Source organism: Syngnathus scovelli, chromosome 20 (genome assembly GCF_024217435.2).
Source record: "Syngnathus scovelli strain Florida chromosome 20, RoL_Ssco_1.2, whole genome shotgun sequence".
NCBI classification, from domain to species: domain Eukaryota; kingdom Metazoa; phylum Chordata; class Actinopteri; order Syngnathiformes; family Syngnathidae; genus Syngnathus; species Syngnathus scovelli.
Genome location: NC_090866.1, coordinates 3,991,136 through 4,278,200, shown reverse-complemented (window position 1 = coordinate 4,278,200; position 287,065 = coordinate 3,991,136). Strand labels below are relative to the sequence as shown.

Genomic DNA, 287,065 nt, shown 5'->3' with positions numbered 1-287,065 from the left:
GAGGAACAGTTGAAAGTTGGAACGAGTTGAATCGGTTAAAAAATGTAGAAGTTAGAGCAAATCTTGAATCCTAATAGAGAATGAATGGGAATTAAAAGAAAAAAAAATTGCACCAAAAGTTTCTGAAATTTGGAACAAAAGGAAAGAAACGGCTTCAGGAGGTTCACTTTTGGGGTTAAAATGTTGAAATGGGTTTAATCGGGCAAAATTTGCAAAAGTTAGCGCAAATGTAGGTATTTAGGGCACTTAATGTTGAAATATGGTCATTTCCGGTTTGATTTGGGTCACTTCCGGTTTGATTAGAGGCACTTCCGGTCCAGCTGAGGTCACTTCCGGTTTATTTGGGGTCACTTCCGGTTGAAAAAGGTCACTTCCGGTTGAAAAAGGTCACTTCCGGTTTGATTTGGGGTCACTTCCGGTTTACCTGAGGTCTTTTCCGGTTCATTTGGGGTCACTTCCGGTTTGATTTGGGTCACTTCCGGTCTATTTAGGTCACTTCCGGTTTGATTTGGGTCACTTCCGGTTTGATTAGAGGCACTTCCGGTCTAGCTGAGGTCACTTCCGGTTTATTTGGGGTCACTTCCGGTTTAAAAAGGTCACTTCCGGTTGAAAAAGGTCACTTCCGGTTTGATTTGGGGTCACTTCCGGTTTGATTTGGGGTCACTTCCGGTTTACCTGAGGTCACTTCCGGTTCATTTGGGGTCAATTCCGGTTTGATTTGGGGCACTTCCAGTTCATTCCGGGTTCATTGGGGCACTTCAGGGTCAATCCAAGATGGCCGCCACTCTGGAAGTGGGGGTCAAGGGTTGAATTGTGGAAGTGGGGGTGAAGGGGGTGAATATGGTAAGCATAAGGTGAACAAAGTGAATAAAGTTGGAATGGGTTGAATCGGTTGAAAAATGTAGAAATTAGAAGGGAAAAACTAAATTTTGGGAAAATTTGGTGTGAATTTCAAAATTGAAAATTTGGAAATTTTGCTAAGTGGGAAGGTGTGGAATAGGTAGGCAAAAGATGAACAGTTGAAAGTTGGAACGAGTTGAATCGGTGGAAAAATGTAGAAACTAGAAGTGAAAAACTAAATTTTGTGAAATTTTGCAAAATTTTGTGCAAATTTTAAAAGTGAAAACGTGAAATTTTTGAATTTGGCAAGTTTGGGAATGTCCCCAATGTGATTTGAATGTGTTGAAATAAGTGAATTTCAAACTGGAACAACAAAAATGTGAAATGTTGAATCTGCCATTAAGAATGAATGGGGAAAAAAATGCCACAAAATCGTGAATTTTGTGAAAACGGAAAATTTTTCGAACAAAAAAAATGTAAGCAGCCGTGTCATGAATATTTGGAATAAGTGAAAAGTGGAACGGAGTGAATCGGTTGAAGTATGTGGAAGGAGTTAAGCGTCAAAAAAGTGAGCGGAATAAGTAGAATAATAATAATAACTAGAATTTGCAATTCCTGAAGAAATTGCGTGTGAAGGTGAAGAGGTTGAATAAATACTTGGGGAATGTTGCAGAATGATGTTGAAAAGAGTTGAATCGGTTGAAAAATGTAGAAATTACAAGGGAAAAAGGAAATTTGGGAAAATTGGGTGTGAGTTACAAAATTGAAAATTTGGAATTTTGGGTAAGTGGGAAGTTGTGGAATAGGTAGGAAAATGATGAACAGTTGAAAGGTCGAATGGGTTGAATAAGTTGAAAAATGTAGAAATTAGATTAGAAAAACAAAATTGTAGAGAATTTTTGGTAAGTGGGTAGTTGTGGAATAGGAAGGCAAAAGAAGAACAGTTCAAAGTTGGAACAAGTTGAATTGGTTAAGAAATGTAGAAGTTAGAGCAAATCTTGAATCCTAATAGAGAATGAATGGGAATTAAAAGAAAAAAAATTGCACCAAAATTTTTTGAAATTTGGAACAAAAGGAAAAAAACAGCTTTAGGAGGTTCACTTTTGGGGTTAAAATGTTGAAATGGGTTTAATCGGGCAAAATTTGCAAAAGTTAGCGCAAATGTAGGTATTTAGGGCACTTAATGTTGAAATATGGTCACTTCTGGTTTGATTTGGGTCACTTCCGGTCTATTTGGGTCACTTCCGGTTTGATTAGAGGCACTTCCGGTCTAGCTGAGGTCACTTCCGGTTTATTTGGGGTCACTTCCGGTTTAAAAAGGTCACTTCCGGTTTGATTTGGGGTCACTTCCGGTTTGATTTGGGGTCACTTCCGGTTTACCTGAGGTCACTTCCGGTTCATTTGGGGTCAATTCCGGTTTGATTTGGGGCACTTCCAGTTCATTCCGGGTTCATTGGGGCACTTCAGGGTCAATCCAAGATGGCCGCCACTCTGGAAGTGGGGGTCAAGGGTTGAATTGTGGAAGTGGGGGTGAAGGGGGTGAATATGGTAAGCATAAGGTGAACAAAGTGAATAAAGTTGGAATGGGTTGAATCGGTTGAAAAATGTAGAAATTAGAAGGAAAAAACTAAATTTTGGGAAAATTTGGTGTGAATTTCAAAATTGAAAATTTGGAAATTTTGCTAAGTGGGAAGGTGTGGAATAGGTAGGCAAAAGGTGAACAGTTGAAAGTTGGAACGAGTTGAATCGGTGGAAAAATGTAGAAACTAGAAGTGAAAAACTAAATTTTGTGAAATTTTGCAAAATTTTGTGCAAATTTTAAAAGTGAAAACGTGAAATTTTTTAATTTGGCAAGTTTGGGAATGTCCCCAATGTGATTTGAATGTGTTGAAATAAGTGAATTTCAAACTGGAACAACAAAAATGTGAAATGTTGAATCTGCCATTAAGAATGAATGGGGAAAAAAATGCCACAAAATCGTGAATTTTGTGAAAACGGAAAATTTTTCGAACAAAAAAAATGTAAGCAGCCGTGTCATGAATATTTGGAATAAGTGAAAAGTGGAACGGAGTGAATCGGTTGAAGTATGTGGAAGGAGTTAAGCGTCAAAAAAGTGAGCGGAATAAGTAGAATAATAATAATAATAACTAGAATTTGCAATTCCTGAAGAAATTGCGTGTGAAGGTGAAGAGGTTGAATAAATACTTGGGGAATGTTGCAGAATGATGTTGAAAAGAGTTGAATCGGTTGAAAAATGTAGAAATTACAAGGGAAAAAGGAAATTTGGGAAAATTGGGTGTGAGTTACAAAATTGAAAATTTGGAATTTTGGGTAAGTGGGAAGTTGTGGAATAGGTAGGAAAATGATGAACAGTTGAAAGGTCGAATGGGTTGAATAAGTTGAAAAATGTAGAAATTAGATTAGAAAAACAAAATTGTAGAGAATTTTTGGTAAGTGGGTAGTTGTGGAATAGGAAGGCAAAAGAAGAACAGTTCAAAGTTGGAACAAGTTGAATCGGTTAAAAAATGTAGAAGTTAGAGCAAATCTTGAATCCTAATAGAGAATGAATGGGAATTAAAAGAAAAAAAATTGCACCAAAATTTTTTGAAATTTGGGACAAAAGGAAAAAAACAGCTTTAGGAGGTTCACTTTTGGGGTTAAAATGTTGAAATGGGTTTAATCGGGCAAAATTTGCAAAAGTTAGCGCAAATGTAGGTATTTAGGGCACTTAATGTTGAAATATGGTCACTTCCGGTTTGATTTGGGTCACTTCCGGTCTATTTGGGTCACTTCCGGTTTGATTAGAGGCACTTCCGGTCTAGCTGAGGTCACTTCCGGTTTATTTGGGGTCACTTCCGGTTTAAAAAGGTCACTTCCGGTTTGATTTGGGGTCACTTCCGGTTTGATTTGGGGTCACTTCCGGTTTACCTGAGGTCACTTCCGGTTCATTTGGGGTCAATTCCGGTTTGATTTGGGGCACTTCCAGTTCATTCCGGGTTCATTGGGGCACTTCAGGGTCAATTCAAGATGGCCGCCACTCTGGAAGTGGGGGTCAAGGGTTGAATTGTGGAAGTGGGGGTGAAGGGGGTGAATATGGTAAGCATAAGGTGAACAAAGTGAATAAAGTTGGAATGGGTTGAATCGGTTGAAAAATGTAGAAATTAGAAGGGAAAAACTAAATTTTGGGAAAATTTGGTGTGAATTTCAAAATTGAAAATTTGGAAATTTTGCTAAGTGGGAAGGTGTGGAATAGGTAGGCAAAAGATGAACAGTTGAAAGTTGGAACGAGTTGAATCGGTGGAAAAATGTGGAAACTAGAAGTGAAAAACTAAATTTTGTGAAATTTTGCAAAATTTTGTGCAAATTTTAAAAGTGAAAACGTGAAATTTTTGAATTTGGCAAGTTTGGGAATGTCCCCAATGTGATTTGAATGTGTTGAAATAAGTGAATTTCAAACTGGAACAACAAAAATGTGAAATGTCGAATCTGCCATTAAGAATGAATGGGGAAAAAAATGCCACAAAATCGTGAATTTTGTGAAAACGGAAAATTTTTCGAACAAAAAAAATGTAAGCAGCCGTGTCATGAATATTTGGAATAAGTGAAAAGTGGAACGGAGTGAATCGGTTTAAGTATGTGGAAGGAGTTAAGCGTCAAAAAAGTGAGCGGAATAAGTAGAATAATAATAATAACTAGAATTTGCAATTCCTGAAGAAATTGCGTGTGAAGGTGAAGAGGTTGAATAAATACTTGGGGAATGCTGCAGAATGATGTTGAAAAGAGTTGAATCGGTTGAAAAATGTAGAAATTACAAGGGAAAAGGAAATTTGGGAAAATTGGGTGTGAATTTCAAAACTGAAAATTTGGAATTTTGGGTAAGTGGGAAGTTGTGGAATAGGTAGGAAAATGATGAACAGTTGAAAGGTGGAATGGGTTGAATAAGTTGAATGGGTTGAATAAGTTGAAAAAAGTAGAAATTAGAGTAGAAAACCAAAATTGAACAGTTGAAAGTTGGAACGAGTTGAATCGGTTAAAAAATGTAGAAGTTAGAGCAAATCTTGAATCCTAATAAAGAATGAATGGGAATTAAAAGAAAAAAAAATTGCGCCAAAATCTTTTGAAATTTGGAACAAAAAGAAAAAAACGGCTTCAGGAGGTTCACTTTTGGGGTTAAAATGTAGAAACGGGTTTAATCGGTCAAAATTTGCAAAAGTTAGCGCAAATGTAGGTATTTTGGGCACTTAATGTTGAAATATGGTCACTTCCGGTTTGATTTGGGTCACTTCCGGTCTATTTGGGTCACTTCCGGTTTGATTAGAGGCACTTCCGGTCCAGCTGAGGTCACTTCCGGTTTATTTGGGGTCACTTCCGGTTTAAAAAGGTCACTTCCGGTTTGATTTGGGGTCACTTCCGGTTTACCTGAGGTCACTTCTGGTTCATTTGGGGTCAATTCCGGTTTGATTTGGGGCACTTCCAGTTCATTCCGGGTTCATTGGGGCACTTCAGGGTCAATCCAAGATGGCCGCCACTCTGGAAGTGGGGGTCAAGGGTTGAATTGTGGAAGTGGGGGTGAAGGAGGTGAATATGGTAAGCATAAGGTGAACAAAGTGAATAAAGTTGGAATGGGTTGAATCGGTTGAAAAATGTAGAAATTAGAAGGGAAAAACTAAATTTTGGGAAAATTTGGTGTGAATTTCAAAATTGAAAATTTGGAAATTTTGCTAAGTGGGAAGGTGTGGAATAGGTAGGCAAAAGATGAACAGTTGAAAGTTGGAACGAGTTGAATCGGTGGAAAAATGTAGAAACTAGAAGTGAAAAACTAAATTTTGTGAAATTTTGCAAAATTTTGTGCAAATTTTAAAAGTGAAAACGTGAAATTTTTGAATTTGGCAAGTTTGGGAATGTCCCCAATGTGATTTGAATGTGTTGAAATAAGTGAATTTCAAACTGGAATAACAAAAATGTGAAATGTTGAATCTGCCATTAAGAATGAATGGGGAAAAAAATGCCACAAAATCGTGAATTTTGTGAAAACGGAAAATTTTTCGAACAAAAAAAATGTAAGCAGCCGTGTCATGAATATTTGGAATAAGTGAAAAGTGGAACGGAGTGAATCGGTTGAAGTATGTGGAAGGAGTTAAGCGTCAAAAAAGTGAGCGGAATAAGTAGAATAATAATAATAATAATAATAATAACTAGAATTTGCAATTCCTGAAGAAATTGCGTGTGAAGGTGAAGAGGTTGAATAAATACTTGGGGAATGTTGCAGAATGATGTTGAAAAGAGTTGAATCGGTTGAAAAATGTAGAAATTACAAGGGAAAAAGGAAATTTGGGAAAATTGGGTGTGAATTTCAAAATTGAAAATTTGGAATTTTGGGTAAGTGGGAAGTTGTGGAATAGGTAGGAAAATGATGAACAGTTGAAAGGTGGAATGGGTTGAATAAGTTGAAAATGTAGAAATTAGAGTAGAAAAACAAAATTGTAGAGAATTTTTGGTAAGTGGGAAGTTGTGGAATAGGAAGGCAAAAGAGGAACAGTTGAAAGTTGGAACGAGTTGAATCGGTTAAAAAATGTAGAAGTTAGAGCAAATCTTGAATCCTAATAGAGAATGAATGGGAATTAAAAGAAAAAAAAATTGCACCAAAAGTTTCTGAAATTTGGAACAAAAGGAAAGAAACGGCTTCAGGAGGTTCACTTTTGGGGTTAAAATGTTGAAATGGGTTTAATCGGGCAAAATTTGCAAAAGTTAGCGCAAATGTAGGTAATTAGGGCACTTAATGTTGAAATATGGTCATTTCCGGTTTGATTTGGGTCACTTCCGGTTTGATTAGAGGCACTTCCGGTCTAGCTCAGGTCACTTCCGGTTTATTTGGGGTCACTTCCGGTTTAAAAAGGTCACTTCCGGTTGAAAAAGGTCACTTCCGGTTTGATTTGGGGTCACTTCCGGTTTGATTTGGGGTCACTTCCGGTTTACCTGAGGTCACTTCCGGTTCATTTGGGGTCAATTCCGGTTTGATTTGGGGCACTTCCAGTTCATTCCGGGTTCATTGGGGCACTTCAGGGTCAATCCAAGATGGCCGCCACTCTGGAAGTGGGGGTCAAGGGTTGAATTGTGGAAGTGGGGGTGAAGGGGGTGAATATGGTAAGCATAAGGTGAACAAAGTGAATAAAGTTGGAATGGGTTGAATCGGTTGAAAAATGTAGAAATTAGAAGGGAAAAAACTAAATTTTGGGAAAATTTGGTGTGAATTTCAAAATTGAAAATTTGGAAATTTTGCTAAGTGGGAAGGTGTGGAATAGGTAGGCAAAAGATGAACAGTTGAAAGTTGGAACGAGTTGAATCGGTGGAAAAATGTAGAAACTAGAAGTGAAAAACTAAATTTTGTGAAATTTTGCAAAATTTTGTGCAAATTTTAAAAGTGAAAACGTGAAATTTTTGAATTTGGCAAGTTTGGGAATGTCCCCAATGTGATTTGAATGTGTTGAAATAAGTGAATTTCAAACTGGAACAACAAAAATGTGAAATGTTGAATCTGCCATTAAGAATGAATGGGGAAGAATTTGCCGGAATTTTGTGAATTTTGCGAAAACGGAAAATTTTTTGAACGAAAAAAATGTAAGCACCCGTGTCATGAATATTTGGAATCAGTGAAAAGTGGAATGGAGTGAATCGGTTGAAGTATGTGGAAGTAGTTAACGGACAAAAAAGTGAGCGGAATAAGTAGAATAATAATAATAACTAGAATTTGCAATTCCTGAAGAAATTGCGTGTGAAGGTGAAGAGGTTGAATAAATACTTGGGGAATGCTGCAGAATGATGTTGAAAAGAGTTGAATCGGTTGAAAAATGTAGAAATTACAAGGGAAAAGGAAATTTGGGAAAATTGGGTGTGAATTTCAAAACTGAAATTTTGGAATTTTGGGTAAGTGGGAAGTTGTGGAATAGGTAGGAAAATGATGAACAGTTGAAAGGTGGAATGGGTTGAATAAGTTGAATGGGTTGAATAAGTTGAAAAAAGTAGAAATTAGAGTAGAAAACCAAAATTGAACAGTTGAAAGTTGGAACGAGTTGAATCGGTTAAAAAATGTAGAAGTTAGAGCAAATCTTGAATCCTAATAAAGAATGAATGGGAATTAAAAGAAAAAAAAATTGCGCCAAAATCTTTTGAAATTTGGAACAAAAGGAAAAAAACGGCTTCAGGAGGTTCACTTTTGGGGTTAAAATGTAGAAACGGGTTTAATCGGTCAAAATTTGCAAAAGTTAGCGCAAATGTAGGTATTTTGGGCACTTAATGTTGAAATATGGTCACTTCCGGTTTGATTTGGGTCACTTCCGGTCTATTTGGGTCACTTCCGGTTTGATTAGAGGCACTTCCGGTCCAGCTGAGGTCACTTCCGGTTTATTTGGGGTCACTTCCGGTTTTAAAAGGTCACTTCCGGTTTGATTTGGGGTCACTTCCGGTTTGATTTGGGGTCACTTCCGGTTTACCTGAGGTCACTTCCGGTTCATTTGGGGTCAATTCCGGTTTGATTTGGGGCACTTCCAGTTCATTCCGGGTTCATTGGGGCACTTCAGGGTCAATCCAAGATGGCCGCCACTCTGGAAGTGGGGGTCAAGGGTTGAATTGTGGAAGTGGGGGTGAAGGGGGTGAATATGGTAAGCATAAGGTGAACAAAGTGAATAAAGTTGGAATGGGTTGAATCGGTTGAAAAATGTAGAAATTAGAAGGGAAAAACTAAATTTTGGGAAAATTTGGTGTGAATTTCAAAATTGAAAATTTGGAAATTTTGCTAAGTGGGAAGGTGTGGAATAGGTAGGCAAAAGATGAACAGTTGAAAGTTGGAACGAGTTGAATCGGTGGAAAAATGTAGAAACTAGAAGTGAAAACCTAAATTTTGTGAAATTTTGCAAAATTTTGTGCAAATTTTAAAAGTGAAAACGTGAAATTTTTGAATTTGGCAAGTTTGGGAATGTCCCCAATGTGATTTGAATGTGTTGAAATAAGTGAATTTCAAACTGGAACAACAAAAATGTGAAATGTTGAATCTGCCATTAAGAATGAATGGGGAAAAAAATGCCACAAAATCGTGAATTTTGTGAAAACGGAAAATTTTTCGAACAAAAAAAATGTAAGCAGCCGTGTCATGAATATTTGGAATAAGTGAAAAGTGGAACGGAGTGAATCGGTTGAAGTATGTGGAAGGAGTTAAGCGTCAAAAAAGTGAGCGGAATAAGTAGAATAATAATAATAACTAGAATTTGCAATTCCTGAAGAAATTGCGTGTGAAGGTGAAGAGGTTGAATAAATACTTGGGGAATGTTGCAGAATGATGTTGAAAAGAGTTGAATCGGTTGAAAAATGTAGAAATTACAAGGGAAAAAGGAAATTTGGGAAAATTGGGTGTGAGTTACAAAATTGAAAATTTGGAATTTTGGGTAAGTGGGAAGTTGTGGAATAGGTAGGAAAATGATGAACAGTTGAAAGGTAGAATGGGTTGAATAAGTTGAAAAATGTAGAAATTAGATTAGAAAAACAAAATTGTAGAGAATTTTTGGTAAGTGGGTAGTTGTGGAATAGGAAGGCAAAAGAAGAACAGTTCAAAGTTGGAACAAGTTGAATCGGTTAAAAAATGTAGAAGTTAGAGCAAATCTTGAATCCTAATAGAGAATGAATGGGAATTAAAAGAAAAAAAATTGCACCAAAATTTTTTGAAATTTGGAACAAAAGGAAAAAAACAGCTTTAGGAGGTTCACTTTTGGGGTTAAAATGTCGAAATGGGTTTAATCGGGCAAAATTTGCAAAAGTTAGCGCAAATGTAGGTATTTAGGGCACTTAATGTTGAAATATGGTCACTTCCGGTTTGATTTGGGTCACTTCCGGTCTATTTGGGTCACTTCCGGTTTGATTAGAGGCACTTCCGGTCTACCTGAGGTCACTTCCGGTTTATTTGGGGTCACTTCCGGTTTAAAAAGGTCACTTCCGGTTTGATTTGGGGTCACTTCCGGTTTGATTTGGGGTCATTTCCGGTTTACCTGAGGTCACTTCCGGTTCATTTGGGGTCAATTCCGGTTTGATTTGGGGCACTTCCAGTTCATTCCGGGTTCATTGGGGCACTTCAGGGTCAATCCAAGATGGCCGCCACTCTGGAAGTGGGGGTCAAGGGTTGAATTGTGGAAGTGGGGGTGAAGGGGGTGAATATGGTAAGCATAAGGTGAACAAAGTGAATAAAGTTGGAATGGGTTGAATCGGTTGAAAAATGTAGAAATTAGAAGGGAAAAACTAAATTTTGGGAAAATTTGGTGTGAATTTCAAAATTGAAAATTTGGAAATTTTGCTAAGTGGGAAGGTGTGGAATAGGTAGGCAAAAGATGAACAGTTGAAAGTTGGAACGAGTTGAATCGGTGGAAAAATGTAGAAACTAGAAGTGAAAAACTAAATTTTGTGAAATTTTGCAAAATTTTGTGCAAATTTTAAAAGTGAAAACGTGAAATTTTTGAATTTGGCAAGTTTGGGAATGTCCCCAATGTGATTTGAATGTGTTGAAATAAGTGAATTTCAAACTGGAACAACAAAAATGTGAAATGTTGAATCTGCCATTAAGAATGAATGGGGAAAAAAATGCCACAAAATCGTGAATTTTGTGAAAACGGAAAATTTTTCGAACAAAAAAAATGTAAGCAGCCGTGTCATGAATATTTGGAATAAGTGAAAAGTGGAACGGAGTGAATCGGTTGAAGTATGTGGAAGGAGTTAAGCGTCAAAAAAGTGAGCGGAATAAGTAGAATAATAATAATAATAATAATAATAATAAAGGACAGCAATAACAATAGTGTGAAGGTCTTCACCTTCACACTAATAAAGGACAGCAATAACAATAGTGTGAAGGTCTTCACCTTCACACTAATAATAATAAAGGACAGCAATAACAATAGTGTGAAGGTCTTCACCTTCACACTAATAATAATAATAAAGGACAGCAATAACAATAGTGTGAAGGTCTTCACCTTCACACTAACTAGAATTTGCAATTCCTGAAGAAATTGCGTGTGAAGGTGAAGAGGTTGAATAAATACTTGGGGAATGTTGCAGAATGATGTTGAAAAGGGTTGAATCGGTTGAAAAATGTAGAAATTACAAGGGAAAAAGGAAATTTGGGAAAATTGGGTGTGAGTTACAAAATTGAAAATTTGGAATTTTGGGTAAGTGGGAAGTTGTGGAATAGGTAGGAAAATGATGAACAGTTGAAAGGTCGAATGGGTTGAATAAGTTGAAAAATGTAGAAATTAGATTAGAAAAACAAAATTGTAGAGAATTTTTGGTAAGTGGGTAGTTGTGGAATAGGAAGGCAAAAGAAGAACAGTTCAAAGTTGGAACAAGTTGAATCGGTTAAAAAATGTAGAAGTTAGAGCAAATCTTGAATCCTAATAGAGAATGAATGGGAATTAAAAGAAAAAAAATTGCACCAAAATTTTTTGAAATTTGGAACAAAAGGAAAAAAAACAGCTTTAGGAGGTTCACTTTTGGGGTTAAAATGTTGAAATGGGTTTAATCGGGCAAAATTTGCAAAAGTTAGCGCAAATGTAGGTATTTAGGGCACTTAATGTTGAAATATGGTCACTTCCGGTTTGATTTGGGTCACTTCCGGTCTATTTGGGTCACTTCCGGTTTGATTAGAGGCACTTCCGGTCTAGCTGAGGTCACTTCCGGTTTATTTGGGGTCACTTTCGGTTTTAAAAGGTCACTTCCGGTTTGATTTGGGGTCACTTCCGGTTTGATTTGGGGTAACTTCCGGTTTACCTGAGGTCACTTCCGGTTCATTTGGGGTCAATTCCGGTTTGATTTGGGGCACTTCCGGTTCATTCCGAGTTCATTGGGGCACTTCAGGGTCAATCCAAGATGGCCGCCACTCTGGAAGTGGGGGTCAAGGGTTGAATTGTGGAAGTGGGGGTGAAGGGGGTGAATATGGTAAGCATAAGGTGAACAAAGTGAATAAAGTTGGAATTGGTTGAATCGGTTGAAAATGTGAAATTAGAAGGGAAAAACTAAATTTTTGGAAAATTTGGTGTCAATTTCAAAATTGAAAATTTGGAAATTTTGCTAAGTGGGAAGGTGTGGAATAGGTAGGCAAAAGATGAACAGTTGAAAGTTGGAACGAGTTGAATCGGCGGAAAAATGTAGAAATTAGAAGTGAAAAACTGAATTTAGCGAAATTTTGCAAAATTTTGTGCAAATTTTAAAAGTGAAAACGTGAAATTTTTGAATTTGGCAAGTTTGGGAATGTCCCCAATGTGATTTGAATGTGTTGAAATAAGTGAATTTCAAACTGGAACAACAAAAATGTGAAATGTTGAATCTGCCATTAAGAATGAATGGGGAAAAAATTGCCATAAAATCGTGAATTTTGTGAAAACGGAAAATTTTTTGAACGAAAAAAATGTAAGCACCTATGTCATGAATATTTGGAATAAGTGAAAAGTGGAACGGAGTCAATCGGTTGAAGTATGTGGAAGTAGTTAACGGACAAAAAAGTGAGCGGAATAAGTAGAATAATAATAATAACTAGAATTTGCAATTCCTGAAGAAATTGCGTGTGAAGGTGAAGAGGTTGAATAAATACTTGGGGAATGTTGCAGAATGATGTTGAAAAGAGTTGAATCGGTTGAAAAATGTAGAAATTACAAGGGGAAAAGGAAATTTGGGAAAATTGGGTGTGAATTTCAAAATTGAAAATTTGGAATTTTGGGTAAGTGGGAAGTTGTGAAATAGGTAGGAAAATGATGAACAGTTGAAAGGTGGAATGGGTTGAATAAGTTGAAAATGTAGAAATTAGAGTAGAAAAACAAAATTGTAGAGAATTTTTGGTAAGTGGGAAGTTGTGGAATAGGAAGGCAAAAGAGGAACAGTTGAAAGTTGGAACGAGTTGAATCAGTTAAAAAATGTAGAAGTTAGAGCAAATCTTGAATCCTAATAGAGAATGAATGGGAATTAAAAGAAAAAAAAATTGCACCAAAAGTTTCTGAAATTTGGAACAAAAGGAAAAAAACGGCTTCAGGAGGTTCACTTTTGGGGTTAAAATGTTGAAATGGGTTTAATCGGGCAAAATTTGCAAAAGTTAGCGCAAATGTAGGTATTTAGGGCACTTAATGTTGAAATATGGTCACTTCCGGTTTGATTTGGGTCACTTCCGGTTTGATTAGAGGCACTTCCGGTCTAGCTGAGGTCACTTCCGGTTTATTTGGGGTCACTTCCGGTTGAAAAAGGTCACTTCCGGTTGAAAAAGGTCACTTCCGGTTTGATTTGGGGTCACTTCCGGTTTACCTGAGGTCACTTCCGGTTTATTTGGGGTCACTTCCGGTTTGATTTGGGTCACTTCCGGTCTATTTAGGTCACTTCCGGTTTGATTAGAGGCACTTCCGGTCTATTTAGGTCACTTCCGGTTTGATTAGAGGCACTTCCGGTCTAGCTGAGGTCACTTCCGGTTTATTTGTGGTCACTTCCGGTTGAAAAAGGTCACTTCCGGTTTGATTTGGGGTCACTTCCGGTTTGATTTGGGGTCACTTCCGGTTTACCTGAGGTCACTTCCGGTTCATTTGGGGTCAATTCCGGTTTGATTTGGGGCACTTCCAGTTCATTCCGCGTACATTGGGGCACTTCAGGGTCAATCCAAGATGGCCGCCACTCTGGAAGTGGGGGTCAAGGGTTGAATTGTGGAAGTGGGGGTGAAGGGGGTGAATATGGTAAGCATAAGGTGAACAAAGTGAATAAAGTTGGAATGGGTTGAATCGGTTGAAAAATATAGAAATTAGAAGGGAAAAACTAAATTTTTGGAAAATTTGGTGTGAATTTCAAAATTGAAAATTTGGAAATTTTGCTAAGTGGGAAGGTGTGGAATAGGTAGGCAAAAGATGAACAGTTGAAAGTTGGAACGAGCAGAATCGGTGGAAAAATGTAGAAATTAGAAGTGAAAAACTAAATTTAGTGAAATTTTGCAAAATTTTGTGCAAATTTTAAAAGTGAAAACGTGAAATTTTTTAATTTGGCAAGTTTGGGAATGTCCCCAATGTGATTTGAATGTGTTGAAATAAGTGAATTTCAAACTGGAACAACACAAATGGGAAATGTTGAATCTGCCATTAAGAATGAATGGGGAAGAATTTGCCGGAATTTTGTGAATTTTGCGAAAACGGAAAATTTTTTGAACGAAAAAAATGTAAGCACCCGTGTCATGAATATTTGGAATCAGTGAAAAGTGGAATGGAGTGAATCGGTTGAAGTATGTGGAAGTAGTTAACGGACAAAAAAGTGAGCGGAATAAGTAGAATAATAATAATAACTAGAATTTGCAATTCCTGAAGAAATTGCGTGTGAAGGTGAAGAGGTTGAATAACTACTTGGGGAATGTTGCAGAATGATGTTAAAAAGAGTTGAATCGGTTGAAAAATGTAGGAAGGCAAAAGAGGAACAGTTGAAAGTTGGAACGAGTTGAATCGGTTAAAAAATGTAGAAGTTAGAGCAAATCTTGAATCCTAATAGAGAATGAATGGGAATTCAAAGAAAAAAAAATTGCACCAAAAGTTTCAGAAATTTGGAACAAAAGGAAAAAAACGGCTTCAGGAGGTTCACTTTTGGGGTTAAAATGTTGAAATGGGTTTAATCGGGCAAAATTTGCAAAAGTTAGCGCAAATGTAGGTATTTAGGGCACTTAATGTTGAAATATGGTCATTTCCGGTTTGATTTGGGTCACTTCCGGTTTGATTAGAGGCACTTCCGGTCTAGCTGAGGTCACTTCCGGTTTATTTGGGGTCACTTCCGGTTTAAAAAGGTCACTTCCGGTTGAAAAGGGTCACTTCCGGTTTGATTTGGGGTCACTTCCGGTTTTATTTGGGGTCACTTCCGGTTTACCTGAGGTCACTTCCGGTTCATTTGGGGTCAATCCCGGTTTGATTTGGGGCACTTCCAGTTCATTCCGCGTACATTGGGGCACTTCAGGGTCAATCCAAGATGGCCGCCACTCTGGAAGTGGGGGTCAAGGGTTGAATTGTGGAAGTGGGGGTGAAGGGGGTGAATATGGTAAACATAAGGTGAACAAAGTGAATAAAGTTGGAATGGGTTGAATCGGTCGAAAAATATAGAAATTAGAAGGGAAAAACTAAATTTTTGGAAAATTTGGTGTGAATTTCAAAATTGAAAATTTTGAAATTTTGCTAAGTGGGAAGGTGTGGAATAGGTAAGCAAAAGATGAACAGTTGAAAGTTGGAACGAGTTGAATCGGTGGAAAAATGTAGAAATTAGAAGTGAAAAACTAAATTTAGTGAAATTTTGCAAAATTTTATGCAAATTTTAAAAGTGAAAACGTGAAATTTTTGAATTTGGCAAGTTTGGGAATGTCCCCAATGTGATTTGAATGTGTTGAAATAAGTGAATTTCAAACTGGAACAACAAAAATGTGAAATGTTGAATCTGCCATTAAGAATGAATGGGGAAGAATTTGCCGGAATTTTGTGAATTTTGCGAAAACGGAAAATTTTTTGAACGAAAAAAATGTGAGCACCCGTGTCATGAATATTTGGAATCAGTGAAAAGTGGAATGGAGTGAATCGGTTGAAGTATGTGGAAGTAGTTAACGGACAAAAAAGTGAGCGGAATAAGTAGAATAATAATAATAATAATAATAAAGGACAGCAATAACAATAGTGTGAAGGTCTTCACCTTCACACTAATAATAAAGGACAGCAATAACAATAGTGTGAAGGTCTTCACCTTCACACTAATAAAGGACAGCAATAACAATAGTGTGAAGGTCTTCACCTTCACACTAACTAGAATTTGCAATTCCTGAAGAAATTGCGTGTGAAGGTGAAGAGGTTGAATAAATACTTGGGGAATGTTGCAGAATGATGTTGAAAAGAGTTGAATCGGTTGAAAAATTTAGAAATTACAAGGGAAAAAGGAAATCTGGGAAAATTCGGTGTGAATTTCAAAATTGAAAATTTGGAATTTTGGGTAAGTGGGAAGTTGTGGAATAGGTAGGAAAATGATGAACAGTTGAAAGGTGGAATGGGTTGAATAAGTTGAAAATGTAGAAATTAGAGTAGAAAAACAAAATTGTAGAGAATTTTTGGTAAGTGGGAAGTTGTGGAATAGGAAGGCAAAAGAGGAACAGTTGAAAGTTGGAACGAGTTGAATCGGTTAAAAAATGTAGAAGTTAGAGCAAATCTTGAATCCTAATAGAGAATGAATGGGAATTAAAAGAAAAAAAAATTGCACCAAAAGTTTCTGAAATTTGGAACAAAAGGAAAAAAACGGCTTCAGGAGGTTCACTTTTGGGGTTAAAATGTTGAAATGGGTTTAATCGGGCAAATTTTGCAAAGGTTAGCGCAAATGCAGGTATTTAGGGCACTTAATGTTGAAATATGGTCATTTCCGGTTTGATTTGGGTCACTTCCGGTTTGATTAGAGGCACTTCCGGTCTAGCTGAGGTCACTTCCGGTTTATTTGGGTCACTTCCGGTTGAAAAAGGTCACTTCCGGTTGAAAAAGGTCACTTCCGGTTTGATTTGGGGTCACTTCCGGTTTGATTTGGGGTCACTTCCGGTTTACCTGAGGTCACTTCCGGTTCATTTGGGGTCACTTCCGGTTTGATTTGGGTCTCTTCCGGTCTATTTAGGTCACTTCCGGTTTGATTAGAGGCACTTCCGGTCTATTTAGGTCACTTCCGGTTTGATTAGAGGCACTTCCGGTCTAGCTGAGGTCACTTCCGGTTTATTTGGGGTCACTTCTGGTTTAAAAAGGTCACTTCCGGTTTGATTTGGGGTCACTTCCGGTTTGATTTGGGGTCACTTCCGGTTTACCTGAGGTCACTTCCGGTTCATTTGGGGTCAATTCCGGTTTGATTTGGGGCACTTCCAGTTCATTCCGGGTTCATTGGGGCACTTCAGGGTCAATCCAAGATGGCCGCCACTCTGGAAGTGGGGGTCAAGGGTTGAATTGTGGAAGTGGGGGTGAAGGGGGTGAATATGGTAAGCATAAGGTGAACAAAGTGAATAAAGTTGGAATGGGTTGAATCGGTTGAAAAATGTAGAAATTAGAAGGGAAAAACTAAATTTTGGGAAAATTTGGTGTGAATTTCAAAATTGAAAATTTGGAAATTTTGCTAAGTGGGAAGGTGTGGAATAGGTAGGCAAAAGATGAACAGTTGAAAGTTGGAACGAGTTGAATCGGTGGAAAAATGTAGAAACTAGAAGTGAAAAACTAAATTTTGTGAAATTTTGCAAAATTTTGTGCAAATTTTAAAAGTGAAAACGTGAAATTTTTGAATTTGGCAAGTTTGGGAATGTCCCCAATGTGATTTGAATGTGTTGAAATAAGTGAATTTCAAACTGGAACAACAAAAATGTGAAATGTTGAATCTGCCATTAAGAATGAATGGGGAAAAAAATGCCACAAAATCGTGAATTTTGTGAAAACGGAAAATTTTTCGAACAAAAAAAATGTAAGCAGCCGTGTCATGAATATTTGGAATAAGTGAAAAGTGGAACGGAGTGAATCGGTTGAAGTATGTGGAAGGAGTTAAGCGTCAAAAAAGTGAGCGGAATAAGTAGAATAATAATAATAATAACTAGAATTTGCAATTCCTGAAGAAATTGCGTGTGAAGGTGAAGAGGTTGAATAAATACTTGGGGAATGTTGCAGAATGATGTTGAAAAGAGTTGAATCGGTTGAAAAATGTAGAAATTACAAGGGAAAAAGGAAATTTGGGAAAATTGGGTGTGAGTTACAAAATTGAAAATTTGGAATTTTGGGTAAGTGGGAAGTTGTGGAATAGGTAGGAAAATGATGAACAGTTGAAAGGTCGAATGGGTTGAATAAGTTGAAAAATGTAGAAATTAGATTAGAAAAACAAAATTGTAGAGAATTTTTGGTAAGTGGGTAGTTGTGGAATAGGAAGGCAAAAGAAGAACAGTTCAAAGTTGGAACAAGTTGAATCGGTTAAAAAATGTAGAAGTTAGAGCAAATCTTGAATCCTAATAGAGAATGAATGGGAATTAAAAGAAAAAAAATTGCACCAAAATTTTTTGAAATTTGGAACAAAAGGAAAAAAAACAGCTTTAGGAGGTTCACTTTTGGGGTTAAAATGTTGAAATGGGTTTAATCGGGCAAAATTTGCAAAAGTTAGCGCAAATGTAGGTATTTAGGGCACTTAATGTTGAAATATGGTCACTTCCGGTTTGATTTGGGTCACTTCCGGTCTATTTGGGTCACTTCCGGTTTGATTAGAGGCACTTCCGGTCTAGCTGAGGTCACTTCCGGTTTATTTGGGGTCACTTCCGGTTTAAAAAGGTCACTTCCGGTTTGATTTGGGGTCACTTCCGGTTTGATTTGGGGTCACTTCCGGTTTACATGAGGTCACTTCCGGTTCATTTGGGGTCAATTCCGGTTTGATTTGGGGCACTTCCAGTTCATTCCGGGTTCATTGGGGCACTTCAGGGTCAATCCAAGATGGCCGCCACTCTGGAAGTGGGGGTCAAGGGTTGAATTGTGGAAGTGGGGGTGAAGGGGGTGAATATGGTAAGCATAAGGTGAACAAAGTGAATAAAGTTGGAATGGGTTGAATCGGTTGAAAAATGTAGAAATTAGAAGGGAAAAACTAAATTTTGGGAAAATTTGGTGTGAATTTCAAAATTGAAAATTTGGAAATTTTGCTAAGTGGGAAGGTGTGGAATAGGTAGGCAAAAGATGAACAGTTGAAAGTTGGAACGAGTTGAATCGGTGGAAAAATGTAGAAACTAGAAGTGAAAAACTAAATTTTGTGATTTTTTGCAAAATTTTGTGCAAATTTTAAAAGTGAAAACGTGAAATTTTTGAATTTGGCAAGTTTGGGAATGTCCCCAATGTGATTTGAATGTGTTGAAATAAGTGAATTTCAAACTGGAACAACAAAAATGTGAAATGTTGAATCTGCCATTAAGAATGAATGGGGAAAAAAATGCCACAAAATCGTGAATTTTGTGAAAACGGAAAATTTTTCGAACAAAAAAAATGTAAGCAGCCGTGTCATGAATATTTGGAATAAGTGAAAAGTGGAACGGAGTGAATCGGTTGAAGTATGTGGAAGGAGTTAAGCGTCAAAAAAGTGAGCGGAATAAGTAGAATAATAATAATAATAACTAGAAAATGCAATTTCTGGAGAAATTGCGTGTGAAGGCGAAGACTTTGAATCACTTCTTGGGGAATGATGTTGAAATGAGTTGAATTTCTTGAGAAATGTGGAAAATAGAAGTGTAATACTAAATTTTGGAGAATGTGGTTGAATTTCAAATTTGAATTTTGGAATTTTTGGTAAGTAGGAGGTTGTGGAATAGGTAGGCAAAAGATGAACAGTTGAAAGTTGGAACGGGTTGAAACGGTTAAAAAATGTAGAAGTTAGAGCAAATCTTGAATCCCCATAGAGAATGACTGGGAATTAAAAGAAAAAGCAATTGCGCCAAAATATTTTGAAATTTGGAACAAAAGGACAAAAAACGGCTTAAGGAGGTTCCCTTTTCCCTTTAAAATGTTGAAACGGGTTTAATCGGACAAAAAATGCAAAAGTTAGCGACTAATGTAGCTATTTAGGGCAGTTAATGTTGAAATAAGGTCACTTCCGGGGTGATTTGGGTCACTTCCGGTCTATTTGGGTCACTTCCGGTTTGAGTAGAGGCACTTCCGGTCTAGCCGAGGTCACTTCCGGTTTATTTGGGGTCACTTCCGGTTTAAAAAGGTCACTTCCGGTTTGATTTGGGGTCACTTCCGTTTTGATTTGGGGTCACTTCCGGTTTACCTAAGGTCACTTCCTGTTTACCTAAGGTCACTTCCGGTTCGATTTGGGGCACTTCCGGTTCATTCTAGGGTCATTGGGAGCACTTCAGGGTCAATCCAAGATGGCCGCCACTCTGGAAGTGGGGGTCAAGGGTTGAATTGTGGAAGTGGGGGTGAAGGGGGTGAATATGGTAAGCATAAGGTGAACAAAGTGAATAAAGTTGGAATGGGTTGAATCGGTTGAAAAATGTAGAAATTAGAAGGGAAAAACTAAATTTTGGGAAAATTTGGTGTGAATTTCAAAATTGAAAATTTGGAAATTTTGCTAAGTGGGAAGGTGTGGAATAGGTAGGCAAAAGATGAACAGTTGAAAGTTGGAACGAGTTGAATCGGTGGAAAAATGTAGAAACTAGAAGTGAAAAACTAAATTTTGTGAAATTTTGTGAAATTTTGTGCAAATTTTAAAAGTGAAAACGTGAAATTTTTGAATTTGGCAAGTTTGGGAATGTCCCCAATGTGATTTGAATGTGTTGAAATAAGTGAATTTCAAACTGGAACAACAAAAATGTGAAATGTTGAATCTGCCATTAAGAATGAATGGGGAAAAAAATGCCACAAAATCGTGAATTTTGTGAAAACGGAAAATTTTTCGAACAAAAAAAATGTAAGCAGCCGTGTCATGAATATTTGGAATAAGTGAAAAGTGGAACGGAGTGAATCGGTTGAAGTATGTGGAAGGAGTTAAGCGTCAAAAAAGTGAGCGGAATAAGTAGAATAATAATAATAATAACTAGAATTTGCAATTCCTGAAGAAATTGCGTGTGAAGGTGAAGAGGTTGAATAAATACTTGGGGAATGTTGCAGAATGATGTTGAAAAGAGTTGAATCGGTTGAAAAATGTAGAAATTACAAGGGAAAAAGGAAATTTGGGAAAATTGGGTGTGAATTTCAAAATTGAAAATTTGGAATTTTGGGTAAGTGGGAAGTTGTGGAATAGGTAGGAAAATGATGAACAGTTGAAAGGTGGAATGGTTGAATAAGTTGAAAATGTAGAAATTAGAGTAGAAAAACAAAATTGTAGAGAATTTTTGGTAAGTGGGAAGTTGTGGAATAGGAAGGCAAAAGAGGAACAGTTGAAAGTTGGAACGAGTTGAATCGGTTAAAAAATGTAGAAGTTAGAGCAAATCTTGAATCCTAATAGAGAATGAATGGGAATTAAAAGAAAAAAAAATTGCACCAAAAGTTTCTGAAATTTGGAACAAAAGGAAAGAAACGGCTTCAGGAGGTTCACTTTTGGGGTTAAAATGTTGAAATGGGTTTAATCGGGCAAAATTTGCAAAAGTTAGCGCAAATGTAGGTATTTAGGGCACTTAATGTTGAAATATGGTCACTTCCGGTTTGATTTGGGTCACTTCCGGTCTATTTGGGTCACTTCCGGTTTGATTTGGGTCACTTCCGGTCTAGCTGAGGTCACTTCCGGTTTATTTGGGGTCACTTCCGGTTTAAAAAGGTCACTTCCGGTTTGATTTGGGGTCACTTCCGGTTTGATTTGGGGTCACTTCCGGTTTACCTGAGGTCACTTCCGGTTCATTTGGGGTCAATTCCGGTTTGATTTGGGGCACTTCCAGTTCATTCCGGGTTCATTGGGGCACTTCAGGGTCAATCCAAGATGGCCGCCACTCTGGAAGTGGGGGTCAAGGGTTGAATTGTGGAAGTGGGGGTGAAGGGGGTGAATATGGTAAGCATAAGGTGAACAAAGTGAATAAAGTTGGAATGGGTTGAATCGGTTGAAAAATGTAGAAATTAGAAGGGAAAAACTAAATTTTGGGAAAATTTGGTGTGAATTTCAAAATTGAAAATTTGGAAATTTTGCTAAGTGGGAAGGTGTGGAATAGGTAGGCAAAAGATGAACAGTTGAAAGTTGGAACGAGTTGAATCGGTGGAAAAATGTAGAAACTAGAAGTGAAAAACTAAATTTTGTGAAATTTTGCAAAATTTTGTGCAAATTTTAAAAGTGAAAACGTGAAATTTTTGAATTTGGCAAGTTTGGGAATGTCCCCAATGTGATTTGAATGTGTTGAAATAAGTGAATTTCAAACTGGAACAACAAAAATGTGAAATGTTGAATCTGCCATTAAGAATGAATGGGGAAAAAAATGCCACAAAATCGTGAATTTTGTGAAAACGGAAAATTTTTCGAACAAAAAAAATGTAAGCAGCCGTGTCATGAATATTTGGAATAAGTGAAAAGTGGAACGGAGTGAATCGGTTGAAGTATGTGGAAGGAGTTAGGCGTCAAAAAAGTGAGCGGAATAAGTAGAATAATAATAATAATAACTAGAATTTGCAATTCCTGAAGAAATTGCGTGTGAAGGTGAAGAGGTTGAATAAATACTTGGGGAATGTTGCAGAATGATGTTGAAAAGAGTTGAATCGGTTGAAAAATTTAGAAATTACAAGGGAAAAAGGAAATTTGGGAAAATTGGGTGTGAATTTCAAAATTGAAAATTTGGAATTTTGGGTAAGTGGGAAGTTGTGGAATAGGTAGGAAAATGATAAACAGTGGAATGGGTTGAATAAGTTGAAAATGTAGAAATTAGAGTAGAAAAACAAAATTGTAGAGAATTTTTGGTAAGTGGGAAGTTGTGGAATAGGAAGGCAAAAGAGGAACAGTTGAAAGTTGGAACGAGTTGAATCGGTTAAAAAATGTAGAAGTTAGAGCAAATTTTGAATCCTAATAGAGAATGAATGGGAATTAAAAGAAAAAAAAATTGCACCAAAAGTTTCTGAAATTTGGAACAAAAGGAAAAAAACGGCTTCAGGAGGTTCACTTTTGGGGTTAAAATGTTGAAATGGGTTTAATCGGGCAAAATTTGCAAAAGTTAGCGCAAATGTAGGTATTTAGGGCACTTAATGTTGAAATATGGTCACTTCCGGTTTGATTTGGGTCACTTCCGGTTTGATTAGAGGCACTTCCGGTCTAGCTGAGGTCACTTCCGGTTTATTTGGGGTCACTTCCGGTTTAAAAAGGTCACTTCCGGTTTGATTTTGGGTCACTTCCGGTTTGATTTGGGGTCACTTCCGGTTTACCTGAGGTCACTTCCGGTTCATTTGGGGTCAATTCCGGTTTGATTTGGGGCACTTCCAGTTCATTCCGGGTTCATTGGGGCACTTCAGGGTCAATCCAAGATGGCCGCCACTCTGGAAGTGGGGGTCAAGGGTTGAATTGTGGAAGTGGGGGTGAAGGGGGTGAATATGGTAAGCATAAGGTGAACAAAGTGAATAAAGTTGGAATGGGTTGAATCGGTTGAAAAATGTAGAAATTAGAAGGGAAAAACTAAATTTTGGGAAAATTTGGTGTGAATTTCAAAATTGAAAATTTGGAAATTTTGCTAAGTGGGAAGGTGTGGAATAGGTAGGCAAAAGATGAACAGTTGAAAGTTGGAACGAGTTGAATCGGTGGAAAAATGTAGAAACTAGAAGTGAAAAACTAAATTTTGTGAAATTTTGCAAAATTTTGTGCAAATTTTAAAAGTGAAAACGTGAAATTTTTCAATTTGGCAAGTTTGGGAATGTCCCCAATGTGATTTGAATGTGTTGAAATAAGTGAATTTCAAACTGGAACAACAAAAATGTGAAATGTTGAATCTGCCATTAAGAATGAATGGGGAAAAAAATGCCACAAAATCGTGAATTTTGTGAAAACGGAAAATTTTTCGAACAAAAAAAATGTAAGCAGCCGTGTCATGAATATTTGGAATAAGTGAAAAGTGGAACGGAGTGAATCGGTTGAAGTATGTGGAAGGAGTTAAGCGTCAAAAAAGTGAGCGGAATAAGTAGAATAATAATAATAATAATAATAAAGGACAGCAATAACAATAGTGTGAAGGTCTTCACCTTCACACTAATAATAATAATAAAGGACAGCAATAACAATAGTGTGAAGGTCTTCACCTTCACACTAATAATAATAATAATAAAGGACAGCAATAACAATAGTGTGAAGGTCTTCACCTTCACACTAACTAGAATTTGCAATTCCTGAAGAAATTGCGTGTGAAGGTGAAGAGGTTGAATAAATACTTGGGGAATGTTGCAGAATGATGTTGAAAAGAGTTGAATCGGTTGAAAAATGTAGAAATTACAAGGGAAAAAGGAAATTTGGGAAAATTGGGTGTGAGTTACAAAATTGAAAATTTGGAATTTTGGGTAAGTGGGAAGTTGTGGAATAGGTAGGAAAATGATGAACAGTTGAAAGGTCGAATGGGTTGAATAAGTTGAAAAATGTAGAAATTAGATTAGAAAAACAAAATTGTAGAGAATTTTTGGTAAGTGGGTAGTTGTGGAATAGGAAGGCAAAAGAATTACAGTTCAAAGTTGGAACAAGTTGAATCGGTTAAAAAATGTAGAAGTTAGAGCAAATCTTGAATCCTAATAGAGAATGAATGGGAATTAAAAGAAAAAAAATTGCATCAAAATTTTTTGAAATTTGGAACAAAAGGAAAAAAACAGCTTTAGGAGGTTCACTTTTGGGGTTAAAATGTTGAAATGGGTTTAATCGGGCAAAATTTGCAAAAGTTAGCGCAAATGTAGGTATTTAGGGCACTTAATGTTGAAATATGGTCACTTCCGGTTTGATTTGGGTCACTTCCGGTCTATTTGGGTCACTTCCGGTTTGATTAGAGGCACTTCCGGTCTAGCTCAGGTCACTTCCGGTTTATTTGGGGTCACTTCCGGTTTAAAAAGGTCACTTCCGGTTTGATTTGGGGTCACTTCCGGTTTGATTTGGGGTCACTTCCGGTTTACCTGAGGTCACTTCCGGTTCATTTGGGGTCAATTCCGGTTTGATTTGGGGCACTTCCAGTTCATTCCGGGTTCATTGGGGCACTTCAGGGTCAATCCAAGATGGCCGCCACTCTGGAAGTGGGGGTCAAGGGTTGAATTGTGGAAGTGGGGGTGAAGGGGGTGAATATGGTAAGCATAAGGTGAACAAAGTGAATAAAGTTGGAATGGGTTGAATCGGTTGAAAAATGTAGAAATTAGAAGGGAAAAACTAAATTTTGGGAAAATTTGGTGTGAATTTCAAAATTGAAAATTTGCAAATTTTGCTAAGTGGGAAGGTGTGGAATAGGTAGGCAAAAGATGAACAGTTGAAAGTTGGAACGAGTTGAATCGGTGGAAAAATGTAGAAACTAGAAGTGAAAAACTAAATTTTGTGAAATTTTGCAAAATTTTGTGCAAATTTTAAAAGTGAAAACGTGAAATTTTTGAATTTGGCAAGTTTGGGAATGTCCCCAATGTGATTTGAATGTGTTGAAATAAGTGAATTTCAAACTGGAACAACAAAAATGTGAAATGTTGAATCTGCCATTAAGAATGAATGGGGAAAAAAATGCCACAAAATCGTGAATTTTGTGAAAACGGAAAATTTTTCGAACAAAAAAAATGTAAGCAGCCGTGTCATGAATATTTGGAATAAGTGAAAAGTGGAACGGAGTGAATCGGTTGAAGTATGTGGAAGGAGTTAAGCGTCAAAAAAGTGAGCGGAATAAGTAGAATAATAATAATAAAGGACAGCAATAACAATAGTGTGAAGGTCTTCACCTTCACACTAACTAGAATTTGCAATTCCTGAAGAAATTGCGTGTGAAGGTGAAGAGGTTGAATAAATACTTGGGGAATGCTGCAGAATGATGTTGAAAAGAGTTGAATCGGTTGAAAAATGTAGAAATTACAAGGGAAAAGGAAATTTGGGAAAATTGGGTGTGAATTTCAAAACTGAAAATTTGGAATTTTGGGTAAGTGGGAAGTTGTGGAATAGGTAGGAAAATGATGAACAGTTGAAAGGTGGAATGGGTTGAATAAGTTGAATGGGTTGAATAAGTTGAAAAAAGTAGAAATTAGAGTAGAAAACCAAAATTGAACAGTTGAAAGTTGGAACGAGTTGAATCGGTTAAAAAATGTAGAAGTTAGAGCAAATCTTGAATCCTAATAAAGAATGAATGGGAATTAAAAGAAAAAAAAATTGCGCCAAAATCTTTTGAAATTTGGAACAAAAGGAAAAAACGGCTTCAGGAGGTTCACTTTTGGGGTTAAAATGTAGAAACGGGTTTAATCGGTCAAAATTTGCAAAAGTTAGCGCAAATGTAGGTATTTTGGGCACTTAATGTTGAAATATGGTCACTTCCGGTTTGATTTGGGTCACTTCCGGTCTATTTGAGTCACTTCCGGTTTGAATAGAGGCACTTCCGGTCTAGCTGAGGTCACTTCCGGTTTATTTGTGGTCACTTCCGGTTTAAAAAGGTCACTTCCGGTTTAAAAAGGTCACTTCCGGTTTGATTTGGGGTCACTTCCGGTTTACCTGAGGTCACTTCCGGTTCATTTGGGGTCACTTCCGGTTTGATTTGGGTCACTTCCGGTCTATTTAGGTCACTTCCGGTTTGATTAGATGCACTTCCGGTCTATTTAGGTCACTTCCGGTTTGATTAGAGGCACTTCCGGTCTAGCTGAGGTCACTTCCGGTTTATTTGGGGTCACTTCCGGTTGAAAAAGGTCACTTCCGGTTTGATTTGGGGTCACTTCCGGTTTGATTTGGGGTCACTTCCGGTTTACCTGAGGTCACTTCCGGTTCATTTGGGGTCAATTCCGGTTTGATTTGGGGCACTTCCAGTTCATTCCGGGTTCATTGGGGCACTTCAGGGTCAATCCAAGATGGCCGCCACTCTGGAAGTGGGGGTCAAGGGTTGAATTGTGGAAGTGGGGGTGAAGGGGGTGAATATGGTAAGCATAAGGTGAACAAAGTGAATAAAGTTGGAATGGGTTGAATCGGTTGAAAAATGTAGAAATTAGAAGGGAAAAACGAAATTTTGGGAAAATTTGGTGTGAATTTCAAAATTGAAAATTTGGAAATTTTGCTAAGTGGGAAGGTGTGGAATAGGTAGGCAAAAGATGAACAGTTGAAAGTTGGAACGAGTTGAATCGGTGGAAAAATGTAGAAACTAGAAGTGAAAAACTAAATTTTGTGAAATTTTGCAAAATTTTGTGCAAATTTTAAAAGTGAAAACGTGAAATTTTTGAATTTGGCAAGTTTGGGAATGTCCCCAATGTGATTTGAATGTGTTGAAATAAGTGAATTTCAAACTGGAACAACAAAAATGTGAAATGTTGAATCTGCCATTAAGAATGAATGGGGAAAAAAATGCCACAAAATCGTGAATTTTGTGAAAACGGAAAATTTTTCGAACAAAAAAAATGTAAGCAGCCGTGTCATGAATATTTGGAATAAGTGAAAAGTGGAACGGAGTGAATCGGTTGAAGTATGTGGAAGGAGTTAAGCGTCAAAAAAGTGAGCGGAATAAGTAGAATAATAATAATAACTAGAATTTGCAATTCCTGAAGAAATTGCGTGTGAAGGTGAAGAGGTTGAATAAATACTTGGGGAATGTTGCAGAATGATGTTGAAAAGAGTTGAATCGGTTGAAAAATGTAGAAATTACAAGGGAAAAAGGAAATTTGGGAAAATTGGGTGTGAGTAACAAAATTGAAAATTTGGAATTTTGGGTAAGTGGGAAGTTGTGGAATAGGTAGGAAAATGATGAACAGTTGAAAGGTCGAATGGGTTGAATAAGTTGAAAAATGTAGAAATTAGATTAGAAAAACAAAATTGTAGAGAATTTTTGGTAAGTGGGTAGTTGTGGAATAGGAAGGCAAAAGAAGAACAGTTCAAAGTTGGAAACAGTTGAATCGGTTAAAAAATGTAGAAGTTAGAGCAAATCTTGAATCCTAATAGAGAATGAATGGGAATTAAAAGAAAAAAAATTGCACCAAAATTTTTTGAAATTTGGAACAAAAGGAAAAAACAGCTTTAGGAGGTTCACTTTTGGGGTTAAAATGTTGAAATGGGTTTAATCGGGCAAAATTTGCAAAAGTTAGCGCAAATGTAGGTATTTAGGGCACTTAATGTTGAAATATGGTCACTTCCGGTTTGATTTGGGTCACTTCCGGTCTATTTGGGTCACTTCCGGTTTGATTAGAGGCACTTCCGGTCTAGCTGAGGTCACTTCCGGTTTATTTTGGGTCACTTCCGGTTGAAAAAGGTCACTTACGGTTTGATTTGGGGTCACTTCCGGTTTGATTTGGGGTCACTTCCGGTTTACCTGAGGTCACTTCCGGTTCATTTGGGGTCAATTCCGGTTTGATTTGGGGCACTTCCAGTTCATTCCGGGTTCATTGGGGCACTTCAGGGTCAATCCAAGATGGCCGCCACTCTGGAAGTGGGGGTCAAGGGTTGAATTGTGGAAGTGGGGGTGAAGGGGGTGAATATGGTAAGCATAAGGTGAACAAAGTGAATAAAGTTGGAATGGGTTGAATCGGTTGAAAAATGTAGAAATTAGAAGGGAAAAACTAAATTTTGGGAAAATTTGGTGTGAATTTCAAAATTGAAAATTTGGAAATTTTGCTAAGTGGGAAGGTGTGGAATAGGTAGGCAAAAGATGAACAGTTGAAAGTTGGAACGAGTTGAATCGGTGGAAAAATGTAGAAACTAGAAGTGAAAAACTAAATTTTGTGAAATTTTGCAAAATTTTGTGCAAATTTTAAAAGTGAAAACGTGAAATTTTTGAATTTGGCAAGTTTGGGAATGTCCCCAATGTGATTTGAATGTGTTGAAATAAGTGAATTTCAAACTGGAACAACAAAAATGTGAAATGTTGAATCTGCCATTAAGAATGAATGGGGAAAAAAATGCCACAAAATCGTGAATTTTGTGAAAACGGAAAATTTTTCGAACAAAAAAAATGTAAGCAGCCGTGTCATGAATATTTGGAATAAGTGAAAAGTGGAACGGAGTGAATCGGTTGAAGTATGTGGAAGGAGTTAAGCGTCAAAAAAGTGAGCGGAATAAGTAGAATAATAATAATAATAATAATAATAATAAAGGACAGCAATAACAATAGTGTGAAGGTCTTCACCTTCACACTAATAATAATAAAGGACAGCAATAACAATAGTGTGAAGGTCTTCACCTTCACACTAATAACTAGAATTTGCAATTCCTGAAGAAATTGCGTGTGAAGGTGAAGAGGTTGAATAAATACTTGGGGAATGTTGCAGAATGATGTTGAAAAGGGTTGAATCGGTTGAAAAATGTAGAAATTACAAGGGAAAAAGGAAATTTGGGAAAATTGGGTGAGAGTTACAAAATTGAAAATTTGGAATTTTGGGTAAGTGGGAAGTTGTGGAATAGGTAGGAAAATGATGAACAGTTGAAAGGTCGAATGGGTTGAATAAGTTGAAAAATGTAGAAATTAGATTAGAAAAACAAAATTGTAGAGAATTTTTGGTAAGTGGGTAGTTGTGGAATAGGAAGGCAAAAGAAGAACAGTTCAAAGTTGGAACAAGTTGAATCGGTTAAAAAATGTAGAAGTTAGAGCAAATCTTGAATCCTAATAGAGAATGAATGGGAATTAAAAGAAAAAAAATTGCACCAAAATTTTTTGAAATTTGGAACAAAAGGAAAAAAAACAGCTTTAGGAGGTTCACTTTTGGGGTTAAAATGTTGAAATGGGTTTAATCGGGCAAAATTTGCAAAAGTTAGCGCAAATGTAGGTATTTAGGGCATTTAATGTTGAAATATGGTCACTTCCGGTTTGATTTGGGTCACTTCCGGTCTATTTGGGTCACTTCCGGTTTGATTAGAGGCACTTCCGGTCTAGCTGAGGTCACTTCCGGTTTATTTGGGGTCACTTTCGGTTTTAAAAGGTCACTTCCGGTTTGATTTGGGGTCACTTCCGGTTTGATTTGGGGTAACTTCCGGTTTACCTGAGGTCACTTCCGGTTCATTTGGGGTCAATTCCGGTTTGATTTGGGGCACTTCCGGTTCATTCCGAGTTCATTGGGGCACTTCAGGGTCAATCCAAGATGGCCGCCACTCTGGAAGTGGGGGTCAAGGGTTGAATTGTGGAAGTGGGGGTGAAGGGGGTGAATATGGTAAGCATAAGGTGAACAAAGTGAATAAAGTTGGAATTGGTTGAATCGGTTGAAAAATGTAGAAATTAGAAGGGAAAAACTAAATTTTTGGAAAATTTGGTGTCAATTTCAAAATTGAAAATTTGGAAATTTTGCTAAGTGGGAAGGTGTGGAATAGGTAGGCAAAAGATGAACAGTTGAAAGTTGGAACGAGTTAAATCGGCGGAAAAATGTAGAAATTAGAAGTGAAAAACTGAATTTAGCGAGATTTTGCAAAATTTTGTGCAAATTTTAAAAGTGAAAACGTGAAATTTTTGAATTTGGCAAGTTTGGGAATGTCCCCAATGTGATTTGAATGTGTTGAAATAAGTGAATTTCAAACTGGAACAACAAAAATGTGAAATGTTGAATCTGCCATTAAGAATGAATGGGGAAAAAATTGCCATAAAATCGTGAATTTTGTGAAAACGGAAAATTTTTTGAACGAAAAAAATGTAAGCACCTATGTCATGAATATTTGGAATAAGTGAAAAGTGGAACGGAGTCAATCGGTTGAAGTATGTGGAAGTAGTTAACGGACAAAAAAGTGAGCGGAATAAGTAGAATAATAATAACTAGAATTTGCAATTCCTGAAGAAATTGCGTGTGAAGGTGAAGAGGTTGAATAAATACTTGGGGAATGTTGCAGAATGATGTTGAAAAGAGTTGAATCGGTTGAAAAATGTAGAAATTACAAGGGAAAAAGGAAATTTGGGAAAATTGGGTGTGAATTTCAAAATTGAAAATTTGGAATTTTGGGTAAGTGGGAAGTTGTGGAATAGGTAGGAAAATGATGAACAGTTGAAAGGTGGAATGGGTTGAATAAGTTGAAAATGTAGAAATTAGAGTAGAAAAACAAAATTGTAGAGAATTTTTGGTAAGTGGGAAGTTGTGGAATAGGAAGGCAAAAGAGGAACAGTTGAAAGTTGGAACGAGTTGAATCGGTTAAAAAATGTAGAAGTTAGAGCAAATCTTGAATCCTAATAGAGAATGAATGGGAATTAAAAGAAAAAAAATTGCACCAAAAGTTTCTGAAATTTGGAACAAAAGGAAAGAAACGGCTTCAGGAGGTTCACTTTTGGGGTTAAAATGTTGAAATGGGTTTAATCGGGCAAAATTTGCAAAAGTTAGCGCAAATGTAGGTATTTAGGGCACTTAATGTTGAAATATGGTCACTTCCGGTTTGATTTGGGTCACTTCCGGTCTATTTGGGTCACTTCCGGTTTGATTAGAGGCACTTCCGGTCTAGCTGAGGTCACTTCCGGTTTATTTGGGGTCACTTCCGGTTGAAAAAGGTCACTTCCGGTTTGATTTGGGGTCACTTCCGGTTTGATTTGGGGTAACTTCCGGTTTACCTGAGGTCACTTCCGGTTCATTTGGGGTCAATTCCGGTTTGATTTGGGGCACTTCCGGTTCATTCCGAGTTCATTGGGGCACTTCAGGGTCAATCCAAGATGGCCGCCACTCTGGAAGTGGGGGTCAAGGGTTGAATTGTGGAAGTGGGGGTGAAGGGGGTGAATATGGTAAGCATAAGGTGAACAAAGTGAATAAAGTTGGAATTGGTTGAATCGGTTGAAAAATGTAGAAATTAGAAGGGAAAAACTAAATTTTTGGAAAATTTGGTGTCAATTTCAAAATTGAAAATTTGGAAATTTTGCTAAGTGGGAAGGTGTGGAATAGGTAGGCAAAAGATGAACAGTTGAAAGTTGGAACGAGTTAAATCGGCGGAAAAATGTAGAAATTAGAAGTGAAAAACTGAATTTAGCGAGATTTTGCAAAATTTTGTGCAAATTTTAAAAGTGAAAACGTGAAATTTTTGAATTTGGCAAGTTTGGGAATGTCCCCAATGTGATTTGAATGTGTTGAAATAAGTGAATTTCAAACTGGAACAACAAAAATGTGAAATGTTGAATCTGCCATTAAGAATGAATGGGGAAAAAATTGCCATAAAATCGTGAATTTTGTGAAAACGGAAAATTTTTTGAACGAAAAAAATGTAAGCACCTATGTCATGAATATTTGGAATAAGTGAAAAGTGGAACGGAGTCAATCGGTTGAAGTATGTGGAAGTAGTTAACGGACAAAAAAGTGAGCGGAATAAGTAGAATAATAATAACTAGAATTTGCAATTCCTGAAGAAATTGCGTGTGAAGGTGAAGAGGTTGAATAAATACTTGGGGAATGTTGCAGAATGATGTTGAAAAGAGTTGAATCGGTTGAAAAATGTAGAAATTACAAGGGAAAAAGGAAATTTGGGAAAATTGGGTGTGAATTTCAAAATTGAAAATTTGGAATTTTGGGTAAGTGGGAAGTTGTGGAATAGGTAGGAAAATGATGAACAGTTGAAAGGTGGAATGGGTTGAATAAGTTGAAAATGTAGAAATTAGAGTAGAAAAACAAAATTGTAGAGAATTTTTGGTAAGTGGGAAGTTGTGGAATAGGAAGGCAAAAGAGGAACAGTTGAAAGTTGGAACGAGTTGAATCGGTTAAAAAATGTAGAAGTTAGAGCAAATCTTGAATCCTAATAGAGAATGAATGGGAATTAAAAGAAAAAAAATTGCACCAAAAGTTTCTGAAATTTGGAACAAAAGGAAAGAAACGGCTTCAGGAGGTTCACTTTTGGGGTTAAAATGTTGAAATGGGTTTAATCGGGCAAAATTTGCAAAAGTTAGCGCAAATGTAGGTATTTAGGGCACTTAATGTTGAAATATGGTCACTTCCGGTTTGATTTGGGTCACTTCCGGTCTATTTGGGTCACTTCCGGTTTGATTAGAGGCACTTCCGGTCTAGCTGAGGTCACTTCCGGTTTATTTGGGGTCACTTCCGGTTGAAAAAGGTCACTTCCGGTTTGATTTGGGGTCACTTCCGGTTTGATTTGGGGTCACTTCCGGTTTACCTGAGGTCACTTCCGGTTCATTTGGGGTCAATCCCGGTTTGATTTGGGGCACTTCCAGTTCATTCCGCGTACATTGGGGCACTTCAGGGTCAATCCTAGATGGCCGCCACTCTGGAATTCGGGGTCAAGGGTTGAATTGTGGAAGTGGGGGTGAAGGGGGTGAATATGGTAAGCATAAGGTGAACAAAGTGAATAAAGTTGGAATGGGTTGAATCGGTTGAAAAATGTAGAAATTAGAAGGGAAAAACTAAATTTTGGGAAAATTTGGTGTGAATTTCAAAATTGAAAATTTGGAAATTTTGCTAAGTGGGAAGGTGTGGAATAGGTAGGCAAAAGATGAACAGTTGAAAGTTGGAACGAGTTGAATCGGTGGAAAAATGTAGAAAATAGAAGTGAAAAACTAAATTTTGTGAAATTTTGCAAAATTTTGTGCAAATTTTAAAAGTGAAAACGTGAAATTTTTGAATTTGGCAAGTTTGGGAATGTCCCCAATGTGATTTGAATGTGTTGAAATAAGTGAATTTCAAACTGGAACAACAAAAATGTGAAATGTTGAATCTGCCATTAAGAATGAATGGGGAAGAATTTGCCGGAATTTTGTGAATTTTGCGAAAACGGAAAATTTTTTGAACGAAAAAAATGTAAGCACCCGTGTCATGAATATTTGGAATCAGTGAAAAGTGGAATGGAGTGAATCGGTTGAAGTATGTGGAAGTAGTTAACGGACAAAAAAGTGAGCGGAATAAGTAGAATAATAATAATAATAATAATAATAAAGGACAGCAATAACAATAGTGTGAAGGTCTTCACCTTCACACTAATAACTAGAATTTGCAATTCCTGAAGAAATTGCGTGTGAAGGTGAAGAGGTTGAATAAATACTTGGGGAATGTTGCAGAATGATGTTGAAAAGGGTTGAATCGGTTGAAAAATGTAGAAATTACAAGGGAAAAAGGAAATTTGGGAAAATTGGGTGTGAGTTACAAAATTGAAAATTTGGAATTTTGGGTAAGTGGGAAGTTGTGGAATAGGTAGGAAAATGATGAACAGTTGAAAGGTCGAATGGGTTGAATAAGTTGAAAAATGTAGAAATTAGATTAGAAAAACAAAATTGTAGAGAATTTTTGGTAAGTGGGTAGTTGTGGAATAGGAAGGCAAAAGAAGAACAGTTCAAAGTTGGAACAAGTTGAATCGGTTAAAAAATGTAGAAGTTAGAGCAAATCTTGAATCCTAATAGAGAATGAATGGGAATTAAAAGAAAAAAAATTGCACCAAAATTTTTTGAAATTTGGAACAAAAGGAAAAAAAACAGCTTTAGGAGGTTCACTTTTGGGGTTAAAATGTTGAAATGGGTTTAATCGGGCAAAATTTGCAAAAGTTAGCGCAAATGTAGGTATTTAGGGCACTTAATGTTGAAATATGGTCACTTCCGGTTTGATTTGGGTCACTTCCGGTCTATTTGGGTCACTTCCGGTTTGATTAGAGGCACTTCCGGTCTAGCTGAGGTCACTTCCGGTTTATTTGGGGTCACTTTCGGTTTTAAAAGGTCACTTCCGGTTTGATTTGGGGTCACTTCCGGTTTGATTTGGGGTCACTTCCGGTTTACCTGAGGTCACTTCCGGTTCATTTGGGGTCAATTCCGGTTTGATTTGGGGCACTTCCAGTTCATTCCGGGTTCATTGGGGCACTTCAGGGTCAATCCAAGATGGCCGCCACTCTGGAAGTGGGGGTCAAGGGTTGAATTGTGGAAGTGGGGGTGAAGGGGGTGAATATGGTAAGCATAAGGTGAACAAAGTGAATAAAGTTGGAATTGGTTGAATCGGTTGAAAAATGTAGAAATTAGAAGGGAAAAACTAAATTTTTGGAAAATTTGGTGTCAATTTCAAAATTGAAAATTTGGAAATTTTGCTAAGTGGGAAGGTGTGGAATAGGTAGGCAAAAGATGAACAGTTGAAAGTTGGAACGAGTTGAATCGGCGGAAAAATGTAGAAATTAGAAGTGAAAAACTGAATTTAGCGAAATTTTGCAAAATTTTGTGCAAATTTTAAAAGTGAAAACGTGAAATTTTTGAATTTGGCAAGTTTGGGAATGTCCCCAATGTGATTTGAATGTGTTGAAATAAGTGAATTTCAAACTGGAACAACAAAAATGTGAAATGTTGAATCTGCCATTAAGAATGAATGGGGAAAAAATTGCCATAAAATCGTGAATTTTGTGAAAACGGAAAATTTTTTGAACGAAAAAAATGTAAGCACCTATGTCATGAATATTTGGAATAAGTGAAAAGTGGAACGGAGTCAATCGGTTGAAGTATGTGGAAGTAGTTAACGGACAAAAAAGTGAGCGGAATAAGTAGAATAATAATAATAACTAGAATTTGCAATTCCTGAAGAAATTGCGTGTGAAGGTGAAGAGGTTGAATAAATACTTGGGGAATGTTGCAGAATGATGTTGAAAAGAGTTGAATCGGTTGAAAAATGTAGAAATTACAAGGGGAAAAGGAAATTTGGGAAAATTGGGTGTGAATTTCAAAATTGAAAATTTGGAATTTTGGGTAAGTGGGAAGTTGTGAAATAGGTAGGAAAATGATGAACAGTTGAAAGGTGGAATGGGTTGAATAAGTTGAAAATGTAGAAATTAGAGTAGAAAAACAAAATTGTAGAGAATTTTTGGTAAGTGGGAAGTTGTGGAATAGGAAGGCAAAAGAGGAACAGTTGAAAGTTGGAACGAGTTGAATCAGTTAAAAAATGTAGAAGTTAGAGCAAATCTTTAATCCTAATAGAGAATGAATGGGAATTAAAAGAAAAAAAAATTGCACCAAAAGTTTCTGAAATTTGGAACAAAAGGAAAAAAACGGCTTCAGGAGGTTCACTTTTGGGGTTAAAATGTTGAAATGGGTTTAATCGGGCAAAATTTGCAAAAGTTAGCGCAAATGTAGGTATTTAGGGCACTTAATGTTGAAATATGGTCACTTCCGGTTTGATTTGGGTCACTTCCGGTTTGATTAGAGGCACTTCCGGTCTAGCTGAGGTCACTTCCGGTTTATTTGGGGTCACTTCCGGTTGAAAAAGGTCACTTCCGGTTGAAAAAGGTCACTTCCGGTTTGATTTGGGGTCACTTCCGGTTTACCTGAGGTCACTTCCGGTTTATTTGGGGTCACTTCCGGTTTGATTTGGGTCACTTCCGGTCTATTTAGGTCACTTCCGGTTTGATTAGAGGCACTTCCGGTCTATTTAGGTCACTTCCGGTTTGATTAGAGGCACTTCCGGTCTAGCTGAGGTCACTTCCGGTTTATTTGTGGTCACTTCCGGTTGAAAAAGGTCACTTCCGGTTTGATTTGGGGTCACTTCCGGTTTGATTTGGGGTCACTTCCGGTTTACCTGAGGTCACTTCCGGTTCATTTGGGGTCAATTCCGGTTTGATTTGGGGCACTTCCAGTTCATTCCGCGTACATTGGGGCACTTCAGGGTCAATCCAAGATGGCCGCCACTCTGGAAGTGGGGGTCAAGGGTTGAATTGTGGAAGTGGGGGTGAAGGGGGTGAATATGGTAAGCATAAGGTGAACAAAGTGAATAAAGTTGGAATGGGTTGAATCGGTTGAAAAATGTAGAAATTAGAAGGGAAAAACTAAATTTTGGGAAAATTTGGTGTGAATTTCAAAATTGAAAATTTGGAAATTTTGCTAAGTGGGAAGGTGTGGAATAGGTAGGCAAAAGATGAACAGTTGAAAGTTGGAACGAGTTGAATCGGTGGAAAAATGTAGAAACTAGAAGTGAAAAACTAAATTTTGTGAAATTTTGCAAAATTTTGTGCAAATTTTAAAAGTGAAAACGTGAAATTTTTGAATTTGGCAAGTTTGGGAATGTCCCCAATGTGATTTGAATGTGTTGAAATAAGTGAATTTCAAACTGGAACAACAAAAATGTGAAATGTTGAATCTGCCATTAAGAATGAATGGGGAAAAAAATGCCACAAAATCGTGAATTTTGTGAAAACGGAAAATTTTTCGAACAAAAAAAATGTAAGCAGCCGTGTCATGAATATTTGGAATAAGTGAAAAGTGGAACGGAGTGAATCGGTTGAAGTATGTGGAAGGAGTTAAGCGTCAAAAAAGTGAGCGGAATAAGTAGAATAATAATAATAATAACTAGAATTTGCAATTCCTGAAGAAATTGCGTGTGAAGGTGAAGAAGTTGAATAAATACTTGGGGAATGTTGCAAAATGATGTTGAAAAGAGTTGAATCGGTTGAAAAATGTAGAAATTACAAGGGAAAAAGGAAATTTGGGAAAATTCGGTGTGAATTTCAAAATTGAAAATTTGGAATTTTGGGTAAGTGGGAAGTTGTGGAATAGGTAGGAAAATGATGAACAGTTGAAAGGTGGAATGGGTTGAATAAGTTGAATGGGTTGAATAAGTTGAAAAAAGTAGAAATTAGAGTAGAAAACCAAAATTGAACAGTTGAAAGTTGGAACGAGTTGAATCGGTTAAAAAATGTAGAAGTTAGAGCAAATCTTGAATCCTAATAAAGAATGAATGGGAATTAAAAGAAAAAAAAATTGCGCCAAAATCTTTTGAAATTTGGAACAAAAGGAAAAAAACGGCTTCAGGAGGTTCACTTTTGGGGTTAAAATGTAGAAACGGGTTTAATCGTTCAAAATTTGCAAAAGTTAGCGCAAATGTAGGTATTTTGGGCACTTAATGTTGAAATATGGTCACTTCCGGTTTGATTTGGGTCACTTCCGGTCTATTTGAGTCACTTCCGGTTTGAATAGAGGCACTTCCGGTCTAGCTGAGGTCACTTCCGGTTTATTTGTGGTCACTTCCGGTTTAAAAAGGTCACTTCCGGTTTAAAAAGGTCACTTCCGGTTTGATTTGGGGTCACTTCCGGTTTACCTGAGGTCACTTCCGGTTCATTTGGGGTCACTTCCGGTTTGATTTGGGTCACTTCCGGTCTATTTAGGTCACTTCCGGTTTGATTAGAGGCACTTCCGGTCTATTTAGGTCACTTCCGGTTTGATTAGAGGCACTTCCGGTCTAGCTGAGGTCACTTCCGGTTTATTTGGGGTCACTTCCGGTTTAAAAAGGTCACTTCCGGTTTGATTTGGGGTCACTTCCGGTTTGATTTGGGGTCACTTCCGGTTTACCTGAGGTCACTTCCGGTTCATTTGGGGTCAATTCCGGTTTGATTTGGGGCACTTCCAGTTCATTCCGGGTTCATTGGGGCACTTCAGGGTCAATCCAAGATGGCCGCCACTCTGGAAGTGGGGGTCAAGGGTTGAATTGTGGAAGTGGGGGTGAAGGGGGTGAATATGGTAAGCATAAGGTGAACAAAGTGAATAAAGTTGGAATGGGTTGAATCGGTTGAAAAATGTAGAAATTAGAAGGGAAAAACTAAATTTTGGGAAAATTTGGTGTGAATTTCAAAATTGAAAATTTGGAAATTTTGCTAAGTGGGAAGGTGTGGAATAGGTAGGCAAAAGATGAACAGTTGAAAGTTGGAACGAGTTGAATCGGTGGAAAAATGTAGAAAATAGAAGTGAAAAACTAAATTTTGTGAAATTTTGCAAAATTTTGTGCAAATTTTAAAAGTGAAAACGTGAAATTTTTGAATTTGGCAAGTTTGGGAATGTCCCCAATGTGATTTGAATGTGTTGAAATAAGTGAATTTCAAACTGGAACAACAAAAATGTGAAATGTTGAATCTGCCATTAAGAATGAATGGGGAAAAAAATGCCACAAAATCGTGAATTTTGTGAAAACGGAAAATTTTTCGAACAAAAAAAATGTAAGCAGCCGTGTCATGAATATTTGGAATAAGTGAAAAGTGGAACGGAGTGAATCGGTTGAAGTATGTGGAAGGAGTTAAGCGTCAAAAAAGTGAGCGGAATAAGTAGAATAATAATAATAATAATAATAATAATAAAGGACAGCAATAACAATAGTGTGAAGGTCTTCACCTTCACACTAACTAGAATTTGCAATTCCTGAAGAAATTGCGTGTGAAGGTGAAGAGGTTGAATAAATACTTGGGGAATGCTGCAGAATGATGTTGAAAAGAGTTGAATCGGTTGAAAAATGTAGAAATTACAAGGGAAAAGGAAATTTGGGAAAATTGGGTGTGAATTTCAAAACTGAAATTTTGGAATTTTGGGTAAGTGGGAAGTTGTGGAATAGGTAGGAAAATGATGAACAGTTGAAAGGTGGAATGGGTTGAATAAGTTGAATGGGTTGAATAAGTTGAAAAAAGTAGAAATTAGAGTAGAAAACCAAAATTGAACAGTTGAAAGTTGGAACGAGTTGAATCGGTTAAAAAATGTAGAAGTTAGAGCAAATCTTGAATCCTAATAAAGAATGAATGGGAATTAAAAGAAAAAAAAATTGCGCCAAAATCTTTTGAAATTTGGAACAAAAGGAAAAAAAACGGCTTCAGGAGGTTCACTTTTGGGGTTAAAATGTAGAAACGGGTTTAATCGGTCAAAATTTGCAAAAGTTAGCGCAAATGTAGGTATTTTGGGCACTTAATGTTGAAATATGGTCACTTCCGGTTTGATTTGGGTCACTTCCGGTCTATTTGGGTCACTTCCGGTTTGATTAGAGGCACTTCCGGTCCAGCTGAGGTCACTTCCGGTTTATTAGGGGTCACTTCCGGTTTAAAAAGGTCACTTCCGGTTTGATTTGGGGTCACTTCCGGTTTGATTTGGGGTCACTTCCGGTTTACCTGAGGTCACTTCCGGTTCATTTGGGGTCAATTCCGGTTTGATTTGGGGCACTTCCAGTTCATTCCGGGTTCATTGGGGCACTTCAGGGTCAATCCAAGATGGCCGCCACTCTGGAAGTGGGGGTCAAGGGTTGAATTGTGGAAGTGGGGGTGAAGGGGGTGAATATGGTAAGCATAAGGTGAACAAAGTGAATAAAGTTGGAATGGGTTGAATCGGTTGAAAAATGTAGAAATTAGAAGGGAAAAACTAAATTTTGGGAAAATTTGGTGTGAATTTCAAAATTGAAAATTTGGAAATTTTGCTAAGTGGGAAGGTGTGGAATAGGTAGGCAAAAGATGAACAGTTGAAAGTTGGAACGAGTTGAATCGGTGGAAAAATGTAGAAACTAGAAGTGAAAAACTAAATTTTGTGAAATTTTGTGAAATTTTGTGCAAATTTTAAAAGTGAAAACGTGAAATTTTTGAATTTGGCAAGTTTGGGAATGTCCCCAATGTGATTTGAATGTGTTGAAATAAGTGAATTTCAAACTGGAACAACAAAAATGTGAAATGTTGAATCTGCCATTAAGAATGAATGGGGAAAAAAATGCCACAAAATCGTGAATTTTGTGAAAACGGAAAATTTTTCGAACAAAAAAAATGTAAGCAGCCGTGTCATGAATATTTGGAATAAGTGAAAAGTGGAACGGAGTGAATCGGTTGAAGTATGTGGAAGGAGTTAAGCGTCAAAAAAGTGAGCGGAATAAGTAGAATAATAATAATAATAACTAGAATTTGCAATTCCTGAAGAAATTGCGTGTGAAGGTGAAGAGGTTGAATAAATACTTGGGGAATGTTGCAGAATGATGTTGAAAAGAGTTGAATCGGTTGAAAAATGTAGAAATTACAAGGGAAAAAGGAAATTTGGGAAAATTGGGTGTGAATTTCAAAATTGAAAATTTGGAATTTTGGGTAAGTGGGAAGTTGTGGAATAGGTAGGAAAATGATGAACAGTTGAAAGGTGGAATGGTTGAATAAGTTGAAAATGTAGAAATTAGAGTAGAAAAACAAAATTGTAGAGAATTTTTGGTAAGTGGGAAGTTGTGGAATAGGAAGGCAAAAGAGGAACAGTTGAAAGTTGGAACGAGTTGAATCGGTTAAAAAATGTAGAAGTTAGAGCAAATCTTGAATCCTAATAGAGAATGAATGGGAATTAAAAGAAAAAAAAATTGCACCAAAAGTTTCTGAAATTTGGAACAAAAGGAAAGAAACGGCTTCAGGAGGTTCACTTTTGGGGTTAAAATGTTGAAATGGGTTTAATCGGGCAAAATTTGCAAAAGTTAGCGCAAATGTAGGTATTTAGGGCACTTAATGTTGAAATATGGTCACTTCCGGTTTGATTTGGGTCACTTCCGGTCTATTTGGGTCACTTCCGGTTTGATTTGGGTCACTTCCGGTCTAGCTGAGGTCACTTCCGGTTTATTTGGGGTCACTTCCGGTTTAAAAAGGTCACTTCCGGTTTGATTTGGGGTCACTTCCGGTTTGATTTGGGGTCACTTCCGGTTTACCTGAGGTCACTTCCGGTTCATTTGGGGTCAATTCCGGTTTGATTTGGGGCACTTCCAGTTCATTCCGGGTTCATTGGGGCACTTCAGGGTCAATCCAAGATGGCCGCCACTCTGGAAGTGGGGGTCAAGGGTTGAATTGTGGAAGTGGGGGTGAAGGGGGTGAATATGGTAAGCATAAGGTGAACAAAGTGAATAAAGTTGGAATGGGTTGAATCGGTTGAAAAATGTAGAAATTAGAAGGGAAAAACTAAATTTTGGGAAAATTTGGTGTGAATTTCAAAATTGAAAATTTGGAAATTTTGCTAAGTGGGAAGGTGTGGAATAGGTAGGCAAAAGATGAACAGTTGAAAGTTGGAACGAGTTGAATCGGTGGAAAAATGTAGAAACTAGAAGTGAAAAACTAAATTTTGTGAAATTTTGCAAAATTTTGTGCAAATTTTAAAAGTGAAAACGTGAAATTTTTGAATTTGGCAAGTTTGGGAATGTCCCCAATGTGATTTGAATGTGTTGAAATAAGTGAATTTCAAACTGGAACAACAAAAATGTGAAATGTTGAATCTGCCATTAAGAATGAATGGGGAAAAAAATGCCACAAAATCGTGAATTTTGTGAAAACGGAAAATTTTTCGAACAAAAAAAATGTAAGCAGCCGTGTCATGAATATTTGGAATAAGTGAAAAGTGGAACGGAGTGAATCGGTTGAAGTATGTGGAAGGAGTTAGGCGTCAAAAAAGTGAGCGGAATAAGTAGAATAATAATAATAATAACTAGAATTTGCAATTCCTGAAGAAATTGCGTGTGAAGGTGAAGAGGTTGAATAAATACTTGGGGAATGTTGCAGAATGATGTTGAAAAGAGTTGAATCGGTTGAAAAATTTAGAAATTACAAGGGAAAAAGGAAATTTGGGAAAATTGGGTGTGAATTTCAAAATTGAAAATTTGGAATTTTGGGTAAGTGGGAAGTTGTGGAATAGGTAGGAAAATGATAAACAGTGGAATGGGTTGAATAAGTTGAAAATGTAGAAATTAGAGTAGAAAAACAAAATTGTAGAGAATTTTTGGTAAGTGGGAAGTTGTGGAATAGGAAGGCAAAAGAGGAACAGTTGAAAGTTGGAACGAGTTGAATCGGTTAAAAAATGTAGAAGTTAGAGCAAATTTTGAATCCTAATAGAGAATGAATGGGAATTAAAAGAAAAAAAAATTGCACCAAAAGTTTCTGAAATTTGGAACAAAAGGAAAAAAACGGCTTCAGGAGGTTCACTTTTGGGGTTAAAATGTTGAAATGGGTTTAATCGGGCAAAATTTGCAAAAGTTAGCGCAAATGTAGGTATTTAGGGCACTTAATGTTGAAATATGGTCACTTCCGGTTTGATTTGGGTCACTTCCGGTTTGATTAGAGGCACTTCCGGTCTAGCTGAGGTCACTTCCGGTTTATTTGGGGTCACTTCCGGTTTAAAAAGGTCACTTCCGGTTTGATTTTGGGTCACTTCCGGTTTGATTTGGGGTCACTTCCGGTTTACCTGAGGTCACTTCCGGTTCATTTGGGGTCAATTCCGGTTTGATTTGGGGCACTTCCAGTTCATTCCGGGTTCATTGGGGCACTTCAGGGTCAATCCAAGATGGCCGCCACTCTGGAAGTGGGGGTCAAGGGTTGAATTGTGGAAGTGGGGGTGAAGGGGGTGAATATGGTAAGCATAAGGTGAACAAAGTGAATAAAGTTGGAATGGGTTGAATCGGTTGAAAAATGTAGAAATTAGAAGGGAAAAACTAAATTTTGGGAAAATTTGGTGTGAATTTCAAAATTGAAAATTTGGAAATTTTGCTAAGTGGGAAGGTGTGGAATAGGTAGGCAAAAGATGAACAGTTGAAAGTTGGAACGAGTTGAATCGGTGGAAAAATGTAGAAACTAGAAGTGAAAAACTAAATTTTGTGAAATTTTGCAAAATTTTGTGCAAATTTTAAAAGTGAAAACGTGAAATTTTTCAATTTGGCAAGTTTGGGAATGTCCCCAATGTGATTTGAATGTGTTGAAATAAGTGAATTTCAAACTGGAACAACAAAAATGTGAAATGTTGAATCTGCCATTAAGAATGAATGGGGAAAAAAATGCCACAAAATCGTGAATTTTGTGAAAACGGAAAATTTTTCGAACAAAAAAAATGTAAGCAGCCGTGTCATGAATATTTGGAATAAGTGAAAAGTGGAACGGAGTGAATCGGTTGAAGTATGTGGAAGGAGTTAAGCGTCAAAAAAGTGAGCGGAATAAGTAGAATAATAATAATAATAATAATAAAGGACAGCAATAACAATAGTGTGAAGGTCTTCACCTTCACACTAATAATAATAATAAAGGACAGCAATAACAATAGTGTGAAGGTCTTCACCTTCACACTAATAATAATAATAATAAAGGACAGCAATAACAATAGTGTGAAGGTCTTCACCTTCACACTAACTAGAATTTGCAATTCCTGAAGAAATTGCGTGTGAAGGTGAAGAGGTTGAATAAATACTTGGGGAATGTTGCAGAATGATGTTGAAAAGAGTTGAATCGGTTGAAAAATGTAGAAATTACAAGGGAAAAAGGAAATTTGGGAAAATTGGGTGTGAGTTACAAAATTGAAAATTTGGAATTTTGGGTAAGTGGGAAGTTGTGGAATAGGTAGGAAAATGATGAACAGTTGAAAGGTCGAATGGGTTGAATAAGTTGAAAAATGTAGAAATTAGATTAGAAAAACAAAATTGTAGAGAATTTTTGGTAAGTGGGTAGTTGTGGAATAGGAAGGCAAAAGAATTACAGTTCAAAGTTGGAACAAGTTGAATCGGTTAAAAAATGTAGAAGTTAGAGCAAATCTTGAATCCTAATAGAGAATGAATGGGAATTAAAAGAAAAAAAATTGCATCAAAATTTTTTGAAATTTGGAACAAAAGGAAAAAAACAGCTTTAGGAGGTTCACTTTTGGGGTTAAAATGTTGAAATGGGTTTAATCGGGCAAAATTTGCAAAAGTTAGCGCAAATGTAGGTATTTAGGGCACTTAATGTTGAAATATGGTCACTTCCGGTTTGATTTGGGTCACTTCCGGTCTATTTGGGTCACTTCCGGTTTGATTAGAGGCACTTCCGGTCTAGCTCAGGTCACTTCCGGTTTATTTGGGGTCACTTCCGGTTTAAAAAGGTCACTTCCGGTTTGATTTGGGGTCACTTCCGGTTTGATTTGGGGTCACTTCCGGTTTACCTGAGGTCACTTCCGGTTCATTTGGGGTCAATTCCGGTTTGATTTGGGGCACTTCCAGTTCATTCCGGGTTCATTGGGGCACTTCAGGGTCAATCCAAGATGGCCGCCACTCTGGAAGTGGGGGTCAAGGGTTGAATTGTGGAAGTGGGGGTGAAGGGGGTGAATATGGTAAGCATAAGGTGAACAAAGTGAATAAAGTTGGAATGGGTTGAATCGGTTGAAAAATGTAGAAATTAGAAGGGAAAAACTAAATTTTGGGAAAATTTGGTGTGAATTTCAAAATTGAAAATTTGCAAATTTTGCTAAGTGGGAAGGTGTGGAATAGGTAGGCAAAAGATGAACAGTTGAAAGTTGGAACGAGTTGAATCGGTGGAAAAATGTAGAAACTAGAAGTGAAAAACTAAATTTTGTGAAATTTTGCAAAATTTTGTGCAAATTTTAAAAGTGAAAACGTGAAATTTTTGAATTTGGCAAGTTTGGGAATGTCCCCAATGTGATTTGAATGTGTTGAAATAAGTGAATTTCAAACTGGAACAACAAAAATGTGAAATGTTGAATCTGCCATTAAGAATGAATGGGGAAAAAAATGCCACAAAATCGTGAATTTTGTGAAAACGGAAAATTTTTCGAACAAAAAAAATGTAAGCAGCCGTGTCATGAATATTTGGAATAAGTGAAAAGTGGAACGGAGTGAATCGGTTGAAGTATGTGGAAGGAGTTAAGCGTCAAAAAAGTGAGCGGAATAAGTAGAATAATAATAATAAAGGACAGCAATAACAATAGTGTGAAGGTCTTCACCTTCACACTAACTAGAATTTGCAATTCCTGAAGAAATTGCGTGTGAAGGTGAAGAGGTTGAATAAATACTTGGGGAATGCTGCAGAATGATGTTGAAAAGAGTTGAATCGGTTGAAAAATGTAGAAATTACAAGGGAAAAGGAAATTTGGGAAAATTGGGTGTGAATTTCAAAACTGAAAATTTGGAATTTTGGGTAAGTGGGAAGTTGTGGAATAGGTAGGAAAATGATGAACAGTTGAAAGGTGGAATGGGTTGAATAAGTTGAATGGGTTGAATAAGTTGAAAAAAGTAGAAATTAGAGTAGAAAACCAAAATTGAACAGTTGAAAGTTGGAACGAGTTGAATCGGTTAAAAAATGTAGAAGTTAGAGCAAATCTTGAATCCTAATAAAGAATGAATGGGAATTAAAAGAAAAAAAAATTGCGCCAAAATCTTTTGAAATTTGGAACAAAAGGAAAAAACGGCTTCAGGAGGTTCACTTTTGGGGTTAAAATGTAGAAACGGGTTTAATCGGTCAAAATTTGCAAAAGTTAGCGCAAATGTAGGTATTTTGGGCACTTAATGTTGAAATATGGTCACTTCCGGTTTGATTTGGGTCACTTCCGGTCTATTTGAGTCACTTCCGGTTTGAATAGAGGCACTTCCGGTCTAGCTGAGGTCACTTCCGGTTTATTTGTGGTCACTTCCGGTTTAAAAAGGTCACTTCCGGTTTAAAAAGGTCACTTCCGGTTTGATTTGGGGTCACTTCCGGTTTACCTGAGGTCACTTCCGGTTCATTTGGGGTCACTTCCGGTTTGATTTGGGTCACTTCCGGTCTATTTAGGTCACTTCCGGTTTGATTAGATGCACTTCCGGTCTATTTAGGTCACTTCCGGTTTGATTAGAGGCACTTCCGGTCTAGCTGAGGTCACTTCCGGTTTATTTGGGGTCACTTCCGGTTGAAAAAGGTCACTTCCGGTTTGATTTGGGGTCACTTCCGGTTTGATTTGGGGTCACTTCCGGTTTACCTGAGGTCACTTCCGGTTCATTTGGGGTCAATTCCGGTTTGATTTGGGGCACTTCCAGTTCATTCCGGGTTCATTGGGGCACTTCAGGGTCAATCCAAGATGGCCGCCACTCTGGAAGTGGGGGTCAAGGGTTGAATTGTGGAAGTGGGGGTGAAGGGGGTGAATATGGTAAGCATAAGGTGAACAAAGTGAATAAAGTTGGAATGGGTTGAATCGGTTGAAAAATGTAGAAATTAGAAGGGAAAAACGAAATTTTGGGAAAATTTGGTGTGAATTTCAAAATTGAAAATTTGGAAATTTTGCTAAGTGGGAAGGTGTGGAATAGGTAGGCAAAAGATGAACAGTTGAAAGTTGGAACGAGTTGAATCGGTGGAAAAATGTAGAAACTAGAAGTGAAAAACTAAATTTTGTGAAATTTTGCAAAATTTTGTGCAAATTTTAAAAGTGAAAACGTGAAATTTTTGAATTTGGCAAGTTTGGGAATGTCCCCAATGTGATTTGAATGTGTTGAAATAAGTGAATTTCAAACTGGAACAACAAAAATGTGAAATGTTGAATCTGCCATTAAGAATGAATGGGGAAAAAAATGCCACAAAATCGTGAATTTTGTGAAAACGGAAAATTTTTCGAACAAAAAAAATGTAAGCAGCCGTGTCATGAATATTTGGAATAAGTGAAAAGTGGAACGGAGTGAATCGGTTGAAGTATGTGGAAGGAGTTAAGCGTCAAAAAAGTGAGCGGAATAAGTAGAATAATAATAATAACTAGAATTTGCAATTCCTGAAGAAATTGCGTGTGAAGGTGAAGAGGTTGAATAAATACTTGGGGAATGTTGCAGAATGATGTTGAAAAGAGTTGAATCGGTTGAAAAATGTAGAAATTACAAGGGAAAAAGGAAATTTGGGAAAATTGGGTGTGAGTAACAAAATTGAAAATTTGGAATTTTGGGTAAGTGGGAAGTTGTGGAATAGGTAGGAAAATGATGAACAGTTGAAAGGTCGAATGGGTTGAATAAGTTGAAAAATGTAGAAATTAGATTAGAAAAACAAAATTGTAGAGAATTTTTGGTAAGTGGGTAGTTGTGGAATAGGAAGGCAAAAGAAGAACAGTTCAAAGTTGGAAACAGTTGAATCGGTTAAAAAATGTAGAAGTTAGAGCAAATCTTGAATCCTAATAGAGAATGAATGGGAATTAAAAGAAAAAAAATTGCACCAAAATTTTTTGAAATTTGGAACAAAAGGAAAAAACAGCTTTAGGAGGTTCACTTTTGGGGTTAAAATGTTGAAATGGGTTTAATCGGGCAAAATTTGCAAAAGTTAGCGCAAATGTAGGTATTTAGGGCACTTAATGTTGAAATATGGTCACTTCCGGTTTGATTTGGGTCACTTCCGGTCTATTTGGGTCACTTCCGGTTTGATTAGAGGCACTTCCGGTCTAGCTGAGGTCACTTCCGGTTTATTTTGGGTCACTTCCGGTTGAAAAAGGTCACTTACGGTTTGATTTGGGGTCACTTCCGGTTTGATTTGGGGTCACTTCCGGTTTACCTGAGGTCACTTCCGGTTCATTTGGGGTCAATTCCGGTTTGATTTGGGGCACTTCCAGTTCATTCCGGGTTCATTGGGGCACTTCAGGGTCAATCCAAGATGGCCGCCACTCTGGAAGTGGGGGTCAAGGGTTGAATTGTGGAAGTGGGGGTGAAGGGGGTGAATATGGTAAGCATAAGGTGAACAAAGTGAATAAAGTTGGAATGGGTTGAATCGGTTGAAAAATGTAGAAATTAGAAGGGAAAAACTAAATTTTGGGAAAATTTGGTGTGAATTTCAAAATTGAAAATTTGGAAATTTTGCTAAGTGGGAAGGTGTGGAATAGGTAGGCAAAAGATGAACAGTTGAAAGTTGGAACGAGTTGAATCGGTGGAAAAATGTAGAAACTAGAAGTGAAAAACTAAATTTTGTGAAATTTTGCAAAATTTTGTGCAAATTTTAAAAGTGAAAACGTGAAATTTTTGAATTTGGCAAGTTTGGGAATGTCCCCAATGTGATTTGAATGTGTTGAAATAAGTGAATTTCAAACTGGAACAACAAAAATGTGAAATGTTGAATCTGCCATTAAGAATGAATGGGGAAAAAAATGCCACAAAATCGTGAATTTTGTGAAAACGGAAAATTTTTCGAACAAAAAAAATGTAAGCAGCCGTGTCATGAATATTTGGAATAAGTGAAAAGTGGAACGGAGTGAATCGGTTGAAGTATGTGGAAGGAGTTAAGCGTCAAAAAAGTGAGCGGAATAAGTAGAATAATAATAATAATAATAATAATAATAAAGGACAGCAATAACAATAGTGTGAAGGTCTTCACCTTCACACTAATAATAATAAAGGACAGCAATAACAATAGTGTGAAGGTCTTCACCTTCACACTAATAACTAGAATTTGCAATTCCTGAAGAAATTGCGTGTGAAGGTGAAGAGGTTGAATAAATACTTGGGGAATGTTGCAGAATGATGTTGAAAAGGGTTGAATCGGTTGAAAAATGTAGAAATTACAAGGGAAAAAGGAAATTTGGGAAAATTGGGTGAGAGTTACAAAATTGAAAATTTGGAATTTTGGGTAAGTGGGAAGTTGTGGAATAGGTAGGAAAATGATGAACAGTTGAAAGGTCGAATGGGTTGAATAAGTTGAAAAATGTAGAAATTAGATTAGAAAAACAAAATTGTAGAGAATTTTTGGTAAGTGGGTAGTTGTGGAATAGGAAGGCAAAAGAAGAACAGTTCAAAGTTGGAACAAGTTGAATCGGTTAAAAAATGTAGAAGTTAGAGCAAATCTTGAATCCTAATAGAGAATGAATGGGAATTAAAAGAAAAAAAATTGCACCAAAATTTTTTGAAATTTGGAACAAAAGGAAAAAAAACAGCTTTAGGAGGTTCACTTTTGGGGTTAAAATGTTGAAATGGGTTTAATCGGGCAAAATTTGCAAAAGTTAGCGCAAATGTAGGTATTTAGGGCATTTAATGTTGAAATATGGTCACTTCCGGTTTGATTTGGGTCACTTCCGGTCTATTTGGGTCACTTCCGGTTTGATTAGAGGCACTTCCGGTCTAGCTGAGGTCACTTCCGGTTTATTTGGGGTCACTTTCGGTTTTAAAAGGTCACTTCCGGTTTGATTTGGGGTCACTTCCGGTTTGATTTGGGGTAACTTCCGGTTTACCTGAGGTCACTTCCGGTTCATTTGGGGTCAATTCCGGTTTGATTTGGGGCACTTCCGGTTCATTCCGAGTTCATTGGGGCACTTCAGGGTCAATCCAAGATGGCCGCCACTCTGGAAGTGGGGGTCAAGGGTTGAATTGTGGAAGTGGGGGTGAAGGGGGTGAATATGGTAAGCATAAGGTGAACAAAGTGAATAAAGTTGGAATTGGTTGAATCGGTTGAAAAATGTAGAAATTAGAAGGGAAAAACTAAATTTTTGGAAAATTTGGTGTCAATTTCAAAATTGAAAATTTGGAAATTTTGCTAAGTGGGAAGGTGTGGAATAGGTAGGCAAAAGATGAACAGTTGAAAGTTGGAACGAGTTAAATCGGCGGAAAAATGTAGAAATTAGAAGTGAAAAACTGAATTTAGCGAGATTTTGCAAAATTTTGTGCAAATTTTAAAAGTGAAAACGTGAAATTTTTGAATTTGGCAAGTTTGGGAATGTCCCCAATGTGATTTGAATGTGTTGAAATAAGTGAATTTCAAACTGGAACAACAAAAATGTGAAATGTTGAATCTGCCATTAAGAATGAATGGGGAAAAAATTGCCATAAAATCGTGAATTTTGTGAAAACGGAAAATTTTTTGAACGAAAAAAATGTAAGCACCTATGTCATGAATATTTGGAATAAGTGAAAAGTGGAACGGAGTCAATCGGTTGAAGTATGTGGAAGTAGTTAACGGACAAAAAAGTGAGCGGAATAAGTAGAATAATAATAACTAGAATTTGCAATTCCTGAAGAAATTGCGTGTGAAGGTGAAGAGGTTGAATAAATACTTGGGGAATGTTGCAGAATGATGTTGAAAAGAGTTGAATCGGTTGAAAAATGTAGAAATTACAAGGGAAAAAGGAAATTTGGGAAAATTGGGTGTGAATTTCAAAATTGAAAATTTGGAATTTTGGGTAAGTGGGAAGTTGTGGAATAGGTAGGAAAATGATGAACAGTTGAAAGGTGGAATGGGTTGAATAAGTTGAAAATGTAGAAATTAGAGTAGAAAAACAAAATTGTAGAGAATTTTTGGTAAGTGGGAAGTTGTGGAATAGGAAGGCAAAAGAGGAACAGTTGAAAGTTGGAACGAGTTGAATCGGTTAAAAAATGTAGAAGTTAGAGCAAATCTTGAATCCTAATAGAGAATGAATGGGAATTAAAAGAAAAAAAATTGCACCAAAAGTTTCTGAAATTTGGAACAAAAGGAAAGAAACGGCTTCAGGAGGTTCACTTTTGGGGTTAAAATGTTGAAATGGGTTTAATCGGGCAAAATTTGCAAAAGTTAGCGCAAATGTAGGTATTTAGGGCACTTAATGTTGAAATATGGTCACTTCCGGTTTGATTTGGGTCACTTCCGGTCTATTTGGGTCACTTCCGGTTTGATTAGAGGCACTTCCGGTCTAGCTGAGGTCACTTCCGGTTTATTTGGGGTCACTTCCGGTTGAAAAAGGTCACTTCCGGTTTGATTTGGGGTCACTTCCGGTTTGATTTGGGGTAACTTCCGGTTTACCTGAGGTCACTTCCGGTTCATTTGGGGTCAATTCCGGTTTGATTTGGGGCACTTCCGGTTCATTCCGAGTTCATTGGGGCACTTCAGGGTCAATCCAAGATGGCCGCCACTCTGGAAGTGGGGGTCAAGGGTTGAATTGTGGAAGTGGGGGTGAAGGGGGTGAATATGGTAAGCATAAGGTGAACAAAGTGAATAAAGTTGGAATTGGTTGAATCGGTTGAAAAATGTAGAAATTAGAAGGGAAAAACTAAATTTTTGGAAAATTTGGTGTCAATTTCAAAATTGAAAATTTGGAAATTTTGCTAAGTGGGAAGGTGTGGAATAGGTAGGCAAAAGATGAACAGTTGAAAGTTGGAACGAGTTAAATCGGCGGAAAAATGTAGAAATTAGAAGTGAAAAACTGAATTTAGCGAGATTTTGCAAAATTTTGTGCAAATTTTAAAAGTGAAAACGTGAAATTTTTGAATTTGGCAAGTTTGGGAATGTCCCCAATGTGATTTGAATGTGTTGAAATAAGTGAATTTCAAACTGGAACAACAAAAATGTGAAATGTTGAATCTGCCATTAAGAATGAATGGGGAAAAAATTGCCATAAAATCGTGAATTTTGTGAAAACGGAAAATTTTTTGAACGAAAAAAATGTAAGCACCTATGTCATGAATATTTGGAATAAGTGAAAAGTGGAACGGAGTCAATCGGTTGAAGTATGTGGAAGTAGTTAACGGACAAAAAAGTGAGCGGAATAAGTAGAATAATAATAACTAGAATTTGCAATTCCTGAAGAAATTGCGTGTGAAGGTGAAGAGGTTGAATAAATACTTGGGGAATGTTGCAGAATGATGTTGAAAAGAGTTGAATCGGTTGAAAAATGTAGAAATTACAAGGGAAAAAGGAAATTTGGGAAAATTGGGTGTGAATTTCAAAATTGAAAATTTGGAATTTTGGGTAAGTGGGAAGTTGTGGAATAGGTAGGAAAATGATGAACAGTTGAAAGGTGGAATGGGTTGAATAAGTTGAAAATGTAGAAATTAGAGTAGAAAAACAAAATTGTAGAGAATTTTTGGTAAGTGGGAAGTTGTGGAATAGGAAGGCAAAAGAGGAACAGTTGAAAGTTGGAACGAGTTGAATCGGTTAAAAAATGTAGAAGTTAGAGCAAATCTTGAATCCTAATAGAGAATGAATGGGAATTAAAAGAAAAAAAATTGCACCAAAAGTTTCTGAAATTTGGAACAAAAGGAAAGAAACGGCTTCAGGAGGTTCACTTTTGGGGTTAAAATGTTGAAATGGGTTTAATCGGGCAAAATTTGCAAAAGTTAGCGCAAATGTAGGTATTTAGGGCACTTAATGTTGAAATATGGTCACTTCCGGTTTGATTTGGGTCACTTCCGGTCTATTTGGGTCACTTCCGGTTTGATTAGAGGCACTTCCGGTCTAGCTGAGGTCACTTCCGGTTTATTTGGGGTCACTTCCGGTTGAAAAAGGTCACTTCCGGTTTGATTTGGGGTCACTTCCGGTTTGATTTGGGGTCACTTCCGGTTTACCTGAGGTCACTTCCGGTTCATTTGGGGTCAATCCCGGTTTGATTTGGGGCACTTCCAGTTCATTCCGCGTACATTGGGGCACTTCAGGGTCAATCCTAGATGGCCGCCACTCTGGAATTCGGGGTCAAGGGTTGAATTGTGGAAGTGGGGGTGAAGGGGGTGAATATGGTAAGCATAAGGTGAACAAAGTGAATAAAGTTGGAATGGGTTGAATCGGTTGAAAAATGTAGAAATTAGAAGGGAAAAACTAAATTTTGGGAAAATTTGGTGTGAATTTCAAAATTGAAAATTTGGAAATTTTGCTAAGTGGGAAGGTGTGGAATAGGTAGGCAAAAGATGAACAGTTGAAAGTTGGAACGAGTTGAATCGGTGGAAAAATGTAGAAAATAGAAGTGAAAAACTAAATTTTGTGAAATTTTGCAAAATTTTGTGCAAATTTTAAAAGTGAAAACGTGAAATTTTTGAATTTGGCAAGTTTGGGAATGTCCCCAATGTGATTTGAATGTGTTGAAATAAGTGAATTTCAAACTGGAACAACAAAAATGTGAAATGTTGAATCTGCCATTAAGAATGAATGGGGAAGAATTTGCCGGAATTTTGTGAATTTTGCGAAAACGGAAAATTTTTTGAACGAAAAAAATGTAAGCACCCGTGTCATGAATATTTGGAATCAGTGAAAAGTGGAATGGAGTGAATCGGTTGAAGTATGTGGAAGTAGTTAACGGACAAAAAAGTGAGCGGAATAAGTAGAATAATAATAATAATAATAATAATAAAGGACAGCAATAACAATAGTGTGAAGGTCTTCACCTTCACACTAATAACTAGAATTTGCAATTCCTGAAGAAATTGCGTGTGAAGGTGAAGAGGTTGAATAAATACTTGGGGAATGTTGCAGAATGATGTTGAAAAGGGTTGAATCGGTTGAAAAATGTAGAAATTACAAGGGAAAAAGGAAATTTGGGAAAATTGGGTGTGAGTTACAAAATTGAAAATTTGGAATTTTGGGTAAGTGGGAAGTTGTGGAATAGGTAGGAAAATGATGAACAGTTGAAAGGTCGAATGGGTTGAATAAGTTGAAAAATGTAGAAATTAGATTAGAAAAACAAAATTGTAGAGAATTTTTGGTAAGTGGGTAGTTGTGGAATAGGAAGGCAAAAGAAGAACAGTTCAAAGTTGGAACAAGTTGAATCGGTTAAAAAATGTAGAAGTTAGAGCAAATCTTGAATCCTAATAGAGAATGAATGGGAATTAAAAGAAAAAAAATTGCACCAAAATTTTTTGAAATTTGGAACAAAAGGAAAAAAAACAGCTTTAGGAGGTTCACTTTTGGGGTTAAAATGTTGAAATGGGTTTAATCGGGCAAAATTTGCAAAAGTTAGCGCAAATGTAGGTATTTAGGGCACTTAATGTTGAAATATGGTCACTTCCGGTTTGATTTGGGTCACTTCCGGTCTATTTGGGTCACTTCCGGTTTGATTAGAGGCACTTCCGGTCTAGCTGAGGTCACTTCCGGTTTATTTGGGGTCACTTTCGGTTTTAAAAGGTCACTTCCGGTTTGATTTGGGGTCACTTCCGGTTTGATTTGGGGTCACTTCCGGTTTACCTGAGGTCACTTCCGGTTCATTTGGGGTCAATTCCGGTTTGATTTGGGGCACTTCCAGTTCATTCCGGGTTCATTGGGGCACTTCAGGGTCAATCCAAGATGGCCGCCACTCTGGAAGTGGGGGTCAAGGGTTGAATTGTGGAAGTGGGGGTGAAGGGGGTGAATATGGTAAGCATAAGGTGAACAAAGTGAATAAAGTTGGAATTGGTTGAATCGGTTGAAAAATGTAGAAATTAGAAGGGAAAAACTAAATTTTTGGAAAATTTGGTGTCAATTTCAAAATTGAAAATTTGGAAATTTTGCTAAGTGGGAAGGTGTGGAATAGGTAGGCAAAAGATGAACAGTTGAAAGTTGGAACGAGTTGAATCGGCGGAAAAATGTAGAAATTAGAAGTGAAAAACTGAATTTAGCGAAATTTTGCAAAATTTTGTGCAAATTTTAAAAGTGAAAACGTGAAATTTTTGAATTTGGCAAGTTTGGGAATGTCCCCAATGTGATTTGAATGTGTTGAAATAAGTGAATTTCAAACTGGAACAACAAAAATGTGAAATGTTGAATCTGCCATTAAGAATGAATGGGGAAAAAATTGCCATAAAATCGTGAATTTTGTGAAAACGGAAAATTTTTTGAACGAAAAAAATGTAAGCACCTATGTCATGAATATTTGGAATAAGTGAAAAGTGGAACGGAGTCAATCGGTTGAAGTATGTGGAAGTAGTTAACGGACAAAAAAGTGAGCGGAATAAGTAGAATAATAATAATAACTAGAATTTGCAATTCCTGAAGAAATTGCGTGTGAAGGTGAAGAGGTTGAATAAATACTTGGGGAATGTTGCAGAATGATGTTGAAAAGAGTTGAATCGGTTGAAAAATGTAGAAATTACAAGGGGAAAAGGAAATTTGGGAAAATTGGGTGTGAATTTCAAAATTGAAAATTTGGAATTTTGGGTAAGTGGGAAGTTGTGAAATAGGTAGGAAAATGATGAACAGTTGAAAGGTGGAATGGGTTGAATAAGTTGAAAATGTAGAAATTAGAGTAGAAAAACAAAATTGTAGAGAATTTTTGGTAAGTGGGAAGTTGTGGAATAGGAAGGCAAAAGAGGAACAGTTGAAAGTTGGAACGAGTTGAATCAGTTAAAAAATGTAGAAGTTAGAGCAAATCTTTAATCCTAATAGAGAATGAATGGGAATTAAAAGAAAAAAAAATTGCACCAAAAGTTTCTGAAATTTGGAACAAAAGGAAAAAAACGGCTTCAGGAGGTTCACTTTTGGGGTTAAAATGTTGAAATGGGTTTAATCGGGCAAAATTTGCAAAAGTTAGCGCAAATGTAGGTATTTAGGGCACTTAATGTTGAAATATGGTCACTTCCGGTTTGATTTGGGTCACTTCCGGTTTGATTAGAGGCACTTCCGGTCTAGCTGAGGTCACTTCCGGTTTATTTGGGGTCACTTCCGGTTGAAAAAGGTCACTTCCGGTTGAAAAAGGTCACTTCCGGTTTGATTTGGGGTCACTTCCGGTTTACCTGAGGTCACTTCCGGTTTATTTGGGGTCACTTCCGGTTTGATTTGGGTCACTTCCGGTCTATTTAGGTCACTTCCGGTTTGATTAGAGGCACTTCCGGTCTATTTAGGTCACTTCCGGTTTGATTAGAGGCACTTCCGGTCTAGCTGAGGTCACTTCCGGTTTATTTGTGGTCACTTCCGGTTGAAAAAGGTCACTTCCGGTTTGATTTGGGGTCACTTCCGGTTTGATTTGGGGTCACTTCCGGTTTACCTGAGGTCACTTCCGGTTCATTTGGGGTCAATTCCGGTTTGATTTGGGGCACTTCCAGTTCATTCCGCGTACATTGGGGCACTTCAGGGTCAATCCAAGATGGCCGCCACTCTGGAAGTGGGGGTCAAGGGTTGAATTGTGGAAGTGGGGGTGAAGGGGGTGAATATGGTAAGCATAAGGTGAACAAAGTGAATAAAGTTGGAATGGGTTGAATCGGTTGAAAAATGTAGAAATTAGAAGGGAAAAACTAAATTTTGGGAAAATTTGGTGTGAATTTCAAAATTGAAAATTTGGAAATTTTGCTAAGTGGGAAGGTGTGGAATAGGTAGGCAAAAGATGAACAGTTGAAAGTTGGAACGAGTTGAATCGGTGGAAAAATGTAGAAACTAGAAGTGAAAAACTAAATTTTGTGAAATTTTGCAAAATTTTGTGCAAATTTTAAAAGTGAAAACGTGAAATTTTTGAATTTGGCAAGTTTGGGAATGTCCCCAATGTGATTTGAATGTGTTGAAATAAGTGAATTTCAAACTGGAACAACAAAAATGTGAAATGTTGAATCTGCCATTAAGAATGAATGGGGAAAAAAATGCCACAAAATCGTGAATTTTGTGAAAACGGAAAATTTTTCGAACAAAAAAAATGTAAGCAGCCGTGTCATGAATATTTGGAATAAGTGAAAAGTGGAACGGAGTGAATCGGTTGAAGTATGTGGAAGGAGTTAAGCGTCAAAAAAGTGAGCGGAATAAGTAGAATAATAATAATAATAACTAGAATTTGCAATTCCTGAAGAAATTGCGTGTGAAGGTGAAGAGGTTGAATAAATACTTGGGGAATGCTGCAGAATGATGTTGAAAAGAGTTGAATCGGTTGAAAAATGTAGAAATTACAAGGGAAAAGGAAATTTGGGAAAATTGGGTGTGAATTTCAAAACTGAAATTTTGGAATTTTGGGTAAGTGGGAAGTTGTGGAATAGGTAGGAAAATGATGAACAGTTGAAAGGTGGAATGGGTTGAATAAGTTGAATGGGTTGAATAAGTTGAAAAAAGTAGAAATTAGAGTAGAAAACCAAAATTGAACAGTTGAAAGTTGGAACGAGTTGAATCGGTTAAAAAATGTAGAAGTTAGAGCAAATCTTGAATCCTAATAAAGAATGAATGGGAATTAAAAGAAAAAAAAATTGCGCCAAAATCTTTTGAAATTTGGAACAAAAGGAAAAAAAACGGCTTCAGGAGGTTCACTTTTGGGGTTAAAATGTAGAAACGGGTTTAATCGGTCAAAATTTGCAAAAGTTAGCGCAAATGTAGGTATTTTGGGCACTTAATGTTGAAATATGGTCACTTCCGGTTTGATTTGGGTCACTTCCGGTCTATTTGGGTCACTTCCGGTTTGATTAGAGGCACTTCCGGTCCAGCTGAGGTCACTTCCGGTTTATTAGGGGTCACTTCCGGTTTAAAAAGGTCACTTCCGGTTTGATTTGGGGTCACTTCCGGTTTGATTTGGGGTCACTTCCGGTTTACCTGAGGTCACTTCCGGTTCATTTGGGGTCAATTCCGGTTTGATTTGGGGCACTTCCAGTTCATTCCGGGTTCATTGGGGCACTTCAGGGTCAATCCAAGATGGCCGCCACTCTGGAAGTGGGGGTCAAGGGTTGAATTGTGGAAGTGGGGGTGAAGGGGGTGAATATGGTAAGCATAAGGTGAACAAAGTGAATAAAGTTGGAATGGGTTGAATCGGTTGAAAAATGTAGAAATTAGAAGGGAAAAACTAAATTTTGGGAAAATTTGGTGTGAATTTCAAAATTGAAAATTTGGAAATTTTGCTAAGTGGGAAGGTGTGGAATAGGTAGGCAAAAGATGAACAGTTGAAAGTTGGAACGAGTTGAATCGGTGGAAAAATGTAGAAACTAGAAGTGAAAAACTAAATTTTGTGAAATTTTGCAAAATTTTGTGCAAATTTTAAAAGTGAAAACGTGAAATTTTTGAATTTGGCAAGTTTGGGAATGTCCCCAATGTGATTTGAATGTGTTGAAATAAGTGAATTTCAAACTGGAACAACAAAAATGTGAAATGTTGAATCTGCCATTAAGAATGAATGGGGAAAAAAATGCCACAAAATCGTGAATTTTGTGAAAACGGAAAATTTTTCGAACAAAAAAATGTAAGCAGCCGTGTCATGAATATTTGGAATAAGTGAAAAGTGGAACGGAGTGAATCGGTTGAAGTATGTGGAAGGAGTTAAGCGTCAAAAAAGTGAGCGGAATAAGTAGAATAATAATAATAACTAGAATTTGCAATTCCTGAAGAAATTGCGTGTGAAGGTGAAGAGGTTGAATAAATACTTGGGGAATGTTGCAGAATGATGTTGAAAAGAGTTGAATCGGTTGAAAAATGTAGAAATTACAAGGGAAAAAGGAAATTTGGGAAAATTGGGTGTGAATTTCAAAATTGAAAATTTGGAATTTTGGGTAAGTGGGAAGTTGTGGAATAGGTAGGAAAATGATGAACAGTTGAAAGGTGGAATGGGTTGAATAAGTTGAAAATGTAGAAATTAGAGTAGAAAAACAAAATTGTAGAGAATTTTTGGTAAGTGGGAAGTTGTGGAATAGGAAGGCAAAAGAGGAACAGTTGAAAGTTGGAACGAGTTGAATCGGTTAAAAAATGTAGAAGTTAGAGCAAATCTTGAATCCTAATAGAGAATGAATGGGAAATAAAAGAAAAAAAAATTGCACCAAAAGTTTCTGAAATTTGGAACAAAAGGAAAGAAACGGCTTCAGGAGGTTCACTTTTGGGGTTAAAATGTTGAAATGGGTTTAATCGGGCAAAATTTGCAAAAGTCAGCGCAAATGTAGGTATTTAGGGCACTTAATGTTGAAATATGGTCACTTCCGGTTTGATTTGGGTCACTTCCGGTCTATTTGGGTCACTTCCGGTTTGATTAGAGGCACTTCCGGTCTAGCTGAGGTCACTTCCGGTTTATTTGGGGTCACTTCCGGTTTAAAAAGGTCACTTCCGGTTTGATTTGGGGTCACTTCCGGTTTGATTTGGGGTCACTTCCGGTTTACCTGAGGTCACTTCCGGTTCATTAGGGGTCAATTCCGGTTTGATTTGGGGCACTTCCAGTTCATTCCGGGTTCATTGGGGCACTTCAGGGTCAATCCAAGATGGCCGCCACTCTGGAAGTGGGGGTCAAGGGTTGAATTGTGGAAGTGGGGGTGAAGGGGGTGAATATGGTAAGCATAAGGTGAACAAAGTGAATAAAGTTGGAATGGGTTGAATCGGTTGAAAAATGTAGAAATTAGAAGGGAAAAACTAAATTTTGGGAAAATTTGGTGTGAATTTCAAAATTGAAAATTTGGAAATTTTGCTAAGTGGGAAGGTGTGGAATAGGTAGGCAAAAGATGAACAGTTGAAAGTTGGAACGAGTTGAATCGGTGGAAAAATGTAGAAACTAGAAGTGAAAAACTAAATTTTGTGAAATTTTGCAAAATTTTGTGCAAATTTTAAAAGTGAAAACGTGAAATTTTTGAATTTGGCAAGTTTGGGAATGTCCCCAATGTGATTTGAATGTGTTGAAATAAGTGAATTTCAAACTGGAACAACAAAAATGTGAAATGTTGAATCTGCCATTAAGAATGAATGGGGAAAAAAATGCCACAAAATCGTGAATTTTGTGAAAACGGAAAATTTTTCGAACAAAAAAAATGTAAGCAGCCGTGTCATGAATATTTGGAATAAGTGAAAAGTGGAACGGAGTGAATCGGTTGAAGTATGTGGAAGGAGTTAAGCGTCAAAAAAGTGAGCGGAATAAGTAGAATAATAATAATAATAATAACTAGAATTTGCAATTCCTGAAGAAATTGCGTGTGAAGGTGAAGAGGTTGAATAAATACTTGGGGAATGTTGCAGAATGATGTTGAAAAGAGTTGAATCGGTTGAAAAATGTAGAAATTACAAGGGAAAAAGGAAATTTGGGAAAATTGGGTGTGAATTTCAAAATTGAAAATTTGGAATTTTGGGTAAGTGGGAAGTTGTGGAATAGGTAGGAAAATGATGAACAGTTGAAAGGTGGAATGGGTTGAATAAGTTGAAAATGTAGAAATTAGAGTAGAAAAACAAAATTGTAGAGAATTTTTGGTAAGTGGGAAGTTGTGGAATAGGAAGGCAAAAGAGGAACAGTTGAAAGTTGGAACGAGTTGAATCGGTTAAAAAATGTAGAAGTTAGAGCAAATCTTGAATCCTAATAGAGAATGAATGGGAATTAAAAGAAAAAAAAATTGCACCAAAAGTTTCTGAAATTTGGAACAAAAGGAAAGAAACGGCTTCAGGAGGTTCACTTTTGGGGTTAAAATGTTGAAATGGGTTTAATCGGGCAAAATTTGCAAAAGTTAGCGCAAATGTAGGAATTTAGGGCACTTAATGTTGAAATATGGTCATTTCCGGTTTGATTTGGGTCACTTCCGGTTTGATTAGAGGCACTTCCGGTCTAGCTCAGGTCACTTCCGGTTTATTTGGGGTCACTTCCGGTTTAAAAAGGTCACTTCCGGTTGAAAAAGGTCACTTCCAGTTTGATTTGGGGTCACTTCCGGTTTGATTTGGGGTCACTTCCGGTTTACCTGAGGTCACTTCCGGTTCATTTGGGGTCAATTCCGGTTTGATCTGGGGCACTTCCAGTTCATTCCGGGTTCATTGGGGCACTTCAGGGTCAATCCAAGATGGCCGCCACTCTGGAAGTGGGGGTCAAGGGTTGAATTGTGGAAGTGGGGGTGAAGGGGGTGAATATGGTAAGCATAAGGTGAACAAAGTGAATAAAGTTGGAATGGGTTGAATCGGTTGAAAAATGTAGAAATTAGAAGGGAAAAAACTAAATTTTGGGAAAATTTGGTGTGAATTTCAAAATTGAAAATTTGGAAATTTTGCTAAGTGGGAAGGTGTGGAATAGGTAGGCAAAAGATGAACAGTTGAAAGTTGGAACGAGTTGAATCGGTGGAAAAATGTAGGAACTAGAAGTGAAAAACTAAATTTTGTGAAATTTTGCAAAATTTTGTGCAAATTTTAAAAGTGAAAACGTGAAATTTTTGAATTTGGCAAGTTTGGGAATGTCCCCAATGTGATTTGAATGTGTTGAAATAAGTGAATTTCAAACTGGAACAACAAAAATGTGAAATGTTGAATCTGCCATTAAGAATGAATGGGGAAAAAAATGCCACAAAATCGTGAATTTTGTGAAAACGGAAAATTTTTCGAACAAAAAAAATGTAAGCAGCCGTGTCATGAATATTTGGAATAAGTGAAAAGTGGAACGGAGTGAATCGGTTGAAGTATGTGGAAGGAGTTAAGCGTCAAAAAAGTGAGCGGAATAAGTAGAATAATAATAATAATAATAATAATAATAATAATAAAGGACAGCAATAACAATAGTGTGAAGGTCTTCACCTTCACACTAATAATAATAATAATAATAAAGGACAGCAATAACAATAGTGTGAAGGTCTTCACCTTCACACTAATAATAATAAAGGACAGCAATAACAATAGTGTGAAGGTCTTCACCTTCACACTAATAATAATAAAGGACAGCAATAACAATAGTGTGAAGGTCTTCACCTTCACACTAATAATAATAATAATAAAGGACAGCAATAACAATAGTGTGAAGGTCTTCACCTTCACACTAATAATAAAGGACAGCAATAACAATAGTGTGAAGGTCTTCACCTTCACACTAATAAAGGACAGCAATAACAATAGTGTGAAGGTCTTCACCTTCACACTAATAATAAAGGACAGCAATAACAATAGTGTGAAGGTCTTCACCTTCACACTAATAATAATAATAATAATAATAAAGGACAGCAATAACAATAGTGTGAAGGTCTTCACCTTCACACTAATAATAATAATAATAAAGGACAGCAATAACAATAGTGTGAAGGTCTTCACCTTCACACTAATAATAAAGGACAGCAATAACAATAGTGTGAAGGTCTTCACCTTCACACTAATAATAATAAAGGACAGCAATAACAATAGTGTGAAGGTCTTCACCTTCACACTAATAAAGGACAGCAATAACAATAGTGTGAAGGTCTTCACCTTCACACTAATAATAAAGGACAGCAATAACAATAGTGTGAAGGTCTTCACCTTCACACTAATAAAGGACAGCAATAACAATAGTGTGAAGGTCTTCACCTTCACACTAATAAAGGACAGCAATAACAATAGTGTGAAGGTCTTCACCTTCACACTAATAATAAAGGACAGCAATAACAATAGTGTGAAGGTCTTCACCTTCACACTAATAATAAAGGACAGCAATAACAATAGTGTGAAGGTCTTCACCTTCACACTAATAAAGGACAGCAATAACAATAGTGTGAAGGTCTTCACCTTCACACTAATAATAATAAAGGACAGCAATAACAATAGTGTGAAGGTCTTCACCTTCACACTAATAAAGGACAGCAATAACAATAGTGTGAAGGTCTTCACCTTCACACTAATAATAAAGGACAGCAATAACAATAGTGTGAAGGTCTTCACCTTCACACTAATAATAATAAAGGACAGCAATAACAATAGTGTGAAGGTCTTCACCTTCACACTAATAATAATAATAAAGGACAGCAATAACAATAGTGTGAAGGTCTTCACCTTCACACTAATAATAATAATAAAGGACAGCAATAACAATAGTGTGAAGGTCTTCACCTTCACACTAATAATAAAGGACAGCAATAACAATAGTGTGAAGGTCTTCACCTTCACACTAATAATAATAATAAAGGACAGCAATAACAATAGTGTGAAGGTCTTCACCTTCACACTAATAATAATAATAAAGGACAGCAATAACAATAGTGTGAAGGTCTTCACCTTCACACTAATAATAATAAAGGACAGCAATAACAATAGTGTGAAGGTCTTCACCTTCACACTAATAATAAAGGACAGCAATAACAATAGTGTGAAGGTCTTCACCTTCACACTAATAATAAAGGACAGCAATAACAATAGTGTGAAGGTCTTCACCTTCACACTAATAATAAAGGACAGCAATAACAATAGTGTGAAGGTCTTCACCTTCACACTAATAATAAAGGACAGCAATAACAATAGTGTGAAGGTCTTCACCTTCACACTAATAATAATAAAGGACAGCAATAACAATAGTGTGAAGGTCTTCACCTTCACACTAATAATAATAATAATAATAAAGGACAGCAATAACAATAGTGTGAAGGTCTTCACCTTCACACTAATAATAATAATAATAATAAAGGACAGCAATAACAATAGTGTGAAGGTCTTCACCTTCACACTAATAAAGGACAGCAATAACAATAGTGTGAAGGTCTTCACCTTCACACTAATAAAGGACAGCAATAACAATAGTGTGAAGGTCTTCACCTTCACACTAATAATAATAATAATAAAGGACAGCAATAACAATAGTGTGAAGGTCTTCACCTTCACACTAATAAAGGACAGCAATAACAATAGTGTGAAGGTCTTCACCTTCACACTAATAATAAAGTAGAATAACAATGTGTGAAGGCCTTCGCCTTCACACAATAATAATAAAGTAGAATAATAATGTGTGAAGGCCTTCGCCTTCACACAATAATAATAGAGAATGGTGTAGAATAACATATGTGTGAAGGCCATCGCCTTCACACAATAATAATAGAGAATGGTGTAGAATAACATATGTGTGAAGGCCATCGCCTTCACACAATAATAATAATAATAATAGAGAATGGTGTAGAATAACATATGTGTGAAGGCCATCGCCTTCACACAATAATAATAAAGGACAGCAATAACAATAGTGTGAAGGTCTTCACCTTCACACTAATAATAATAATAAAGTAGAATAACAATGTGTGAAGGCCTTCGCCTTCACACAATAATAATAATAATAATAATAATAATAAAGTAGAATAACAATGTGTGAAGGCCTTCGCCTTCACACAATAATAATAATAAAGTAGAATAACAATGTGTGAAGGCTTCGCCTTCACACAATAATAATAATAATAATAAAGTAGAATAACAATGTGTGAAGGCCTTCGCCTTCACACAATAATAATAAAGTAGAATAACAATGTGTGAAGGCCTTCGCCTTCACACAATAATAATAATAATAATAAAGTAGAATAACAATGTGTGAAGGCTTCGCCTTCACACAATAATAATAATAATAAAGTAGAATAACAATGTGTGAAGGCTTCGTGAGGATATGTTCCCCCCCTGTAACTTGGGCTAGGAATGAGGGAACCTGTTCAAATTTGCCACACTACCTGAGCTGACCCCCAGGAAGACAGAAAAAAAACAGCTGGAATCTAGGACTCACCGTTCTCAAAATAAGGGTGGGAACATATCCTCACGGGGCACCCGTGAGGATATGTTCCCCCGTGAGGATATGTTCCCCCCTTGTAACTTGGGCTAGGAATGAGGGAACCTGTTCAAATTTGCCACACTACCTGAGCAGACCCCCAGGAAGACAGAAAAAAAAAACAGCTGGAGTCTAGGACTCACCGTTCTCAAAATAAGGGGGGGGAACATATCCTCACGGGGCACCCGTGAGGATATGTTCCCCCCTTGTAACTTGGGCTAGGAATGAGGGAACCTGTTCAGATTTGCCACACTACCTGAGCAGACCCCCAGGAAGACAGAAAAAAAAACAGTTGGAGTCTAGGACTCACCGTTCTCAAAATAAGGGGGGAGAACATATCCTCACGGGGCACCCGTGAGGATATGTTCCCCCCCTGTAACTTGGGCCAGGAATGAGGGAACCTGTTCAAATTTGCCACACTACCTGAGCAGACCCCCAGGAAGACAGAAAAAAAACAGCTGGAGTCTAGGACTCACCGTTCTCAAAATGGGAGGGGGGCACAAATATTCACGGCTTGACATTTAATATAGCGTTCCTGTTACAATTTTTATCCCACCGCCTTTCACTTTGCTTGGGACAAAAGGAGCCTTCAGAACTGAAATGTCTTCTCAATTATTCATTCAAATCAATTCACTCAAATCATTGTCGTTATGAAAGATTTGATCACAAAACGTGTGTGGCTTTTTCTTAAATGAACACGTTTGACATTGCTAGAGTGTCAGCTTTTAATTATATTGCGCTGTCATTTTAAAGCAAATTAATAAATGCAACAATATTAATTTGCTTTGAAAATACCTGAGTAATAAAATGGATGGATGAATGATGATTACAATTAAGAATAAAGTCTCCTTTGTAGTATATACTCCTTGTAGCATGTAACGGTACCCAAAAGGAGGAGTTTCTTTGCATCGAGGTTTATGCAAAGAGCTCACGTAATTATATCGTTGCTTTTTGGTGAAGTGAGTGAGTGTTCCGTCTTTACGACTGGTCTGTGAATGCACCCCGCTGCAATGGCAGAACGCGGATGAATTTAAAGACATCAAATGAGAATAATCCTTTATAAAAATTCAAATTGACTGACGCAAACGTGAATTCTTCATGTTTTTATTGAAAACAACATAGTGCTGACGCCGGCGGACGCCGTACGGCATCGGTTTTTCGCTTTCCAAACAAGCTGTGCGCGCTCCCGCGGCAGGGAGAACAAAATCTCACGGGGGAACCAAATCGAGCACAACACCGGCTTCATCCTAGCGTTGGCAAATTTCTCCCCGCGAAAAAAGCACAGCACTTTGGGTGGGTTACAACTTGTGGACGTAAATCCCATCAAACAATAGTCTTCCATGTACTGTCGGTACTTCGTCGGCTCTGGTTTTGCCTTCATTTTTACTTGTTTCTCTGTGTTTTCAACAGCAGCATCGCTGCTACACTTTAGCCACACCTCCATGTTACAGTGCGTCATCAAGGCAACCGCAGGTGACTGCTATTGGTTTGTGGAGAGTCCGTTTATTAAGGATTAAAATTGAATACTGAATATAAAACATACACTTGTATTTCATCAAACTTTTTATAACTAATTCTCAAGACAATCAGGCTTACTGTTTTTTTTTAAATACCGGTATATATTTTGGTAAAATCTCACGTACCCCCTGGAGTACCTCCATGTACCCCCAGGAGTACTCGTACCCCCATTTGAGAACCTCTATTCTAGAACGTTAACATTCTTTATGATGAGTGATTCTATCATTTAAAAGTCTAGGTCGTGGATGAAAAAGTAAATACATAAATAAATTACTGGATTCAACTCCTTGTCTTTTTAGACTTGTTTAATTCGTTGAATTTTACATGAAAAGCTGAAATTGTACACTAATAAAAGCATGTTGCTCTGAAATATGTTAAATTTTCCCTTGAGGGATTATAATCACCAGGCGGCTCGGTGGGGCACTGGGTAGCACGTCCGCCTCACAGTTAGGAGGGTGCGGGTTCGATTCCTCCCTGTGTGGAGTTTGCGTGTTCTCCCCGGGCCCGCGTGGGTTTTCTCCGGGCACTCCGGTTTCCTCCCACATTCCAAAAACATGCTTGGTAGGCCGATTGAAGACTCCAAATTGTCCCTAGGTGTGAGTGCGATTGGTTGTCTGTCTCTGTGTGCCCTGCGATTGGCTGGCAACCAGTTCAGGGTGTCCCCCGCCTACTGCCCGATGACGGCTGGGATAGGCTCCAGCACGCCCGCGACCCCCGTGGGGACTAAGCGGTTCAGAAAATGGATGGATGGATGGATGGATTATAATCACAAAACTGTTTTTCAAGGCAGTACTGTCCTCTAGCGGTACTCGAATGAATGTTTCAAACATATTTTATGAACAATTATTAAAGTGCAATTGATTTTAATTGAATTGTTACTAACATTTATTTTTTCTTGCCCAATATAAGTTGAAACTAAGTATAATTATTCTGGTGGCTTCTAATTAAACAAACTTTTGTTAGGGAATAAAACCACTTGGACTTTCTGCATTAAAAAAGAAATGGAGTGGGGGCTGCTGTATCTCCAAATACCACCACTAGACGACGCTACTGTTAACATTTTTACTTCCGTCAACACGCTTCTAAATATACCGAACTCTTGTTTATTTTAGGAGCTGCACTTTAATCGCGACTACAAATGAGACCATGACCATGTCCGGCATGTTGTTCCGATTCGGCGTTATTGTCACTGCGGATTCGCCGTACGTCGAGCTCTTTATCTTGGGTTCGCGCGAGGAGATGGGCCAGTGGGATCCGAGCAAGGCCGTTCGGATGAGAGCCTGTCGGAGCTCGGTGTCGACCCGGGAGCCGTGCTTGTGGCTCGGTGACGTGCGGTTGCGGGAGCCGTTTAAGGACACACTGTGGTTTAAGTTCATCCGAAGAACGGACGGCAATTACGTTTGGGAAGGTACAGCACAAGCAAAAAAGCTTCACGCCGCAGTTGAATTCAATCGTCAATTTACATGACGTAATTTTAGCTTTTGACCACACGGTGGCAGCAAATATCCGAGAATGAATTGAGTCTTTTCATCAGTGCTCCTTATTGAACCTAATTTTAAATGAACTAGGAAGTCTATTTGGTCCATTTATGGACTGTTTTGATAAATTTGAATGTTCTGCTCCTTTTGTTTGACAACAACAAACTTAAACTTTGAGCAAGCCGGACAGGCGTATACATAAAAATATAATATCCCAATAGTGAATAGTAGTTAATAGCCGCACAATTTTTTTTTATCCACAGGCAACGGGCCACACCACGACAGAACATGCACCTATGACGAGCAGAATGTGGTGGACGGCGTCTACTGCCACCCGATTGGCCACTGGATCGAAGAGACGGGCCACACGGACGAGATGAAGCACACCACCAACTTCTACTTTAGCGTGGCTGGTCAGAATGCTATGCACTTCTCCAGGTAAGACAAAAAACGCCACAATGCTTTCATCAATCCAATTTAATAAGTGCCAGATTCTTATTTAATGCCTATACAGTGAATGCCAGCTTCCCTCAGGTCAACATGGTTACCCGGCAACAACATGGTGCCGAATGAATAATTAAGATACAAATTCTTCGGTTGTTGTTTGGAGACTTCTAACACAATAATAACAAAAGCAGCCTCTTAACAAGTTAGAGTTTCACTTGAGGAATCCTCACGATTGAAACAGGCAAAAGGATCTCTTTTGGTTACTAGGCAACCAGAGCGTTTGTCAAATAATTTATCGAGTGCCTATCCCCAGTATAGTCACGAAATGTTTTCTTGTATGGACGAAACAAACTAACCAAGAGCCTCAGTTGCCCTCTTTAGCCTCTTATATCCTTTCACTTTGCTCTTTTCAATTTGCTGTCAGAAATGTAACATGAGATGTTCCAACCTGCCACAAAGAATGAATCCTCGGCAAATGCGTTTCCAACTCATTGAGCGCATCCTTGTTTGTCGCTCCCACAGGGTGCTACCGAGGCTTTGGCTGGGGAGCTGTCCTCGGCGAGCAGAACACATGACTATCAAAATGAAGCATGACCTTGGCATCAGCGCGGTGATGAACTTCCAGACGGAGGATGACGTGGTGAACAACTCCCACGGCTGCCGAGAGAACCTTGACGAAGCCATGACGCCTGATTCCGTGATGAAGTTGTATAACCGCTGCGGCCTCGCCTACGTGTGGATCCCCACGCCCGACATGAGCACTGAGGGTAAGCCAACAATTTGAACCACAGTAACACCTCCCATCATGGAGGCGGTCCGATCCATATCACCAAAACCAACGACAGAAACTTCCCAGGTCGCATCCGGATGCTCCCTCAGGCCGTGTTCCTGCTTCACGGTCTGCTGGAGAACGGCCACACCGTTTACGTCCACTGCAACGCCGGCGTGGGCCGCTCCACGGCCGCCGTGTGCGGCCTACTCATGTACGTGCTTGGCTGGAGCCTCAGGAAGGTCCAGTACGTCGTGACCGCCAGGAGACCCGTCGCGTACATAGACGAGGAGGCTCTAGTGCGAGCCCGGGACGACTTTGTTGCCAAGTTTGGCACGCTGCGATCTTCTGTCTTAGAGACGTGAGGATGGAGACTTGGACATCCTCCAAAAAGGCTTGCCAAAGAATTTGAATGCGCCTTACTGGAATATTCTTTGTGTTACATTTTGAAGTGCTCACAAAGACTTTTTCATGCTTGCATACAGAATGGCTGAGCGCTTTGAGTCATGCGTGTGGAATAAAATTCCATATGGAAAGAAGAGACTAAATATACAGACTTACATGCATTGCAATTAAAATAAGTGAAGATGCATGTGGCTTCTTGAAGGGAGATAACCTACTTTCAATGTTACTCCAAATTTAAATAAATGTTGTCTTTGGTCTTTTTTTTGTTGTCATTTTGGAACTGATTAGCTTGATTCATAGTAGCATAGACTTGGAATCGTGATAGATTGCTAGAACTGTAAGAATCGTAAAGACTAGAGTGACCTCGCTTCGGACATTTAAAGACTCAAGTTGACAAGTCTTCCAAAGTCATAACGTGGTTATTAATCGAGGTATTCATCAAAATGAAACGATGGGTCATATGAGTTGAAGTCATTGGGAAAATTATTGAACCCATTAGACTTTGCAAATGGACTTTCTTCAGGGTTCCCAGACACTGCCTGTGTGTGTTTTTTTTTCATTGGCAGTTCACAGACAGAAATATTGGAAAAATTATGTGTCGTATGGGACCTTCAATTGGCTAGCAAGACTAGCTAATAACTTGACATACACACGTGTGTATGCTGGACCACAGAAAGTATTTATTTTAGGCTCATTAAAGGTTCCTCCGACATGAACTTTAGGCCACCATACATTTTTCATGCCTTTCAAACTTCGCCTCGGCGCCCTCATTTATCACGAGGACTCGAACTGGGGTTGTTCGTCAAGTCGCACAATACGCGCGGGCGCAGCCGATTGATATTCACGGCGGCCGTTTGAAAGCAGCTCTGCTTTCCTTTTTATTCTCTCGTTGCAAGTCGTAGCATTTGCCGGGTTTCAGGCGCTCTGTCAACGTGCTGCTTCGGAAAGAAGCCTGCGATGACTTTTGACTTCCAGGCAGGCAGACACCCTCATATGAACCCCACCTAAGACATAGGATTCATCCCTGCGATTTCACACCATCTGAGGCATTATTCGGCAACACGAAGAGTAATTGGATACAAATATCCTTGCATTCTGGGATGGCTCAGGATTGTATTAAAGAAAAACAGTGGAAAAAGTGAAAGCCTACTACAGTAAGGCCTTGGAATACAATTGCATTTATTTATTTATTTGTTTCAGGTTTTGTGACATTACCATATACATACATATACATACATATACATACATATACATACATATACATACACATACATACATACATACATACACATACATACATACATACACGTACTACATACATAAATACATATACATACATATACATACATACACACACACATATACATACATATACATACATACATATACATACATATACATATATACGTACATACATACATACATACGTACATACATACATACATACATATATACATATACATACACTACCGTTCAAAAGTTTGGGGTCACCCAAACAATTTTGTGTTTTCCATGAAAAGTCACACTTATTCACCACCAAACGTTGTGAAATGAATAGAAAATTGAGTCAAGACATTGACAAGGTTAGAAATAATGATTTGTATTTGAAATAAGATTTTTTTTTACATCAAACTTTGCTTTCGTCAAAGAATCCTCCATTTGCAGCAATTACGGCATTGCAGACATACATTCACATACACATACATACATATACATACATACACTACCGTTCAAAAGTTTGGGGTCACCCAAGCAATTTTGTGTTTTCCATGAAAAGTCACACTTATTCACCACCAAACGTTGTGAAATGAATAGAAAATAGAGTCAAGACATTGACAAGGTTAGAAATAATGATTTGTATTTGAAATAAGATTTTTTTTTACATCAAACTTTGCTTTCGTCAAAGAATCCTCCATTTGCAGCAATTACGGCATTGCAGACATACATTCACATACACATACATACATATACATACATACACTACCGTTCAAAAGTTTGGGGTCACCCAAACAATTTTGTGTTTTCCATGAAAAGTCACACTTATTCACCACCAAACGTTGTGAAATGAATAGAAAATAGAGTCAAGACATTGACAAGGTTAGAAATAATGATTTGTATTTGAAATAAGATTTTTTTTTACATCAAACTCTGCTTTCGTCAAAGAATCCTCCATTTGCAGCAATTACGGCATTGCAGACCTTTGGCATTCTAGCTGTTAATTTGTTGAGGTAATCTGGAGAAATTGCACCCCACGCTTCCAGAAGCAGCTCCCACAAGTTGGATTGGTTGGATGGGCACTTCTTGCGTACCATACGGTCAAGCTGCTCCCACAACAGCTCAATGGGGTTCAGATCTGGTGACTGCGCTGGCCACTCCATTACCGATAGAATACCAGCTGCCTGCTTCTGCTCTAAATAGTTCTCGCACAATTTGGAGGTGTGTTTGGGGTCATTGTCCTTTTGTAGGATGAAATTGGCTCCAATCAAGCGCTGTCCACTGGGTATGGCATGGCGATGCAAAATGGAGTGATAGCCTTCCTTATTCAGAATCCCTTTTACCCTGTACAAATCTCCCACCTTACCAGCACCAAAGCAATCCCAGACCATCACATTACCTCCTCCATGCTTAACAGATGGCGTCAAGCATTAATTTAATAACTTAATTTAAAATTCAATTTAATTTAATAACTGGCATCTTCATTAAATAGTACCCGCAAAACACCAGTGTCAACATCTACAGCAGGGGTCACCAACACGGTGCCCGCGGGCACCAGGTAGCCCGTGAGGACCCCATGAGTTGCCCGCAGGACTGTTCTAAAATTAGCTCAAATAGCGGCACTTGTCAGTGAGCTGCATCTATTTATTTTACAGTCAAACCTCGGTTTCTGAACGTCCCGGTTCTCGAAAAAATCGTAATTTGAACAAAAAATTCGAGGTTTTTTTTGCTTCGGTTGTTGAACAAAATTCGGAGGTCGACCTTCACGAGATGAGCCGGGAGGACCCGAGAAAACCCGACCGCGCGGCCCGGATGCCGACTGAATCAGTAGTTATTGTATTTTCGTTACTTTGAGTATTGTATTAGCCCCTAATCATGCCTCCAAAGAAAGCAAGTGGGAGCAGAAAAGCCGTCCTAAAACACAAAGACGCTCTTAAAGCAATGCGACACTGAGCGCCCGGCGCGCTGCAGTTGCGCGATCGGACCAAATAAAGCTCCCCGCGCACTGAAGTCCACTTAAATTTTAGAAAGTACATCAGGACTTTAAAAATATTTTCTAAATTTCAGCGACGGCTCTGTCACAATAATGCGACCAGCGCTGTGCAGTTGCGCGGTCGGCGACGCGGTACGGTTGCGCGTTCGGTGGTGCGCTGCAGTTGCGCGATCGGAGAAAAATGCGCAAATGAAAAAAATGTTTAAAAAGAAAAAGGGGGGTTTTTTAGTCTTGGAACGGACTAAAATTTTTTCTATTATTTGTAATGGGAAAAATGGATTCGGAATTCGACCGATTTGCTTCTCGAACCGCCTTCTGGAACGGATTGTGGTCGAAAACCAAGGTTTGACTTTATTTTTGCTATTCTTGTTAAAATCACATACATGAGAACTGGAAATGACAATAATAACAAAGTGAAAGCTAAATTGAGTAAATTGGCTATTTCAGAAGTGTGTGTCAAACTGGTAGCCCTTTGCCTTAATCAGTACCCAGGAAGTAGCTCTCGGTTTAAGAAAGGTTGGTGACCCCTGATCTACAGTGAAGAGGCGGCTGCGGGATTCTGGGCTTCAGGGCAGAGTGGCAAAGAAAAAGCCATATCTGAGACTGGCCAACAAAAGAAAAAGATTGATGGGCAAAAGAACACAGACATTGGACAGAGGAAGACTGGAAAAAAGTGTTGTGGACGGATGAATCCAAGTTTGAGGTGTTTGGGTCACAAAGAAGAACGTTTGTGAGACGCAGAACAAATGAAAAGATGCTGGAAGAATGCCTGACGCTATCTGTTAAGCATGGAGGAGGTAAAGTGATGGTCTGGGGTTGCTTTGGTGCTGGTAAGGTGGGAGATTTGTACAGGGTACCTGAATAAGGAAGGCTATCACTCCATTTTGCAACGCCATGCCATACCCAGTGGACAGCGCTTGATTGGAGCCAATTTCATCCTACAACAGGACAATGACCCCAAACACACCTCCAAATTGTGCGAGAACTATTTAGAGCAGAAGCAGGCAGCTGGTATTCTATCGGTAATGGAGTGGCCAGCGCAGTCACCAGATCTGAACCCCATTGAGCTGTTGTGGGAGCAGCTTGACCGTATGGTACGCAAGAAGTGCCCATCCAACCAATCCAACTTGTGGGAGCTGCTTCTGGAAGCGTGAGGTGCAATTTCTCCAGATTACCTCAACAAATTAACAGGTAGAATGCCAAAGGTCTGCAATGCCGTAATTGCTGCAAATGGAGGATTCTTTGACGAAAGCAAAGTTTGATGTAAAAAAAAATCTTATTTCAAATACAAATCATTATTTCTAACCTTGTCAATGTCTTGACTCTATTTTCTATTCATTTCACAAGGTTTGGTGGTGAATAAGTGTGACTTTTCATGGAAAACACAAAATTGTTTGGGTGACCTCTAGATTCAAGAGTTTTTTATTCGGCATGTTTGAGCGTGCCAAACAAGGAATTTGACTTCCGTAAATCACAGCCTCTGTTCAACATTTAGGTGACTAACAACAACACTCAGGACATGTGAAAAATGGAAGATATTCTCAAACATCCCCTGATCTTAAACTGCCAAGAGGGCAAAGAAAAACTCAAAACTCCAGCTAGGGGAAATAGGAAACCTTGAGAAGAGACCACAGATGGGAGGGTCCCTCTTCTAGGATGACCAGGCTGCAATGGATGCAGAGAGGACACATAGTACAAACAGTGTAGACAAAAAAGGTGTGGAGAGCAGGATGTTATTGCACAGTAATGACTCCGAGACTCTAAGAATGGTGTGAGTTCATCTGAGCAACCCTGGGGGAAGAAGCTGTCTCTGTGTCTGCTGGTTTTAGTGTACAGAGCTCTATAACGCCGTCCGGAGGGGAGTAGTTCAAACAGACTGCAACCTGGGTGAGAAGGGTCTGTTGAGATATTACTTGGACGTTTCCTGGTCCTGGACTGGTACAAGTCTTGGATAGATGGGAGGTTGATTCCAATTATCTTTTCTGCAGTCCTTATTGTCCGTTGCAGTCTGTGCTTGTCTTGTTTGGAGGCCGATCCAAACCAGACAGTGATGGAGGTGCAGAGGACAGACTGGATGATGGCAGTGTAGAAGGTCTTCAGCAGCTCCCGCGGCAGTTTGAACTTCTTGAGCTGTCTCAGGAAGTACAGCCTCTGCTGGGCCTTCTTCCGGACAGAGTCTATGTGGCCGGTCCATTTCAGGTCCCGAGAGATTGTGGTTCCCAGGAACTTGAAGGTGTCTGTTGAGAGAATAGTATTACTGCGGATAGTGAGGGGTGAAAGTGGTGAAGGGCCTCGCCCCAAGTCCACTGTCATCTCCACGGTCTTGAGCGGGTTCAGCTCCAGGTGGTTTTGGCTGCACCAGTGGACCAGCCGCTCCACCTCCTGTCTGTACGTAGTCTCATCACCGTTCTGGATCAGTCCGATGAGAGTGGTGTCGTCTGCATACTTCAGGAGCTTCACAGGAGAGTCACTTGCGGAGAAATCATTGGTGTAGAGGGAGAAGAGCAGTGGGGAGAGGACGCACCCCTGAGGGGCTCCAGTATTGGTGGTCCGGGTGTTAGATGTGATGCTCCACAGCCTCACACGCTGTCTCCTGTTGGTCAGGAAGCTGGTGATCCACTGACAGGTGGAGGCAGGCACCGCGAGCTGGATGAGCTTCTGTTGGAGGATGTCAGGAGCGATGGTGTTGAACGCCGAGCTGAAGTCCACAAACAGGATCCTGGCGTACGTTCCTGGGGTGTCCAGGTGTTTCAGGATGTAGTGCAGTCCCATGTTGACCGCATCATCCACCGACCTGTTTGCCCGGTAGGCAAACTGGAGGGGGTCCAGCAGGGGGCCCGTGACATCCTTTAGGTGGTTCAGCACTAACCTCTCGAAAGATTTCATGACCACAGATGTCAGTGCAACATCTTTTGTCTCCGGAACATCTGGCGCAATTCCTCCTCGCGGATCTGGAGTGCGGGTGCGGCCTCTGCAAGAGAGAGAGTCGGTGACCACGGTGATGGAGGTGTGGACAGAGCAGTTGTGGGGGGAGGTGAGTATGTAGATTGTGCTGCAGGAGGTCCCGTTGTGTGGGAGGACCGATCAAACCTGCAGTAGAACCTGTTTAGCTGGTTAGCAAGCCTTGGGCTCTCCACAGGACGGGGGGTTCGTTTCTTGAAGCCCGTGATGCTCTGCAGACCTTTCCACACTGTTGAGGGATCAGGATTGGCAGAGAGGTGTCTCTCCAGGCTCTCCCCGTAACACCTCCTGGCTTTCCTGACCTCTCGGTTCAGTGCGTTTCTGGTCTGCTTGAACAGGTCCCGGTCACCGCTCCTGTAGGCCTCCTCCTTGACTTTGCGCAGCCTCCTGAGGTTCGGTGTAAACCAAGGTTTGTCGTTGTTGTACGTGCAGAAGGTCTTAGTCTGCACACACAGATCCTCACAAAAACAGATGGATGATGTGACAGTGTCAGTGAGTTCATGCAGGTCTGAAGTTGCAGCTTCAAAAACTCTCCAATCGGTGCAGTCAAAGCAGGCTTGGAGGTCCTGCCTTGACTCCACTGTCTACTTCCTTACAGTCCTCACCACAGGCTTAGAAGTTTTTAGTTTCTGTCTGTGGGCCGGGATCAGATGAACTAGACAGTGGTCCGAGAGTCCTAAAGCTGCACGAGCCACAGAGTGGTATGCATCCTTAATTACGGTGTAGTAGTGGTCCAGTGTCTGTGCCCCTCTGGTGGGACACGTTATGTGCTGTCTGTATCTGGGGAGTTCGTGTGCGAGGTTCGCCCTGTTAAGATCACCCAGAACAATGATTAGTGAATTTGGTAGAAGTTTCTCCATGTCTGTCACCAGCATCTGCGTGGCTTCACTCGCACGTGCGTGTGGTGGAATGTAAACAGCCGCCATGACGATCGAGGAGAACTCCCGTGGTGAATAGAACGGCCGGCAGTTTATGAAAAGTGTTTCTAGGAGAGGGCTGCAAAACTCTTTCAACACCATGACATCAGTACACCAACGTTCATTAATGTAGAAACAGAGACCACCTCCCTTTGATTTTCCGGAGAGCTCCGCGCTGCGATCTGCACGCGTTAGCCGAAACCCAGCTAACTCCATGGCGTGGTGGGGGGTTCGTTCGCTAAGCCACGTTTCAACAAAACAGTGTACATATACATACATATACATATACACACATATACACACATATACACATACATACATACACATACATACATACACATATATACATACATACATATACATACATACATACACATACATACATACATACATACACATACATATACATACATATACATACATACATACATATATCAAAATATCAAAGTCTAAGTCTCCTTTATTGTCAATTCCTCCGGATGTCAAGACACACAAAGAGATCGAAATTATGTTTCTCACTATCCCAGGGTGACAAGACAGAGTTCACAACGCACATACAAGTAAACAACACAGGAAAAATAACACAAGAAGTCAACATCAATGAACAATAAGCGTGATAGCACGCTAGCCGCTCCCGATGCACAGCAGAGTCCGGTAAGATGACAGTCAACCAGGCCACTGTGAACACGAGCACACAGCAGGCACGCACTTTCCGGTTCGTGGATCCTATCAGGCGAACGCAACCCATCTTGTCGTCCCGCAAACTTACGTACGCCAGGAGAATGGAAGGCACGGCTGGGCGAGCTGGATTGGCCGCAAGCCTGACCCGACGTCTCCGCGCTGGCCCCTCTTCCGCTGCCTCGCAGACCCGCCGCCGACGCATCCCAACAATGCTCCAGGACGGAGCAGTCCGAGCTCACGATGCAGTCCAACCGGGGGAGGAAGAGCAGGCCAGTCCGGCGTCGCTCCATGACGAAGCAGTCCGAGCGCCCTTAATCTCTCCGCACCAAAGTCCAGAACGCCATAAAACCCACTTCCACCGATGTTGGGCAGAACATGCCCGCCGCACTAGTAGCACGACGTATCACACGAGACGAACGAACACACACAAAACTGCCGGACAAACACTCAGTAAACACTCACAAAACATCGAACGGGACAGAGATGTATGTATACATACATACATACATACATACATACATACATACATACATTATGGCATGCCGTTCAGGAAATTAATATTTGAATATATTGAATGAACCTTGAATATATTGAATGAACTTCGGAATATATTGAATGAACCTTGAATATATTGATTGAATTTCGGAATATATTGAATGAACTTCGGAATATATTGAATGAACCTTGAATATATTGAATGAACCTTGAATATATTGAATGAACTTCGGAATATATTGAATGAACCTTGAATATATTGATTGAATTTCGGAATATATTGAATGAACCTTGAATATATGGAATGAACCTTGAATATATTGAATGAACCTTGAATATATTGAATGAACCTTGAATATATTGAATGAACTTCGGATTATATTGAATGAACCTTGAATATATTGAATGAATTTCGGAATATATTGAATGAACCTTGAATATATTGAATGAACTTCGGAATATATTGAATGAATTTTGGAATATATTGAATGAATTTTGGAATATATTGAATGAAATTCGGAATATATTGAATGAACTTTGGAATATATTGAATGAATTTCGGAATATATTGAATGAACCTTGAATATATTGAATGAATTTCGGAATATATTGAATGAACCTTGAATATATTGAATGAATTTCGGAATATATTGAATGAACTTCGGAATATATTGAATGAACTTCGGAATATATTGAATTAATTTTGGAATATATTGAATGAACTTTGGAATATATTGAATGAAATTCGGAATATATTGAATGAATTTTGGAATATATTGAATGAAATTCGGAATATATTGAATGAACTTTGGAATATATTGAATGAAACTTGAATATATTGAATGAACTTTGGAATATATTGAATGAACATCGGAATATATTGAATGAACTTCGGAATATATTAAATGAAGTTGTACTAAAACCAAGTCAAGTCAGGTGGTAGCCTTCAGAATTTGCTGGCTTAATAAAATGGCATCAGCTGAAATATTCCAGTACTTTACTGAACTGGATAACATTTTTGCTATAGGTTGTACTCCAAATGACACTAACAGTTTGGAGACTGTATCTCGTCACATTGAGGATCATATCTCCATTATTGCGTCATTCATAGTGCTTATGAGTAATAATGTTCAACAAAACATTGCTGAAAGAACATTATGCGTCCTTCTTGAACGACTCTACGAGTCTCTAAACGAGATGTTGGCGGAAATAACAGTCCAGCTGGAAGTTGATGGACGACCGCATGACATGGGCACACATTCTGCATCTCAGAGAGGAAGGCTGAGGTAAGTAATATTTAAACAAGTGTATGGGGATCTAGGCTAATGCAGCCCAAGAATAATATCTACTTACAAACTTATTATTATTTACCATCACATAAAAAATATTATAGGCTGCAAGGTACTTGCTATAGGAATAAGACAATTAATTCACATGTGAATAAACACATTAACACATTTGTTTTTACTTTATTTTTTCTCTTTGAAGGTACAACATACCAGCTGCGCAGCTGATTCACATGCGAGATTTAGGGTTTAGCTGGATCACCATATCTCGGATGCTGTCTGTAAATATCCAAACACTGTACAACTACAGGACACAACTCGGTCTGATGGATTATGGGAGTTTCACTGACATTACAAATGACGATCTCGATCGTCTTATTGCTGATATTATCAGACAAACCCCCGGTTCTGGAAAGACCTATGTCACTGGTAGTTTGAGAGGGAGAGGAATCAGAGTTCAGCGTTGGCGGGTACGGGAGCGTTTAAGGGCAGTGGATCCAGTGGGGCGAGCCTTGAGAGGACGAAGAGCAATTCAACGGAGGGTCTACAATGTCTCTTCCCCAAATGAAGTGTGGTATGTGTTTTATAAATTTGATTAACATTAGTTATTTTTTCCTAGCTGGTCAATAATGCGCAGCAAAGGGTCGCAGGCAGGAGTTGAACTGCATCTGCAGCAGAGGACTTGTAGCCTTAGTACATGAGGCGCATTACATCCGAGATTGGAACATTCTTATTACCAAGTGCAAATAGTCTTACAGCAAAATCAATGAAGTTACATTTTTATGTACATCCAGTGTTGTCTATTACAATAATAATCATAATAATAACAACAACAACAATAATAATGATAATAATATTAATAATAACAATATCAAAAACAGAAATAATAATACATTTCTTCTTATTTCAGGCATATTGACACAAACCACAAATTAAATCCATGGGGATTTGTCTATCATGGAGCAGTTGATGGCTACAGTTGCTGCATTACCTTTCTGAGATGTTGCACAGACAACCGAGCATCGACTGCCTTGCATCTTTTCCAGGGTGCTGTGAATGTATTTGGACTGCCACACCATGTCAGGGGTGATGCTGGTAGCGAGAACATTGATGTTGCACGGTTCATGACTGCAAATCGAGGAACAAACAGAGGAAGTTTCATAGTTGGACGTAGTGTGCATAATCAAAGGATCGAAAGACTGTGGGCAGAAGTAAACAGGGTTGTGTCAGCATACTATAAAGACCTTTTGCTCTTCATGGAATATGTCAGAGTTTTAGACAGCACTGACCCTCTTCACATTACAGCTCTTCAACATGTTTATCTTCCTAGAATAAACAGATCTGTGGATGAGTTTGTGATCCAGTGGAAAAACCACAGCTTGAGGACAATGGCGAGTCGGTCCCCACTGCAGCTGTGGACAATGGGAATGCTCCAACTTCCTCAGGATCAAAGGCCACTCAATCGTGTGCCTGTGCAACCCCCTTATGATCACCAGTGGGATGTGGAGTTAAGGCCCATCAACCCCTTCACTGATGATGGAAATCATGGAATTGAACTTTTTGTCAGAGCATGTGACCTACTTGAGAGATAGTCTACTAGCATTAGTAATTCAGTTGTTCCACTACTGTGATATAATATATTGTCACAGACCTGGATATAAATAAGTAATTTGAGTTTTAATCGTTTAAGGGATAATGGACAAAAGGAGTGTACAGGTCATAGGACCTAAGATTTTCTCATAACATACTATTCTTTCATATGATGTATCACCATATAGATATTCTTTCTCCAGGCTGTTAGGGCCCTGAACTCGCTGCCCCCTTCTGCGTAGCGTGCGGCACTGTTGCGCTATTTTCGGGAATGTCTGCTGTACGCGCACTTGCTCCTTTTTTTTTTTTGCTCCTCTTATTTATTTATTTATTTGTTGTGTTATTTATTCATTATTTATTCAGCACGCTTTTGTTATACTTGTTTACTTGTTTGTCTGTTGTGAGCCATGTCTTGTCACCGTGGGATAGGGGGGAACGAAATTTCGGTTTCTTTGTGTGTCTTTGGCATGTGGAGAAATTGACAATAAAGCTGACTTTGACTTTGATACTGTAAGTTTCATATGATGTATCACCATATAGATACTGTAAGTGCCATGCATTTTATATTCAATTGTGGATGAAGTATTCAGTTCTTTTCAAATAAAAGTATATACAGTAAGAGTTTGACTCTTTCAGTTGTACTGTTAAAAGCATAGGGTTCTCAAACTTTTCCACTTCCGGACCCCTAAACTGACACAGTTTAAACTGAGATGTAGTGAAGTAGAATTATAAAGTATCATGCAATGCAAATGCTCAAGTAAAGGCCTGGCAAAGACCTGAAATCTTTATTTAAGAACAATTGGGTACATGTACTAGTTACTGCCCACGACATGACAAGTCAGGTATGTACATTTCCCAGTGATACTAAATTGACAATGAACCAGTCCACACAAAGTAGGAACACAAAACCATCCATCGGAAGGCCTCACACATAAAAAATACAGGCATCTTGAAAGAGAGGTTTTTTTTCTAAAAGTAATTTTCTTTGGGCTGACTTTAACTTTTACAGTATACAGTCAGAGTTCTGACTTTTTTGTAGAATGAATTTAAAAAAAAAAGTTTATTCAGTGGCCCTAATACTCTTCCATATTTACAGTACTGGTAAAGGAAAGGTAAAAACGGCACTGTATGCATTATGAAAATAATTAACCATGGAATACTGTAAACAAAAATTAGTTCCATAGCAATAATCTCCGCCAGGCATAATCTCACATACATTTGTCTGTATGTCCGCAGTCCGCTGTGTGAGCAACGTGACAATGTGTCGCCGTCCATCAAATAGCCTGCGTTCAATACTAAATTAAATATTCAGCCTGCATGGTTGTGGGTGATTCTACTGATATCTATATGAACAGCTTCTCTTTTAGTTCATGCAATCCATGCAACCGCTGCAGCTTTCCAGAGCGCAGTGCCATAACGCAGCGGTCCCCAACCTTTTTTGCACCACGGACCGGTTTAATGTCAGACAATATTTTCACGGACCAGACCCCCCCGCTCAACGTGCGGTTTAAATTAACCCTACCTATTCTTACCTCTTCTGTCTTGGGCCCTTTCTAGTGAATGGGCGTAGATTGTACAGGGGGGCTGTTGTGGGGCACTGCTGTGAGGTCGATGGCAAACTGAGGTTGCAATGATTAACAGAAGCCTGGTCTGTTGTGCGCCCAGGTCTGCCCCGATTAAAAGCAGCCTGGACTTCTTCGTCCAAAGCATGATATTGCTGGGCATGTGTCTCCGGGGGATTTTGGGTGGTACAAGCACTCGCCAGTGCATTGTCAATTTCATCATTGCTAAGAATAGCTGACACGATATTGCGAGCTGACTGGTTCATAATTGCGGCAGCAACAAAATGCATGACAAAGATGGCGGCAATGATGACGTCAGTCAAGTTTCATTCAATATATTCCGAAGTTCATTCAATATATTCCGAAGTTCATTCAATATATTCCGAAATTCATTCAATATATTCAAGGTTCATTCAATATATTCCGAAGTTCATTCAATATATTCAAGGTTCATTCAATATATTCCGAATTTCATTCAATATATTCAAGGTTCATTCAATATATTCCGAAGTTCATTCAATATATTCAAGGTTCATTCAATATATTCCAATGTTCATTCAATATATTCAAGGTTCATTCAATATATTCCGAAATTCATTCAATATATTCCGAAATTCATTCAATATATTCAAGGTTCATTCAATATATTCCGAAGTTCATTCAATATATTCAAGGTTCATTCAATATATTCCGAAGTTCATTCAATATATTCAAGGTTCATTCAATATATTCAAATATTAATTTCCTGAACGGCATGCCATATATATATATATATATATATATATATATATATATATATATATATATATATATATATATATATATATACGCGCGTGTGTGTATATACACGCGTGTGTGTGTGTGTGTGTGTGTATACACGCGTGTGTGTGTATATATACACGTGTGTGTGTGTGTGTGTGTGTGTGTGTGTGTGTGTGTGTGTGTGTGTGTGTGTGTGTGTGTATATACACACGTGTGTGTGTATAAACACACGTGTGTGTGTGTGTGTGTGTGTGTGTGTGTGTGTATAAACACACGTGTGTGTGTGTGTGTGTGTGTGTGTGTGTGTGTGTGTGTGTGTGTGTGTGTATATACACACGTGTGTGTGTATATACACACGTGTGTGTATATACATATACATACATACATACATACAAGAGTGTACCAGCAAAAAAAAAAAAAAACGTTCAGACCAGAGAGGCAATAAATTAGGAGTGGGAGTAAAAAACTTACTGTACTTCTGAGAAACGCCACACAACGAATATGAACACAAAAGGTGCAGAAACACTTGTAGACAGACAAAACAACAATAGGCACAAACAAACATTACACAAACCGGATTCGGTTGAAGTTGGGAAATTGTGTAAAATGTAAATAAAAACAAAATACAATGATTTGAAAATCCTTTTCAACCTATATTCAATTGAATACACTACAAAGACAACATATTTAATGCTCAAACTAATAAAGTTTATTTTATTTTTCAAATAATAATTAACTTAGAATTTCATGGCTGCAAGGCTGCAACACGTGCAGTAGAAGTTGGGAAAGGGCATGTTTACCACTTCGTTACATCACCTTTCCTTTTAATAACACTCAAACGTTTTGGAAGAGAGGAGACTAATTTTCTTAGCTTCTCATGTGGAATTCTTTCCCGTTCTTGCTTGATGAACCGCTTCAGTTGTTCAACAGTCCTGTCGTATTTTACGCTTCATAATGCACCACACATTTTCAATGGGAGACAGGTCTGGACTGCAAGCGGGCCAGGGTAGAACCTGGACTCTTTTACTTCGAAGCCACACTGTTGTAACACGTGCCGAATGTGGCTTGGCATTGTCTTGCTGAAATAAGCAGCGGCGTCCATGAAAAAGACGTCGCTTGGATGGCAGCATATGTTGCTCCTAAATCTGCATGTACTTTTCAGCATTTATGTTGCCTACACAGAAATCACCCATGCCATGAGAACTAATGCACCCCCATACCATCACAGATGCTGGCTTTTGAACTTTGCGTTAACAGTCCGGATGGTCCGCTTCCTCTTTGGTCCGGAGGACATGACGTCCAGTGTTTCCAAAAACGATTTGAAAAGTGGACTCATCAGGCCACAAAACACTTTTGTGCATCAGTCCATTTTACATGAGCTCTGGCCCAGAGAACCTGGCGGCGTTTCTGGATGTTGTTCATAAACAGCTTTTGCTTTGTATGGTAGAGTTTTAACCCGCACTTACTGATGTAGTGACAAACTGTATTTACTGACAGTGGTTTTCTGAAGTTTTCCTGAGCCCATTTGGTGATATCCTTTACACACTCATGTCGGATTTTAAGGCAGTGCCGTCTGAGGGATCGAAGGTCACGGTCATTCAGTCTTGGTTTCCGGCCGTGGAGTTTACGTGCAGTGATTTCACCAGATTCTCTAAAACGTTTGATGATATTATGGACCGTAGATGTTGAAATCCCTAAATTCCTTGCAATTTTGCTTTGAGAAATGTTGTTCTTAAACTGTTCAACAATTTTCTCACGCAGTTGTGGACAAATTGGTGAACCTCGCCCCATCCTTGCTTGTGAATGACTGAGTATGTTTTGGGAGGCTCCTTTTATACCCAGTCATGGTACCCACCTGTCCCCAATTAGCCTGATCACATGTGGGATGTTCCAAATAGGTGTTTGATGAGCTTTCCTCAGCTTCCTCAGTATTTTTTGCCACCTTTCCCAACTTCTACTGGACGTGTTGCAACCATGAAATTCCAAGTTAATTATTTGGCAAAAAACAATTAAGTTTATCAGTTGGAACATTAAATATGTTGTCTTTGTAGTGTATTTAATTGAATATGGGTTGAGAAGGATTTTCAAATCATTGTACAGTGGAGCCTCGGTTCTCGAACGTCCCGGTTCTCGAACAAATCGGTATTCGAACAAAAAAATTCGAGATTTTTTTGCTTTGGATGTCGGATGAAATTCGGTTGTCGAACCTCGCGAGATGAGCCGAGAGGACCCGCATGCCAACTGACTCGTTCGTTATTACGTTCTCGTTACTCTGAGGATTGCATCAACTCTAATCATGCCTCCAAAGGAAGCAAGTGGGAGTAGTAAAGCCATCCTAAAACACAAAGACGCACCTAAAGCAATGCGACAGTGAGTGCCCGGCGCGCTGCGGTTGCGCGATCGGACCAAATTAAGCTCCCTGCGCACTGAGGTCCACTTAAATTTTGGAAAGTCCATTAGGACTTTAAAAATATTTTCTATATTTTTCTCCCTGCGCACTGAGGTCCATTTAAATTTTGGAAAGTACATTAGGACTTTCAAAATATTTTCTAAATTTCAGCGACGGCTCTGTCACAATAATGCGACCGATTCACTTCTCGAACAGTCTTCTGGAACGGATTGTGGTCGAAAACCGAGGCTCCACTGTATATTGTTTTCATTTACATTTTACACAATTTCCCAACTTCAACCGAATCCGGTTTGTATATCCTTAGTAAAAAAAAATCACTTACTGCAGTCGCTGAGTCACTTAAAGTAGTTGTGAAAGTTTTCATTTGTGTCTCCGTGAAACAGTGCTCTCTTGTGGCCAGGTCGCGCACATCTAATGGAGAAAATAACATACCGTATTTTTCGGACCAAGTCGCGTTTTTTTCCCATAGGTTGGGTGGGTGGGCGACTTATACTGAGGAGCGACTTATGTGAATTTTTTCATAATTTGCAAAATAAAAAATAAAAAAAGCGAAACCGCGATAAACGAACCGCGATGTAGCAAGGGATTACTGTAATTTGAATTTCAAGTAACGTCAGCAGCATGGCGCGGCGGTTGTTTACATAAAGGACAAAGATTCGATCACGAGATGACGAAGATGACGAAGGGCCTCACGCACTACTGGCATCATTAGCGGCTTTGTTGTAAGTGACACGGAGGACGAAGAGTTTAAAGGATTTAATGATTTGGAGTGACACAGAAGGTTTGAAAAACTATTATGGCTTTTATGCACGCCCGGTCCTACTCTACGGAGCTCTTTCACCTCCGTGGATGGAAGTCAGGGGCCGGCGCTCGGCCGGGTGGCTGTCCGGGGAAGGTGGATGGGGCTCGGACATGGCTTTTACGCACGCCCGGTCCTACTCTACGGAGCTCTCTTTCACCTCCATGGATGGAAGTTGGGGGCCGGCGCTCGGCCGGATGGCTGTCCGGGGACGGTGGATGGGGCTCGGACATGGCTTTTACGCACGCCCGGTCCTATTCTATGGAGCTCTCTTCCACCTCCGTGGCTGGAAGTGCCACCACCGGGGATGGAAGTCCACGCCGCCACACGCCTGCAAGTCGACGCCGGTGCTTGGGGCGGTGAACTATTTATGTTATAGTTATTTGATATATTTTATTTCGTGTAGCAAATTGTACCGTATTTTCCGGACTATAAGTCGCTCCGGAGTATAAGTCGTACCAGCCATAAAATGCCCCAAAAAGTGAAAAAAAACATATATAAGTCGCTCCGGAGTATAAGTCGCATTTTGGGGGGCAATTTATTCGACAAAATCCCACACCAAAAACAGTCATGAACGAGCAACAACAGGCTAAACAATAGCAACAACAGGCCAAACGATAGGTATGCTAACGTGACAAATACAAACAAAGAGCTGAGAACGGGGCTGACGTAACATATAGAGTGATTAAGGACAACTATTACATGAATAACATGTTTATAAAACCATCGGTGTCAATCCAATTCATTAAATAGCAACAACAGGCTAAACGATAGGTATGCTAACGTGACAAACACAAACAAAGAGCCGAGAACGGGCCAAATAATAATAAATAATAATAATAAATATAAGAGGAGCAAAAATAGAGCAAGTGTACATACAGCAGACAGTGGACTTGGATATGGTGCTTTAAAGTGCTAATTGCTTTATTTGATGTTTTCTCTATTTTTTATGTTTTGAATATGTTCAAGATAAAGATATAAGAGCATGTGAAGTGATCAACTATACTAAAAATAACATGGGAAGTGGTCAACTATACTTGTAAGTAAGTGATGTCTTAATGCTCAAGTAAAAATTTGTGAAATAAAACATATAAAAGTCGCTCCTGAGTATAAGTCGCCCCCCCCCACCCAAACTATGAAAAAAAGCGTGACTTATAGTCCGGAAATTACGGTATGTGTTTTTATCGTTACAGTTCAGTCGTTGTTGGCTTGTTGAACTTTTGTTTTGTTAAATAAAGAGGCGTTTACCAAACCCACGTCTTTCCTTGTATTTTGTTAACGCTACAATATAGTTACGTATATACTAGAGCTGTGGAATAACGACGATGCTGACGTCAGGGCGCACGCGCGGCGTTGTTGACAAAGGACGAGGAATTTGATCGATGGATTTAATGATTTGGAGTGACACAAATGGTTTGATAATATTATTGCTTATATAATAGTTATTTGATATATAATGTATATATCGTTATATGGGCCTGTGGAATTTTTTGAAGTGCAACCGACGTTAGCGGCGCGCACCCGGCATTGACAAAGGACCATCGATGGATTTAATGAATTGGAGTGACACAGATGGTTTTATAAATGTGTTATTTATGTAATAGTTATTTGAATAACTCTGAATGTTACGTCAGGCCCATTCTCAGCTCTTCATTTGTGTTTGTCACTTCAGCATATTTATCGTTTAGCCTGTTGTTGCTCGTTCATGTCTGTTATTGGTGTTGGATTTTGTTGAATAAATTTCCCCCAAAATGCGACTTATACGCCTGAGCGACATATGTTTTTTTTCACGTTATTGTGCATTTTATGGCTAATGCAACTTATATTCCGGAGCGACTTTTAGTCTGAAAAATACGGTAATTATGATTCACAAACTGCTTCTTTACGCTCATCGTCAATTTTTAAATGGTATTAAGATGAGCTGGGGGATGCTGGAGACATCTCAACATTTTATCCACGCTGTCAAAAACGTTCAATCCTAGTTTCGTCCATAACAACTTTGCAAATTAAGCATTAACGTGAGACGGCTCACCGAGCTGACTTGAATTTATCTTCAGAAACAACGTTCCATCCCAGTTAATGTCAATCTTTTCCACCTGAGAAGATGACTTATCTCTATTTCAGTTCCTTGCGAGAGGCTAGAAGGGAAATGAGAGTAATTTCGGGTCAAATTTTGAGCAGCGCGATGCGCCGAATAACAGCCTGGATCATGTAATCACGACGAGGGCCAGTAGAGGAAAAAAAAATAATAAAAAATCAAACCATCACTTCCAACTTGAACGCTGTCATTCGTAATGAAATTGTTTGCAAAGAGGGGAAACAATAAACACTCACAAGCGATGGAGCCGCGTTCCAAATTGCGCGGCTCATTTTGGTCCTTGGCTGCCTGACAATGGGCCTGATTCTGCCACGGTGACGTATACTCTTATCCCTCCTTGCTTTGCTTCCAACTTCCTCCCTCGCTTACGCCGCGAGTAAGATATAGTCTCCCGTCGGTTGGTTGGATAGTGGACCGTAGACGGCTCGGCGCGTCATTGACAGAAGGCCTCGCGCTGCCTCATTATTTCGTGTCTGCTGTCGATTCAATTTGGCGTTTTCACGGCGAGAGAATTGGAAAACGTGCGGCGTCCCGCACTTCGCCGCTTGCAGTAAATTGTCTATTTTCCACGGAAGCAGACACGGTCAAACGTGAATGTCGCGTCATTCAAACCCGATGCAGGATTATTCTCTGTCCTGTCCTGTATGGATTCCGGTATTTAGCCGATTAAATTTTGATAACTGATTAATCGACATGTTGAATAAATATAAAAACTTTTTTAGGGTCTTTACGTGTTTGCTATCGACTTTAGTGTAGACAGAAAGAAAAGCTTTGGAACAACAATAGGGAGCATCTAAAAGTTTAAATGTGGAAATAATGAGCAGACCCCGGGTGCTTCATCTAACAAAGCGCATTGTGAAAATGCCCCACGGGCAACGTTGTGAGTCGAATGTAATGGACTTAAAACGCCAAAGAATAATGGGTTGCCGTTTTGGCTAGTGACTGCTTATTAGTTAGAAGTGTGAGGTAGCAGTGGAATAACAACAAGCTATGTTTTTTTCCCCTCCAGGGTCCAATATTAAATTGAATCTATAGATTCATAAAGGGGGTTAAGATGTGCTGCACGTAATGACTTTAATCAAATTCTGTAATTCTCCATGACACGATAACAAGATTGAGTGGATGGAACCAGCGGAGAAAATTTGAAAAACAGTAACGCAACTGACGCTGAAACAATGAATCGATATTATATTGCAGTTTTTGGATATTGCTTCTATTAGTTGCTGAAGTTAAAAGATACAGCAGGTTGATTTCATCGTCAAAGAGCAAACGATTACTGAGGCCAAAAACAATGTGGCGTGTTGATTAGTTTGATGCATTAGAGATGTTTGTGTGCCTCTGATTGAATTTTATTTTGGGAGCAGAGACAATGTGACTTTGATTGTGGGGAGGAAATGAAAAGGCGAGAAGTTTGATTTTGCACCGTTGATTGGGGTTATTTTCAGCGACAATACTGATGAGCAAGATGGAAAAAAATGCGAGATGGGATTCCTTTGTGTGTCTGTTTTACTCTGTTGGAAATGCCATTAATCTTTATATTTACTATTTCTGAAACTAAAATAAAAATAATAGATTTAATTTAACATCAAAATATTCTACCAATTTGGTGTCAAGAAAGTCTGCTAGCTTAATGCTAACGTCTGACGCTAAATATTTTATTTGTAGCAACTGACCGTTTCAGTTCACGGAATTGGCAAATTGACAGCGAGGGGAATATTTTTTATCTCCCTTTGTGGCATTGGGATCTAAGATCCTTGAAGGTGTGATGGCTGGCCCATCTCGTTTATTTTATGAGATTTTATATGTCTGCCTCTTTCTGACACCATGACACGGAGAGTGAAGGTTGGGGTACAACTTCAATATTACAAATCCAACAGTGAGGGCTTTGAAGAGCAAGCGTCCAACGCATGGGATTTTTATGAAGCCATTTGTGGCTTTGTGAATGTTTTCACCAACAATGTCGGCCTGAAACCAAAAACATAAGGCTCCGAATCCATCAACGCAGCGGTCGCGACATGTTTCGAGCATACGCCAGTAATAGCCAATCATGTTCACTCAAGCGTGGTGGGAGAGGGAAAACCTTGATAAGGGAAATCAAATTATATGCCTTCCGGGGAGAAAATTACTCCCAATAGTGATTATTTTCCAAGAACTGTTCTAGTGCACTGTTGAATTTTAAGAATGAGCCTTACTCCTCTCGACAGAAAATGAGGTCACCAGCTTGTGCATTATGGACTCATAATTATTATTGCATGTTGATTATTGATTATTGACTGGGCACTAATATATATATTGTTGGATTTGGTCCACAATTTGGGAAGCGCGCTATTCGCGCCTCACGGCAAAAGCCATGTTATCTGTTATCCAATTTACTCACCGCATGCTTGTTTTATTTCTTCAGTTTTAGGAAAAGGCTAAGACACCGAAACAAAATTTAGACTTACACAGGTTGGTTGAGTTCAATCACAATTCTTGTTAAGAAAGCTCTGTTTTCAGGAAAGTACAATACAGCGCTGGGCATTTTGTGCGACCATGCTCAAGAGCAGAAAGTCTCCATTCAGAAAAGGCCACGTCCAAGGTTCTTTGTCAGCTTATATTCAGTTGCACATGCCAGTGTGGGCCGAGTTTGATGGGTGATGAGTCGGGGTGCGGCCAGTTCGCAGGAGAGTTTGATTCCATGGGAGTGGGTGCTGGTTTGGTGAGAGCTGGTTCCGTGGGGGTGGGTGCTGATTATGGGCGATTCGCTGTGTGTCGGGGCTGTTTTCCATCCTGTCTTTCAGCCTTGGCGATCACCTTTGGCCGGGTTCTTGGTTGTTTTCCTCCTGCCGCTCTTCCTCTCTGTCGTTTTTATCTCCAAGTGTCCTTCCTGTAAACCATTCTTGCACATACATCCACTTCGCCCACTGTCGCACACCGCCCATTCATCATTCTTTCAATTTTGTTATTTTGTACGGCATTATGTGAGCTTTTGGCCGTGACATCATCAATTTATTAATGTTCCCTGACTATGCAAAGTTTGTATTCACCACTTACCATGTTTTTGTTTGTTTGTTCTTTTGATACTCCATGTACTTGCTTACGTCATCATATTCTTAGTTTAATCATGCTTCCGACCATATCTTTTCTTTGTTAGGCAAAATATTTCCCTCTGTCCAGAACGTTCACTAGTAATCGAAAACTGGCGTCTAGCATTAGTAAAAACATAAGATATAATCAAGTACTGAACATTTTTAGACGACTTTGGCAGTGTCTGTGATTTAGAAAATTATCAGGCATGCATTAAACAGTTTCTTAAGGGTCACTGAGCTATTCAGGCAATATATCAAAAAACATTTCAAAGTGCACAAAAATACATATCAGATCATAAAGTTATAAAAACCTTTGTCATTACCACTTATCAAAAATGTCTAGTTATGTCTATTGATTTGGTGTGTCGGTATAATTATATGCTTAAAATGTTTCTTTTATTGATTTAATATGTGAATATACTTATCTGCTTATGTACTTTATTTTGTTTATTTTTGTTTATTTGTTTATTTCGAACATTTAAAGAAATACAAGAAAAGAAAGTAAAAAATACTGAATAATAACTCCATAGTAAAATAGAAAAGAAAAAAAAGACATTGCGTTATAAATTTTCACCTTATCATAAAATCTTATTTGTTCAAAAGGGAGTAGAAGGAAGCCTAGGCTTATCTAGCTCTACCCCTTGTAACCACATGTTTGCTTGATTCCGTCAAGATTTGTCCATTTTCAAATATGTTAGATATACATATATATATATACACATATACACGTGCATGTACACATACATACACACACATATATATACACATACATACATACATACATACATACATACATACACACATACATACATACATACATACATACATACATACATACATACATACATACATACATACATACTACACACATATATACATATACACATACATACATGCATATATATATTATACATACACACACTTATACATACATACACCTCCTTTAGATAAATACATTAGCAGTTTAAACACCTCACAGCATGTTACGTATCCCATCAGTATTTTGCCTTTATACATTTTTTTTAATGAATTCTTCAATCAGGATTGAGCATATCTGGTTTTGTAGCTAGGCAGGACTTTATATTTCGACCCCATTCCTTCAAAAAACGCACGCACGCACGCGCAACTGCACCGCGCTAGTCGCATTATTTTGACAGAGTGGTCGCTAAAATTTAGAAAATATTTATAAAGTTCTAGTGTACTTTCCAAAATTTAAATGGACCTCAGTGTACAGGGAGCTTAATTTGGTTCGATCGCGCAACCGCAGCGCGCCGGGCGCTCAGTGTAGCATTGCTTTAGGAGCGTCTTTGTGTTTTAGGATGGCTTTACTGCTCCCACTTGCTTCCTTTGGAGGCATGATTAGAGTTGATGCAATCCTCAGAGTAACGAGAACGTAATAACGAACGGAGTCAGTTGGCATGCGGGTCCTCTCGGCTCATTTCGCGAGGTTCGACAACCGAATTTCGTCCGACATCCGAAGCAAAAAAATCTCGAAATTTTTGTTCGAATACTGATTTGTTCGAGAACCGGGACGTTCGAGAACCGAGGCTCCACTGTGTACACCGTATTGGCCCGAATATAAGACGGTGTTTTTTGCATTGAAATAAAACTGAAAAAGTGGGGGTTGTCTTACATTCTGGGTCCAGACATTATGCCCATTCATAACGCAAGATGGCGCCAGATATCTTTAAAGCACATGCTGAAATTAACTCCCCAGGCCAAAGCGAACCCCTGTCACGAAGAATAAAAATAGCGGTAGAACGAAGAAGAAAAATAAAAAATAGCGGTGAGAAAGAAAAGAGAAGAAAATAAGAGAAGGGATAACGGAAAATGGAGAAACTGTTAGAAATGTTCCTATGTTGATGTTAAAATGTTGGACAGTTACGTCACCACGCCGTAAGTCTCAGCTTATCGCAGTTGTTGGAGCTTGTGTGCAGCGGTAAGTTAAAAGTTGCTGGTATCAACTGAGTGTGTTGCTGTGATCGTGTGCGTCTTTGACACAAAGTGAGTATATACATTTCATTGTTACTACTGTCTACTGTTGGGCCGTTTGTCTGATCATGGTTTGCTTCGTGTGTACGCCGTTTGAGTGATAGTTTCGGCGCACTCCTTTAAGTTTTCCTCGCATCGTATGAGTAGCCGTTACGCAGCGCCACGGCGATTAACGGTCGCCAGCAAATGTATTTTGTTGTCTCGATGACTTATGTTTGGTGTGTTGCTGAGAGTATTTCATATTTGGTTATTTAGTATAGTGGAACCGTTACGTCCAGTTAGTTATGTAATGTGTGCCGTCGTGTTGTGTGACATCAGAAGTTGAGCGTTGACTTACGTGCTATATTTCTGTCTGTTGCAGAACCACACACACGCACACACCACACCCCACACACCCTTCACACGCTTACTACAATAATCACACACACAAGAATCACGTTCACACACCCAAAGACTCACCCATGTACACTACACACACCTGCTCTCACATCCTTATGACCAAAGGTGTGCCTATACCCTTTTGCCAGTTTGCCTGTATGCCCCTATGAGCCACAGTGCCTGTTACTTTTTTGCCAATAATTCAGTAAAGCAATCAAAACGGAACCACGTCTTCCCTCCTGCGACAATCTGGAGAAAAGTGGTTTTTTTTAATTATTTGCATGTATATATATATATATATATATATTTTAATTTTTATATTATATATATTCTTTTTATTTGTATATATATTTGTATGTATATATGTATCTTCCCAATTTCGTTGTACAATTAAATTGAAAAATGACAATAAAGGGCATATAGTATATATACCGTATTTTTCGGACTAAAAGTCGCTCCAGAATATACGTCGCATTAGCCATAAAATGCACAAAATAAAGGGAAAAAAAAACATATATAAGTCGCTCCGGAGTATAAGTCGCATTTTGGGGGAAATTTATTCGACAAAATCCAACACCAAGAACAGACATGAACGAGCAACAAAAGGCTAAACGATAGGTATGCTAACGTGACATAAACACAAACGAAGAGCTGAGAATGGGCCTGACGTAACATTCAGAGTTATTCAAATAACTATTACATAAATAACACGTTTATCAAACTATCTGTGTCACTCCAATTCATTAAATCCATCGATCGTCCTTTATAGAAACGATGCCGCGCCGCTGACGTCTAAATATTCCACAGACCCATATAACGATATATAAAGTATATATCAAATAACTATCACATAAACAACAATATTACCAAACCATCTGTGTCAGTGCAAATCATTAAACCCATCGATCAAATTCCTCATCCTTTGTCAACAACGCCGCGCGTGCGCCGCTGACGTCAGCCTCGTCGTTATTCCACCGATTAGTATATAACTAAATTGTAGCATTAACAAAGTACCAGGAAAGACGTGGGTTTGGTAAATGGCTAAGAGTTCAACGAGTCAACAACTACTGAACTGTAACGATGAAAAATATATACAAGTTGCTACACGAAATAAAATATATCCAATAACTATCATATAAACAACAATATTATCACACCATCTGTGTCACTCCAAATCATTAAATCCATTGATAAAATTCCTCGTCCTTTGTCAACAACGCCGCGTGTGCGCCGCTGACGTCAGCCTCGTCGTTATTCCACAGATCTAGTATATAACAATATTGTAGCATTAACAAAGTACCAGGAAAGACATGGGTTTGTTAAACGGCTCTTTATTTAACAAAACAAGAGTTCAACGAGTCAACAACTACTGAACTGTAACGATAACGTATACAAGTTGCTACACGAAATAAAATATATCAAATAACTATAACAAATAGTTCACCGCCACAAGGCCCCAAGCACCGGCGTCAACTTCCAGGCGTGTGGCGGCGTGGACTTCCATCCCCGCAGGTGGCACCTCCAGCCACGGAGATGGAAGAGAGCTCCACAGAATAGGACCGGGCGTGCGTAAAAGCCATGTCCAAGCCCCATCCACCGTCCCCGGACAGCCACCTGGCCGAGCGCTGGCCCCCGACTTCCATCCACGGAGGTGAAAGAGAGCTCCGTAGAGTAGGACCGGGCGTGCGTAAAAGCCATAATAGTTTTTCAAACCTGCTGTGTCACTCCAAATCCTTCACTCTTCGTCCTCCGTGTCACTTACAAACAAAGCCGCTAATGATGCCGGTAGTACGTGGGGCCCTTCGTCATCCCGTGATCGAATCCTTTGTCCTTTACGAAAATAACCGCCGCACCGCGCCGCTGATGTCACTTGCAGTTCAAACTACAGTAATCCCTTGCTACATCGCGGTTCGTTTATCGCGGTTTCACTTTTTTTTTTTTTGAATTTTGAAAATTTGTGAAAAAAAATCACATAAGTCGCTCCTCAGTATAAGTCACCCCCCCACCCAAACTATGAAAAAAACGCGACTTATAGTCCAAAAAATACGGTATATACGTGTGTGTGTGTGTGTGTGTGTGTGTGTGTGTGTGTGTGTGTGTGTGTGTGTGTGTGTGTGTGTGTGTGTGTGTGTGTATGTATATATATATATATATATATATATATATATATATAATTGCACTGTTTCAACCCTTTTTGAAGATTTGCTTCCCCATATGCTCCTCCGCTATTTTCATGCAGCACATCACTGTGGATTCTTTTTGACTTTCCGGTGCAGCAGGAGGGAAAAGGCGTCAATGCGACCATTTGTCCATGGCCTCCCCACTCAAGCTTTTTCTTATCTTTGAGCTCTTTTGAAAGGCGCTGGCTCATGTCTGCCGGGCCGCCTGCTTCAAGCACCACCTCAACCTCCTTCATGAACTGCGTTCATTCACACTGCCAAGAGATTACACTCTAAATATGGATGCAGCTAATCTGGATTAAAAAAAAAAAAAAAAAAAAAAAAAAAAAGATCATTGGAGTTGGCTTTACGTCAGTCACTAATTGATTTATATAAGACAATTTAGTTTGGCTAACGGCTAATTATGTCTTCACAGCCACAGGTCAGACGTCTGATCGATCAAAGCGCCCGATCGTGTCCTATTATCTGCTGACCTGTCATGGCCTCTGTGACACTGATAGAAAATGACACAATTGATCATCAAAAAGTAGCACCGCTGATTGGAATTTAATTTCGCACAGTCCGATTATCTCTATCTGGCGCTTTATTGATATTAACTTTACAATTGTTGCATGAGTTTTTGGAAGCTCTTAATTTACGTTCCTGTTTTACGAGATAAAAATGTCTAGACTGAAATTAAATGTGCACAGTCCAAATTGAGTCGTGCCCTTGAATAATATGTTTTTAATTTATTCAGTTTTCAGCATTTACTCAGCAGCTGCTTTGTTAAAAAAAAAAAATCCCTCAATCAACTTTTGAAAGAGCAAAAGAAGCACATAAAATAATTAGACTAAATAATTAAAAAGTAAGCAGTGATTTGTGAGAACATGAGAGATAGATTCTCAGAGCAAATGAATTATGCTTTTGTTTTTAGTAAATCAATATCCTCTAAACTTAAGCAACTGTGTTGGCACGATAGCATTGTTGAAAATCCTCAAACTTTTGTTTTATTTGCTTGCTAGCTAACTGCTGCTGATTCAAGTACATCAAATACAAAAAGTAAACTCAACAGTTTTTTTTCCCCCTTTTTGCAGTCCCTGGCAATGCTGCTGCGCACGTGCACAAAAAAACACCAGGATGCAGACTTCCCTGGGAGGGGAACAACAACAATATGAAATGTGCCCATGCCAGAAATGAGATGAATTGGAGCGCTCCGACACAGATTGAAAATGTGTACTTAGTGTCACCTCTGTGTGTTTTACTTATCAGTCACACTGGGAGGCCCAGCTGAGGAAGCCATTGTGATATTTGCCACATCTATTTGTTGTGCCCAGTGGATTTATTCTTATTGACTTGCTACTCTTATTCATAATGTTGAATCCTGCTCCTGATTCTTTGTTATTGTTGAACCAGACCGGTGATGGCAAAAAAGGATGACGGCTGAATCTAAAATGGAACCCACAGCAATGCAACGAGTCGAACAAAGTAAGAAAATGGCATCAAATCGAAAATTGGAGGAGCTGACCCCCAAATACATCCCACAATACCATTCACTGCCTATTTATATGTCCGGGAAATAACAAGGAGAGGCTTTGAGTGCGAAATAAAAGGATAAAGGTTTGGCGAAAAGAAAAACAAGTCTTGAACTTCAAACTGGAGGCGATGTCCTCGTTTCCGCTACAAGCCGTCGTAATGTGCGATTAACCTCAATCAACAATGCCCATGTCCGTTCGTTCAAAGTACACAAAGGTTGACCTTCCGGCTATTGAACACACCATTAGCCTTAATCATCCCTCATTCAATTAAAGCCTTGGAAACCTTTTCCCCGAAAGCTCTCCGAGTGATTTCCAATTCCACTGAAAGACTACCACAAGTTGTAAAATCCTGGTTTTGATTAAACCATCTAGAACAGTGTTTCCCAACCAGTGTGCCGCGGCACACCGGTGTCACGTGAGAGATGTTCCGTGGGAAATTGTCCAACATTAAATACCGAGCGAATTGTAACAGGATTACCAAACCACAGGTCAGTTTCCGCAAGGCTAATCGTGCATGCGTGGCAAATCGGAGAATTTTGAGATTTCATGTTGTGGCATCGGCACATACTCAATTTATGTGTGTGTTGCTGTTAGTGTTGGCTCGTGAGTGAACGATTCGTTCAAAAAAGGTTGGGAAACACTGATCTAGAAAATTGAAATTCTGTTGAAGGCCTCAGAGTGCCGACCTCTAAAAGGCCAAACATCTTTGCATATATTTTTTGGGAAATGAAAATTCCAAAACGATAAGACTCAAGTCTGGCAGGGTAATGAAATTATCGCAAGCACAAACCGCCAGCTCAGCTCTGCGACATTTCCCGCTGCGTCTATCTACGTGAAGACCTTGGAATCGTCGCAGTTAGTGTCACTAAATGTCACAATATATCTTAGGTGCACCTTTATAAACTCACACAATGTTGACATCGTGGCATCCCAAGGATTGTTTCTTCTGTCGGGAGAATTTGTCACTGAGAGAAAAAAAATTGCTGTGGACTCGTTTAAGCATGACAAGGTTGAAGCCAATTTAAACAGCACTACATAATATGCAAGCCAGTTCATTTAAATTGGCAATTAAGTCAATATGGACAATTGCAGTTGCCTGCTGAGATCGTTTTTTTAAATTATTTTTTGTATCGGTAATTGTTGCACGAAAATAATCTAATACTCAATAAAAGTCTGGGAAATTATTACGATGACTAATATAGCGTTTAGAGATTTTTGAGTTATTGGTGTTGTCCTTTCCTCATAATCAGCGGTACAGATTTAAATTTGGCTGATGAGCCACAAGGAAATTCTACTTACGCATAATTGATGAGTGCACTTTAGTTTCCTGTCCCTACTAAAATGGCAAAATATAACATCCCGATTTAATGCTTTACTGACATAAATTAATTGCGACACCGCCATCTAGCGGTGTCTAATTGTTATAACAGTAGTTCTGTATGCGCTACTATTAGGTCAAAATTTTCCAATGTCGGCTATCACGATACTACACCGAAGGCACGCAGCTCTAAATACCGTATTTGCCGGTGTATTGGTCGACCTTTTTCGATCCAAAATCGACCGAAAAAAATCGACCTCGACTTATACACCGAGTCATAAAATTTAACTTCGTATTCATCGCTTCAAATGTGATGGTAACCAAGGCCGTTTCTCATGCATCTCATTGTGCGTTGCACTTAGAAAATTTGAACCGGGCGGCGTGCGCGAGTGCGCGGCCCGCTGGAAGTCGAATGAGGCGCCGCGATCTCCTCCGCGGTGCTTATAAAGTGCCGATCCGCTCGGCTTGGAGCTATTTCCGGCCTCCCGTTGGTGCCGGGCGGCGTGCGCGAGCTCGCCGGCCGCTGGAAGTCGAATGAGGCGCCGCGATCTCCTCCGCGGTGCTTATAAACAGCCGATCCGCTCGGCGGGGGCTATTTTCGGCCACTTGGCGCGTGCGCACGGCCTCCCGGATGTGCCGGGCGGGTGCGCGAGCTCGCCGGCCGCTGGAAGTCGAATGAGGCGCCGCGATCTCCTCCGCGGTGCTTATAAACAGCCGATCCGCTTGGCGGGGGCTATTTTCGGCCACTTGGCGCGTGCGCACGGCCTCCCGGATGTGCCGGGCGGGTGCGCGAGCTCGCCGGCCGCTGGAAGTCGAATGAGGCGCCGCGATCTCCTCCGCGGTGCTTATAAACAGCCGATCCGCTTGGCGGGGGCTATTTTCGGCCACTTGGCGCGTGCGCACGGCCTCCCGGATGTGCCGGGCGGGTGCGTGAGCTCGCCGGCCGCTGGAAGTCGAATGAGGCGCCGCGATCTCCTCCGCGGTGCTTATAAAGTGCCGATCCGCTCGGCTTGGAGCTATTTCCGGCCTCCCGTTGGTGCTGGGCGGCGTGCGCGAGCTCGCCGGCCGCGATCTCCTCCGCGGTGCTTATAAACAGCCGCATGCGCACGGCCTCCCGGAATTTGAACACATTTCGTCAATAAATTTCGCATATTGAATTTTGAAGTTTAATATAATGCAACAATTGAGCTCGACTTATACAAAGGATATATTATAAAATCGTAAATTTCCGTCGAATTTTAGGGGGTCGGCTTATACACCGAGTCGACCTGTACACCGGCAAATACGGTAGCTTGTATACTGTACAAAGGCACACAAAGCGATATTTGAAAAAATACGCGATTTAGTAGGGGATACGAATGTTGAATGGCGATATAGCAGGGAATTTTGTACGGAAAACGAAAAAATGGATGAATGGTTTGATTTGGTGCGTATAGCACTATAGGGGCGTAGGCGCAACATTGCTTTGCCTCTGGCTGAAACTTTCTCATGAATAGCAAATACAGTGTCTATTGTTATGGACTCGCACATGCGGGCGAAGGGCTTGCATACATCAGCAAGTAAATGGAATCGCAATCACTCTCAGCCCGCCACTGCGCGGTCAATATCAATTTCATCCAGGCCTCAGCACAACAAAGGTGCACTTCATATTTCCCCGCAAAATATTTCGGCGAACCCCTCTCAGGTCAATGCAAAATTGACGTGTTTAATTAAAGGCCTTTAAAGGGCTTTGAGTGGTGATAGTCGAGCGCGATTCCGATCAACTACTCTGAGCGAAAGGTCTGCGCAGTAATCAAAGTGCTGGATGCGGAATGATTCCCTCTTCACTTTCAGTTGCTCCCAGCTCACACACAACAATTTCATTTTGTCCGCTTTCATTAGCGGTTGGCCCTAAGCCTGCATTTTTTCACCGGGAGGACTAATGCACACTTGCAATGATTGTTTGAACAATAACAATGATACATGCTGTTTATGAGCGCATTTTAAGGTGCCACAGGCTACGATAAAAGACGGACCTTAGTAAGATCGTGAAAATGGAGTGAAGTCCTGTACATTTAAAAATGTTATTACATTTCAATTTAATGCGCAGACTAAGCACCTGGGTCCTTCCTGGCTGTATTGCCAATAACGTAATTTATACGTTGAGAATTTAATTTCTTTTTCATAACTTTTAAATTTCTCATTGAAACTGATAACAAGAAGACATTAGTCAATAATAAAATGTTTAGTTTATTTTCTAGGGATAGAAAGTCACCAATAGCTAAGAATGGCCCAACTATGGGAGTGAAATATTAAAGCACACGCCACACGGAGCTAAGCAACCAGCGCACGACTAAAGTAGCGCTCGCTAAAACAAACAATTGCAAGTCTCCCATCAAAGCGTCTTAGCAGCTGCTTGTCCGGTGTTTGTGGACGAATTTATTTCGCATGTAAGAAGATGGTAAGTGTCCATTTGCTTACAGCCGCAACTTCATATTGATTCCACCTGCGACGTGTAGGTCGCCGGTGAGCGTTGTACTTCCGGTTTCTGCTGAGTCTTCAGCCATTTTTGTAGTTCTTTACCAGCACCCGTGAACTCTGTTTGTTTATAAACAATAAATGCATGAAAAAGCGCAGGCGAGTCGTTATAAAACTTTTATTTGGAAATAAAACAATGTCACCATTTTACACACAATGTGGTCCATCTATTTTACATACCAAGGAAAGAAGAAGGGGTTCTGGGCACAGTTCTGTCATTGTAACATATATGTTAAAATAATCCCCCATTTGAAGCTACTGTCTGCAAAGGGGAAGGATGAGATTGTAGTAGTGTTAAATCTCACAAGTCGTACATGACACACCGTAGCATTAAAAGCGCAACAAAATAAAAGAACTCACACGCTTTGCTTCAGCAGGACCGAATATTGGGTACAGTAACAGTGACTCCAAACAAACAAAAGGAACAATTTGAACTTTTCATCTTCTCAATGCAGTGTATGCGGATACAGTGAGTCCAAATTAAAGTGTGTCCAAATGAAGCTGAGGTAGCAAGGCAATCATGGCTTTCCTCTTAATTGATCATTTTTAACCCCGCTCTCCAACCCCGCCCCCACAGAAAAAAAATAAAAATAAATCGACATTGTCTTACAATCAGTCTAATTGTCTAAAATGTTTCTTTGTACACACTCACTTGGCGTTCATACGAGGAATGGCAAACTGTATAGGCACAAAGACTGTTGCAATGAGAGGGAAAAATGATGAGAAAATTAATGATAATCTCTTAAACTATAGACTTTGTATCTTCACAAAATACCGACTTTATTTTTGTGATATTTCAACCTTTCTTCCGTTTCAGTAAGGCCCTAATACGCCATTGTACTTAAAACAAATTAATTCTGAAGGTCCCGTAAGTTGGCTGGAGAAGATGAAAGCAGTGGAATGACAAAGGAAAAGTAACAGATTGACAGTGCACCCAATCAATTCCAAAAGCACCTTTGGAGAACAAAAACATCATTTTAAAAAAAAGTGGGGTTAGGGCAGAATATATACTACAAAGCTTGAGGGTTAAAAGCGGATATCATGTCGAATTGGTGATACTTTTTGCATAGTAGACGACGACGAGGTTGGATGAAATGGTTAAGTTGTTATGTCCCGGGCATCCGTTGGTCATGTCATGTGGTCACATCATCACCTGATAGAAATGAAATCAAGTATTAGAGCTGCCTTTCACTTCCTGTAGGCGCTGTCAGATTGGATGGCACGCCTCAGGATTGAGTTTTTTTTTTTGTGTTTGTTTTTTTACACCCTACCAATAAAAGATTAACACACAAAAAAAGAAAAGGGGTGGTGAAGGTCATCTTACCTGCGGTCTGGACGAGTGGCCCGAGGCTGTGGGAGACAGACACAAACACAATCTAGTCCTGTTTTTATGACATTTAAAAAAATAATAATAATAAATAAATAAATAAAAAGAACTACAGAGTGCCGTTGTAGTCGCTATAACTCATTATAATTTGATTTTTTTTTTTATTAATGCGAGCAATATGTTTTTAGTATTTGCAAGCGTCCATTAAGAGAGTTTAGAGGCCGGTCCTAAAGTCGCGGCGGCTTTTCCGACAGTTGAATTTAAATGAAGACGCAATACATGCTGGCGGAGTGCAGCCGCCACAAAATTTGCATCTTAATTTCTTCCTTGACTGAGATCTTAACTCACTTCAATTACGTGCCGATTATGGTTATAATAGATTGTGATTTTTCATTTTAGTTTATTTTTATTTCGTTTTTTAGCTTTAATCCAATTTCTCTGTATTTAAACATAGAAACATGGCCGCCGCCACAGTCGTTCGTCTTTTTCCGCGTGAACCTCCTGAGTGTGAACTGTTCAACGTGGACGACAGGTGCTGACCAGCACTTGCCAGGGGATGACGGATCGTCATCGCTAGGGGAGGAAGAGGATTTTGGGGAGGGGAAACTTACGACTGCATGCAGGGAAGGAGTTGTTAATCTGCTCCATGACATCAACCAGTTCAGAGCTGCTGTTGGGCGGGTCCAGCAGCTCATCTGAACACACACACACACATGCGCACACACACGCATGCATAGAGTTGGTTTCCATTTCAAGCGGAGAGAAGAAAAGCGGCGCCTTGGGTGCTCCTCGAGGTGTTGCTGCTGAGTGCTTCACCTGAGTTCTCTCTAAGTGGTTCTCCATCTTGAGCGGTGGGAGAAGACGAAAGTACATTTAGCCTCAAATCCACCGCTGGCTGCAAGGGGGAAAACAAGAGAGGAAAAAAAAGGACAAATAGAAGTGGTGAGAGGCAATCAAATGGGCACTCTGCTAAGGCTAGTTCACTTTTGGAGGACCCTGGAAAGTGCCAAATTGATCCTTAAATGGTCACTCCAATTCTCAAATGGCGGGCTTCCGTTGTTTTGGTGTGATTCAGATTATTCAGAATGTCTCAGCTCCTCTCTGAGCTCATCAGTGCGGCACGTGTTTATAACGCTTTGGGATTTTTCATTAGTTATTAACCGTTTTTTTGTGGTACAAAAAAAGCATTTTCTCTTTGATTTTATTCTCAAAAATGATTTCTCAACTGTACATTTTTCTCCACTATAATAACCACGGAACATGCACGGCACCGACACGACGATAATATCCACTTTTTATGGCTGGCAGTGCACAACAATATGAGCAAAATGTGTCATCGGAATGGCTGCGAACAGCTTTCCAGATGGCGCAAACAAGCAATTTAGACTTGGTGTCATTTAGAGTGCCATCCCAGACTCCCTTTAGCACTCAAAGCCAAATCAATGTTGCCAATATCCTCTTTTCTTCCTCTTCTTTCTCATCCGCTGTTGCCCCGCGGCGCTAACATGTTGAAAAGGTCCAACAACTGCAGACTCCTCTCACTTTCGCTACGGTCCAAACTCGCTCGGATTAGACCACAGGACTGTGACGCTAATAATTAAATGGCCGTCGGTTAGGCTGCTCTGATGCGAGTACAGGAGAAATTGTCTGCTTCATTAGGTACAACTGAAATTTGGATTGACACATGTCAGTCCAGGAGGTTGCTCAGCCTTGAAATTGTTAAGATATCTACATAAAGTTTTTTTTTCATCTCTAACCTTTGCACGGCGTGACCTCACCTGATGCAGGAGCTGCCTGAGGCGATAGAGCTGCGACTCCAGCTGCTTGTTGTGGTCCTCCAGGATGTGCATGCGGGCCTCCAGGCGGCCCTTGTGCTGCCGCAGCAGCTTCGCCTCGGCCAGGAGGTCGGCCTCGTCGGGCTGAGTGGCCGATGCCGTGCCCTCCGACTGCCAGGGGGTCGCGGCAGGGGTCCCTCGCCGCTGCTGCTCCTTCAGCTGCTCGTACTCCCTCTGGAGGCTCCTGCAAGTGGAAGCCTCCTGTGACACGAATGGAAGCAGCCCAGCCTGGCGATCGCTACCTCTGCTCGTCCTCCAGGCGAGCGATGACCCGCTCCAGCTCTCCACGCTCCTCCCTCTCCACCGCCTGCAGGATCTGAGCGGGACTCTGAGGCTGACTGCGGGGCGAGCCCTCGCCTCCCAGTGTCTGGCAGTACTGAAGGATCAGCATGTGCTCATCGTCCCTGAGCAAAACACACATGTGCGCACGCACACCCACCCACACACGCACACACGCACGCACGCACGCACACACACACACACACACTCACACACACACGCACACACACGCACACACACGCACAAAAATCCATCACAATGTATCACAATTCTGGAATGCTAACTTGGAAAAGGGAAGCTTTGGAATTTCGGTTCCATCCGAGCACGTAAGCCAACAAATGGATTAATAAAATAGATAGCGGCTTCTCTGTGTTCCATTAAGCTATTTTGCCACAGCTTTGTTTTAAGCTCCGTAAAGCCTGCATATACAGCGGCACATTTATCTGACTGATAAAGTGATTTAGTGCAGGTGCACAGGGGCAGATGAGTGTGTGTGTGTGTGTGTGTACTTTTGGTCCATCTGTTTATACGGCGTATCTGATCTGACTCGAGTGCTGCCATATTTTTTTGTTTTCAGATTGACAATCCAATTCACAAACATTAAAAGACTTAAAAAAGTTAATCCCAAACAAGGTCACTATCCAATTGTCGATGCTCTTCTTGTATGTAAGGGACAACGTAGACTCATGACAGTATAACAAAATGGCCGAATATGTGGGTGCTTATAAAGTGGATAAGAAAGGGATGCAGCTAAAATTACAGTGCAGTGGGCGTTTTTGTTCAGCCTTTGTCATCATCATCATCATCTTCCTCAGCTCCTTGCCGCATATTTGTGCATAGGCGTAAGAAGAAAACAAAAAGGAGAGGGAGTAGGAGTGGGTCTAATGTGTTTGTCACACATTTGAATCCAACTTGCAATGTTTTTGTTTTTCCTCTCTATTGTTTTGTTTTTCAGCTGTTGGGGTGGTGAGGGTGGGGGTCGTGCTGATCAAGGCATTCAAGGTCACGTGGCGGTGAAGTGGCGTCAGGGTGCGCTCGTCGCAGCAGGGAACCATTGCAACATGGAGGAGGAGGATGATAATGATGATGTTCTACTCGGTTCTTCAAAGGGTTTGCCTGACTTACTTCACGCTGCGCAACTCTTCTACTGCCACAAAACTGACAACAATTAACTATAAACAATGAAATAAAATACAGTGGAGCCTCGGTTTTCGAACGTCCCGGTTCTTGAACAAATCGGCATTCTAACAAAAAATTCGAGATTTTTTGCTTTGGATGTCGGACAAAATTCGGTTGTCGAACCTCGCGAGATTAGCCGAGAGCACCCGCATGCCAACTGACTCCGTTCGTTATTACGTTCTCGTTACTGTGAGGATTGCATCAACTCTAATCATGCCTCCAAAGGAAGCAAGTGGGAGCAGTAAGGCCATCCTAAAACACAAAGACGCTCCTAAAGCAATCCGACACTGAGCACCCGGCGTGCTGCGGTTACGCGATCGGACCAAATTAAGCTCCCTGCGCACTGAGGTCCATTTAAATTTTGGAAAGTACATTAGGACTTTAGAAATATTTTCTAAATTTTAGCGACCGCTCTGTCACAATAATGCGACCAGCGCGGTGCAGTTGCACTTTGGGCGGTGCGCAACGCTTGCGCGTTCGGTGGTGCGCTGCCGTTGAGCGATCGGACAAAATTAAGCTCCCTGCGCACTGATGTCCACTTAAATTTTGGAAAGTATAGCAGGACTTTCAAAATATTTTCTAAATTTAAGCGACGGCTCTGTCACAATAATGCGACCAGCGCGGTGCAGTTGCGCGGTCGGCGACGCGCTACGGTTGCGTGTTCGGCGATGCGCTGCAGTTGCGTGATTGGACAAAAACACGCAAATGAAAAAATGCTTAAAAACGCGGGTTTTTTTGGGGGTTGGAACGGATTTTTTTCTTCTTCCATTATTTGTAATGGGAAACTATGATTCGGAATTCACTTCTCGAACAGCCTTCTAGAACGGATTGTGTTCGAAAACTGAGGCTCCTCTGAATTCATAAAATCTAAAATATACTAAAACCAAAAATGACCACACTCATTCATCCAGAAAATGGTGACTTACATGCTTCCCGTGGCTGAGCTGCTGTCTGTAGGCAGCGATCCGTTAGACCTCTCCATCTGCGCCAACCTGAGGGACAAACGTCATCACTCAACATTTAAGCTTGCAAATGACGGAACCAGAAATGCGCAGCGCAGATTTTCAGTCGATGTTTCCGTAGATGTTGAAGTCCCCTTGAGCTGTTTATGAAACTGTATTTCCAACTGGCTTGAATTCCAAAGTTGTTTGATGCAGAACCTTTCCAATTCCGAGGGTCGTTTCCTGACAAATATCTAGCAGCTCAATGTAATAGGAGCATGTGGCTCCTGAGGGGAAGCACTAATGAGCCTGTTTTTACCGAATAGAAGCGTTTCATTACTCAGTGACAGCCACAATTTCATCTTTGCAATGAAAAGTAACATTGGGTAGAAAATGAGTAGAACGAGAGTGCAGCAGCAATGGTTCCTCCGCTAACTGTCATCAAGAGTCGCCTAGTTTATTCTAGAGGCAGCCAGTGTCCCACTTTTACAAAATGTAAATCTGCTTGAAAGACAAAAGCATTATCATTTGATTGTGTGTGGCAGACACTTCTGGTAAATTTTCATTATAAAGAGACCACTCTCCAAAGATAAATGCTGCAGGTGTTCTACAAGACTCCTTACTAAGTACACTGTTTTTCATTACGCACAACATACTCCACCACATCGAACGAGAATGCCAAGGACACCTTGTGTACTGCTTGATGGAATTGCTCAAACATTGACGGGCGGGGTGGGGTGTGGGGGTTTGGGGGCACGGGTGGGGTACCTGCTGGCGTACTGCTCTATCCTAGAATGGGTGTCATCATGGGACAAGTGAGGTGACTGGGACAGCCTGGAGACGAACGGCGTAATGGAGATGAATGAGTTTGGGCGAGCGACCAAAACCTCGTTAAAAGAATTCACATGCACACACGCACACATAAGCAGGCACGCGTACACAACGTCGTCCTGCAAAGTGGAATGAGGGAACGGCGATGATCTACGAGGAGAGCGGCGGGCTTTCGACAGCCGCTGCTTGGAATGCTTTAGGAAAGGGAAGTGAGCAGACGTGTCGGCGTCACGTGCACAGCCAGTGTGGATGAGTCAGGCAGGCCAAGCAACATGCAATTCAGGCATGGCTTTAGTTAAGGTGAGGCAAGTTCGAACGACATGTGGTTTGTTATCAAATTATTAAAAATAATTAAAGAACATTCTGGTGCTCGGTTGTGGATACTCACTCGTACTGCTCCGGACACATGCGGATGAGGGTGACGGGACTGTAAGAGTGGGGAGGGAGGGAGGGGGTTGAGGGACACCACAAAACACGTCCGTGTCAAATCCACTCAATGTGGATCACAAAAAAAAGAAAAAAAAACACAAGTGAGGGAGTAACATTGAAGGACGTCATCCAGTGGAATCTTTTAATTCCTAAAATGTGGAAAAATGTAAAAAACCCTGCCGCAGTGTGGCTTTAACACCATACGGTCTTAAAGTTAAAGGGCTCTCGGTGGGTTATTTGTGTTGTTCTTTGACACGTTGCTGCGCGAGGATGTTAATCAGCATCCTACATTAAGGAGAGCTACGGCGCAACTGCAACAAACATTGCACCAAAGCATAATTAAGCAAAAACACGGGAGAGCAGAAGGGGGGTGGGGGGTGGGGGGGTGTACGGGCTAGGGTGAAGGAACACTCCACATCCCGCTGGTGCACAGGTGTGTGAGGAGATGTGTTAGGAAAATGCGAGATGCTCAATTTTTCAAACTGTTTCATCAACCATAGGCCACGGTGGAACCTCAAAAAAAGATGCTTGGCTTCCAAATTTGAATTGCGGTACTTCTTTCCTAATAGGAAAGCCAAATTTGTTGTGTTTATGAAGATGCCTTACGTTTCCATATTGTCGCCCTCGAGTACAGTCTGCACCGGCAAGTAGCCCAGTCGTGGGTGCTTGGCAAAATACTTCTTGGAGCGGAATTTGTTCTTCAGCACTTTGGTAAAATCTCGCATGTCCTCGCCCGACGTCGTCTAGTGGAGGCAAAGACAGTCGTTAGAGACCAAAGACTTTCCAAACAACAGAGAAGCTCATCAGCACGGCAGGAGCAAAGGCCAAGAAAAGACGCTTTCAAGACACTCGGTGCAAAATGACAGACGCTCGCTCGTCGAGCGGTAGTCAATATTCGTCTCATTTGCAGAATTGGAAAAACAGATTAAAAGGATAAAAAAAATGAAAGAGAGCTAAATTAGAAAGAGGCTGTGGGTCATTTTCACAGATGTACCTTTGATTACATTCTTTTCCCTGCACAGAAATTGCTTTGCCAGAGAAATAGAAGAAAAACGAGCATTACGTAATCTTTTTTTTCCAGGGCAATTTGAATTTGACCAGAGTGTTGATGGAACAGTAAACAAAACACAATTGAAGGTTTCATGACACCTAATTTAATAATTGGCACAATTGATTGATTTATCCCAAGAAAGCCATGATAGTATTTTTATAACATTTTTTTGTGTCTCACCGGCGTGCAGTACTCCACCATGGGATAGTTGAGCTTGTGACCTTTGGCGGTGCGTCCGGAGAAGAAGCAGCTCTGACACACGTCGTAATTGAAATGCTTCAGACTGCGATACCTGCACACACAAAAAAAAAAAAAAAAAAGGGAATGGACAAAAAGTGAAGCATCAGACAAAAATAATGAGACAAGCTGCAAGAAACATTTTGAAAAATCCTTGCAAAGCATTTTGCGTATTGTCTTAGTCATAAAATGGCAAATTAAACAACCTGCAACTCTCGCCTTGTTAAAAAGTCAAGGCTGGTGCAGCTCCCCTGGTGGCGACTCGCCTGCCGCACACGCCCCCACACACAATAACGGCCTCCTCAAATTGCTGACGGAGTGACAGACAATTGCATTTCCGCTCAAAACACAACACCTCCATCCCTGGTCAGCCGCAGCCAGAAAGCTATTTCGCGGCTTAAAAAAAGGAGGAGGAAAAAAGAAAAAGAGACATAATAGCCAGAGTCCTTTATCTCTTTCCTCAGCGGGGTCTCGGGTGACAGATGAGCCCTCACAAGTCGTATATCACGGCGCTCAACTGCTCGCACGAGTCAAAGACAGCGTTATGCGCAAAAGTGCACGTGTGCTACGAGTTGTTGGCCAACATTTCTTTGTGAGGGTTCAAACCCGTGGAGGTTGAAATGCTATTTAGTGAGTGGTCTGGCATCTGCTGACATTTAGATGAATGCCCACCAGAGCAGAGCTGCCCTTTATGATTAACAGCAAGCACCAGCGTGTGTGCATGTTTGCCTTTCAACTACACGCACGCACGCACGCACGCACGCACGCACGCACGCACGCACGCACGCACGCACGCACGCACGCACGCACGCACGCACGCACGCACGCACGCACGCACGCACGCACGCACACACACACACACACACACACACACACACACACACACACACACACACACACACACACACACACACACACACACACACACACACACACACACACACACACACACACACACACACACACACACACACACACACACACACACACACACACACACACACACACACACACACACACTTAGAAGCACCATTTAACAAAAAAGATCCGGGCGCCGGGTCAATGCGAGACGCGGCGTACCTGAATCCCACAATGGGACACTCTTTGCAGATGTTGCACTTGGCTTGATGCTTGGCCGTCTCGGCGGCGGCCACTCGGTGCAGGACGGGGAGCCACACCATGGACTGAGGTTCCAGACGCATCCAGTCCACAAACTGCCTGGGCTCCAGCTCCACCTTACTGATCGCCTGCGAGAGAGCAAACGGGACATGCTGAAAAACATTGGGGCAGCTAGCTTGATGGAAACACATAATGGGCCATTTAAATTGACCACCTGTCCAGTCTATGAAGATGAAAACAAGTAAATTCAAGAAGGCCGTCAAAATAGTGTCGGGAACCTTTACTGCCCCTTTACAAAAAAACAACCTTTCCAACACCAACAAAAGGGCACCAGAAGGTTGCGGTGCTTTTCAACTGACTGAATCTTTCACAGGGCTCCATCTGAACTGGCCAAAGCAATACATTTTGTGCATAACTTGTACCGGACTGTTGTAAAAAAAAAACTAAAAAATAACAAAGCAAAGCTCAGCTTTTGCACAATATCTTTTTGAACTGCATTTGCTCGGTTAGTCCGAATGGTAGACTTATGATGTTTACAGATGAGCTACTGCGGCGTGAAGGGCGTGACTCCAATAAGACCGATGGATGCTTAAATGGAAGCCGGTGACAAAAGTAGAGTCAAGACGACCAAATTTATAGCTGGGCCATTCGTTCATCATGAGCTCGTTAAAGCAAATGGACTGGACGTCATTGACGGGACGGATGCAGGTGTCACGTAGCGGCCCTTGTCTGTGTGTGTGTGTGTGTGTGTGTGTGTGCGTGTGTGTGTGTGTGTGTGTGTGTGTGTGTGCGTGTGTGAAAGCAAGTTTCAAGGAGCTAACTTATTTTGATGACCGAATGACTTATTCACGACAGCACATCTGCCGTGCCAATTCGAGACGGAGCCAGCATACAATTTATTTGTGCGTGTGAATCCACAGGAAAAAAAATGAAATTTATAGCCTCACCAATTTAAATGCTCACTTCCCGGAAATGAAGCGTTGGTGGAAGGAAGGAGCAGAGCGAGAGTGAGGAATGACCGTGCGATCCCCGAGGGGATAAAGACGTCGTTAAATGCCAGGAACATCCAGTGATAAAGCTGCAAAATTGATTCGCTGGCCTCCGTAAAGCAGCAGGGAGGACAGGCGGCAGCTGACCGCAGGCCATGAGAGGCGTTGCGATCGCTCAGCACCGCTTCAATATTCAACTTTGGCTTTGCGGTGGTCACGCGGCGGAATACAAATGAGGCGGCATGAAGACTACTGTCTGCCATTTTAAAAGCGTCCTCACGTGCTGGAAGCAACTTCGCACACTGGGCTCGATGTTGGACCCCCCGAAGGCGGCCACCTCTCCGAGCTGCTTGGGGATCTGGATGGCCTCGTGGAGCAGGAGGCCGAGCTGCCGCTGGTCGCACGTGTCCCCTGCTGGATCCGCTTGACTGAAAAGGTCTGCGGAGAAAGTCAGTAGACTTACAGGAACGTGTTGGAGTGGAACAAAAGGGCTCCTTGAACTTACATTTGTATTTCTCCTCCAGGTGACCCTTGCAGAGAGACAGCAAGCCGATCTTCATCGACATGACGCGGATTTTCCCACTGCGACCGCTTTCAAAGGAACACATCATCTAATATAGTTCTGATTCAAACTAGGACCGTCACGGAGAAACCTACGTGTCGTAGACATTGAGCAGCCAGTTGAGACACATGTCGATGCAGAGCGGCACGTTGACCAGGTCTTTGTGCTCCTGCTCCAGCCCGTCGTAGATGGACGTCAGGCAGTTGATGACGTCCGGGACCGACATCAGTTGATTGTTGTTGGTCAGCTTGTGCTGAGAAAACGTGTTCTGGGCCACGCTCAGATCCAAAAGATCCACTGCAGGAAGAGAACATGAATCGATACTCGAATAAATCCCGTGTTCATACACGCATAGCTGAGAGTGAAAGAAGAGATGGAGCATTGTGATTAATTATTAATATGATGCAAATAAGCTTCCATAAATGTAATTTGGCGGTGACATATTCATCCATTATGCAATTTTTTTTTATATAAAGCAAAGAAAAAAAACTTGATGGAAAAGGCAGAGTTGGGAAATATATATTTTTTTACACCATGAAAGTTGTACTGTGTCGAGATACAACACTTGAGTTATCTGCAACAGGCGCTTTATGAATATGCTTTGTTCTAGAACATAAGAAAAACAAAAAGCCCATTAAGCTGTCAGTCTACATTTGTTCTCATTGTCATCTACGTCAAACTCAAACTCTAATGGCACCGCCCCTTCACCATTTATGGGACTCACTTCATATTGCTGTCTGCTACTTTTAGTCCACACACACATTAGCCGGCTGCCACGCAAGCTCGAAGCCCCCCCGGCACAGACTTAACCGAATTAGACATTTTTTTTCGTCTGCCTATCAGGCGCCCTTGTGCCCAAATGTGTCATTCAAACACATGAACAGGAGCAGACATTCACAGAAAAGAGGAAAAGACATTAAAACTATGCTGCGTGTGTGTCGGACATCGCTGCTGGAACTGAAGTGACTGCATTTGGAAACTATCAAGCTAATGCACGCCCCCGCAACAAATAGCTACACGAACCAAAAAAAACCTAAATGATGGGCTCGAATTATTGCAGCTCATTAGCGGCTCGGGGACAAGCTTGAAAGCGCACCTGCATCGAGGAGTCGTTTTATGTTTTTGTAGCGAGACGGCGGCTGGGTTGGCGGCCGTTACAACATTGTTCCTCGGGTGCTGGATTGTTTTGTCACTGTTAGCCTGTACGCTGTTTAACTTACTCAATTACTACCTCTATTGTAACTTCCCCATTCTATCTTTAGTCCAGCAATGCTGTTACTAAACAAAAATTGAACAGCATCCACTTAGAAGCTTTTGTGTATGCGCGTGTGTGTGCGTGTGTGTGTGTGTGTGTGTGTGTGTGTGTGTGTGTGTGTGTGTGTGTGTGTGTGTGTGTGTGTGTGTGTGTGCATGACTTACAGCACAGCGCTTTCTGCAGTCGACGGATCTTCATGGCGGTGCGGTAGGCAGAGAATCTCACGTTGTTCAAGTCCGCTAAAAGACAATTTACCCCCCACCCCAAAAAAAGTCATTCAACTTTCTTGAGCAAAAGCAGAATTTTGCTAATTGCTAATTAAAAGCTTTTATGGCAATAGCAGCATTTTTTTTTTCTTCCTACCTAGCGACTGGTAGAGCTCCGTCATCTTTGGATGGTCCCAGCAGGTCGTTTGCGTCTGATGGCTGAAAACAACAGAAGAAGACGAAGAGGCCATCATGATAATTGATTGTAATGTCAAAAAAGTGACCACCACATATTGGCAAACATCATATCCGAAGTAAGAATAATAAAAAATAAAAAAAAAAGGCGGCGGCATGGAAATAAGTTAACCTTAACAGAAAGCCTACGCATTGCTCCGCTTCCTGTTTGTTTATTAGCCCATTAGGAATAAAATAGAGGCTAATAAATAAGCAGACTGCAGCGTGCAAGCTGCTTCTATTGCCGCTCATAATGACAAAGGCGCAACACATAACAGAGCGGGGCGGCGTTTCTTTCACCGCTTGCTTGCGTGCAACTCAGCAGCTCATGAATGCCCGAATGACAACGGGGGCGCCGTCAGCATGCGCTCACTAACTTTGACGATTATGCTATTTAGATTCTGGAGTTTGAGATAAAACTGCAGAAAGCATTCAGTTGGGAGACCTTGTGGGAGCAACTAGAGAATGCAATTTTCGCTAAGGAGTTGACTATGAACTCTGTCGTATTCTTTCTCCTCAGTAAGGACAAAGACTTATATCTTGTCTTATACTGCCCCCATGTGGTCAATAGTGGCACAGCAGAATACAACATCGCCATTGAATTGATGTAAAGTACAAAACATTCTTAATTAGTTTTTATTTTATTTAATGATGTTTGCTACTGTTTGTTCTTTATAAGTTTAAGTATGTTTAAAAATGTTAAATAAATTCGGGTTCAAATGGCCCCGAAGGGGCCTCTGTTGCTGCGTCAGGAGGCCACGTGAGGGGACGGAGAGAACCACTCGGGATGCTGACATTTTGTCTCCAAAGCCATTATTAAATGCCATCTCTCACTAAGCAAGCATCAACAAATCAAATGAGGTCATTGGAAGGGAAAGCGCAGACTGCAGCAGGTAGATAAAAATGTTGGCGTCATGGGATTTTTTTTTTTTTTTTTTTAACACCAAGAATAAATTGAGTCGCTTTTTGGGGTCATTTTATGTTACACAGATAAATAATAGCAGCTGCATCTTTTTTAATGGCCACTAACCTCCATCTCACACTGGCCAAACTGGTTGAAATTGGACATCAGGCATCAAATGAGTTTGTATGCACGAGTTTAATCACTCCCCAAAAAGTTCAATATGGCACTCGTGGCAGGAGGCGGGCATGACGTCGTTTTTAATCTGCCGCCCTTTTGTCAGGGCTGAGAAAAGAGCGGCTAAATATGAAAGCAGAAGGGGGGGGGCAAGATGTCAGCGCCATTCAAAAGGATCCTGCGCGAGGAGATTCTCAATCAGCCGTTTATGGACTCCAATTCTATCAGCTTGTGAATGCAAGAAAATGAATTGGATTTACAATAGATAAATAAATATATCCCGAATATATTGAAGTTTTACTTCTAGGAGTAAATCTTTTTAGACACTTGCCATGTGGCTTCACAGGTTCCACTCCGAATATTTAGTCACTTGGTTATTTTTTCAAAATGGCTTCCCAACTTCACCCCTCAATTTCAATCGATCCAATTTCAATAGTTGAATGTAGGTTGTAAATGTAGGTCAGCGCTTCCGATGGGCCTTTCTGGATCTGACCGCCGACTATTTTGGGACTTAACGTCACCACATTTGTTTGGCCACTTACTTGATGTAATAAGGAACTTTATTTTCAGAAACCGCCCGTTGCCAGGGGAGCTGCACAGACGCTATGGAGAGAAAGAAAGATGACAGTGAGGGACTCGAGTCAAAAATACAAACGCTGTCTTGACAGACACCATTACCTCGCAGGATAAGACGTACAAGTTTGACTAAAAATAACTTGTATGAGCAAAAAAAACGCTACCATGCGTGAAATAGAGAGGAATAAAGGGAGGATGTCTTCCAGGCAGACAAAGGAAATGGAAAAAAAAAAAAAGGAGTGCATGAAATGAAATATGGGTGACGAACTCGCATAACCGAGGCGACTAATGCGCAGAAAGGTCTCAAATATCCAAAGACTATTAGCGGTGAAAACACGCGCTCGGCTGATTCCCGCTATCCCACCTCTGTCGCAAGCGCAGACACGGAAGGATGAAAAGACATTTAAAAAAAAAGAGAGATTGGGAGATAAGAGCAGGGCCTTATTGATCCCAGAGGGAAAATTATGCTAGCAGTGTAATGAGAGCCAATGTCAGATGACAGACACCAAAAACGTAAGGAGATAAAAATCTGCGGATGTTTAAATTGTGAAATGAAAATAAACCTTATGTCTTATAGACGCTGAGAGAACTTAGCTACTCACTGGATAAGAAATGTTGCGAGGATGGGCCGAAGTCTCGGTGGGCTTCTCGGAGGAGCTTAAGTCTGTCCTCCACTGCCACCTGCAACAAAAGTCGTGTAGAAAAATTATGATAAACATTCATTTTATTGGGTTTGAGATAAAATGGTGGCTCACTGTACCTGGAGTAGCTTCCACCTCACGTTGAGCTGGTCCAGCTGTCTGGAGGCGGTGGAAGAAAGCTGGATGTCCAGCGGAGCTAGTTCTGCCGAAAGATCGTTTACCATCTGAACGTTCTGACGCAGCGGGCCGATCTCCTCTCGGAACACCTAAAAGACATGTTTGACAATTAAATACTTATTTTTGGTTCCTCTCAACCGAGTGGCTACCGTGGTCTTGTCGATATGGTCCTGCAGAGAGTCGATGAGCAGGTCGCCCACGGGCTGCCAGTCGGACTTGGCGTCCTCGGCCCGGGTCAGTCGCAGATCCAGCTGGTCCATGGAGCTCTGGAGTTCTTGCAAGCGCTCAAGGGCTCGCTCCACTTGAGTTTGCCAGCCTCCCGCGTGCCCCCTCAGACGTTCCCAGCGCTCCCTCACCTCGCCCGTCTGCTTACGGATGGCCCGGGCCAGGCCGCGGGCCTTCTGTTCCGAGCTAAGCTCTGGAAGAAATCGTCCCACAGATTTAACATAACAATTATGACGGAGTCACTCCGCCGCATCCCAACGACTTTGATTAAGTGCTGTGCAAACACTGTGATCTAAACTTGTCGTTTTATCAATTTATAAAAGCAGACGATACTTTGATAGCGCTGTCAGTGATCACAGCTATGTCTGCCAAGGCTCTGATGTCGCGCCACGCCCGCAATCGCACCCTCTTGGCTGGCTTGAATTATTCACGGCGGAAGAGAATTGTTTGAAGGCGAATGTGGTGACTCGACAAAATGAGGATCATTTAAGAGCGACGGCTTAACGAGTTGATGCATTTTTAATTTCTCGGGTGGGTCAGCATCGCCGAGAATGCCAACACCCCCGCCCTGGTACCAACCTGTCTTAGGCTGCAGGTTCTTGCGCGGTTCTCCCGGACCTTCGATGGGCTGCTCAGCCAGAAACATGCGAGCTTGCTCCAAAGTGCTGATCACCAGCTGCTCGCGTTCTTTCAGATCTGACTGCAGCATCTAAAAAAAAAAAAAAAAAAAAAGGAACACATTTCAGTGATTTGCCATTGTTTATTTTATGAGTCTAATGAAAGAGGTGAGTGGAGGAGTTTAAAAAAAAACAAAAAAAAAACATTTCCTGCCTTTTAAAGCCATATACTTGCAAAGTCATACATATTGCGGTGAGAATGGCGCCCAACCTAGTGGACAAAAACAACACATCTGCAATTTTTATCCAATTACTCAAATAATCGATGAGATGAACGCAGGAATGATCCGGTCTAAAAAATACTCGACAACCCCTGACCTACTGCTGACATCACGAGCAGCGATCGCTAATATATTAGCCGATCCGAGCTGAGCAATTATTATCAGTCCAAGCCAAGCTGATTAATGAGCTTCTTAACACATTCCTCCTGTATATGTGACTCCGGTCTGCCCATCTGAACTTGGCCTGAACCATGGCCAGATTTCATCACATCATGAAAGAGGCGCCCGGAATGAACTCGCACGCGGGAGCCCGGCGAAGCGTGGCAGATGTTTACTTTACTTGCACTTTATGATGATGACCAACAAACGCGTTGGACGGCTAATTAAGCTCCCGCCACGCTGCAATAGAATCGGGCTTTTTCTTTGCTTGTTAAAATGGTACAGACGGTCCAAGTGGATATTACAGTGAGGGGAGGGGGGCTGTTAAATTAGCCAAGTGATGGTTGGCTGGCTGGCCGGGCAGTCGAAGCCCTGCAGGAGCGATCATTAGAAAGTCGGCCAAGAGTTCATATATCAAACTCATCCGTTAGAACCGGGCTTAGCAAACTAACCGCAGCCTGATCCGTTCTTTAATTCTACTGGCCAAACATTTGCATGAGCAAGAGTGCTGTTTTTTTGTTGCATTCAGTTAGCCATCTTTTTCCCTAAATCGGTGAAATAATTTGCACTCATTCATTACTCTCACAAAATATGAGCAGTTTAGTGGGGAAGGGGTCAATATTTATTTAAGGGCCATATCGAATTGGACCAACATTAATCACAAAGGTTTGGCCACCCCCAGCGCTGGACGTACGAGCATATGGCCTTCGTGACAACAATGATTGGACCCAATGAGGAACGCTCGCTTAAACTTTGCCGCGACAGACAGAAGCTGGGGAGAAAAGAAAGGGAGGGGAGGGGCAGAGGGGCTGTAGAACAGTGTAATTATTCTGGTTTTAATACACGCACGACCTTGGGGAACTTGATTGTGTCACGTCTCATCCCCAACTGCTCCACTATGTGTCTGTTGTCTTGGTTTCTGTCTGTGTGCTCGCCCCTCCCCTCCTGTGTGCCCATGATCAGTGTGATTATTCCCACCTGCCTTTCGTTACCTGTCGTGTATACAAGTCCTGTCTGCCCCTCACTTCCTGTCGGATCATTGGTTGCTGTCGTGTCGTCTTCATGTCCTTTTGGTTCCTGTCGGTTTCAAGTATGTTTTGGTTGGGAAGTCATTTTGTTTTGTTAAGTCATGTCAGTTTACCGAGTTTGTATTTTGAGTTCCGCCAATAAACCCTGGTCCAAGCTGCACTTGGTCGTCCTGCTCCATGCTCCACCCGACCGTGACAGAATGATCCGACCACCGAAACGACCAGCGCTTGGACCCCCCTCCACCACCAGCTCCCGCTGCGACGCACGATCCACGTCTGAGCAGGTTCCAGCGCCATGGGCTCCACAGCTGCCGTCTATCTTGCTCCTGCGACACCGGAACCGCGGCCGCCATGAGACTCGCGGCCACCATCGGGCCTCACCCCGGCGTCACTGGACCCACGGCCGTCGTCGGACTTCTTGCCAGCAACGCCGGACCCGTGGTCGTCGCCGGACTTTGAGCCAGCTGCACCTTGCTCCACGCCCACTGCTGCGGCGCGTGATGGCTCCTGCCGTTACGCACAGCCACGCCTTCTGAAATGCCGCCGATCACGGTACGGACTTTCAGAGTTGCCGCCGATCGCGGTACAGACTTCCGGAGTCGCCGCCAATTGCCGTACGGACTTCCAGAGTTGCCGCCGATCGCGGCACAGACTTCCAGAGTCGCCGCCAATTGCTGTACGGACTTCCAGAGTCGCCATCCGAGTGCATTTTATGTTTGGGTTGCCGCCCGAGTGCGGTTCATGTTTGTGTTGCCGCAGATTGCGGTTCATGTTAGGGTTGCCGCCCGAGAGCGGTTCATGTTAGGGTTGCCGCCAGAGTGCGGTTCATGTTAGGGTTGCCGCCCGAGTGCGGTTCATGTTAGAGTACCCGCCAGAGTGCGGTTCGGTTCCCCAAGTCGCCGCCCGAGCGCGGTTCGGTTCCCCAAGTCGCCGCCCGAACGCGGTTCGGTTCCCCAAGTCGCCGCCCGAGTGCGGTTCGGTTCCCCAAGTCGCCGCCCGTGCGCGGTTCGGTTCCCCAAGTCGCCGCCCGAGCGCGGTTCTGTCTCCCAAGTCGCTGCCCAAGTGCGGTTCTGTCTCCCAAGTCGCCGCGCGAGCGCGGTTCGGTTCCCCAAGTCGCCGCCCGAGCGCGGTTCGGTTCCCCAAGTCGCCGCCCGAGCGCGGTTCGGTTCCCTAAGTCGCCGCCCGAGTGCGGTTCGGTTCCCCAAGTCGCCGTCAGAGTGCGGTTCTGTCTCCCAAGTCGCCGCCCGAGTGCGGTTCTGTCCCCCAAGTCGCCCCCCGAGTGCGGTTCGGTTCCCCAAGTCGCCGCCCGAGTGCGGTTCTGTCCCCTCAAGTCGCCGCCCGAGTGCGGTTCTGTCCCCCAAGTCGCCGCCCGAGTGCGGTTCGGTTCCCCAAGTCGCCGCCCGAGTGCGGTTCTGTCTCCCAAGTTGCCGCCCGAGTGCGGTTCTGTCTCCCAAGTCGCCGCCCGAGTGCGGTTCTGTCCCCCAAGTCGCCGCCCGAGTGCGGTTCTGTCCCCCAAGTCGCCGCCCGAGTGCGGTTCTGTCCCCCAAGTCACCGCCCGTGTGCGGTTCGGTTCCTCAAGTCGCCGCCCGAGTGCTGTTCGGTTCCCCTAGTCGCCGCCCGAGTGCCGCCAGAGTGCGGTTCATGTTAGGGTTGCCGCCCGAGTGCGGTTCATGTTAGAGTACCCGCCAGAGTGCGGTTCGGTTCCCCAAGTCGCCGCCCGAGCGCGGTTCGGTTCCCCAAGTCGCCGCCCGAACGCGGTTCGGTTCCCCAAGTCGCCGCCCGAGTGCGGTTCGGTTCCCCAAGTCGCCACCCGTGCGCGGTTCGGTTCCCCAAGTCGCCGCCCGAGTGCGGTTCTGTCTCCCAAGTCGCCGCCCGAGTGCGGTTCTGTCTCCCAAGTCGCCGCCCGAGTGCGGTTCTGTCCCCCAAGTCGCCGCCCGAGTGCGGTTCGGTTCCCCAAGTCGCCGCCCGAGTGCGGTTCTGTCTCCCAAGTTGCCGCCCGAGTGCGGTTCTGTCTCCCAAGTCGCCGCCCGAGTGCGGTTCTGTCCCCCAAGTCGCCGCCCGAGTGCGGTTCTGTCCCCCAAGTCGCCGCCCGAGTGCGGTTCTGTCCCCCAAGTCACCGCCCGTGTGCGGTTCGGTTCCTCAAGTCGCCGCCCGAGTGCTGTTCGGTTCCCCTAGTCGCCGCCCGAGTGCCGCCAGAGTGCGGTTCATGTTAGGGTTGCCGCCCGAGTGCGGTTCATGTTAGAGTACCCGCCAGAGTGCGGTTCGGTTCCCCAAGTCGCCGCCCGAGCGCGGTTCGGTTCCCCAAGTCGCCGCCCGAACGCGGTTCGGTTCCCCAAGTCGCCGCCCGAGTGCGGTTCGGTTCCCCAAGTCGCCACCCGTGCGCGGTTCGGTTCCCCAAGTCGCCGCCCGAGCGCGGTTCTGTCTCCCAAGTCGCCGCCCGAGTGCGGTTCTGTCTCCCAAGTCGCCGCCCGAGCGCGGTTCGGTTCCCCAAGTCGCCGCCCGAGCGCGGTTCGGTTCCCCAAGTCGCCGCCCGAGTGCGGTTCTGTCTCCCAAGTCGCCGCCCGAGTGCGGTTCTGTCTCCCAAGTCGCCGCCCGAGTGCGGTTCTGTCCCCCAAGTCGCCGCCCGAGTGCGGTTCGGTTCCCCAAGTCGCCGCCCGAGTGCGGTTCTGTCCCCTCAAGTCGCCGCCCGAGTGCGGTTCTGTCCCCCAAGTCGCCGCCCGAGTGCGGTTCGGTTCCCCAAGTCGCCGCCCGAGTGCGGTTCTGTCTCCCAAGTTGCCGCCCGAGCGCGGTTCTGTCTCCCAAGTTGCCGCCCGAGCGCGGTTCTGTCTCTCAAGTTGCCGCCCGAGTGCGGTTCTGTCCCCCAAGTCGCCGCCCGAGTGCGGTTCTGTCCCCCAAGTCGCCGCCCGAGTGCGGTTCTGTCCCCCAAGTCACCGCCCGTGTGCGGTTCGGTTCCCCAAGTCGCCGCCCGAGTGCTGTTCGGTTCCCCAAGTCGCCGCCCGAGTGCGGTGCGGTTCCCCTAGTTTTTTTTGGGACGTCGGGAGCCGTCAACTTGTCAACTGCTCCACTATGTGTCTGTTGTCTTGGTTTCTGTCTGTGTGCTCGCCCCTCCCCTCCTGTGTGCCCATGATCAGTGTGATTATTCCCACCTGCCTTTCGTTACCTGTCGTGTATATAAGTCCTGTCTGCCCCTCACTCCCTGTCGGATCACTGGTTGCTGTCATGTCGTCTTCATGTCCTTTTGGTTCCTGTCGGTTTCAAGTATGTTTTGGTTGGGAAGTCATTTTGTTTTGTTAAGTCATGTCAGTTTACCGAGTCTGTATTTTGAGTTCCGCCAATAAACCTTGGTCCAAGCTGCACTTGGTCGTCCTGCTCCATGCTCCATCCGATCGTGACAGATTGCCTATCGGGGTGTGTGATTGCTTTACGAGGAGGCCGTGTAAGTGTGAGACGCTGCCGGGCGGCGTGATGAAACGGGATGAGCTTACACGCTAACACCACTTTCAGCGTTTTGAATCGTAAACACAAGAAACAAGGTGGATTCAAAAACTCTCAAAAACTTGCCTCTTAATATTAAAACTTTAGGAATAAAAGCTGTAGATTTTTTTTTTCCCTCTGTCACGTTTAAATGTTAGTTGTGATGGTGGTTAGATATTTTATTAGCTGGTACTTAATGTAGCAAATGGCTCTCATAAATCAGTCTGGCATCATAATTATAATAAATCTAGTGGCTAATTATCAACCTTTTTCCACTCAACAAACGTAATTATGACTTTTGGTGACGCTCAGGCCTGAAAGCAGCAGGTCAAGATGTTTTTTTCAAACGACCAATGAAAAGGCAACTGTTAGCCAGAGATGAGATGGAGTCTAAAAACGGACAGCATAAAGCGGCGCTTTCAATGAGCCTGATTATGCCGACAGCCTTTTAGCGGCTAATTGAATGCGTGATGATGAATAATTGCCGTTATGAAGATTTGAACAGGGGGAAAGAAACACTTAAAAAGTTTTCTCTTTGTGTTAAACTCTTACATGTTTAATTAGCCCAACTTTTTTCTGCTATTCGTCATTCTCGGACCAGCGTTCGGCTTGCTCGGATTCTGACTTCTTCTTTTAATGACCGCCACATCCATTGCTCACCGTAAGTGGCTTAGCGCTTTTATCTCACAGGATCCCAGATAAATATAACTTGAGATTTTTTAAGGGGGGGCCAACATCCAGAAGAAATAGAAACAACAATTCTAAGAGTGTCTTCACGCCGACTTCACTCTATTAAGAAAACAGCGATATAAAATAGTCAATTTTGATAGCGAAGAGCGTGAAGAAAGACATAAAAGGGAGGGAAGATTGTGTTTTTCTCATCGGCGCTGTGATTTGATTCAAGCAGCACTTGAAAAGGCGGCCTCTGCAAAACAACAAGCTTTTGTTCTGATTGGCGTCGTCATTATTAACAATGCTTGTCGGTGACGTACAACTGCGCCGCACCACAGTGGCAACTCAATGAAACGCCCCAAAGTCTGGATTTTTGCCCAAAGTGTGAGAGGACACAACTTTTGCGTCTTGGAAAACAATTTACATTAAACTTTTGTTACCCATGTTTTTAGCAGTGTGTGACATCACAGCTAATTGTGGCTAGCGTTAGTAGCTAACAGATAGCAGTTTCCTGCTGCCAACACATTTTAGGATAATAATTAGAAACCTTCAAGCTCTGCCATTATTTTAGATAATAATATATTGACTTTAATATTATGTGGGCCAAAAGTGGCGTAATGTTAATGACATAATTTTTGGGGCACAAGTCTGCAATATTTCTGCAGGGTTTCTCATAATATGCTCTAGAATGTGACTGATGATTCTCTCACGATGTTAAGGTTAAGCAAGTACAAGAGCCAAGACATTTATAGTTCTCTTCTAGAAACTGGCCTGCTCCACACGCCTTAAAAAAAACATCTTTGTAAATGTTTGGCTAAATTGTCACATGGGAGAACGGTAAAGATATGACAGCTGATTCGGTGCGCGCTAGCCGTGACGCGCGTCGGCGAGGCGTATAACAATGTCAAGACTAGCGCGAGCTAACCGAGAGTAGCGGCCGGCGTAGTAAATAGTCTCCGCAGGCTGCCTCATCCATCCGAATGCAATTAAACGTCAACAATATCCGGGCGCTTGTCATAAATAATAACAACGGCCGACAGGCACCAATGAAAACAAACTTACAAACGGGTCAATATTAATTACTTAAGACGCGAGGAATGATGGCGTCGCAGGACGAGGGGTCGAAGCGAACAATGATTCGGAGGATAAACTGGCGCGGTTGATTATTTAACTGCGACAAAACAAGTTTTATACGCCCACCGGCTGCTGATTGCCTGCAATAAAAGTGTCGATTAATAACCAAGGACGCACAAAACATTCTGTTTATTTTGGTGGGGCACTGCCGCAAAGCGCAATTCATCTTAATGGGACGTGCCTGACTACTGGCCTGATGATGAATAATAACACCGGCGATTATTGCGCGGTGATTTACAAGCCCGCTATGTTCTTGCGGCTTCAGCAAACCGCTAAGCAGTGATGAAAACGACAGAATGGAGCATTCAGACAATTTTTGTCAATCGTGTTTTTTTTTTTTTTTTTTTTTTTTTATTAATTTATTTAATTTATTTAGTTAAGCTATTACTATATTGGCCCGAATATACGACCTCTTTTTCAAGACTCAAATTTGAAAAAATACTTTTTGAACACCAAATTTACTTTTGATACAGAAAATAATTACAGTACAGTGGGACAAGCTGAAGAAGAGAGAGAGAGACATCTGAAACAAATGATTATAACAATATATTCGAGAGAAAAAGCATGTTATTTTGCCTCATTCAAATCATGCAAAAATTGTCTATCACATCTTAATATCCGAACATTTAAATATGCAAACTAAAGTGCAATCATATTTGTAAATGAATGGCTTCTGGTTTTTCCATTTTCTGTTATTTTCTTCTCTTTTCTTTCTTACCGGTATTTTTTATTTTTCTTCTTCGTGCTACCGCTATTTTTATTTTTCGTGACAGGGTTTCGCTTTGGCCTGGGGAGTTAAGTTCAGCATTCTCTTTAAAGATATCTGGCGCCGTCTGGCGTTGTGAATGGGTATAATGTCTAGACCCCGAATATAAGACGACCCCTGCTTTTTCAGTCTTATTTCAATGCAAAAAACACCGTCTTATATCGGGGCCAATACGGTAGAACACTATTTAGTACCGTATTTTTCGAATTAAAAGTCGCTCCGGAATATACGTCGCATTAGCCATAAAGTGCACAATAACGTGAAAAAAAACATATATAGTAAGTCACTCCAGAGTATAAGTCGCACTTTGGGGGAAATTTATTCGACAAAATCCAACACCAAGAACAGACATTAACGAGCAACAACAGGCTAAACGATAGGTATGCTAACGTAACATAAACACAAACGAAGAGCTGAGAACGGGCCTGATGTAACATTCAGAGTTATTCAAATAACTATTACATAAATAACACGTCTATAAAACCATCTGTGTCACTCCAATTCATTAAATCCATCGATCGTCCTTTATGTCAACAATGCCGGCCGGGTGCGCGCCGCTGACGGCGTTTGCACTTCAAAATATTCACAGGCCCATATAACGATATATAAATTATATATCAAATACCTATTATATAAGCAATAATATTATCAAACCATCTGTGTCACTCCAAATCATTAAATCCATCGATTGTCCTTTATGTCAACAATGCCTGCCGGGTGCGCGCCGCTGACGGCGCTTGCACTTCAAAATATTCCACAGGCCCATATAACGATATACAAATTATATATCAAATAACTATTATACAAGGAATAATATTATCAAACCATCTGTGTCACTCCAAATTAAATCCATCGATCAAATTCCTCGTCCTTTGTCAACAACGCCGCGCGTGCGCCGCTGACGTCAGCCTCGTCGTTATTCCACAGATCTAGTATATAACTATATTGTAGCGTTAACAAAGTACCAGGAAAGACGTGGGTTTGGTAAACGGCTATTTATTTAACAAAACAAGAGTTCAACGAGCCAACAACTACTGAACTGTAACGATAAAAACATATACAAGTTGCTACATGAAATAAAATATATCAAATAACTATAACATAAATAGTTCACCGCCACACGGCCCCAAGCACCGGCGTGGACTTCCAGGCGTGTGGCGGCGTGGACTTCCATCCCCGGAGGTGGCACTTCCAGCAACGGAGGTGGCTGGGACCTACGTAGAGTAGGACCGGGCGTGCGTAGGAGCAGTGGCCAAGCCCCATACACCGTCCCCGGACCCCCGACTTCCATCCACGGAGGTGAAAGAGAGCTCCGTAGAGTACGACCGGATGTGCGTAAAAGCCATGTCCAAGCCCCATCCACCATCCCCGGACAGCCACCTGGCTGAGCGCCGGCCCCCGACTTCCATCCACGGAGGTGAAAGAGAGCTCCGTAGAGTAGGACAGGGCGTGCGTAAAAGCCATAATAGTTTTTCAAACCTTCTGTGTCACTCCAAATCATTAAATCCTTCAAACTCCTTCAAACTCTTCGTCCTCCGTGTCACTTACAAACAAAGCCGTAAATGATGCCGGTAGTACTTCATCATCTTCGTCATCCCGTGATCGAATCTTTGTCCTTTACGTAAACAACCGCCGCTCCGCTGACATCACTTGAAGTTCAAATTACAGTAAACCCTTGCTACATCGCGGTTCGTTTATTGCGGTTTCCCTTTTTTTTTTTTTTAAATTTTGAAAATATATGAAAAAATTCACATACAAGTCACTCCTCAGTATAAATCGGCCCCCCACCCAAACTATGAAAAGAAAAAACCCGCGACTTATAGTCCGAAAAATACGGTAGTATACAGTCATGTGTGTTATCGTTTAAATAACGCCAATCTTTTTTTCCCTCTTTTGTGACATTACCAAAATAACATACCGTGCAGTGGCTGTGCTGCCGCAGCAGGGTGGGCACGTCTCCACCGACAGGCATCTGCTTGGCCAGCTCCTCGTCTTGCGTGCAGATCCACCTCCACAGCTCCTCCAGGAGGCCCAACAGACGGGACCAGCGCTCGGCAGTGGCTTCCAGGTGGGCACTGCGTCCGTTTGGAAATATTAGTAGCAAGTTTGCATGTTATACAAAAAATAATGTATGACTGTATTTGGTTTGATGCATCTGTTTTACGGTCTCTTCAGAATGTTCCTGGTCATCTGGCTCTTGTCAACTTTAATTTTACCTACGCTTTCTTCACAGCCCCTCATACTGTGCTGACTGGGGTCTATCAGTGCCATCGGAAGTTTATGTGCCTCTCAGCTCCCTCTGGAGGTATATACACAGTGTATATATATATATATATATATATATATATATATATATATATATATATATATATATATATTTCACCCCCGAGCGCAACGCCAGACATGCTGAATCACGTGTGCAGTATCTGACGAACAACGCCTGCACACCACATAAATATTTCACGGGCACGCGAGTGACGCTCGATAAAAGAAAAATAGCCATCTGTGTTGTCTTTTATGGACTGGGCTCTGTCTTTGGGGTCATCCATCCATCCATTTTCTGAACCGCTTAGTCCCCACGGGGGTCGCGGGCGTGCTGGAGCCTATCCCAGCTGTCATCGGGCAGTAGGCGGGGGACACCCTGAACCGGTTGCCAGCCAATCGCAGGGCACACAGAGACAAACAACCATTCGCACTCGCACTCACACCTAGGGACAATTTGGAGTGATCAATCGGCCTACCAAGCATGTTATTGGGATGTGGGAGGAAACCGGAAACCCACGCGGGCTCGGGGAGAACATGCAAACTCCGCACAGGTAGGGCCGGAGGTGGAATCGAACCCGCACCCTCCTAACTGTGAGGCGGACGTGCTACCCAGTGCGCCACCGAGCCGCCCTCTTTGGGGTCATATATTATGAAAAACACGCTAAGTGGTGGGCTTGACATTTCCGGAATAGCATCAAGGAAACCCGGATAATGAGGCCGAAGCTCCTTTGGACTGACCGAATGTTGGCCGATTTGGCCTTGAGGTCGCTCCAGCGTTGGTTCATGTCATCCAGCCTGTGTTGAAGGAACACGGCCTCCTCGGAGCTTCCCAGAGCTTTGACCATTTTAGACTTGTTGCCGTCCACACTCTTGTAGATGTCATTGTGGGCGTCAATTTCCGCCTGGATGTCCTGCACGGACACAGAGAGTCACTTGAATGGAATACAAATGCAAAACAACCAACAAAATGGTGAATTCATGTTGCACAGGAGCGAGGTAATATTTTATTTTAGGAGAATGCCCTGGAGACCTTCTTTGACTGTGAAGCGCTTAACTTCTCTCCTTTGACATGGAATGTCAACCTGGGTGCAACTCCCTGAGCAATGTCTGCCTTTGCTCTTATCACTGCTACAGAAAATATCACACTGCGTGTAGAGAACATTTTCACAACTTGTGCAACTATAGCACAACAGTAGACCCTCATTTATCATGAGGGATAAGTTACAAAACCACCCGCGAGAGGGGAAACTGTTTACTAGTGACTCCCGATTCAAAGTTTTATTGCAATAAATTCAGTCTTGCCTAATTCCTGAAAAAAAAGATCACTTAATTTGCAATATCGTGGGGGCGCAAATGAAGAATTGCGTAATAGCGGGGGTCTACTGTATTACATAAGCGCAGGACTGGGGGTATATTAGCGCTTCCCGTGCTCCCGTCAAACGCTTTATTCTGGGATGAGTAAAATCGCTCTACTTTTCCTGCCGCTCGTGCTCTGGGACGCTCTCGCTTCCGTTGGAGCCATTTGAACACAAAATAAAGAAACCCCGGTTAGCATATGGATGGCCTGCAGCAGACGCCAATATAACGAGCTGGTAATGACTGCGTTTTGCGTAATAATAAAATAAAACATTCAATAATGACAACGGCCACGTGGGGGCAGTCTAACGCACAGATGGATTTATTGTAGGGTCGGGTTACAGCTCCTTGGTACGGCAGTAATATTAGTTGTTGAACATCAAAACACTTAGATAAATAAAGATAACAAAAGGCATGGTGTTAAAAGCAGCTAAAGAGCGTGTTTATGACACATGCTAAACATTTGGCACGTCCACTCAATGACAGCGCGTCAACAAGATTCATGCACTGCCGTTGAGCCAGCTGGATGTAACTCGAGTTATTACTCGAGTGCTTCCCTCTTTTTTGAACTTAGGCACTTTGATAACTAATAAACACTTACTGTAAGCACACACGTACACTGGGAGAGAAAACAGACACCGTATGGCCATTGGTTGAGCCTACATTCATTGACAAAAGCTCCTTTTAGAATTCAAGTTAGCGAGTGAAAGACAGTCTGTGTTCAGACAACAAACAAAATATTAGTCGGTAACTCAGCGTGCAACAAAAGGTTGTCTGTCTGCTGGTATGTCATGTTCTAGTCGTGGTTGATGGATGCTAATTAATTAGATTTGGCCGTTTGGGGGTGCCCCGCAGCAACATTATTAATTATGGAAAAATACCCGTGACGTGCAATGCTTGGAATGACAAATAAATAAATAAATAAATAAATAAATAAATAAATAAATACAAAGAAACTTTCTACTTTTGTGTGTATGTGGTTAAAAAGCCGGAACAAAAATTGTCATCTTTGGTCTTTAATTATATGCCACCAATGCGGTAAATGGCGTCTAAGTACAGGCAATATCATGCAAAGGTCTCTCGGCACACAAGCGCTCTTCATTATTTAATGGCTGCAATTACGATTGGAAGTGTACCCACGGTGAGGAAGCAAAGTAAAAAAACTATTTGTGATCGCGCTGCCTTGAGGGCAAAGAAATCGGCTCGATAAATAAATACCTGTTCAAACTTTCCGAGTAGTTCGTGCAAACTGAAGTTTAAGCCAATCATATTGCGGCATGTGATTTGGCTCCTCCCACTCCTGCCAAGCTCCTCTACATCCTCCTACGGGTCTTGTCAAAGGTCAGCGGAAATGTCCTCCAAGCATACTTCCTGGGGGGGATCTGGAATTGCGATTAACGGGACGTTCTCCGACTGAGGATCCAACAAATCTTGGATTGGAAGTCTGCAAATTGAAGATAAGACTCCGGGTGTCTTGAGGGATGTCGAACCGTCGTCTGCTTGCCTCCACTTGTTTTTGTTTTTTTTTGGGCATAAAGCCTTCCGGGGACGTCCGGCCTTGTTCTGGATTACGCCAACTCCAAAGGCACATGGAAGTTATCAGGTGCCAAAAGTCAACTGAGCCTCCTAATCACGAGCGGCACTTGGTCAAGGAATGCTTTCTTCTGGTCTCGGAGTCCAAGGCCACATGTTCATTCGACGGCCCAGCGCCCGAGATGACTCCTCGCTCATGGCTGCCGCAATTTCCGCCGAAAGCTGGATGTTTGCTCCTCGAGGGTTTCTTGGGGGGTCTCGCCGCGCCGCCGGCTGCCTGAGCGGCTCTCCGGCCCACTACGAGCCCCTTCTCTCATTTTCACAGCTGTTCATTATTGTAATTTCCCCTTCCCCACCTCTTCCTACCTCTCTCGCTCTCTCTCTCTCTTTCCCACCCTGCCTGTCCCCTAAACTAACTTGGACACGCCACACACACACTTCCTGAGGCCGAGCCCTGCCGCCCGCCGGTGCTTTCGAGACTTATACACAAAGTTTTTTGAGGAGACCAAATAAACGGCTGACAGATGAAGTGATGAGTAGGCCACTAGGCCAAATGTCCAAAGGGACCAAAAGAAGGAAATGAAGGGCGTACCCACACTTGGACATTTTAACCGTGACTGAGTTTTTTTGGATTGTGGATTATTTCGTTTCTGTTGGGCTCAACACGATGGGTGTTAGCTATTAGTTACCTTGGCCTTGACGACTCGGCTGACTCAAACTCTTAAATCATCGGGGCTCTCGTCAAGCATACATTAACGATGCCCTCGCGACAACGTTACGTTGGCATTGGGAACAGAGGAAGTGGAAACATGCAGCGCACATCAAAGCCGAGCAGACAGATGGCTGTCAGGCCGAAGGAGCTGGAGTGAGAATGCCAGAAAGACAAATACAAGGTTGAATATTCATAAGAAGACTTTGGAGTGCGCTTAGCTCATTAAAAAGATCTACATACTCCGGGGCCTTTAAACAGCATTTTTGATTCATGCAGACAACTTGACAACTTTGGTTTTGAGGAAACCAAAATGTATTAGATAATATGGAGACGTTTTTTTTTTTTTTTGGTTTATATGATTTATGTGGCACAGTAGTATGTTGTATCATACTGACGGTTTCTAGGATTGTATGGAGGAATTTTTTTTTTTTCAGAAATATGAGTGACAAAACGAGCAGTTTGCCATGCGAAGAGGGAGCACAAGTGATGGCGCCCAGACAAAGTTAAACAAGCATGTAACAGGATCACCAAGGAGGCGCTTGCACGCAAACACACCCGGAGCCGGCTTTCACTAAACGGGCGACCTCGCGTGAAGCAAAAAGCTTCCGACCTCACACGATCCCGTTTTTTAAAACGGAAAGCTTGTGCTATGCTCCAGGTTATCTCGGCTGCAAGTAAATGAAGGAAACAGTAAAAGGAGATTGTAAAAAGCGTAAATTTACTCTTGACGTGACACAGCTGCCGTTAAAAAATACACGTCGCTGTCTTCCAATGGGAATCCAATAACGGAAGCACAGGTCGTAGTCGTCAGGTGGCACTCAAGATGCTACAATTCATGGCGAGAACGACTCGGAAGAAGCACCGAGATTGATCCGATGTGCTGCTGTTGCTGATGATAATCAGCTATCGATTGGCGTGTGGCTGCGCTAACAAGACACTCGAGAGATAAAGATCGAATTTGAAAAATAAAACACGATCCTTAGTCTGTCGAGTAACATGATGATGCCAGTTCATATTTAGAGAAAATCAGCTGTTCTTTGCAGAGGATAAAGACTATGCACATATTTATTTGTTTTGAAATATCCGCTGCTTAAACATTTATAAACAGCGCTGCGTAGACGCTAATTGTTAGCCTAAGGCGGTTCCCATTATTTGTAAGCATTAGGATGAAGCTAGCAGACTTAAACGAAGCTACATTTTAGAACCCATAACGTTTCTCATGACATTCTATCATAACCAAAGAGCTGGGGAAAAAAAAGTTAATGCGAGTCAAATGAGACTCTGATTGGCTTGGGCCATCGTGTTGGCATGATGTTTCAAGATTCCCGAGTGTCTTTAATGTGACTTTTAAAGAAAGAGGCTTTTAGATGAGCGGAGATGACAGATGCTGGGAGATGAGTCACTTGAAAAAGGCTGAAGAGGAAAAAAACGGAATCAAAGCCGCGACTAGCAATAAAAGGGATGATCCAGTTTTGTTGCCGTGCTACGGCCACAAAAGCGAGGACAAGGGATTCACAATTTGTATTGAAAATTCCGTTCAAAGAACAAGACAAAAACGCCGCTTAGCACTATCTTTCCAACATTTTTGTTATTTGTGATGTTTAGGGCAGGGGAGTGATGGAAGTCAGATAAAACGCTCCCTTTAGTGGCAGGTAGCGTGTGAAAAGGTCCCAATTCTAAAAAAGCCGGCCTCCACCAAAGCAAAACATTCCATCGGGCTCTTTTGATAACAAGCCCGCCTTGAAATTACATTTTCCAATCCTCACATCCATAAACATCATTTTATGCCACCGCCCCCACACAAGCGCATCCTTCTCATATTCCTTCATAAATATTCATTACGCCAAGCGATTCCCTTTTTAATTCAAACTCCCTTTCCTAAAGTCTAGAAAAGAAGAGGTACTATCAGGACTTAGATGGATACTAGTGATAAAAAATGAGAGAGAGAGAGAGAGAGAGAGAGAGAGAGAGAGAGAGAGAGAGAGAGAGAGAGAGAGAGAGAGAGAGAGAGAGAGAGAGAGAGAGAGAGAGAGAGAGAGAGAGAGAGAGAGAGAGAGAGAGAGAGAGAGAGAGAGAGAGAGAGAGAGAGAGAGAGAGAGAGAGAGAGAGAGAGAGAGAGAGAGAGAGAGCCTTGCAGGGAATGCGCAACTGACATGAAGGAGAATTTAGATACAAATCAATAGATAATGTGCTGGTGGTGAATGAACATCACGCAGATCAATGAAAAAAAATTGCTGTATGAAGCAAAAAGAAGAAGCGGCCGCGATGGTAAAGTAAAAAAAAAAAAAAGTTCAGAAGAGGGTGTGTCGCGCTCGCAACGCTTCCTGCGCCGACGCCACGACCCCTCCCCTCCCCGAGGGACTCGCCTGTAATTTTGTTGGAGAAATGATAAGGAAACTTCCTTTGTGCTCAACAAGTCGCTTTTTTTTTTACCCAATATAGCGATTTATTATCTTCCCATTTATTTTAAACAAAAAACAAACAATAAATCTGAAAATAGGATCCTACTACATTGTCCAATAAATTCACTTCAATTCTATCCTATGAACAAGATGACAAGTTGGAATCTCCCGCCGTTAGTCGTTGTTTATTCCCGTCAACGTCCATAACTCTGTGACCCGTGTTCCCAGCATCAAAATGCAAATTGCCACATCACGCAAAAGAAGAGACCCCCCCCACACACACACACACACACTTTTTTGCTAATGATGCAACGAGCCGAGATGGAGGAAAAAAAAAAAGTGACGGAACCGTAAAGCTTTGTTGCTAAATAAAGCACGTCCTTGCTGTAGATCAAGTCGAGTCAGCGACTACAGTAAATCTGTCACACACACACGCACACACACGCACACACACGCACGCACACACGCACACACACACACACGCACACACGCGCACACACACACACACGAGTCGCTCTTTTGCAAAACTTTTGAAACCTTCCTCCAAAATCCTAATTGTACTTCACACTCAATTTTCTTCCCATTAATACATTTCTTATCCAGAGTGAAAGCGAAATAAGGTCAAAGGAGGGCGGGCGCTTTTCGACAGTCAGACGCGATTGAACACGGGATGAGGTCGCAGAAGTGGACGACCGCATCCGATTTCTTAGAGCAGCATTTCGCGCCGTCAGCGTCAGACACGTCAAAAGCTGAGTCGTCGAGCGTAAAAATAGATGTAAACACAAAAAGAATTTAAAAAAATGTTTTTAAAAAAACAGTTCAGTACACGCATTTGTGATTATGTTAAGTTGTCAATTAAAAATAGTAGCAAAAGATAAATATAATTTCCTCCAAATTCCAAATCAAGCTTTTAAGAGGTCGACAGAAAGCGGGCGCCTTTCAAAATTCAACTTGACAACTTAATGCTAAAAAATTGCGTAATGAGATAAATGCAGTTAATGACGAAGGGAAAAAATGCGATGATAAAAAAAGACATTTGGGGTTGGTAGTTACTATTTTCTCTCTGATGTTTTTTTTTTTTTTCCTGATGAGTAATCATAGCTGCGCGCACACAAAAATTTATTTTCGTGTGGTTTTAATCGGGGGTTCCTTTGATCGCCTCGCCGAGGAAAGCCATCTTGAAAAGTAGATGAAAGGCCTCTCCAATTAGAAGCCTGCTGGAAACGAAATGCGTATTCGTTCAAAAATACGTGTACACATTAGCAGCCCCCCCCAAAAAAAATAATAAAATACACCAAAAGATTTCCTTGAAATTGAGGTTGGATATAATTAGAAATACATCATTTTCATTCATCTGCTCATATTAAACCTCAAATCTGATCAACGGGAGTACATTCACTGGTCCAATTTCAAAGTGCCAAATTTCTCACCACCTCTGCCTGTTTTACAATAAATGAAGCCGTCGGACAAAATAAGAAATAAGCGAAATAAGCTTTTTTTTTTCATGTCTCCCCATTATCATGATCGTCGACGTCTTTCATAACGTTCATCAATTCCAGAGAAGCACTCGGGCATAGCGCGCTTTCGCAAGAGATGCATCAGAACGTTTCGCTGCTTTAAATCCTTTTAAGTGGCCTCTCGCATCCCTCCTGGATAAGTGGGAGATGATGGGCCAGATTCATTTCCTTGGCCATGATTTGCATCTAGTTAGTGCTCGGGGGCATCAAAAGTGTCAGAAGTTGGGAGCCAATTAACCTGCCTTTAACCTGCCGGGCCCTTACAAAGCAAGACTAAGACGGTGGATTAAAAGCAGACGACTGCTTAGAACCACCCGACTCGGGTTCTGGTAGAAAAATCAGAGGCGGAGGCAACAAGACCCATTATCTTATTAGGACTAGTGTTCCATTTATTTTATTTTTGTTTTAGTATTATTATTATTTAGCATAATTTAACCTTTAAATGTGTGGGGCTAAAGCTAATGCTAACGTATTCGTCATTATTACTATTATTATTATTATCATTGTTGTTATTGTTATCATTATTATTATTATCGTCATTATTATTATCATTATTATTATTATTATTATTATTATTATTATTGTGTCTCTGTGGTTTAAGTCTTGAACAGATAATGAACAAAAATCTGGGGCAACATGTAGATATAAAAAAAAATTGCCTGCGCCATGTCAAAGTTTAACGATCATCTTGAGGATTCGCCAAGGAAAATGGAAAGCTCCGTCCCTAAGTACTTTTATTCTTCCACGCGATGACTGATAGAAGTTCTATCGTATTGAGACGGATTTAATTAATTTTCGAGCGCCGATCGCACAAACCGACGTGCAATCCGAGCCGCGTCATCTCTGAAAAGCATCGCTCGGTGTACTTTTTATTAATAGCGCGTCGCCGCGTATCATATTTTTGCTCTTTAATGAAGCCTGATCGACTGAGCCGGCCTCCCTGGTGGCAACGGCGGCCTCCGTGATTCAACCCAGAATGAGGCTACGAAAATAATGAAATATAATAACCTGCTTTCAAGAATTTAGCTCATGCTGCAGGTTGGAGACGTTTACCATCCAGAACCTTCCTAATTTCCGAGTGTGGGTGAGTCAACCTGTCCATATTATTGACTCCTAAAGTAGGCGATGCGGCTTTTCCTATAACAATAAGTAATGCTATATACTTTTTATACTAATATAAAGTGCCTTGGCAGTTAGTTCTGTATTAGTATAATAAACACTGAGCAACATCAATGGATGGATTTACTAAGATGGGGGAAAAGCTAATAGCTTGGCACGCATCCAACACACGAATACTACAGTAATTGCGCTTTTTATACACATTTTCATACGGAGGGAAAGGTAAGTGTGGCAGGAAGCGAGCGGGAGTCTTTGGGGAGCTTAGCTTTGACAGGAGGTGACTTATGAGGAGCGCATATACATCTCACTCTATGCGGTCGGTCTATTTCTATATCATCAGCAGTCTGGTGTCATTCATTCCAATCAGAAAGGTGAAAGCGGGCATATTCTGGGCATCAATCTGGGAATTTGGTCAAAGAGGAGTCTTTAAAGGAAGTCAATGGTGTCTTTTTTTTATTTTTTATTTTTTTTAAGTAGATACAATTAGGCTAATGTAGCTGGGTTAAACGTGAGCCAGCTTTGTCATAATTGCAGCCATTCGCATGTCAGCCGATGACAGAGCAGCCATTTTGAAATGCCACTTTTGGCAAATCCAAGAGGAGACTAAGGGCAGCAAGGATTTTTAGGATTTTTATCTGTGATCAAATTACCTGGGTATATCTGCATGTGTATCTGTGTATGTGTGTGTGTGTGTGTGTGTGTGTGCGTGTGTGTTTCTCATTTCCTCTTGCCAGCGGGCTGGCAGTGACACCGTCATGGCAACCGGCATCAGCAACGCGTGTTTGTCAGCCAGATAGCAGTGATGCGCAAGCACGCGCACACACACAGTCACACACACAGATTTGCACATGCTCAATCATTCACTCACACACACGCACACAAACACAGGACCTCTGCTCGGTACACAGTGTTCCACATATGACATGGAAAACCTTTAACACGGAAGCATCATAAGAAGCGTGTGTGTGTGTGCCCATCGCACTATAACGAAGCAGTCGCACAAAGGTGACGCCAGAGGGAGAAGGTTAACAGGAAGAAGGACAGCCGCTCGCATTGACCTGTCAATCATTTAGTCGCCGTGCTACTGTCTGATGGGGGCGGAGCCTGACACCAGCTATAAATAGAGCGAGACAGAATGGAAAGGAGGACACATGATATGTCAACCAAGAGTGTGTCTGTACATCTGGATCCCTGCTAGTCATGGTCAAAAGCGGATGCAAAATCTGTTCTAGGTGCTGCTGTTTTGGTTTGCAACGGAGTTTACCACTACTACGAGGAAATACAGTGTGTGCATGCATCTGTGTGCTGGCCCACGCCCATGTGTGTTTCCCAGAGTGATTAGCAGTAATTAATGGCCTCTCTCTGGGAACAGGAAAACATCAATCCAAAATTAGAGCTTGATGAACTACCACAAAGATCAACCAACCTCAGGGCAAACACAGAAAACATGACACACAAACTCATGGCGAGTCCGATTTCAGATCGATGATGTCAACACCCAAAATAACCTCTGAAGTGACAACGTGACTTACACGTCGGCGTTTAGACATTTTGAAATTTGCGACGAGTCATGGGAGACGGCTCGCATCTAATTAGCGCCATATCAAATTAGAGCATTCAAATGAACACGGACGCTTTTAGGCATTCAAGCGTGACAAAAACAAGAGTAAAAAGAAGCAATTTTATACTGGACAAGAGTGTCCATCTAAACATTTATAACTGTCAATACTCTTAAGTTTTAATAAAGTCCAATAATATAGAGTGCTATTCTTCTTAATAAAAATATTTCAACATTTTCATTCATTTTGTCGGGAAGACATAATCTGTGTTCCAAGTTCCAAGCGGGCGCCACTGTATTTGTATTCCCACCACTGCCAACAACTCTCCTTCAATGCAATGACATTACATCAGCTCCCACCATCTTGCCATTTTCCCTCCGGTCACGTGACGCAATGCTCCACGATGGCATGGAGCGAGCGGCCGCGCTTTGAACGCGCGACTTGTGATCCTCACTTAAACAAGGCTCGTCTTCATGTCTCACTTCTAATCTTTAAACATGTTTTGCAAATTTCAAATCACCGATCCGTCCATTCACCTCCCCGCCGCTGCTGTGTGCTGCTTCTGTGAGACCCCACTAGCCAGCTGTTCGCCACCGGGGATTACAGAGTATATATAACCCGCTTTATCTTTAATCTGCTGTCATCGAGCATCAGAAAACATTTGCACATTTGCCGCCAGACTTACCTCTAAAAGGCACGCAGAGGCTAGCACGCTTATGGCTGGCGTACATTAAATATATTGTGTAACCACATAAATCACACAAATTTAAGATTATTTAAAATAAATCGAGGCACGAAAGAGTCAAGCTATCAACTTGGAATTGTGCATGTGTGCTTGCTTGACACATTCTTCGGTAATAGAGTTGAATAAAAAAGCGACACACAAAGGGAAAAGAAATCGTTCCATGTGGCACATTCACATCAAGCCCGACGTACATCTTTTGGCAAACAAGCAAGCTAACCACAGAGACGGGAGAAAACGGCTGAAGGTCAAAAAGGCTTCACGCTGACAAGGTAAATTAGACATCGGAGTGCCTCACTCCAGGTCAGTGTGACTTTCTCCCTTACAGAGTGGCGGGCTTAAAATTCTGGGCAGCATAAACAGTCTGGTGACAGAAGAAAAATACTTTAAGGTAATATTCATCACTATGTAACATAGAGTTTTGAGTTATAGTCCCAATGATCGTCACACACACATCTGGGTGTGGTGAAATTTGTCCTCTGCATTTAACCCATCCCCGTGTGATTTTGATCCATCCCCTGGGGGAGAGGGGAGCAGTGAGCAGCAGCGGTGCCGCGCTCGGGAATCATTTGGTGATCTAAACCCCCAATTGCAAACCTTAATGCTGAGTGCCAAGCAGGGAGGCAATGGGTCCCATTTTTTATAGTCTTTGGTATGACCCGGCCAGGGTTTGAACCCACAACCTTCCAGTCTCAGGGCGGACACTCTACCACTAGGTCACTGAGCTGGTTTATTTATGTATATATATATATTTTGATTTAGAAAAATATTATTTCCCTTTCCCTTTTTATTTGCAGTATTGACCCCCCCCCCCAAAAAAAACTCAGTTGTCAAAAATGAAGTTGCTGTCAAGTTGTTTTACAGCCAGCAAGCCTCCGTGAGTTATTCCCCTGTCAAAAGTGTTGTTCCGAGCAACAAAGTGCTGCCTTATTCTGGCTGGAGCCTTCTCTGTGTACTCGCTCGCTTGCTTTGCGGCATCATAAAGTGCGCGGAGCGATAAAGCAGACATCTTTAGCATCTTTGGCCTCTCGTTGCATCCGGCCTGAGCGCGTCTAATGGAACTGGGAGTGCACAAGACAAATCCATGGCAAATCACACACAGAGGCATTAGCGGGCTCAATATGTGTTGGGAGAAGAAAAAGCCACAAACAGAGCCAGCTTTATGGACTACTTGGTGCGTCTAATAACATTAGGCTTATTGGTTTATCTGATGCCTGGGAGTGAGACTTTTTTTTTCCACTGATCATTAAACAAAAAGTTATTTAAACCTTATAAAAGATGAATGAACAACAACTGAGTATTAAACAGTGAGGATATTCTCTGTTTACACAAAATTAAACAAACATACAGACAAGAAGGATTTTCTTTTTTTATCCCAGTCTGGCTCACTTGTCGTATTGTGTTCCACGGGGTTCTATTCTAGATCCCCTGCTGTTCTATTGAATTTATTGCCGCTGGGTTCCAGTGGCCTGGGGGACCTCATTTGATTCACATTCACTTAAACTTCACTAATAGTCTCAGCAAAAGGTTACAAAAGGCTTCTTTGCCTCCAAAGCACATTTGCAGGAAATTCGTCGGGAATGAATGAAAAAAAAATCCGCAATCCATTGCTGTGAACGTGAGCTCCGTCAACTTTAGAAGATAACAAACAAACAGACATGGATTTATCGATCCTGCCCATCCCAGTCTAATCTCAAATGTGAGGCTTACTTCATCACACAGCTTTGATTGTTTTTCACCTGTCTTGTCGCCGTGTTTAGGTCAGCAGGAGTTTATTGGTCAAGACTCGAAGAGCGGCACGCCTGGTTGGTTCATCGTGAGGCCCTGGTGGCTTGTTTTATCTCCGCGTGTGTGTGTGTGTGTGTGTGTGTGTGTGTGTGTGTGTGTGTTTGACCGCGGCCGTGCTGCTAAAAATTGGCTGGAGGTTTCTCCTCCATCACTCTCCCCAGGAGGGTTACCCTGGTACCCTCATTACCCTGCCAGCTCTGTCTCCATATGCTCTCATTCCCCCTGTTAAAGCACGATTTAGAGACACGATCTAAAATCTGTTTTTTTTCCGATTGGACCGTTTGAACGTCAAACAGGCTAACAAACATTCGCGCAGACTTTTTAGCTAAGCAAGTGAACCAACTAAATAACAAATCGTGATAGAAAGAAAAAAGTACAGACATCGATAAAACAGCATTGTGACCGCCTCAAGTGAGACATCACACGGCCCGGGAGGCTTAGTCCCAATCAAATCCATCAAGCGGAAGGGCAACGGGCTAGCGGGCGAGTGAGCGCCCCCTGGGAGGACAGCGCGACGCGACACGTCCGGCATGGCAGAATCTGTCTACCAAGTGGAGGTCAATGCACTCGATGGGTGCTAATTGAGTGCAGAATGATTGATAGCCCTTCATGGCCAGGGTCTCTTCGGTTGTCTAGCTCAAAAATAATAGCACAGCGGAACTTGAATTGGTTCCACCGGCTAAAGTAAGTTGAACCATAAGAAGAAAACGGTGAATGTATGTAAGTAAACACACAACAGTGCCACCAAAAAAAAGGTCAATCTGAAAGCAAACGGTCCACCTTGGCACGCTGAGGAGTGACGGATTTATGGATTAAGACTGGCTTAGGCTGGACTGTCACATGTTGCTTTGATTGAAGCTGGCAAGCCATCACAAACGCTTGTGTTGCATTTATTCCCCTCCCGTCCACATTGGCCAATCCCCCTGTGATGAAAAAGACCCAGCTGACAACCAGCTGTGGCGCATTACGTCACCCTACGCTAGCCTTTTGCTCACAAGAAAGCTCCGGGGTGCCATTTTGGCTTTACAGCAGGCATGGAAAAGTATGCACACCCTGGCGGTAAGTAAGCACTGCAATCAAAAAATATTATTTTCTGCTGTTAAATTTTCTTTTTTCTGACCAGCAACAAGACAAAGAACTTAACTAAAAGTTTCCCTCTTCACCTAAATTAAAAGATGATGAATATGTCATATAGAACTGATCATATCCAGAAAAATTATGCAGAAAAGCTCAAGTTCCAAAAAATGTAGAATACTACGAGAATAAAGGTATGCTACAATATTATGAGAATTTATTCATATATTAAATGATTCTAGCCAACAGATTTAGACAAAAGTGCACGCCAGGTGGAGAAAACACCGATGAAGACTGAATCCGAAAGCAAACTGTCCAAGCCACTAACTTCACGATCTTAAAACCAAAACAATAATCTCCTCACACACCACCACGACGACAACAAAGATGCAAAGTTAAAACGACTTTCCCACACTGAATCATCAGCAAAAAACTCTCCCCGTGCTGCCGTGCACGTACCTTGCAGAGTTTCTGGTAGCGTGGCGAGCTGATTGCCATCCTCTGGAGCCTATGTAGGAAGACCACCACTTTCTGGAGGGAGGTCCGGACCATGGCCATCATTTTAGGACTGCTACAAGTCTGCAGCAGCCTGGCACCGGTCCGCATGCTATCACTGCTCTAGCCCGCTCATGCCGCTGCCATCCACCGTCTCCCTTTAGAAGCCTGCCAGACCCGAGCCCAGCCGACGGGATGCGCATGCACGCACGCGCTCGCTCGCTCCCTTCGCTTACTCACTCACGTGCACGCTGAGCTCAGCGTGGCTCTTCTTTTCATCACACACCAAACGGAGACTGACTTTCCCATCCATGACGACGTTTGCAAACCGGCTGAGACGCACATAAGAATTTTTTAAAAAGTGACGAGTAGAACAAAACGTTCGCTAATCCCCGTCGGAGAGACGAGGACAGCTGTGAAATGGAGCGAGGAAGGGGGGCGGGCGGCAGGTAGCGCCTCCTTTGTGCTCCGGCTACATCAAGGGAGAGGAGAGAGCCGATGAGTAATAACACGCATGATTGTCAACACGCGAGCAAAGGAGGAGGAGGAGGAGTTAGAGAGAGCTTCCTGGAAGCCAAAGTCCCCGATGGCAGTCTGCCTGGTACTGTCAAAGCGCTCCCACGTGAAACACAAAACCCCCCGTTGAGAAATGGGAGATACGTTACAAAATAGTAATGTCATAAATTACAAGGAAAAGTTAAGAAATATGAAAAGAGTCATAATAAATATAAAGTCGGAATCCTAACGAGGACGTCTTGTAAATGAAAAAAAAAGGAACCGAGTCGGCGTGCTCCAATTGTCCTATTTTCAGCACCTCCACGGCGGGATAATTGCCGTAACGTTCCGTTCTGCGGGCAGTGCAGTGAGGCGCCGTGACGCCTCTGACCCCGAGAGAGGTTGCGTAACAGCGGCTTGCTGCTTTGAAGTGCAGCTGAAAATTGCGACCGTGAGAGAAAAAGTAAGTCAAAAGTATGTGAAATGAGGCACACCAATAAGTAAAATTACAAAATAATCAGTAAAATGCTCCAATTTCCATCTGAACCATTCAGTGGCATCAAGGCAAATATTTGCTTTTGTAATTATTATACACACAGACAGTGGTCAGGGGGGGATTACGCTAAGCTCTGAGGAAGAAGAGAAGCCATTTGAGTCAAAGCACACTATTGACTCAGATTACAACAGACTCTTTTGTTGCCTCACTTATTGTTAAGATGGTATCGTATGTTTCCATGTGCTTTGACAAAGCCTGACGAAGGTAGCTCGTAAATGTGTTCATACTTTGATACTTTGTGCTACTTTCCGATTCCTCCGAATGACTTCACACTTGAACGCCATCCATCAATCTCAAGCGCAGCAGATAGAAAGAGAAACGACGTGGCTTTAATTAAGGCGATATGTCAGGGGGCAAAAAGCAAGTCCTGCTTTTGCGACAGCCGATCGCGCCAAGACATTTACAAACGCGCCGTAGGCATGGATGTCATTCTAATTTGGGGATTTGAACAATTTAGTAGAAGAGGTCTTTATTTTATTTTATACTATCTCCCGATTTTATTATTTTACTCTATGTAAGGTGATCTTGAGTGTCAGAAAGGCACCCTAAAATGAAATATATTATTATTATTATTATTATTATTATTATTATTATTATTATTATTATTATTATTACCAGCGAGCGCTGTAGCTTAGATGTTTTTTAGCGTTAGGCTAGCAGACTTAAAATCTATTTGGATATTGATTTAAATACAACAGCATCAAATGGGTTCACAAGCATGTCTCAAATGCAGGAATAAATTAGCCTTGCTCAATGTGCACACGTGTTCAAACGCCCCCTAACATGACCTCATGTCTGCACGCGTGTGGAGGACGACACCGCGATAATAGCTCCCACCTGTGCGCTGCCGCACGCGCACGTGCCTCGTCTCGACACGCGTCTTACCTCCAGCTGTCGTCTGAGCTCTTTGACGTGGACCGTGTCCTGTGACAAGTCCTCCCTCTGGGAAGCGTCAGCAAGCATGTTGACTGTGGTCTCGGCCTCCTGGAGCCACTTGAGGAAGGCTTCCAGCTCCCTGAGGGACGCCTGGAGGCCTTTCAGCTCGCCGTCCAGATGCCCGTGGCGGTCGTTGGCCCTGCACAGAACAAACTCAAGAAATGTATTTGTATCGCTATATTATTTTTATTACATTCTAATGAAAGGATTTCAAGCTAAAAAGTTACTGCCAATGCATAAATTCCAATTTTGGTATGGATTTTAAAAAGATGCATGATGGCCAATTTAGTTGTGATTGATCACAATCCTCCCATCACAAAATCAATACTTGGAAATGTCAACAATTAAATGACTCCTTAGTTATTACTTGATGTCTCCATCAATCTGATTCACGTTACAAGATCTTCAACGTATGATGAATAGATAAAAATAGCTGTCTACTAAAGTGGGTGTGGCCTTAGATGGGGATGACACACTCAAGCATGTTAAAAAAAAAAAAAAAAAAAACAGCAGCTCACTATAGAGATGTCCTACAATGCGTTTAACAGCTTGTTAAAATATGTGAGGCCTGAAGAGTAATGCAACCAATGTGGATGGCATCATCCGCACCTGAAAAAAAGAAAAAGTGCTGTGCACCTGTTGTTGAGGTTGTTCCAGGCGGCGTTATGTGAATCGGTGACTTCTTTCACCCGCCGGGTGTCGTCGGTGGAGTACTCGCGCAAAAGATGAGTGGACAGCTCGTTGAAGGCCGCCACCGCAGCTTGGCCTCGACTCAGCTCTTGCAAAAACGCCTGCGTCGACATAAACATCAGAAAATATGACACGACGTCCAGAGAGGCAGCGTGCTTGTGCATTCTTTGCTAAAAATAATAATAGTCTGGTGGTTTAAATAACATTCATATTGACTGCACTTAGTCAGACATGACTAAACACAAAGAGAAGCTGCTCTCAGTCGCCCCCTTGTGGTCGACCTACGCAATACATCAGGCAGACGCTGGGTGATTGTTTTTGTTTTTGTTGGTGGGACTACTCCCTAGGCTGTTGTCTTGTCACCTTGCTGTCAGCCAGCTGAATGGTCAGAGGGTGTCTAGACTCTCTTGACTGCTGCAGCATGTTGTGGAACCATCCTTCCTTGTGGCCAATCAGAGCCTGCACTTCCCGCCGCTGACACTCCCAATGATCGCTGTGACCGATCATGTTGTCCAGCTGCTGGAGTCGTGCCACCACGCCGTGCTGAGTGTTGTCCCACTGGTTGCGTACTCTCTCCACTGGAGCGATGATTTCAAAAAAATTATATTAACTCGAGACTAAATGGCGCGGGTGATGCTAGCACATACATTTCTCCGTGATGGACGTGCGCACATCTAGGTTGGACGTCTTGTTTTTGATGTTTTGTGCAAGAGTAAAAATGTCCTCCAGCTGAGGATGACGGTGCTCGAGGTCACTTTTTGTCACCTGGGAGGATGAAACAAACAGTTTGAATGAGAGAGATTCTTGCGAAAAAAAATTAATGAAAAGTTAAAAGCTGCTGTCACCTGAAGGCGCGCCATGGTGGTCCTGATCTCCTCTACGTCGCCCACTGTGACAATGTTGGACTTGAGCATCTGAGTGATGAGGACCAGCCAGTCGGCTAGCTCGGTGGCCGTCTCGTTGAGGTCGGTGGGCGCCACCAAGTCGGGCGTGTGCGGGGTCTGGTGGTGGGGGTCCTCACTCGCCAGGCTGGCCATCTGCACAGCTGAGGGCACTGAAGACACACTCACTGCAATGGAGAAAAGGAAGAGCTGTGAGAAGATTCTGATTTACTGGAACAGCTTTGCTAATTTCCCTTAGTGTGTTTTAATCAGTTTAAATGTGCTTAAAAGTCTGCAGGAGTGGTAAAACTATTAATTAAAAAAAAACTTCAACGAGTGGGACTGGATAAACAAGTTTTCACTGTATACATGTGCAAGAAAAAAATGGGAGCATGAATATTAAAAGGTGTTCTCGAAAGTAATGTACCAAATAGTGATGAATGATGTTCTGCGGCGACACCAAGTCGCCAAGCTGATTTGTAATTTCAGCATGCATTTTTCATACTGGAAATTAAAGCGTTCCTCTTCCTCGCTACTAAATAAATTTTCATATACTTTAATTTGTATGTAGTGTAGTATTAGTGTGCTAGATGCTACAACAGAAGCTGGAGTCGGATTGGTCGCTTTGTCGGCGTGTGAGCTGTGGCCTACAGCAGCTCCAAATGTGGAAAATGGATCAATAGAATTAACAGAACAAATAATTTCCAGTGTAAAATGTGTAAAAATGCGAGCGCTGTTTACCAAGTTGCTGGTGCTCGACCACCCGAGCGTGGTGCAGCGTCCACGGGGAGACGTGCGCCTGCAGAGACTCCCTCAGCCGACCATCTAGAACTTTCCAATCGGCCGCCAGCTGTTCCACCTTGCTCTGCTTGCCGTGAAACATTCAGAGGGTGAGATGAGGAATGAACGGCGCTTTAATAAAACAGCCAATTAAGCCACAATCAGTTAGGGGAAATAAAATGACCTGCTGCAATACGATGTAATTACACAGTATTGTGAACTTAGGCTGGCTTATTGAATAAATCATACGACTAGGCGGGGGAACCTTTTCATGAGGAGACAGCTGCTGGCGTCTCTGCAGCTCAATGGAGTGGGCCAAAAGGTCCTCTAAGTCCTTCTTTCTGTCTTTCATGGAAACCTCCAAAGCCTGAGAATGGTCAGAGAGGGTTCATGCATTTTGACTCGTGGTCAGTAGAAGTTAATTTTTTACGGTACCTGCGCTTGGCCGGGACTGAGGCCTCGATTTGTGATGGTCTGATGCGTGATGACTACCCAGTCGGTGAGCCGGTTCATTTTGTCGCGGAAGTGGGCGTGACTCTGCAGGTCGCCCTCGACCTGGCCCACTTTGTCCAACAACTCGTGGGTTATCTGCAGGTTGGGCGATGTAAAATACAGATGCTAATTAGCTTCCCTAATATATAGCTGTATGTTGCATCCCACCTTGCTCCAGTTGAGGTTGATGGCCCTAAGTTTGCCCACGTGGTGGTCTCGGCTCACGGTGTGACTGGCCAAGATCTGCGGGGCTTGTTTGTTGAGCCAGCCCAGATGTTCGTTCTGCGCGTCCATCTCCACGGCCAAGGCCTACGAGGGGAGACATTCGAGTCGTTTATCTCATCAAGCGCTATTGATCGAAGGGAAGGTAATCACGTTGGCCTCAGCGGAACAAATGGCGGAGGGGGAAAATCTAAGCTGCAATGCTTGTCAGTTAGAAAAGAAATGAAGTATAGCGGCTTTTGCTCCAGTAGACACCCTGCCCCAATTGGTCAGCCTGCTTTTTTTGTCCCCTGAGGAATTGAAATTGAATTGTGACCTACCTTGAGCTCTTTGAGGTTCTGGTCAGTGGAGGAGACGGGAAACGTAACCAAAGCATTTTCCGCCTGCTGCAGCCACGAAGCCAAATCCTCGCTTCGCTTTACCAGGTCGGCCAGGGCTGGATCGCCTGCCGCCAGCCTGCACGCACACATGCGTAGTCGACACATTCTTTACCCAGATTGCCATCTCGAGTTCCCTCCAGGTTGCAGACTTAATCCTGGAATTTACATTTAAATTACCATTTGCGTCTAATTGACGGTGCCGATAAGAAAACAAAGAGGATAGTCGGGAAGTGCTGACCTCTAATTGTAATCCAGTTACGGAAATTATGGCGTTACGAGTCTATATCGACATCATCATTTACATATTAGCCGCAAGGTTTTCATGAATACCTTCGCTGCCGATCCGCCACCTGGCGCTTCACGGCCCTCCAGCGCTGACTCAAGGCGTGGAGTTTGTCTTCCAGCAGAGGGCCGTCTGGGGAGGACAGCTGGCCGGTGATGCGCTCTCCTGTTCGGGTGAGGTTGGTCAGCACGGCCTGGTGACTGACGAGGCCTTCCTCGAGCTCCTGCAGAGAGATATGTAACTTTGCAGTCATGGACATCTAAACAAGCATCAACGCCTTCCACTGACCTCTTGGTGGCACCGTGCCGAGTCTAGGTCCAAGTGTCCCTCGGGACCGACGCTAGCTGACAGCAGCCTCTCAGTGTCGGTCAGCCACTGGCTCATGTCATTCATATCGCAGTGGAATTGCCTCCACTCCTCAACGGCGCGGTCACAGCTACTGCACAAGCAAAATTTGACCTTATTTATTCATTTTACACATTATAGATGCATTGTAGCAAGAAATAAATCCAAGCTCAAAATGTAGAGGAAATACTGTGCATATTAATTACCGTATTGGCCCAATATAAGACGACCCTGATTATAAGACCACTCACTCTTTTTCAAGACTCAAGTTTGAAAAAAATACTTTTTGAACACCAATTTTAATTTTTAAACAGAAAAGAATTACAGTACATCTGAAACAAATGATTATAACAATATATTCGAGAGAAAAAGCATGTCATTTTGCCTCATTCTAATCATGCAAAAACTGATCAAAGTGAAGTCTAACTGTAATTGTAGTCTTGAAACAAATCTGAATAAGGAAAAACATTGCAATAAAATAATGCAAACTGGTTTAAACTTGAGAGTAGTTGAGATCTGTCATGTCAGAACATTACTCCTCACAAACATCCTCAGTGTTACTGTCCACGTACGCGCACTCCCTCCTGTCGAACTCTTGAAAGCGGCCGCTCTGAGGACCACAGAAAGCTTTTCTCTGATTGTGAGCATTTTTTAGCTCTCCATCTCCGTACATTACACTCTGTGACACCATATTTCACAGCCGCTTTGCAATTGTATGAAGACTCTGCCTCATTTATCATCTTGAAGTTTGCATCATAACTTCTCCTCAGCTGCCGGTTAACCTGGCCGATCTTCGACCCACTTTTCTCCAGATTGTCGGTACGTTTCTCAATTTTCTGTTATCTTTGTTATTCTCTTATTTTCTTCTCTTTTCTTTCTTACCGCTATTTTTTATTTTTGTTCTTCATGCTACCGCTATTTTTATTTCTATTCTTCGTGACAGGGGTTCTCTTTGGCATGGGGAGTTAAGTTCAGCATTTGCTTTAAAGATATCTGGCGCCATCTAGCGTTGTGAATGGGTATAATGTCTAGACCCCGGATGTAAGACGACCCCTACTTTTTCAGTCTTATTTCAATGCAAAAAAATCACCGTCTTGTATTCAGGCCAATACGGTAAGTGTGAGGAATATTTTAAATCCACTTAAAAATAGGGAAACATCACTTAACTCCCCTCGTAGCGGAGAGCAGAAATTTGCATTCCGAATAAATCAACGGGAGGCTTCAACTGCCCGATTCTCAATGGTTTTATTTCCCGTAGTGCGGCAAATTTAATCGAGAGCAGTGAGGAAACGTTTTGGATGGATAATCTTATACGATGAACTCCATTTGTTTGGTTTTTAATGATGCCCCCAAGTTGGTGTGATTACTGTGAGATCACCTTATTGGTTCTGCTAATAGTATTTTTTTGCATCCCTTTGTGACTCCGAGGCAATTAAATTTGTTCTGTTAGTGAGGTGGGAAGCTTACCCTTTCCGCTGGTTGTACATGCGGTTGAGGCGGTCCCACTCGGCGTTGAGTTGCGTGAGCGTGTCCTCCGTCTGGGAGACTTCAGCGGGCGACGCGTGCCGGATCGTGTCCGCTTGGCGCTCGCGGATTTCGGCCACCCGCTCGCCCAGCTGCTCCAGGTTGTCGCTGATGGTCTGAAGGAAAGAGACCATTGATGTTACACATAACAAATCACATCAATGAAATTCAATTACGCCGGACCTACCCTGAGCGTGTCCTCCTGGCTGGAGAAGTCTTCGTAGAGCCCCCCACTGAGCTCAGAGGAGTTGAGCAGTAGCTCGTTGTCGGCCATGGCCAACAGCGTTTTGTTGACGTCTAGCAGGTAGCTTGATGGGCTCCGCGAAGAAAGGCGGCCTCTGTTCACCACTGACTGCACCTCCTGCAAGACATGCAGACAAAAAAAAAAAAAATGAAAATACCACCGTGGAGTTTGAACACACTATGGGTTGTAAAAATTGGAGTTTGACCATATTTGTCATAATGTCAGTGTGCCTCAATCAAAAAGTGCCCTATTTGATTTTCTAGTAATCACAGTCATATATTCTTTATCCTCTGCTGACTAATAGTAGTGCTGTACTGCCCCCTGGTGGCCACGACGGGCATACTAGAAAGAGACATTTAATGGTGCACTTAGTGTTTTCGGTTACGCTGAACTTGAATAAAAGCGATCTTCATAATGAGCTCACCTGGGGCGGCATGTCTCTTATCTGTTGCGTGACCATGTGGGAAGACGAATCTAAATCGTGCTGCCTGCTTCTCAACACCCGCAACTCCTACAAACACAAGCATACAAATTAAAAGTAGAACACAAAGGGTGACATTTAAAAAAAATAGGTGTATGTGTCTGACCCTGTGTGAGGAGTACTGGTTCTGGAGCCGGACCAGGAGGATCCTCAGTTCCTCCCTCTGGACCTCGTCAGACGTTTGCTGAAGCAGATCCTCTCCTCGTTTCAGCAGGTTTTCTACGCTGGCTTCCTCCTCGTCCATCTGGACACCAGACAAACCAGGAATGTTGAATCATAAGCTTGAAAGACTAAAGAGAAGAAACGTTCCTTCCCAGGGCAATAACAGGCTTCCTGACTGGGACATTGACCTCGCTTCTGATAGGCCGGTTCAGCGCTACTAGCATGATTGGCGCCATAAACTTTGATAAGGAAGACTTTGTTTCGGCTGCGGCCTTCATAAAGGAAAACACATCCAAGTTCTCAGATTCAGTGCAATGCTACCTTGTCGTCATCGGAGATATTTGCAGGCTCCTGCTGCAGAGTCCTAAGCATGTCCTGGAGCTCGACCTGGAATTCCTGCATCCTGCTAGGGGGCGGGGCTTCAGTCTGAGTCTCCACAGAGGTCTCCAGGTCATGAAGAGCATGCTAAAGGAAAATCAAAATCTGGGAATGAATTCTGTTTTTTTCATGCACATTACAATGTTGAACTGTCAGTTTCAATCTGTAGTTGCACCTGCTGATGTACTTGCTGGCTCACGTCCAAACCTCCCGACTCCAAACAGGTAATCATCTGCGTGAAAAGACGAAAATTTTCAATATTCTAACATTTATCTTTCAATTTCCAGTGAATAGAGGCAAATCTCGAAAGTCAATTACAAATCAGGATTTTTTTAATTTTTTTTTTTACCTGTGCGGTTTTGATGTGCTGTGAGACTTTGTTGAAGTTGCAGTTGAGCTCGGCCAGTTTGGGCTCCACGACATCTCGGCAGGCGGTCCCACGGCTGGTCATCAGGATGACGGCCTGGTCCCTCACGTTGTCCACGCGCATTCCCACGTCCTCCAATTCCTCCAGCATGTTCTGAGCATGATGGTTGGATGCCGTTTGCGCCCACCAAAATTGTGCACATTGAAAATGATTTTACCTTGACCACCTTCTCCCGCTCGGCCGGCTCCAGCCGCTCCGTCTCATCCAAGTGGATCTGCGTCTGATAGAGCCACGTGCTGATGTGGGCCAGGTTTTCGTCGAAGATTTCCACCTCGTTCTGGTGGCTCTGTGTCAGCAGATAAGCTTGGTGAAGCAGCATGCGATATTTTTTTTTCCCTTTCTTTCAAAAATAATTATTGTCACACTGACCAGCACGGCACTGAGCCAGTCCTCGATCAACGTGCGCACTTGGCCCCAGGACTTGTTGAGGCCGCAGAGTTTGTCCTCCAGCTGCGTCTCGCTGCCCTCCACCAGCGCTTGCAGCGCGCCGCTGGTCTCCATGAGACCGGACAGCTCCAGCTGGCGGTGCTCGGACTCCTTCAAAAGGCCCTGGTGATGCCACCAACCGCAGTTTAGTCTTTTATTGCCATCATAAAAGCTATATCATGATAACGGTAGTAAAGCATGGAAGAAGCTCTCCTAAGCCTCCAACTAGCTTACGGTGCACCCTACTGGCTAAAAGAAGGGCTGCAGTGAAAGAAATTAATTAAATTAATTGATTTACCTTATATGATATGACCTTGTTTTTTGCTTTTTATATATTCTCTTAAAAACCTTATAATGCAGTAATAATAACAAATCATTTCTGGATATACGACAAGTGAAAATAATACTTTCTGAATAAAACTCAATACATAAAATAGATGAGGTTTTAATAATTAGTATGAGCATGTTCTCACGTTGGCCCAGCCAATCTCTGCATCGATGTCTGCCGGCATGTCTCCGTTGCTGTTCTTCTGCTGGAGCGCAGCCTTGCTGGTGGTCAGCCACTCCTGCAGGGCGGTGCTCTCCTTGTGGAACTTCTGCGACAGGGACAAGGCATTTTCTAAGTCCTGCTTGCCCTCTGTCACCTACAAGGAAAAAAAGAATGCACATTAGACAACAGGTTACAGTCATCGTTGGTGCAACTACAACTTCTGTTAGATGATTTAGCATTTCATAGCATTAAGCTAATTTTTTTTAAATGGACATTGTGGGTTTTCGCCTATTGGTGTGGGTTCGCTGTACTGTACCTGCGCCCCCAGGTCGTTGTAAAGCAGCTTGAGGGCAGTCAGCTGCTCGTCCATGGCTTTGGGGTTCTCCGTCTGCTGTTTCTGCACAATCTGCCGACCTGTTTTTATCACTGTTTCCACCTCAAGTTTCACCTCACTCAGCAGCTTATACAGTTTCTGCACAGCCATGAGAAAGGGAAAAAAGTCAGCGATAACCTGCACAATTTGTCAGGGTCCCCACTGGGCGAATACAAAGAATTCCTGTCTCACCATGCAGCCATTGAGGTGGGGCTGGATCTTCTCCGGCTCCAAATTCCGGACATCTAGAACGTGGAGCTCGGCTTTGGCGCCATCCAGAACCCTCTTGCAGTCTAACATGCGCTGCTCAAAGTTAGCAGGCTTCTGGAACAGCTGGTACTTTGTGGAAATCTCACGTAGTTTCCTCTGCATTACAACAAAATAATAAGAAAAAACTATTTTATTTTACCTATTAAATTGCTAAAGAATAAAAGCAACAAGGCGGCTCGGTGTAGCATGTCCGCCTCACAGTTAGGAGGGTGCGTGTTCGATTCCACCTCCGGCCCTCCCTGTGTGGAATTTGCATGTTCTCCCCGTGTCCGCGTGGGTTTTCTGCGGGCACTCCGTTTTCCTCCCACATCTCAAAATCATGCTTGGTAGGCCAATTGGGCACTCTAAATTGCCCCTAGGTGTGAGTGCGAGTGCGGATGGTTGTTCGTCTCTGCGTGCCCTGCGATTGGCTGGCAACCAGTTCAGGGTGTCCCCCGCCTACTGCCCAATGACGGCTGGGATAGGCTCCAGCACGCCCGCGACCCCCGTGGGGACAGAGCAGTACAGAAAATGGATGGATGGATAAAAAGATCTAAGAAGTTGACACGCAGTGCCAAGAAAACACCAGGAGGGGTCAGTGTTACCTGAAGCTGATCCAGCATTGTGCCACCTTTGGCCGCTTTGCCATCGACGACCGGTGGTGGCAAGTTGGCCACGTTGCTCTTCCACATCTCCTGCACCGTCACTTCATGAGTTGCAATCTCGGCCCCGATATTCTTTTTAAAAACAAATCAAATTCAAAGCAGTCCAAATTCAAGACTGACTTCTACTGTGATGTTACCTGCGCCTCCTGCGGAAGCTGGAAGGCATCGATGCGGTCGGTCAGGTAGGACGTGAGCGTGTGGTCCAGTTGAAAAAGCGACTCCTGGAGGGCTTGGAGAGCCTCTTCGTTCTCCTTCACCGTCGCGAGTTGCTGCTCCAGGCCCGTCTGCCTTTTGACAGCCTGCAAACGGGAGGTCAAGAGTTCATTCAAATTTGGCTCCTTTTGGTAGAAACGAGAAGAAAGTTGAGGTAAAAAAAAGCTCACCTGATGGTTGAGTTGCTCATAGCGTGAATTAAACGCCTCGAGTTTCTCCCCGATGAGCTCATCCAGGATGCCGCCATCGATCAGCGTCTGACCAAGCTCTCGGATCTGTGTGCGGTTGTCCGCCGGATGACGGAGGACAGTCTCCAAACCCTGGCGAGCGATTGGACGAGCAAGTCGAGAGAGTGAGAAACACGCCAACGACATCGAGCAATGTTGAGAACAATAAGAGCCGAAAAAAAGAATGATCAGCATTTATATAAGTGAGATTCTTCAATGGATTTTTTTTTTGTCTTCAAGAATCTTCATTATCTTTTGGAACAATGGCGAAGCACAGGATGAAGCACAGGGTGAAGCACAGTGTGACGCTAAGTGACTTTGACAGTGATGCTGCAGGCAGGCTACAGACATAGCAACCAGCCAGACACAGGCTGGGAGCTCGACACTCCACGAGAGCACAAAGACAAAAGTCTTGGGACACTCTTACTGGGACATTGTGGACAATTCTCGTGATTAAAGCGTTTTTGGATCAAGCAACAAACGGTTTTATTGAGACGGTGCGAGTGCGTCCGCCAGATGTTTGTACCTCGAGTGCTTCGTGAACCACCTCGGTGCTGTCTGGGAGACTCTCCGTGGCTTGGAGTTTCTCCTCCACGGTGTTGAGCCAGCCTTGCTCAATGTCCAAGAAGTGCAGCAGCTCCATCCAACATGACCACACCTCCTGCATGACATGCGACATTATACGGACTGTTTCAACGATGCACAAGCAGATTGGCGGGCAGTTTCACCTCCAGGGTGTGGCACTTGCTCTTGAGGCGGTCGCAGAGCTTCTGGTAGTTCCCCAGAACGCCCTCCAGTTGTGTTGTCAGCCCTTGCCTGCCGCTTCCTCCGCCACCACCCGGGGGTGCCGTCCTGGACACCAACATATTGATGCTGTCCTTCAGGATCTTTACTTTCACCTCCTTCTGTAGCACATCCTCTTTAGCCCTCTGTTAACACATGTGAGTCACAGCTTGATTATCTTTTTTTTTTTTTTTTTTGCTGCTGCAACAGTTGTAAACAGGTTTATACTAAAATGCTAATTTCGCCAGCCTGTCTATGGCATTTCACATTGTGTTAGTTAAAGTACCAAAGTCCCAATGATCATCGTCACACACACATCTGGGTGTCGTGAAATTTGTCCTCTGCATTTAACCCATCCCCATGTGATTTTGATCCATTCCCTAGGGGAGAGGGGAGCAGCGAGCAGCAGCGAGCAGCAGCGGTGCCGCGCTCGGGAATCATTTGGTGATCTAACCCCCCAATTCCATCCCTTAATGCTGAGTGCCAAGCAGGGAGGCAATGGGTCCCATTTTTATAGTCTTTGGTATGACCCGGCCGGGGTTTGAACCCACAACCTTCCAGTCTCAGGGCGGACACTCTAGCACTAGGCCACTGAACTGATAGCATTAAGCTATTCTATTTTCGTAAAACAAAAAGTTATGGTTGAGTGAAAATGGTGTGTTCCCAGTTCAGTGTCGCCACCCCGTCACCTTCATCTCATCCAGCGCCGTCTCGAGCTCCTCTGGACCCTTATACTCGAAGTCCCTCATTAGGAACTCCTCGTCCACTTGAGTCATCCACTCCTGCATCTCTGCCAAGTCTTTCTTCAGGTTCACCTGTTTCTCCTGACTCTCTAACAAACGATCCTGCTGGCTCAGCAACTGCAAAATAGGTTGATATTTGAAAAAAGAAAAATATCTGAAATCTCCACTTCCAACAAATAACCTTACCTGTTTCGAAAGCGATTCAAATCGACCTCGGAACTCTGCCGCCGTTTGCTGCTCCCACTTGGTCAGCCCCGGTATCGCGGCCGCACGCACGGCGCTCACATTCTCGTCCATCAGTTTCAATGCACCTTGCACCGACTCCATCTCGCTCACATTCTCCTGCATCAAAGTTGACCTTTTTTCAGATTGTTTTGTTTTTTAATTCTACAGTATTTTTTCAATGGCGATGTGGTACAAGTAATATGAATCGTGTCCGTTGAGGGTAACAAATGGATTCATCTGACCTTGCAGTGACTCAATTCTTCTTGTAAGCTGCGTGCGTCACTCGACCTCGTCGCATCTCTGGACAAAAGCTCCTGAACCGCCTCCAACCAATGTTCCACCTCCGTTTTCCTCACCTGAAGGCAACATCACCAAATTATTCTACTCCAGCACAACAAACATCTTTGTCATGGCTTCAGGTGGGTCTGGAACCCAGATGATAATCATAAACAAGATGATCTCATCTACCTGATTGTCCTTCATGCTTCCCAGAATGCACTTGAGTGTTGCCAACTCCTCACGGGCCTTGGTGGACAGCTGAGTCCATCGTTGCTGTTCTGCAGGATGGGAGGCTTGCTGCATTTGTTCAATATCCAGACACAAACCCTTGAAAGGCAAAACAAAAATATATATATTTTTTTTAATTGTTAAAAATGAATTAAAAATTACTTTAAATTAATTTAACTTGTTAATTTAAGAGCACATTGACTGGCTGCAATCAACCTATTTCGCAAAAAATATATAGTTCCTTGATTTCAGTTACACCAACTATTAGTTTACAATTTTTATCTGCCTTAATGATTGTTTCACGAGACTCGATATTGTCATGTTCCCTTGACATTGAAATACATGTTGCATATCAGGGCACGGTGCCCAGAATGTGACCCGACCGCCGCCATAACAAGAGCTCAGACTGAGCTGCATTCCAGCACAGGATAAAAAGGACGAGGAGGGGGATAAAAAAAAAAGTGAGCTTGCTAACAAAAGTGGCAAAAGGGAAGCTGAGATTAAAAAAAAAAAAAAAATTGATTTGATATCTGTTTCCAAATGTAGTCCAGCAAATGAATACCCAAGTACAAATACCTGACACTTAAATAGAGTCAAACTACTGACACCAACAAACATGTACAAACATGCGTCCCGTGATCCAAGGGTCCGATATTGTGCAGAATGAAGCGAGGGTTCACCTGCGCTCGCTGCACCGCCGCCTCGGTGGTGGCAACGTCGCTGACTCCTCGTCTGAGTGCGGTCAGCCTGGCCTCCAGCCCCTTCACCAGAAGAGATCGAGCCTCCAGAACTACAAATTGGATCAACGCGTTAACGTGACATTCCTGCTTTTCCACCACTAGTGGGCAGCGAGATGTTTTGAGTCGTGTGCACGTGTTGTGGCGTTTCCCAGCCTGTTTTATGTTTGACAGCTTGTATATTTAACACAGCCCGTCATTACGCTGCTAAGGAAACAACATGAAACACAATCCCACGACATTCCTTCTACTCGTTTTTCTTCGCAACTTGTCTTCATTAGCAGATGATTTACATACAGTAAGTAGTCATGGGGAGTATTCATGAGGAGATTTTCTGTGGCTTTTATCCCACTTTTATCCAGAAGGCAAAGAATGCAAGCACACACCTGGGCCCGAGGTCTCCAGGTCTCATGTTACAAAAGTCATTGTAGCGGAGAGCATGGCTTTCTTTCTTTTGTTCATTTAATTTTGGTAAGTTCCTGTTTGGGCTGTCAGGCAAAGTGTGATTTGGACTTACCTTGGCTGGCCTCCTGTTGCTTGATTTTTAGTCGCTCTAAGGTGGAGGCGTGATGGGCTGACACCACCGCAGTGTTGTCTTTTAAAGGAGGCAACGACTCTACATCTGCACAAATCTGGTCCAACTGTGTACTCAATGCACTGAGGGGAACCAGTCGGGACTAAAGGGACACGCACCAGAAAACTTGGATTCCATTTTTTTTTGTTTACTATATTCCCTCCCCCCCCCCATAAGATTGCTGTACCTGACATTCTTCACTCAGGTTCCGGAGTTGGTCACTGTCACACTTTTCTACTGCACAAGTGGTGTCCAGCCATCCATCAAGTTCATCCAAGACCCGATCCAGTTTGCCGAGCTCGGCCGACAGCGCCGTCAACCGAGTCTGGCCGTCAACTCGGTCGCGAGCCGCCTGCAGCTCCCCCGCGCAGGCGTCCAATTCGGTCTGGATCAGATCGATGTCGGCCCGCACGGAGTCCATATGCACGCCCTCTGAAGGCACACAAGAAAAAGTTTTATAGAAATGAAGATATAGAAAATGTGAAAAGATCAAACAAAATGAAATCATGACAAACCTCTCCTCAATTGTTCCATCAAGCCTCGACCTTCCTGGATGACTCCAGCAATGGCAGGCTCCCTCGCTTTGAATTCCATCTTGTGGGCCTAGAAAGTCCAAAGCTCATGTTTAACCGGTGCATTGCAACTTGTCACTTTCTTATCTTGCAGCCTCATCCAACCTTGAGCTTTTTCCGTAGCTCCCGGGGATCGCTTGTTGGTTGAGTGGCGGCTATCGCTTGAGCGGACGCCTTCCACTTTTTGATCCAGCCCAGATGGTCGGACAGTTTCACTTCAAATCTGCAAAGTGAGAAGATTACAGTGCGCTGTGAAGGCTAATTTCAAAATAAAAGCTTAGCCGTGCTTACCCCCTCCTGACTTCCATGTCCGTGTCCACCAATCGTTTCTTGGGAGGGGCGGGAGGGGCCAGCTCCTGGTCGGTGGCTGAATCGCCGGCAGCCATGGCGACTGTCGTCATGACGACCCGCTCATCCACCGGAGTCATCCCAGCGTCAGTCACAGCTTCCATTACCTTGGTTGAAGAGTGACTCCGTGAATGAGAAAGAGCCGAAGACAAATGAAGCATTAATTAACAATATAAAAGACCTGGAAGGAGCAGTCCTCCAGCCTCTGCACCAGGTTGTCCCATCGATGGGCCAAATCTTCAGTGTCCGCCTCAATAGCAGCTCCGGCCTCGCCGCTCCGTATTAACGACATCACAGCCCGGCCAGCGTCAGAAAGTTGGTCGAGGGTCCTCCTCTTCTTTTCCATGTCCTCCTTAAGAATCTAAACATTTTCATAACATGGCAGTTAAAATTGAAAGCTGGGTAGGTGAGCTCCAATTCAAGCTCCCACTTTTTACTTACAGCTAATTGGCGCACTTTTGCATTAATTTCACTCGCGTCCTTAAAAGTGCTCTGCTGCACTTCACACAAGACCTCTTCCCTTTCTTCCAACCATGCTCGGAATAAATTCTGCAGATGTGAAAGCAGAAATGGCTTTTAGAAAACACAATATTAAATAGAGATTGAATAAGGATGTTCTACCTGATCTGACACGAGTTGCTGCCACACGACAAAGACTTCCTGCAGCTTGTGCCACCTCTCCTCTGTCCAGCGACAAACGGCTGCCCAGCGTTCACCCAAAGACTAAATGAAAAATCTTAAATTATAAATAATCGGAGGAAAAAATGGCCTTATATTGTGCCTCTAATCTGATTTTTAAAGAAACCACCGCGCCTGAGGAAAAACAACCAATAAGGTAACTTACTTGAAGCTGTTGCTCCAGGGCAGCGGTGGCGCTCTCGCCGCTGTTCTCGTCCACCACAACCACCATGTGCGTGAGGGAGTTGACCTTCACCTGCTCTGCCTCCAGGTCATTCTGAAGCTCCTTTGACAACCAAAAATGTGTCATTAACTTCCAACAGAGATTACCAGTATGCTCTTTGTCCTTAAAAAAAAAAAGTCTCTTTACTTTATGCTGTCCGATTCGTTCCTTATACTCCTCGATGTCTTTTGCCGGCGACTCCGTCTCGATCTTTCTGATGCGGTCTTCTGTCCGACTCAGCCAATCGGAAAGCTGCTGGAGCTGCTGCTGCTGGAGTTCCATTAGGACTTCATGGAGCCTAGAAGAGAAAGGTTGTCTTTGAAACATTTGACACATTGATAAGGGATTGACTGGCACAAGCCTCGGGGGGGCGCCTCACCGCTTATCAGTTGTCACATTCACATAGCTTGTAGCCTTGCACATTCCTCACAGTTGAAAGCCATAGACATCTCAGACTGATGACCTCAATCCCGCGGTGTATGTCCGCCAACCGTTAAAACGGCTTCAAAAGGCAAATCTTTACCTGGCTTGGCGGTCCATGCTGGCCACGCGTAGGCTCTCCCAGCGGGAATTCAGCAGGCTCATCTGCTCCCGTATTTCATCCTCCACCTCTTCTGACAGGCTGCCCTGGGCGATCAGTTGATTGCCAGCTTGTAGCACATTGCCTACGCTGCTCTGGTGAGCCGTCAGCTCCATCATGAAGGCCTTACAAAAAACGGTCACAATTTGCCAGGGAAATTAGGAGAAGCCATTTGGTTAGGAGTTGCAAAAATTACAGGCTCAAGGCAAATCGTTATTTCAGACCATTCTATTTCATTTTTTTGCCTCCTTTCACCTCGTGCGTATGAAACTGCTCTTTGACGCCCTCCACGTCATCCATCACCTCGTCCTGGATCTGCAGGGCGTCCTCGGCCGACAGCAGCCAAGTCAGGACCTCCTCCAGGGTGGTCTGGTAGGTGTCCAAGTCGGCTTCCAGCACGCTGCCCTCCATCTCCCCTTCGAGCTGCGTCAGGGGGTCGGGGGTCTCTAGCTGGGAGCTTCTGCCAGTGTCCCTTAGCTGCATATTCACAAAAACACGAGAGATATTTGACTGTCTATGAGCATTCAAATGCTAACAGCTGGATTAAGCTCAGGTCGATCTGTCAAATCTGCAAATTTATTTGAAATACTTATATTTATCATTACTATTACGTATATATGTATTAATATTATATTTAATAATATTAGTTAAGACTATATTTGTGTTTAGCTGGCAATTCCTCGACATTGCTTGTGCACAAAAGGTCTTGTAATATTATTATTAAAAAAAAAAGCTGACTTTTTGTTTGCTTTGTCTTTCGCATTTGGTGACGTCTCATCAACCGCCGCCAAGTTTTAAAATAGAAGCATCGATGAAAGGAGGGAGAGGCCTGAAGCGACTGCTCTGAGGCATGCGGAGAGACCTGTTGAACTAAGAAGTATGCGAGCCTATTATGGGATGCCGGGAGGTGGCTCCAGACTTGCAGGGCAGGTCAAGCCGCAATCGGTCCAGAAATTATTATGGTTGTCAAAAGTGCGAATTTGACATATCAGACATGAAGAAAGAAACGCTTGTTCACATTTAGATGAGCATGCTTCCAAAATGTCGCCAATTTGTTGAAATCTTTTGCATGCAGTCACAAGGCAATACTTTGCATCAAAGATTGAAATGAGGGGTGGGCAACATTCCAAACAAAGAACCTCTATTCTGTCCTCCCGCATGGTCACAAAAGCAACGGCATGACGCATCACTTCCTGTGGCTGGGGGAAGCATGCCAGGAAAGTAACCCCCCCTCCAAACACACACCAATCAGATGCAATGAAAGTTTTCCAGCACTCCTTCCAGGTTGTCAAGTGTGAGGCTAGAAGCAATAAATAAAACTTACGAGGTGCTTTTGGGAGGTTCTGACAACACCGCAGATGTGATGATGTGATTATGGTGGGGGAACGCCCACACCCAACCAAAACTCAACAGCATGACCTCGACACTTTACTGTGTAGAAGTATCAAAACAACCCGCCGAGAGTCACCTGTGCGCCGAGGCCCGCCCCCGAATCCTCGGCCTCCGCTTTGAATCTGCGTGGCAGCGTCTCCACTTCTTGGACAGCCTCCATGCTGATGTCTTTGGGCAGCGCGGCAAACAGCGACGTCACGTACAGGAGAATGGACTTCTTATCTGGCAGCTGAACCGCTACATCTGCAAAAGATAGCATGACACCGTGAGAAGACGTCGTGAAATTTTGGATGTAAATTTTATGCTACAGTTCGGAAGGGCCACCTCACCTTCGGGATCCAGTAGCCTCTCGATAGCCAGCTGGTCTTTGGCTACAGTGAAGGCGTGCTCCAGACGCTCAATGGGCCTCATTCGGACCACACCGTCCCAACTGAATGCATTTGGCCTACAAAAGAAATTGATCACATTTAGAATGGACAGCACGAAGAGGAAAAGACTATGAGAAAGGAATGTACGGGATCGGTCATCCGCCTAAACCCTGGCCCGAGTCTAAACCAACACTGACCTTTCTCACAACTCAAAGTCCCAAGAGTGTGTGTGTTCAACAACGAGGGTTACAGAACTGTGAGGGGGAGGGGCTAACGAATACCCCGATGCTCAGCTTACTCACTTTTTCTTACGTCCACACAGAAGGGCAAGCATGCGCAAATACAAACAGGGCAGGTGTAAACAGAGTAAGTCAACATACACACACAGAAGAGGAGACCCAGCCCCCCACCTACGCCCGCTTCTTAAACTCCCCACAGCGGGCAATTTTGCATCTGATGGAAATAATATGCAAACAGACGTTTTTGTCCGTCAGCAAGTCTCACTTAACGTCATTTACTTAAATAAGACTCCACCTGTTTTTTTTCTTTAGTTGCTTTTGGTGCAAAAAAGAATTGATATTTGAACGCAAATGGTGCAGCAACACATGTGGGCAGACAAAATAATATAATATATATACAAATAAAATAAACTAGAGAAATATTCTTTATCCTCTACGAAAAACAACCACTAACATGCGCTAAAAACTAATTACAGCTATCGGAATTTAAAAAAACTAAAGTCAAAACAAAGAAAATATAAAATCAAAACTAGAGCAGGATCGAGGTGGATGAAGTTGCCATGACGGCGGCACTTTGGGCAGGCTCCTCACCTGAAGTGGTGCAGGATGGCGTTGAGAGCCAACCCGTCGGCCCAGCTGGTGGTGAAGTTCAGGACGTTGACCTCCGGGTAAGCGCGCGTGGACTGGCGCACCCAGCTGAGCAGGATCTTCTCGCTGTTGTTCTGTTGCAGGCTGGACATGACGTCCTTCATAATGTCTTTCACCTGTACAAATGAGGACGTTTGAAAGTCAGCAATCGTATTTCAAGACGAGTGTGCTCACCTGCCAGTGAAGAATAATGCTCCAGATGAGTCCCAAAGTTAGCTTGTGATTGCCGTCAACGATGTCAGTCCCACCAATGTTTACCAGATCCACCTGAAAAAGATTAGCAGTGCAAGAAAAAGGAGATAAAATTATTATGCATCGCTGCAGAGGTTTGAGCAAGATCATGTTTGACTTATTTGGCGAGGATCAAGACAGGTCATGTGTTTAGTTTGGTGACACCTCGCTCTACCGCAGCGTCCACCTTTCACCCCGTTTCTGTTTCCAATTAGCCTCATTCTTCCGCTTCGCTAGCATCTCTCGCGCCATGTCCTTATATGTCTCCCACAAAACATTTGGCTCGAAACACTCACGTTATTCTGATGCAGAACTTGAAGCACTTTGTTAACGTTGTTGAGCGCGTGCACTCTGGTGGAACCTCGCTCTTTGATCTAAAGAATAAGAAACACGGCACAATCAAGGACGATTGATTCCAGTGCCGTACGGCGCCAGTCTTGCAACAATCACACGTACGTTGGGAGGAAATGACACCAAATGGGACATTCAGAAAGAGACAGCGCTCACGAGCAAAGCAGTCGACTGAACAATGTGAGCTTCTACTTGATCAATGCCCTCAATTGGGAATTTATGGACAGAACGGCGGGTTGAATTGTAAGCAGCTGCTTTTTAAAAGGCGTTACGCTGACTGACAGAATTATAGCTTGATTGTTATTCCAGCGCCACAAGATTAAGCGTAGGAAGCGCAGATCCAACGGGTGCTTTCTGCAGCTGCAGGTATCAACTTGGAGATGGAATGGAAAGGGAAAAAAGAGCGGGAAGTTGAGATTGGCAACAGACCAGGGCGTGGCCAGTGAGGCCCTCCAGCAGGTCTAGCAGCTTCCTCCCATCCCTCAGATCAGAGAACATGTCCTTGATGGTAGTTTTACCCTCCTGCAAAACATTCACACCACATCGCGTATAAAATAAAATAAATTAAAGCAAACAATTTGTTTTGTCAATGACGGTACAATTGTTACCTTTGAGAACTGTGCATTTATCCACTTGGTGAATGTTTTCTTCTGCACCAAGTCGTGTTCGTCTGTGTGGGCAAAGGAGCGGGAGGGGGCTTTTAATACATGAGTGTTAATCATAGTCATTTTTATATATATATATATATATATATATATATACCGTAATTTCCGGACTATAAGCCGCGACTTTTTTCCAAAATTTTGAACCCTGCGGCTTATAGTCAGGTGCGGCTCACATAAGATTGTTTTCGTGATTTTTGTGATGACTTGATCACTTTTATACACTCGTAAAAAGGCTGTGGACCACTGTTGTGTGGTATCTTGAAGAAAAAAACAACAACAAAAATACTATTTTGAAACACTACTATGGCTGCTGCTTATTCTGGCTGTGTTGCTTGTGACTATTATGAGCTTTAGTAGGAATGCACGCTAGGTGACCTGCGTCAAAGGGCTCTAAACCCTTTCTCTTACTCTGCCATGTGACTCAGAGTTTACACAAAGCAGTGGCGCTGTTTGGACCATCTGCATTGTATTAAAACCCAATCAATCAGCATTTAAATTCAATTCTTCTGACATTTTGCTCACCAAAAACAAATTGTAATGAATGTGAACTTTTAATGCTATTTATTCAGAAGGTTACTTTGAACCCGGAGGCTTAAATGGCGACGCGGCGTATTTTCTTTGTAAAAAACACATGTGCACGTGCGGCTTATAGTCCGGTGCGGCTTATGTAAGAAAAAAACTAAAATATCCCTGAATTTTGGCTGGTGCGGCTTATAGTCCGGTGCGGCTTATAGTCCGGAAATTGCGGTACATATATATATATATACATATATATATATATACATATATATATATACATATATATATATATATACATATATATATATATACATATATATATATATATATACATATATATATATATACATATATATATATATACACATATATATATATACATATATATGCTCGGTGGCGCACTGGGTAGCACGTCCGGAAATTGCGGTACATATATATATATATATACATATATATATATATACATATATATATATATATATATATATATACATACATATATATATATATATATATACATATATATATATATATATATACATATATATATATACATATATATATATATATACATATATATATATATACATATATATATATACATATATATATATACATATATATATATATACATATATATATATATATATATGTACATATATATGTATATGTATATATGTATATATACACATATATATATGTGTATATATATGTATATATGTATGTATATGTATATGTATGTATATGTATATGTATGTATATGTATATGTATGTATGTGTATATATATATATATATATATACATACATACATACACACACATATACATACACATATACACATATATATATATATATATATGGCTGACTAGCTCAATCAGTAAGTCACATGACAAACGGGAGACCAGGGTTCGATTCCCGGCAGGGGCACAATATGAGCAATGAGCGATTACCTTACCAACAGTCAGTGTGGGTCCTTAGGCAAGACCCTTAACGATACCGTCTACCTCAAACATAATGAGAGTACAAGAAACGAAAGACATGCCGGCTCAGACTTCGCCCGGACAAACAAGGTCTGCGTCAGGTGCTGGGGAACCAGAGCACCCTGATGAAAAATGGGCTACTGGAACAAGACACAAATGGGCGAGATGTGAGAACAAGGATCTGTTGGAATGCTACTACTCCAGCAACCCGAGCGAGAGGGGTTACATGCGGAGAATGCGGGAACAATGGCAACTTCGATACCCACAGTCAACACTATCGGCCAAGCAACTAGTAGCTCAATGTTCCATTATCCATAAACGGCACCTGCTGTCACAGCTCGAGATTGATGAAATACAACACAAATGCCATAGCGAAGGTCAACCAGAGCACCAGGTCAGAGACGAGTTAAATCCATGTACAAGTCCAGAGATTGGGTACGAAACCCCAATAAGCACAATCAAGCTGAACGAGGCAGCAACTGACCTGAAGAACAAGATCACGGTGAGAATGAATGCTCGGGAACCTAGATACACACTGCAGAGGCTAAGTGAAGTACCCTCAGAAAGTCTCCTAGAAGATGTGAATGCAGCACTGACAACAATTCCTACGGCTACCATCACTGAAACCAATGAGCTGATATACACCTCAGCAGCAGTGATCCTAGAAATGCTTGGCTACAAGAAGAATGACCATATGCGACCACAACAGTGCCCACCATGGAAGAGAAGGCTGGAGGCCAAAATCAAGATAGCACGGAGAGAAGTGAGCCAAATGACAGAGGCCCAGAAAGGTGCAATGAAAAAGCAAGTTCCCAAGAAATACAGCCAGATGCCCATACTTGAAGCACTCGAAACTGCCAAACAAAGACTCCAAGCCTTGACCAGCCGCCTAAAGAGGTACACAAGAGAGAATGAAGCCAGACGAATAAACAGGTTGTTCACAACACAACCAGCGAAAGTGTACGCTCAGTGGCAGGGGAATAATAGCAGAGCAGACCCACCAAGGCTGGAAACTGAACAGTACTGGAAGGATATATGGGAGCGGGAGGCATCACATAAGAAGGATGCACAGTGGCTGGTGGCTCTGAGAAAGGACCACAGCAAGCTCCCTGAACAGAACCCAGTAACCACAGTGGCAGACATCCAGAGAAGAGTCTCAGGAATGAAAAACTGGACAGCACCAGGCCCTGACATGATCCACAGCTACTGGCTCAAGAAACTTACAACTCTCCATGAGCGCCTGGCAGCACAAATGAACCAGCTGCTAAGGGATGGGACTCACCCTGAATGTCTAACCCAAGGACGTACGATCCTGATCCAGAAGGATCCTTCAAAGGGTACAGTCCCATCCAACTACCGGCCAATCACCTGCCTCTCCACAACATGGAAGCTGATGTCGGGCATAATATCAGATAAGATCAGCAGGCACATGGATCAATACATGAGCACTGCTCAGAAAGGGATTGGTAAAAATACCAGAGGAGCAAAACATCAACTCCTGGTGGATAGAACAGTCACCCAAGACTGCAGAACCCGACGTACCAACCTGAGCACTGCCTGGATTGATTACAAGAAAGCATATGACTCAATGCCACATACTTGGATCACTGAATGCTTGAGGCTGTACAACATCAATGGGACTCTTGAGAACCTTCATCGCCAACTCGATGAAACAGTGGAAAACCACACTTGAAGCCAATGGCAAGCCACTTGCACACGTGACCATCAAATGTGGTATATACCAAGGAGACGCTCTGTCCCCAATGCTGTTCTGTATAGGACTGAACCCCCTCAGCCAAATAATCAACAAGACGGGCTATGGATACCAACTCAGGAATGGGGCCACCATCAGCCACCTCCTCTACATGGATGACATAAAGCTGTACGCTAAGAACGAGCGGGACATTGACTCCCTGATCCACACTACCAGGATCTACAGCTCTGACATCAGAATGTCATTCGGACTTGAGAAATGTGGCCGCATGGTGACTAAAAGAGGAAATGTAATCCACACAGAGGGGGTCTCACTCCCAGAAGGAACAATAGCAGACATTGAGGACAGCTACAAATACCTTGGAATTCCACAGGCAAATGGCAACCTTGACGAGGAAACAAGGAAAGCAGCCACAGCCAAATACCTCCATCGAGTAAGGCAAGTCCTAAGAAGTCAGCTCAACGGCAAGAACAAGTCCCTAGCCATTAACAGCTACGCCCTACCAGTAATCAGATACCCTGCAGGAATCATACGGTGGCCAAAGGAAGATATACAGACCACAGATAAAGACACGGAAGCTGCTAACCATGCATGGAGGGTTCCATCCCAAGTCCAGCACCCTGAGACTGTACACTAGCCGTAAAGAAGGAGGCCGAGGACTAGCGAGCGTGAGAGCCACTATCCAAGATGAAACATCCAAGATCCATAAGTACATCAGGGATAAGGCCCCAACGGATCACGTGCTCAGTGAATGTCTCAGACAATGGGCATCAAAGGAAGATGAGGTGCCGGAGGAACCATCATGGGAGGACAAGCCCCTACATGGGATGTACCACCGAAACATAGCTGAAGTGGCTGATATCCAGAAATCCTACCAATGGCTAGAAAGAGCTGGTCTGAAGGACAGCACAGAGGCACTGATCCTGGCTGCACAAGAACAGGCCTTGAGCACCAGAGCAATAGAGGCTCAAATCTACCACACCAGACAAGACCCCAGGTGTAGATTGTGCAAAGAAGGTCCTGAGACAATCCAGCACATAACTGCAAGGTGTAAGATGCTGGCAGGTAAAGCATACATGGAGCGCCATAACCAAGTAGTTGGAATAGTGTACAGGAACATCTGTGCAGAGTATGGACTGGAAGTCCCAAGATCCAAGTGGGAAACCTGTTAGATAAATTGTATATATATGTTATCATGCGTTCCCTAATGAGTACTTATTAATAAAGTTATTGCGCAGAATGCTTGCTGTTTCTTCTTGCAGACATCACCTAGTCCACAACAAGTCAAACGATGCTGTCTGGAGCTTCCTGACCTTCTACACATCTGGGAATCCAAGAAAGTTGTTGATGTCTGCACATGTCATTTTGTCTATGCACTCTTTTCACATGACTACTTTGTTTCCCATAACATTTTATCCTTGCACACTTTTCGTTTCTCATGGGATCCTGTCTGCGACTTCTAGTTTCACATAGAATCTCGTTTCTTCTCTCATGAGACAAAGCCCACGCTTTCCCCCCCACCTATCAGGGGCTAGTCTCACATTGTAGGTAAGGCATTCCTGAATAAAAAGAGAGGAGTGTAAACAAGACCTTTAGTGTATTTTGGATTGCTGTAAGTCTGGATGCACTCCTCGCGAGAAAAGACTCAACATTCTGTCTCACTGGTTTGTCTGCTGATCCTTTTGCTGAATCTGAACCTAACAAAACCCCTCCAAAGGTGGTAGAGAATGACCAAGCCAAGATCCTCTGGGACTTCCAGATCCAGACAGACAGAATGGTAATGGCGAACCAACCGCACATTGTGGTGGTGGACAAAGAGCAGAGGAAAGCCGTTGTGGTTGACATAGCCATCCCAAATGATGTTAACATTAGGAAAAAGGAACATGAGAAACTTGAGAAATATCAAGGGCTCAGAGAAGAGCTGGAGAAGGCCTGGAGAGTGAAGACTTCAGTGGTACCTGTGGTCATTGGAGCACTAGGGGCAGTAACCCCCAAACTGGAGGAGTGGCTGAAACAGATCCCAGGAAAAACATCTGACATCTCAGTCCAGAAAAGTGCAGTACTAGGAACACCAAAGATACCGCGTAGATCCCTCAAGCTCCCAGGCCTCTGGTAGAGGACCCGAGCTTGAAGGGAAAAAGAGACCACCCACGGGGGGTGAGGAAAAGTTTTTTTTTTATTTATATATGGCAGATATGGCTCTTTTGGTGACTGCGTCTGGCTCGCGGACAAATCTGACATTTGTTTACACAATTGAAGTCGTAAATAATTGTACAGAAGGGTGATGCCAGGTCGGACAAGGTGACTTTAATTCAGTTAGTTTTGCTGGCGCATGAGCAATTGTGAGGAACGGAAAGCCATTCACTGATAGCGAGTATTTCAACATTTATGCTTGATGATGAACTTTTTGACGGCTTCACGAATAAAGAAAAGATACGCAAACGGATAAAAGACATGCCTCTGTCAACAAGAACAGTTCACGATCAGGCCATTATGACTGATGAGAGCCTCAACGCCTGCATGAAGCTCAACCTCACTGCATATCAACTGGACTACAAAGCCATCAGCAAAACGATGCAGCCCCAGAAGTCTCACTAATGGTGAGGTTTTTTTTTCTAGGCTTCAATATGAAAACATTATTAAAAAGAATACATTAATACACTCAAAAAATTGTTGGTCTTAATTCAAATACATGCATTTAATTATATTTACCGTATTTTTCGGATTATAAATCACGTTTTTTTTCATAGTTTGGGTGGGGGGGCGACTTATACTGAGGAGTGACTTGTATGTGAATTTTTTCATATATTTGCAAAATAAAAAATAAAAACAAGCGAAACCGCGATAAACGAACCGCGATGTAGCAAGGGATTACTGTAATTTGAATTTCAAGTGACGTCAGCAGCATGGCGCGGCGGTGTTTACATAAAGGACAAAGATTCGATCACGGGATGACGAAGATGACGAAGGGCCCCACGCACTACCGGCATCATTAGCGGCTTTGTTTCTAAGTGACACGGAGGACGAAGAGTTTGAAGGATTTAATGATTTGGAGTGACACAGAAGGTTTGAAAAACTATTATGGCTTTTACGCATGCCCGGTCCTACTCTACGGAGCTCTCTTTCACCTCCGTGGATGGAAGTCGGGGGCCGCGATAAACGAACCGCGATGTAGCAAGGGATTACTGTAATTTGAATTTCAAGTGATGTCAGCAGCGCGGCACGGCGGTTGTTTACATAAAGGACAAAGATTCGATCACGGGATGACGAAGATGACAAAGGGCCCCACGCACTACCGGCATCATTAGCGGCTTTGTTTGTAAGTGACACGGAGGACGAAGAGTTTGAAGGATTTAATGATTTGGAGTGACACAGAAGGTTTGAAAAACTATTATGGCTTTTACGCACGCCCGGTCCTACTCTACGGAGCTCTCTTTCCCTCCGTGGATGGAAGTCGGGGGCCGGCGCTCTGCCGGGTGGCTGTCCGGGGATGGTGGATGGGGCTCAGACATGGCTTTTACGCACGCCCGGTCCTATTCTATGGAGCTCTCTTCCACCTCCGTGGCTGGAAGTGCCACCTCCGGGGATGGAAGTCCATGCCGCCACACGCCTGGAAGTCGACGCCGGTGCTTGGGGAGAACTATTTATGTTATAGTTATTTGATATATTTTATTTCGTGTAGCAACTTGTATATGTTTTTATCGTTACAGTTCAGTAGTTGTTGGCTCGTTGAACTCTTGTTTTGTTAAATAAAGAGCCGTTTACCAAACCCACGTCTTTCCTTGTACTTTGTTAACGCTACAATATAGTTATGTACTAGATCTGTGTAATAACGACGAGGCTGACGTCAGGGCGCACACGCGGCGTTGTTGACAAAGGACGAGGAATTTCATCGATGGATTTAATGATTTGGAGTGACACAGATGGTTTGATAATATTATTGCGTATATAATAGTTATATGATATATAATTTATATATCGTTATATGGGCCTGTGGAATATTTTGAAGTGCAAGCGCCGTCAGTGGCGCGCACCTATTGTTGACATAAAGGACGATCGATAGATTTAATGAATTGGAGTGACACAGATGGTTTTATAAACGTGTTATTTATGTAATAGTTATTTGAATAACTCTGAATGTTACTTCAGGCCCGTTCTCAGCTCTTTGTTTGTGTTTATGTCACGTTAGCATACCTATCGTTTAGCCTGTTGCTCGTTCATGTCTGTTCTTGGTGTTGGATTTTGTCGAATAAATTTCCCCCAAAATGCGACTTATACTAAGGAGCGACATATGTTTTTTTTTCACGTTGTGCATTTTATGGCTAATTCGACCTATATTCCGGAGCGACTTTTAGTCCGAAAAATACGATAGCCTATCTTTTTTTTTTTTTAAATGGTATGGCTCTCACGGGAAATTACTTTTAAAAAATGGCCATTTATGGCTCTGTCCGCCAAAAAGGTTCCCGACCCCTGTTCTACGTTATTATATTCGTCCTACTGCTCGGTTTTAATTTCCAAGATGGAAGATTTCATAACCATACGCCAAACTTCATTGGGAAGCCGAAAACAGTCAGCTGGAAAAACACAACACATTCTATATGTGGACAAATCTCATGACCTCAGGCAGGGGACAGCTGAGGTGGACATCAAACAAAGTAGACTGGTTTCCACAGCAACGTCACATTGTAAACATGAACGAGCAAACAGCAATTTACAGGGCAGGCCACGCTTCCTAAGTTCACGTGGTTCTACCCGAGTGATTTTCCCTAATCAAGGGTTTTACAAAAATCCCGGCCTCCTCTAACCGCATGGTCACATGATCATGTCACGTGACAACCATCCGAGTCGGTCTCCAAGACAGAAAATGATGAACTCTCCCTTTGCTTGTATAGGATGGGAAGAATGCACAGAATTCCCATAATTTTCAAGCACATTCCACCCTCCACCCCTCCCCTCCAGTGGTCACTTGTCTCAGCTTGTCCCATCCGGGCCCGGGCCTTGTTGACACGCTTTTGCTCTCCAAGAGCGAGGAATTTGTTAGGCCGGAACTTTTTATCGTCATCTTCAACGTCATCGCCGGAGAAGAACACTACAAAGGCAACACGAGTAACACACTGGAGCTACGTTCCTATGGCGTAAAATCTAAATCAGAAGCGAACATACATAGAAAAATCTGTGGACTGGATATAGAGCCTTGTGGGATGCCATCAGACATCAATCAAAAAAAAACTTCCTTCCATAGAGTCTGAGCCTCCGTTCTGTCATATTATATATTCTGTCAACATAGCTCAGCCAAAATTAAAGAAATGTCAACATTCCTGCCCTCCTCCTCTGCCTTCTGGTCTTTCTTAGCCAGACAGTGAGGGAAGGACCAGAAGAATGCAGCAGAAGCGGAGAGAGGGAGCAGAGGCACAACAGAGGAGAACAGGACGGAGCAGGCCAAGAGTGGGGGAATCATCATGGTAGGATGGAGCGGGGGGCATGAAAACAGATAAAGTCAGTGTTCAAGGCCATCCCAGCGTGCAAGTGGATGGAATGATTTCGATACAAAACAGGCTAGCTTGATCCTAACCTTGAAGTCTGCGGTAAGAGTCCATGTGGAAAAAAAGAATCTCTTCAAAATCTTCCGATATGGTGACTAATAGGCTTTGTTATTTATGCTGGTGACATAAAACTCAAGTTTAAGCACACGATGCAGGATGTTTATGTTAAGGTGACGCATGTTTTTAGCAGGTGCATTGGGTTTCGTGGAGCATCCAACTTGCCAATTTGTGTTTGATTCAAAACATTTTGGAAAACGAGAGCGATTAAGTTAGCCAAGTTCAAGCAGACTCATTTTGGCTCGTCGGGGCATCTGATAAGAAAGAGCCTCCGTTTTTGTACTTACCAACAAGAGTTTTTTCAGCCTTTTGTTTCCTCCTGAAAAAGCGGCGCTTTCTCCATGATGTCCACTTACTTAAATTCATTTCACAAAGGTAAAGAAATAAGCGCTGAAGATGAAAACAAAGGGGTTTAGCGAGAGACGGAAGGACAGTACAATGCAAAAGAGGAAGTAGGAGGTAGGAGAGCCCCCCCCCCCTCGCTATCAGTTGGGGTGCCAGACCGCCTGCAGTTAAAGTGAAATGGAAAGCAAGGGAAGTTAATTATCCCTGTGTTTTGTATGCTCTCTTCCTTTCCTCGACAGACAGGAAGTAGATGAGGGGAAAAAAAAAAAAATCACACGGCTTAAGTGAGCCGGCGGCCTTCTAAAGAAAGCAACGAGTATGCACTGCAGCTCCAGCTAAGGAGGACTGAAAGTGGGCAAGGACAGAGGATGAAGAAGCCCAGAGACAAAAAAGGGAATTTCCACTGGACTGATTTAGTCATGCTGCCGAGGAGAGGCTTCCCTAATCTCCATCATTCCATCCTGGAATCAACAGACGGATAACGATAAAAAATAAAAAATAAAAATAAATTAAAAAAAATAAGAAAAGGCTGGACACATTGGAGAGCTCGCCACACAGCGAGCAGTTGGAATGCATCCAATGACACCATCCACCCGGTCGTCACAAAACTTGACGCCACACCCTCCGTTTGGCGACAATGGCGCTCTTCTTCTCAGGCGTTTTGGCTGTTTTACGTCACACCCAAAAAGCGCAAGCAGATGGTCAAATCGCCAGGGATGATGATGAAAGCGCTGATGAGGGAATGACATGAGTAAACAGATGCATTGTGGGATTGGGTAACAAGTTGACATACTGGAAATATATAGAGCGCACACAGACCTCAGGGATGTTCTGTCAATCAGTAATGGCGGTGTGACTCTCCAAGTGTGTGATTAGCCGGAGCAGGGCTTCACTTCACAGCGGCCGGCGGTAACAACCGTAAATGTTTTCTTAACGGGGCTCGTCTCAGCTGCGAAAACATCCGTCCCACCTGCCTACCCTGCACGCCATTCACGAGGCAACCATGCACTGTAGTTTAAAGCCGTTTCCTATGACCAAAACGAACTTGAGGTAATCCCCCTCACACACACATTGTGAGACCTGCAGGATAGTAAAACCTTTCCCATATTTGCTCCATGTGTTTTTTGAGTCAATAGCTACGCTACATGCCAAATCCCCCCCCACACACACACAATATGCCATTAAAGAAAACATTAATTTGGGAGGGGGGGAGTGTTGCTAGGAGACCTGAAACTTCGCGAGAGGGGAGCCTTTGTGGTCTGGACACAAATGTAAATTACAAACTGCAACAGCACAGCGGAATTCTTGGCGTAGAATCAGCGGGGCAGGGAGATAGGATAGGAAAGTAAAACTAGCACAGAGCTAGCCGGTGGAAACTTGTTCTCATGGCAGCAAAAGTACCGGGAACATTTTTTAAGGATTATCCCAAAAAATATTAAGCTGTAGTTTGGAATGATCTGAGCAGTAAGTGATAAAATGGGAGTGCCCTTTTTTTTAATGGCATCTCACTATTCCCGATGGATCACTTTTTGTTACTTTCACTTTGTCCTCTCTGACAACCATCTCCGATTACGCCACCAAAACTGCTACGAGACCTTGAAAAGGGTTTTTTTTTTTTTTAAATATTGCTCACTTGTTGGCATCAAAGTGTTCCCAAACCTACCTGATCGTGACTTGATGATGTCACTGAACTCCTCATTGGCTCTGAACTCCTCATTGGCTCCGCCCTCCGCAAAGTCACCGTGCGACGCCATGGCGGCAGATAAACCCCAGCGAACGCAGTTTTGATCATCCAAGGCGACGCTGCACCTGTGCAAGTGTCAGTCAAGATTCAATCTTTGCACAAATCACAATTTTAGTTAGAAAAATCAAAACACTTGTGTGTCCAAGGGTGTGGCATAATACAAAAGATGTCCAATGACACGACTTTCTGTTCTGTCATCATCACACTTAGCAGCCTCGAAATGCTCGTGAAGGGAAATACTTGCTGTTGCAATAACCTTCTCAACATTTTCATTGTTTGGAAGCTACGTCAGATTAGATAACCATTGCTTGATTGCATCATGAGTCTAACCATAAAATAGTTGGTTTACCATGAAAGGAGCTTTCAGTTGGGGGGATGCAAAACCCAAAAATAGCACCCAGAGCAGGACCAGCCATGATAAAGTGAACACGTGTGGAGAAACCAAAACAGGTGAGGGGCTAACACAGGCAATAAATTCATAAATAAGATCAAATTTATTACACATAAAAGTTGACATCCCCTGAGCACTACTTGATGGGTTTTCTCCAATGCTTTTCTGGATATGCAAATAAACTATTTATAATCAAAACAAAGTAGATACATATATTATAGTGTACTTTATAAAGTCAAACAGTAATGACCAAAATAATTTAGTTTTTGCCACACTTTGGACACAAATGCAGCCAAAGTTGGGTCACTTTTTTTTAGCATGTTTGGTAAATTAAGGTGGGAGAATCCAAAACTGTCATAACATGGAAAAAGGGTGTTGCACCAAGAGTATTTATACCAAGTGTCTTTCTCTCCCATTAATTCAATTGGGCATATCTTCTGCAGGTGCCAAGAGGGTGTTACCTGTTACCGAGGAACACCTAAAGATTTTTTTTTTTTTTTTGCGTGCGTCTATGTGTACTGTCTCTTTAAATCAGTAATTCCAGTTCCTCTTCCATTAGTTTTGACCAAAACAAAATTACAACAAAAAGTAGGACAAAACGTTTGGAAATGACATTACGAAAGTTCGTTTCACTTTTTCTGATTCATGTTTTTAGTGTTTAATGAAGCATGCCGAGCCCAAAAGAGACAACTCACCTCTGCTGTCACCGGGAGGGATTACCGCCTCAAAACAAGTCCAAAACGTCAAAATAGGGCCACGAAGTGACAAGCCCAGTCATGGAAATCTTAAAAGTAGATTACACTTGAGAGGGAATTAAGACATTTTCGACGTACAAGAAACTCTCTAGTGAAAAAAAATTCATCCAAAAACTCCCAAAGTACATCCACGGCGAGTATCCACAAAACGCAAGGAAAAGCCAAAGTTGGACGGCTTTTTTTCCCGCGGTAATATCCAGCCGTCGTCGTCTTGAACGTAGGCGACGATTTGCCCTGTGTGGAAATGTGAAATATTTTTGAAATGCGTTAAAAAGGGGGAAAATGTGGAGAGAGAGAGTCGCGACTCACAACTTTGTTCCTGGTCCTGTTTTGTAGCAACCCCTTCTGGCGACACTTGTCAAGTTCCATAGTGTGGAATGGAATAAAAGCAGAAATCCTTTTTTGATTTTTCAAAACAAAGGTTTTTCTGTAAAGTAGGTTTAAAGGGACGATACATTGCTTATTTTCAGTAAATGTTTATTTTACCTTGTTTGCCAATGCTTGCTTTTATTTTCAAACAATAATTACTCACAGTGCAGCTAACTGATGAAGCGCCACGGTAAATGTTCATATGTTGAAATATAAAAACAGGAAAAGTGCTGCTCAACAATGGGTGATTTGATGCTTGGACTGCCGCTTTCTCCCCATTTGGCTCACGAAGTTTCCCGACGCCACGATGGAAACATGGTGGCGCGGTGGACGTCACATGCCACCCAATAATTTGAATAGAAACTAAGAATAACCTACTAATCAAAGTTATGACAATTGCTTGTTTCTTTGACAGAAAACAAATTCAATTTTGGAATAAACTTTATTACTCAAGTACTTGTGCAATCAAGACAATTGATGCATTATGCTATCTTTCTTTTATTTGCACTACAGCATTTGAAAAACCCTACTTCATTAGAATGTGAATTAATTAAAGTTCCACGGAGAGAGTATTTCCAGCTTTGTGGACAACGCAGACTAGTCTGTAAAGCCGCTACCTTCTCGGTTGTCAAGGCGGGCGCCTTTGTGGATGCTTCTTGGGTGCACTTCAGTTACACAAACCAGATGTATCAAATAACACGCCTATGGAAAGCTGTTGGAACGTTTATTCAATGATATCCAGTTAAACGCACAGTTTCTGCTATCTAGTGGTAACCATTGCACACCACAAAAACGGCGTCCATCTATCAAGCCCAGGCTTTATTTGAATACAATTGTAAAAAAAAAAAATACCTCGGTCTTGCGTATGGAGTAATCATAGAGGCAAAAAATCTAAGTAAGGAAGCAAAATATCTCCTAGTCTGCGGGGAAAAACTACACAAACACGTAATCCATTGGACTGTGGCAGATGTTAAGCATGTGATTCAAACATTCACCACGAGAGAGCGAAAGAGCAATTCAAAACATCCGCCCACCATCAATTCACATCGTTACGCAGTCTAGTGTATTACGTGTATGTGTATTTTTGCCCCACAGCCAGGGCCATATTACGAACCGGGCCAGTGGGGCCGGCACCGCTGGTAGGCAGCTAACAATAAGAGAAAAACATTGTTGGTATGTTTAATTGTGTGTAGTTATTTTTTTGGTCAAGGCCCATGGAGGTTTCACCTTGGTGACGAATGGCCAATTTGTATCCAGTTTAGGGTTCAAATGAAAAGCGACGATTTCATCTAAAGCACTACCCTGTCATCAAACTCGCACATGTAGTTCATGGCCCTGTCGCAGTAGTGGTCCCACCAGTCGCCGTCATCGGACGCCATGGCCACGCAGTTTTCGCGCTTGCCACCGTCCGGCTGACTGGACAGGAAGTGTCTGCGCCACTGGAAGTAGGAGACGGGCGTGCTGTCGTCAAACATATAAACGCCCTCGACCGCCAGGTCGTTGACGCCGATCCACACGGGCCAATTGCCCGGCCGGAAGAAAGACTTGACATAGTCGGCGAGGGCCTCCTGCTCGCGGCGATCTCGAGGCATGGCCATGCGGCCGCCGCGTTCCAGGCACTTCCTGGAAGCGCCCGCGTAATCCTCATAGATGTGGTACACGAGGTAACATTTGTAGCCCACCCGCAGGCCCTTCTGGCAACCTGATTGGCCGAGAACAAACATGGCATCATATTTGCTTCGGCCATTTTGTACTGAGCAGCCGTTACATTGACGTTGTCTATCTCATTAGCCTCAGTTGGCGTGTCAGGTACATTTAGCCATTAGTTCCTGGAGCCAAAATGTTCCTGGACCTCTCAAAAGTACTAACGCACCTCCCTAGCCGACCGAGTCTTTGTTGTGGCCTGATAACTAAATTTCAAAACAGTGGTCCTCAATATGCTCAAGCCAGGGTATCAAAAGATAAAAGCAAGCTAATTGTCTGAAAACAAGCTTACCTTCCAGTCTTCCGGTCTCTTTGCGATTGTCTTTGCTGTGTTGGTAGACTTCCCGGATTTTGTCCTCCAGCTCTGCCACCTTGGCTGCCATGTTGGGGATAATGGACAGAGAAAATCAGAAGAACCAAGAAGTGATGCTGGTTAGAATTAGTGTGACTTAGTACCATCCATCCTGGACAGACGCTCGATAAGCTGATCCATGCTGACATCCAGAGTGTAGTGGCCCACGTTGAGCTTGTGAATGGCCTGATCCATCCGGGCCAGTCTGGACACTATGGAAGAAGATGACAAATTAGCATTATGGAGATAATTATAAAATGTTAACAATCTAAAAATCTATTTTTTAAAAATTGGCCTGAGGACGCACAAACATAGTTGTAAGAGGTTTCAAAGTCTGACGCGGCGTTTGTGGGCTCCAATTCTGATGTTGGAAGAATGTCAGGAAGATCTCCTCTAGACTTTTTGTCATCTGCAAAAGGCAACTGATACACACACACACACACACACACACACACACACACACACACACACACACACACACACACACACACACACACACACACACACACACGCACGCACACACACACACACGCACACACGCACACACAAAACATAATATTGACATTATTGCTTTAAAATTATTACAACCCTTGCGCACGAGCCTTGCAAGTCTGCCTTTGTTTTGAAAAATCAAATGTGGAACTTTTGCTCAACTCTGGTCAAAAAGGTGTAAACCATTACCAATGCTATTCATCAATGATGTCATCGCTCCTGGGAATGGGTCGAACATTCAGCAAATAGTCCTCCCATCCTTATTTAATGTACTGATTTTCACTACTTTTCAACACATTTTAAACAATAAATGACGCTATAGAAATAATTACATGAGTGTTACAAGATTCAGAAGCTCAATGCAATCCTAACCTGTGTTGGGTGCGATGTCCTGGCAGGAATGCAGAAGCCCAAAGAAGACAAACACAGCATAGCGAGCGACCTGGCAACCGGTCCCATTTTCAAGCTCCTCACTTCTGGACGAAGCAAACACAAATTCCCACTTCTCTCTCTCTCGCTCTCTCTCCCTTTCTCTGTCCTGCTTCACGCCTTCCACATGGACATGACCTAACAGGAATCCTGGAAAAAATGACCTAAACAAAATGATGTCAATTTCCAAATATTGTCATTTCATCACTGCTTGCTGCCTGTAGTCCATTTGCTTCTCTTGTTTTCCTTTAAGGGCGTCACGTGAGTTGCCAAACAGGAAAGCCTTTTGTGTTTTCCTGTCCCTATCCCATTTCCAGTCTTTGTGTACAAGGTGCTATAAAAAAAAAAAATCACACTTCGACACTTTGCCATTGATTTTGATAAGCAGATCCATGATAGTACATAAATGTAAATCTTAAGTCTCAATGTATCAAAATTAGGCCTACGTCGACATTTTACAATAATATGTATTATGACTATATAACTTGATTATATTTCACAATGCGCCCTTTAAAATGTGAGTTTGTTCCTTTGCTCTTAGACGTTAAACTGAATATTTGCTCACTGTCAACTCGGAATGATAAACGTTTTTTTAACCTTGTTGCAATTTGTGAATTAATGTCTGGTGGAAGAAGGTAAGCATTCAGGCTTCTGGAGGTTGTTGGCTGCAGTCTGAAGACCGCTCGTTCAGACAGAGGCACCTCAGTTCAGCACACACACACACACACACACACACACACATGAAGTTCATAATTAATGATGATTTTGATTCAAGCTGATGTTCTCAAGGGAGGCTGATTTTACATTACTGAAACTGTGGAGTGGGGAGCAAGTTGGCCTTCTCACAGATGTTCTGGGTTAGAGTCTCGGCTCGGGCTCGTACAACTTTTTTTAATATGTGAAGTTCGAAGTTGAAATTGAGATAATTTTGATGCAACCTTTGTTGGACGGTAGGGCATACAGGAGGGCATTGTGGCAGGCAGCATTGTGGCACCATTAAAATTATTTGAGGGTGCCCTCTAGTGTCGTAATGTTGTCTGTACCTCCCACCCCTCCACCCAAAATAATATCGTCTGTTACAATAAAATGAAAATGGGTTAAAGAATATATTTATCGAAGTGAAAAATAAACGTGGTGTATTTTTTCACTTCGATAAATATATTAAACGAAGTGTATTTTTTCTTGTATACGCTTGTGAAGCCATTTATGAGGTTAGAGCACTACCGGTAGCGAGGACCAATCGCGTTCGCCCGTTTCCTTATCTGACCAATGGCAGACAGCGCACTCTGGACGCAGAAGTAGAACCGAAAGCAAGTTAAAGTATTACGAATCAGCATCACATTTGTTGCAACGTTACAAAAGATCATATCATTACGTATTATTAATATAGTAATTATCATGGCGATCTTTTTGCATAATCATTGCCTGAATAATTATGACTACGACGACCAATGGTGTACGCTGCAATAAAATTCTGACGCCTATGAACACACGGCTGGCGCGTTATAAAGAGCAATAAAATCGATCGTTAGTAATGATTTACTGCTGCAGACCTTTTTATATCAGTTTTGACAAACCAGCAGTGAAATTTTAATCAAAAGTACCAGGAGTGGGGTTCGAACCCACGCGGACATATGTCCATTGGATCTTAAGTCCAACGCCTTAACCACTCGGCCATCCTGGTGCGCAGTGCATATCCGTACACATTTTATATAATATAAACAATAGCTACACGCCAAGTATTCGGCAGAGCGTTTTTTCTATTCAACGTGTTTCACTACCTTACAAAAAAGTAAAATCAATACAATTTAACCCCTTATTTTTCCTATTCTGTGCGTTTGCGTTTATCTAATTTAAGCCAGCAGATATAATTGTATCGGGATTTGCGCTACCTTGTGGCTATTTAGCTGGTCACGTGAGACACCATTGAAAAACAAAGTTCCTGCAGATTTGAATAATGCCTCACATTTTGAGATACAATCATATCTGCAGGAATCAAGGAATACTTGAATCAGATGGGTGCAAAGGCTCAAAACAAGGGATTCATTCATTGTGGTGAAGCTATCATCTGTGTCCCACCCTACCTTGATGGGATTTTATAATTCCAGAAAGCAAGAGGTTCAAAAAGCCTTCTGCTGATTTACGTCGTCTGAATCCCTTTAGAACAGCATACCTGTTGAAATATGTCTAAATAATGTCTCCTTCCTCCCTCCACAGGTGTGTAGGCCTCTGCATTTGTGTTGATTGGTTAGGTTGCATTCATTTAGAGGTGGGTCAACCTGTTCATCACATGGTATTATACCAAAAACATATATTAATTGATTTAAGTCAATTTTATTTATGGCTGTACATCAAGACAAAAACAAAGAGAGGTAAAGCAATAAATTAATGACATTAGCACAGTAAATACAGTCAGACACTAAAACAATGCCAAGTCTTACACTTCCTGGACTTGGATTTGGCACTTGTGCTTTTTGTTTATTGTCTCCAACAGGGTAGACACGGGCAGAATTGCAAAAAGGGATTTTTTTTCTTGTACTGTATGGCCTTGATAATCTCCACGTTGACTTGTTGAACATACTGCTGAGTTTTCGACACGTTGGCTTCGATATTGTTCAGCATGGAGCACTGCTCTTCCGTCAGCGCAGCCACATCTTGGAACAGTTCGTGGACCTCCCTGAGCCGGGCCTCCAGCGCCACCAGTTCCTTGTGTCGGTCTTTGATTTCGGTCATCGCCCAGCGAGAGGAATGGCCCTCATGCGTCGTTGGCAGACTCTGAGATAACTCGTTCCAGCCTTCAAAGCCTTTGTCTACAATTTCATCGAGTTTCTTGTCAGTGATTTTGGTCCCCAAAATGGAGGCTTGCCTCTGGATTCGTTCCCTACAGATGGACCTCTGCAGTTCTTCTGCCTGGTTGTAGCTCCCCATGGCGGCTTGGAAGGCAAGGATGAGTGAGTTAAACTGCATGCAAGAGATGCGACTCGAAGCGGAGTTGGGCCCGGCTCTTTCCTCCATCTTTTTGCTCTCGGCGCCCAGTGCCAAGATGTGAGTGTGCAGTTGTTGCCCTTGCTTCTGGATCCCCCTGGCGATTTCATCCGAGTCACGCTTGACGGACGAGAGGTGGCGAACGGTAGTACGAAAGCGCTCATTGTTCTTCTTCAGGCGCTCCACCTCCAAGAGGAGCAAGCAAATCTCCTTGCGTATCGACTCGGCTTCCTTCAGGATGCTGTCAATGTCCAAAGAGGTCTCGAAGACGATCGACTCTTGAGTTGCTGGCAGCTTGCTTTCGTCATACTCCAGGTCGTCCTCATCTTCCAAGGTTTCCCTGACATTGCGCAATTTCTCCAGCATGTCCCGCATTCTCCCTCTGGAAGAGAGCAGACATGCTAGCGTTCTTACGTCCGGTGCTATTTCAGAGTACTAAATTGTTGTTCCGTGAAATCAATCTGCTACTGCAATTTGGCTTACCTTCTTCTGATTTCCTCACACAAGATCCAAAAACGAGGCGACGCAGACAGCACGGCTGCCTCTGATGCATTAAAGCCCAACAACCCGAGAGAGCATGTTCACATCTCTGTTCGAGGAAAATCGGCTATCTGATGTACCGTACATACAGAAGCCACGTCCCTTTCTCGGCCCTTCCTTTCGAGTATTCGTTCTTCCTGGAAGGTTTTTTTTCCTTCTTCACATAGTTTGTTACATGTGAAGGAATTAAAAACCGGGCCGACCTGTTCATTGAAGTCACACCACATGGAATGTTTTGAAAGGTTCTATTATGACTCCTGCTCTCCATATATTTAAAACATGTAATTAAAAATAATTTTAAAAAAATCTAATTTTTGAAATGGCTTTCAGGCAAGGGCTAAAAAACAAGTCACATACGACTAACATCTTTTTAATGTAGGTTTTTATGCAGTTTGAATGCAGAGAACATAATTTTGAGGCGACACAACAGATAAATTTACTGCTAGAGAAATACAAGGAATTAACATTGGATTTTTTTTTAAATTGTGTTGTGCAAATTGGTGTGAAGACAAAGTTTGAGGTCATTAGAAAGCAATAATTTAATAAATCTTAGACATAAAAGACATTTGAATGAACATTATAAACAATTAGATTTTTTTTTTACAGATTATTTACATAACAAGGGTCAAGCATACATCATTTTGTGGTCCTGAGCAGGAACATGCTTCATCTGGAAAGATCAATTTTGTGTTTTGATACAAAATGGAACCAAAAAATAATATAGAGATACTGTACGTGCTTTTCAACAGGGACGTATTGGAAATTCAAACTATGTGTTTCGGCGCGTCTCATTCCTTAGGTGGAATTTTATCTAGCTTCCTGGTTTGCGAAAGATGTCAGAAATAGCTCCGCGAAATATGGGGACATGATCATTGAAGTATTTCTCGAAACGCGACAAACGTATTTAACAATACATTCACGAAAGGTCTCATGTGCGTCGGGTCTTCATCTTCTTCGTCTTCAGAAAGAGGACAAACAGGCTTCCGCGTCTGGTTTTACTCATAGCAAGGGAAGCAACTACAAAACATCTTTTTAAACGGGTTGTTTCTGTCGTGACGTTTGGCCTTGCCGAGTTTAAAAAGCGCTTCCTGCATGACCTCATCCGTTTTCTGCACGTTGGTCTCGATGGAGTTGAGCATGGAGCCTTGATCCTCCACCAGCAAGGCGACGTCCAGGAAGATCTCGTGGACTCCCTTGATGCGGTTCTCCAGGTCCACCAGCTCCTGATGGCGCTTCTCGATCTGGGAGAGAGCGGCGCGAGCCGTCTTGCCTTCCGCCATAATGTTGTCGGTGAAGATGTTCCAGTGGCCTTTCTCGATCATCTCCTCCACCTCGTCGCCAGTCACCTCACGACCCACGATCTCCATCTGCCTCTGGATCTGGGCTTTACAGTTGTCCCGGTGGCTCATTTCGGCCTCGTTGTAGTCAAACATCGCGTCGCGGAAGCCGTTGCTTAGGCAGGCGTACTGCGTCCGGGCGATGCGCGTGACGGCCGAATTAGGGCCGTGGACCTCATCCAGCTTGTGCGCCGTGTTTTCCATGTCCCGCAAGTTGGACAGCACTCGCTCGGCTCGCGTTTTTATATCGCCGCCGATGGCGTTTGCGTCTCTTTTGATGGTGCTCATGGTGGTGACGCCCTGAAGCATGCGAGAGTTCTGCTCCCGCAACCGTTTCACCTCCAGGCGAATGAGCTGGACGTCTTTGTGGATGGCCTCCGCCTGCTCGAAGATCTTTTCCACGGCGGGGCTGTTGTCGAACACCACCACCTCGTGGGGCAGCTCGTCCTCCAGGTCCACGTTACTAAGGGAGTCCGATAAAGCCGACTCGGCGTATTCCATCGACTCCATTTGACTACTCGACAATTCCTGCATGTTGCTCAGTCGGTCCCTCATGGCTGAGCTGCAAAAATGAGAGTTTACAGGTTTTAAATCTGCAGAGGTAAGATATTAGCTGAAACATAAAAAAAAAAAAAAAATCAATTTCTTTTGACCTAATTTAGCATTTACCTGGACTTCGAGCCTGACTTTATGTTGAGTTTGAGCCAAATCTGCATTCAAGTTTAAGATGGCTAAATGTCAACACAAGATATCAGACTGCCTTCTTCCTTCAGGGTGGAGCCCACCCAGTACCCAGCACTGGCCCAACAGGTTCTGAATAAATTACTTCTGGAGGTGTTGCTCCTCACCAAACGGGTTTCTTCAGCTCGTCATCTGACTGACATCTTTGTCCAAGTATTCGTTTTGATTCTTTATCAGGGACGAGCGTCACGTTCAGCAGATACCATGCTTTTTAGGACATTTTTATCAATGCCAGTTCAGTGGCGGGGAATATAGTATGATAGATTTTTTTATATCTAGAATTGTGATGATTGATTACCCACAATTCTCCAAAACAAGAAATTAGAATTTGACGTAAAAATAACAATCGCAGAAATTAGGTTGGAATTGACCTGAAAAGTATTTTCCAATGTGTTTGATGAATCTGGTTGATATGGACGTTCACGTTTTGAAATAAACTATAATATATATAACTTTACAATTCTATATTGATATTAATTGAAATACACCTGCAATGGTAACAGCTCATCATATTAGCTTTGACATACTACTCACTTGACGTTATATTGTTATAATTTTGACCACTATTGCGAGTCTATTTTGTTTATTAATGGTCATTTTGACACATTTTCGGGGTTTTCATGCATTTGACCAATTTTTATACTCATTTGAATTCACAAAAAATAGATTTTTGAATGAACACACCACACAAACCCAAACCTTCAATACAGTTACCAAGTAAAGTGTCTTACCTTTGCTGTTTTTTCCAATGTTTGTCTTAAATTTTAGGTACCCGTTGTCTCAGCACCATCACACAATGCAGGAAGCAGCAATGGGGGGCCCTAAATGTGCATGCAAAGATCAGATATCTCGGGCTGCCTACGTCGGTTGGCTTATATGCGAATGTCAGAAGGCATGAGGCAGGAATGCAGACCGGTGGGTTTGTGATGCAATGTAGGACAAAAAAAAAGGTGTGTGAGCAGCAGCTGCAGGACCAACCAGACGTTGATACGCTTTTCTGCACCAATTTGACCCCATTGTGCACTGGGTTTAGTGTGTTTAGCGATTTTGTGCATAATGTTTCGAGTCTTTTTAATTGTGTTGATGGTCATTCTAATTGAAGCAGCCCAGCTACGGTGACCGGTGACATCCAGTCGATTGACACATTCAATATGGTGGACGCGCTGACGTATACTGGGGGCAAGAGTCTAGACAGCGGGGCAATATAACATAAACGATCACAATAATTTATCGAAAGGAAAAGGTAAGAAGAGTCCTCGTGAAAATCATTCCCCAGGGGGTTAATTTAATCTGTATGAGGTTAAATTAACTACTGAAATAAACCAACATTGAAATAAATTGACTTTTCAAAAGAATGATATCCACGTTTTATGTTACGTCTTTGTGAGAATAAAAATCTTTATTATGTTGTTTACATCTTTGAAAAAGAAAAGAAACACGTTTGTAGTTTATCCATAAGTTAAGTGGCGTCTTATGATCGATTTGGCCTTATATGACTTGTGACAAAACCACATGCGAGCGCATGCTAGCTTTTAACTTTTGCCACGCTGTTGCGTTCATCAATAACTCGTAAATACCAAGAGAAGACGTTGTTTACGCATGACCTGGCAATAATTTTCTATTAAGATGTGACGCTTCAGACAAAATAAATGCCTGTTGTGTTCTAATAAAGCCATGCTTTTGTTATTGGTATGTCCAACAATCATAGATTGTTTTGTATCTCGTTGTCACTACCATAAGTTCCATATTTCCTACGGTCTTTGAAGCCACCATGCCTCCATCAGAACCCTAATATCTTCCTTTGGTAGTTTGGCTACCTCGCCGGCAGAAGTTGCCAAGTGCTCACCAATTTTTTTGCTCTTAAAAAGGAACAAAGAATCGAGAATGAAATCATCCGTAATTCGCAGCGCTTGTGGCAACGCTGCTCTTCGGATACAACATGCTCGACACGGAAGCAGGGTCAGCGGGACACCGCAGAGATGCCAGCCGACTGCTGCGACTCACAGCCGGCTTGTGGTGCGAGCGGCGAGCGCTACGGCTAACAGCGGCACCAACGCCAAACTGGCCGACTACTTCGGAAAGCGTTTGCCGAAACGAGACGCCGGTGACTTCGATCAGTCTCTCAAGTAAAGAAGTATTTTGGCTGGTCGACACTTCCGCTGTTTGTGCCGTTTTGACTAGCCGCCAAACACGCCGTTTCCCGGATAGGATCAGAGACTTTTCCCCGCCGTGAGCTGATGCAACCTCGCCTCTTACTTGTTCTACATGATTGTTTAATCGTCAGAAAAAAATTGAGAATTAAGACGCAGGTCGTCAGATAATTTATCATTCAATGTAATCATTCATACAATAATTTAATCATTTATGTATTCATTCATTGAACGTGTAAATGTGTCGTCATATAAATGCGCAATGGGTGACTCGTGTAGTAGCTGGGTACCCGACACTTAATTATTCATTTATTACTTCTTTAATGGCAAACGTGTGTTTATTGTGTTCTATAACTTTTCCTCAAATGTTTTGTTTAGTTTCTTACTAGTTGGTTGATGCTACAATGTTTGTATCTCGTTTCATTGTTCAAAGCGAACATATCAGACTCTAATTTCTGCCGAGCAACATCAGTTGTGTTGTAATTGTTACAGTCCAAATCCATATTCATTGAGCCTTAGAGACAATATATGTTAAAATATTTATGTCCTGTTTTTTCCGTCACAGAGATGTGATTCACAGCACCAAAGAGGCAATAGTGGGCCTGCAGAGAAAGAATCCAAGTGTCCAGCCACTGCTTGCCATTATACAGGTAGTGTATTGACTTTTTTCACTCAGTTAAAATGTCATTTGCTTTCGTCGTCAGAGTAACTTTATTTCAAAGGTGGGTGAAGATGACAGCCTGTTGGAGATCAACAAGAAAATAGCAGGAAAGGTAATTCTCATTTGAACGAATGACCCCCTTTTGTTCTTCCTCACTGTTCTATACCAAGTCTCCGATAATCGCTTTTTCTTCACATTCTCCCACAGGTGAGCTTAAACGTCACTCAGACCTGTCTTGCCAAGGATTGCAGTGAAGACGAAGTAAGTGAATCAAAAAAGCAATACCCATCACACCCGTTTAGCGAGTCTTTGCCTGCGTTTAGCATTCTGCTGGCTGTTTGTTTGCTCGTCATGTGATCAACCGCATCGGAACTGCTAAATCCAATTTGGTAATTGCTCAACTGTGACTCACTGATGTTTACACACTAGGCCAAATTGACTTTGTTGCATTTTCAGCATAGGCAAATAAACTAATGTTTAATAACTTTTGTGTGCTTGACTTCTACTTTACAGGGCTTCTCTTTTTATATGACCACAGTTTTCATTTCCTTCAATTGTTTGTTTTGTGTCCGTAAGTTTCCTTACATATTTGCTTTGTCCGGATGAATAGATTGTCGAGGAGGTGTTGAAGCTGAACCAGGACCCCGGGGTGCACGGCATCTACCTCCACCTCCCCCCTGCTTCCCTCACCGACCGAGTGCTTGACGCCCTTAAACCTGAGAAGGATGTGGATGGGTAAAATGATGCACATTGGGTCAAATTATTTAATCATTAAAAATAACCGTTGAAGAAAAATGCCCTAGCCTTGAGGCAAATTCCCATCTGTACAGATAATTTGATATAAAGAAGAATAAAAAAAAGGACCCTCAGTGTGTGTACAGCTCTCTCGTGACTTCTTCTGCCTCTTAGGCTAACTTGCGCCGATTTACAAAGCTCCTATCCCAGGTTGAGATGTGCTAATTCATAACAGTTTCTTGGCACCAAGCTGCCACAAGAGGACGCCAAATCCTCATCAAAGTAGGGCTACTTTGGTGAAAACATTGTGTTCATTTTTAATAAAGGCCAAAAGTATCTCATATGACTTTTTCTAAATGTAGACAAATCAAATTCTAACATTTATGTCTGCTACTAAGCCTAATCCAAGACTTGTGCTTCTTTCCATCGTCTACAAAAGGATAACGTATTTGAACATGGGTCGTTTGGTACAAGGCGACCTGAACAAAGGCTTTGTCCCGCCTCTTGCTGGCGCTGTAATGGATCTGTTGCAGAAACACGGTGAGTTAACTTTGCACGTGTTACCTTGTGACATATAATAAATTAAACTATTTGGCTCTAGACTCCTCGGTAGAAGGAAGAACAGTACTCCTCGTCGGGGCTGACGGACCTCTTGGAGTGGCCCTGCAGTGCCTGCTGGAGAGAAATGGAATGGCAGCTCTTAAAAGTCATTCCAATTTCAAGAACCTACAAAGACAGGTACCATTTATAGTTGACTTGTTGTTTTCGGACTCATCTCATGTTAATTATTTTGCCAGGTGATGGAGGCTGATGCTGTGGTGTTACTCGGTGCAGAGGATCTTGACATCCCACCCACTTGGATCAGGCCTGGGGCCGCGGTGATCCGCTGGGAGCCCAGCCTAGACTCGGGTACCGTAAAACAATGGTCCCCAAGTGGTGCAGAATGGGTCCATAAGATGTCATTTTGATTTTCAGATGACTTGGGGATGTCTTCAAAATCCGGGTTGGCATATCTCATGGCAGCACACAGAGTGCAGGTATAAAATACAGATTACGGGACAACTCGGTTCTTCAATTTTGCGTTCCATTCTTACTGTTGGTTTGGTTTGTCTTGAAGAACGTGGTGCACAGCAGTAGTCGGAGGATCCAGGAGCAGCAGTACCGACCGTGGCGACTGCGCAACCTCAAACTGCAGCCCCTGACGCCTGTGCCGAGGTACTTGAAGCTTAAAGATGATGTGAATTGGAATTATTTGAATCTCATGCCTTTTTTTTGTCCTGTTCATTTGTTTGCCAGTGACATTGAGATTTCAAGAGCACAGACCCCCAAGGCAGTGGAGGAGCTGGCAGAGGAGATCGGTCTGTTGCCAGAAGAGCTTGAACCTTACGGCAGGAGCAAAGCAAAAGTCCGCCTCTCTCTGTTAGAGCGCCTACAAACACAGCCGGACGGCAAATATGTCTTGGTGGCGGGGTGAGTCGGTTTGTGTTACCCGTCGCTCGTACAGAAATGCAAAGCTAAACCACCTTGTGTGTTTCTGTCAGAATCACGCCGACCCCACTTGGCGAAGGGAAGAGCACCGTGACAATCGGCTTAGTCCAGGCTCTGTCTGCTCACCTGAAGCTCAACTCTTTTGCGTGTCTACGACAACCCTCTCAGGGACCCACCTTTGGGGTCAAAGGTATGCAGTGCACACGGATTTGGTTGGTCATTTCATCCCCTAATGCGTCATGGAGGGGGCAGTTCATTCAGAGTCCAGCGCTCAGCACTCCTGTCTTGTTGTCAACCTCTAACTGTGCTTTGCCTTTTTTGTGTCTAGGGGGAGCAGCAGGAGGGGGCTACGCTCAGGTCATCCCAATGGAGGAGGTGAGACGCACACAGCCTTCTTCCTTTGCGGGATTAGCCCTCGCCCCAAAAAAATAAAAAGTATTTCGCAATTTTTTTTAGTTCAACCTCCATCTGACGGGCGACATTCACGCCATCACCGCTGCCAACAACCTGGTGGCGGCGGCCATCGACGCCAGGATGCTTCATGAGGCCACGCAGTCAGACAAGGTAAAAACAACATTTCACCAAAAATCTTCGCATTCCCTAAAATGAACTTCTTTTTTTTGTTCAATCCAAGGCTTTGTACAGCAGACTCGTCCCTTCCGTTAACGGAGCGAGGGGATTTTCACCCATCCAGGTTGCTAGGCTGCGTGTAAGTGGGATCATCTGTTTGTCCACTAGGGGTCCTCAGTTGTTGTCAGCCACCCAAAAAACAGAACTGAAGACTTCATGAGGCCCCAGAGTTGATGTAGTTTGTGAAAGAATGTCTTCAGTTTATTGTGAACACAACTATAAATATGAATTGGTTTTAATACAGAAGCAGAAATAAAGTTGGAAGTCCTTCTCTTTCAATTGAATATTGAGACAAGTGTAGTTTTTCTTACACCTCCCGTCTTCTCATTCCAGCGTCTCGGCATCAACAAAAGCGACCCTGCCTCTCTCACGCCCCAGGAAGTGTCTTCTTTTGTTCGTCTTGACCTCGACCCAAACAAGATTACCTGGCAGCGAGGTAAAACACAACAGCTTTCATCCCTAAAATTAACATCAGTACTTTTTGTTGTATAACGTAACATTTAAAAACATTTCCGAAATATATATATAGTTTTCTATTTTTTTATTTTTTTTATTTTATAGTGGTGGATACAAATGACCGCTTTCTGAGGAAGATCACCGTCGGACAGGCCAGCACTGAAAAAGGACAAATCAGAGAGGTTTGTATGTTAGTTTTTTTTTTTTTTTAGTTCACATTGATGCAGCCATTTTGGTGCTCTCATGTTACCCTTAAGTATTTGTTCACCTATAAAAAAAAATCAACAGAGAGAAAAATTGACAAAGATTGGTCGACTTATCTTTTGGGGTGTGGGAGGCCATGCTAATGGGTCAGCCCCTAAAGTTGATAGATGACCCCCCCCCTCCTCCCTCCCAGATGTATGTCATAATTTTGCCATGAGGACAGGTAATGAAATCCCGCATGTAAACTTTTCTCCTCCAATAGGAAGCCGGCGAGCCTAAGCAAAAGCAAATATTTGAAGAAGGGGGAAAAATGATAACGCACCCACATCAACCTAACGTAGCGGTTCAGCATTTATCGCCGTCAGTTGGTTCATCCTCCACTAGATATACGATAGCCCCTGAGGGTTTTGCAAACATTTTGGTGGATTGATGTGGTTCGAGAAGTGTGATACATTTTCAACTCGGGTTTTCTGTACGTCTCCCGGTGGGACCCAACATATAATTTTTTTAAGCTCTCTCTCTCTATATTTTTGAATGACATCGTATCTGCAATTTTCTTCAAGGCATCAATCCCCTCGTTGCCTTTTTTTGTGGTTCACATTTGTTGTTACCCACTCCAGACCGGCTTTGACATTGCGGTGGCCAGCGAGATCATGGCCATCTTGGCTCTGACCGACAGCCCGGAGGACATGAAACAAAGACTGGCGCGCATGGTGGTGGGGACTAGCCGGTCCGGACGGCCCGTCACCGCAGCGGACCTGGTGGGTGTTTGATCTTTTGTATCTCTGCAGTGTGAGAACAGACAATCCAACCCCCCTTCCCACTTCCCACTCCTGCCGCTCAGTTGATCGCGGCTACGTCTCCGCATTCCCGCAGGGGAAAATGCGAATTCCTTTCACGTGTGTTTAAAATTTTGACGATAAAGTCTTTATTTGTGACAAGTCGGCTTTATATGAATACACATGTCCCTGATTTGCGGTTGAACTGGCCAAACAAAACAACACGGTAAATCCAACCTCGTTTTAAAAAAAAAAAAAGACTCATTTGAGCACTTCTCAGCAGGTCCGGCCGACAAGGTCAACTGGCTCTGGTTTCCCATGGAGGACTGTGGCATGTTTTAGGGGCAGAGGAGGCTCCCCTATAAAATGACATTAGTCTGCCCCCACCTCAGCCTTATGACATCATTACCCTCTTAAATTATTGACCCTTGAATCTTCCAACATTTCGGTACTTTTTGCACAACATTCTGTTTTGACGAATTCACCCCCAAAAAAAATTACTGACTCAATTAGAATTGGTATTCAAGCAGCACTGTAAAATCATTCTTTTCACATTTTGGTAACATGAGACCAATTTTTAAAATAAGCGTCACAGTGTGTTATTGTTCACTAACCCAACTGATGTTTCTATTTTGCATCAGGGTGTGAGCGGGGCGCTGGCTGTGCTCATGAAGGACGCCATCAAGCCCACGCTGATGCAAACGCTGGAGGTGAGTCGCCGTGTGACGTGACAGCTCGTCCACGCCCTTCTTGAATATCCCCGTAGGATAAACAAGGCGACGGCACAAGGGGAAATTGAAAGGCTTGGCCCCTTCGGCCTCTGCTGTCAAGAGGGACGGCAAATGCTCCTTGGAGAGTTTTTAAAAGATGTTATATTGACTCCTTCCATCCCCGGCTCTCAATGTAAAGAGCTGTTAAGCAGCATGTCGACGGGTGCTAAAAGTTGAGCCATGTTGCTACAGATGTCTGACACAATTTCATTTTAGTGGGTTGTTAAACAATCCCAAATTTTGATACATAAAGCAAAAAAAAAAAAACAAGTGAAAATTTGTGATGACTTCTTTTTTCCACTTTTCCTTGTTTTTTCGGAGGAAGTGCTGCGGTCCTGTTGTGCGAGCTGTTTCTTGAGATTCTGCTCAGGGAGTTGCTATCGTGGCCAGTGGGGCCATTTTTGGGGAATTTTCCATGCAGCGTGGTTGGCTTGGGTCCTTTATGGCCTCTCTGTGTGTTTTTTTTTTTTTTTTTTAAGTACAGACACAACACACTATGTGAAGTGGGCTAATGGAAGATGTATAGTATTCCTGTCTATTAATTTTGTGGAGAAGAGGAAACTTCAACTTCCTGTTTTGTTCACGACCTCGGGTTGCCCCCCCCCCCCCCCCCCCAATCCTCACATCCATCCGGTGAATAGTTGACACCCTTGTACTTTTTCTTTCATGACTTCTCATTAAGGCACCATCATTAATGCGGATGTGGAAACGGTCAAGTGAAGTTAAAGTTCAGGGGTGGCACACTTGGGCCACTGTGGTTTGTGGCGATGAGGTTACAAGGCCCCTAAGAACTTTTTTTATAAGTGCTGCCAGCACACAAGCACATATCACAAATGTCACGTGAAATAAAAGCTCCTTTCCAATTTCAACCAGTTGCCGTTGGTTACGCTGTCCGACTAAACGCTGGTGTGTCTTCTCTTTTGTCGCCGCAGGGTTCACCGGTGTTTGTCCACGCCGGCCCCTTTGCCAACATCGCCCATGGCAACTCTTCGGTCCTCGCGGACAAGCTGGCTTTGAAGTTGGTCGGACGGGACGGCTTTGTGGGTGAGATACTCTGGCGTGGCTATCCGGTGACGCTTTCGAGGAAATCAATGGAAAGATTGCGTAAAAAGCAGAAAGGAAGGAAGTAAATTCATAATCTTAAGAGCCTCTGGAATTCTGGAATAAGCCACACTAATCCCTTCAACGCCAAGGCATACATGAGTACTTCCATTTTTATCTATCCATCTGCTCTTGTTGTCTACGTTTACTTTGGCAGCAGAAGCATGTTTGGAATGTGTGCATGTGGCTTGGCAGACCTTTCGCAACCACTGTCTAACTTTTTCTATGTATACTTTCAATTTTCTCATGTGAGCAAACAATACTTGAGACCATTTAACACGGGCAGTCAGCTGTTGTGAACTTCTGACAAAATATGGGTGTCATTTGAGGTCAGACGTCATCTGCGCTTAATGCCGTCACATTCAATCATTTAACTGGGTAAACACAATATTTGGGTCTGGGCAAAATGAAACAGGATGTCATCAAGGCCTACCTGTCTGCATGATTGTTACTCGACACTCGGGTATGTGAGGAACTTGATTCCCGCCTGTCTTCCCCCCGCCACGTCAACTGGGATACATGATGATGATGACCTCCCCCTTCTCCCCCAAGCAAATGCCTTCCTCCCGCTCCCATCAACTTCCTGCCCAACCTTAAAACCATAGTAATGAAATGAAATAATTAAACATGTTTGATTGGCCTAATCCACACAAATATGTAATTATGATCACAACAATTTAAACAAAGATTAAAGCTGAACTCCTCTCATTGAAAAATGAACTCTTGATGAACTTCACTTGAAGGATGCATGAGCGGTGGGTGTGTCAGGCTCTGTATTTTTGTTTTTAAGTCATCTTGACCCTAAAATGGAGTCCGTATTGCCTGAAACCCTGCATTCCAGCTCTTTGGTAAATATCCTTAATATAGATCTATATTAACCCTCACAAATGAAGGGACTCCAACCCGCTTACCACTCGGCCACGTGCTGCCATGTAATCAAATCACACCTATTCACTTGCTTTTTTTTCCCCCCCTCAAACAGGCTTCCTGTGAACGTCATCACATTTATTAGATTTGAAATGTTAAGTGGGTTAAGCTGTTTGCTCTTTCCTCTCAGAAGGTTTTGATGCCTTGTTCAAAAACAAAAATCAAACCCTCAATTATTCAAGAATTTTATGAAAATAATTCGCTTAGCTTGTAATACGTGGGAGGATCAACTCGCAATCACTGTGACAAGCATGTTGAATTTACGAGAGGGGCTTTCCATCTTGTCGGCTGGTCACAAAGAGCCCATCAAGTCAATGAATGGTAACTGTTAAACTAAAACAGAGGAGGAAACCGTATGCAACAATTAGATTATTTTCTTTACAGTTTGAATTGAAGTCCTATTATCCGTTTTCAGCCTTCACATTGTAGTGTCGTCCCCATAAATATTTTGAGATTGGTACTGTAGTACTTGACTCTGTTCAAACTCTACTGGACAGGTTTTAGCTTTGAAATGCACCGCTGTAGTACTTCAAGATTGGCTCCGACAAGCTAATGTTGTTCTAGCAGTATAACGCAACAGGAAAAGCTTATCTTAACAAGGCTGCTGTGTTCGATGGACTCCATATTCGCTTTCCTTGGCCCTGTTCAAAAGGGCGCCCTTATCGGAGGCCCTGTGGCTCTTTGAGAGACCGCAGTGAAACATCTCTCAACATCTCTTAACCTCAAAATATATTTAGTAAGACCATAAAATACTTTTATTGATAGCGTTCCCCCTCCAAATGAAATAAAAAAACAATTAAAACATTCTATGTTTGAACACAAACGATGAACCAAACTATGATTTCATCTGGCTAACGCCTGCTAGCTTAATGCTAACCTAACTGCGCATTATTTAATTTAGCATTTGTATCTATTTGCAGTGACCGAAGCCGGCTTCGGGGCGGATATCGGGATGGAGAAATTCTTCAACATTAAATGTCGCACATCAGGCTTGAAGCCCGATGTGGTGGTTCTAGTTGCGACCGTTCGGGCTCTGAAGATGCACGGCGGAGGCCCCGAGGTAAGTTCCGACTGAGCGGCCCACCATTGTTTTGTCATTCTGAAGTTACAGAAACGTTACTTGATATTTCTGGAGAGTCATGCTGTTAACTAACTGCGCCTAATCAAGTTTGGGAGAAGACTGAACATTTCTTTATGGAGATCCAACTGCAATAACAACTGATAAAATGTACGCATGCACCATGAGATTGAATTTAGGGCCTGCGGCGGGAAACTATCCAAATGCACCACAGATGTCCAGTCGGACTCAGCAATGAACTGATTAGGGCGGGTTTAAAGGGATGATCGATGTTTTGGTTTGACACAGATTTTTTAGAAAAACAATTTCGATGGCCCTTTGTGATCCTAATCAAATTTTAAGAAATTGATGCTAAATTCTGACATGTTTGATTATTTCTGTTTTTAGGTGTCAGCCGGCGCGCCACTTCCAAGAGAATACATCGAGGAGGTACGAGGCACTTTACATCTCAGCTGGCATAGAAGCAAAAACGTATTTGTCTGCACTTAGTTATTGCTTTTAAGTCAGGCCGCTTGCAGCCCCAATTACAGCTCCTTAAATTCGTTATAAGCGAGGCAAGACTTCAATTATCGATTCAGTCATTTGTTCTTTTTTGTAATGCAGTCAATGGTTTGGCCGAACCCGTGACATTCGCATACGCGCACAATTCGTCAAACAGTTTTTCATGTGGCCAAAATTTACTTTAATTTCAATTGGGCTTAATTTGGGTATTTTCTTTTTTTTTTTGGTGGCATTTTATCGCATCCACATTTTTCCTGTGTGGCTCTCATATGTTTACACGCTGACATATTATCCACTCATTTTGCCTGCTAAAGGGGTAGTCACTTGACTGACAGCTGAAACGAATTTTGAATGTGGTTTTCCCGTAATGTGGAGGTGTTATCCTTCAGGAGTTTACGTGCGCACCTCCATATCGGGCCGGGATCAAGCACGCCGCCCCGCTCCGAGGCAGACTCAGCTGACTGAATAATGGAGCAGCGTGGCTTAATTGTCAAGGCTGTGATGAGAACCAGAAGTGGTTGGGGCAAAACAGAGCTGCTCAAATGAATTTAGGAGATGTCGTACAAAATAAATCAAATTCCATTTATTATTTGTCTTTCATTTTCTTGCAGAATCTCTCCCTCGTTAAAGACGGCTGCCTCAGCAATCTGAGAAAGCAGATCGGGATCGCTCGTCTTTTTGGGGTTCCGGTCGTGGTGGCGCTTAATGTCTTCAAGTAAGAATAATTTCTTAACTGTAGGTGATTTTTTTTGTCATGGTTACTTAAGGCTTGATCCGTTTCAGGACGGACACCCAGTCTGAGATAGCCCTTGTGTGTGAGCTGGCTAAAGATTGTGGGGCGTCTGACGCCGTGCCTTGCCACCACTGGGCACAGGGAGGGCGAGGTTCTGTGGAGCTTGCCCGGGCCGCGAAAGCGGCCACCAGCAGACCCAACAACATCCAGTTCCTCTACGACATTGAGGTGAGAGTAAAGTCGCAATTTATTTCCATTACTTTTCCCTTTTACAAGTTTGGAAGTTTTTTTTGGGGGGGGGAGTTGGAGAATGCTGATGTGTGGAAGTAAAAAAAAACAAAACAAAAAACATCAGCTGTTTTGAGTTAGCGTGTCTGGGAAGTTTGGACTCCAATTAACTTATATTAACGTCCATTTTACAGTATGTATCTGGATGCTCACCAAAGCATCCAACAACAGTAAAATACTCTCCTGTGATAGATCCCGATAGTGGAGAAGATTAGAACCATAGCCCAGAAGGTGTATGGAGCTGTTGACATTGAGCTGTCCTCTGAGGCCATGGACAAAATAAATTACTATGATCAGCAGGTGAGAGTGCTACATAGTAAAACATTTGTTTTGTTGTTGTCTGAAACGGATATTAAGTATTGTGGTCTATTTTCCGCTTTCCAAAAAGGGCTACGGTTCTTTACCGATCTGCATGGCCAAGACCCACCTGTCCCTCTCCCACATGCCGGCCAAGAAAGGCGCGCCCACCGGCTTCATTTTGCCAATCCGAGACGTTCGTGCCAGCATTGGCGCCGGCTTCATCTATCCCCTCGTGGGAACGGTATGTTGCGGATCGCCGTGGCACAGATTTGATTAAATCCGACGTAGCAGCAAGCGACAGCCATATTTGCGCCATATGGGTTCCTCGCCCGCAGGTTGGACCGAGACGAAACCTCTTGGCCTCTAATAGGCTCGAGCGCGTTCCTTAAACAGTGCGCCTCCCGCTGTTTCACCATGATGGCCCTGAGGGCTGGGCTCTGATTGGCCAATGAAGGGGTGTCAGGCTCGCTGGGAAGGGGCGGAGGTGTCTCGATGTGGCGTCTATCGACACTGCCTTTGATCTACTGCGGCCCACCGAGTCGCCGCCGCACCGACGACCCTTGGACTGTGTCTCCCAACCAAAACAGTCTCACAGTTTGATGTATTTGATCGATAAGGCTCTTTAGCTCAGATGGGGAAATATCTGGGAGACCTGGGGCACACTTAGTCCTGGGAAATGGGGGTAAGGGGTCTTTGTAGGGTTAAGAATCAGGAAGTGGAATGATGTCATTCCTATGAAATGTGAGGGAGGGGTGAAAAGCAGAACAATAGAACCCCCAAGAGTTCACATCCCACACCATTCAACTCCAACCGGCTCAGATTTATGGAAAAAAACTCTCATCCACGAATAGAAGGGGTCCGCTGTACTTTCTTCAGACATGGCGGCGACTCAGCTAACGCTATGGCGTCATCGGAGGGCCTCGAGGCAAAGTGCTTTCCCCATTCTCACACGACTTAATGCAGTCCATTAGATAATGACATCATGCTACACGGTTAAATTTCTTCAAGCCCGCTCACATCGTTGAGTCACGTGCGGCTTGAAGAGTCATGATGACCTCAGTACCAGTCATCTGCAGAACCCCCCGGAAGTTTTGTTTACTTGCAGTGCTGCCTTTCCTTTCCCCGTACAGGAAATTGCCCCAGTCACGTCCTCTCGCCTCAGTTCCATTAATGGCCTTGTAGAGCTGGCCTTGGGTCACAAGCAAGAAGGCATGCAAAGAATGTTGCCAGATCATTTTCTTGGGAGATTTACGAGACCGACTTAGCCTCTGTGTGAAACTGTTTGACATCTTTTTGAAATTCAAATAAAATAAATTGGTTGTGACTTTAGTTAATATGGATGGTCGCCTCTTCTTGTTTGGCCTAAAATAGCTTCGCAGCTAAAAGTTCAAAAGTGTCTCCCCTTAATTCAATGATGCCCTCCCATGATCTTTCCCTCTTATTTATTAAATCCACATGACCTTGGTATGTCCGGGCTCCTCACGATAAGTTACAAAAAACTGTCCTCACATGTTCACCAGAAATGGCTTAATTGGTGACATAATCACCATATTCAACAGCTAATATTAATTAATTGATTTTTCAAATGTTTTTAGCAGATTTCAATTGTGCAGAATTTTGCTTGTCTTGCTCAAATCAGCTTTCGTGTCACTTGTCTCGCATTCAGATGAGCACCATGCCCGGTCTGCCAACTCGACCCTGTTTCTACGACATTGACCTGGACCCGCTCACTGAGGAGATCACCGGGCTCTTTTGAGCACATCAAGTTGCTCACAGGAAGACATTTGGTACTTTGCACCACAAATTAATTGTAATATCCTCTTCTCCAAAATCTTTTTGTACTGGGTGGAACCGGGACTTAAATGTATTCAGTCTTCTTACTGGAATCAGTCATGATGACCAAGAATGCTGTGAGTCAACTGAGGCATTTGTCCTTGTCAAAAAAAAAAGTTTTGAACCTTGAGAATATTATTGATCTTTTCCATAATGTTTCACTTACACTACATCATTTCTTTGTTCATTTCTGGACCAGTTCCAATCACTTGAATTATCCGCGCACACAAGATAGGAGACGAGACACTTAGAGAGGCAACATCACACACGCACACAACATCACACACGCGAGATGTTTTTAAATGCGTCATCCTGTTTCTCTTTACAGGCCTCAGGATGCACACTGCGTGTTCCATCAAGACTCATCGCTGATGGGAAAACACTCCGCAATTGCTCCCAGCATCTCATATTGCCTTTGTAGTCCATATGCTGTATTTATTTGCACATATTTGTGTAATATGCCAAAGACGACGCGGTGCTTCGCAAACCTCTCCTTTTCATGTGTTTTAGTCTTAAAAAAAAACTTTAAAGTGTAACTTGCAGGTCTGCAGCGTTTTATAGCGACTGTGAGCTTTTTACACGACTCAGACACATAATCAAATCGCTGTCGGACGCACAAGTGGCCTTTATGCTCAGTGACCTTTTGTCTGATAATGTATTTTAATACTGAATGTTATATTTCATGAAGGGTTCGACATTTCTCACACATTAATTAATTTTTCTCAATGACTGCAGTTGTATGTTGATTATTATTTGTTTTAAAAATACACTCATTTCATCCTTAAACTGTTTTGTGTTTTCACTTGACATTATGCCTTTTGTCTGATAATATATTTTAATACCAAATGTTATATTTCATGAAGGGTTTGGCATTTCTAAAAGAATCTCACACATTAATGAATTTTTATCAATGACTGCAGTTGTGTGTTGATTATTATTTGTTTTAAAAATACACTCATTTAATCCTTAAACTGTTTTGTGTTTTCACTTGACATAATGCGTCTTTCATTGGTAATGTGCTAATATTGCAAATGAAATAATTTTGTTTTTTTTATGTTTTTTTTCCCCCCAGTATACAGGCAAAGCGCCCCGGGGTGCGACATCAGTAGTGATGAGGCGTTCGAATGCGCGACATGGAAGTCGTGTGCGCACATGGGCAGCATTCCACATCCTCTGTTATTGAGTGTACGGTATGCGCATGTACAGTCGTGACTGGTGGCAAGGAATGTGAGCCCTCTTGAGGGGATGACAGACGTGTTGATGAGGAGCAGCCGTCATTGCTTTGCGATGGCAGCCATTGCTTAGTTGATGTTTTTACTTTTGATTTCACAAGCACAAACATGTCTGGTAAATTGTCAGGCTCAATGACCGCTCGCGCCGACGAGCGTCGGAACACGGTTTGATATTGTTGTTTGTGTTTGTCATTGAATCACAACACCTGCTTCTCTGCTTGAGATGTAAAGCTTTTCGTGAGCAGAAGGAATTGTCTGACCTCTTTGTGAAGATAATACACTTTGTAACTGTCAAAAAAAATTTCCAAAGCACAATATACCCACCAAGATAGCCTGTTTTAAAGAAAGCAGTCGATTTTTTTTTAATGACCCCCCAAATGTCAAATATTTGTTGTCCTTTACATAAAAGGACTCATTGGCTTTTTACCTCTTAAACCGAGTGCTGTATTACAATTTGCCAGTGGTCCATAGTGAGTGCACCTCAGTGATGCTGCAAGGCGTGGAGCCTCATGTGATTCTGGCAGGAGGAGGAGGGAGAGCGCTGTAATAGAGTTGTCTCTCTCACCCGCCTGTTTCATCCATCCAGGTCATACTCCGCTGCAGTGACTCGGCACACAGCTTGCACTTTTGTAGTCAGTACTTGTTTTATTTTTCTGGACGCGGGGGGGGGGGGGGGGGTAGGATACAGACTCAATCTCCCGAGGCAAGCCGGCAGACAAGCACCGTTGTTCGGCCATGGGAGCAGAAAGCTCAGCCCAGCGGGACGTTGCCCGGAACAGAGAGGAGGAGGATGCTTCAATCTCGGTCGAGGAAGAGGGAGGCGCCATCCTCGATAGCAAGGTACTCCATGGTTTTTCTTTTTTTTCTTTTTGTTTAATCTTAAAATGATTTAGCACCCTCACTGCCTGGCAGGTGTGTGGCCAAATTTTGACGCAGTTATTTTATTTTTTTGTGCTGAGTCACGCTTGAGAGTGCAGACGTCCCGCAGTCATAAAACTGATTTAGAACACAAGTCTGTGGCGCAGCACCAGTCTTCAAACTATTTGTGTTTAATATTAAATATGTATCTTTCATTTATTTTGTGCTCTTGTATTGAATTCAAATAAATATTTCCTCTTTAGTGTAAAACCTAAAGTGAAACAAAAAAATTAAATTAAATAATCATAATTTATTTGACTAATTATCCATATTCATAAATTTAAATAGTGCTCTTTTTATCTTCAGCTTCAAGTATTATGTGAAGCGTTCAAATATCTAAGTCCTAGGCCTTCCTCATGACTTCAAAATTGGATTTAAAAAAAACACAAAAAAAAACTCTTTAATAATTAACCAGCAGCCTCTCTGTTGAAAAGCACGATGCCAAGGTTTGTTTTTAGCTCATGCGTTTCTCATTTGACTCTGTAGGAGCTCTCGTTGCTCCAGGATGCGTTCCACTGCATGTGATCTCGTGACTGACTCAGCGCTCGAACCCGGGTGTAAATTACTCAGCGATGTGCGAAAGAATATTTGGGAAGCGGTCGCTAATGACCGTTTATTTGTACCACCTGCCGTGTTTGTGTCTCGTCTCAATATCGATTCTACTCGATGTATTGACTTGTTGTTATGCCACTTGCTCCGGCCACGCCCCGTTTTTTAATTCTTATTGACTGTGGAATACAAGTACAGTTAGGGAGTATTTGTACTTTAGTTCCCACCACTGCCACCTGCTCTTTTTACACCTCATATTGTCTTCGATCGACTTTTTTCTTTTTATGGGTGGCGGGTCAAAAACTCACACTTGCTTCTATCATCTCAAAAGGTCAAATGACACAATGATGGATGCGGAGCCTTAAGCTACGTTTCCACTTGTGTGTTCGGTCACCATGTTGTGGTTGTTCGCGCCCCCCTCCCCATCACGCGTGTTTAAATCATTGATTGAATCATCATGGCCATCACAAGATTGTCATTGTTCTATTTTTAAACTCCAGCGCATATTAGTTGAATTACCTTAATAGGAGGATGCTGTCACATGCTTCCTTGCTGGACAAGTTTAAAGCCAAACAATGCTGCTGACAGTGTCACTCATTAGACTAATGTAGATCTCAAATGATTAAAAAAATAATTCCAGTGAGTTTATGGTGGTTGGAAGAAAGCTGCATAACATGATGTCTTGCAGTGTGTTTGGTGTTGTATGATGTATGATACGAGAGAGAGAGCATGCAGCTGGTTGTACACTCATGCTGCAGGAAGTGGTCGATTAGAGGAAATGAGCAGCTGAGGGTGGAGGATGCATCATATAAGCACAACCAACAAAGGTGCAGCTTTTGAGACTCTTATGAGAGGACCGTCGTGCTGTTTTGTCAACCTTGCCTGACTTTCTAGTTGAGATCATATCAACGTGAAGATTTACTTCATCTCGGGCATGGGTGTTTTTCCTGTGAAAGAAGTGCACATTTGCACACTATCTGAATATTTTTAATGACAGCTTGTTGGTGTGCATATGGTGTGCAAAGTTGTGCTTCGCGTGGATTTAAGTAGCAGTTGTTTGAAGGTTTGTAATTGAAATAATGTCCATGCTAATTATTGTTAGCCTGTCAATGACATTTTGCATTACACATTAGCATTAAGCTATTCCATTTTAAAAAAAAAAGGATTTGCTCCTCCTACCAATAGAATAAAAAAATATTTAATTTTTTTTTAAAGAATTGTAGCGTCAGCTTTAGGACCCCCCCCCCCCCCCACCACCACCACCACCACTGATTCACATGCTTGATTTCAAGACAAGTACAGTGAACAAACTCATTCTGTCATCTGCTCCTTGTTATCACTTCCTGCTTGCTTGTAATTACGCGGTAACATCCTGAAACAACATTACCCTCGTGCGTAGGCCGACCCGTGCGATGCACCATGCGAGCAGAATGTCAGGTGCTTATGTAACGTAATGTACGGACGGAGGCGATAAAACCCGGAACGTTCCTGTATAATGAGCGGCGGCTGATCACACGCTACCGTGGCTCTTATTATGCTCTTTAGTGGGGAGGAGGGGTGAAGGTTGGGGGGGGGGGGGGGGGGTTCAAACAGACGAACCATTGAGGATGGGCTGGGACAGGGGACGAGCCCATCTGGGGGCCCCCTGTGTGCATCGGCCCAAAACAAGAGGAAGGAACCAGCGTGAGGCGGTGGATAAGGGAATGGGGAGGACGAGGGGCAGAGATAGAATAAAAAGGACGTCACGTAGGAGAGCCACATGAATCACGCTGTTGTTCTCCTGGGTCAGTGAAAATGAGGAGGGGGGGGGGGGGGGGTGAGAAATGGTGTTGAAAGTGAGTGAAAATTAAGGAACAAGTACAGCAGAACAAAGCACTTGTCTCTGTCCCAATCCTCTCAGAAACAAGTTGTTTAAAAAATTTAAGATAGATCATTCCATCTTCTGGTCGGATCAGTGATCGGTCGCACATGTGGATCACAAACGGTGCCTCCCGTTAAATGTGTGGGAAGCAAAATCCCCCGTTCCCCATGAAAAAGACATGGGCAAAAGTATTTGGACATATGGCCATCACACCTGTGAGAAAATATGGAGCGGATTTCATTCTTCTGGAAAGATTTCTGGCTCACAAACTTTGCGTGTGGAAGCGTGCCCAATTAAGTTAAGGTCCTTTCCTTTGGCCCGTAATTTAAAACGTAATGTTGTGTGGGAATGGAGAACCGCAGGCGCTGATTTGCTGTGAGGCCAAAAATAATCTTTTATCCAACCATTCTGCCTTAATGAGCCAAATTGGCATAAACACGACATCAAAAAATTGATCGCGCTTTGATTTCCTTCCATTAAGCTGTCAGGATGGAACTGGTTTCCCAGATCATTAAAGTGACTATCCAATTAAGTCTTTAAGTATAAAAATTAGATTACGTGACGAGATTCACAATGGGGTTCAAAATTTATTTGAACCAGCCAATCGCAGTGTCGGAAAAATGCTGATGTCATCGAATGCATGAACCCCTATAGGACAAAAAAAATAATACACATTCTGCAACTAAGAGAAATGCTCAGGCCTGCCCCTCCCTGAGGTCATTCAACTTATCACCTAGATGCAACCAACACGTGTACGCAAACTGTAACAAGGAGTTGCAAAGTGGATATAACTCATGTGATGTGTGTGTGTTTTATGATAAATACAAAACCGATGATTGCCTACACTTGGGCTCTCATCACGGTATTGTTAATAAACCCAAGAATTACAGGACTGTCTCAGAAAATTAGAATATTGTGATAAAGTACTTTATTTTCTGTAATGCAATTAAAAAAACAAAAATTTCATACATTCTGGATTCATTACAAATCAACTGAAATATTGCAAGCCTATTATTATTTTAATATTGCTGAGTATGACTTACAGCTTAAGAAAACTCAAAAATCCTATCTAAAAGAATTTGAATATTTCCTCTGACCAAGTAAAAAAAGAAGATTTAAAACAGCAAAACAAAATCAAACATTTGAAAATGTCCATTGATGCACTCAGTACTTGGTTGGGAATCCTTTTGCACGGATTACTGCATCAATGCGGCGTGGCATGGACAGTAATGCCATGGTCAGTACACCATTTACTGGTGGTTTTTGGCACTGTGGGCAGGTGCCAGATCATGCTGGAAAATGAAATCATCATCTCCATAGAGCTTTTCAGCAGACGGAAGCATGTAGTGCTCTAAAATCTGCATTTATTCTGGACTTGATGAAACACAGTGGACCAACACCAGCAGCTGACATGGCTCCCCAAACCATCGCTGACTATGGGAACTTCACACTGGATTTTGCTTCTCTCCAGCCGTTCTCCAGACTCTGGCGCCTTGACTTCCAAATGAAATACAAAACTTGCTTTCGTCTGAAAAGAGGACTTTGGACCATTCTGGAACTGTCCAGTGCTTCTTTTCCATAGCCCAAATCAGACGCTTCTTCCGTTGTCTTGAGTTCAGAAGTGGCTTGACCATGGGAATAAGGCTATTGTAGCCCATTTCCCGTACACGTCTATGAACAGTGGCTTTTGATACCTGGACTCCAGCTTCAGTCCACTGTCTTTGAAGCTCCCCCAAATTCTGGAAGCGACTCTTCTTCACAATGCTGTTAAGGCTGCGGTCATCTCTCTTGGTTGTGCAGCGTTTCCTGCTTCATTTCCCCCTTCCAACAGACTTTTTGTGGATGTGCTTTGAAACTGCACTCTGTGAACAGCTTGCTCTTTGAGAAATTTCTTTTTGTGTCTTACCCTCCTGATGGAGAGTGTCAATGATGGTCCTCTGGACAGCAGTCAAATCAGCAGTATTCCCCATACTTGTGATTTAGTTTACTGAACCAAGCTGAGTGTTTTTCAAGGCTCAGGAAACCCTTGCAGGTGTTTCGAGTTAATTAGACCATTCAAGTGATTAGTTGAATACCCTACTAGTATACTTTTTCATGATATTCTAATATTTTGAGATAGGATATTTGAGTTTTCTTAAGCTGTATGCCATAATCAGCAGTATTAAAATAATAAAAGGCTTGCAATATTTCAGTTGGGTTGTAATGAATCCAGAATGTATGACATTTTTGTTTTTTTAATTGCATTACAGAAAATAAAGAACTATCACAATATTCTAATTTTCTGCGACAGTCCTGTAGATTGGTAGATTAAATTGTCACAGCAACACAAAGCAGCTGAAATCTGATTGGACCAAATAACTGGACTGGTAGCAGCCAAGAGAAAGAAAACAAATTTTAACTTCAAATTTAGCTTGTACATTAAGACAGAAGCAATAGAACCTGTTCGGATGTTTTCATTAGGCCCTTCATTCCCCCTTCAGCTTGATTCTCTTTTTACGTGCATCCATATTTCATCAGTTATGGTCCTGATGCAGCAGTTAAGAGCTTCACTGAGCACAGTGGATGGTGCTGCGTGGGGTGTGTCCACATCTTTGTGTGTGTGTGCGTGCCAATCGGAGTTGAGCCATTTCAAGGACAAAGGGTGAGTCATTGCTTTGATGCTAATGCTACGTAGCTGAGCAGACAATATTCAAGTGACCGTGGCCTCTCTAATCTGCCAAAGGTGTGCACTATTCGGCAAAGTTGTACCACTTGCAGAGGTGGCTTTTTTTTCCCACACGCCTCAAACCGTGTTACGATTGCTCCAATTGCATGTAGCGTGGAAAAAAACATAAAGCGGATTTTGAACATCAGCCAGCTGAGATGGTCTCGATCGAGTGGAAAAACTAAACAGATACACCGTGTCGCCAGATGCTTCTCACAAATCATATCCAAATATGTCCATCTGTATATTCTTATGACAGTCTACACGTAGCTTTGCGCTAGTTGATTGGAAAGAGCATGAAATGTTCTCTGGGAATGCATTTCGAATCCCCTGATGGTTGGAAAAAAAATGTCTTCATCAACATGGGGTAGTGGATTTTTTGGTTGCGCAATAAATGAGCAGATTCCTATTAGATTATTTTATTTTATTACTTTAATGTCTTTATTCAAAATTAATTCATGGCTAATTAAAAGCATACTTTGAATCAGTGTCAAATCCTTTCCCCGGTCATGTGATGCCTATCATGTGTTTCTCGGAGGTCACCAAATGGGCGCGTATTTGTTATTTCAGCCCGGTTAGAGAATCAGCCCCGCCTCTTAGGTCAAACACTGGGCAGCAATCTCGATTAGCGCCGTGTCATGAAAGGCGGTCTTCCCTGGCACCCGGCTGTTGTTTGCTGTTCAAGTGCGAGCCACATAAAAGCAAGTTGGTGATGAAAAGCAGATAAACGAGCTGTGGGTGGTGCAGTATGGTGATTTTTGGGTTCAAGGGTTAGAAGCACTGATGTAGGTAGAGCACGGGACAGGTGTTTGCATCTCTTCCTCTCAAAAACGCAATATAACCGGACGCAGCTGTGCCACGTACGTTATCTGGAGCAGTTCTCAGTATTTATCTAAGAACATGACAAAAAAAGAAAAAGAAAATACTTGTCTGTATTTGTCCACTTCATTTTATATTGATTGAAAATAAAGATACCAAAGGCTAGTGTATAGCTTAGCAACAATAGCTAATATTTATGTGCTAAGGCAGAAAATGTTCTTTAAAATGTTTCTCTGTGGTTTTAAAAAAAAAGCAAACAAATCTGGTTTATAAATTATGTTGAGACATAATTTTTTGAGACAACAAAAGAAATCAAAGGGACATCGGATGTAAAAAAAAACATGTACATGGTCAATCGCCACACATTATTTGACAGCACACATCCTGACAGGTTGACAGTCAGCAGCCACATTAGCAAACATGCTTCGGGTGACAGAAAATTGTTTTCTTAACTATTCTTATTTATTTTCTACATACAATACAGTACTTGTGACTACTTGGTAACTTTATTTTGTACACAATATAAATACCAAATAGCTAAGCAAAAATAGCTAATAATTTTGCGCTAAGGCATTATTTTACTCACTAAAAACACTATATACTACCTTAAAACTACAACTAAATATTTTTCTCTAAATTGTTAACCACTGTGTACAACATCTGAAGCCACATATAACCTATTGTATTTGTTTTATTTATATTTATTTAACAACTGTCTTTGTTTGCTTTCGGGGATATAAATCTCTTCTGCTGGCCTTTGCGGAGTGATTTCGGAGACGGCCGGTTGTCACCGATGCCATAGCCAAGAAATATATGAGGCCCGGCGCAATTAAAGACAAACAAATGGAAAGCAGTGAGAGAAGAGTCCGATGAGAGAGATCATTGTCTTGTAGTGCTCAGTCCAGTAGAAACAATGAGTGTGTCGTAGCTATATGCCAACACGCTCCACCTCTTCATTTAATCCTTTCGGGATAAAAAACACAATATATACATAAATCATAAAAGTCATACTTCAAGAAAATAAAAAGTGTGTGGACCCATCCTGTTTTTTTTTCCCATAGCAGATGTTAACGGTCTCAGTCTGTCTTTTGGTCTTTGTGGTGTACCACGTTGGCCACGGAGACAGCAGAAAAATGCTCAGCTGGCTGCCAAACTTGTACATGTTCTGCCTGACAAAAGAATTCAGCATCAAGTTTTTGGCTCAGTTGACTTCTAGGACTGAAACGTGATCAAGGCAAATAGGATTTTCTTGAAGATGAAAGCAACAATCTATTCTCAAGATTTAGATGTGTGATGCAGATCACATTTGGGCCACGATGACAAGAGAACAAAAATATATTTAAAATTACTTTGAGTCATAGTGTGGTTAAAAAAACGTTGGCCATATTGTTCCCTTAAAGACATTTGGGGTAGCGGGGGTCCAATTTAGATGAGGTGTGCTGACAAAGTGAGTCAGGTGTTGAGGGGGAATCTTGGGAATGTTGGAGAATGGGGAGGGGGGGAGGAATTCTGGGAATGAAAGTCATGGGGTGGACTAGGGCAGGACGGGGTCGCTGCAGGGCTAAAGGTCACATAGATCTGATCGGACGTGCTGATGGCTGGAAAAGGACCGAAATTTGCAAGGTGGGCGGGGTTGCAAAATTTTAGGAATTTTTAAAGTTGGAAACTTTCCAAGGGAATCTAGTACCTGACATTTACACTATGTGGACCAAAGCTCATCCAGTTTTTTTCTGTAACACCAAATATTTGTGACATTCATATGTGGGACGAGTATACAGCCTTGTGGCACACCTCCTGCATCCAGCTAACATGTGTGTCGCACTTTATCAATGGCATTTTACATTCACATGAGATTCCTCCGATTTCTCATTGAGTTCCAGGATCATGTCCAGAACATTGAGCAGCATTACAAAGATTTTTTTGGTCTACAATTAGAGATCGTAAATATTCAGACTCCCCCAGTCATCTTTAAAGAAGTATTAAAGGAGGGATGATAACTGAGGCAATCTACTTGAAATATCTCTCTCAAAATATTTGTACCTGTCAAAAACAACACTCATTTTAATCATGCCGATTTTGGACTGAGCAGCTGTATTTGCGTCTGTATACAGTTCTGTTTTGGAAATTCATGAAATGGAACCACTGCATCCCATGGCTTATCTTTTACAGCCATTATTTAAAAAAAAAAAACACTTTTATTAAGGAAGTCGTTTATCTTTTGAATTTGTATCCTTTAGTCTCGTGCCAAGCCAAACTGACCAGTTCCAAGATAGCTTAGAAATCGAAATGATGCATCTTTTCGAGTGAAATATCTCTTCCTGTTCTTTCAGTCCCTGCACAAGAATGGACAAATCTCCAGCCTGACCAGTCTGATTGGACACTCGGAGGACAACACGCTGGCAGAAGGTGTGTGTTGTGTTTGTGTTCTGAGTCTTATTTGCAAATGTAGTCCAAGATCTGCTTTGCACACACTTTGCAAGGGTTTATTCATAAAATGTGTTCACATGGACGAGACATGCGAGCCGGTGATTAATGCGTCCAATTTATTTTGATTGCGCGCTTCCATCCTCAACCTGCGGCGCTTCATCCCCGCAGCTGCACGTGTTTATTATCTCGGCCGTTGCTATTGTGTCAAGCTCTATCTGGGAGGGCCGCAGGGGCGTGTATAAACCCTCCCTAAATATTTAGCAGGCCGTGACCCGGGCCCCGCGCAAAGCAAGCCTGCGTACTTCATAATACGCGGCGGCCCAAGGGAAAGCGGTAACCCAACACGACTTAAAACGCAGAGAAATGTCACATACCGCGCTTTCAAATAAGCGCTTTAATAAGCTATTTCATTAAGCGGCGCTGTCCGTTTAGAGAGTAACCCGACTCCCTCTTTTTCATGCGCGGCTTCACGATGTATGAGGTGATGAGAGTTGTTCAACTGTCACGTTATGAGTCCTTAAAGAGAAAGTTAATGTGACAGTCTTTTTTTTTTTTTTTAATTTTAGTTACATTTTAGCAGCTTCTGTATTCGCTAAGCTGACATATCACCTGACGTAGCATAGGATGCTAATTGTGCGCCTTCGTGGTTCTATTAACATGCTGTATTGTCTTACAAGGACCTTGAGATGGATATCAAGGACATAGAATAAAAGCGCAAACACTTTTCCATACATGTCAAACAAGTGAGCTTGTTAAAAAGCTTCAAGGCTGCGGTTAGAAATATCATGGGGAGTGAAAGGAAAGGGAGCTTTTGACACAATGAGCGATAGAGTGAAAGGTATTCCAGCACTCCTCGGACATTGAGTCTGCGAGCTGATAAACTGCCACGGTGGGAGACGGGAAGTGCAATCTACCTGATAACGGCCAAACACAACAAAAAAGAACAAGGCTGCTCATCAAAAGGACAAAAAAGGCAACACACACATCAGTGCGTATCGTTCACTAGTCCTGAATTAAACTACTTCGTTTATTACGTCGAGTGGCCAATTTTGTGTCCAGCGCCATTCAAACCCTCTCAACTTGTGTCAATTCCTCCCTCCAAAAGCAAACAGATTTATGAAGGAAAATTATTTTACTCATGGTGGAATTTAATTAGACATATGTTTTCAATGTAGTCAAGTGTAGTCGACCTAGTAGATCTAGGTCATGATGCCTCGGCACTGCTATATAGACAATGAAAACAAAACAAACTGAAGCCTATGTTTCCAATTTTAAAACATTTTAGATATTTTTGTCAGCTATATAGCGTAAAATCATAGTAGCGCGAACTCAAAGATTTCAAACTCTACAAACAACAACTCGAGTGGAATTCCATTGCGCTTTTTCAAGTTGGATCTGAAATGACCAATTTTGTGGAATGCGGCATTAAATATAGAGCTGAAGGTTTTATAGTTGTACAAGTTCATGGAGAGAACAAAATTAATAATATAAGACGACACTTTTTTGATCGAGTACTACGCGGGGACGCTTCTTGGCAGTCTTGCCGCCTGATGAGTTCATGTGCACCGAATGAGTCCAAAAGAATGACGTGGTTGATGTAATGTATCGACCACAGATTCGAGCATCCCTCCCTGATGACTTGCAGACTGCACAAGTGGACAGATGTTGATTTTTGGGGGGGAGGTGAACAAATGCTGACTCAGTGATTTTTGGGAAGATGTGCTGAGAGTAATGTCAATTTGCAGGACTGCTAGAGGTCATTTATCAGTAAAACGGTCTGGAACTGTTTAAATACGACTCGGGCCATCTGAGTGTTGTGTTCATCGTCCTAAAATATGGAGCCTCTCCCTTCAATTAAGCTTCGCGTCGTGTTTGCCAATACTGGAAACGTCACCGTCATGCAAACCAGTCGCGGCTCTGCCTGTATTGCTTTCACATTCCAACTTCTGCTCAAACTATGAGAGTTTGTCACACATTAAAAGGTGTGAATGCTTTTAAAAAAAGAAGAAGAGTTGGCGAGTTCATTTCAGAGTGGAGTGCTCGAAAACACAGTCCCACGAGATCCATCGTTTTCTATCTCAGCAGCATGTTTTATTTAGATGCCCATTATGAAGTGGGTGCTCGAGGGATGCCCATCAGGAGAAGACGAGACCTCTATTAGGAAGCCGTCATTCATCATGATTGGATGAGAGGCCTTTTTGTCTTCTCGCCAGTTTCCAGTAGTGAGGAAGGAAAATATCAATATGAGCTCATCAACATCTGATTTGTTCAGATTTTTACTCAGTCGAGTCATGCCAAAATTTTGACTAGCAACGCAAAATAAAAACTGGTCAGATTGGAATTTACTTGGCAACAAAGAGAGGCTGAAACCTGATTGGACAAAAACTCTTACCGTTCATATACAGCTAAAGAGAATAAATTGTTGGGAAAAATTAATGAAATTTCATGAAACAAATATTCAAAATGGGGTACGAAAGTCCCAAACCTCCCCGGAGCTCGTTCATATCTGCAGGCGATGCTCTTTCTCACATCTTTCCCGGCATCAGGGAACCTAATCTCCTCTGCCTCAACCCCTAACCTCCCCCAGGCACAAGGAGGCTTGAGTGAATGGAGAAGGAATGCGGCCCACTCCTCCTCCTCCCTCCATGGTAGACCCCCATTCTCCCACCATCTATAATGCCATTATCTCATCACATTTAGGGAGCTTCTCTATGTAGCCAGGACGAAATTTCAGTGAAACCTAGCTAGCTAACAAACATAGCTAATCGACTCAATCGGTGTTTTTCCTAAATATATCTGACGAAGATGAAGTGAAAAAAAGCTTTTTAGTTATGATGTACTCTGTTAGCCTTGGCTCTTCTATATCCACTTTTTTTTTACAACTAACAACAGAAGACAACATATGCCAAGGAGCAACTGTGTAAATTGCTGAGGCAAAAATTTCTGGAATTTAGCGAAAAAGTTGAGGCAACTGATGACAGAAGGCAAGCCGTGCTAAATATATACTCCTTTAGGGAACTCAACTCTTATACCATAGATTTACCATGAAATACTTGTAATTTATCTTTTTCTTTAAATACATTTCCACTAGGTTTAAAAAGTGTTTTTAATGTCTTTAAGTGTGTTTAAATATAAATAATTGTATAAATAATTTTATCGTTCACTTGAACTGAGAAATCTTGAAGCAAGCATGCTGGGCCTCTAATTTGAAAAGCTAAAAGTTTGTTCTCTGTCTTGAAAAGTTTCACCTTTTGCAGGCGGGTCTGGATGTATCCCATGCAATAATCACTTTGTGTCACAGAAATAGTCGCGAAAGCGTGCATGGTGTGTAAACATGGTGTCCCCGAGTCAAGTAGAAACACTCGTCGACTTCATTTCCCTGTTCCGCCATTTATGTCGTTGAGACATTTGTTGGAAAAGATGGGGGGTGGGAGCCCGTTTTTTTTTTTTGTGTGTGCGTGTGTCCTGAGTCCGAGATGATGTCATGGGCCGTCTCTGAAGGCAACAAAAAGCCCCTCCACCCAAACTAGCCCACCCCTCCATGCATCCCCACCCTCAAACATTCCTGCGCTAGACCTGTTATTATAGTTTAGCTTATTATCAGTTATCAAAAAATGTAGCTGACGTATGTGTGTGAGAATCAAATGGACAGCGCATTGTTGGATTTTGTCCACAATTTAGGGAGCGCGCTATCTGCGCCTCACGGCAAAAGCCATTGCCAATCACCTGTTATCCAATTTATTCACTGCGTGCGCGTTTGATTTCTTCAAATTTAGGAAAATGCTAAGACACTGAAGCAGAAATTAGACTTACACAGGTTGGTTGAGTTCAATCACAATTCTTGTTAAGAAAGCTCTGTTTTCAGGAAAGTACAACACAGCGCTGGGCCCTTCACGAGCAGAAAGTCTCCATTCAGAAAAGGCAACGTTCAAGGTTCTTTGGTCAGCTTATATTCAGTTGCACATTGTGGGCCGAGTGTGATGGGTGATGAGTCTTTGGGGTGGGGCAAGTTCGAAGGAGAGTCTGATTCCATGGGAGTGGGTGCTGGTTCGGTGAGAGCTGGTTCCGTGGGGTTGGGTGCTGATTATGGGCGATTCGATGTATGGGGGCTGTTGTTTTCCTTTCTGTCTTTCAGCCTTGACGATCATCTTTGGCTTGGCTGTCTCCCTCTGGCACCTGCTGGTTTTATCTCCAAGTGACCTTCCTGTAAACATTCTCCTCCATTCTTGCACATACACTGTCGCACCTCATCCATTCATCATTCTTTCAATTTTGTTATTTTGTACGGAATTATGTGAGCTTTTGGCTGTGACATCATCAGTTTATTCATGTTCCCTGACTATGCAAAGTTTGTACTCACCACTTACCATGTTTTTGTTTGTTTGTTCTTGTGATACTCCATGTACTTGCTTACGTCATCATATTCTTAGTTTAATCATGCTTTCAACCATATCTTTTCTTTTTCAGGCAAAATATTTCCCTCTGTCCAGAACGTTCAGTGGTAATCGAAAACTGGCGTCTAGCATTAGTCAAAACACAAGATACAATCAAGTACTGAACATTTTTAGACGATTTTGGCAGTGTCCGTGATTTAGAAAATCATCAGGCATGCATTAAACAGTTCCTTAAGGGTCATTAAGCTATTCAGGCAATATATCAAAAAACATTTATTTCAAAGTGCTCAGAAATATATAACAGATCATAAAGTTATAAAAACCTTTGTCATTACCACTTATCAAAAATGTCTAGATATGTCTTCTTTATTGATTTGGTGTGTAGGTAAAATTATATGCTTAAAATGTTTCTTTTATTTTTTTAATAAGTGAATATACTTGTCTGCTTATGTACTTTATTCAATGAAGTTTGAGCATATCTGTTTTTTGTAGCTAGGCAGGACTTTTTGTATTTCGATCCCATTCCTTCAGCGTTCATAAAAGTGTAGGCACGCATGAGTCATGTGGAGGAAGTCAGGGCGTAAAAGGAACAGTGGGTGGGTTGGTTTGGGGGGGTCCAAGCCATGTACTCCCACCATCAACTATGTGATACTATCCCTGCTGCGTGACTCACAACACACTGCACAATAGTACTTGTGCAGAGTGACATATTTACTTCATGTGTCACTGCATGGCTTGAAAACCTCAATGGTGTGTCATGTCCAATGAGTCGCTTCAATTAAATTCAGTTTAAAAAGACTTAGTCGATTGCTATTTTAATTAAAAGTAAATAGTTGGAAGGCGGCTCGGTGGCGCACTGGGTAGCACGTCCGCCTCACAGTTAGGAGGGTGCGGGTTCGATTCCACCTCCGGCCCTCCCTGTGCGGAGTTTGCATGTTCTCCCCGAGCCCGCGTGGGTTTTCTCCGGGCACTCCGGTTTCCTTGGTAGGCCGATTGATCACTCCAAAATTGTCCCTAGGTGTGAGTGCGAGTGCGAATGGTTGTTTGTCTCTGTGTGCACTGCGATTGGCTGGCAACCGGTTCAGGGTGTCCCCCGCCTACTGCCCGATGCCGGCTGGGATAGGCTCCAGCACGCCCGCGACCCCCGTGGGGACTAAGCGGTTCAGAAAATGGATGGATGGATGGATAAATAGTTGGAGATTTCCTCCATATTGACATCACTGTCTTGTTACTGTGGCAAAAAAAATAATTGTACTTTGGGGTTTGAATTTTGTTTTTTAAGATACTACAGGGTTTGTTTGGTGGGAGTTAACGCAACTCTCTTTACAACAAGCAAAATTATTGGCAGATAAGAGAAAAAATCTTGAAAAGGGCTGGTTCAAGTTCTTTAATTTCAGACCCAGTTAAACTTTACTGTCAAACAAAACATTAAACAGAGAAAAATACATGTTGTGTATTTCAAACAACCACATAACTTTGTATCAAACGTCTGCTAGCTTAATGCTGACACAAAATGGGTAACGCCATAGATTAGCATCTCATTGGCTGATTAGCACCCACAGGAAATTGCATCAGTGAAAAAGAAACCCAAATTGATATTAGAAAGGTGTCAAAAATGAGAGATAAGGTAGTTGCGTATTTGTGTGACTTCGACTCGCAGACAGCACTCGATTCAAATTACCGTTATCACCCATGCTAACAAATTTACACATTCCTGTAGAGACAAAGCAGAAGATTACAGAACACGACGCTGTTTATCTGCATTCCGCCTCGTCTGCCTCCACCTTCATAGGAATTCCGAATTAAATGTGTTTAAATCATTGCGAGGGGCTCATTAGCAATTTTACGGGGGGGTCAACTAGCACCTTGAAACACCATTCTTGGGTTGTTTAAAGATTTTGATCTCAACTTGCTTGCAACTCAATGATTTAGATTTGTTTATGGCCAGTATGGATTTTTATAGTTCAAATCAATATTTTATTATTTTTCTTTTAAGTCCATTTGAAAGACTCCAACTGAAAACTTTATTGTGTGTATTCAATAAAACCATTCAAAGCGTCGCCATTCAGACAACAGCGGCTTAACAAATGCCAGGAAGGTTATGTCGTGTACCAGAAGTGTTACGCTTGACCACTTTTTCAGCCAGACTGTGCCAGTGTGTCTTTGGGGCCACAGCATGCGTATTAAGGTCAGAAAAGGAGTCGTTGCGCGTCAGACGGATTTGGTGGCGGAGGGCTGGGGGGGGGGTCCATGCAGTTTGATCACATACAATACTTTTTATTGTTTAAAAAAAATGGGTCACTTCCTTGAAGGAGTGCATAATGATGAGCTGTAGTCAGGCTGAGGTGGAAGTGCAATGGAGTGGGGGGGTGGGGAGCGTGCTAGTAAAGGTGGAAGGGTGGGGGGGGTCATTCTGAAGAGCTGAAGAAAGGAGGGCGGTGGTGGGAGAGGGAGGCAGGGGTGGTCCCAATGTGACATGCGTGTCAGTCTGTTGAAATGTGTGTGAGGCGGCTCGCCCGGCACACACGGGCCACGGAGCAGCACAACAGCAACTCCGACAAGTGAAGGGACACTCTGAATTACTTGTTGAGAATTTTTTCTGGGTTCTTCTCATTTTTGTGGGTCTTGTTTTTTTTTTTTTAAAAACTTAAAAATAAACAGGATTTTTTTGGGGGGACTTTCACAAATGCTTGGAACGATTACTTTAACAGGTAGGCTTAATTGTTTTGATATTTTATTTATGTTTTTACAATACTTTTATTTAGTTTTTGTTGTTTTGTTTCATGTGATTGAAATTTGTCCTAATTTTTTATGGGGTTTTGTTCCATGAATGGGTATTGCCGAGGCCATTGTTTTCCTGAGGGTGTGGTTCTACTACTAGAATGGAGTTCTACTATGGGAGCCTTTTAATACAGAGGGGTCCAATAACATCACTATTTATCTTTATTTATTTTTTCATTATTATTTTATGTGCAGTGGTGGATCTTCCTAATACAGCATCTATCCAAGTGTAGCCCAACTTCTAGTGACCCAGTGGGCTGCACTCCCAAGGTTTTTTTTTCTTTGAGGGCAGGGGGTCTCTCCACAGCTGTCTTTATGATATAAATGAAGAGCAACAGTTGCCTTTTTATCATACACAAAGTGTCACAGATCGGGCCAACTTCCATTTTGTCGTCATGTGAAGCGTTTCATACGATTAGAGTGGGATCATAATTCCCACTGGGGTTGTTGGGTTGAAACCACAAAGAGCAGCAGGGGGTCTGTTGGGCGGGGAGGGCGTAAGAGAGGGTGGCATGAAATGAAATGATGAAATGAATCTGATTCTTGCTGGTCTGTCTCTGGTAGATGGTCTTCTTGGGTTTCACAAATGTAGTGGTTGCTTTTTATTACTGTGGATGTGATGAGTACCCCTCCTCCCAGAGTGGCGCCTCGGAGACACTCTGACCACACCTTAGTTTGGTGCGCGGGGGGGGGGGGGGGGGGGGGGGGGGGGGTCTTTGTCAGTTTTGGGGGATGTGAAAGCCGAGTTGGCCTCTTTTTTCTCCTTAACTGACTTCTTTTGTTTGCATAGCTGCCGCTGCTTCAGACGAGTCATCTTAATATAGATTTGCATACATTTGGGAGAAGTTGGTAAATAAGTGTCAGCTTTCTTCTCAACAGTAGTTGCAGCTGTGATCCAATATGACTGTTCTACTTTTGTACTATATTCCAATTGCTTCACCCCAAAATGTTTTTTAATTTTTTTTTTTATTGGACACTAACCCCACAGAAAAAAAGTTGGAACTTGGGGTTTTTACCATCAGGCGACCAACCGCCCCCACACCCTCGGAAAGAAAAATAACCCGTCCAGCCACCTTCTCGACCCCCTGCAGCCTCACCACAGAAACACCCTTTGTGGTACAGTCGTTATTTAAAGCACACACACCGACGCCCCTCCCTTCCCTAAATCAAATCATTCCAGGGGTGTTGTGTGTGTCTGTAAAACAAAACAAAAAAAACTGACATCAAAAAGACAGCAGAGATGCCAGCAGTGTGTTAAATCCACACGACTCCGGGTTTTATGATGGTGTAGATACACATTGCCTCATCCGGCAAGTCTGACCCGTACTTTACAACTTGACTTAAGAGGAGGAGGCGGCAAGTTGAGTTTGTTTGGCTTGCCCATGAACGACTTTATTTTGTAAATATGTTGAATCTTGTCAAGTTTGCGACCGCCCCCGCCCCCCCCCTCTTTGTTTTCACAGGCCGCAGTAGGATTACAAGGCCATTGTGTTGTGCCTTGAAGAAGGCGGTTCCTCATCTATTCCGCTGTGGTGGAATGTGGGTCAAGGGGACTTAATTCAAAGAGGGTGGGCGTAAGGCTCTCAGTGTTTGCTTTAAGAAATGTAAAATAAAATTTAGCTGTGCTTGAGTTAAGTGAGACAGTGTTTAGGAGAATCTGGAATAACATAGCACACATTCCTGGCTGAGTTAAATCCATACATAGAACGTCGGCGCGTCCTCAACAACACGTTGCTTTTTTTACATAATTTCCTCGAAACTTTAACATGCTTCAAATGTTTCTCGTCTAACACTAAAATATCCCAAGAATGCTGTGAGGTTATAATTGTGGGTACCATTTTTTATCTGTGGGGAAAGACCAACGTTTTTTTTCTTTTTTTTTTTCTAAATAGTACAAGAGAACAGTACCTTAGAATTACCCACATTTTTTTTGACTGCTCGCGGTTCCCACAGTTTTTCTTTAAAGGGGGTGTGCGTGATTGGGTAATGTGATATCTACAAATTAGACATTTGTGACTCGTAGAGTATTGGGTGACTGTTTTGAAAGCTGGGAGTAGAAAATGGACTGTACCATTTTACGAAGTAAATTTTGCTGAGAGCTAATATTGATTTATCTAACAAAGTGCCATTTTTGTTACTTCCTCGTCCTTTCAGTTGGCCAGCCAGATGGTGTGTCTGTGGCTCAGAAAGAGGACACCTCAGAGACCATGGACACCATCGTGGACGAGCAGGCTTCTCAGGTAAACGGTGAGAAAACAGAGAAGGAGTCGCCAGACGACATCACTCCCGTTGAGGAGAAGGCAGCGGAGGAGAAGCCCAACGAGACAGGCGAAGTGGGCTTCAAGAAGATCTTCCGCTTCGTGGGCTTTAAGTTCACCCTGAAGAAGGATAAGAGCGAGGAGAAAGAGCCCGTGAAGCTGCTGACGGTGAAGGACAAGGATGGAGATGCAGTCAACAGAATCGATGAGGCGGGAGAGAACGGGATCACGGAAAAGGCAACCAACACTGAGGCTGACCTCACTGAAGATGCTAAAAATGTTGAAAGCCCAGACGATCCTGGTGATGCCACCGAGACCTCAGATGAAGCCAACAAGGATGAAGGCGCCGAGAATGAGGACGAGGCCAGTCCGCCACCCCAGGAGGCTGCCTTGTCCCCCTTCAGGAAGCTGTTCAGTACCAACCTCTTCTCAAATCTGCGAAAGAAGTCCAGCATCAAGAGGACCAAAGAGGAGGAAGGCAAGGAGGTAGTTGGTGAGGATGAAGCTGTTAAGCTAGAAGAAGGAGAAGAAAGCAAGGAGGACGGAGCGACCACTCAAGAGAAAGAACAAGCCGAAGAGGAAGCCCCAGCATCACCCGATGAAATGAAACCCGAACCGAGCTCGGAGACTGACGTCACCGTTGATAGCCCTACTTCTGATGAGACGAAGCCAGAAGAGGAAAAAGCAGAAGAAAAGAAAGCTGCAGCAGAGGTGACGTCTGATTCTGAACTTATGGCTTCGCAAGAGAAGGCAAAACCCCAAGGAAGCCCTCTAAAGAAGCTTTTCACCGGTGCTGGCTTGAAGAAACTCTCCACTAAGAGCAAGAAGAACAAGAAAGATACTGAGGTGAAACTGACTGGGGAGGAAGCAGGAGAACTTCAGTCCTCTATGGAATCCACAGAAGCGGCAAAAGCTGACAGTGGGCCATCATCTCCAGAGAAATCAGGAGAACATGTTGCTGAAGCTGAGGCGGCGCAGTCCGACTCCACACAGGAACCCGAAGGTGAAGTTGTCTCTGATGGAGAGAAGAAGAAGGAGGGAATCGTGGCCTGGTCTTCCTTCAAGAAACTTGTGACACCCAAGAAGCGTGTGAAACGATCTTCTGAGAGCGACGATGAGATCCCAAGTGAGAAAGCGGCAAGGTCGGCGACCTTGTCGTCTTCTGAAAGTGCTCCGTTGGCAAACGAGAGTGCGGAGGAGGAAGCCAAAGAGGACAAACCTTCCGAGGACGAGAGCAAAGCTGAAAATACTGAAGAGAAGCTGGTGAGCAGCACAGAGGAACCCAAAAAGAAGATGGACACGTCAGTCTCCTGGGAAGCTCTGATGTGTATGGGAGGACCCAAAAAGAGGACCAGGAAGACTTCTGATTCTGATGATGAGGAAACCAAGATTGAAGAGGAGAGTCACGTGACCGCCGGAGAACAGGACAAGCAGGAGGACAAGACCGAAGCAGCTGCTGCAAACTTTCAAAATTACGAAGAAGGCGCTTCCTCCCCAGAACCTCTGAGTAGCCCACCTGAGAGGGAGTCGACCTGGGATACGCTGAAACGCATGGTCATGCCAAGAAGTAAGTCCAAAACTGAAGAGAAGACAGAAGAACAAGTTCAGCCAGAAAGCGAAGCGCCAAAGGAGGAGTCGTCATTCTCTCTGAAGAAGTTCTTCCCTGGTCTCAGAAAGAAGAAAACTGAAAAACAAGCGTCCACCGAGAGCGAGGAGGACTCCGACACCCCGGCTGTCGTTCCTCTCTCTGAATATGACGCACAGCAGGAGGTCATCCAGGAACAAGCAGCAGAGGAAACCGCGGCTCCGGCTCAAGCGTCCTTGGATGAAAGATCTCCATCTTGGATCGCGGCCGTGGTGGAGCGCGGCGATGACAAGCACGACGAGCTGAGCGACATCACTGAAGAAGCAGAGAACATCGCCACGCCCAAGTCCGTTGACACTGGCAATTTGGAGGATGACGCCGAGGAGCACGTCGGACGGAGGTTGTCGGTAGCCGAAGTTGCTCATACTCCTCCTTCAGAAACCACCAGCGGTGAGCTCGAGAGACCCCAGGATGAAAACGTTCAGCAGTTTGTGGCAGCCATTAAGGCCCAAATAAGTGAAGTTCCACCCATGACATCTGTGATCTGCGAGGACGCATCAGTTGAGATTGCCTCTGAAGAATCCGAACCAGCTTTGGAGCAAGCCGATTCCAAATCTCTTCATCTGTTGGCACCGCATACCCAAACTGAGACCACAGCCATCTGCATTGGCATGGAAACCAAGGAGATTGACGAAGTCGCTCTGGAGGAACCTGCGACTGAGATCACAGAGGGCCTTCCCGTCATCACCGACGCCCACAGCACCGAGGTCTTAGAAGAAGAGGAGGCGGTAAAAATGGAGGAGGCCGTTGTCACGGAAGAACCACTGCTGAGCGCCCAAGTTCAAGTGAGAACCGTCGAGGTCGAGCTGGCCCAAAGCTCACTGAGCGAAGCATTGGATGTTCAAACCGCAGAGGAGAGCTGCGAACCCGCGTCGACGACGGTCGCCGTCGTCAACTCTTTGCTGGAGCCACAAGTTGCGGAGGCCGTCGCGAATGTGGCCGACGACGCTCCGATTGTTGTCGTTACACCAACGTTGGAAATTCCCGCGCCTCTGCAAAACGGAGACGTCACCGAGCCGAGCGTGCAGATCAAGGAAGGAGAACTCCCCTGTGAAACGGTCGCCTCGAGTGAGCAGGTTTGCGTCATCTCCGAATTTGTCGTCCTGGTCAGCCCGGCCCTTGCGAAACAAGTGTCGACCTCCGACGTGTTTGAGCCAGAAGATGTCACAGAAACCAATGGCGACAAAGAGGTCTCCAGTCAAATTGAAGCCCAGAGCTTGGTCATCGCCCAGTCCGTCATTCAGGATGCTGTGGAGAAAGTTTCAGAACAGCCCAAGACCCCAGAGTCCTCCACAACACCAGTCCAGGCAGTGATAACCACAGAAGAGGAGATCTTGGCGGAGGTCCCGGTTGTCACCGACACCCCTACCCCCATCATCAAAGACAAACCGGCAGAGAAACCTCTTTTCGTCGCCACAGAATGCAAAACAGTTCCCGTTAAGGTGGCGGCGATCCTCAACGCTTCTGCAGTGGAGAACGGAGAATTTGAGAAAGGCTTGAAGAAAGCTGTGGAGGTCATTGCAAGTGAAGAATTTGAGGAAGAAGTGGTGGAGATCATTGGCGAGAGTCAGAAGAAACTGGAAGCTGTGAAGGAGGAGATGGAAGAAGACAAACCGCAATCGGAGAAGGAGATCCGCATGCCGGTCCAGGTGGTGCTGCAGACCGCGCAGGTGGTCGAGGAGGAGTCTGTCAAAGAGGAGTTTGTGGAGGAATTAGGCAACAACGTCACCATGGACGGCAGAGGAGACCGGCCGGCGAGCGAGCAGTCAGAAAGTCTCCTGGCGTCGTCAAAGTGCGCCGAGGTGATGGCGCAGGTGATGGAGGTCATTGAAGAGGCGGTGAAGGAGATCCAGCCCGCGTCCACAGAGATTACACCGGTGTCGTGAACAGGTGAGATGGACCACAGAATTTCGTCATTCACCGATCAAACGAGTTTCTCATGTTGTTTTTTTTTTTTTTAAGATCAATGGGCTCTACTTTTATTAGATGGGTTGGACGGGAGGGGTTGGGGTGCCATCGGCCAGATGAAGAAGCTTTTGTTCAGGCACTGAGTTACCAGGGAAAACTTTGATATCAAAGTAGGAATGCTGTTGTTGCCTCCTTCTTTGTCGGCCGGCTGGGGTCTTAAAAGGAAGTGGTGTGCGAGGGGGGAGATGAACGTTTGCTGAAGGACTGATTATAACCACCCCCCATTTCCTCTTCCCCTCCATCAGCCTTGCTCCAATCTAGCCCAGATCACATTTTTGAGAAATTGTCATTGTTTTGTTTTTGAGTTTGATCTATGCACAAAACAGCATTGTAAGTCAAAGTCAAAGTCAAAGTCAGCTTTATTGTCAATTTCTCCACATGCCAAAGACACACAAAGAAGTAATAGCTGACATATCCGAAAAATCCACTTATTGCTCAAACTAACCTTTAACTCATAAATACTAGTGAATGTATTAATATATTACATATTATTGTTATATTACTATAATGAATATCTGATCTGGGCACATTCTGAATCGGCGCAAGAAAGTCATTTAGACAGTTTTCCGTTACTTTGACTCTATCTTGTGGTATAAACGTATATTGCAATGAGTTGATAAAATTCACTCAGACTGATTTGTTGCCATCGTGTGGCCTCACAGGCAAATTGCGGTGTAGTGCAGTCTTTCTGGGGTGCTTCAGTTAATCATGTACTCATGTTATTATTTGCTGAGGTAGTCATTATTAATTATTATGATGTAATTTTAACAGAATACACAGGCATTAGGTGGAAAAGGAGAATGTGGAAACAGATCTTTTTTCAAAATAACAATCTGTATACTGTCCAAGTACATTTTTGCATGTCCTTAACCTCTCTCCTTGACCCCCCACCCCCACCCCACCCCCCCAGGATGAGAGTGATGACAAGGATGAAACAGAGGATGATGCTTGGTTAGGACTACCCACTGACACACTGGGTCCCTTCCTGCCCCGAGACAGACTGGGTCGCCAAGCTTCCTGTCCCATACAACCCCCCCACAACCCTGCATCCAGCCATGGACGAATGTTTACCTGTGTGTGTGTGCGTATGTATGTGTGTGTCTGATGTATAGACCTCAGACAAAATCAAAAGGTAAACAGATTGTATATTGTATTTATATCACGAGTATTCTTCCAATCATCCTTTATTTTTTCATGTTGAGCCCTGTTTTTTCTGTTTTATTACCTTCATCACACATAAAAAAATGTTTTTAAGAATGCCAGAAGCAACAAGTCACGACTAAAGCTAACTGTTGCATACAGCAAGACATATTGTTATTCAAATATTTTGTAGCTGCCATGATACAAACTGTGATTTCGATTGTCAATAAAATAAAATTGGAGTAAATTCCCTCATATTCCACATATCAACATAAAACATTTGGTGCCTATTTTACTGTGAAATAACCTTTTCACTTATCTGTCTTAACATACGTAAGTGGTAGGAAAAAACGAGATGGAGGGTTAAAGGTGCATTTATTTATGAATGCAAGCTACTTTGGACCACAAATCACAAGAGTCTGGAGGTTGCTTAATACATTTTTTTTCCAATACATTTGGTTCAGTTGTATCAATGGCTGACACCAGCAAGCTTTATGACCAAATGAGAGAAAAAAAATCAATTTTTGCTTCGTTGTACATAAACAATTTCTCCGAAACTACTTTTTGCCCTCTCAGTCACCTTTGTCTTCACTGTGAGCCTGTTAACATTTGTACAGAGGATGTGTATACCCGACTTGTATGAACTGACAAAGCCTCTTGTTTTAACAACTAATATACTTCATTCTCCCTAATATTCACATAAGCATGGTTTTAACTGTCTTTTTTTTTTTGTATTTTCCAAGTTGTTAATAGTAAGGATACACAAACGTGTCTACATTTCATTCAATAAAGTTTAGAGGGTGGAGGTAAAGCATGTATTTTGTTTTCGTTCAAAATATATTCAATATTCAAATTTACGTTGGACTCGTGTCCCCTTGTGGCGCAAACTGACAGTACAGTGCTTCAAGATTCAAGAGTTTTTATTCGCCATGTTTGAACGTGCCAAACAAGGAATTTGACTTCGGTACATCACAGCCTCTGTTCAACATTTAGGTGACTAACAACACAAAAATGACAAATATTCTCAAACATCCCCTGATCTTAAACTCTCAGGAGGGCAAGTAAAAACTCAAAACTCCAACTAGGAGAAATGAGAAACCTTGAGAAGAGACCACAGATGGGAGGGTCCCTCTTCCAGGATGACCAGGTTGCAATGGATGTAGAGTAGACACAGTACTTGACGCAAGTACCAAGAAAAACAAAAATCAAGAAAATGTATTGTTGAATATAATTTAAAAAATATTGAAAAATGAAATTACAATTTAAATTGTATACATTTACACACGCGACAAGACAAATCGAATGCTCAAATGGCGCCTATGTAGCCAATCCGGAGGGCTGGGGCGCGCATGCGAAATGGCGCCCGGCGCGTTTGAAAGCACTCGTAAATTAGAAAATTGAGTGTTATGTTAAGTAGTACAGTGGAACCTCGGTTTTCGAACGTTCCGGTTCTCGAACAAATCAGTATTCGAACAAAAATTTCGAGATTTTTTTTGCTTCGGATGTCGGACGAAATTTCGGTTGTCGAACCTCGCGAGATGAGCCGAGAGGACCCGCATGCCAACTGACTCCGTTCGTTATTACATTCTCGTTACTCTGAGAATTGCATCAACTCTAATCATGCCTCCAAAGGAAGCAAGTGGGAGCAGTAAAGCCATCCTAAAACACAAAGACGCTCTTAAAGCAATGCGGCAGTGAGCGCCCGGTGCGCTGCGGTTGCGCGATCGGACCAAATCAAGCTCCCTGCGCACTGAGGTCCACTTAAATTTTGGAAGGTACATAAGGACGTTAAAAATATTTTCTGAATTTCAGCGACGGCTCTGTCACAATAATGCGACCAGTGTGGTGTAGTTGCGCGGTCGGCGACGCGCTACGTTTGCTCGTTCGGCGGAGCGCTGCAGTTGCGCGATTGGACAAAATTAAGCTCCCTGCGCACTGATGTCCACTTAAATTTGGGAAAGTACATCAGGACTTTAAAAATATTTTCTAAATTTCAGCGACGGCTCTGTCACAATAATGCGACCAGCGCGGTGCAGTTGCGCGGTCGGCGACGCGCTACGGTTGCGCGTTCGGCGGTGCGCTGCAGTTGAGCGATTGGACAAAAATGCGCAAATGAAAAAATGCTTAAAAAAGGCGGGTTTTTTTTTTTTTGCTTGGAACGGATTAAATTTGTTTCCATTATTTGTAATGGGAAAACATGATACGGAATTCGAACGATTCACTTCTCGAACAGCCTTCCGGAACGGATTGTGGTCGAAAACCGAGGCTCCACTGTATTCTGGTTTTAAACAAAAGTGTTTGAAAAATTGAGAGATGTAATGTATACCGACGTGAAGTGGTAATTTGTTGGCAGAAACATTGATTATAGGGGCAGCGACTATAAAAGCGTTGAAAGTAACTTGTGTCGTTTAACGCTTTATCTTTGAATAACATCCTGCTCTCCACACCTTTTTTGAATTGTCTACACTGTTTGTACTATGTGTCCTCTCTGCATCCATTGCAGCCTGATCATCCTGGAAGAGGGATCCTCCCATCTGTGGTCTCTCTCTTCTCAAGGTTTCTCATTTCCCCTAGTAGGAGTTTTGAGTTTTTCCTTGCCCTCCTGGGAGTTCAAGATCAGGGGATGTTTGAGAATATTTGTCAATTTTGGCACATGTTAGTCTTGTTAGTCACCTAAATGTTGAACGGAGGCTGAGATGTACCGAAGTCAAATTCCTTGTTTGGCATGCTCAAACATGGCCAATAAAATTCTTAAATCTCGATCTTGAATAAATTGTACTACAAGCGTTGAGCCTGTAATAATGCAAGATGTTATTACAGATATTATGCACCATATTATTTATTAAGTGCTCAAGGGCTGGTTAAATAATAATTAAAAAAAAAAAAAAAAACACTACACTTGTTTAAAACCAAGTGGCACACCCTTTTACAAGCCTTTTGTGCTTAACCTTGTCATATTTCCGAGCTTTCAACGAGCACCTAAAGGCGGCACTGTAGTAAGCTAGTGTCTGAGCGGTGGGGAGGAAGTGGCGCCCAAAGTGGGTCCGCACCTTTTCCGGTAACACAGCACCTCCGGGCCGAAGGGAGAGAGCGAGCGAGAGTGGCGAAGAGAAGCCAGAGAGCGGGGAGAAACGATCAGGGGACCGCGGGGTGTATATTAGCCGCAGAGGTGAGTCGTTTTCACTCCACTTTGATGCGTCGAAACCCAAGGCTCTTTTTTAAATTTCCGCTTCAAAGTTGTCGTCCAACGCCCTGACACCCCTCCCTGCTCTTGTGCCACACACAGGCGGGGGGGGAAAAGAGAGAAGAAAGTCGGATGAATTAGTGACATTGTCGGCCCTTGTTCCTCTTCATGTCCCGCTGTCGCGGACCGAGGGGAATTTGAATCCGTTTGTCCGGGAAAAAATAGTAGCAGCTACGCTACCGCCGCGGTGAATTTCGTCGACAGGCCCCGGGGCGAGTGTGGACAACCGGCGGCCGAGGAGCAAGTGAGACGCCTGGGCTTTGGACTGGGCCTGCCTCGGTGGAAGAAGGCGTCGAGACGTCCGTGGAAATGTTGGTTCTGAAGGGCACAGGTTAGAGTGAGGCACCCTCACTGTTCCCACTCAGGTCACTCAACACACTGTTGCGTCCGTGAAGCTTTTTAAAAAATTGTATTACCGTTGTGAACGTATTTATGCGCGTTGAACACGATGGGGAAAATTCTGTCAAAGATCTTTGGCAACAAGGAGATGAGAATATTAATGCTTGGACTTGACGCCGCGGGCAAGACCACCATCCTGTACAAGCTGAAGCTGGGACAGTCGGTCACCACCATCCCCACTGTGGGCTTCAACGTGGAGACGGTCACCTACAAGAACGTCAAGTTCAATGTGTGGGACGTGGGCGGCCAGGATAAGATCCGTCCGCTTTGGCGACATTACTACACGGGCACGCAGGGCTTGATCTTTGTGGTGGACTGCGCCGATCGGGACCGCATCGATGAGGCCCGCCAGGAGCTCCACCGTATCATCAACGACCGTGAGATGCGCGATGCCATCATCCTTATTTTCGCCAACAAGCAGGACCTGGCCGATGCCATGAAGCCCCATGAGATCCAGGAGAAGCTGGGCCTGACCCGCATCCGTGACCGCAACTGGTACGTGCAGCCCTCGTGCGCCACATCTGGCGACGGACTCTACGAAGGCCTCACCTGGCTTACCTCAAACTACAAATCTTAACCCCACTCGGAGATGACGCCACCTCTAGCAATTATATCCTCCTTTTAATTCCCATTTTTGATCACTCACTTTTAGGATTGTAAAGGGGTAGCAGGGTTTCGGTAAATTTCCAAGTCAAGTTAAGCTCGGAAATTTGGGAAATGAAATTCCCGGGGTTCACTGTGTCCCAAATTGGAAACTTTCCATGGAAATTAACACACACACGCACGCACACACAAAAAAAGACCAAGGGAGAACTTGAAAAACTAAATGTGCTCACAAATCAAGGCACACTGCACTTAAATTTGGTCAGGATTACGCTACCATATATTTCCCCTAGTAATGTTAACTAACATATTTAGAGCCAAACTTACTTCTCTTTCATTCGCAGATTTTTATATTTATTTGCGTGAACTGGATTTCTCCCCCCGTTCTCTCACTTTAATTTTTTTTCTTTCATGGCACTTAAAATGAGTGTTGTATTCCCATTAATTTCCATAGAAAGTTTCCATCCCAGAACCTTCTTTCCTAAAACCCCAAATTTATTATTAACTTTGCTTTGCTCTTATTTGCAAATTTACCACGGCGACATTCATGAATCTCGCCATGAGTATTCCAGCTACATATCCAAAGTTTGAGAGTCTTTTGAGGACAGAACGTTTGCCTTTATCAGCAACATTTTCCCGGACCTCAACAACAAGTGATTGTACACTTTTTGGACATTGGACATTCACACACTGTGATATGGATCTCTCTCTGTATATTTTTTTTTGCTCATTGTCTCACACAGATCTTCCATGTTTGTAGTTTCAGATGCCTTAACACACAAAAAAAGTTTTTTTTTTTTTTCCAGAGAAGGGCTGTTCTCTGCTGCACTTGTTTAGTTTGACTGACCTTTTCGGACCCTGCCAAGTGTTTACCACCTCCATTTTGGTGCTCAAATGATCCATGTTCCTCTGTCATCGTCACGTACTTTTGTTTTAGGCTCTTTTTTTGCTATGCTGATTTGAAGTAATAAAACAAAAAACATACATGACTACATCCATACCAGTGCAGAAGTGGCACTTACTTATCCCCCTTAGAGAAGTGAAAACGTCAGCGTGCTCTGAACCCGTGAGTCACTGCCACGCATCGCGCCGTGAATAAATTATGACAAGTCGTATTGAGTGGGCCTCTTCTGAAGCGGAAATGAACTCACAGGCGACAAAAAGTTAAACGTCAAACGTGCGTCCAGCGAGGGTAGATCGAGGGAACTTTGACATAAAAGTAATCGCATGTGTCATAAGTAGGAAGTGACACATTTCTCCCATACAAAAAAAGTTTCAGCGATGACAAAGTCGACTTACGCTCAGGCTCAATTAAATGTGACAAATATTTTATATTGATGTATGTATTGAAATTTTTTTGCCTTTATTTAAAAATATTACATTTTCATATGTTTTGTCTAACTTTATAATATGAATCTTTAATGTTCAAGTCTGTTATTTTGTTACTATATGTCTAAAATAGCAGCTGACAATATTTTATTTTGGTCAATATGAATGTACTATCAAATGTTATGTTATCTTTTAAATTACAGAATTTCCGCTCCCATGGTGAAAAAAGTGACAGGTGTGAATTGTGGCTGCAAACTCTTGCGAAACCTTTGCTCAGTATCAAACCTAAACAGACAAACAGGTGGTAAAACGTACAAAAAAAAAGTTTGTGTGTGTGTGTACATAGGTCGTCAGGTCAGGAATTCCTCAACTCTGGGAACGCTGCTCGCTATCTGCCCCGTGCTTGGAAAGGCCTTCAGTGTTTGCTCCGTGCCATGTTTGTTCTCTTGAAGTTTGACCTGCCGCTGCCTCACACCACTTTGTAGCACTCGTTGGGAATAAAATTTATTGCCGCTGTTGTTTTTGGACTCCGCATCAGCTGTAGAGTCTTTCCGAACGACGTCAAGTCCCCCCGTCGTGCGCCGACCCTCCAAAAGGTCACCAGGCCACACTTTGGACTTTCTATCAGACAATACTGCAATTTGCCACTTCCTCACTTTTGATTATAATCTGGGTTTAGTTCTACTTTTAGTCCCCCAGACAGGAAACCATCGAGCAAGTTCACTCATTAAATAGTACGATTAGTGCCCCCCGCCCCTCGTTGTTGTCTGGAATGTGAGAATTCCCTGTCGCACCCATTTGGTGACAAAAACGGGATTAAAAAAAAAAAGGTATTGAGTAATTTACAGCCACAAACTAGATGGCATTGTTTTTTTTCACTATGCCCCAAAAAATAAATTCACTCGTTTCCCCAATTGCCTCTGCCAGTTGCTTAAGAAGCACCATGAGGGAAATACCTTGTCTTTGTTTGCACTTGTTTCCTTGGCAACCACAACAAAAGACCCAGCGACAGATGGCTGTGTCACGTCAAGCCTTTTTATGCATTTTCAAGCACAATTGAAATATATTTTGGGACAAATACAATCTAAATGTAAAAATAACAATTTGATGGTCATGTGCGTGTTTGGTAGTTTCAGTTTCACATTTTTTCTGGTGCATGGACAAGACCAAAGTCCTCTGTTTGGTGATAAGAGTGCTTGAGCAAGTCCACTCTTACCTCGACATGCACCGTGATCAGCGAGAAGAAAAATTCTCCTTTGGTGACATGATGCATGTTAGAAAAGTTGAGTCACTTGCTCGGGGACGCAAAGCACATTTATTGTGTGCATTAATAATAAAGTTAAGCTGGCAGAGTTTGGACACGGCCTTCTTTGCTCTCACTTGGCTTGCGAAACTGGCAGCAAGAGGAGTACAAGCGGAGGAGGGTGTGACCTTAATCCTGCAGCGAGAATGTGAAAGGCGCATCTGGTCCTGCCAGTTTCCACCTGCCGGATTTCACAATTTAAAAACTTGCGCTGACTGCTCTGGTGGGTTCTTGTTCACTTTGAATTCACGGGTGTGTCAGTTGGTGGGTGGGTTTGCGCTGTGGATTACTCAACGTGTGAGAAAAACTGAGCCAGAGTCTCTTTGATTAGGCCTGTGGTTTAGTCTACATTCTTGTGGGTGTTTGCACAATCACACATATGTCATTAAGTGAACCTGTGGCAATGTTTAACTTGAAATATGTGTACGCTCGTCATGTCAATATCTAAACCTAAACAAATTTTCGCACTTCTAAATTTGCACCACTGTTGCATCACAGTGGAGCGGAAATGCATAACTGGTTGCTCACAGACAGTTTTAGAATTTACACAAGGTTTAGTTATTAAATTCCACACTTGATGAATGACCCAAGTATACTGTGTATACAAACAATAAAGTCACATTACCACTGTACGTCGTATGTCCTCTAAATATTAAAATTGTAAGTGTGGGTTAATGAATATGAATACAGTACTGTCATCTGATTAACTTAAGTATACTGTCCTCTTGTGGTGATATGGGTAAAATAATGTATGAGCATCAGTATATGCATGGTTAAACAGCCGTTTTGATGCGTTTAAAGAAGCATAACCATTAAAATAATGGTAGCAGCAAAAATAATACCAATGTCAAGTTTTGCTAAAGAATGCGTTCTCAACTCCCTCATGACTTTCAGACTGGAAGAGAATGTGTCTTGTCTGGGGTATGTTGACCCACATTCTTACTTCGCGACCCACACGCACAGCCTTGCAACATTCACACTACATACTTTTTTTAAATGATTTTCCCAAAATAAATTCTGTTTACTCCAGCCAAGAAAAAAAGTAGGTATATAATGCCTTATTTTAATCGAACCGATGAGCTTCTCATCACGTCACCCATTTCTCATTTTCAAAGAGGGGTGGTCGCTTATCTTTGAATTTTATATGACCAGAAACGCCGAAATATGTGGTAATTAAAAAGTACACTAATTTTTAATTAACAAATTACTTACGTGTAAGATGTGTATTTTCCATTGCTATCACGTCAATTGAAAATCTAGCGATTTGTGTTTGCCGGCCACCCCCGCCCCCAGTAGTTTGCCCCACTCCCCACTGCTAGCCGTTATCTCCGCTCTTGGTTTGCTAGTGAATAGATTTCGATACATGCTAGCGACAAACTAGACTATTTTAAAGCCTCAAAAAGATGCTTCTCCGGTGGACCAAAACTGTCCAACACACGGCAACAAGTCCGAGGAAACTTTGTCCGACTGTGTTCCAACTTGACTAAAGAGGCAGCCCCCCGAACGGTTTTCAACGCGACACTTTCGAGGGGGGTGTTAGCATTGTTTCATCGCTTCGTAGTATTCCCGTTGAGGACGACTCATTTCTTCTTATTATTCTTTTTTCTGTTAAAAATTATTCTATTCCATTCCCTGGAGCAAGTCCTCGCTGATGAATTCACCGAAAAAGGACGGAGACGATGATGTGCCCGTTAAAGACTCGATTAAATACGGCGAACTGGTCATTTTGGGGTAAGTAGTAAAAAAAATAAAAAATAATAACGAGCGGGATGGAGAACCACTCCATCATCATGACGCCTCAATTACACTATTACCATGTATAAATGTGTATTTACGCATGTACTGTGTGTTTATATATCATTTTTATTGACCAGCTGACGCCGTTTCCGCTCCCCAACCGTCTATTTATGTGTTAAAAACTAACTTTAAAACCCATGGATTGTCTCGTATGTGCGTGGTGCGTTTGCGTGTCGTCGTCAAAAAAACCTCCATGGCCATTTGACATAGATCCGCAATGGGAGACACTTTTTCATCAATGGTTGTAGGTGTACAGTGGGAGACAGGGATGGAGACGGCTGAATCCCGATGATGTCATCCTATGCTGGATCTTTTATAGCTCCAAGTAGGGACCGTGTGAAAAATGCATGACCATGTCCATGCTTTTAGTAGTGTAGTCATCTTTTATGGTTTTTTGCTGCTGTGTGTAGTTTAATCCAGACCGGGCAATGGTGGAGTAGGAGGAGGAAAAAAGCCCCTTTTCGTCACTGGCGGGATACGCAGAGTTCCAGAGAATCTACTGGGTGGTTGAATGTCACACATGCTTACGTCCCTGGCCAGTTTTATGCACACGTCCCTGTTCGTCCGCACTGTTTCCTGTCTGTGCCAAAGATAACTGACCTAACGGCCTATGGTTTCCCCCAAACCCCCTTCCTGCCCACAGGCTAAACATCTGAATACAGATGAATCGTCTTCCTAGATGTCTCCTCCCTCACTTTACAAACAAGAGGTGGCACTCTGCTGTGGTATCAACTGCTCAAACAGATTTGTCATTGTTGTAACAATTGAGCATGAACTTGGAGGAATGACAAAAATGAACGCAAATGTGTTTATTTTCGGCACATAACATAATGCGATATGCTTTTGGCGGTGTGTCTAACTCATTCACGGTTTTTATCTTTAAATATTAAATCATGTGTTTTATTGCTTAGCCAGCCAACAAACCGCTCACATTAAAATGAAATGGCACAATCATGGCTACAGATGGACCTGCGGGGATTGATGTGGGCTGCTGTTCGGTCCTACTTGCCCAAAGTCCATTTATTATTCAAAGGACAATTAAGAGACGCACAGCTTTGAAGAATTGCCAGTGAGGGAGCGTTAACAATATTTATTGCTAAGGTAATTCCAAAATTGTGCTTGGCACTATGCTATTACTGGGAAAAAAAAATGTCCGACAAATATCTCCAAATCTCAGCTGCCTTTCTCTTTCTGTGGCATCTCGTGTTTGACCTTGCATCTGTCGGCCTCAATGATGTCACGCAAGCCGCCATGTGGTCAGTGCCAGCCCCCGCGCAGGCCGGCGAGCCGCCTGCCGGCGCCTGTCGCCGTAGTTTGCCCGGCCACCATCTAGTCTGTCGTGGCTTTTACACGACACCTTCTTATCTCTTGGAGAGTGTCTGTGGTAAAAGCTGATGCGGGTTCCAGAGGGAGTGAATATTTCATGCGCCGCTTTATGATGTTTACGCATGCAGGATACAAACGACATCACGCATGGCCCTGCTTCATCTCTGGACTCTGAATTTATCTCCCCCTTCCATCTTCTGCTTCCTGCTCTTTGCTAATTGCATTTATGTGCCAGCCAGTCCACTCCCTGTTTTTACTTCTTTGTTTTTACGAACAGGTTTCTGCCATTTTGCTTTGAAGCAGCAATGTTAGATTTCCTTCATTTTCAAGGGTTAAATGTCAGTTTGAATGCAAGAGCTATTAAAAAAAAAATCCTGTGTGTTTTGGCCCGGTGCACATAAACTCCCCTTTTAGTCAGCAGATAAAGTCTGACCTTTTGTAAATTTCCGTCCAGGGCCAAGGTGCTGAACTTTGTGGGAAGAATGACGCTGGTTTCCCGAGCCACTCTTATCAGTGACACGTGCACTTCCTGCGGCGTTTGTGTGACCAGAACAAAACCCAGCGCCGTCAGCTGTTCTGTCAACACGAATGGCGAACTTTGCTGACACATTTCCGACTGCTCTGAATGTTGCCTCGTGTTTGTCGTCTTTCTGCCGCTTTGACTGATGAATTCTAATGTTTTGATTATGTTCGAAAGAACTGGCGGACGAGTTTTTTTTTAGCCACTTTCATACTTTCATAAATAAACTGCACTACTGTGAGTTGGTTTTAACCATCCAAACATGATTTTCTTCCTGCGCTATTATCAGGTACAATGGCTCTCTTCCGAGCGGGGACCGTGGGCGCCGAAAGAGCCGCTTCGCGTTGTATCGACGCACCAAGGCCAACGGCGTCAAGCCCAGCGCCGTACACATCCTCAACAACCCGCAGGACAGCAAGGTGTGTCTGTGAATATGTGTGTGTGTATATACACATCCTTCTGGTCACCACTGCAATAAAATGGACTAACCCCGTGTTGATACTAATTATCTCTTTGGTGGAGTTAATGAACTAACGCCTGCCACTGGCTCCGTTGCAGGCTGTGCACAGCAGGGGGCAGCACAGCATTTCCTTCACGCTGTCCCGCAACCAGACAGTGGTAGTGGAGTATTGCCATGACAACAACACTGATATGTTCCAGGTAATGTGCCTGTTAAGAATGCTGTTGTCATTTTTCCTGTAGGTAAATTATTGGTAAAGATTTTTTTTTTCTAATTTCCCTTCCATCTAAAATTAATGCTGGGAAATAACATAAAAGTTTCACTGCATTTTGATATCAGAAGAAATAAAGCAAATCTCAGGAACACAGTTGTGAATAATGTCATGATTTGCATTTTCTGTAAGTGAAGTGGAGAAAGAAATATTGAGTCTCAAGATGCTCTTTTGTCTCTTGCCCGCTCACCTTCGCAGATTGGGCGATCTACGGAGAGTCCCATTGACTTTGTGGTGACGGACACCTCCGGGGGGGCAAAGGAGGGCGAGGACCCATCCATTGCACCCAGCACCATCTCACGTTTTGCCTGCCGCGTGGTGTGCGAGCGCCACCCGCCCTACACGGCCCGCATCTATGCCGCTGGCTTTGACTCCTCCAAAAACATCTTCTTAGGGGTGCGTCAAGTGTTTTTTTAATTCACGTGCTCCATCAGAGGTCATGGAAATGATTGCGCATGTGCTTCTGCAGGAGAAGGCGACGAAGTGGAAGAACCCGGACGGCCACATGGACGGACTGACCACCAACGGTGTGCTGGTCATGCACCCCGAGGGATTTCCTGAGATCCCCAAGCAGGGTTTGTGGCGGGAGATCTCTGTGTGCGGCGACGTCTACGCCTTGCGGGAGACTCGTTCCGGGCCGAGCCGAGGCAAACTGGTATTTTAGAAACTCAAAACCCAACATCAGATGTCTTTGTTATTAACTGAAGTTCTACTGTGTGTCGCCTGTACAGGCAGAAGGCGAGAGTAGCGCGCTGCGCGACGGCTCATTGGTGGACCTGTGCGGCGCCACCTTGCTGTGGCGCACGGGCGAGGGTCTCATGCGTGCTCCCACCCTGCGCCACCTGGAAGCGCTTCGCCAGGAGCTGAACGCATCGCGGCCGCAGTGTCCCGTGGGCCTCAGCACACTTGCCTTCCCCAGCCTCCCGCGCAGTCACAGGTACGGTAGTAAGACAATCACAATCTAATTACCTTTGCCATGGAGTTTATATGACGACTACATAGAGGTTAAAGTGTAGTCCATTAGGCTTCCATCTGTTTTTGTATATGTGGTACTAAAAATTGTAGTACCCAGTTTTCATCAATTAATTAAGCGAGTAATAGTCCTCATGATTTGACTTCAGCCTTGAAGAACGTCAGCCCTGGGTCTACCTCACGTGTGGCCATGTCCACGGACGCCACGACTGGGGCCAAAGGTCTGAGGTGGGCGAGGAGGAGCCCTTAGAGGGCGAGGGCTCTGCCACGCGACGGGAATGCCCGCTGTGCCGCAGCGTAGGCCCCTACGTGCCACTGTGGTTGGGCTGCGAGCCGGCCGTGTACGTGGATGCCGGCGCCCCCACGTACGCCTTTGTGCCCTGCGGCCACGTGTGCTCAGAGAGGACAACCAGGTATTGGGCGGACACCCCGTTGCCGCACGGGACGCACGCCTTCAGACCCGTGTGCCCCTTCTGCTCCGCCGCCCTTAGCACCCCCGGGTGGACACGGCTCATCTTCCAGGGTCCCATCGACTAGTCGCCACACAAAAGCTCCACCCCCCTACCTTTTTTTTTCCCCTAACTGTATGATGGTCCTTCCCTTATTTCTCCTTTAGGGCTTGAAGATGGATTGAGGATCTGGACTTTAGGCAACTCAATGAAATATGACAATGATCGATACACTCATTGATTACCTCAAATGTCTGCGCACTTAGGCTCTGCTGGTTTTCTTCCCGCGCAAGCCTGAGCTTCTCGCAAAGAAAAAGAAACGCGATTAACACGTCAGATTTGATGTTTGGTGTCGGACTGTAGCTCACATGGTGCTTTTTAGTGTGTCACCTTTTGTGGAATGAAACCTAGCAGTTCACGATCATACTTACAATCAAATTGATCCTACGTTTAAGCTGCCCTGCAAATGAATTACATCTCAAAACTTCTAATGTCAGGATCATCGTAAAACAATGATCCTGGACTAGATCTCGATCCCATCATCAAGCAGAATGAGTATAAATAGGGCATGGACTCCCAACAAATTAGGTAAGATCCACCTTACACACACACACACACACACACACACACACACACACACACACACACACACACACACACACACACACACACACACACACACACACACACACACACACAAACCCCCTGAAGCAATAACACAACTCACTCTTGTATAAGCTAAGATCTCACGCTAGGTTTTAACCAAGTGGTAGACTAGCGGTGGTCGCCTCAAACATGGTTGTAGCGTTTTTTTTGCTTTTCCTCCCTGCCCTCTGTGTCATACCATAGTGAAAAAATCACAATACAACATATAATTACATCCCCAATGATTTGGTTTCTCTGCTAATGCTAACAGGGTTTCCTTTTAAAGTAAGTTTTGACCTCGCTTAACCTAAAAAAAACTAAACCGAAATCGTGTTTGTGTATGTGTCAAACAAAAGTTATTTTGTTAGGAAATGTGGTTCAGTGTTTGGGGTGGGGGTGGTCGGGGGGGAAGATATATCTATATGCATAAATATATACATAGGCTATTTTTGTATCTGATATAGTTGTTAACCTTGGTGAAAGTTCAGCGTATGGTCTGGGATGTGTTAGACCAGTGGTTCTATTCTAAACCTGGGTTCGAGCGAACCCTAGGGGTTCGGTGAGCCGGCTTCAGGGGTTCGGCAGAGCTGGTATGTCATTGCCCCGCCCACGCCCCGCCCCCTGTCCACGGGTGGCCGAACACACCGGTAGCGCCTCCACCCCCACCCCACACACAGTACGCGGATGTCCGGACACACCGGTAGCCCCCCGTCAGCGGATGGCCGAACACATCGGTAATACCCCCCCACGCACACAGACAAACGATAAACACAATGACGCAGTGCTACCGTTTCCCGGACACTGAATGTAGCCGACCATACAGGCTATGTGTTTATTAGCCTCTCTGGTGCTCTTATTAAATAGTCTATATTGTGATACTATTTTTGTAAGTCAATATGACAGTGAAGCCCCCCCCCACCCAAGCTTGAATATAATATCCTCATGTTTGGAAGATGAGATAAAAGTGTGTGCAAGTGTGTGTGTGTGTGTGTCACTCGATTGCATGTACACACACACGCACAGTATGTACACTGCACTCCAAATGCCCCCCTCCCTCCCATTTTGTATTCAGTTTGACGACTAACATGTCTTCCGAGTCTTCGGCTGTTAAATGTGCAAAAATACAAGAAGAAAGAAATCCTCATACTTGACCAATGTTTGGAAGTGAAACTCACACTTTGTACTGTAATGCTACTAATATTTGCCGCTAACTCTGCTGCAGCATTAAGAGAAACTCCGTCCACATTCTTTTATTTTGATTGTGTCATTCTTCCGTTTCCAGCTTGTTGCTCCCTCACAAAGTTGACACAGCATTGTCGCCGACATATTAACCAAGAAACAAAATCTTTAGTTACGATTCATTCCATTCAACATTTTTTAAATGCTTGGTGACCAACACAGTGGTACCTCGATTTGGTTGACCAAAATTGAAATCAATTATATTTTTTCCAGAAATTTGGATCGAGGAGTGTTTCGATCATCGACATTGCGACATTTCACAATTTTAGCATGGTTGATAATGTATGTGTGTTTTTTTTAATGGTTATTGTCGCTCAGGATTTAGTGTGGCACGCAGTGATTTTACTACACGACACTTAAAACACGAGAGCATTTATTTATCTGCTACTAATGACAGTATACAAGGTCACACGTGATCAGTTATTTACGGGTTTAAAAAAAAAAAAAAAACAAGAGAATGGAGTTTTGCGCAAACCTGCCAAAAGAAAAAAAAAAACATCGTACACACTGTTGGCATGTGAATGGAAGAACTGTTGCAGCACCTGTTTTATTTTTAATTATTGGTTTTACATTACTTATCTAGTTATTCTTAGGTATTCATTAACAATTTCAGTCATTTAGTTTTAACACGTAGCCTCTACTAGATGCAAAAACGATTTACTTTTAATATTCCAATTGTTTAGCACTTTTCTAACAACTTAATGTATCATTTGACCTTCATTGCAATCTGTTAGAGATTTGCTCACTCCAACTTATTTTGCAAGAACCACAAGAGACAAGGCAAGTTCTTTTAGACACCTGCAGGTGGAGAGATCACTCGCTCCACGAATGAAATCTGAAAGGTCTCCTTCCTGCAAGGGCATATTTATTAAGAGAAACAGAGTGGGGGTATGGGTAGGCTGGCTAAAGCCCTTGCCCTCTAGTCTAAACATGTCAGGGGATGTTTTATGACCTTGTGATAAGGAGGACAAGGTAAGGTATTTATTACCTGTTGCACTCCAACATAATCCTACGATAAAGATAACCTGGAAAACCCTAACACAATCTTCCCAATATGTATTATTATTAAACCATGAAACCACCTGACCTTCATATAATTATGTATTTTTAAAGAAATACAAACCATGTACAGCTCTTATTTTTTTGTTTTAATTTTACAATCGTATTCTTCTGTAACCGAATGGTGCACAGACAATCACTATACACATGTCAATAAACAAACCAGTTGAAAAGCCGATTGAAGACTTCAAATTGTCCCTAGGTGTGCGTGTGAGTGCGATTGGTTGTCTGTCTCTGTGTGCCCTGCGATTGGCTGGGAACCAGTTCAGGGTGTCCCCCGCCTACTGCCCGATGACGGCTGGGATAGGCTCCAGCACGCCCGCGACCCCCGTGGGGACTAAGCGGTTCAGAAAATGGATGGATGGATGGATGAAAAGTGCCACTTGGTGTTTGTGTAGGAATTTTATGAGCCCAGTGCGTAGGAAGTAAAAAAATAAATAATCAAAATGTAGATGAAGCAACATGCCAGCAGATAGTGCTATTTCATCAATCTTAACAATCGTTGCCGCATACGTACTTTACCAGCATGTTCATTTTACAGGTGCACGAAAGATGGAACCACAAGGGGGCGTGCTTCACTGTACTGCAGTAGCTTCAATCCTGAATGGACAGGCAGTGGCGTAAGGAGAATATAGCAAAGTGGGAAAAAGAAAAATATTACGCCATAAGTTTGCACTTTTATTAAAGCAACCCATCCAGTTGGACTAAAGGTATTAAAATAGAACTGCTTAGCATACAAAAAAATTATAACCTTGTATGCTTACACATTCTCTGTTTTTGCAGACTAAATTAACACCAAATGGAAGTTGTTTACTTCAGTGTGAGATTTATTTCTCAGGTGAGTTTTCTTTTCCTCAAGCCACATTTGCATCACTGAGGTGAGACCAAATGGCTGTTGCCATGGATACGCTATGCTTACACTACAAAAATCTGTGTAGGCTTCTTCAACATGTAATTAATAACAAAGGCTTCTCAGCCAAGATAGCATTTTGTTCAGGATGTGAGACCTCATCTTCCTGCTACTATAAATAGCACACACTGTGAGTGAGAGTAACAACAGAGTGCTAACCTCGACTACTCACAACTGTTACATTTATCTCTGACAACTTATTTGCATTAAATATATTTTCCAGCTCCTGGAACAGCAAGTTAGTTTAAAAGCAGGCATTTTGTTTCTAGCAACATGCAGCTGCCGGAATGGTAACTGGCACTTTACTTCACAATTATACGAGCAAATATAAAATTTTATATACAGACAGAATGCTAACATTTTTTTGTTCTCAAAATGCTAACATGAATAGTATTTCAATTTTCATTTTCTGCTATGTTCATATATCCACTTAATAATATATACAAGAATAATATAAATATAAAACTTTTTTTGTTAGAATCCATTTCCGCATCTTTACCTTGGGGCAGTAATGGGCTTCGGTCCTCTGTTCTGGGCAACGGTCATAAATTGTCCGCCACCCCTCGACAGCTTCTGAAATCGAAAAGAGATTATTAAAGGCGTTTATCATAGAAGTGGCTCAAAACTGTCTGAAAATGGTGGCGCAAAAAAAAAGGGAGAGCCGCTAAAACAAAGAGGAACCTCAGGGAAATAACATGTCTGCATGCTCCTTGTTAGCAGACGGGGTGGTCCCGTGGGTCTCTGGCCCGCTGCAGTGCACCTGCAGGCAGTTGGCACAGCGGACCACCCAGTCATAGCCATCGGATGGGATGCACATTAATGACACCCCCGGGGACAGCACCGGTCCAGTTTGGCAGGCGTGCTGCATAAAATCCATCGGGGTCAATTTTACTACAAAGGGCGTAATTGGTGGTTGAATGTTCCAGGTCTCTAATAGTCTCCAAAAGATATTCAATGTAACTTATCCAAAGTTTAATCAAACTCGCCAGTTCAGTGTACTTTGTAAACAACCATCAGTGGAATACGGACATTACGGAAAATAACTCGTGCATACAACAGAGTTGAAAGTGGAGCTGGACAAGCCTGCTGTTAAGCGCTGTGTGGAATCAATGCTCTTCTGCTGTCACTGACCTGGAAAACTCTGAAAAGCTTTGCTCGCTCCGCTATCGATAGGCATTCTAATTAAGAACATTGCCCACAGTGCAAGTGGTATTTAACTAGCCAAGATAGTGTCAGGAATTGTGCAGAAAATATCATCCTCATTCATCTCAAATCAGCAAGGGAGTCCCAGACTGTCTTTGTGGATATGAAGATACGATTGTGTTTGTAGCCAAACATGAACATGGGGGGGGGGTAATGCTTTTGTTAGATTGGCATCACCAGATCATTTTTGTTTAACACATTAAATTTTAAATCACGGATAGCCTTGTCTGACATGCCAGAGTGTTGTCTTGGCGGCGAAGGAGTCCATCTGTTCAGCCTCGAGTGAAAAGTATTGAATCTATTGTAGGTCAGACTCACACTCTAATGAGAATGAATTGGGGTAGAACTCTTTAAAATTGGTGTTGCTCACTGGACCATAGTACATTTCCCAGTCGAAACAATCAGAGACATGCAGACAGAAAGCAAAGCGATGGACACTAGGAGCTCACCCTGTGTTCTCCCACAGAGAAGCAAATTTTCAAATTCTGCTGCCTTGTGCCCAGTTTCCAACAGTGATCAAGTCTGGCTCAAGGAGCTGATGGGCCTTTGGCCAAAGAAGTCCTCTTCCAGTTGTTTTGTGCCAAGTAGCAGCAGTGAGCGTAAGGGCAGTCTGGACAGCTGGAGCTCAGGAGTCACTTCCTGCCTTTACTGCTCAATCAAGAAGAGCCAAGCGGCCTTTCAAAGCCGACTACGTTTCAGAGCGCATCCCCCGGAGCAGGGAGGAGGGGACAACTGCATGGATTGCCCGGCATGGCACCATCAGGGGAGGGGCTGTGTTCAGACCCGAGCTCGCACCAAAAGAGATCAAGATTGTCCGCTGGAGGGAACGCTTGAGGACAAAGCCAAGTTTTCACACTTCCTGGACGAGGTGACATCCAATGTGCTTGATCCAAACAGCTTGAGGGCATTTGGGAAAGCAACTAGAGGTGCGCATCAGGACCAGGACCAAACGGTGACCCAAAGGATCCCCAGGCTTTCTTGTTCAATGGCCCAGCAGCAGGATTTCTTGCTGGAGCTTGAGGACCAGTCTCCAATCGACCTGCCTCCAAAAACCTATCTGGAGACAGACATTGACATAGTGAGAAGAGATGACCAGCCAGAAGATCCGGAGATCAAACCTGACACTCCACCGCCATTGCTGGTGGATGAACAAAATCTCATTCCGCCCCCTCCAAATTTCTGCCAAGGATTCGAAATGAAACGTTTCCAGGAATTGAATCACAGCTCCCCCGGATACCCCTCTAGATCCATCTCTCTGCCCAGAGGCATCAACATGGTGAGTCCCAGAAGTTTTATTTTTGGAATCCACGACCTTGCATTCTGGGTAGCATACCACCCAACCACATATTTATTGTGAGAAAACCCCTCATTTGTTGAACTTGCATCCTAACCCCTCTCAAATGTCTGCAATAATTACAACCACTGGCTTTCCCTAGACACGTGTTTTGGGAGAATAGGATTAAAGGCCCAATTAAACATTACTGCTTCCCAAAGTGAATGTATTTGATGTCCCAGCATAATGTTCACCTCGCAATTAGAGGCTAATCAAAGCACATATATTATTTTTCGGTAAATAATCCTCAACAGCACAGTAGTTTTTTTTTCTTCTTTTTTTTCTCTGTTTGAAAATAGTTCATCATATCACCCACGGGCAACCGAGCAAGCATTTCCACGTCATCACCCATCGAGGAACGTGCTTAGAAATGAGCAATGTGGCCATTTACTATTAAGAAAGAAGGCCACATTGCTTTAATTTATCGTCTGATTAAAATTCAGCCTTTGCTGTCACCTTAGCAACCGCTTAGAAAAAAAAAAAAAGGTGGGCGGTGTGGGGGCTGTGGAGCCAGCGTGTGAGCCTGTTGGCGTTCATCACAGTGTTGCTTGCTTGCAGCAAACTTTCATCTCCTCAGCCTTGTACTTGCCAGTGCACATGTACAAAACATGCCTCGCAGTCGAGCACGACTTCGCTGACACGTACTCTCGCTACACGTAGAAACTGATATTATCAATTCGACTGGATTTTAATAACGCAAAGTCTGTCTACAAAATGGCATTTTTACATTACAATTAAATTAGGGCCCTTGTAACACTGAGCATTATTCTTCCAATAATTTAATCACACTATTTTTGCATTGAAGTGCATTTGCTATTACCTCACTTCAACTGTTTTTTTTTGTTTAGTACATCATCCATGTTTTGATCCTCTGCATGATTGTCATCATCGTCTATCCTCAGGTTATAAAACATGACACCCTGCGCCTTGTATACGGACAGAAGGCTGACATGTGTGTCGAAAAAAAATAAAGATGCGTTGGGATGATACTGCCTCCAGATTCAACAGATGGAACCACCTGTACCCCTTGGTCTTTTCCCTTCTGCTTCCCTGCACGTCAATGAGGTTGCTGCCCGCCACCTTTGCTTGCTTGCAACATATTGTATCTGCAGTCTGGCTGCAATGAAGGTTTCCACTCTCTCTTGCACCCCTTCCTCCCTCCCTCTCCCCCCTCTTGCTGCCTCTCACTCTCCAATCTTACGCCTTTGAGCTGATGAGATGATGGTTCTAACCTTGCATACATATGGCGACAAAGCCCTATTTTTTTGTAGAAGTAAAAACTGGGAAGGGGGGAAGATGAACATAAACATGCGTGTATGTTGCTCCCAGGGCACTCCACCGATGCTGTTATTTTTCTTTTAGGTGTGTGACGATGGCACGAAGCACGTAGACACTATCAGGTAGGCATCCTCTCTCTCCTCATCCTTCCTTCGTCACACCCACGCCTTCTCCCCGTGCCCTCTTCTTTCCTCCCACTCTTGCACAGTCTTTTCCTCCCTCGCTGCTGTTCTTCCACCTCTTCATCTGCTGCGGCTTCTGCTGCTGCTGCAGCTGTTGTCGGAGCGTCAGCAGAAGCGTCAGCAGCGTATGGCGGCGGCAGGAAGTGGGGATTTCTCGCAGCTTCAGGGAAGAGCCGTTATACAGAAGGGAGTTTTCTCCAACAATCCCCGTGGGAAGGACTAAGTCGGTTTGATCCGTGCGCCTCCGGGATGAAGCTGTGCGTGAGCACCAGGTAGCGCTTCGCTCTTTTGCAGCTTCAATTTGGAGCAGTTGCGTGTGTGCGGCTGCATCAAAATTAAATGCAGAGCTGCTTGGTTCTTAGGTTGATGTTTGACTCGGTTCCCGAATGCGAGACTTGTTTCTAACCTGCATGATGTGTGCATTCACCTGTCGGAATGCTCCGTGCCTCAGTGATAGAACACTCTGCATGACCGCACCGCTCCCGCAACAAGCTTATCGGATACTCAGTAGAAAATGATCGCATTTACTTTCCTGATGGAGAAGGAAAGCCTCATTGTTGCTTTCATTCATTCTGTCAGGCCATAGTTCACATTTGTTTGTGATTACAGACACCGTTATGACTAGTTCAGACGAGGGCTAATTTAGTTTCCTGTCGTCAATTGTCCTCACCGCTGTGTCTCAGTTTTAATTGGATTGTTGGAGCCCCGTTGAGATAGATGGGGGGAGTCCGGCGCCTCTTGTCCTTGCTCTCAGCTCAGGTCTTACCTGAACGCCAACGCTGACGATGTGCTTCCATCCACTTGTGCTTCCATCCACTCCAGCAACCGGCAAGTCTGTACATGATGAAATGCCCTGAAATTCTCTCTCCCTCACACTGTCTGCGCCTCACTTGGCCTTGGGGTTCCTGCCTCAAGGGGCCCTGTGATGGAAAGTGTCATGTCAATTTTGCATGGAGGAGATTTCACTTTGATTAGGGGGGGAGGTTGTGTCAGTGCTGGTTTTTTTTTTTCAGTCTGACTAATAACACCAGATTGAACCAAATGTGATTCTGAAAGCAAGTTAGGAGGAAATGGGGGGACCCGTCGCCGTGACAACCGAGCACTCCTGTAAAACTATCAAATAGCGCTTGTGCACGTGGGGTGTTGCATTTTTATGGACTCAATATCCTATTGTGCCCTTTTGGCCGTGGCGCTCTGATCAGGCAGCCTTGAATGAATGTGCAAGGTCTTTGTGGAGTAGCGTTGACAGCTCCCCCAGGAGTCAATAAGCGGACCTCATCAGCTCGCGTGTGTTGTGATCCTTCTCCTTTGCCCTCCTCCATAGTAGTGGGTCACATTCATCCCTCACGTTGACGCAATAGGCCAGCATGGAAATGGATTGAATCACAGAGCTGTCCGAGTGGTTCTTAAAGTACCGTATTAGCCCGAATATAAGACGATGTTTTTTGCATTGAAATAAGACTGAAAAAGTGGGGGTCGTCTTATATTCGGGGTCTAGACATTATACCCATTTTCACTTGTGCGCAGCGGTAAGTTAAAGGTTGCTGGTATCGACTGAGTATGTTGCTGTGATCGCGTGCATCTTTGACACAAAGTGAGTATATAGTACATTTCATTGTTACTACTGTCCACTGTTGTGCCGTTTGTCCGATTGCGGTTTGCTTCGTGTGTGCGCCGTTTGATTGACAGCTCTGGCGCGCTCCTTTAGGTTTGCCTCGCATCGTACGAGTAGCCGTTACGCAGCGGCACGGCGACTAGCGGTCTCCAGCAAATACATTTTGTTGTCTTGATCGATGACTTATGTTTGGTGGGTTGCCGAGAGTATTTCATTTATGGTTATTTATTATTATTATTATTTGCCAATAATTCAGTAAAGCAATCAAAACTGAACCACGTCTTCCCTCCTGTGTTCTGACCGACACCCGGGGGTGAAAAGAGCATAACCATCCGAGCCAACCCCCTATACAGTCCTCAGGCTCCCCAACAATAGCTGTCGCAGTTTGCATTATTTTATTGCAGTGTTTTTCCTTATTCAGATTTGTTTCAAGACTAGTTAGACTTGACTTTGATGGTTAATGCGTTATTGCAATTTTGTTGTTTTATCACAGTAGATTGGTTAATTTACAATTCAAAAACCAGAAGCCATTCATTTACAAATGTGATTGCACTTTAGTTTACATATTTACCGTAATTGCCGGACTATAAACCGCACCGGATTATAAACCGCACCAGCTAAAATTCTGAGATATTTCAGTTTTTTTCTTACATAAGCCTCACCGGACTATAAGCCGGACGTGCACACGAGTTTTTTTTACAAAGGAAGACAGTACATAGAAAGCCTTTTTAACGTTTTAATAACATACTTGAACATGTCTTTCTAAACATTGCCTGTGACGCAGCAGTAGTACCGCAGCAACGCGGAAGTGTGCACGCGAGTTATTAGCAAAGAAAGACTGGACACAGAAAGTTTTTTTTAAAGCTTTAATAACATACCTTAACATTTATTTCCAAACACTGCCTGTGACGCGGCAGTAATACCGCAGCAACACGGAAGTAACACAGCACAGTCACTGAGACGCGGCGGTAACACAGCAGCAACACAGCAGCAACACGGTAGCACAGCACAAACAGGGCTGGTTAAAAAAAACATACCAGTAAAAGTAAAAAAAAGAGCCGTCTTCATCTTCCTCCTGTGCACTGAAACCATCGAAGTCTTCCTCCTTAGTGTCCGATTGGAATAGCGTTAGATATCCTTCGCCTCACACTTTCTCAGTCTCTCTTTCGTCGTCGGTTTTATGCATTTCTTCGACTGTGAAGAGGGTCTGTTCATGCTAATCTTATTCATGCACGAAGCGCTAAATTACATTAAACTAGCGAGCGACACGTATATCTTAAAAGCGGCATCATATGCATTTCTTTTGTCCCCCATAATGACGGTTTGTGTATAAAAGCTTCCTGTCTTTGTGTGAATGCGGGTGTGTGCGTGATGCGTGAGACGATCACGTCTTCTTCGCCGCATTATCTCTTCTTCGCCTGTCTCGCTCTTGCTTCCTGCTAGAGCGCCAGGGGGCGCTCTAGCAGGAAGCAAGAGCTTCCTCTTACGGCCGGAGGCCGTAAAAATCCATAAGTACGCCGCGCCGCCGTTTAAGGTTCAAAGTAACCTCCTGAATAAAATGCATTACAAGTTCACATTCATTACAACTTGCTTTTGGTGAGCAAAATGTCAGAAGAATTGAATTTAAATGCTGATTGATTGGGTTTTAATACAATGCAGATGGTCCAAACAGCGCCACTACTTTGTGTAATCTCTGAGTGACATGGCAGAGTAAGAGAAAGGGTTTAGAGCACAGGTGTCAAACTCAAGGCCCGGGGGCCAGATACGGCCCACCACATCATTCTATGTGGCCCGCGAAGACAAATTGTGCATCAAATTCGTGTGTCATTACTAGAATTGCAAATTGTCTTCACTTTTAATAATATCTGTTTTTTTAAATATTTGACCAGTTTTTACTCGTCTGATTTGAAAACGAGTTATTTGTCAGTTTGTTTTGTAGCTTTTACTGTATATAATAGTGTTAAGAGTAAAAGTGATCACAAAAATCACAGAAAAAATCTTATATAAGCTGCACCTGACTATAAGCCGCAGGGTCCAAAATTTTGGAAAAAAGTCGCGGCTTATAGTCCGGAAATTACGGTAAATGTTCAGATATTAAGATGTGATAGAAAGTTTTTGTATGATTTGAATGAGGCAAAATAACATGCTTTTTCTCTCGAATATATTGTTATAATCATTTGTTTCAGATGTAAATATTTTCTGAATAAAAATTAAATTTGGTGTTCAAAAAGTCTTTTTTTCAAACTTGAGTCTTGAAAAAGAGGGGGTCGTCTTATAGTCGGGGTCGTCTTGTATTCGGGCCAATACGGTATTAATGGCAGCTAAAGTGAGTTACTTGATGTGTTGTTTGTTTCGAGTCCCCTTCCTTCCCATTTTACATGAACCACTTTGGCAGTTTCGGTGTGCTCTACCAGTAATAGCGCGTGTAATTTCCTGCCCTAAAAACATAAACAAAATGACAAGACAGTCCAGGGTCACCACCGCAATAGTAAATGAATGCATCTGCTCCTCATCTTTGCCCATGAATTGTGTATGAACTGATGCAAGACTCTCAGCCGCCAGTTGCTTTAAGTGTTTTCGTAAGATTGAGGTCGGTGGATTAGCATTGCAAATGCAGTCTCGGATCTAATAATAGTGTACAGTACATGTATAAAATATGCATTTGGGGGATGACTGGTCTGCTTAGATTTGGTGCCTCGATTTCACCTTTTGCTGGGCATTAAACATTAAAGCTGTTAGTTGGTGTGGAACTACTCTACATTCTGTCAATAGCGGGCAGGGCAGTTCGCTCATTGAAGGAGTGAATGTTTTCAATGAGGCGGTTGAGTTATGCACATTATGCATTGGCGCAGGTCTGCTGCTTCACGGTGTGGAGGAAACAGGAAATGGTGCGAGGCAGAGTTGTCGTCGTGGCTGTCACCGTGTGCCCCCCCCCCCCCAGGTCGTCCTCACTGCAATGCTGAGCTTTGTGCCATGGCGAGGGATTTTACCCGTGTAGATTCTTGTTTCCACAATCTATGGGAAACGTGGCAGTTTCTTTTTTTTAAATTTAAAAGTCCATCGTACTTTGAGATTTGCGCTGTTGCAATATATTGTTTCTTCATGTATTCTCCAGTCACCCAAATGAATTACATTTTTGTCAGATAAGACTTCTTAACTGCCACCCTACCACCATAGCCCACATATATAACAAAGGGGAGCTCCTACAACCACTTCCCGCTTTTCTTTCTATCCCCAACTTTCATGTCATCATCGTCCTCCTCCTCCGCTCCCGCCTCCCTTCCCTGCTTTGCTTTTCAATGCTCAGAAAATCCTCTCAAAAGCGAGCGAAGCGTGAGTGGGCGGCTTGGCAGCATCGTATGAGCATGGTACCGTCCGCAGAAGTGAGGAGGCTCAATTAAAGTCGACCGAGGGAGAACGAGGAAGAGAGCGAGGGAGGGCGAGCGCTAGGGAGCGACCGATTTGGCCTGAGATGTCCCACCCCCACTCCCCCGCTTATGGCGCTGCGTTATTCCTTTTCCCGGGAGAGGGTGTGTGTGTTTAGATGCCGCAGTGTACAAACAAGGCATGGAGGTATCCGCTTTGAATCAAATATGGTAACATGCATACCAACGGATCAGCCTCCAAATAGCTCCAAACCGGCAGGGCCATCTCACCTCACCGTAGGCACGTATCCTGTGCTGGTGTGTGATGACTCAGAGGGGAGCAGCTCGAGAGAAGCCGCCGGTGTTTGTGTGAGATGGGTGGGGGAGGCCTGTCACCAGCTGTCGCCATGCCGACTCAACCTGATGCGGAAATCACCCACCGGCAATCAGGTGATGAGCACATTTGCTTTTGGCATCTTGTTTTGTGTTGTTATCAAAGGTCTCGCTAAGGAGACCTGGAGGCACATTTGCCCCTTCTGAGTCACGTCGTCGGGGCTCAAACTGAGACTGACGGGCTTGTCTAACGACCTGCACCGGTCGTCTTTGGGCTGACGTTCGCGTCTCTCTTGCGCGCGTCATCCAGACGTGGTTGCAGGGTGGGGCTCCCCCGAATAGAAGGCCATGTCAAAGTCATTTTGTTTCATCATGTGGAGGAAACGGTGCTACGTATGACTTAAACCCAAACTACTGTTCATTCAAAATGATGATTGATTTTGGCCATTAATCCGGATTATGGATTGATTGATTAATGTGTGTTTGTTTTGTTTGGCAGGCAGAACAATCAGTAACTCTTCAGGCCAGACTTAGGCGGTCTCCTTTGGGACACTAACACGTCAGCTCCTTGTGGGTCCCCCCCCTATGAACACATGACAGGCAAAGAACACAGGCAAACCATGAAAAAGATATACATTGGCAAAACCGCCTTAAAAGTCCCCCGAAATGGCGGCAAACACCTGAAAAAGAGGTAAGAGCAAACGCAATGGAGTCGCACTGTCTTTGCCACCTGTCCTCATTTTCAATTGTTTGTCCACTCATCCACCCACAAGGTGTCTCCTCTCACCATTCAAGCATCCTCTGCCAAAGCGGGAGTCATGTTGCCTCGTCATCTTCACGCTAGAGTGAGAGCAATCGTTAGATCTGACTCAGCTCCCGCTCGCGGCCTCGGTCACTAATGGGACATTCGACGTCCCTCGAGCAACTCTATGCAAATTCACGAAAACAACATACACCTGCCTGGAGCGTTATAAGTAACCCCTTACCATTTAAATCTCCAAAAAGCAAGAATATTAATGAGGGCTTTTTTTTTTTTTTAGGAGTATAAACATTTGGTGCAAAGCTATGCTGGAAGCAAGATATTTAATTGTGTCAGAGTAAATACAACAGAGTCATCTAAACTAGGCTTCTCAGCTACTGGCTTGGATTCCGTTTGAATTAAAGCACCTTATAGAACAGCGGCGAGCTCTCTTGAGGCACTTTTTCATTCAGGACAGCCAAAGTCTACAGTCCTATTTATGCATAAATGCAGATAAATCCCCCGCAGGTGAGGCAGCTAACGACACCCCTCTGACTGGAGTCTACCTCGACTCATTGTGCTCTCCAGAGAAATAAATAACAGAGATCTCGGGGAGGGCCGGAGGGCTTGGAAATTGAGAGACCGTGTAGCGTTGCGGGGACACACATCAATGGACGGACGCAGATGGGGAGGAGGAGCTTAGCCCGGCATTGTTCCTATCCTGTGCGAGTGTTCATACTATCGACCAAGTGGTTTTGAGTGAGTATTATTGACAAGTCGGGGCAAGATAGTTGTGACTTTTAGCAGGATGTGTTATCGCTGGAAAATGAAGCTAGCAGAGATGGGGACTCAAGTCACTGTGACTTGGACTCGAGTCGACTCGAGTCGCTGTTTTGATGACTTGTGATTTGACTTGACAAAAAATGAATAAACTTGAGACTCGACTTGGACTTGGAAGTTAAAGACTCGGGACTTGACTTGAGACACGATGACTTGAATGACTTTAGTGTTATTTAGTTTATGTTTTCAGTTTGAATATAAAATTAATAATACATTTAAAAAAATAATATCGATAACACGGTAGGAGCGCAGGCTGAGAATGGCGTTGTCATGATTGGATCACTACCGTGTCAATCAATCAGTCGTGCCCTCTCTACCTACCGAACTTGTTTATTGGAGAATCACGCCCCTTTATATCAGACATGCGCAAACATGTCAGCGGGAGTGGTACCGCGAGTCATCACCTTCGGCTATCGCAATTACTTTTATGACGGCAAAAGACGGACAGCACTGTGCGAGATATGCAACAAAAACATTTCTTCTTTCTGATTTTTTTTCTGATTATTTTTTCATATTTGCATCTCAAATGTGTCAGACACTGTCGGCAGACGTTCATTTGTTTAGATTGAGCTGTCAATAAATCATTGTATGAGGTAATTTCTTTTTTTGTTTGATTCCATGGTGTATTTTACTGAATATCAGTAATTACAGTGCAAATCCAAATTATTGTCATATTTTTTAAACAGGTTAGACCAGTGGTTCTTAACCTTGTTGGAGGTACCGAACCCCACTAGTTTCATATGCGCCTTAGTGAAAAAATATTTTTTTTAAATTTAAGACATAGATGTTTTTTACTAATGCACAAAATGAGCTGTGCATAAACATCACCTTGTTCAAAGAGCAAAACCAACACAATGCATGAACTCGCAACAAATTACATACTGGCAAATCAGAAGCTACATGATAAAACAGGTTTGTTTGGACCTCCTCAGTGGGGGCTCTGTCGAACCCCTAGGGTTCGATCGAACCCAGGTTAAGAACCACTGGGTTAGACACATTGGACAATGATGGTTACTTAAAGTTACTGATATCTTGTCTTTTCACTACTAAGATCGGATTCTGTGGGTAAAATTGCAATAATAAGGTGACTTGACAGACTTGACTTGACCTATTTAAGGACTTGACTTAGACTTGACTTGACCTATTTAAGGACTTGACTTGACTTGCCCAAGAAAAAAATGACTTGGGACTTACTTGAGACTTGAAGGTTAAGACTTGAGACTTACTTGAGACTTGCACATGTGTGACTTGTTCCCATCTCTGGAAGCTAGTAGGAAGGAGTCTTACCTCGGGAACACCATGCACACTGATATAGCGTCGGTTGATAGGGAAGGGGACGTCTCGGCGAAATTTAGTGAGTCAACGCGCTGCGGTTTAAATGCACCAGTAGAATTTGTGGCTGGGGAGCTGCGCTTGTCTTCTGCAAATCGTTGCAGCCATAGCATCCAGCAACACATTCCAATCCGAACACGAAAGACATTCTGCAATCTGGCCAACATGAATATTAATGAGATAACGCTTCCAGTCGGTGACCCGCCGGCACTGAAAAGAAGCCTCTCCATTTCGAGCCTTTGTTACCTGATATGGTTATTAGGGAGAAAAAGAAGCAGGAGAGTGAAAAGAGCACACCAGCGCATCTCTATTCGTTTGGTTATCTGGACTGCAGATAGCGTCATTAGCTTCCTTCCTCCATCTGTCTTTCAATACCGGCTCCATTTTGCCTGGCCGCCTGCGCTCGGATCCACGGCGGCGGCCCACATTTCCTCCTTTGCCACTTTCACTTGGCCTTTCATTAGAGGGAGGCGGCGCCGACTGTAAAAAAAATCTTCATCACAGTGCGCGAGGAAATACATTCTGTTCCGAACATCCCCGGCTTTCACATTCCATTCATGTGATGTATTAAAGAGTTTACAATTCATATCTTGACACACTCTGATATTGATGATTGGGTTCCTCTCGATCCAGATTTGAATTCCAAGAATGGGAAACTCTTCTCATTATGTGTCTGCTTGTACCACCACCTCGCTCATCACAATCGCATGGCTGTCAATCACGTTAGTCAAAATCGAATAACTTCATATATGTGTGTGCAGCTCATTGCTGGAGCAGAAGGAAGACCTGCGGAAGCGACTCTCCTACACCACGCACAAGCTGGAGCTGCTGCAGAACGAGTTTGACGCCACGCGTCAGTACCTGGAGACTGAGCTGCGGCGAGCTCAGGAAGAGCTGGACAAGTTCACCGATAAACTGCGTCGGTGAGAACATACTGACTGGAAGACATTAATGTATATATGTCGTATGTATCTAATAATATAAGAGTGTATGGATGCTGCAGCGGTTCAAAAAAGATGAAAGCGGGTAAAAATAGCTCAAACGCGGGGTTGTCTCCACTTTTGCTACAGTAGGCAGCTCATGCCCGAGTGTATAGATCAAAATTGTTTTCCAAACCAGTCACGTGTCTTGCTCTTGTCTGTAATCTCAAACTCTACCGGGTGAAGCAAATATAGATTAATATGCACATTAATTCTCAAATAGATATAAATAAAAGATATCAAATAAAAATTTGCGCTGCACGTTTCAAGCCAGTTTATGCTTACCATGTATAAACAAAGTTTTGTACTTTATTGCCTGTGTGCTTTAGGATCCAAAGCAGCTACTCTGCCCTGCAGAGGATCAACCAAGATCTGGAAGAGAAGATTCACAGAGATGTAAGTGCCCGCTGTTGCCATGAAGAAAAAAAGCCCTTGGTGGGTTTGAGATTCAAATGCCCTGTTGTTGGTAGCAGTGACATTAATTATGGCTAATTAAAATTGGCTGTCCTCCTCCAAACTGTCGCATGAGAAAGCGGCTCCATTGTTCCTCCGTACAACACACCTGGTCTCATTGGCCAGACTAGAAAAGATGTAATTATATGTACTTCATCCTCCCTCGTATGACTTCTTGCTTTGTCAGTCTCAGCACCACGACGATGAGAAGCGAGCGCTGAGCCGAGAGATCATCGTGCTCAACAACCACCTGATGGAGGCCAAGCTCACCATCGACAAGCTTCAGGGGGACAATGTGAGGAGACGCCTTTTGGATTTTCCCGTGGCGTGAAGGTTTAATCATGTCCTCTTGATTTGTGCTTCACAGGATGTCTACAGGAAGGATTGTAACTTGGCTGCTCAGCTTCTGCAATGCAACAAGTCCCTTTACAGGGCCCAGCTCTCCGAGGTGAGCAAAAAATATAGAAGACCATCACAGCCTGAATTTTGCTCTTTTTTTAATACAGTCTTTTCCTTTTGTTTGATCCCAGGTTATTTTTATTAATATAAAATAAACATCAGAACACTAAAGTGTCTTTTAGGCCGTCAAACAGCACATTGCAGCCCGATAGTTCAATTTGTACTCGCCAACGTGGTTATTGGCGGTCGGACGCCACTTTGTGACAAGCAGACGGGACATTATAGAATGTCCCTGACTGGAAATGGATTGCGCAGGACCGATATGCACTCAAATACGTATAGAGAAAAAGTTGCTTATTACATAAGTGCGGGTCAGAGGCTGTCCGTGCACACGTGGACTGCTGGGAGCAGGCTGACTGATAAATTATGCGTTGTTGTGAATAAGACTTGGGCCCATGGTTGCCTTTAGCAACACTTCCTGCAAAACAAGAACGGAAAGGTGATTGTATTCTGCTTCAAAAATACACCAAACTGAATAGAATGTCCAACAGTGCTGTTTAGTTGCAGTAATAATTGCACGCATTTTACGTTATAATCAGCCTTTCATTGCCAATCACAACTAACCGGCTTGCTGTTGATGTGCTGCATTTGCTTTTTGCCATGGAGAGAAGCAGATAGCAAGTTTGTGTGCTTTGTTTTGAACACTTGCTAAATAGAGCAGCAATTTTCAATTTTTTTTTTTTTTAATGGCCAAGAAGCGTTAACATGGATTCACGGACCCAATCCAGCCGAACAAATCTGTGTAAAGTTTGCTTGTAATCTTTTGATGACCTGGGCGTGTGTTTTCACTCCAGCTCCCGACTGACTTTCAGGAGCGACTGACTATGCACATGGAAGAGCCTCCGCTCTGCCGCACGTACTCGGATTCCATGTCGGCCTCGCTCATCGGGCAGGTGCTGGAGAAGCCCGACGAGGTGTGTAGCAGCAGCCAGGCCTCGCGCTCAGCTAGCCCTCGCACGCCGGACCACGCTTTTGTCCTGGAGCCGTTGGGCCAAGGGGTGCAGGTCGGTTTGCGTGCGGCCTACAAGTCCGACCTGTACAGCAGCGACACCGCCCTTTACTGCCCCGACGACCGCCACCGGGAGCGCAGGCCTAGCATGGACCTTCACGGTCAGAGAAAGCTCCTCTTTGAACCGCAGAATTCCATTGACAGCAACCCAGACGAGTGCTCAGTGGGCTTGAGAGCTGCTTTCACCCAGGAGCACTTTGCTGAATTCCCCCCTTTGGGGGCGGGCTCTAGTTCCTACTCCAGCTTCAGTGGAGGGGGCTCGGAAGACAAAGCCAACGGCCCTCTGAGCAGTGCCGCTTCCTCGCCGCGCCATCGCACCCTCTACATGGACTGGAGGGATGCCGGGGACTACGAGAGGAAGAGCGACTCGTCCTGGGATAGGGATAGTCCCGGAGGGTTCGGTAACAATCATCCCTTCCAGCAGACGGAGATGATCCACCAGCAGAACAGCAGCTCGCCCGTGTACAGCCGCACCATGTCCTCCTGTTTCAGCGAGCCCTACGAGCCCCTTCCTCCGTCGTCCTCCCCGAGCGTCGCCTACGGAGACAGCCGCCGAGGAAGCACTCTGGCCCCCGAGGAGGAGGAGCTGATCGGAAGATGGCGGCAGCTCAGCGCCGAAGACTTGAGCTCGCACTCCTACCGCAGTCCCGGTCGGGCTTCCCCGTACAGCTTCTCCGAGCAGCACTTCTCCGTGAGGCCGGCCAAGATCCGCCTGGGCCCGCTCTACAGCAGCTTCCAGGAAGGCGCCGACTACTACCACCAGCAGGGAGCAGGCGGCGTGCAGGATCCAATGTGGGTTGCCGCCAGTCCCGAGTGCAGCCCGGTGCTCCGCCAGGCTCACAGCCAAGCCCACCTGTACGAGGACAGCAAAGGCTCTGAGCACAGCCTCTACCACTCGGGCGACTCCAAAGACCTGGAGGGCAACGAGGCATCCGGAGGTCAAAGTGTGGATTACGGGGACCAAAGCCCCAACAGCTCCACCCAATCCCTCCACCGCCGATCCTTGGAGATGACGGCGGACCTTCAGCACTACCAAGCGGAGATGCACAACCTGTCTGCCCAGGTGAGCCCGTCGTCGCCACCACCGGCCCCACCACCTCCGCCGCTGTACCACCAAAAATTCGGCTCTCTAGGACTTTCCCGCAAAGACAGCCTGACCAAGGCGCAGTTGTACGGAACGCTCCTCAACTGAAGAACCTTGCACAAACAGGAATAGAAGCCACAGAAGTGTATGTGTTGACCAGTAAGGACAGGAAAGTGATACATTTGTAAGAACGTGTGCAGCGGTACCTTGACTTACAAGAGTTTATGGAGCTTAGTCAATTTTCACAAATTTCAATTGTAGCACGCGAAGCGTGATAGAAAGGAGAGAGAGAGGCACCAATGCACTTTCAGTCATTTATTATTGAACAGGACAAATAGTCCAAATTAAAAATCTCACAAGGAGCATGGAGGAGACTTGACAAACTGCTTCGTACTTAGCCACCCCAACTTAAGTCAAAGCTCTTGACATCACTGACTAGACCACAATTCATAAAATCAACTTACTTTACATTCGCTTATGTTTTTTTTAAAATATATTTTACACTACAGTACCATTTTTCGTCATTAAAAACACACACAAAAATCTAGTTTTGCCGGATTGTGACAGAATTGTTCAAACACTTGTAAATCAAGGTATCACGTATGTATTTATTTTATATTTCTAAGTGGGAAATAGATATTTTTTGTATGTAGCTAATCAAATGACAAATTTTACTAAACCTGGAACTTGTACATTTAAAAACAGCAAATAATATATTAGGAAAAAAAACACACACCCTTAACTTGATGACTGTATAAACAACACTGATCTTATTCGGCTAATTAAAAGCAAATTGGGTTTGTTCTTTTGATTGAATTTGACAGTATTGATTGTTGTTTTGTATTGTTCTCGCTGGAATGTTTTGACACGTGAACATCTGTCGGCAGTTTGTATCAATTCTTCTCTTCGTATCCTGAAAAAAATCCTGCAATGACCCCCCCCCCCCCCCTCCCCTTTCTACCTCAGATTCGGACGGCCACACTCTCATCAAAACAATAGAACCTAACCTTTGTCCTTTTATTAATCATGCATGATTATATCTTTTTGCGTTGTTTTGTTGACTCAATAAAAGCACAAAGTATGCAGACGATTCTCGATTGTTTAGACTTTGGCGATAGGACAGCACACAAAGAGGACAAAGTACATATATGGTAACCTTCTTCACCTCTTTTATTGTTCCACTGTAAAAAAAACAGTCTGTAAAGCATGTGTGCATTTGTCAGGTTAAACAGTAGATTGCATTCATCACGTTGCAATGAGGAACGCCCCCCTGTCCGCCCCCCGTCCGCGGATGGCCGAACACACCGGTAGCACCACCCCGGCCGCGGATGCCCGAACACACCGGTAGCACCAACCAACCCACCCCCCCCCCCCTCCTTCAGCAGATGGCCGAACACATTGGTAACCCCCCCCCCCCCCCACACACACACACACAAAAGGTAAGGGGGAACCCAGTTCAGCGATATAGTGGAGTGAAAGCAGAGTAAAATTAAAAATTAATAATTTTAGCTCTGTGTTCAGGAATGGTAGTTGTATATACATTTATGATTGTATGGATGATTTATTTTTGGAAAGAGAAAGGTGGTGAGGACTTTGTCTGATCAGCGAAGGGCGCTCACACCGCTGGAACTTGTGGGATGCCAGTGACTAGCATATGGGCACCAGAGTGGCTTCAATAGTAGACACTTAGGGACTTATACTGTTGCCTAAGGTCGGGGTCGATTGGATCGGCCAGGCCACCATAAGGGTCAGGTACTCGTGGAACTTGTGGGATGCCAATGGCTAGCATATGGGCACCGGAATGGCCTCAATAGTAGACGCTTAGGGACTTTGTACTGTTGCCTAAGGTCAGGGTCGATTAGATCAGCCAGGCCACCAATACGAGTCAGGGACTCGTGAAAAAAAAAAGGTGAAGGCATCGCTGATATAGCAGGACGGATGCCTGGCGACCTCAATAATGCGACCTTAGTGACTTATATTGTTGTCTAGGGCGAAGGGTAACTGGGTTAACCAGGTCGCTACATAATTGTTGAAGTGTGTCTATATTAATATTGTGTGGAAAGCAGGCTTGGCTGTCAGATGGGACAGCGACGCAGCTGGATAAGTGAATGATTAGTTGTGGTGCTGCTGTTCATGGGGTGGAAGTGATGATTTGTGGTTCATGAAGAACAATAAGTTGATTTGTATAAAATTGTTGATTTTTTTAATTTGGCATGTGAGTTGGAGTCAGAAAAACAAGAATTTGATAAAGAATGTATATATATATAATTAGCATGAAGGTTGTATCCCATTGCACAAATGCATATTTTGGACAGAGGTGGGGGGGTTGTTGCATTGTGTGACGTGGTGGTGGCGAGGCTCCCCTCCCCCCCTTGTCATCGGCTGGGAAGATTGTCATGTCTATGTTGTGGGCCCGTGTGTTATCTATGTTTGTCTTTGTGTACCAGTTCGTTATAAATGATGGAATTGGGCTAAAATGGTGCACGAAAACGGTGTGCTAGACAATGGTTTATCAGATTTGCATTGTTAAATGTAAAAATTAGAAATTATAGAATAATCTGAGGGTTGTGGGCAGAAACTGGTCCAACGAGGAGAGTGCCCAGCCCTCATAAAAAATGTGAGAGCAAGAGAGAACATACATTGTAGAATTGGCTAAAATTAAATTGCGATTGCAGATGTTACTTTTAGGAGGAATTATTGATCGATTAGGACATTAGACTATACAAGTTGGTTACATGTAAGAATAAGTCAAAGATTTGAATCACTTACAGTTAAAAACAACAAATATAAACGACATTGCAAGGGGGCACTTTTTATTAAAAGAACACCAAGTAAAGTATTAAGTAGGAGGCATTCGGGATTGGGATTAAATCAAGGATAAAATTAGGTCAATGATTAGAAATCAATGGTGCTCTACACAAAAAAACCTAAAATTTTAATGAGGAAATATTTGGAGTACTGTGTTGGTCTACATATGTCATGGTCCTAGTTTATTTGGTTTTGATTTTGGTTTGGGTTTATTTTGTTTATTGTTAGGTTTTCCTATATTTAACAGTAAGGAGCAGTAAGGATATAGCAAGTTTGAAAGACTTAAAATTAAAAGCAAAATTACAATTTAATTCTGACATATGCCAGCTAACATGAGGATGGCAAATAAATAAATTAATAAATACTAGCTCAAATGTGGCACGTGCTTTAAATTGAGCGATAAGACATTCACTTTCAAGCACTATCCTTTACCGCTGCTGACAATAATAACTTATGAGATGTTAAATCAAGGAGGAGTGTCATATTTGGAACACAGGCACTGTATAACCTATAGATTGAACAATAACATTTGCCGCATATACAACCATGTTGGTAGAATGTTGAATTACATCCCAGTTTTTTACAAAGGATTTTGGAACTTTATTTGATGATAAACACTGGAAGTCACAAAAAAAAAAAGAGCAATGTGTGAGCGACGTGTGAAGTGAGAGATGGGAAGAGGAAAAGAAATTATGAGAGACCAGTTTATAATCGAAGGAAAAAGGAATCAAAGATTAAAATCAGGAAAAATGCAGGTTGAAATGTTGGAAACTATTATTGAAAAGTTGTGACAACTTTGAAGAAAGAGGATTTTAGCCATGTTAATGGGGAGGGTGGATGGATAACTAAAAAAAAAAAAAAATGCATTTGATAAGGGCGGCTTGATAGTAAGATGATGAGTGTGCGCAACTGATAGGATATAATATGTTAATAGGAAGATTTGGGGTGTAAGGAACAAATACTACACAGGAACACTGATAACACGAAGATAGTTTTGTGAAATTTGTGTCCCAGGGTGTTCTGCCCTAGTTCGTGGCACAATTCCTGAACTGAGTCCTCTTACTCCACTGGCTGTCTCAAAATCAACAAAGGACTGTCCCTGGTCATGAGACACCTTTGACCTTTGGGAGAACAACAGGAACTATTATCATGCTTGAAGGGGGCAAGCACGGCTCTTCACAGGACAAGAACCATACAGTTGGTGGAATACACACAGTTGCAGATCAAAAAGAAAATGGACTGAAAGAACAAGACAAGATGGACGCATTTGAGAGTGGCGGACGGTCCAGCCCTGAACCATCATCATGAGAATCTAAGAGGAGAGGCTGCTAAAGACTTGCACGAGTCACATGAAATCAAACTGGACACATTGCTAAAGACTGCGGAAGCATTACAAAGTTGGTGGAGTATGGGACAAAAGGGATGGAAGTGTGTTTGGGTGCTGGGGCGGACATAACTGAGGAGTTTTGATAAAAGAGGGAATAATAAGCCTGTTTATTGACACTAAAATGGGGATAAAAAACAAAATACATAGATATGGACAGTGAAGATACACTAATAATAACAAATTATGACAGCGTGATCAGAAGCTTTTCAAAGTGGACATTGATCGATAGAAATTAAATAATTTGAATCATAAAATTTTTATATGTAACATAGCATTTGAAGACATGATGAATCGAATTGAAATAATGACATTTTATAATTGGACCAGTGAACATTTGCATTCGGGCAACAGAAGACTGAATTACTAAACTTAATTGACCTTTATCAAAACGACAGAATTTAATTCAATTGCGACTGATTTATAGGATGCATATTTGAGCTTGAAGGGGTGAGGGGCCATAAGAAATTTGGAATTCTGGATAGTCAGCAAAATAGTAATACAGGGCACTACTTAATTCAAAAAGAATACAGTAGGGCTGTAAATAAATACATTGACATTACCCTTGCGACAATTAATTTAAATGGCAATTTATGATAGGCACTCGGGGTTAAGATTAACAATCCATCCATCTATCCCAGGGGTCTCCAACACGGTGCTCGCGGGCACCAGGTCGCCCGTGAGGACCGCATGAGTCGCCCGCAGGACTGTTCTAAAATTAGCTCAAATAGCGGGACTTGTCTGTGAGCTGCATCTATTTATTTTAAAGTCAAACCTCGGTTTTCGAACGTCCCAGTTCTCGAACAAATCGGAATTTGAACAAAAAATTCGAGATTTTTTTTTCTTCGGTTGTTGAACAAAATTCGGAGGTCGAACCTCGCGAGATGAGGCGGGAGGACCCGAGAAAACCCGACCGCGCGGCCCGGATGCCGACTGACTCCGTAGTTAACGTATTTTCGTCACTTTGAGGATTGTATTAACCCCTAATCATGCTTCCAAAGAAAGCAAGTGGGAGCAGTAAAGCCATCCTAAAACACAAAGACGCTCTTAAAGCAATGCGACAGTGAGCGCCCGCCGGCGCGCTGTGGTTGCGCGATCGGACCAAATTAAGCTCCCTGCGCACTGAGGTCCACTAAAATTTAAGAAAGTACATCAGGACTTTAAAAATATTTTCAAAATTTCAGCGACGGCTCTGTCACAATAATGCGACCAGCGCGGTGCAGTTGCGCGGTCGGCCACGCGCTACGGTTGCGCGTTCGGCGGTGCGCTGCAGTTGCGCGATCGGACAAAATTATGCTACCTGCGCACTTGGGTCCAGTTAAATTCTGGAAAGTACATCAGGACTTTAAAATTATTTTCTAAATTTCAGCGACGGCTCTGTCACAGTAATGTGACCAGCACGGTGCAGTTGCGCGGTGGGCGACGCGCTACGGTTGCGCGTTCGGCGGTGCGCTGCAATAGCGCGATCGGACAAAAATGCGCAAATGAAAAAATGCTTAATAAAAGAGTTTTTTTTTTTTTTAGTCTTGGAACGGACCAATTTTTTTTCCTATTATTTGTAATGGGAAAAATAGATTCGAAATTCAACCGATTCGCTTCTCGAACCGCCTTCTGGAACGGATTGTGGTCGAAAACCGAGGTTTGACTGTATTTTTGCTATTCTTGTTAAAATCACACTTACATGTGAACTGGAAATGACAATAATAACACATAGTGAAAGCTAAATTGAGCAAATTGGCTATTTCAGAAGTGTGTGTCAAACTGGTAGCCCTTTGCCTGAATCAGTACCCAGGAAGTAGCTCTAGGTTTAAGAAAGGTTGGTGACCCCTGATCTATCCATTACTGGTGCGGCTTGTCCTTACGAGCGTCACGGAGGATTAACAATGATAACTAGAATTTGTAATTTCTGTAGAAATTGCGTGTAAAGGCGAAGAGGCTGAATAAAAATTCGGAGAATGCTACAAGATTATGTTTAAATTTGGAACGTGTTGAACTGGTCAGAAAATGCATGAAAATATAGAAAGAATTTTGTAAAATTGGGTGTGAATTTTAAAGTTGAAAATTTTAAATTTTTCACAAGTGGGAAGTTTTGGAATAGGTAGGCATAAGATGAACAGTTAAAAAATTGAAATGGGTCGAGTCAGTGAAAAAAAAAAAAAAGGAAACTAGAAGAATTTAGAAGGGAAAAATGAAATTTTGCAAAATTGTACCGCAATGTTAAAAGTGAAAATGTGAAATTTTAATCTAGGAAGTGAAAGAAGGTGAATTGGAGGAATTATGAGGAAGAAAATGAGAAATGTTGAATGTGCCAGGAACAAAGAATGGTGAAATCTTGGCTTAAAATTTGTAAATTTCTCGAAAACCGTAAATATTTGGAATATTTGGCATGAACATTTGGAATGTGTTAAAAGTGTAATGGAGTAAATCAGATGAATTATGTGGAAGTAGTTAAGATAAAAATAAAATAAAAGGCAGAAGAATGCAGAAGAAATTGAATAATAATAAAGTCAAATCAAGTTTATTTATATATAGCCCAAAAGGGCTTCAAATATACAAAAATTGACAATTTAAAGTGCAGGGATAACATGTGAGGGCCACAGTGATGATCATGACAGCAGAAATATTTCTTATTGGTTTTTTATAGGTACAAAGGGGGGACGTGGAAGAAGGTTTTCAAAATTTGTGATATAGCGTGACTCCATTATCAAGAGTAAGCATTTCTTTTTAATTCTAAGAATTGGCATCAACAAAAATGAGAACGATAATCTTCAAGTTGATAGTGTAAGTGACAAGAGGAAGCTGTGTATATTGTTTTTTTAAACATTATTTTTAGTATCATTATTTTTTAGGAGAAGGGTCAGTAATGCTTGTGAGGAGATGAATGAAGGAACAAGGGAACAGTAAAAGGGAGTGCTCTATAAATTTTTGGTTCTTTGCCAGAGGTAGTTATTTGGAGGGATGAATTTAAATTGAAAGCAAAATGGAAATGTTTTAATGGAAGAAATATGGGAAGGTGGAAATATTGAAGTTACAGCTCAACACAAAGTGTCAAATAGTCTAAGTATGAGATGTGAACAAACTAAATGGGGAGTTAAACCATGTTCCAGCATTATGCATATTGGCAAGCGATGAGAGGACAGGAGACCAGACAATTAGATATTAATTTTGGATTTAACAGAAAAAAGGGAAATTTTAATTGAGGAGAAAATTTTGTGTAGGAAGGGTTCCTTTTACAATTTAATATTGTATGGGTTTTTTTTTGTGTGTTGTGGGTTTGTCTGTAATGGTGTATGAATGTCAAGTCTGTGCTTGTGGTGTAGTGTTTGTGTGTTGTGAATGGTTAAAGTGATTCAAAGTTGGGGTGATGTGATCACAGCAGAGGATAACATTCCTCTCACCTGAAAAATATAAAGATACTACAGATTTGAAAAAGCAAGATTGATCAAGGTTAATTTTGGACTAAATATGGGTTTAGGATTACTCTGGGGCACCTTGACAACAAAAGACTTCAATGGAGAAGGCCCATTTCAAGATTATGACCAGACGTGACTATACCAGCATTGACAATCAAGACTCTGAGCCAAGACAGTGTATGACAACAGCTCTGATGAAATATATGTGACAGAATTTGTGATGACTTGCTTTGTTTTGATGTTTTACCTAATTGTATTGCAGCCTCTAACAGCAATCCAGGGAGCAGATTGTGCTTTATTTGTTAAACTTGTGTTTACTTTGCAGGTTGTCAACTGCTGTCTTGGAGAATTTTGTGTCATGTCTGTGAACATGCATTAACAACTAACCCCTTACTTTTCATAATGAGTTTGTAAATGTGATTGTTTTCAGGACAGGCTCGGCAGACTCCAGTTTTCAATTTGATACGTTTGACATGCGTCCGTGTGTGGATTATATTTTGTTTATCATTATGAATTTTACTTTTTGGTATTACGGATATTTATTGTGCGGAGAGTTGCATGCACAGCTACAGGAGGATGATGGCTTTTGTTCATACAGCCATGTGAGATGCTGCCAGTCGAGTTTCAGGGACTGAGAATTGGTGATTCCAGGCCAGGATGGCATCTGGAGGTACACCAAAGTCCAGCTGGCGATGGATATGTCATTGTTATTTTTACTTTTTAACCATTGTGACACATTTTTTTAGAATGTGTCAAAAGGGGGAGGTGGAAGAAAAAAACAAAAAAACAAAACAAAGGGGGGAATTGTGAGATTTTAAGTGTTTTCAGAATTGATGGTTTTTAAGTCTTCAACATGCTAGACGGAGGAGAAGAAGCAGCTTGGCAGAAATGAAGTGAATGGGAGACAACATTGTGAAATGGAGCCAAAGCCTGGTAACAAGTGTGGAGAGTTTTAAAATAGCTTATAAAAAAATTGTAGACCTTTACAGGATAGGATCAAATAGTTGGGAGAGTATTAAATGTAAAAAATTGGAACAATAACATACAGACTAGAAACGAATTAGGAACAGGTGGATGACTTATGCATTCGTTTCCATATCTTTCTGTCCTGTCACACCAACCATCTGCATGTCCTGCAACATCTTCATCTCTGCCACACTCTCCATTATTTTGGCCAGTAGAGATTTCCAAGCCTCGCTTCTAACATTCTTTCCGATAACTTCATGCTTTGCTTAATCAACATAACAACACCTCTGTAGCTACTACAGTTCTGCGCATCGCCGTGGTCTGAAATAAAAAATAGAAGTCAACACCTTTCCGGGAATCTTCTCGCTTTTTAAGAATCTCCCCTGCCATCTCTCTTTGATAGTTCCATGCTGTCACTGGAATGCCGTCTAGGCCAATTGCCTTTCCACTTACAAATGTCTGGGTATGAATTTTATCTATATTTATTTTTCTCACTCATTGGCGGCCCCACAGAGGGACGTTGTGTGCCAACAGAGGGACCCTGGTGGCATCAACGATTTTGGTGACCTCAGTTAAACTGAGGTCAACAGAGGGAGTGAAGGAATGGGGTCAAAATACAAAAAGTCCTGCCCAGCTACAAAAATAGATATGCTCAAACCTCATTGAATAAAGTACATAAGCAGAAAGGTATATTCACATATTAAATCAATAAAAGAAACATTTTAAGCATATAATTATACCTACACACCAAATCAATAAAGAAGACATAACTAGACATTTTTGATAAGTGGCAATGAGAAAGGTTTTTATAAACTTTATGATCTGATATATATTTCTGAGCACTTTGAAATAAATGTTTTTCGGTATATTGCCTAAATTGTCACGGTCGGGTGGAGCATGGAGCAGGACGACCAAGTGCAGCTTGGACCAGGGTTTATTGAAGCAACCCAAAAGGCAAACTGACATGACTTAACAAACAATAACTTGACTGACTGGGACGTGAAACAAGAAGACAGCAGGACATGACGGCATCAAGACAGTACGACAACCCCGAACGACAGCAACCAATGATCCGACAGGGAGTGAGGGGCAGACAGGACTTTTATACACGACAGGTAACGAGAGGCAGGTGGGAACAATCACACTGATCATGGGCACACAGGAGGGGAGGGGCGAACACACAGACAGAAACCAAGACAACAGACACATAGTGGAGCAGTTGGGGACGAGACGTGACAGAACCCCCCCCACAAGGGACAGCTCCCGACGTCCCAAAAAAAAAAAATTAACTAGGGGAACCAAACCGCACTCGGGCGGCGACTTGGGGAACCGAACCGCACACGGGCGGCGACTTGGGGAACCGAACCGCGCTCGGGCGGCGACTTGGGGAACCGAACCGCACTCGGGCGGCGACTTGGGGAACCGAACCGCACCACACTCGGGCGGCGACTTGGGGAACCGAACCGCACTCGGCGGCGACTTGGGGAACCGAACCGCACTCGGGCGGCGACTTGGGGAACCGAACCGCACTCGGGTGGCGACTTGGGGAACCGAACAGCACTCGGGTGGCGACTTGGGGAACAGAACCGCGCTCGGGCGGCGACTTCGGGGACAGAACCGCGCTCGGGCGGCGACTTCGGGGACAGAACCGCGCTCGGGCGGCGACTTCGGGGACAGAACCGCGCTCGGGCGGCGACTTGGGGAACAGAACCGCGCTCGGGCGGCGACTTGGGGAACAGAACCGCGCTCGGGCGGCGACTTGGGGAACAGAACCGCACTCGGGCGGCGACTTGGGGAACAGAACCACGCTCGGGCGGCGACTTCGGGGACAGAACCGCACTCGGCGGCGACTTCAGGGAACAGAACCGCGCTCGGGCGGCGACTTGGGGAACAGAACCGCGCTCGGGCGGCGACTTGGGGAACAGAACCGCACTCTGGCAGCGACTTGGGGGACAGAACCGCACTCGGGCGGCGACTTCGGGGACAAAACCGCAATCGGCGGAAACACAAACATGAACCGCACTCGGGCGGCGACCCAAACATAGAACACATTCGGATGGCGACTCTGGAAGTCCGTACAGTAATTGGCGGCGATTCTGGAAGTCTGTACCTCGATCGGCGGCAACTCTGACAGTCCGTACTGTTAGGGTTTTCCAGGTTATCTTTATCATAGGATTATGTTGGAATGTAGACTATAATGATTAACCAATCTTGTCTTGCTCTCACAACGTAGTAAAGTAAAGTGGTTGCTTCCTCTGCTTGAGTGACCAACTGCAGAGGAAGCAATCAAAGTTGTTCTGTTTCCCACAACATTGTAAAACACCCCCTGCTCTGATCTTACCAGAGGCCGGGGGTTCACTAAACCTGTCCACTCTCACCCCCACTCTGTTCCTCCTAATAAATATGCCCTTGCAGGAAGGAGACTTTTCAGACTTCATTCTGGAGCGAGTGAACTCTCCACCTGCAGGTGTCTAAAAGAACTTGCCTGTCTCCCGTGTGGTTCTTGCAAAATAAGTTGGAGTGAGCAAATCTCTAACATTTTGGTGCCGAAACCTGGGATCCCTCATACCAATCATCTGGCTGACGGAGGACGACGCGCTGTACACCGTCGACGGGCCAGCGTCCATTAGCCGGACCTGGTAAAGAAAGAACTGGGAAGGAAATTCTTCGCTGGGCCAGCATCTTAGGTCTGCCTTCGTCTGACAGAGGTGGATTGACGAGACCCGGCAGTGCAACGAACCAGGGGACAAGTAAGTTAAAGGCCTGAAGTTGTGTGATTGTGTTGTTGTGAAACGCGTATAAAAAAAAAACAAAAAAAAAAACACAGGTGCACGTGAGATACGGCTTTGGTTTGTCCGAGCTATGAGATTCGGCTTTGGTTTGTCCGAGCCATGAGATACGGCTTTGGTATGTCCGAGCTATGAGATACGGCTTTGGTTTGTCCGAGCCATGAGATACGGCTTTGGTTTGTCCGAGCTATGAGATACGGCTTTGGTTTGTCCGAGCTATGAGATACGGCTTTGGTTTGTCCGAGCTATGAGGCCTAAATAAAAAAATAAAAATAAAAAAAAAGCGCTGGAGTTTGTGTAATTGAGAGTGTGACTGGTAGGATAAATTGACTAAATAGCAGTTCTAGCATTGATCCACGGCAATAATACAGGCTAGTAATTTGTTGAAAGGTCAATTTAAACCTGCATTGAGGATCCTCAAAGAAATAAATAAGTAATAATAGTAATAATAATAATAATAATAATAATAATAATATTTTTGAGACAAAGAGATTGTAAAACCTAAAACTACTAGAATTAAGATGGGAAATAAAAACGGTAAATCTCTACCTCTTGACGGAGAAAAGAAGTACATGGCGAGTAGATTTCTTAATTGTATGCAATATATGCCGAAGTGGAAGAAAAAGTATGGAGTAGAAGGGAAGTTGAGAGTTGAAGTGTGGAAGATAGTAGTTGATGTTTTAGAAGAGAGTGTGGATAGAAAGAAAAATGGACTGAAAAAGAAAAGAAAAGAGAGTGAATTGGATTGTGCTAAAATGTGGTTGAAAGCTTCACAAGAAAGAAGAGAACAAATCCAAAAGACAAAAGATAGAAAGTTGAAAAGTGATGAAGCCGCCATTCAATTGAGATTTGAAAAAGAATTCTGGGTACATAGTGGCATCCCATTCAATGATGCAGATGAGAGTTCTTATCAGCAACATCTTAAAATTGCGCTCCTCACTGGTTTCCCCCCTGACTTGGGCAGTTGGGTGAGGAAACACTTAGTGGAAGCGGACACTGCTTGGTTTGCAAAAAACATGCAGTGGCCCAGAGACGCTGATAAAGGGATTGAGAAAGGCAAAAGTTCTGATGTATTTCATCTAGATGATGATAATGATCTAAATGAAGATACAACGATCTTCTATCAAAGTTCCCAAAGGGGCAGAGGAAGAGTTAGATACCAACAACGTCGCAAGCCACCATTCAAATCAAAACCCCCATCAGATTCAGATAACTGTTGGAACTGTGGGAGACGAGGACACTTTGCACGAGAGTGTCATTTTGCAAAACAATACCAATCAAAGGGTGAATGGTTGAAGTCGTTGGCGACTACTATGGAAAATTAGTAGAGTGATTTTGAGCAGGTTGAATGTTAGAAAGAAACACGTAGCTTTTGGATTGATAATTAACTAGAGAAAAAAAAAATGGAGAACCAGTAACACATGAAGATGTGTGAACTGAGAAATTGAGAAGCGTTTTGGAAAGAAAGTCAAATTAAATGATGATGGAATCGTATGTAGTAAAGAACACATTCTCCCAAAAAAGTTTGTCAAGGTGTGAGGCATGGGCGTTGCCAAGCCTCAAAAGGAGGGAGTGAGTAGGACAGATAGTGAAAGATAGTAATAATACAACACTTTATGACAATGAATTTTCGAATACATTTGGTGTTATACTGTGGTAAATTTTTTGTTCTGGTGTAGATAGGTTAACAACACGAGAGATTTAGAGGTTCAAAAGAAAGACAGTTAAAAGAAAACATTTTTGATTTGGACAATTGCAGGCTAACAGGAACATGAGAACGATAAGAACTACGAGGTGGGATCCAATTTCATTGGGGAGATTGAGAATTCACAGCACCATACTCTAAGTCATATTTTTGAGCAAGCATGACAATAACATGTGAGAGGTCAAGACATACAGATCAGGGCTTGATGTGGAATGCAGACCTCGATGAGTTGATTTTCAATAATGATACTGAAGACAACATACTGTCCGATTAAATTGGAACTATAGATAAAATGTAGCTCAAAAATAGGATGAGTTGCAGGATTTACGATATAAAAACGAGGCCGCTGTTATTAGAAGAATTTGAAGTTTGGTAAACAAACGTTACCAGCAAATTGATGGAAGCTGCTACATTTGGAGATAGTCTTACAAGTTTGATGTCCCAGCCTGTCATTCTCAGTGTCAGAGTCCCTGAAACCCAATCCGAGACTTCGCCTGCAGCCGTGAACAACCACAAAATGGTGCCTGGCTCTGAAGCACCTTTGACCTTTGGCGAAGGACAAGAAAAGACTGCTGTTGTGCTTGGAGAAGGACAAGTACACTCCGGAGGAAATACAACATCCTCGGGGACGGAAAAGACAGTGAAAAGCGGAGGAACTCACAATGATGAAAATTGACTCATTTGAACAATGGACTCATTCAAGAGTGATGGATGGGGTCGCTCTGAAGCAACAACAAAAGAACACCAACTTGAGAGGGTGAAGTGCAGCAAAAAGATATGGACTTGGAGTGTCTGACAACCAAATCGCACTCCTTGCTACGGCGTTCCCAACTTTGGTGAAGCTTGGTTCAAAGTGGAAGGGAGGTTCATTGTGCACTGAGTTTGACAGAACTGAGGAGATTTGATAAATAAAAATTTGAAAAACACGTAGGGCTACAGAGAAAAGCATTATAATCAGAGATTAAACGGATTTGGATAAAACAAATAGGCTAAAACGGTAGGAAACAAGAGCAAGATCTGATATTTTGGCTCATCAAGCTTAAGGCGTAGAGGTCGAGTTATATACATTTTAGAACAGGACATTTGGCAGTCAGGAGGAAGCTAGGTTGCTCAATGTACCTACTCAATACAATAGTAAGGTTTTTTGTTCCACAGTGGAGGTTGGATGGTCAGAAAGTTAGGTACGTTCAATTTTTGACATTCACACAATCATGCATAGGAGTCACTAGGCGACAGTTAACAAGACAATGACTGCAATAGGGGCCACCTACGACTGCACCGACATGAAAAAGTAGAAGTGAGAGAGCAGAGTATGGGATTATATGCTAAAACGTCTGCTATACAGTTACCAATAGGAGATTCTATCAAAAGAAGCTAGATGAGAGATGGATTCGAATCCCTTTGTGTGTGTGTGTGTGTGTGCGCGTGTGTGCGTGTGTGTGCACACCCTGTGTGGGTGCGAGCGTGTGAGGAGAAAGAAGGCATGGATAAGACAATCTCTTTTACACCAGGAGGCAATAAATGGGAACGCCCCTGTCATAAATAGATGGATTTTGTGTCATGTCTGTGAACATGCATTAACAACTAACCCCTTACTTTTCATAATGAGTTTGTAAATGTGATTGTTTTCAGGACAGGCTCGGCAGACTCCAGTTTTCAATTTGATACGTTTGACATGCGTCCGTGTGTGGATTATATTTTGTTTATCATTATGAATTTTACTTTTTGGTATTACGGATATTTATTGTGCGGAGAGTTGCATGCACAGCTACAGGAGGATGATGGCTTTTGTTCATACAGCCATGTGAGATGCTGCCAGTCGAGTTTCAGGGACTGAGAATTGGTGATTCCAGGCCAGGATGGCATCTGGAGGTACACCAAAGTCCAGCTGGCGATGGATATGTCATTGTTATTTTTACTTTTTAACCATTGTGACACATTTTTTTAGAATGTGTCAAAAGGGGGAGGTGGAAGAAAAAAACAAAAAAACAAAACAAAGGGGGGAATTGTGAGATTTTAAGTGTTTTCAGAATTGATGGTTTTTAAGTCTTCAACATGCTAGACGGAGGAGAAGAAGCAGCTTGGCAGAAATGAAGTGAATGGGAGACAACATTGTGAAATGGAGCCAAAGCCTGGTAACAAGTGTGGAGAGTTTTAAAATAGCTTATAAAAAAATTGTAGACCTTTACAGGATAGGATCAAATAGTTGGGAGAGTATTAAATGTAAAAAATTGGAACAATAACATACAGACTAGAAACGAATTAGGAACAGGTGGATGACTTATGCATTCGTTTCCATATCTTTCTGTCCTGTCACACCAACCATCTGCATGTCCTGCAACATCTTCATCTCTGCCACACTCTCCATTATTTTGGCCAGTAGAGATTTCCAAGCCTCGCTTCTAACATTCTTTCCGATAACTTCATGCTTTGCTTAATCAACATAACAACACCTCTGTAGCTACTACAGTTCTGCGCATCGCCGTGGTCTGAAATAAAAAATAGAAGTCAACACCTTTCCGGGAATCTTCTCGCTTTTTAAGAATCTCCCCTGCCATCTCTCTTTGATAGTTCCATGCTGTCACTGGAATGCCGTCTAGGCCAATTGCCTTTCCACTTACAAATGTCTGGGTATGAATTTTATCTATATTTATTTTTCTCACTCATTGGCGGCCCCACAGAGGGACGTTGTGTGCCAACAGAGGGACCCTGGTGGCATCAACGATTTTGGTGACCTCAGTTAAACTGAGGTCAACAGAGGGAGTGAAGGAATGGGGTCAAAATACAAAAAGTCCTGCCCAGCTACAAAAATAGATATGCTCAAACCTCATTGAATAAAGTACATAAGCAGAAAGGTATATTCACATATTAAATCAATAAAAGAAACATTTTAAGCATATAATTATACCTACACACCAAATCAATAAAGAAGACATAACTAGACATTTTTGATAAGTGGCAATGAGAAAGGTTTTTATAAACTTTATGATCTGATATATATTTCTGAGCACTTTGAAATAAATGTTTTTCGGTATATTGCCTAAATTGTCACGGTCGGGTGGAGCATGGAGCAGGACGACCAAGTGCAGCTTGGACCAGGGTTTATTGAAGCAACCCAAAAGGCAAACTGACATGACTTAACAAACAATAACTTGACTGACTGGGACGTGAAACAAGAAGACAGCAGGACATGACGGCATCAAGACAGTACGACAACCCCGAACGACAGCAACCAATGATCCGACAGGGAGTGAGGGGCAGACAGGACTTTTATACACGACAGGTAACGAGAGGCAGGTGGGAACAATCACACTGATCATGGGCACACAGGAGGGGAGGGGCGAACACACAGACAGAAACCAAGACAACAGACACATAGTGGAGCAGTTGGGGACGAGACGTGACAGAACCCCCCCCACAAGGGACAGCTCCCGACGTCCCAAAAAAAAAAAATTAACTAGGGGAACCAAACCGCACTCGGGCGGCGACTTGGGGAACCGAACCGCACACGGGCGGCGACTTGGGGAACCGAACCGCGCTCGGGCGGCGACTTGGGGAACCGAACCGCACTCGGGCGGCGACTTGGGGAACCGAACCGCACCACACTCGGGCGGCGACTTGGGGAACCGAACCGCACTCGGCGGCGACTTGGGGAACCGAACCGCACTCGGGCGGCGACTTGGGGAACCGAACCGCACTCGGGTGGCGACTTGGGGAACCGAACAGCACTCGGGTGGCGACTTGGGGAACAGAACCGCGCTCGGGCGGCGACTTCGGGGACAGAACCGCGCTCGGGCGGCGACTTCGGGGACAGAACCGCGCTCGGGCGGCGACTTGGGGAACAGAACCGCGCTCGGGCGGCGACTTGGGGAACAGAACCGCGCTCGGGCGGCGACTTGGGGAACAGAACCGCACTCGGGCGGCGACTTGGGGAACAGAACCACGCTCGGGCGGCGACTTCGGGGACAGAACCGCACTCGGCGGCGACTTCAGGGAACAGAACCGCGCTCGGGCGGCGACTTGGGGAACAGAACCGCGCTCGGGCGGCGACTTGGGGAACAGAACCGCACTCTGGCAGCGACTTGGGGGACAGAACCGCACTCGGGCGGCGACTTCGGGGACAAAACCGCAATCGGCGGAAACACAAACATGAACCGCACTCGGGCGGCGACCCAAACATAGAACACATTCGGATGGCGACTCTGGAAGTCCGTACAGTAATTGGCGGCGATTCTGGAAGTCTGTACCTCGATCGGCGGCAACTCTGACAGTCCGTACTGTTAGGGTTTTCCAGGTTATCTTTATCATAGGATTATGTTGGAATGTAGACTATAATGATTAACCAATCTTGTCTTGCTCTCACAACGTAGTAAAGTAAAGTGGTTGCTTCCTCTGCTTGAGTGACCAACTGCAGAGGAAGCAATCAAAGTTGTTCTGTTTCCCACAACATTGTAAAACACCCCCTGCTCTGATCTTACCAGAGGCCGGGGGTTCACTAAACCTGTCCACTCTCACCCCCACTCTGTTCCTCCTAATAAATATGCCCTTGCAGGAAGGAGACTTTTCAGACTTCATTCTGGAGCGAGTGAACTCTCCACCTGCAGGTGTCTAAAAGAACTTGCCTGTCTCCCGTGTGGTTCTTGCAAAATAAGTTGGAGTGAGCAAATCTCTAACATTTTGGTGCCGAAACCTGGGATCCCTCATACCAATCATCTGGCTGACGGAGGACGACGCGCTGTACACCGTCGACGGGCCAGCGTCCATTAGCCGGACCTGGTAAAGAAAGAACTGGGAAGGAAATTCTTCGCTGGGCCAGCATCTTAGGTCTGCCTTCGTCTGACAGAGGTGGATTGACGAGACCCGGCAGTGCAACGAACCAGGGGACAAGTAAGTTAAAGGCCTGAAGTTGTGTGATTGTGTTGTTGTGAAACGCGTATAAAAAAAAAACAAAAAAAAAAACACAGGTGCACGTGAGATACGGCTTTGGTTTGTCCGAGCTATGAGATTCGGCTTTGGTTTGTCCGAGCCATGAGATACGGCTTTGGTATGTCCGAGCTATGAGATACGGCTTTGGTTTGTCCGAGCCATGAGATACGGCTTTGGTTTGTCCGAGCTATGAGATACGGCTTTGGTTTGTCCGAGCTATGAGATACGGCTTTGGTTTGTCCGAGCTATGAGGCCTAAATAAAAAAATAAAAATAAAAAAAAAGCGCTGGAGTTTGTGTAATTGAGAGTGTGACTGGTAGGATAAATTGACTAAATAGCAGTTCTAGCATTGATCCACGGCAATAATACAGGCTAGTAATTTGTTGAAAGGTCAATTTAAACCTGCATTGAGGATCCTCAAAGAAATAAATAAGTAATAATAGTAATAATAATAATAATAATAATAATATTTTTGAGACAAAGAGATTGTAAAACCTAAAACTACTAGAATTAAGATGGGAAATAAAAACGGTAAATCTCTACCTCTTGACGGAGAAAAGAAGTACATGGCGAGTAGATTTCTTAATTGTATGCAATATATGCCGAAGTGGAAGAAAAAGTATGGAGTAGAAGGGAAGTTGAGAGTTGAAGTGTGGAAGATAGTAGTTGATGTTTTAGAAGAGAGTGTGGATAGAAAGAAAAATGGACTGAAAAAGAAAAGAAAAGAGAGTGAATTGGATTGTGCTAAAATGTGGTTGAAAGCTTCACAAGAAAGAAGAGAACAAATCCAAAAGACAAAAGATAGAAAGTTGAAAAGTGATGAAGCCGCCATTCAATTGAGATTTGAAAAAGAATTCTGGGTACATAGTGGCATCCCATTCAATGATGCAGATGAGAGTTCTTATCAGCAACATCTTAAAATTGCGCTCCTCACTGGTTTCCCCCCTGACTTGGGCAGTTGGGTGAGGAAACACTTAGTGGAAGCGGACACTGCTTGGTTTGCAAAAAACATGCAGTGGCCCAGAGACGCTGATAAAGGGATTGAGAAAGGCAAAAGTTCTGATGTATTTCATCTAGATGATGATAATGATCTAAATGAAGATACAACGATCTTCTATCAAAGTTCCCAAAGGGGCAGAGGAAGAGTTAGATACCAACAACGTCGCAAGCCACCATTCAAATCAAAACCCCCATCAGATTCAGATAACTGTTGGAACTGTGGGAGACGAGGACACTTTGCACGAGAGTGTCATTTTGCAAAACAATACCAATCAAAGGGTGAATGGTTGAAGTCGTTGGCGACTACTATGGAAAATTAGTAGAGTGATTTTGAGCAGGTTGAATGTTAGAAAGAAACACGTAGCTTTTGGATTGATAATTAACTAGAGAAAAAAAAAATGGAGAACCAGTAACACATGAAGATGTGTGAACTGAGAAATTGAGAAGCGTTTTGGAAAGAAAGTCAAATTAAATGATGATGGAATCGTATGTAGTAAAGAACACATTCTCCCAAAAAAGTTTGTCAAGGTGTGAGGCATGGGCGTTGCCAAGCCTCAAAAGGAGGGAGTGAGTAGGACAGATAGTGAAAGATAGTAATAATACAACACTTTATGACAATGAATTTTCGAATACATTTGGTGTTATACTGTGGTAAATTTTTTGTTCTGGTGTAGATAGGTTAACAACACGAGAGATTTAGAGGTTCAAAAGAAAGACAGTTAAAAGAAAACATTTTTGATTTGGACAATTGCAGGCTAACAGGAACATGAGAACGATAAGAACTACGAGGTGGGATCCAATTTCATTGGGGAGATTGAGAATTCACAGCACCATACTCTAAGTCATATTTTTGAGCAAGCATGACAATAACATGTGAGAGGTCAAGACATACAGATCAGGGCTTGATGTGGAATGCAGACCTCGATGAGTTGATTTTCAATAATGATACTGAAGACAACATACTGTCCGATTAAATTGGAACTATAGATAAAATGTAGCTCAAAAATAGGATGAGTTGCAGGATTTACGATATAAAAACGAGGCCGCTGTTATTAGAAGAATTTGAAGTTTGGTAAACAAACGTTACCAGCAAATTGATGGAAGCTGCTACATTTGGAGATAGTCTTACAAGTTTGATGTCCCAGCCTGTCATTCTCAGTGTCAGAGTCCCTGAAACCCAATCCGAGACTTCGCCTGCAGCCGTGAACAACCACAAAATGGTGCCTGGCTCTGAAGCACCTTTGACCTTTGGCGAAGGACAAGAAAAGACTGCTGTTGTGCTTGGAGAAGGACAAGTACACTCCGGAGGAAATACAACATCCTCGGGGACGGAAAAGACAGTGAAAAGCGGAGGAACTCACAATGATGAAAATTGACTCATTTGAACAATGGACTCATTCAAGAGTGATGGATGGGGTCGCTCTGAAGCAACAACAAAAGAACACCAACTTGAGAGGGTGAAGTGCAGCAAAAAGATATGGACTTGGAGTGTCTGACAACCAAATCGCACTCCTTGCTACGGCGTTCCCAACTTTGGTGAAGCTTGGTTCAAAGTGGAAGGGAGGTTCATTGTGCACTGAGTTTGACAGAACTGAGGAGATTTGATAAATAAAAATTTGAAAAACACGTAGGGCTACAGAGAAAAGCATTATAATCAGAGATTAAACGGATTTGGATAAAACAAATAGGCTAAAACGGTAGGAAACAAGAGCAAGATCTGATATTTTGGCTCATCAAGCTTAAGGCGTAGAGGTCGAGTTATATACATTTTAGAACAGGACATTTGGCAGTCAGGAGGAAGCTAGGTTGCTCAATGTACCTACTCAATACAATAGTAAGGTTTTTTGTTCCACAGTGGAGGTTGGATGGTCAGAAAGTTAGGTACGTTCAATTTTTGACATTCACACAATCATGCATAGGAGTCACTAGGCGACAGTTAACAAGACAATGACTGCAATAGGGGCCACCTACGACTGCACCGACATGAAAAAGTAGAAGTGAGAGAGCAGAGTATGGGATTATATGCTAAAACGTCTGCTATACAGTTACCAATAGGAGATTCTATCAAAAGAAGCTAGATGAGAGATGGATTCGAATCCCTTTGTGTGTGTGTGTGTGTGTGCGCGTGTGTGCGTGTGTGTGCACACCCTGTGTGGGTGCGAGCGTGTGAGGAGAAAGAAGGCATGGATAAGACAATCTCTTTTACACCAGGAGGCAATAAATGGGAACGCCCCTGTCATAAATAGTCTTTGGTTAAAGGGAATCATTAGGAAGTGTTCAAACTCTTCCCGCAAACACTCCTACTTGCCAGTTAAATGGGCACTACAATTGACTACGAGAGTTGCAAGCAACAGAGGTCAAGGTCATCAAAAGAAGGAACTGGGCCAGCCACGACGGGAGGGACCATTCCAAGTCTTGCTGACTACACATGTTCCAAGGTTGGAGGACCCACAAATGCATTAACGACGACTGCTCTCCAGGAGGAAACTGGATGGGAGCTTTGGACATCACCGCTGTGTGCCAGGATGAGAGAGCCGTTTTCAAGGTGTAAGGGCTCTACTACCAACATGGCTGCACCATCGGACGGGACCTACTTCATCCAGAAGTTCAGAGGCACTGCCTCACCTGCATCCTATGGGTGCACGTGCCTGTTCAGAACGGATCGTGGTTTTGTGGTCACAAGAGTTGTCCGATGCTGCCTGCCAACTGGACACGAGTGTGTGCGCCGGTGTGTGTGACAGACCTCACCTACAGACTAGAACATCATCAGCTGACGAAAACACGAGCACATATACAACTTCTTAGACGTGACAGATGTGATAATGATAATGCGACGTGGATTGCGTAGATGCTGTTCTGTTGAGCATGTTTTACAGAAACTTGATGATTTGACCATCGAAAATGCTTCACAAGTGATGGATACAATGATGTACTGTTTCTGTGTTTTTATTTTTATTTTTTTATTGATAGCATTCTGGTCGCCTGTGGCAAAGGGGCCGTGTAAGAATTTTCCTGCTAATGACATCTGGCCAGCAGGTTTTTCGCTTACACAATAAGTTTGATCTGGGGTGTTGAGGTAATGCCTCATCTTCACTGGAAGGTGTTGCTATCATTGTTTGTGGTTTTTATTTTTGCTGTTCTTCTTTCTTCATTATACATATATATATGTTGTTTTTTTCTTACTTGTCTTTGTTGTTTGGGGTGACATACTCGTATGATAAAACAGGAGGGAGATGTTAGGGTTTTCCAGGTTATCTTTATCATAGGATTATGTTGGAATGTAGACTATAATGATGAACCAATCTTGTCTTGCTCTCACAACGTAGTAAAGTAAAGTGGTTGCTTTCTCTGCTTGAGTGACCAACTGCAGAGGAAGCAATCAAAGTTGTTCTGTTTCCCACAACATCGTAAAACACCCCCTGCTCTGATCTTACCAGAGTCCGGGGGTTCACCAAACCTGTCCACTCTCACCCCCACTCTGTTCCTCCTAATAAATATGCCCTTGCAGGAAGGAGACTTTTCAGACTTCATTCTGGAGCGAGTGAACTCTCCACCTGCAGGTGTCTAAAAGAACTTGCCTGTCTCCCGTGTGGTTCTTGCAAAATAAGTTGGAGTGAGCAAATCTCTAACACGTACCGCGATCGGTGGCATTCGGAAGGCGGGGCTGTGCGCGGCGGCAAGAGCCATCACGCGCCGCAGCAGTGGGAGTGGAGCCAGGGACGATCGCGGGTCCGACGCAGCTGGCTTGGATGTCTGCTGACGTTGGCGGGTCCTGCGACGCTGGGGTGGAGCCCGATGGCGGCTGTGAGTCTGATGACGCCGGGAGGCACTCCAACGGCGGCCGTGGGTCCGGCGTCGCGGCACCAGAGTCCGATCGCAGCCGCAAAGCCGCTGGCGCCAGAAGCACTCCGATGGCGGCCGCGGGTTCGGAGTCGCGGGAGCAAGTTCGACGGCAGCTGTGGAGCCCACGGCGATGGAACCTGCTCAGACGTGGATCGGGCGTCGCAGTGGAAGCTGGTGGTGGAGGGGGGTCCAAGCGCTGGTCGTTGTAGTGGTCGGATCATTCTGTCACGGTCGGGTGGAGCATGGAGCAGGACGACCAAGTGCAGCTTGGACCAGGGTTTATTGAAGCAACCCAAAAGGCAAACTGACATGACTTAACAAACAATAACTTGACTGACTGGGACATGAAACAAGAAGACAGCAGGACATGACGGCATCAAGACAGTACGACAACCCCGAACGACAGCAACCAATGATCCGACAGGGAGTGAGGGGCAGACAGGACTTTTATACACGACAGGTAACGAGAGGCAGGTGGGAACAATCACACTGATCATGGGCACACAGGAGGGGAGGGGCGAACACACAGACAGAAACCAAGACAACAGACACATAGTGGAGCAGTTGGGGACGAGACGTGACAGAACCCCCCCCCACAAGGGACAGCTCCCGACGTCCCAAAAAAAAAAAAAAACTAGGGGAACCAAACCGCACTTGGGCGGCGACTTGGGGAACCGAACACGGGCGGCGACAAGCAGACAAGTATATTCACATATTATATAAATAAATAAAATAAACATTTTAAGCATATAATTATACCTACACACCAAATCAATAAAGAAGACATAACTAGACATTTTAGATAAGTGGTGATGAGAAAGGTTTTTATAACTTTATGATCTGATATATTTCTGAGGACTTTGAAATAACAAATGACTTTTGATATATTGCCTAAATAGCTTAATGACCCTTAAGGAACTGTGGAATGCATGCCTGATGTTTTTTCTCTGAATCATGGACACAGCCAGAGTCGTCTTGACCGTTCAGTACTTGATTGTATCTTATGTTTTGACTAATGCTAGACGCCAGTTTTTGATTACTACTGAACGTTCTGCACAGAGGGAAATATTTTGGCCTAACAAAGAAAAGATACGGTTGGAAACATGATTAAACTAAGAATATAATGACGTAAGCAAAGACATGAAGTATCAAAAGCACAAACTTTACATAGTCAGGTAAGAGCAATAGATTAATGATGTCACAGCCAAAAGCTAACATAAATTCGCACAAGATGACACAATTGGAAGAATGAGGTACGATAGTGTATGTCCAAGATTGGAGGAGAATGTTCACAGGAAGGTCACGTGGAGATAAAACCAGCAGGTGCCAGAAGGAGCCACCCGAGAACTCGGCCAAAGATGATCGCCAAGGCCGAAAGACGGGAGGGAAGACAACAGCCCCCACCCGAGAACTCGGCCAAAGATGATCGCCAAGGCCGAGAGACGGGATGGAAGACAACAGCCCCCCACCAACACACCGAATCGCCCATAACCAGCACCACTCCCATGGAAGCAGACTCTCCTTCGAACTTGCCCCACCCCGAAGACTCATCGCCCATCAATCCCGGCCCACAATGTGCTACTGAATATAAAACTGATCTAACAACCTTGGACTTTGCCTTTTCTGAATGGAGACTTTCCGCTCTTGAAGGGCCCAGCGCTGTATTGTACTTTCCTGAAAACAGAGCTTTTTGAACAAGAATTGTGATTGAACTCAACCAATCTGTCTAAGTCTAATTTCTGCTTGAGTGTCTTTGCATTTTCCTAAATCCGAAGAAATCAAACGAGCACGCAGTGAGTAAATTGGATAACAGGTGATTGGCAAAGGCTTTTGCCGTGAGGCGCAGATAACGCACTCCCTAAATTGTGGACAAAATCCAACAATACCTACACACCAAATCAATAAAGAACATAACTAGACATTTTTTGATAGGGGGTAATGACAAAGGTTTTTATAACTTTATGATCTGATATATATATCTGAGCACTTTGAAATAACAAATGTTTTTTGATATATTGCCTGACTAGCTTAATGACCCTTAAGGAACTGTTTAATGCATGCCTGATGATTTTCTAAATCACGGACACTGCCAAAGTCGTCTAAAAATGTTCACTACTTGATTATATCTTATGTTTTGACTAATGCTAGACACCAGTTTTCGATTACTACTGAACGTTCTGAACAGAGGGAAATATTTTGCCCAACAAAGAAAAGATATGGTTGGAAGCATGATTAAACTAAGAATATGATGATGTAAGCAAGTACATGGAGTATCAAAAGAACAATGTCAGGTCTAAATACGATCAGACATTAAATCACACGCTGGAAGGAAGAGGAGAAGACAACCAGAACAGGTTTACTCGCGAGGCGAACGATAGAGAAAGGAACCTCAGTTACCATCTCCATCAATTCTGAGTCCTTACTTCACGTGCCCCTCTTTTTAATGTTTTGGTTACCCTGGTTACAGAGGCGTTGCTACACTAAAGGGAGGGGAGATTGTGTCTGTAGCAACGCTGATTAGCTAAACAATGTAGTGTGGTATGAATTAGCACTTCACGCATTGATGTGCCAAAATCTTACCTTGTAGTATTGTGGCGCTTGAATTGGGGTAGCGTGGCTCTCTGCCAAACATTAGAAAGTAAGGAGAGTACTTTGTCATCATTTAATTTTTGGGTCGAAGACCAAACATAACTGCATCCAAATATTCATCCCAGCTTTCTGGATGCTGACAAACCACTTTGCTCAGACGTCTAAAAAACAAAATCAGTTTTAAAATTGCACTGGTGACAGTGGTGTTTTTTTGTAATTTGTAATTAATTTTGGACAATTGTATAGAAATGACCCCAATAGCAATTTTAACCCAAAATGTGTTTTTTCTGACCTAACAGTTTTTATAGTGCATGTTATTTACTTTGAAAGTGCCTCGACAACAAAAAAACTCATAAGTAAACAAAGTACTCACCTTTGAATTGTCCCATTTAATTTTTCCACCAACCCATTAGTTTGGGGGTGGTATGGCGAGCAAAGGCTTCTTTTTATGTCAAGCATTTCACAGACTCTCTTGTTGATCTGCAATTGCCAGGGGAAAGAATACGTAATTGCAGTGAAATAGTGTTTGAGAATGTTAGATAAATTGTATATATATGTTATCATGCGTTCCCTAATGAGTACTTATTAATAAAGTTATTGCACAGAATGCTTCCTGTTTGGCCTTGCAGACGTCCACCAGTCCACAACAAGTCAAACGATGCTGTCTGAAGCTTCCTGACCTTCTACACCTCTAGGAATCCAAGAAAGTTGTTGATAGCTCAATCTATTTTGTTGATGTCTGCACATGGCATTTTGTCTTTGCACTGTTTTCTCATGGTGTCTTCTTGTTTCACATAGCATTTTGTCCTTGCACTCTTTTCGTTTCTCATGGCATCCTGTCTGCGACTTCTAGTTTCACATAGAATCTCGTTTCTTCTCTCATGAGACAAAGCCCACGCTTCCCCCCCCCCCCCACCTATCAGGGGCTAGTCTCACATTGTAGGTAGGGCATTCCAAATAAAAAGAGTGAGGAGTGTAAACAGATTTTAGTGTAGTCGGATTGCTGTAAGTCTGAATGCGCTCCTCGCAAGAAAAGACTCAACATTCTGCCTCACTGGTTTTGTCTGCTGATCCTTTTGCTGATTTTGAACCTAACAGATTTTTGGGGGCTCGTCCGGGATTCTCAATAGACCTATTTCGGGATTCCAGCTGACTTTTCGACGCAGGACAAGTCCTTGGCCAAGGCATATAGATAGAGAAACCCTTTTCACGGGGCTGTCTCAATCAGTCAGCTGGACGCCGGAGTGGTTGACGAGATCATCCGAGGAGAAGGCCCAGCAGACTGTGAGTATGAATATTGATTCTGTTAAAAGTAATGAAAGTGCAGTGACAAGAGGTCACTTAAAACCTTGACAATTCTAGACCCTATCAAGTGCAATTAGAAACAGTTAAATTCCGCTGGGATGATGGAGTCCCCTGACTTAGTCAGTTAAATTCCATGGGAGGGCGGACTCCTCTGTTTTCTAAAGAAGTACAGGTAATTTGGAGCAGTTAAATTCCGCTGAGGTGTCGTGGGGCCTCCTGATTAACCTTCCTAATGTGTTAGCTTTCTGCTGCCATCTGTGGTGTTTTTTCTTAACTCTTGTTTAGCTGGTTTGGCTTCTTTATCCATGAAAAGATAGGTTTTATATCTACTTTAAGAAAAAGGCAAAAATAAGTTTTTTCTTACACAATAGGAAGGTTAAAGAGGTTAAAGAGTTTGTTAAGATCCACGGGAGGGCGGACTCCCCTGCTTGCCTGTGGGACGATAAGAGTGCGCATTGTGTGTGTGTGTATGGTTTGGCTGAGAGTAACCTCATTTGAGGACACACAGGATTGTAAACAGTGGCTTTGCGTGGACGAAAGCAAGGATTCTCCGTTTCCTCCGGAGACTCACCACACATCGAACATTTAACCACTGTCCTGTGAATAAAGTTGGCTTTAGGACACTGTAGGTGCCATTCGAATTGCCAACAAGAAATAAACCATGGGAAAATCAAATAGCAAACAAAAGCCGCTACCCCGACATAAATTAATGGAAGGGGTCGACACCGAAAATATAAAATATCTTGACAAATGCATATTTTGGACAGAGGTGGGAGGTTGCATTATGCGACGTGGCGGTGGCGAGTTTCTCCGCACTTCAGTTGCTCCCTCCACCCTTGTTATCAGCTGGGAAGATTGTCATGTCTATATTGTGGGCCCGTGTGTTTGTTTCTGTGTATGTTTGTCTTTGTGTATCAGTTCGTTATAAAGGTTGGAATTGCGTTAAATTGGTGCACGAAAACGGTGTGCTAGACAATGGTTTACCAGATTTGCATTGTTAAATGTAAAAATTAGAAATTATAGAATAATATGAGGGTTGTGGGCAGAAACCCGTCCGACGAGGAGAGTGCCCAACACTCATAAAAATGTAAGAGTAAGAGAAAACATACACTGTAGAACTGGATAAAATTAGGTTAATGATTAGAAATCAAAGGTGTTATTATTATTCTCTTATCCCCTGCATTGCAAATGTCTTCTTGATGCAGATAGGTTAACAGGCTAGGACTTTAGTGAGGAGATAATTTATCAATTGATGGGGTTAGTAATTGTCCAAATTCTAGTCACATGTTTTGAGGGACCACAGCAACAACATTATATTTAATTTGCAGGCCATTATTTAGTGTGATATTGTTAGAGATTTGCTCACTCCAACTTATTTTGCAAGAACCACACGGGAGACAAGTAAGTCCTTTTGGACACCTGCAGGTGGAGAGTCCATTCGTCGCTGTGCGTGCAGCGATGATCGAAATGGAGGTCTGACTCAGGCCTCGTGCAGGAGCATTTTTATTGAGAGAAACAGAGTGGGGGTCAGAGTAGACAAATGGCCGAAGCCCCTGGCTGATCAAAGCACAGCAGGGGGTCCTTCACGATGTTGTGTGAACAAAACAACTTTGATTGCTTCCTCTGCAGGTAGTCAATTTGTTCTACTACTTTTGTTAAGACAGGACAGGCGAGTTTAATTATTACAGGTTACATTCCCACATAATCATAGGATCAAGATAACCTGGAAAACCCTAACATCTCCCTCCTGTTTTATCATATGATTATGTCACCCCAAACAACAAAGACAAGTAAGAAAGAAAAACATATATATATGTATAATGAAGAAAGAAGAATAGTAAAAATAAAAACAACAAACAATGATAGCAACACTTTCCAGTGAAGATGAGGCATTACCTCAAACTTATTGTGTAAGCGAAAAACCTGCTGGCCAGATGTTATTAGCAGGAAAATTCTTACACGGCCCCGTTGCCACAGGCGACCAGAATGCTATCAATAAAAAAATAAAAAGAAAAACACAAAAACAGTACATCATTGTATCCATCACTTGTGAAGCATTTTCGATGGTCAAATCAATAAGTTTCCGTAATACATGCTCAACAGAACAGCATCTACGCAATCCACGTCTCATTATCATTATCACAACTGTCACGTCTAAGAAGTTGTATATGTGCCCGTGTTTTCGTCAGCTGATGATGTTCTAGTCTGTAGGTGAGGTCTGTCACACACACCGGCGCACACACTCGTGTCCAGTTGGCAGGCAGCATCGGACAACTCCTGCGACCACAAAACCATGATCCGTACTGAACAGGCACGTGCACTCATAGGATGCAGGTGAGGCAGTGCCTCTGAACTTCTGAATGAAGTAGGTCCCGTCCGATGGTGCAGCCATGTTGGTAGTAGAGCCCTTACACCTTGAAAACGGCTCTCTCATCCTGGCACACAGCGGTGATGTCCAAAGCTCCCATCCAGTGTCCTCCTGGAGAGCAGTCGTCGTTAATGCATTTGTGGGTCCTGCAACCTTGGGTGCAACATGTGTAGTCAGCAAGACTTGGAATGGTCCCTCCCGTCGTGGCTGGCCCAGTTCCTTCCTTTGATGACCTCGATGTAGACCCAGTCTCCTGGATTGATTGGGTTGTCGACCTGTGAGGAGGAAAGATCAAGCGGCAGTAAATTTGTCTTTGACACAGTTTGAGCGTCCTGATCATATAATCTGCCAAGGACTGCTCTTCATCTGTTGTTTGCAACTCTCGTAGTCAATTGTAGTGCCCATTTAACTGGCAAATAGGAATGTTTGCGGGAAGAGTGTGAACACTTCCTAATGATTCCCTTTAACCAAAAACTATTTATGACAGGGGCGTTCCCATTTATTGCCTCCTGGTTTAAAAGAGATTGTCTTACCCATGCCTTCTTTCTCCTCACACGCTCGCACCCACACAGGGTGTGAACACACACACACACACACACACACGCACCCACTCAGACAAAGAGATTCTAATCCATCTCTCATCTAGCTTCTCTTGATAGAATCTCCTATTGGTAACTGTATAGCAGACGTTTTAGGATATAATCCCATACTCTGCTCTCTCACTTCTACTTTTCCATGTCGGTGCAGTCGTAGGTGGCCCCTATTGCAGTCATTCTCTTGTTAACTGTTGCCTTGTGACTCCTATGCATGATTGTGTGAATGTCAAAAATTGAACGTACCTAACTTTCTGACCATCCAACCTCCACTGTGGTATAAAAACCCTTACTATTGTATTGAGTAGGTACATTGAGCAACCTAGCTTCCTCCTGACTGCCAAATGTCCTGTTCTAAAATTTATATAACTCGACCTCTACGTCTTAAGCTTGATGAGCCAAAATATAAGATCTTGCTCTTGTTTCCTACCGTTTTAGCCTATTTGTTTTATCCAAATCCGTTCAATCTCTGATTATAATGCTTTTCTCTGTAGCCCTACGTATTTTTCAAATTTTTATTTATTTATTTATCAAATCTCCTCAGTTCTGTCAAACTCAGTGCACAATGAACCTCCCTTCCACTTTGAACCAAGCTCCACCAAATTTGGTAACGCCAAGGAGTGCGATTTGGTTGTCGGACACTCCAAGTCCATTTCTTTTTGCCGCACTTCACCCTCTCACGTTGGTGTTCTTTGGCTGTTGCTTCAGAGCGACCCCATCCATCACTCTTGAATGAGTCCATTGTTCAAATGAGTCAATTTTCATCATTGTGAGTTCCTCCGCTTTTCACTGTCTTTTCTCGTCCCCGAGGATGTTGTATTTCCTCCGGAGTGTACTTGTCCTCCTCCAAGCACAACAGCAGTCTTTTCTTGTCCTTCGCCAAAGGTCAAAGGTGCTTCAGAGCCAGGCACCATTTTGTAGTTGTTCGCGGCTGCAGGCGAAGACTCGGATTGGGTTTCAGGGGCCCTGACACTGAGAATGACAGGCTGGGACATCAAACTTGTAAGACTATCTCCAAATGTAGCTGCTTCCATCAATTTGCTGGTAATGTTTGTTTACCAAACTTCAAATTCTTCTAATAACAGCGGTCTCGTTTTTATATTGTAAATCCTGCAACTCATCCTATTTTTGAGCTACATTTTATCTATAGTTCCAATTTAATCGGACAGTATGCTGTCTTCAGTATCATTATTGAAAATCAACTCATCGAGGTCTGCTTTCCGCATCAAGCCCTGATCTGTATGTCTTGACCTCTCACATGTTATTGTCATGCTTGCTCAAAAATGTGACTTAGAGTATGGTGCTGTGAATTCTCAATCTCCCCAATGAAATTGGATCCCACCTCGTAGTTCTTATCGTTCTCATGTTCCTGTTAGCCTGCAATTGTCCAAATCAAAAATGTTTTCTTTTAACTGTCTTTCTTTTGAACCTCTAAATCTCTCGTGTTGCTAACCTATCTACACCAGAACAAAAAAATTACCACAATATAACACCAAATGTATTCGAAAATTCATTGTCATAAAGTGTTGTATTATTACTATCTTCCACTATCTGTCCTACTCACTCCCCCCCTTTTGAGGCTTGGCAACGCCCATGCCTCACACCTTGACAAACTTTTTGGGAGAATGCGTTCTTTACTACATACGATTCCATCATCATTTAATTTGACTTTCTTTCCAAAACGCTTCTCAATTTCTCAGTTCACACATCTTCTACATGTGTTACTGGTTCTCCAGTTTTTTTCTCTAGTTAATTATCAATCCAAAAGCTACGTGTTTCTTTCTTACATTCAACCTGCTCAAAATCACTCTTTCATCAAAGTCGCTCTACTAATTTTCCATAGTAGTCGCCAACAACTTCAACCATTCAACCTGTAATTTCTTTTCATTCGGCTATCATTCATCAATGTTCATTTGCATCTCACACGCAGTCTCCAAAAAGGAGTCTTTCTATCACATTGGTCCCAATTCATCCAAGCTCACCACACAACATTCATATATCATTTTCAACTCAGGTTTCCTGGTAGAACAATCCACCAATTCAAAAAAACTTAACTATAACAACCAACTGGCAAATTAATCTGAATTTTTTCTTTGTTTTTAAATTTGAAGAACTCAATCTCTCACATTTAGCTTGCATTTAGAATTTTGTATAATCTTATAACACAACCAATCAATTATTCCTATTAAATGTAGCATTGCAAAATCTTAAATTCACAATTTAGCTTCTTCCAATTCCTGAAAGCATGTTCTGTCATTTTTTTTCTTCAAATTTCTCATGTGGGCTCGACACTTAACATGTACTAGTGTGGATTAGTTTCTGCTTGCAAACAGATTTCTCTCTTTTTCCTCTCATTTTTATCTTTCAAAATCATTTCTGTTCTGCGGTGCAAATTGGATAGA

General features: G+C 42.6%; 9 protein-coding genes and 1 non-coding gene across 39 annotated transcripts; 6 read left to right on the top strand and 4 right to left on the bottom strand.

Annotated features, from left to right (window-relative positions):
- Positions 1-66,480: 66,480 nt before the first annotated feature.
- epm2a (EPM2A glucan phosphatase, laforin) lies at positions 66,481-68,790 on the top strand. 2 transcript variants are annotated; one of them, XM_049756689.2, is made up of 4 exons: positions 66,481-66,842; positions 67,176-67,350; positions 67,882-68,126; positions 68,205-68,535. In XM_049756689.2, exons 1-4 carry the CDS (start codon positions 66,581-66,583, stop codon positions 68,384-68,386), a joined length of 864 nt encoding a protein of 287 aa, XP_049612646.1. In that variant the 5' UTR covers positions 66,481-66,580; the 3' UTR covers positions 68,387-68,535. The 2 variants fall into 2 exon arrangements, with proteins under 2 accessions (XP_049612646.1, XP_049612644.1); XM_049756687.2 differs by having other exon boundaries at positions 66,483-66,842; positions 68,216-68,790.
- Positions 68,791-100,373: 31,583 nt separating this feature from the next.
- On the bottom strand, positions 100,374-174,393 carry utrn (utrophin). 11 transcript variants are annotated; one of them, XM_049757912.2, is made up of 80 exons: positions 174,275-174,393; positions 173,906-174,199; positions 172,739-172,884; positions 161,860-161,921; positions 161,681-161,773; positions 161,197-161,274; positions 160,844-160,936; positions 160,613-160,785; positions 159,744-159,859; positions 159,491-159,657; positions 158,278-158,499; positions 157,966-158,147; positions 157,590-157,740; positions 157,386-157,505; positions 157,163-157,264; positions 156,983-157,090; positions 156,723-156,902; positions 156,485-156,648; positions 156,299-156,416; positions 156,137-156,224; positions 155,809-156,053; positions 155,565-155,724; positions 154,991-155,100; positions 154,272-154,409; positions 154,046-154,159; positions 153,765-153,920; positions 153,525-153,695; positions 152,781-152,981; positions 152,579-152,713; positions 151,996-152,145; positions 151,750-151,911; positions 151,553-151,684; positions 150,891-151,064; positions 150,642-150,797; positions 150,309-150,479; positions 149,779-149,958; positions 149,567-149,695; positions 149,332-149,502; positions 149,158-149,214; positions 148,926-149,069; positions 148,549-148,686; positions 148,386-148,472; positions 147,905-148,078; positions 147,661-147,833; positions 146,137-146,287; positions 145,896-146,071; positions 145,506-145,641; positions 145,132-145,272; positions 144,907-145,059; positions 144,737-144,838; positions 144,433-144,556; positions 143,656-143,879; positions 143,458-143,575; positions 143,174-143,388; positions 142,757-142,911; positions 142,070-142,259; positions 126,575-126,747; positions 125,490-125,646; positions 116,020-116,149; positions 115,365-115,633; positions 115,158-115,304; positions 115,000-115,078; positions 114,364-114,424; positions 112,667-112,728; positions 112,468-112,542; positions 111,144-111,345; positions 110,992-111,077; positions 110,767-110,924; positions 109,459-109,625; positions 108,322-108,433; positions 107,697-107,833; positions 107,050-107,088; positions 106,599-106,664; positions 105,816-105,881; positions 103,674-103,835; positions 103,375-103,615; positions 102,413-102,491; positions 102,208-102,291; positions 101,594-101,619; positions 100,374-101,422 (listed from the first exon to the last, which is right to left on the bottom strand). In XM_049757912.2, the coding sequence occupies exons 3-80, from the start codon at positions 172,827-172,829 to the stop codon at positions 101,411-101,413; spliced, it is 10,611 nt and encodes a 3,536-aa protein (XP_049613869.1). In that variant the 5' UTR covers positions 172,830-172,884; positions 173,906-174,199; positions 174,275-174,393; the 3' UTR covers positions 100,374-101,410. The 11 variants fall into 11 exon arrangements, with proteins under 11 accessions (XP_049613869.1, XP_049613868.1, XP_049613870.1 ...); XM_049757911.2 differs by having other exon boundaries at positions 173,906-174,318; XM_049757913.2 differs by having other exon boundaries at positions 146,137-146,284; positions 173,906-174,318.
- Positions 174,394-175,041: 648 nt separating this feature from the next.
- Positions 175,042-177,578, bottom strand: clec11a (C-type lectin domain containing 11A). Its single transcript, XM_049757923.2, has 5 exons — positions 177,255-177,578; positions 176,698-176,812; positions 176,495-176,602; positions 176,331-176,414; positions 175,042-176,036 (listed from the first exon to the last, which is right to left on the bottom strand). Exons 1-5 carry the CDS (start codon positions 177,339-177,341, stop codon positions 175,624-175,626), a joined length of 807 nt encoding a protein of 268 aa, XP_049613880.1. The 5' UTR covers positions 177,342-177,578; the 3' UTR covers positions 175,042-175,623.
- A 1,334-nt stretch (positions 177,579-178,912) lies between these two features.
- trnal-uaa (transfer RNA leucine (anticodon UAA)) lies at positions 178,913-178,995 on the bottom strand. The gene has a single exon. It is a non-coding gene; the product is annotated as a tRNA-Leu (tRNA).
- Positions 178,996-179,629: 634 nt separating this feature from the next.
- Positions 179,630-183,812, bottom strand: stx11b.1 (syntaxin 11b, tandem duplicate 1). Of its 2 annotated transcripts, XM_049756473.2 has the most exons (3): positions 183,646-183,812; positions 180,780-182,735; positions 179,630-180,678 (listed from the first exon to the last, which is right to left on the bottom strand). In XM_049756473.2, the coding sequence occupies exon 2, from the start codon at positions 182,726-182,728 to the stop codon at positions 181,832-181,834; it is 897 nt and encodes a 298-aa protein (XP_049612430.1). In that variant the 5' UTR covers positions 182,729-182,735; positions 183,646-183,812; the 3' UTR covers positions 179,630-180,678; positions 180,780-181,831. The 2 variants fall into 2 exon arrangements, with proteins under 2 accessions (XP_049612430.1, XP_068505324.1); XM_068649223.1 differs by lacking the exon at positions 183,646-183,812 and having other exon boundaries at positions 179,630-180,697; positions 180,780-180,984.
- An 852-nt stretch (positions 183,813-184,664) lies between these two features.
- On the top strand, positions 184,665-198,334 carry mthfd1l (methylenetetrahydrofolate dehydrogenase (NADP+ dependent) 1 like). Of its 3 annotated transcripts, none has more exons than XM_049756454.2 (28): positions 184,665-185,040; positions 185,630-185,714; positions 185,787-185,837; positions 185,933-185,986; positions 186,336-186,460; positions 186,900-187,000; positions 187,062-187,198; positions 187,258-187,369; positions 187,436-187,497; positions 187,578-187,675; positions 187,757-187,930; positions 188,002-188,138; positions 188,277-188,323; positions 188,405-188,512; positions 188,583-188,657; positions 188,912-189,014; positions 189,140-189,216; positions 189,859-189,999; positions 190,659-190,727; positions 191,720-191,831; positions 193,736-193,875; positions 194,281-194,322; positions 195,006-195,109; positions 195,178-195,355; positions 195,608-195,715; positions 195,804-195,956; positions 197,382-197,502; positions 197,877-198,334. In XM_049756454.2, the coding sequence occupies exons 1-27, from the start codon at positions 184,799-184,801 to the stop codon at positions 197,469-197,471; spliced, it is 2,925 nt and encodes a 974-aa protein (XP_049612411.1). In that variant the 5' UTR covers positions 184,665-184,798; the 3' UTR covers positions 197,472-197,502; positions 197,877-198,334. The 3 variants fall into 3 exon arrangements, with proteins under 3 accessions (XP_049612411.1, XP_049612412.1, XP_049612409.1); XM_049756452.1 differs by having other exon boundaries at positions 184,679-185,143; XM_049756455.2 differs by lacking the exons at positions 195,006-195,109; positions 195,178-195,355; positions 195,608-195,715; ... (1 more) ...; positions 197,382-197,502; positions 197,877-198,334 and adding an exon at positions 194,784-194,990 and having other exon boundaries at positions 184,670-185,143.
- A 1,091-nt stretch (positions 198,335-199,425) lies between these two features.
- On the top strand, positions 199,426-223,055 carry akap12b (A kinase (PRKA) anchor protein 12b). Of its 2 annotated transcripts, XM_049756435.2 has the most exons (4): positions 199,426-199,620; positions 207,962-208,037; positions 217,388-221,026; positions 222,015-223,055. In XM_049756435.2, the coding sequence occupies exons 1-3, from the start codon at positions 199,516-199,518 to the stop codon at positions 221,020-221,022; spliced, it is 3,816 nt and encodes a 1,271-aa protein (XP_049612392.1). In that variant the 5' UTR covers positions 199,426-199,515; the 3' UTR covers positions 221,023-221,026; positions 222,015-223,055. The 2 variants fall into 2 exon arrangements, with proteins under 2 accessions (XP_049612392.1, XP_049612393.1); XM_049756436.2 differs by lacking the exons at positions 199,426-199,620; positions 207,962-208,037 and adding an exon at positions 214,945-215,163.
- Positions 223,056-225,246: 2,191 nt separating this feature from the next.
- Positions 225,247-227,488, top strand: LOC125989959 (ADP-ribosylation factor 6). 2 transcript variants are annotated; one of them, XM_049756475.1, is made up of 2 exons: positions 225,247-225,413; positions 225,693-227,488. In XM_049756475.1, the coding sequence occupies exon 2, from the start codon at positions 225,937-225,939 to the stop codon at positions 226,462-226,464; it is 528 nt and encodes a 175-aa protein (XP_049612432.1). In that variant the 5' UTR covers positions 225,247-225,413; positions 225,693-225,936; the 3' UTR covers positions 226,465-227,488. The 2 variants fall into 2 exon arrangements, with proteins under 2 accessions (XP_049612432.1, XP_049612431.1); XM_049756474.2 differs by having other exon boundaries at positions 225,254-225,413; positions 225,531-227,488.
- Positions 227,489-230,429: 2,941 nt separating this feature from the next.
- Positions 230,430-237,259, top strand: LOC125989954 (E3 ubiquitin-protein ligase pellino homolog 2). Its single transcript, XM_049756467.2, has 7 exons — positions 230,430-230,853; positions 233,055-233,184; positions 233,324-233,425; positions 233,695-233,892; positions 233,966-234,151; positions 234,228-234,433; positions 234,618-237,259. The coding sequence occupies exons 1-7, from the start codon at positions 230,774-230,776 to the stop codon at positions 235,003-235,005; spliced, it is 1,290 nt and encodes a 429-aa protein (XP_049612424.1). The 5' UTR covers positions 230,430-230,773; the 3' UTR covers positions 235,006-237,259.
- Positions 237,260-238,477: 1,218 nt separating this feature from the next.
- On the top strand, positions 238,478-256,060 carry si:dkey-174m14.3 (uncharacterized protein LOC563117 homolog). Of its 14 annotated transcripts, XM_049756439.1 has the most exons (10): positions 238,478-238,570; positions 238,644-238,698; positions 240,477-241,249; positions 242,669-242,706; positions 242,793-243,038; positions 251,752-251,913; positions 252,300-252,366; positions 252,611-252,718; positions 252,791-252,871; positions 253,677-256,060. In XM_049756439.1, exons 3-10 carry the CDS (start codon positions 240,512-240,514, stop codon positions 255,081-255,083), a joined length of 2,847 nt encoding a protein of 948 aa, XP_049612396.1. In that variant the 5' UTR covers positions 238,478-238,570; positions 238,644-238,698; positions 240,477-240,511; the 3' UTR covers positions 255,084-256,060. The 14 variants fall into 14 exon arrangements, with proteins under 14 accessions (XP_049612396.1, XP_049612401.1, XP_049612408.1 ...); XM_049756444.1 differs by lacking the exon at positions 240,477-241,249 and having other exon boundaries at positions 238,485-238,570; XM_049756441.1 differs by lacking the exons at positions 238,478-238,570; positions 240,477-241,249 and adding an exon at positions 242,209-242,371.
- Positions 256,061-287,065: the final 31,005 nt, after the last annotated feature.

Excerpts from the sequence above, each read along its gene's own strand:
- epm2a (XM_049756687.2), top strand. The coding sequence starts at position 66,581 with ATGACCATGTCCGGCATGTTGTTCCGATTCGGCGTTATTGTCACTGCG. Across the intron at positions 66,843-67,175 it reads CGGCAATTACGTTTGGGAAG|GCAACGGGCCACACCACGAC; the intron begins GTACAGCACAAG and ends TTTTATCCACAG. Across the intron at positions 67,351-67,881 it reads AATGCTATGCACTTCTCCAG|GGTGCTACCGAGGCTTTGGC; the intron begins GTAAGACAAAAA and ends TCGCTCCCACAG.
- mthfd1l (XM_049756452.1), top strand. The coding sequence starts at position 184,854 with ATGCTCGACACGGAAGCAGGGTCAGCGGGACACCGCAGAGATGCCAGC. Across the intron at positions 186,461-186,899 it reads CCTGAGAAGGATGTGGATGG|GATAACGTATTTGAACATGG; the intron begins GTAAAATGATGC and ends CGTCTACAAAAG. Across the intron at positions 188,658-188,911 it reads TCCAGGTTGCTAGGCTGCGT|CGTCTCGGCATCAACAAAAG; the intron begins GTAAGTGGGATC and ends TTCTCATTCCAG.
- utrn (XM_049757912.2), bottom strand. The coding sequence starts at position 172,829 with ATGGCGTCGCACGGTGACTTTGCGGAGGGCGGAGCCAATGAGGAGTTC. Across the intron at positions 157,091-157,162 it reads AGCAACTCGTGTCAGATCAG|AATTTATTCCGAGCATGGTT; the intron begins GTAGAACATCCT and ends TCACATCTGCAG. Across the intron at positions 156,225-156,298 it reads AGCTACGGAAAAAGCTCAAG|GCCCACAAGATGGAATTCAA; the intron begins GTTGGATGAGGC and ends TGGACTTTCTAG.
- stx11b.1 (XM_068649223.1), bottom strand. The coding sequence starts at position 180,849 with ATGCATCAGAGGCAGCCGTGCTGTCTGCGTCGCCTCGTTTTTGGATCT. Across the intron at positions 180,698-180,779 it reads TGTGAGGAAATCAGAAGAAG|CATGTCTGCTCTCTTCCAGA; the intron begins GTAAGCCAAATT and ends TAAGAACGCTAG.
- akap12b (XM_049756435.2), top strand. The coding sequence starts at position 199,516 with ATGGGAGCAGAAAGCTCAGCCCAGCGGGACGTTGCCCGGAACAGAGAG. Across the intron at positions 199,621-207,961 it reads GCGCCATCCTCGATAGCAAG|TCCCTGCACAAGAATGGACA; the intron begins GTACTCCATGGT and ends CTGTTCTTTCAG. Across the intron at positions 208,038-217,387 it reads GGACAACACGCTGGCAGAAG|TTGGCCAGCCAGATGGTGTG; the intron begins GTGTGTGTTGTG and ends TCGTCCTTTCAG.
- LOC125989954 (XM_049756467.2), top strand. The coding sequence starts at position 230,774 with ATGAATTCACCGAAAAAGGACGGAGACGATGATGTGCCCGTTAAAGAC. Across the intron at positions 233,185-233,323 it reads ACAACCCGCAGGACAGCAAG|GCTGTGCACAGCAGGGGGCA; the intron begins GTGTGTCTGTGA and ends GCTCCGTTGCAG. Across the intron at positions 233,893-233,965 it reads CCAAAAACATCTTCTTAGGG|GAGAAGGCGACGAAGTGGAA; the intron begins GTGCGTCAAGTG and ends GTGCTTCTGCAG.
- LOC125989959 (XM_049756475.1), top strand. The coding sequence starts at position 225,937 with ATGGGGAAAATTCTGTCAAAGATCTTTGGCAACAAGGAGATGAGAATA.
- si:dkey-174m14.3 (XM_049756437.1), top strand. The coding sequence starts at position 240,383 with ATGCAGACAGAAAGCAAAGCGATGGACACTAGGAGCTCACCCTGTGTT. Across the intron at positions 242,707-242,792 it reads AAGCACGTAGACACTATCAG|TCTTTTCCTCCCTCGCTGCT; the intron begins GTAGGCATCCTC and ends ACTCTTGCACAG. Across the intron at positions 252,367-252,610 it reads AAGAGAAGATTCACAGAGAT|TCTCAGCACCACGACGATGA; the intron begins GTAAGTGCCCGC and ends TTGCTTTGTCAG.
- clec11a (XM_049757923.2), bottom strand. The coding sequence starts at position 177,341 with ATGGGACCGGTTGCCAGGTCGCTCGCTATGCTGTGTTTGTCTTCTTTG. Across the intron at positions 176,415-176,494 it reads GCGTCTGTCCAGGATGGATG|CCAAGGTGGCAGAGCTGGAG; the intron begins GTACTAAGTCAC and ends CCAACATGGCAG. Across the intron at positions 176,037-176,330 it reads AGAGACCGGAAGACTGGAAG|GTTGCCAGAAGGGCCTGCGG; the intron begins GTAAGCTTGTTT and ends TCGGCCAATCAG.